The sequence below is a fragment of the Pristiophorus japonicus genome, chromosome 17 (assembly GCF_044704955.1).
Source record: "Pristiophorus japonicus isolate sPriJap1 chromosome 17, sPriJap1.hap1, whole genome shotgun sequence".
Taxonomy (NCBI): Eukaryota; Metazoa; Chordata; class Chondrichthyes; family Pristiophoridae; genus Pristiophorus; species Pristiophorus japonicus.
Genome location: NC_091993.1, coordinates 76,490,335 through 76,778,692, shown reverse-complemented (window position 1 = coordinate 76,778,692; position 288,358 = coordinate 76,490,335). Strand labels below are relative to the sequence as shown.

The following is a 288,358-nucleotide window of genomic DNA, read 5'->3' as shown; positions in this document are numbered from 1 at the left end:
AGCTGTCTGTCTGATCGGGACAAATATCAGCTACTTGTCACGGTCATATGTCTACTATGTCTATCCTGATTCTTTGTTGTGTTTGACTATATTTGAACTACTGCACCCTTAATAAAATTACATATAACTCCTAAGACTCTTTGTGTGTGACCTGTGATCCTAATTTTACAATCGTCATTGGGTTAAAATCCTAAAATTCCCACCTAACACTATTAAGGAAGTACCATCACCACTTGAATTGCAGAAGGTCCACCTTCTCAGGACAGTTCAGGATGGACAATAAATAAGGCCTTCACAGTGTCACCAACATCCTGAGGAGAATCTTTTTTATAAACTTCTACTGGCATAAATTTAGCTACTGATTTGGATGGTTTGTGAGTTGTGCTGCTGATGGGAATGGAAAATGATGTGCATGTGAAATTTAAAGGGATGAGAACAGTTGAAAGGAAGTGCCACGATGAGGTGACAAAAATTCTGAAAAGATTTGAGGAACGTCAAAACACATGTCAATCCATTAGCGGCCCTTTCCCAAGACTGAGGGAACAAGGGACTAAGAAGAGATGGGTTAAAATGAAGGAATGAATGGATAATCTGCGTATCTGCAAGCAACTGACACCCCAATCAGGACATTATCTCTTTGCTTCACGGCTGCTGAAAGGAATGTGGTACTGCACGAGGTGGTTGACAGTGTTATGTATGCAACACCATGTAATCAGTGTTTCTACCGCCACCAGAGGGTGCATCTGTTGGAGTCCCAAGGGATCCCAGCATGTATATAAGCAGGCATCCCATGCTGTGCCAGCACTCTGGAGTTAGAATACAGAGACTAAGGTCACACTTACTCAAGTCTACAGTACTCAGTCATGTTGCTTTATTCGAGACATAACAACTGGCGATGAGATAACAAACCATCACGTGAAAATGCAGAGAACTGTTGGTATCCTGGAGAAATTCTCAGAAGGTGACGATTGAGAAGTCTTTGTGGAGTGACTCGACCAATACTTCGTGGCCAACGAGCTGGAAGGAAATGTGAACGCTGCCAAATGAAGGGCGATCCTCCTCACTGTCTGTGGTGCAACAATCTATGGCCTCATGAAGAATCTTCTTGCTCCGATGAAACCAACAACCAAATTGTATGAAGAACAGTGTTCGCTGGTCTGGAAGCACCTAAATCTGAAGGAGAGCGTTCTGATGGCAAGGTATCGATTTTACACGTGTCAATAGTCTGAAGACCAAGTTGTGGCAAGCTATGTCGCCAGAACTAAGGCGCCTTGCAGGACATTGCGAATTCGATGGATTCCTGGAGCAAATGCTAAGAGACTTTTTTGTGCTTGACATTGGCCATGAGGTTATCCTTCGCAAACTATTGACTGTTGAAACACCGAACTTGAGCAAAGCCATAACGATAGCCCAGGCATTTATGTCCACCAGCGATAACACCAAACAAATTTTGCAGCATAAAGATGCTTCGGCAAGTACTGTACACAAACTAACGTCGTTTTCAGACAGGAATGCATATGGCAGAACGTACATGCCTGCAGCTGCACGACCTCAGATGACTCAGAGTCCGCCATCAGATGTGAATGCGAGGCAATTAACACTTTGTTGGCGCTGCGGAAGTGATCATTGAGCCCATCAATGCCGCTTCAAATACTATGCGTGCAAAGGCTGTGGAACAATGATACACCTCCAGCGAATGTGCAGACGAGCTGCAACACCTGCAAACCACCATGTTGCAGAGGAAGACTGATCCATGGCGGATCAAACTGGGCTAGAGACTCAAACCGAGGAGGCAGAAGTGTACGGGGTACCACCTTCACCACGAAATGTCCACCGATCATGTTAAAAGTTGAGCTGAACGGAATTCCAGTATCCATGGAATTGGACATGGGTGCGAGTCAGTCAATCATGAGCAAATAGGCCTTCGAGAGATTGTGGTGCAACAAGGCACAAAGGCCCAAGCTGAACCCTATTCATACCAAGCTGAGAACTTACACTAAAGCGCTGATCCCTGTAATTGGCAGCGCAGCAGTAAAAGTCACCTACGATGGAGCGGTGCACGAACTACCACTATGGATTGTACCAAGAGATGGCCCCACACTATTCAGTAGAAGCTGGCTGGGAAAACTCTGCTGGAACTGGGACAACATCCAAGCGCTTTCGTCCGTCGACGACGTCTCATGTGCTCAGGTTTTGAGCAAGTTCCCATCGTTGTTTGAGCTAGGCATCGGAAATTTCTCTGGGGAGAAGGTGCAGATCCACTTGGTTCCCAGTACATGACCCATCCACCACAATGCACGTGCGGTGCCATACATGATGCGAGAGAAAGTGGAGATCGAGCTGGATAGGCTGCAATGAGAGGGCATCATCATGCCGGTTGAGTTCAACGAGTGGGTCAGTTCGATTGTTCCGGTTCTCAAGGGCGATGGCACGGTCAGAATTTGTGGGGACGATAAAGTAATGATTAACCGTTTTTCGCTGCAGGATCAGTACCCGCTACCCAAGGCAGATGACCTATTTGTGACGCTGGCAGGAGGGAAGACGTTCACCAAATTGGACCTGACCTCGGCCTACATGACGCAGGTGCTGGCGGAATCTTCGAAAGGCCTCACCTGCATCAACACACACAAAGGTCTGTTTATCTACAATAGATGCCCGTTTGGGATTCGATCAGCCGCAGCTATTTTTCAAAGAAACATGGAGAGTGCTAAAGTCGGTTCCGCACACCGTGGTTTTCCAGGACGACATACTGGTCACAGGTCGGGACACCATCGAACACTTGCAGAACCTGGAAGAGGTTCCAAGTTGGTTAGATCGTTTGAGGCTCAGGTTGAAATGCTCGAAGTGTGTTTTCCTGGCGCCAGAGGTCGAGTTCTTAGGGAGAAGAATCACGGCAGACGGCACCACACCCACCGAAGCCAAGACGGAAGCCATCAAGAACACACCAGGACCACAGAACATGATGGAGCTGCGGTCGTTCCTGGGACTCCTCAATTAATTTGGTAATTTCCTACCCGGGTTAAGCACCTTGCTAGAAGCTCTACACATGTTGCTACGCAAGGAAGCTGACTGGGTATGGGGGAAATCACAAGAGACTGCTTTTGAGAAAGCCATAAATCTGTTATGTTCCAACAAACTGCTTGTTCTGTATGACCCATGTAAATGTTTCGTGCTAACTTGCGATGCGTCTTCGTACGGGGTCGGATGTGTGTTACAACAAGCAAATGAATCGGGAACATTGCAACCGGTCGCTTATGCATCCAGGAGTTTGTCCAAGGCCGAAAGGGCCGGCAGCATGATTGAAAAAGAAGCTCTGGCATGTATTTACGGAGTGAAAAAAATGTACCAGTATCTGTTTCGGCTTAAGTTCGAGTTAGAGACTGACCATAAGCCACACATATCGCTATTCTCAGAGAGCAAAGGTATCAATACCAATGCCTCTGCTCGCATCCAAAGATGGGCGCTCACGCTGTCTACATATAACTATGTAATTCGTCACAGGCCAGGCACAGAGAACTGCACTGATGCTCTCAGTTGGCAACCATTGCCCACCACCGGGGTGGAAATGGCACAGCCTACAGACTTGCTCTTGGTGATGGATTCATTTGAAAATGAAAAGTCACCCGTTATGGCCAGCCAGATCAGGACCTGGACCAGCCAGGATCCTTTACTGTCCCTTGTAAAAAACTGTGTCCTCCATGGGAGCTAGTCCAGCGTCCCAGCGGAGATGCATGAAGAGATCAAGCCATTCCAGCGGCGCAAAGACGAAATGTCCATACAGGCGGGCTGTCTTTTGTGGGGTAATCACATGGTTTTGCCAAAGAAAGGCAGGGAAACGTTTATACGCGACCTACACAGTACCCACCCAGGCATAGTAATGATGAAAGCTATAGCCAGATCCCACGTGTGGTGGCCCGGCATTGACTCAGATTTGGAGCCTTGCGTGCACCAATGCAACACTTGCTCTCAACTGGGCAATGCACCCAGGGAGGCACTGCTAAGTTTGTGGTCACAGCCCTACAAACCGTGGTCTAGGATCCACTTTGACTTCGCTGGCCCATTTCTAGGCAAAATGATATTGGTTGTTGTGGATGCTTATTCAAAATGGATTGAATGTGTAATAATGTCTGTAAGCACGTCCACTGCCCCCATCGAAAACCTACGAGCCATGTTTGCCGTGCACGGCCTGTCTGATGTCCTTTTCAGCGACAATGGGTCGTGCTTCACCAGTGGTGAATTCAAGGAATTCATGACCCGCAATGGGATCAAGCACATCACATCTGCCCCGTTCACGCCCGCATCTAATGGCCAGGCAGAACAGGCAGTCCAAACCATCAAGCAAAGCTTGAAACGCGTGTCAGAAGGCTTCTGCAGACCCGCCTCTCCCGAGTCCTGCTCTCCTACCGCACAAGACCTCACTCGCGCGCAGGGGTTCCCCCTGCCGAACTGCTCATGAAAAGGGCACTCAAAACAAGGCTCTCTCTAGTCCACCCTGATCTCCATGATCATGTCGAGGGCAGGCGGCATCAACAAAGCATGTACCATGATCGTGCAAATTTGTCACACGATATTGAAGTCAATGACCCTATATTTGTACTCAGCTATGGACATGGTGCGAAATGGCTTGCTGGCACTGTCATAGCCAAAGAAGGGAGTAGGGTGTTTGAGGTCAAACTTGCAAATGGACTAACTTGCAGAAAGCATTTGGACCAAACCAAACTGCGATTCACAGACAGCCATGAGCAACCTGAAGAGGACACCACTAACTTCGACCCTCCGATACACACACAAGTAGCAACCGACATCACGGTTGACCACAAAGCTGAACTCATCATCCCCAGCAGCCCAGCAAGGCCCAACCAACTCACCTGCATCTGTGTTTGTACCGAGACGATCGACTAGGGAGCGGAAAGCCCTAGATCGTCTCACCCTGTAAATAAGTGTACTATTGACTTTGGGGCGGGGGGATGGGGGGGGGGGGAGTGATGTTATGTATGCAATACCAGCATCCCTTGGGAGCACTGTATGGCCTCCCATACTGTGCCATATTCTGGCGTCAGAATAAAGAGACTAAGGTCACACTTACTCAAGGCTACAGTACTCAGTCACATTGCTTTATTCCAGACATAACAGAGAGGATAGTGATCCTCGGTGTCACAGCACCTCACCAGCCCCACGGCAGCACTGGTGGAAGACTGTGGAGACTCTGGGCAGGGGCTAAGGCATGAGCACCTCCCCTCCCTCCTCCCACCTCCTCTTTGGATGAATTCCACGATTATTTAACTTAATGCCCCCCCCACCCCTGCCCCTTCCCCCCATGTGGTCTGGGACTCTGGGCTATAGCCCGGGTTGCTTGCTCCCAGGGCCTGCATGGCAGCTTGACTGCAGGGAGGTGGAGCCAGGTGTCATGTCACACCTGGACTTACTGGGTGCATTAATCAGACTCTGGATTAGGTCCAACACTGCATTCCACGATATTATGTTTACCTCTTTATTCAAACCTCTGGTTCAAACAATGCTGCAGCCTCCAAGGATTTAACCTGTTGAATATTTAAGCATAGATCACAAACACACCTATTTCAGTCAGAGAGGAGTGTATGCAGATTGCATGAAATAGCCACACATAATGAGTTTACTTACAATGCAGGGATAGAACCCTAAGTTGTAAGTAAACTCAAAATGTGCGGCTATTTTATCAAAGGTTACCGTTTAGGCTACACGTAGCTCGAGTGGAGCATTAACGCCGGCGTGGACTGGTTGGGCCAAATGGCCTGTTTCTGTGTCATATATTCTATATAATAGTAAGGATGAGTGTGCCAAAGATCAAACTATTTTATTTCTACAAATGCTGTACGTAGGTGAAAGATTTTTAAATTGTTTTTGGTCATGAAAGGAAAAAGCAAACATCTTTTGATTTCCAGTTCAGGAACTTTAATGAAATAATATTTTAAAACTCCAGGCTGGAGGCTCTTTGTAGTTTTCTTTCCTACTAACCATTAACCAAATTAATTTTGACAGATTTCTGTCATAAATTGCCTGCTATCATGACGTATACTATCCCCAGACTACATAACCAGCATTACCGACACAGATACGATGGGCCGAATGGCCTCCTACTGTGGCGTAATTTTCTATGATTTTTTGATAAGCCCTCTACACCCCCCCACCCCGCACCTTATTGAGAGAACCGATCCCTTGGATGTAGAGTATCCCAGACTGTCAGGAATTTAAAGTCAGGGCAATGGATGTTGTGAATCAGTCGCCACACTAGAATGCAGGGTAATAAATCACTGAGGTGGTAACCCCACTGCAGTGGGAAGGTACTACGAAAGAAAGGTGTCCTCAGATAGCTGCTACAACTAGACCAGTCAGGTGCAAGTACACAAAATCCAAACCTGTACCAAGGAAGAAAGACGGCACCTCTGACAGTGCAGCACTCCCTCAGTATGCACTGGAGTGTCAACCTAGATTATATGCTCGGGTCTCTGGAGTGGGGTTTGAACCTCAAATCTGGCTCAGCAGCGTGAGTGTTATGACTGAGTCAAGGCTGACACCCTGTAGAGTGTGAACATTCTACGGGACTATTTCTTCCCGGACTTTATTTGTGTTTTAATGGATCTGCGGGATGCCTGCAGAGGGGCCCTGAATGTTCTTGGTGCTCAGGGCCCCAAGAATTATGAATCTGGCTTCGAGTGTGTTGTAAATGAGAAAACCTGCTTGTGATTTAACCACTGGCCTAACTCATCCTCACTCCCCAAGTTAAGCAAAGGGTCACCATGTTACATGTGCTGTTAATTTGATATTTCACACCACAACCACATTTGCCGAGCCGAAACCCTTTCCCTAATTCCCATTTGTCCCTGATTTACACATCACTTTTGGCTGACTGACCTTTCTTATTTCAATACCATCAATTGAACAATAGAATTATACCAAAAGTGATGCCAAGGTTATATAAAACCGGTAGTCAATACTCGAAAGCTTAATGACTCCGCATCATACAGCACAAGAAAAATCATAGATTAAAGTTAACTGCAGTGAGAAATGTGACACAGTCTGGTTTCACACAACCAAACGCATGCAGTACTAATGCTTCATAAACAAATTCCATTTAACACTAAAGAACAATCAACATTTTCTCCTCTGATGAGAGTTGATATTTGGCAACTTTATACAGATCCATTGCCAACTACTTAGGGCAATAAATTCACTGGAGTTTTATATATGTTTATGCTGCAGTTAAAAAAGGTGCTAAGGTTTCATCGTCAGGTCAACTTGATCCAAAGCAATAACATGAGCATTGGGTCAGAATGCCTGCCCTCCTATTGCATAAAGGACAATGAGGAGTTTAAAAGAAAAGGAATCAAAAGGATTTGTCTTGGTGAGTTTATCAGATTTGGGGCTGGATTTTCTGCTTTCTGTTGTCTCTGTTTTGACCCCGGAGGGGCAGCGATGGCGGTGAGCCCTTCCGGGCGGGCGACCAGCTTCCAGCGCCCCACCGGGGTTTTCGGGGATGGTCTCGGTGGGGCGGGGAGCATTACTGCCTGGAAGAGGCGAGCCAGTGTGCAACGGCCCTGGTTGCGACACTGACTCGATTTTTGGCTCCAGCCCGACCCTTAACACTCCGTAGAGCACTGTGTTGAGACCGCCTGTGAGAGCGGGTGGCCTGAGCTGTAGCGACTGCAGTGAGGTAAGTAATGTCCACCTCAGGTAAGTGTGACTGTTTTTTTTCGCGATTTATGCTGTAGTGGCGTGAATTACTTATTGGGAATGTTTTTGCCGTTGTTTTTCCAGGTTTTTTTTTCTCCCCAGGCCTCTCTTACAGTGCTCCGAGGCCGGCTGTTTAGCTTGGGATTTTCACATGCTCAGCAAGCCTAGCAACCTAAGAGAGGTGTGCAACGCCTCCCTTAGTACTCCATCCCACACTCAGGGTCCAGTTGCCCAATTTTGCTGACCAAGGCAAACTGTTCCCGGGCGCTATCAGGACTGCCCCACCATAATTAATGCCCCGAAATGAGCAAAGCCGAAAACCCAGCCCTTGATCTCTAAAATCGTATTGAACACAAGGTAAGCATTGTCTGTGGATCTGAACCATTCGAACCAGGATAGTTCCAGGTCTGATCCCTGGCCGGTGCAGAGTTATTTGACCTCAGGCAGTGTGAGTGCAGGACTTCTACATTTGTTCTCAGCTTGCCTGGCCCAGGGAACAGGGCAATCAATCAATGGGTTCTTCTCTTATCATTAGACAGTGACCTCTGCTACAAAATTAGGTGAGGACAGCGTCGGATTTAGTAGTGAGACTACCCATGGTAATAAATCTCACTGACACTCACTGCCTTGGCTCATACTTGAAGAAAGGCCATTTGGACGAGGTTGGCAGCCAATACCCATGGAATAATGAGTCTCTCCCTTCAGGAGAGGAAGGATGGAATGTTGGGTTGGAGTAAAACATAGTGACGACATTTTAGAAATAGATACTAAGGGCTAGCAATATCGTATATTGTAAATACGTTTCTGGAAAAATCATAAACACATTCTGATAGAAATCACTGGTTAGGCCTCAGCTCGAGTATTGCATCTAATTTTGGGCAGCACACTTTAGGAAGGATGCCAAGGCCTTGGAGAGGTTGCAGAGGAGATTTACTAAAGTGGTACAGGGGAAGAGGGACCTCAGTTATGTGTAGCGACTAGAGAAGTTGGGATTGTTCTCCTTACAGCAGAAAAGTTTAAGGGTAGATTTAATAGAGGTGTTCAAAGTCATGAAGGGTTTCGATAGAGTAAATAAGGAAAAACTGGAAGCTAAATTGGGCTCTGTCGCACCCGTTTTTTAGATGCTACGTGAAAACCTAACGCTCGAAAAGGGTCTGAGATGTGACGCACACTGCCAATGGGAAGTGCGCTGGACGCCATCTTGGTAAAGGGGTTTGCACACCTAACGACCATGTGTAGATCCTGTCACTGCTTTTTGTACCCCAAAATACCTGTTTCCTTATCCAATTGAGCAAATACCTAAGGCAGCAGTTCAACTATAATGTGCATGCTGCTCGGTATGTAACCTTCCCCAGTCATCTGCTCTGAACTTATATTCTCTCAGTATTTTGTCATCAATAATAAAAATGGAAGGAAAGCATTAAATACAAATATTGGACCAATTTTCTCATGTTCTTACAAGATCTGCTTAGATCAGCGCTCTAACTGATTGAGTCGATATAATTTAATTTGATTTTCAGAAGGCATTTGATGAAGTTCCACGTGAGACTTTTAAATAAGGTTAATGCTTATGGACTTAGTCATACATGAGCTGATTGAATAGAAAAAGTCTTGGCAACAGGAAGAAAAAGGTGATATATGGGAGCTAGAGCTACCTGGTGGGCTGAGATTAGTGGAGCTGTACAGAGGTCCCCTTTCCCATTAACAGTATTCATACATGACTCCGAGAAAAGTATTTCTTGTGATGTTGTAAATGTGCTGATACCAAGCTATGTGATCAGGTAGTAAATAGGAATACCAACCTTCCCAGTTTGCCCAGGAGTATCCCAGAAATAGACATGTCTCTCCGAGGCAGAACTTTGCTCTTTAACTTTCCTGTCACAGCTGCTCCCACTCTGTGATGTCATCGCATCCCACCCCAGAGTACCCTCCGGCACAGCGACGTCACCCACCCTGTCACTACAGAGAGCTAGCCTTTGCTTAGGGGTGACCGGAAATGGGACTGGCTGGTTGGTAGTGGTCCACGGAGAGGGAGAGAGATGAAGTGGGAAGAAGTGAACAGGACTAAAGTAAAGAGGGACTGGAGGCAGGGGAGTGGGGTTCAGCAGCGAGAGAATGACAGCGAACTGGGGCCGGGGCGGAGGGAGACAGGGGACTGGGGAATGAGGTTCAGGAGATGTGAGGTCGGACAGGAGAGAGAGGGATACTGGAGATGTGTGTCAGTGGATTGGAGCTCAGAAGGGGGGAGGGAGGGAGACTGGGGAATGGAGTGGGCATGGGGTCCACTGGTGGTTGAATGAGGAACAAGAGAATGGACACTGAGGATTCCTGATTCATGTTGGTCTGTGGTGCGAAACCATGAGCAAAGATACACAACTACTAGGGACCCAATCTTTATAAGATCAATGCAATAACATTCATAGAAGTCATATGATTGGGCGTCAGGTGACGAAACCTCCTGGAGTACCTCTAAGCAAAGTCGGCAAACCTAATGATAAATATAATGAAGATACGGGTTGGGAATTTCTCAGGTGCTGCTCCTGCTCCAGTGCAGTGTGGCAGAAACCCCATTTACGCGCCTGAACCAAGCGTCCACTGCACTTTTGGTGAAGTTGCAGCATGGGAGCAGGAGTAGCTCCCAGGAAATTCACAACCAATATAATGCAAAAATTGGAATTGGAAGGAGAAAACATGCATGCCTGAAAAACAGATTTCTATTGGCAAACGTATACAAGGAAAACGTTTTGCAGTGATTACTAATCATTTGCTGAAAGATTCCAGTTAATGTAAATCTGTTGCCAACAAATTTAATTAAATACTGATAATCATCCCAAAGACATCTGACACCAAATAGAAGCAAATTATTCTAATATTGGCATTCTGCCTTCAAAAGAAATATTTGGTTTGGGGCCAGCTCGAAGAAGAGCGACGAAGATGATTCTGGGAGTTTTGGTCCTACATTAGGAGGAGAAATTTGCAGATCTGAACTCGTTTCTGATACGCTCATAATAAAGGATGAAACTGAGTACTGTGAGCAATGAGTAAGTGTGACCTTAGCTCCTTTAATAAGACTCCAGAGTGCGGTACTGCGTGGGTGGTCTGCTTATACACAATGCTCCCAAGGGATGCTGGGATCCCTTGGGACTCCAACAGGTCGGCCCTCTGGTGGTAGTATAATACAGGTTACCAAGGATTAAATACATATCATCACTCCCTCGTAAAGTTAATAGTACACTTATTTACAGGGTGAGACAATCTGGGGCTTTTCGCTCCCTTGTCAATCGTCTCGGTACAAATGCGGTTGTGGGTGAGTTGGTCAGTTCTTCACTGGGCTGCTGGGCAGCCGGCCTTGCCGAGCTGCTGGGGATGGTGAGTTTGGCTTCGTGGTCAACCATGATGTCGGTTGCCACTTGTGTGTGTGTGTTGGAGGGTCAAATTTGGTAGTGCCTTCTTTGGGTTGTTCGTAGCTGTTGGTGAACCGCAATTTGATTTGGTCCAAATGCTTTCTGCAGTTAGTCCATTGGCCAATTTGACCTGAAACACCCTACTCCCTTCTTTGGCTGTGACCGTGCCAGCGAGCCATTTGGGATCATGTCCATAATTGAGTACAAACACAGGATCATTGACCTCAATATTGCATGACAAATTTGCGCGGTCATGGTACATACTTTGTTGATGCCGCCTGCCTTCCACGTGATCATGGAGATCAGGGTGGACAAGATAGAACCTTGTTTTGAGTGGCCTTTTCATGAGCAGCTTGGCTGGGGGAACAATGGTGAGCGAGTGAGGTCTGGTGCGGTAGCTGAGCAGCACTCGGGACAGCCGTGTCTGCAGGGAGCCTTCCGACACACGTTTCAAGCTTTGCTTGATGGTCTGAACTGCCCGTTCTGCCTGGCTGTTGGATGCGGGCTTGAATGGGGCAGATGTGACGTGCTTGATCCCATTGCGGGTCATGAATTCCTTAAATTCAGCACTGGTGAAACATGGGCCATTGCCACTGACTAGGAAATCAGGCAGACCGTGTGAGGCAAACATGGCTCGTAGGCTTTCAATGGTGGCTGTGGACGTGTTTACAGACATTATTAGACATTCAATCCATTTTAAATAAGTATCCATGACAACCAAGAACATTTTGTCTAGAAATGGGCCAGCAAAGTCAACGTGGATCCTAGACCACGGTTTGGAGGGCTACTTAGCGTTGCCTCTCTGGGTGCATTGCTCAGCTGAGAGCAAGTGTTGCACTGGCGCACGCATGACTCTAAATCTGAGTCGATGCCAGGCCACCACACCTGGGATCTAGCTCTTGCTTTCATCATTACAATGCCTGGGTGGGTGCTGTGTAGGTCACAAATGAACGTTTCTCTGCCCTTCTTGGCCACAACAGACAGTCCGCCTGCAAGGACATTTCATCCTTGTGTCTGTGGAATGGCTGAATCGCCTCCTACATCACTGCTGGGACACTGGACCAGCTCCCATGGAGGACAGTAAAGGATCCTGGCTGGTCCAGGTCCTGATCTGGCGGGCCGTAACAGGTGACTTTTCATTTTTGAATGCATCCATTACCATGAGCAAGTCCGCAGGCTGTGCCATTTCCACCCCGGTGCTGGGCAATGGTAGCCAACTGAAAGCATCAGCACTGTTCTCTGTGCCCGGTCTGTGGTGAATTACATAGTTGTATGCTTTCAGCGTGAGCGCCCATCATTGGATGTGGGCAGAGGCATTGGTGTTAATCCCTTTGCTCTCAGAGAATAGCAATATGAGTGGCTTGTGGTCAGTTTCAAGTTGAAACTTGAGGCCAAACAAGTACTGGTGCATTTTTTTCACCCCGTAAACGCACGTCAGAGCCTCTTTTTCAATCATGCTGTAGGCTCTTTCGGCCTTGGACAGACTCCTGGACGCATAAGCGACTGGTTGCAAAATCCCTGATTCATTAGCCTGTTGTAACACACACCCAACCCCGTATGACGATGCATTGCAAGCTAGCATTAATTGTTTACATGGGTTATACAGGACAAGCAGTTTGTTTGAACACAACAGATTTCTGGCTTTCTCAAAGGCAGATTTCCCCCATACCCAGTCGTCTCCCTTGCACAGTAGCACATGCAGGGGTTCCAGCAAGGTGCTTAACGCCGGGTAGGAAATTACCGAAATAGTTGAGGAGTCCCAGGAACGACCGCAGCTCCGTCATGTTCTGTAGTTTCAGCATGTTCTTGATGGCCTCTAACTTGGCGTCGGTGGGTCTGATGCTGTCTGCTGCGATTCTTTTTCCCAAGAACTCGACCTCCGGAGCCAGGAAAACACACTTCGAGCGTTTCAACCTGAGTCCCACAGGATTCAACCGACTAAGAACCTCTTCCAGATTCTCCAAGTGCTCAATGGTGTCCCGACCTGTAACCAGTATGTCATCCTGGAAAGCTACGGTGTGAGGGATCGACTTTAGCAGACTCTCCATGTTCCATTCGAAGATTGCCGCTGTCGACCGAACCCCGAACGGGCGCTGGTTGTAGATAAACAGACCTTTGTGTGTGTTGATGCAGGTGGTGCCTTTGGAAGACTCCTCCAGCTCCTGCATCATGTAGGCTGAGGTCATGTCCAGCTTGGTGAATGTCTTCCCTCCAGCCAGGGTCGCAAATAGGTCGTCTGCCTTGGGTAGTGGGTACTGGTCCTATAGCAAAAAACGGTTAATACTTACTTTATAGTCCCCACAAATTCTGACCGTGCCATCACCTTTAAGTACCGGGACAATTGGACTGGCCCACTCATTAAATTCCACCGGCGCAATGATGCCTGTCAAGCTCAATTTCTCACCGCAACCTGTCAAACTCAATTTCCACTTTCTCACGCATCATATACAGTACCGCCCATGCCTTACGGTGGATGGGTCGCATACCAGAAACCAAATGGTACTGCACTTTCGCCCCCGAGAAGCTTCCAATGCCTGGCTTGAACAACGATGGAAATCTGCTCAGAATCTGGGAATATGAGGCATCGTCGACGGATGAAAGCGTTCGGATGTCGTCCCAGTTCCAGTGGATTTTTCCCAGCCAGCTTCTGCCATACAGTGTGGGGCCATCCCCTGGCACAATACACAGTGGAAGTTCGTGCACTGCTCCATCGTAGGAAACTTTGATTTCTGCACTGCCAATTACAGGGATCAGTTCCTTGGTGTAAGTTCTTAGCTTGGTGTGAATGGGGCTGAGCTTGGGCCTGTGTGCCTTGTTGCACCACAGCCGAACGCCTTTTTGCTCATTATGGACTGACTCGCACCCGTGTCCAGTTCCATGGATACTGGAATTCCATTCAGTTCAACTTTCAACATTGTTGGTGGACATTTCATGGTGAAGGTGTGTACCCCGTACACTTCTGCCTCCTCGGTTCGAGTCTCCAATTCATCCTGATCCACAGTGGATCGATCTTCCTCTGCAACGTGGTGGTTTGCAGGGTTTGCAGCTCGCCTGCACACTCGCTGGAGGTGTCCCATTGCTCTGCAGCCGTTGCACGCATAGTGCTTGAAGCGGCATTGATGGGCCCGATGATCACCTCCACAATGCCAACAAGGTGTTAACTGCCTCGCATTAACGATTGATGGCGGACTCTGGGTCATCTGAGGTCGTGCAGCAGCCGGCGTGTACATTCTGCCATGTATATTCCTGCTCGAAAACGACGTTACTTAATGCACAGCGCTAGCCGAAACCTTTTTATGCTGCAAAATTTGTTTAGTGTGGACATAAATGCCTGGGCTATCGTTATGGCTTTGCTCAGATTCGGAGTTTCAGCAGTCAATAGTTTGCGAAAGATTATCTCATGGCCAATGCCAAGCACAAAAAAGTCTCTCAGCATTTGTTCTAGGAATCCATCAAATTCGCAATGTCCTGCGATGCGCCATAGTTCGGCGACGGAGCTCGCCCTCCGACCATTGACACGTGTAGAACCGATACCTCGCCATCAAAACGCTTTCTTTAGGATTTAGGTTCTCCCGGACCAGTGTGCACAATTTTTCATAGGATTTAGTTGCTGGTTTTATTGGAGCTAGAAGATTGTTCATGAGGCCATAGGTTGTTGCCCCACAGACGGTGAGAAGGATTGCCCTTCATTTGGCAGCGTTCTCGTCCCCTTCCAGCTCGTTGGCCATGAAGTATCGGTCGAGTCTCTCCACGAAGGCCTCCCAATCATCCCCTTCTGAGAATTGTCCAGGATACCAACTGTCCTTTGCATTTTCGCGCAGTTGTTCATTATCTCGTCGCCAATTGATACGCTCATAATAAAGGATGAACTGAGTACTGTGAGCAATGAGAAAGTGTGACCTTAGCTCCTTTAATAAGACTCCAGAGTACGGGTACCGCATGGGTGGTCTGCTTATATCCAGTGCTCCCAAGTGATGCTGGGATCCCTTGGGACTCTAACAGGTAGGCCCTCTGGTGGTGGTGTGATGCAGGTTACCAAGGGTTAAATACATAACAGTTTCATTGGTGAAAAGGAGATTGAGAAGGGACATAATTCAGGTCTTTAAAATGCTGAGAGATGCAGATCGTATGGATGGAGGCAAGCCATTTGATTTGGCCTAACACGGAATGGAGGAAACAGGTTTATGTTAAGGAGCTTGAAGCGAGGGTAGAGAGATTCTTGCCCCCTTTCTCCCTGTAGTGCAATGGAGCAGAGTTCAGGAATAACAGTCGATGTTATGACAATTGAGTCCTTCAGAAAGAAGGTAGACCAATATTTGGTTGAGAAGGTGCCAGTGATAGGGATAGATTGAAATACCTAATGGACATAATGGTTGCTATGCTGCTAAGTTGTTGGTGGGCAGGGCGGGGGAAGGGCGGGTGGTTGGGAGGGGAGGAGATAATAGATCAAAGTTAAATAGATTGGAGATAGATGAATATTGCAGAGTTTTGTTCATTTACTTTTGGGCATCTGGAATATTTAATACTGAATTTTCCTTGGAAAGTGAAATAGAGTAGAGTCCACATTAGGGTAAATTCTATACAGACTATAAAAGGAGCAGGTTTGCCAGGCAAATGGCCTTTTATCACTCCATTCTTTCTTGTGCTCTTATTTATAGAAACATAGAAACATAGAAAGTAGGTGCAGGAGCAGGCCATTCAGCCCTTCTAGCCTGCACCGCCATTCAATGAGTTCATGGCTGAACATGAAACTTCAGTACCCACTTCCTGCTTTCACGCCATACCCCTTGATCCCCCGAGTAGTAAGGACTTCATCTAACTCCCTTTTGAATATATTTAGTGAATTGGCCTCAACTACTTTCTGTGGTAGAGAATTCCACAGGTTCACCACTCTCTGGGTGAAGAAGTTTCTCCTTATCTCGGTCCTAAATGGCTTACCCCTTATCCTTAGACTGTGACCCCTGGTTCTGGACTTCCCCAACATTGGGAACATTCTTCCTGCATCCAACCTGTCCAAACCCGTCAGAATTTTAAACGTTTCTATGCAGTCCCCTCTCACTCTTCTGAACTCCAGTGAATACAAGCCCAGTTGATCCAGTCTTTCTTGATAGGTCAGTCCCACCATCCCGGGAATCAGTCTGGTGAATCTTCGCTGCACTCCCTCAATAGCAAAAATGTCCTTCCTCAAGTTAGGAGATCAAAACTGTACACAATACTCCAGGTGTGGCCTCACCAAGGCCCTGTACAACTGTAGCAACACCTCCCTGCCCCTGTACTCAAATCCCCTCGCTATGAAGGCCAACATGCCATTTGCTTTCTTAACCGCCTGCTGTACCTACATACCAACCTTCAATGACTGATGTACCATGACACCCAGGTCTCATTGCACCTTCCCGTTTCCTAATCTGTCACCATTCAGATAATAGTCTGTCTCTCTGTTTTTACCACCAAAGTGGATAACCTCACATTTATCCACATTATACTTCATCTGCCACGCATTTGCCCACTCACCTAACCTATCCAAGTCACTCTGCAGCCTCATAGCATCCTCCTCACAGCTCACACTGCCACCCAACTTAGTGTCATCTGCAAATTTGGAGATACTACATTTAATCCCCTCATCTAAATCATTAATGTACAATGTAAACAGCTGGGGCCCCAGCACAGAACCCTGCGGTACCCCACTAGTCACTGCCTGCCATTCCGAAAAGTACCCATTTACTCCTACTCTTTGCTTCCTGTCTGACAACCAGTTCTCAATCCACGTCAGCACACTACCCCCAATCCCATGTGCTTTAGCTTTGCACATTAATCTCCTGTGTGGGACCTTGTCGAAAGCCTTCTGAACGTCCAAATATACCACATCAACTGGTACTCCTTTGTCCACTTTATTGGAAACATCCTCAAAAAATTCCAGAAGATTTGTCAAGCATGATCTCCCTTTCACAAATCCATGCTGACTTGGACCTATCATGTCACCATTTTCCAAATGCGCTGCTATGACATCCTTAATACTTGATTCCATCATTTTACCCACTACTGAGGTCAGGCTGACCGGTCTATAATTCCCTGCTTTCTCTCTCCCTCCTTTTTTAAAAAGTGGGGTTACATTGGCTACCCTCCACTCGATAGGAACTGATCCAGAGTCAATGGAATGTTGGAAAATGACTGTCAATGCATCCGCTATTTCCAAGGCCACCTCCTTAAGTACTCTGGGATGCAGTCCATCAGGCCCTGGGGATTTATCAGCCTTCAATCCCATCAATTTCCCCAACACAATTTCCCGACTAATAAAGATTTCCCTCAGTTCCTCCTCCTTACTACACCCTCTGACCCCTTTTATATCCGGAAGGTTGTTTGTGTCCTCCTTAGTGAATACTGAACCAAAGTACTTGTTCAATTGGTTTGCCATTTCTTTGTTCCCCGTTATGACTTCCCCTGATTCTGACTGCAGGGGACCTACGTTTGTCTTTACTAACCTTTTTCTCTTTACATACCTATAGAAACTTTTGCAATCCGCCTTAATGTTCCCTGCAAGCTTCTTCTCGTATTCCATTTTCCCTGCCCTAATCAAACCCTTTGTCCTCCTCTGCTGAGTTCTAAATTTCTCCCAGTCCCCAGGTTCGCTGCTATTTCTGGCCAATTTGTATGCCATTTCCTTGGCTTTAATACTATCCCTGATTTCCCTAGATAGCCACGGTTGAGCCACCTTCCCTTTTTTATTTTTACGCCAGACAGGAATGTACAATTGTTGTAATTCATCCATGCGGTCTCTAAATGTCTGCCATTGCCCATCCACAATCAACCCCTTAAGTATCATTAGCCAATCTATCTTAGCCAATTCATGCCTCATACCTTCAAAGTTACCCTTCTTTAAGTTCTGGACCATGGTCTCTGAATTAACTGTTTCATTCTCCATCCTAATGCAGAATTCCACCATATTATGGTCACTCTTCCCCAAGGGGCCTCGCACAATGAGATTGCTAATTAATCCTCTCTCATTACACAACACCCAGTCTAAGATGGCCTCCCCCCTAGTTAGTTCCTCGACATATTGGTCTAGAAAACCATCCCTTATGCACTCCAGGAAATCCTCCTCCACCGTATTGCTTCCAGTTTGGCTAGCCCAATCTATGTGCATATTAAAGTCACCCATTATAACTGCTGCACCTTTATTGCATGCACTCCTAATTTCCTGTTTGATGCCCTGAGATCCATAGAGTCTTTAACAGACAGAGAGCTGGACCAGGTAAAGTCTTTTCCAACTTAATGGGCTTTATTTTTGCCACCATTGGGCGGCGTTTTTTTGGCATCCGCTGTTTTATTTTGAGCAATCTTGATTTTGCAACTTTTCCCAAAGTTTCTACGCCGGTGGCGACTGTCAGCACCGGATTTTTGGTACGGCAGATTTTTTTGCCGCAGGTCTGGTTGAAAACTGATTTTCACGCCGTTTTTGGCCATTTAATCGATTTTCGATAAAACCGATTTTTTTTCAGGGCGCACAGTGCCTTAAATACCGATCAGAAAAACCCGAGGTTAATTTTAGGAAATCGGCGCTGAGTATATTTCTGAGTTTTTGGAGCGAGGGAAGAAGACAATTTAAAACACAAATTTATGATGACTTTTGCAGAAGGATCTCAGAAAATAACTCGGAAAGTTAATTTTTCCCACAGAATGTTTTTGAGAATGGGTAAATTGTGACTCCACTCCACCACAGAATCTCTGCTCCCAGGGCTCCAGGCACGGGTCGGAAGAGTGCCGGCTGGCCGGCGGCAGGATCGCTCCCTCAGCCGGACACAAGCACAGAGCTCAGCGGTTGGATTCCACAACACCCCTCGGGCTCAGCTTGGAAAGAAGCCCAGAGCGGAGGGGGGCGGAGGGATTGGGGAGGGAGGGGATGGTGGAATCGAAGCACCAATCTCCTGTGTATCTGTCCGGTCAAGGGAGCGATCCTGCTGGCATGCACTCCAAACTGTGCATCAGGGATGGCACAGCAGCACACATACGCATTTCGGCAAAAGCTATAATTAAAGTGCCATAAAACACTGTGCGTCGCATCTCCATAGAGACAGAGCTTAGTGTTGCGCATGCGCAGACCAGGGTGTGGTCCGTTCTACTCATCATCATAAGCAGTCCCTCGAAATCGAGGAAGACTTGCTTCCACTCTAATAGTGAGTTCTCAGGTGACTGTACAGTCCAATACGGGAATGACAGAATCTGTAACAGGTAGAGCAGACAGTCATTGAAGCAAAGGGTGAGTGGGGAGTCTGGTTTGCCGCACGCTCCTTCCGCTGCCTGCGCTTGTTTTCTGCATGCTCTCAGTGACGAGAATCGAGGTGCTCAGCGCCCTCCCGGATGCTCTTCCTCCACTTTGGGTGATCTTGGACCAGGGATTCCCAGGTGTCAGTGGGGATGTTGCACTTTATCAAGGAGGCTTTGAGGGTGTCCTTGAAACCTTTCCTCTGCCCACCTGGGGCTCGCTTGCCATGCAGAAACATAGAAACATAGAAACATAGAAAATAGGTGCAGGAGAAGGCCATTCGGCCTTTCGAGCCTGCACCACCATTCGATAAGATCATGGCTGATCATTCCCTCAGTACCCCTATCCTGCTTTCTCTCCATACCCCTTGATCGCCTTAGCTGTAAGGGCCATATCTAACTCCCTCTTGAATATATCCAATGAACTGGCATCAACAACTCTCTGCGGCAGGGAATTCCACAGGTTAACAACGCTCTGAGTGAAGAAGTTTCTCCTCATCTCAGTCCTAAATGGCCTACCCCTTATCCGAAGACTGTGTCCCCTGGTTCTGGACTTCCCCAACATCAGGAACAATCTACCCGCATCTAACCTGTCCCGTCCCATCAGAATCTTGTATGGTTCTATGAGATCCCCTCTCATCCTTCTAAACTCCAATGTATAAAGGCCCAGTTGATCCACTCTCTCCTCATATGTCAGTCTAGCGATCCCAGGAATCAGTCTGGTGAACCTTCGCTGCACTCCCTCAATAGCAAGAACGTCCTTCCTCAGATTAAGAGACCAGAATTGAACGCAATATTGCAGGTGAGGCCTCACCAAGGCCCTGTACAACTGCAAGAAGACCTCCCTGCTCCGATACTCAAATCCCCTCGCTATGAAGGCCAACATACATTTGCCTTCTTTACCGCCTGCTGCACCTGTATGCCAACTTTCAATGACTGATGAACCATGACACCCAGGTCCCGTTGCACCTCCCCTTTTCCTAATCAGCCACCATTCAGATAATATTCTGTCTTTGCATTTTTGCCCCCAAACTGGATAATCTCACACTTATCCACATTATACTGCATCTGCCATGCATTTGTCCACTCACCTAACCTGTCTAAGTCACCCTGCAGCCGCTTAGCACCCCCCTCACAGCTCACACTGCCACCCAGTTTAGTGTCATCTGCAAACTTGGCGATATTGTACTCAATTCCTTCATCCAAATCATTGATGCATACTGCAAAGAGCTGGGGTCCCAGCATTGAGCCCTGCGGCACTCCACTAGTCACTGCCTGCCATTCTGAAAAGAACCCGTTTATCCCAGCTCTCTGCTTCCTACCTGCCAACCAGTTCTCTATCCATGTCAGTATATTACCCCCAATACCATGTGCTTTGATTTTGCACACCAATCTCTTGTGTGGGACCTTGTCAAAAGCCTTTTGAAAGTCCAAATACATCACATCTACTGGTTCTCCCTTGTCCACTCTACTAGTTACATCCTCAAAAAATTCCAGAAGATTTGTCAAGCATGATTTCCCCTTCATAAATCCATGCTGACTTGGACCGATCCTGTCACTGCTTTCCAAATGCGCTGCCATTTCATCCTTAATAATTGATTCCAAAATTTTCCCCACCACTGATGTCAGGCTAACCGATCTATAATTACCCGCTTTCTCTCTCCCTCCCTTTTTAAAAAGTGGTGTTACATTAGCTACCCTCCAGTCCATAGGAACTGATCCAGAATCGATAGACTGTTGGAAAATGATCACCAATGCATCCACTATTGCTAGGGCGACTTCCTTACGTACTCTGGGGTGCAGACTATCAGGCCCCAGGGATTTATCGGCCTTCAATCCCATCAATTTCCCGAACACAATTTTGTGCCTAATAAGGATATCCTTCAGTTCCTCCTTCTCATTCGACCCTCCATCCCCTAGTACTTTCGGAAGGTTATTTGTGTCTTCCTTCGTGAAGACAGAACCAAAGTATTTGTTCAATTGGTCTGCCATTTCTTTGTTCCCCATTATAAATTCACCTGAATCTGACTGCAAGGGACCTACGTTTGTCTTCACTAATGTTTTTCTCTTCACATATTTATAGAAGCTTTTGCAGTCAGTTTTTATATTCCCAGCAAGCTTCTTCTCGTACTCTATTTTCCCCCTCTTAATTAAACACTTTGTCCTCTTCTGCTGAATTCTAAATTTCACCCAGTCCTCAAGTTTGCTGCTTTTACTGGCCAATTTATATGCCTCTTCCTTGGATTTAACACTATCCTTAATTTCCCTTGTTAGCCACGGTTGAGCCACCTTCCCCGTTTTAGTTTTACTCCAGACAGGGATGTACAATTGCTGAAGTTCATCTATGTGATCTTTAAATGTTTGCCATTGACTATCCACCGTCAACCCTTTAAGTATCATTTGCCAGTCTATTCTAGCCAATTCACGCCACAAACCATCGAAGTTACCTTTCCTTAAGTTCAGGACCCTAGTTTCTGAATTAACTGTGTCACTCTCCATCCTAATAAAGAATTCTACCATGTTATGGTCACTCTTTCCCAAGGGGTCTCGCACAACAAGATTGCTAATTAGTCCTTTCTCATTACACATCACCCAGTCTAGGATGGCCAGCTCCCTGGTTGGTTCTTCGACATAATAGTCCAGAAAACCATCCCTAATACACTCCAGGAAATCCTCCTCCACTGCATTGCTACCAGTTTTGTTAGCCCAATCAATATGTAGATTAAAGTCACCCATGATAACTGCTGTACCTTTATTGCATGCATCCCTTGTTTCTTGTTTGATGCTGTCCCCAATCATATTACTACTGGTTGGTGGTCTGTACACAACTCTCACTAGCGTTTTCTGCCCCTTGGTATTCCGCAGCTCCACCCATACCGATTCCGCATCATCCAAGCTAATGTCCTTTTTCACTATTGCATTAATTTCCTCTTTAACCAGCAATGCCACCCCTCCTCCTTTTCCTTTCTGTCTATCCTTCCTAAATGTTGAATACCCCTGGATGTTGAGTTCCCAGCCTTGGTCACCCTGGAGCCATGTCTCCGTGATGCCAATTACATCATACCCGTTAACTGCTATCTGCGCAGTTAATTTGTCCATCTTATTCCGAATACTCCTCGCATTGAGGCACAGAGCCTTCAGGCTTGTCTTTCTAACACACTTTGCCCCTTTAGAATTTTGCTGTAATTTGACCCGTTTTGCTTTTTCCTTAGGTTTCTCTGCCCTCCACTTTTACTTTTCTTCTTTCTATCTTTTGCTTCTGTCCCCATTCTATTTCCCTCTGTCTCCCTGCAGAGGTTCCCATCCCCCTGCCATATTAGTTTAACTCCTCCCCAACAGCACTAGCAAACACTCCCCCTTGGACATTGGTTCCGGTCTTGCCCAGGTGCAGACCGCTCGGTTTGTACTGGTCCCACCTCCCTCAGAACCGGTCCCAATGTCCCAGGAATTTGAATCCCTCCCTCTTGCACCATTCCTCAAGCCACATATTTGTCTTACCTATTCTGTTAATTCTACTCTGACTAGCACGTGGCTCTGGTAGCAATCCTGAGATTAATACCTTTGAGATCCTACTTTTTAAATTAATTCCTAGCTCCCTAGGACCTCATCCCATTTTTTACCTATATCGTTGGTACCTATATGCACCATGACAACTGGCTGTTCACCCTCCCCCTCCAAAGTGCCCTGCAGCCACTCCGAGACATCCTTGACCCTTGCACCAGGGAGGCAACATACCATCCTAGAGTCTTGATTACGGCTGCAGAAACGCCTATCTATTCCCCTTACAATAGAATCCCCTACCACTAAAGCTCTCCCATTGTTTTTCCTGCCCTCCTGTGCAGCAGAGCTACCCACGGTGCCATGAACTTGGCTGCTGCTGCCCTCCCCTGGTGAGTCATCCCCCTCAACAGTACCCAAAGCGGTTTGTCTGTTTTACAGGGGGATGACCCTGCACTACCTTCCTTGCACTGCTCTTCCTGTTGGTCATCCATTCCCTATCTGGCTGTGTACCCTTTTCCTGCAGTAAGACCCACTCACTAAACGTGTATTCACTTAATTCTCAACATCGTGCATGCTCCAGAGTGAATCCACCCACAGCTCCAGTGCCACAATGCGGTCCGTCAGGAGCTGCAGTCGGATACACTTCTCGCACACGTAGTCGTCAGGGACACTGGAAATGTCCCTGACTTCCCACATAGTACAGGAGGAGCATAACACGTTTCTGAGCTCTCCTGCCATGACTTAACCCCGAGATAAACTTAATTTGGCAACAGCAAGGCTAAATCGTTGCTTACTAATGTGGAAAAGAAAATGAAAACTACTTACCAATCACCAGCCAATCACTTACCCCCTTGGCTGTGACGTCACCTTTCGATTTCTTTCTACTTCTTTTTTGCCTTCTCTTCCTGCTGCAGCTGCACCAGCTGGCCTCCCCGATCTCCTGTTGGGTCTTTTTATAGGCCTCTGATGCTGCCCCGAACTCCCGCCTCACCGACTGCCTCCCCGATCTCCTGTTGGGTCTTTTTATAGGCCTCTGATGCTGCCCCGAACTCCCGCCTCACCGAGAAGTTCCGAGTAAAGTGTTCGCTTTGGGAGTCTTGTGTCGGGCATGTGGACAATGTGGCCCGTCCAACGGAACTGGTCAAGTGTGGTCAGTGTTTCGATACTGGGAATGTTGGCCTGGTCGAGAACACTGACGTTGATGCGTCTATCCTCCCAGGGGATTTGTAGGATCTTGCGGAGACATCGTTAGTGATATTTCTCCAGCGATTCTTCTAGGGCGTCACCAGCAAAGGTGTGAGTGCTTCGGTAAGTACTGTCTCACAATAACAAGAATAACAAAATTAATAATAATTATGGGTGCAACTATTACTAGGCCTCATGTAATAAGGTTGGTTTACATGCATGCCATGTGGAGATGATGGATAATATGATGCCACCATCACAGAAAGCAGATCGCTCAGGCATTGATGGGTAGGAGGCCATACCCTGATCTAATCGACAGGGACAGGTGCTCATACCTACACCTAAGTGAGGCAGACTGCATTCACAGGCTGCGATTTAGAAAGGGGGTCATCACTGAGATCTGCCAGCTAGTCAGGTCAGCCATACAGCCAAGAAGTGGCCGGAGGACTGACCTACCTGTGGAAGTGAAGGTTACTGCAGCACTTGCCTTCTATGCTTCTGGTTCATTCCAGCAGCAACTGGGGACATATGCTGCTTCTCGCAGCACACCACACATTGCTGCATTCAACAGGTGACTGCTGCACTGAGTGCCAAAAGGGATCAGTTCATCAATTTCCCTATGACCACGCAGGCAATGCGAGACAGGGCTGTGACGTTCTCCAGGATTGCTGGCTTCCCAAAGATACAGGGTGTGATCGACTGTACCCACATCGCCTTGAGAGCACTTTTGGACGACTCCGAGGTTTATTGCAACAGGAAAGGGTTCCACTCCCTAAATGTCCAGCTCGTCTGCGATGATCTGCATCGGATCACGGCAGTGGATGCCAAATACCCGGGTAGCATCCATGATGCATTCATCCTACGTGAGAGCACTATATCTGTGCTGTTTCAGGAGCTGCCAGAAGAGGGCACAGCTGGTTGCTCGGGGACAAAGGGTATGGGCTCGCCACCTGGCTTATGACTCCCCTACACAATCCCCGAACTGAGCCAGAGCGTTGGTACAACATGTCGCACATCACAACATGGAGCATCATAGAGTGGACAATTGACATATTGAAGCAGCGTTTCTGATGCCTGGACCACTCTGGAGGCTACCTGCAATATGCCCCTCACCACGTTGGTCACTTCACTGTGGTGTGCTGCATGCTGCTCAACTTGGCCATCATGAGGGGACAGGTACTGGACATTGAAGATCCTCCTGAGGGGAGAAGAGGGGTGCGAAAGAGGAGGACGAGGAGACTGACAATGAGGATGAGGAGGAGGAACAGCAAGAGGACGAGGCGAGGAGGAGCAGCAGCAGGAGGAGGAGGATGAACCCATGCCACCATCTCAACCCGCAGGACGATGGCGGAGGAGGCGGCCTTGTGCACCTATAGCCATAGCTAGAGACTTGTGTCAGCAGCTAATCTGTGATCGCTTTGCTGCCTGAAGGTTAAATGGCCCGACAGTGTTGACTCTTTGCACCTGTTAATGTGAAAAAATAATATATATAATAATGTACGTAATGTTGTGTTGGTTTAAGTTGCTTTAATTCAAAAAATAATGTGCAAGATTCTGCTGAAATTTAAAAAATAATTAGGTTTATTAAACATTTGTACAATTTTACATAACTTTAATAAAAATTTTGTATCAAACTGTAAACTTTTCAATGAAGGAAACAAGTAGCAGCAACAAACAAACTCTAGCTGCAGCCACCTCTCCTCCCTCTTATTCAAAGACCGTGGCGCTGTGCGCCCCTCTTGCCCCTGTTGTTGCCTCTACCCCTACCCGTGCCCGTTGCCTCAGACTTCTGCTTTCTCACCCTGACCCCAAGGTTTATTCTGCTTTCTGCGCAAAGGCGCATTTGTTGTTGGTGGGGTTGGACAGGGGCAGACCTAGCAGACAGCATTGTGGAAGGCCCGGGTTCATCGTCGGACTCTTCTTCAGCTGTGGATCAACCCGCGACACACTACCTGAGGTTGGTCTGGGGATTGGTAAGTGAGTGTCAGCAGTTGGTGTTGCCAATTGCTGTTGGGCAATGACAGCCTGGGTGTGTCCACTTATTGCAGCAGCTATCTCCGACATTCCCTCCCTAATCTCCGACATTCCCTCCCTAATCTCCGACATTCCCTCCCTAATCTGTCCCAACACTGCATCGGCTGCCTGCGACATTCGCTCCCTAAACTCCGACATCCCCTCCCTCATCTGTCCCGACACTGCTCCTATTCCTCCAGACACGGTTGCTACTTCTACTGACAGTCCCACTAATTCTACCCTCACCCCACTCATGGTGTCCAGGAGCGATCTCGTTAGCTCAGTGCTCTCCCTATTCATTTCCATGAGCTGTACAATGTCCCCTGCATCCTGAATTTCAGGTTGAGCTCTCCTTCCCACCCTCCTCGACCATCTCCCAGGTGTGGCTTGCTGCAACCCACTGGGACCCGCAGCCTCAGACTTTACCCCATGAAATGTTGCGTCAGTTGTATCGCTCAGCAAAGGGCTTGGCATCCTCCGGGGGTTCACTGGCTCCAATTGCAATGTAAGTATCTCAGTATTGCGGTCTTCCTGCTGCCCTTCATTGTCCAGCTCATCCTTGTCATGATGTTGATGAAGAATATCTGGACTGAGGCTTCCTGATCATGCTCTGCTTCTACTTCTACTTCAGCTTCTGTCTCTTCCTGATGTGTAACATCTGCAAAAAACAACAGGGCAGAGGTTTGGTTAGCGGCAACAGAGGGGCCAGAGTGACATGAGTGCGTGGGTCACACAGCGCAGGCTCTTTTCAAAGACCACGATGCCAACCCAGACTGTGCAATTTGCAGGGCTTACCTGTAAAGTCCTGTCCCCTCAGTACAGATTCACACGAGGCATGTAGTGAAGTCAAGGTCACTCTGGACCTGCACCTTTATTTCACAGCTCTGGGACGCTGCACTTGCCTGAGACCTGTCCTTATATACCTGTCTCTTGCAAGTGCACCCCTGGTGGTAAGGTATGCTGGTGGTTACAGGTCATATCTTATTACAGTCATGCATAGCATGTTAGGATACAGTTATATATAATGATGTAAGATACATGACATCACCCTCCCCCAAGGTCTTATTGTCTTTATAGGTTCAGTCTCTCAGGTGGTCTACGCTCTCGCGTGGAGCGTCTGAGTTGTGGTTCAGTTGTTTGCCTTGGTGTCTGTTTTTCTTTGGGTGTGGTTGCTGGTATCTCGCCTGGGCTGTCTGTTGGGATTGCCCTTTCCTCAGGTTGGTCCCTCTGTCTGTCCACCAGGTGTGGTGCGAGTTCCACATTGTAGTCTGCCTCTGATTCCGCAGTGTTGTTGGTCAATCTGCTTTTGACTTGGTCTACATGCCTCCGGCAGGTTTTGCCATTGTCCATTTGTACTACCAGTAGCCTGTTTCCTTCCTTGCCCGTTACTGTCGCTGCAAGCCATTTTGGACCTCTGCCATAGTTTAATACAAACACTTTGTCCCCTATCTCATTCCATCTCCCCCTCGAATTTCTGTCATGGTACTCAGTCAGCTTACAGCGCTTTGCCTCAACTATTTCGTGCATGTCTGGGAGGATTAATGAGAGCCTTGTTTTTAAAGTCCTTTTCATCAGCAGTTGCGCGGGGGCGATCCCAGTCAGTGAGTGCGGACGAGATCTGTATGCCAGCAGCAGTCGCAACAGGTGACCCTGCAGCGTGGGACCTTGGATTTTAAGCATGCCTTGTTTAATGATTTGCACTGCTCTCTCCGCCTGGCCGTTGGAGGCCAGCTTGAACCGTGCCGTCTTGACGTGATTTATGCCGTGGTCAATTATAAAGTCTTGGAATTATGCACTGGTGAAGCACAGACCATTGTCACTGACCAATATGTCAGGGATTCCGTGCATTGCAAACATGGTTGCGAGGCTCTCCACAGTGGTGGAGGTTGTGCTCGAGTTTAAAATGGTGCATTCGATCAACTTTGAAAATGCATCTACAACTACGAGGAACATTTTGCCCATGAATGGGCCCGCATTGTCTACGTGCACCCACGACCACGGTTTGGTAGGCCAGGGCCAGGGGCTCAGTGGAGCCTCCCTGGGGGCATTACTGAGTTGGGCACAAATGGAGCACCTTCGGACGCAGAGCTCCAGGTCCGCGTCAATACCAGGCCACCAGAAGTGGGATCTGGCTATGGCCTTCATCAGAACGATCCCCAGGTGCTCGCGGTGGAGCTCCCGGACAAATGCCTCTCTGCCTTGCAGAGGCACGACTACTCAGCTGCCCCACATCAGGCAGTCTGCTTGTAGTGATAGCTCATGCATGCGCCTCTGAAAGGGTTTTAATTCCTCGAGGCAGGCATCGCGAGCCACTGCCCAGTCACCGGTTAGGACACATCTTTTTACTAAGGATAACGTGGGGTCGCTGGCCATCCAGGCTCTGATTTGGCGAGCCGTCATGGGCGAACCTGTGGACTCAAAGGCATTGATTGCCATGACTATCTCACAGTCCTGTTCGTCAGACCCTTCCGTGGTCGCAAGGGGTAGCCTGCTGAGCGCGTCGGCACAGTTGTCTGTGCTTGGTCTGTGCCTTATGGTATAGTCGTAGGACGCCAGCATGAGTGCCAATTCGCACCAAGGCATTGGCGTTTATTGCCTTGCTCTTGGATAGGAGGGATGTGAGGGGCTTGTGGTCGGTTTCTAACGCGAACTTGGCCTTGAAAAGTTATTGGTGCATCTTTTTGACACTGAACACGCACGCGTGCGCCTCCTTCGCTACCATTCCGTACCCGCGCTCCGCCCGCGAAAGTGACCTGGAGGCATAAGCTATGGGTTGTAATTTGCCCGCACTATTGACATGTTGCAAAACGCACCCGACCCCATACGCTGACGCATCGCATGTGAGAACTAGCTTTTTACCTGGGTCAAGGAAAGTCAAAACACTGTTGGAACACAGAAGGTTGCGTGCCTTATTGAAGGCGCATTCCTGGGCGTCCCCCCAAAACCAATCGCACCCTTTTCTGAGTAGCACATGGAGAGGCTCCAGCAGCGTGCTTAAGTTCTGCATAAAGTTCCCAAAGTAATTGAGTAGCCCGAGAAAGGCGCGCAGTTCTGAGACATTCCGGGGCCTGGGTGCCAGGCGAATTGCTTCTGTTTTGGACTCTGTTGGGCGGATTCCATCAGCGGCAATCCTTCTGCCCAAAAATTCAACCTCGGGTGCGAGAAACAGGCACTTGGATTTCTTGACTCGTAGGCCTACCCGATCCAACCGCTTTAGTACTTCCTCCAAAATACGGAGATGGGAGTCGATGTCCCTGACCGTGATAAGTATGTCGTCTTGAAATAAAACCGTCCCCGGGATGGACTTGAGCAGACTCTCCATGTTGCGCTGGAATATGGCAGCTGCCAACCTGATACCGAATGGGTATCGATTGTACATGAAAAGGCCTCGATGTGTGTTGATGGTGGTGAGTAGCTTGGATTCCTCGGTCAATTCTTACATCATATACGCAGATGTGAGATCTAATTTTGAGAAAAGTTTACCTCCAGCCAATGTAGCAAATAAGTCCTCCGCTCTGGGCAACGGGTACTGGTCCTGTAGGGAGACTCTATTTATGGTAGATTTGTAGTCCCCACAGATTCGTACGGATCCATCAGGCTTCATGACTGGGACGAAGGGACTTGCCCAGTCGCTAAATTCCACAAATGATATGATGCCTTCCTGCAGAAGCCTGTCTAGTTCGTGTTCAATCTTTCCCCTCAAGCTCTGACCTTGTGATGGACCTGTCTAGCATCCTGTGTGATGTAGATTTTGACTTTGGCCCCTTTGAAAGTGCCCACACCTGGCTGAAAGAGATGCTCAAATCGCTTTATAACTGTTGAGCAGGAGGTCCATTCCTCTAATGACATGGCATGGACATCATCCCATTTCCAGTTTAGTTTTGCCAGCCAACTTCTCCCCAGCAGTGCTGGGGGGTCTCCAGGGACAATCCACAGGGGAAGTCGGTTCACTGTCCCTTTGTGTGTGACAGAGAGCATGGCGCTGCCGAGGACTGGTACGATTTCTTTGGTATAAATCCTTAGTGTGGTGTCAACCCTTGTGAGTTTTGGTCTGTCTCTTTTATGCGGCCACAGTTGTTCAAATTGTTGAGCGCCCATGAGAGATTAACTCGCTCCCGTATCCAGCTCCATGTTGACAGATATCCCGTTGTGTAGGACCCCCATCATTATAGGAGGCGTCCTGTTGTAGGAGCAGCGGCCATTGGTCGTGTTGACCCGCTGTACTGTCCCCACCATCTTCTGGTTCGCTTTCCAACTCATCCGATTCATATACCAGCCGAGCTGCCGTTTTTTTGCACATGCGGGCCAAATGCCCCGTATATTCACAATTTCTGCAAACAGCCTGCTGAAATCGACATCCCCTTGCCGAGTGCCCACCCCCACACCTCCAGCACAGACCTGTTCCATTGTTCAAAGTGTTTCCAAAGAATGAGCTGCGTCTGGCTGATCTCTCTTGAGCTTCTCTCAGTTTGTAGTTGATTGCTCGCATTGTGGGTTAATGAGGTGTGAACGGCCGTTCCTGTGGCCCTTGATGGCTTCTGCCTGCTGTCGAGAACCTGTTCTCCCGGTTTTGTCTCCCGGGGGTAGCAGCTTGTTTAGTGCTGTGAACTTCTTTTCCAATATTTCGTTAGTTGTTGTACCTGCATTGTAAATCAACCTCGTTTCTTCTTCCCCTACCAAGAATGTCTGTGCAACCAGTGCTGCTGCCTCTAAGGTCAGGTTCTTGGTATCTTTGTGCTTTCAGAATATGCCTGTGTGGCCTATTCCTTCAATGAAAAAGTCTCTCAGCATTTCTCTCCTCAGTTCATCAGCGAACTCACATAAACTACCAACCTCCGAAGTTCCGCCACGAAGTCAGGTATGCTCTGGCCCACACAGCGTCTGTAGTTGTAGAACCTGTGTCTGGCCATGTGTAGACTGCTCGCTGGCTTCAGGTGGTCTCTTACCAGTGTGCTCAATTCTTCAAACGACTTGCTTGCTGGTTTCTCGGGTGCCAACAGATCCTTCATTAAAGCGTATGTTTTCGAGCCACAGCTGGTCAAGAGATGGGCTCTTCTCTTGTCTGCCTTATCGTCGCCTAACCAGTCTTTGGTTACAAAGCTTTGCTGGAGCCTTTCTATAAAGTCCTCCCAATTGTCTCCCGCGTTGTACTTTTCATCTGATCAGTTGTTCGCCATTCTGTGGATTCTGTAATCCCGTAACTCGTCGCCACTGTAAAGTCCTGTCCCCTCAGTACAGATTCACACGAGGCATGTCGTGAAGTCAAGGTCACTCTGGACCTGCACCTTTATTTCACAGCTCTGGAATACTGCACTTGCCTGAGACCTGCCCTCATATACTTGTCTCTTGCAAGTGCACCCCTGGTGGTAAGGTATGCTGGTGGTTACAGGTCATATCTTATTACAGTCATGCATAGCATGTTCGGATACAGTTATATATAATGATGTAAGATACATGACATCACCTTCTGTCGGTAACCAGGGCCCAGTGTCCACATTGGTGGTTGATCTTATCTTGTGAGATTTAATCATATCAGTGATCCTCTGTTCCACGACTGTTAGTTGCAGCCTACTTGGCGCACCTCCTCCAGTTTTTGACCTTTCTTGGTTGATCTGTAACACTTTCCTCTGCAAAGATGAAAATAGAACTTTTTAAGAGAGGGCTCTTCTACTGTGGTGGCCACACACACACACACACACATATTAGTCGCATTTACAAATATAATTGTGTGCATAAATAAAAATATTACTTCGAGTAACTGCTTGGCCAAGATCCTGTCACTTCTCTTTGATCTGCACGCCACTTCTTAGGTTCATGGTCACTGCATTAAACTCTTCTGCAGCTTGGTCCCAAAGTTTTGCTAGTAGAGAGGGTTTCAGTTTCTTTTCTCCCATTCTCCCTTTGTTCTCAAGCACATCCCATCTCCTCTCAATGATGTCTACCAAGGGTTCAATTTCTTCTGCTAAAAATCTCTTGGCCCTTCCCCTTCTCCTTCCCCTTGTAGGGCGTGTATTTGTTTTACACTCTATACTGATTCTTTGACCTCGGAACTTATAGGGGAAAAGGACAACACGTGGCACAAAATTTGGGCTAAACCCAGTGTCAGTTTTATTAGGCAGAAAAACTAACCAAAACTACAGAACTAGACTTTTGAGAGAAATTGACTGGAGACATACAATCACCCATCCTGGTTGTAGCTTGTAAGTTCGTGGTCGTTGGTTCCGTGACTGGTTGGTTATTCTTCTGACCGTTGTCTGCAGTGCTGTTCCTTCCATGTACGTTCTGTACCTCGCTTCAGTACCACGTTCCCGTTACCCCGCCGAACGATGATGGGCGACTGGTGGTGGGTGTATGGGTACCCTTCTTCTACGTCCGTCTGTTCCTACCATCTTACATGTCCTTCTGTGTCTTGAGCTGCTTCTAGCTCGCATGGGGGCAGTCCGAGGGGCCAACTTCGCGAGAGGAGCGGTGCGGGAGGATAAAGGACGGCGGCAGCGAGTGGGAGTGGCGGCAGTCCAAGGAGGCCAGTTGGTGCAGATGCCAAAGTAAAAAGAAATCGAAGTGTGATGTCACAGCCAAGCGGGTAATTGATTGGCTGGTGGATTGGTGAGTATTTAATCTTTTTCTGTTTCTTTTTATTTCCTTATCAGTAGGAACCCTTTGGCATTGTTGCCAAATTAAGTTAATTTAAGGGTTAAACCATGGCAGGAGAGCCCAGGCCCATGTCATGCTCCTCCTGTGCTATGTGAAAAGTCAGGGATGCTCCCAGTGTCCCTGACTGCTATGTGTGCAGGAAGCTTGTCCAGCTGCAGTTCCTGACAGACCACATTGTGGCACTGGAGCTGCGCATGGACTCAATCTGGAGCATCTGCGTTGCTGAGGAGGTTGTGAATAGCATGTTTAGTGAGTTGGTCACACCGCAGGTAAAGGTTACTCAGGCAGATAGGGAATGGATGACCATCAGGCAGAGCAGTGGAAGGAAGGTAGTGCAGGGGTCCCCTGCGGTCATCTCCCTCCAAAACAGATATACCGTTTTGGATACTGTGGGGGAGTTGACTCATGAGGGGAAGGGAGCAGCAGCCAAGTTCATGGCACCATGGGTGGCTATGTTGCACAGGAGGGCAGGAAAAACAATGGGAGAGCTATAGTGGTAGGGGATTCTATTGTAAGGGGAATAGATAGGCATTTTTGCAGCTGCAATCAAGACTCCAGGGTGGTATGTTGCCTCCCTGGTGCAAGGGTCAAGGATGTCTCGGCGTGGCTGCAGGGCATGTTGGAGTGCGTGGGTGAACAGCCAATTGTCGTGGTGCATATAGCTACCAAGGATATAGGTAAAAAACGGAATGAGACCCTACAAGCTGAATTTAGAGAGCTAGGAATTAAATTAAAAAGTAGGATCTCAAAGGTATTAATCTCAGGATTGCTACCAGTGCCACGTGCTAGTCAGAGTAAAAATAGCAGAATAGGTAAGACGAATATGTGGCTTGAGGAATGGTGCAAGAGGGAGGAATTCAAATCCCTGGGACATTGGAACTGGTTCTGGGGGCGGTGGGACCAGTACAAACCAGATGGTCTGCACCTGGGCAGGACCGGAACCAATGTCCTGGGGGGAGTGTTTGCTCGAGCTATTGGGGAGGGTTTAAACTAATATGGCAGGGAGATGGGTGTTATGTATGTAAACCTGTAATTACCATGTCTAACTACCAGAGGGCTTATCCTCTGGAGTTCCAAGGGATCCCACTATCCCTTGGGAGCACCTGTATATAAGGAGGCCTCACGGGTTGGAGAGGCACTCTGAAATCGGGAATAAAGGACTACGGTCACACCTTATTTTGAGCTTGCAGTATCTAGTCTGACTCTTTATTCAATACATAACAACTGGCAACGAGATACAAATGACGAACCCCACTGCAACAATGCAGAGAACCGTGGGCATCTTGGGGAAATTTTCAGAGGGAGATGATTGGGAAAACTTTGTGGAGCAACTCGACCAATACTTCGTGGCCAACAAGCTGGAAGGAGAAACGAACGCTGCCAAACGAAGGGCGATCCTCCTCACCGTTTGCGGGGCACCAACGTATGGCCTCATGAAAAATCTGCTCGCTCCAGTGAAACCCACAGACAAGTTGTATGATGAGTTATGCACACTGGTCTGGGAGCATCTAAAGGAATGCGTTCTGATGTCGAGGTAGCGGTTCTACACGCACAAGAGGTTGAAGGCCAATAAATCCCCAGGGCATCCTAGAGTACTTAAGGATGTGGCCCTAGAAATAGAGGACGCATTGGTGGTCATTTTCCAACATTCTATAGACTCTGGAACAGTTCCTATGGATTGGAGGGTAGCTAATGTAATCCCACTTTTTAAAAAAGGAGGGAGAGAAAACAGGGAATTATAGACCGGTTAGCCTGACATTGGTAGTGGGGAAAATGTTGGAATCAATTATTAAGGATATAATAGCAGTGCATTTGGAAAGCAGTGACAGGATCAGTCCAAGTCAGCATGGATTTATGAAAGGGAAATCATGCTTGACAAATCTTCTCGAATTTTTTGAGGATGTAACTCGTAGAGTGGACAAGGGAGAACCAGTGGATGTGGTGTATTTGAACTTTCAAAAGGCTTTTGACAAGGTCCCACACAAGGGATTGGTGTGCAAAATTAAGGCACATGGTATTTGGGGTAATGTATTGATGTGGATAGGGAACTGGTTGGCAGACAGGAAGCAAAGAGTAGGAATAAACGGGTCCTTTTCAGAATGGCAGGCAGTGACTAGTGGGGTTGGTTCAGTACTGTGCCCCCAGTTCTTTACAGTATACATTAATGATTTGGACAAAGGAATTGAATGTAATATCTCCAAGTTTGCAGATGACACTAAGCTGGATGGCAGTGTGAGCTGTGAGGAGAATGCTAAGGGGCTGCAGGGTGACTTGGACAGGTTAGGTGAGTGGGCAAATGCATGGCAGATGCAGTATAAGGTAGATAAATGTGAGGTTATCCACTTTGGTAGCAAAAACAGGGAGGCAGAATATTATCTGACTGGTGACAGATTAGGAAAAGGGGAGGTGCAACGAGACCTGGGTGTCATGGTACATCAATCATTGAAAGTTGGCATGCAGGTACAGCAGGAGGTGAAGAAGGCAAATGGTATGTTTGCATTCATAGCTAGGGGATTTGATTATAGGAGCAGGGAGATCTTACTGCAGTTGTACAGGACCTTGGTGAAGCCTCACCTGGAATATTGTGTTCAGTTTTGGTCTCCTAATCTGAGGAAGGACGTTCTTGCTATTGAGGGAGTGCAGCGAAGGTTCACCAGACTGATTCCCGGGATCGCTGGACTGACATATGAGGAGAGACTGGATCGACTGGGCCTGTATTCACTGGAGTTTTGAAGAATGAGAGAGGATCACGTTGAAACATATAAAATTCTGACGGGACTGGACAGATTAGATGCAGGAAGAATGTTCCCAATGTTGGGGAAGTCCAGAACCAGGGATCACAGACTAAGAATAAGGGGTAAGCCATTTAGGACCGAGATGAGGAAAAACTTCTTCACTCAGAGAATTGTGAACCTGTGGAATTCTCTACCACAGAAAGTTGTTGAGGCCATTTCATTACATATATTCAAAAGGGAGTTAGTTGTGGCCCTTACGGCTAAGGGGATCAAGGGGTATGGAGAGAACGCAGGAAAAGGGTACTGAAGTTGCATGATCTGCCATGATATTATTGAATGGTGGTGCAGGCTCGAAGGGCCGAATGGCCTACTCCTGCACCTATTTTCTATGTTTCTATGTTTCACAGCTTTCCTTCTGAAGATAATGCTTTCCAATCTAGAAATGCTTGTACAGGTGGGCTAGTGTAGCTAGTGTGTAATAAAGACATGTGATGTAGGTTTAGGCTCCAGGTGAAATATGTTTGCTGAGAATATTGTCAAATTTCTCAATCACCATCAGATAATATATGACAGTAAAGGAGATAAAAGTGTGTTTATATCTCGGTACGATAGAAAATGGTATTAGTCAGTTTTAGAACATGTATAAATAACCCTCAGTTATTACATTTGTAATTGTGCTTATAGATGTAGATAAATCAAAAATTATGTATGCAGAGTTAAAGGTTTTGATAGGGCAGATAGAGAGAAACTATTTCCTCTGTTAGGGGAGTCCAGAACAAGGGGGCATAACCTTAAAATTAGAGCTCGGCTGTTTAGGGGTAATGTCAGGAAGGACCTCTTCACACAAGGGGTAGTGGCAATCAGGAGATCTGTTGCGGTGAGGTAAATTGAAATTTCAAAACTGAGATTTATAGCTATTAAGGGATATGGAACCAAGGCGGGTAAATGGAGTTGAGGTACAGATCAGCCATGAACTAATTGAATGGCGGATCAGACTTGAGGGGCTGAATGGCCTCCTCCTGTTCGTATGTTCACTAATAAACTGAAGTGATTTCTTTGATTTAATTGTTAGATCTTTAATATACTCCTGTTAAGGGAACATTCAATAGATGTTTGTGAGCCTAATTATTTTGTTGTTGCCAAAAAAAAGTGCAGTTGAGGAAGCCTTTCAGTAGCCAGCGCTCGAATGAGGAGGTCCGAGGAGCCGGGATTTTGGGCCTCGGAACTCATCGTCATGTAGATGGCGCAGTGATAGGAGCCCCGCACAGGTTCGTACGCCAATTTTCAGGTAGATGAATGGGGAAGAAGATCACGGGGGTGTGGAGGAGGAATGGCTGGGCCTTGGAATGCAATCAGAGGGACCATTGGGGGTCAGGGAAAAAGATAGATCGCAGGGGTCAGCAGTACAGCTGGGGGGGGTTCGGGAATGCTGTTGGGAGGCTAGGAGGTCAGGGCCGGTGAGAGAAGAGAGGCCTGGAGTTTGGAGTCGGGAGTGAGGTCGGAGATCTCGGGTCCAGGAGAGGTGGTGATTATAGTAAGTATAAAATCCATGCTGTTTAGAGTTGGTTTTCCCAGAGGCAATCAGCACTGGTGCAGGTTGCCTCAAACGCAGGCCAAAGTTGCAAGAGGGAGTGGAAACAGATGTTAGACCCCTTATTTGCATATTTTAATGGCTTGTTGCCTGCTTCAGATGTAGGTAAAGGACGCCTCTTGTTTGGCCTTTACCAAGATGGCTTCCGGTAATTGTGCACACGCAGCTCGGATGCCATTTTGGACAGATAATGGCACCAGTAGCGCTGAAAAACCGGGCGCTGCAGAGCCAATTTTCTAGGCCTAGTAATATAGTACTAACAAAAGTCAATAGGAACAGGAGAAGTCCATTCAGCCCCCCGAGCCTGTTCCACCATTCGATGAGATCATGGCTGATCTGCGATCTAACTCTATGGCCTCAAGTTTCCACACGATAAAAAACGGGCGCCCCACCGAGCTGGGCGCCCGTTTTTCGCGCCGAAGACGGCGCCGGAAAAAAAACGCGCGATTCTGGAGCGCCCTGCAGCTCCATGTCTGCTTGGCACGGCGCCCAGGGGGGCGGAGCCTACCACTCGCGCCGATTTTGTAAGTGGGAGGGGGCGGGTACCATTTAAGTTAGTTTTTTTCCTGCTGGCAACCCTGCGCATTGGAGCGTTCGCGCACACGCAATGTGAAGGAAAAATTGGCACTCGGCCATTTTTGTAGTTTTTTGTAGCTGTTTAATTTTTGAACATTTTTTAATAAAAGCACATTGCCATCAGCACATCAGCACTGAGGCTTCTTGCAGCAGTGAGAAGGCTGCAGGAAGCCTCAGAAAGTTGACGCAGTCGTTTCCCGACGGCCTAACCCCCCCTGCCGTCGGGAATGGCTGCTGAACTTGTGAGGCTTCCTGCAGCCTTCTCACTGTCTCCTTCCCCCCCCGCCTGCCATCTGGAACAGCTTCCTCCCCCCCCCCGCAGGAACGAATGGCTTCCTCCTCCCCCCCCCCCCGCAGGAATGGCTGCCTCAACTTGTGAGGCTTCCTGCAGCATTCTCCCTGGCTGAAGAACTTTCACACAGGTAGGAAGATGGTTTATTTAATCTTTTCTTTGCTTATAAATTTTTATTCAGGTTGGATTTATTTGTATAATATTTGTATAAGTATAAATAAGGATTTATTATAGAATTTAATGACTTCCCTTCCCCCCCCTCCCCCCCCCCCACCTCGTTCTGGACGCCTAATTTGTAACCTGCGCCTGATTTTTTAATGTGTAGACAAGGTTTTTTCAGTTCTACAAAAATCTTCACTTGCTCCATTCTAAGTTAGTTTGGAGTACGTTTTCACTGTGGAAACTTTGAAATCAGGCGTCAGTGGCCGGACACGCCCCCTTTTGAAGAAAAAATTCTGTTCCAAAGTGAAACTGTTCTAACTGACTAGAACTGCAGAAAAAAAAATGTGGAGAATTGCGATTTCTAAGATAGTCCGTTCTCCACCAGTTGCTCCTAAAAATCAGGCGCAAATCATGTGGAAACTTGGGCCCAATATACCTGCCATTGGCCCATATCCCTTAAATCTTTGGTCCACAAAAAACTATCGATCTCCAATTTAAAATTAACAATTGATCTAGCATCAATTGCCATTTGTGGAAGAGAGTTCCAAACTTCTTCTATCCTTGGTGTGTAGAAGTGTTTCCTAATTCACTCCTGAAAGGCCTGGCTCTAATTTTTAGACTATGCCCCCTAGTCCTAGAATCCCCAACCAGCGGAAATAATTTTTCTCTATCTGCCCTATCTGTTCTCCTTAATATCCTGAAAATTTCGATCAGGTCACCCCTTAACCTTCTAAATTCCCAGCAATACAACCTTACACACAGTTAAAGCTCTCCAAGTATCGTAATGGGTTTGTACACAAAGCTTAAACAAAAATTAGAATTTAGAGGGTGATACCAATATGGACCGAAGCTATCTGTCGCCCCTGTTTCATTATGGTCTTCAGAAAACTTATTGTTTCATTTTTTGTTGGGCCTCAGTTCATGGCCACGGTTGTCATGAGCTGCAAGGCCAGCCCATTTGCCCAAAGGACCGCCGATGGCTTCCGAGAGACCGGGCAGTACGTTGTCTGAAAGATTCCTCTAAAAGAGCTGCCGAAAGTGCCCGGCTGCAAAATAACGGCTTACGCCGTCAATCTGTGCGGCAGCGGGCGGGAACTCTCAATCTCGGCAGCAAATGAGCTTGCCGCCCAAGTGCCGCCGAGGATGGAGTCGGGCCCAGGGAGTGGGGGAACTCTGAAAAGTAAAAAACATTACCAAAAAAAACACTGGAACACCTTCAGAGGATCCCACCCAGGTAAGTCACCGTAAAAAATATTTTTAAAGATATTCACTCACCTTTTCTTTCATGTCTACCATCAGGGTAAGAACAGCCTCCACACAGCGGTCCTTCCCCCTGCTGGTGCCGACTCCTGCCCGCACCAATCTGGCATTTCGGCGGGCGGGAGGCCACTTACGCGACTTGGCCGCCAGAGGACATCAGCGGGCGGTTCCCGGCGGTCCTCCCCTCCCGCCCACCCCAGCCCAAGTGGAAATTGGGAGAGAGAGGAAAACGACAGCAATACTCGGCGGCAGTGGGCGGTAAGGCCACCAATATGGGGCCATGGTCTTTCTGACTGTGACATTTGAAGCAAGTTGGGATGCAGTCTTATTGCCTCTCCTAAAAATATTCATTTGGAAGCACAATATGTCAAGTATATAATTGCAGGGTGTGTAGATACTTCAGAGATGATCGGTATTCCTGATTATTGTGAGACTTTTTGTTCATTCCTGTATGGGTTGGAAGGGGTTTATAGGACAGGGATGGGGGGGCGTAATGGGTAAACCCGATGGGAGCTGTGAAGTGTATGGAAGGATTCATTCAGTGTGAGCCAGGGCGGGGATTGTGATCATCAGCATCATCAAACTTACCCACAGTTACTCCTTTCAGTTACTTTATAGCTAATTGACGCAACCACTGACCTACATTCAGAACACACGCCAATACATCTGTCAATGAATGATTTTGTTTACGAAAAGAGCTTAAAGGAGGACACTGCCTTTATGAAAAAAAAGTGTTTGACAAATTACTTATTTTGTTTTGGGAAAGGAGAAGAACCAAAGGAGATTTGTGCCATTTTATCACAAAGACACTGATTGCAACCGGCACAGCTACATGTCTAGACCCGATTTGTACCATCGCATCTTGGGGGGAGTTTTAACCTCGAGAGGGTCGGGGGGGTTAAAATTAAAAATCACGTAACATGACCGCAAGCTGCCACAAATGCTCATGCCTCCATTTTTACTGCAGCAGGTAGTGTACCATGTCTGTGTCCCGCTCGCCAGAGGTGGGACAGTTCATTTTAATATTTAAATCGGGCTCCCATTGTGCAGTTGTGAGCCTGATTTTAATTTAACACTGGGCTCGGAAAACCCAGCAGCGAAATGGAAATGGGAGCATTTTATAGCACTGCTTGCGAGCCAGGAGGAGCAAGAGTCCTATCTAACCCACCGCCACCCTCCCACCCAACACCCCCACCCCCAGCCCCTCCAGAAAACCTTCTGCTGCGATCTGCTGATTTCCCTTGCTCCAAACCTACGATCACAAGCATTATGCCCCGTGATTGTTCCCTCCCCCTCCCGGTTCCTGGTCCAACACCCCACCTTATTCCCTGTGATCGTTTCCTCCCCCTCCCGGTTCCTGGTCCAACACCCCTCTTATTCCCCATGATCTTTCCCTCCCTCTCCCGATTCCTGGTCCAACACCCCCGCCTTATTCTCTGCGATCTTTGCCGACGCCCCACACTTTCAACTCGCAATCTTTGCTGGCGAACGCCCCAACTGCAGGAAATGGAATGAGGTCCGGCCATAAATTTTTCAAGACCTCCAACTTCCTGGGATTTCCAGGTTCCCCCTCCACCCCCCCGCCACAAAAATGTCCCCAACTCCAACACCCTCCCTGCCTCCCTGTAAATATCTGTGTATCAGAAACAAATCAAAATGATTTGTCAAATATTTTTCATAAAGCACATGTCCCTTGAAAGATGATGCAAACCGATCACTATTCAGAAAGTATCCATTGAATGTGTAACTGAATCGCTGAACTATAAAATCTTTACTCCATGCTTTTTGTAAGAAATAAATGAATTGGAAGATAATTGTAAAAGACATCGGGGCCGAAATTGGTCGACATACCGCTGCACACTGCCGGCGTACCGCCGAAAAGTGCGATTTTGGTCAGAAAACAGCTACATACTGCTGACATATTACTCGGGGGAATATTCATCATTGACATATCACCAAGCGGTATGCACAACGTTCGCCGTGCAGGATCCCACCCGCATACCGTCCAAAATGTGCAATTTTCATCGCATACCGTCGACATACCACCAGAGCTGCACACCGTCCTGGAAAAGATGTTTTTACGCGATGGTACGTGTAATGTATTTAACCCTGTGTAACTTCCATTACACCTGACCACCCGAGGGCCCACCTGTTGGAGTCCCAAGGATCCCAGCATCGCTTGGGAGCACAGTATATAAGCAGGCCACCCACGAGGTACCGGTACTCTGGAGTCTTATTAAAGGAGCTAAGGTCACACTTGCTCATTGTACACAGTACTCAATCTCACCATTTATTATGAGTGTACCAATTGGCAACAAGGTAATGAACAACCACGCGAAAATGCAAAGAACAATCGTTATCCCAGAGGAGTGCTCAGAAGGGGATGATTGGGAGGCCTTCGTGGAGAGACTCGACCAATACTTCGTGGCCAATGAGCTGGAAGGGAACGAGAACGTTATTAAACGAAGGGCAATCCTCCTACCTGTCTGTGGGCAAACAACCTATGGCCTCATGAAGAATCTCCTGGCCCCGGCAAAACTGACAGAGAAATCCTACGAAGAATTGTGTACGATGGTCCGGGGACACCTAATTCCTAAGGAAAGCGTTTGATGGCAAGGTATAAGTTCTACACGTGTCAACAATCGGAGGGCCAGGAAGTGGCGAGCTATATCGCCGAACTAAGGCGCCTCGCAGGACATTGTGAGTTTGGGAGTTTCCTAGAACAAATGCTCAGAGACTTTTTTGGGCATTGACATGAGACAATCCTTCACAAACTGTTGACTAGAGAAAGTCTGAATCTGAGTAAAGCCATAACGACAGCCCAGGCATTTATGTCCACCAGCGACAACACCAAACAGATTTCGTAGAGTAAAGAAGTTTCGGCCAGTACTGTGCATAAAGTAACGTCGGCCTAGAGCAGAAATGTACATGGCAGAACGTACACACCGTCTGCTGTGGCCCAACCTCAATTGAACCAGAGTCCACCATCAATCGTTAATGTGAGGCAGTTAACACCTTGTTGGCGCTGCGGAGGTGATCATCGGTCCCATCAATGCCCCTTTAAGCACTATGCGTGCAATGGTTGCAGAACAATGGGACACCTCCAACGAATGTGCAGGTGAGCTGCAAACCCTGCAAACCCTGCAAACCATGTAGGGGAGGACAAAAAAAACCCTCATTTTACCCAGAAGGAAAAGGGCTGTGGGATCAGTCTGTGCTGTGAATTGAAACCGATACGGTTTGACCTTGGCAGAGCAGTGATTGGACGGGGGAGGACACCGGAGGGCCAATGGTGGGACAGAGTCAGCCCGAAGCATGTGGCTTTCAAGCCAATGGGAGAGCACTTGCTCGAAAACTGTGGGACTGACCCATAGCCATTATCGGGCTATTGTCTTCCCCATGTTTACACTATGGAAGGAAATTATGCAGACCTTTTTGAAAACTAGGGAACCCAAAACAAACCAAGGGCCTACACAATGGCTACAGGAGGCCAACCCAATTAACACCTACTCAAACCTTGAGTAGGTTAGAAAACCTGAATTGGAGGAAAATTATGCAGACCTTCAGAAACCAGGGAACCCAAAACAACCCAAGGGCCTACACAATGGCTACAGGAGGCCAACGCAATCAACACCCATTCAAACCTTGAGTAGGTTAACATCAGTGGAAAAAACCCGCAATAATCTAAAACTGCTGCATTTTTCAAAATCACAAAGCCCACCAATGGGAAGAATCGATTTCAGCAGGAGAGGCGGACTGGATAATCTGGCTATAAAAAGGGGTTTCTGGCGTAGTGTGTGTGGTTTTCCCTGTCCTCGTGATCCAACAACCAGCAAGCCCCTCGACACTGAAGGAAAACCAGTGTCCGAAGACACCGAAGATAGAAGAAACAAACCACCAGACCTGCAGAAGGCGCAGTAGTGAGTATAACCTCTGGTCCCCGGAACTCCCAACTCAGTTAGGCCAGGAAAGGTGGGAGGTTGGGCATTGTACTGCTAAACTTGTGTAAAGATTTTTGTTGTGTCCGTTTAGTGGGATTTAGGGGGATTGTTTTGTTGGTGTATTGCTGTTTGTTGAGATACACCTTGTCAAATAAATTGGAAGCCTAAAGTTCCTCTTGGAATCACCTTGTCTCAGTTCTATTGTATTACATCTCCTGATCGTCAGTCTTATGTCAGAACAGTGTAAGGGAAGCTAGGAGCGCCTCGAAAACGCTCAACTGTGTGTCACAGGCTAGGGAAGAAGGGGTTAGGAGTGTTTGACACTCACAGGTGCCTCACAGGCTAGGCATAAGCTGTGGGGACGCACGAGTCTCAAAACCCCCTTCATAAGCTGTGGACACAGTCTCTCCAGGGGTGCTCTTGCATCACTCAGGGTACCTCACAGGCCAGGCATAAGCTGTGAGGGCAGAAGCCCAGAGAGAGACACCCAAGGCACAACAACACTCCCTGAGAAACCCCTTACAGAACATGGTGACCGCGGCAGGACATAAGCAAACAGGAGATGTTAATATAACAGATGAGGCGATAAGAGAGGAAACTAAAATGGAGGAGAGAATTTCCTCATACATTTTTGGCAAGGTGAACCTCACCAAACCTTGGGTGCAAGCCCTCACTCGGGCAGAGCGCCCAGTGGATGCTGCTGCCCAGTGGACAGCAGAGAAGGACCACAACCGCAAGGTGGAAAAGGCCATCTGGCTTATCTGCCTCACCCGCCAAGTCCGAAAGCTTGACCAGCGGGTGAAGGACTTGGAACAGAATCTTCAGAAATCAGAGGAGCTCTCTGCTATCCGGGCTGTGGTTGGGGACAACCTGCTGGCCGAATTAGCTGAGGAGCAGCAAAGGAACCGGCAGTTGGAGGAGACCTTCCGAAATAGCCGGGACTATCTTCAGTGTTAGGTCACTGAGGCCAAGGGTAGTGAGGGGTCCCTCCGGGAACAGAACTCTTGGTACACCCAGAAAATTTGGGAACTAGAGAATAAATTAAAAGATGTACAGGCAGCCTATAAAGTGGCCAGTAGCAGTGAGTTTGCAGATCACGGTCCCTGCCAGGAGAGGATTAAAACTCTCACCCACGCTCTATCCCAGGCAAAGGGGATGGTCGTCCTGATAGGACCAGGAGGGTCCACAGGGGACAAAGGAGAGTTTGGAGGGTAGAGGAGAATCCAAAGGCAAGAGACGCCCGACCACCTCCTGAGGCACCGGTGGTTTGTCCGGCGGGGTACCAGGAGGAGCGGGGCACGCAGGTAGTAGCATACCCAGGGCTGGGGGCAGGACCAATGTGTCCCGCTCGGCAGCAGGGATGTGAAGCTCCAGCCGAGGGTCAGTTAAAGGCTGGATCAGGCGACCACGCACTGTCTGCTGCACCGGGTATGGTGGGACAGCCAGAGGTAGAGGGACCAGCGCAGAAAGATCCTGAACAAGGGCAGATGTGCCCGGTCAGGCAGCGCAAGTACGGTCCTCCACAGGCAGGTGGCCAAGGTCGGGGAGCGCTGGAGAGCGACTTTATTATTCCCCATGGAGTTCAATCACTCAGGGCCATGGTGGCCCATTTGGCCAAACTCACTCGCAGTGGGGACTCATGTATCCACTTCATGGAGGTGATGCAGGCAGGGGAAATTAATGGGTGCGACGAGGAAGAGACAGCCAAGCTGCTGCTCTTCTCTCTGGACAGCAAATTGTACCAGGCCCTACCGGCAGAATGCCGGAGGGGACAGCGTACATTTACTGAGGTCCAGAGGGCCGTCCTTGAGGCTATGGGCTTCGATGATGGCAGTCCTTTCGAACGGATCGAAAGGACAAGGCAGCTCGCAGGGGAAACCCCGCAGGCATTTGCGGACAGGCTGTGGGTTGTATACCACGCAGCCTGTGGGGAGCTCCTCGACCGGGCGAATCTTTCCGCAGTACAGACTGGCCGCTGGCTGAGGATGCTGGTGGCAAACTGCTTGCCCCGGCTCAAGGCCAGGGCAGAACTGTGGTTTGACTCCCGGGACCCCAACCTCACCGAGGAAGCAGTGGTCAGGCAACTGGCACTGGTCCAACGGAATGGAGGAGGGGAGGAGGAAAAAACCTCCAAAGGTCGGGTAAATGAAGTAAAACCCAACCCGATTCCCAAAAGGGAATGGCACCAGGAGGGTGGCCGCTCGTCTGATAAGGAGGGAGTGTGCTACGGGTGCGGGAAAGCTGGGCATTTTAAAAGGGATTGCAGGAGCCCAGTAAAGAGATACGGGGGGAGAAGTTCTTTAGGAGCCGCCCAGAGTGGGGGAAGTGGAGAGAGCTCCTCACCATCCCTTGACCAGATAGTAGCTGCAGTGAGGACAACACTGGAGGGGACTGGGAAGGTAGCCACGGCAACAGGCAGGGAAGCACCAGCAGCCCTGCCAGTACAGAGGCCGTGACTAGCCCAGACCCAGCCTGCATACCTGTGCCCACTAGAATACGACCCCTGGGGATGACCCTGGGTCAAGATGGAGGTTGAGGGTGTATTGGGTACTTACCTTTTGGACACTGGTGCTTCCAGCACGATCGTCCATTCGGAGGACCCCGCAACCTCACCTCTATCAAACAGGGTGCCGTATCAACTAGTTGGGTTCACAGGTAATGAGAAGGCTGGGTTTTTCTCAGTCCCGCTCGCAGTTCGTTTAGAAGCACTCCAAACACAATGGAAGTGCGTTCTGATGAACTGGGAGCAGGTGGGAAAAGGGATCTTGGGGGCTGATTTCATCATCGCTCGCCAGATCCTAGTAGAAATGAGGAATCACTGTCTATGGGGCACAGTGGGCACGGGAGCAGAGGGAGAAGTCATGGTTATTGATAAGAAACAGGGAAAAGGGACTCTGTGTACAATGAAGCCAAAAGGGGGTTACGACCTGGAGGTTCTGGTCGGTAACACCCCGGCCGAGTACTGGGCCTATGTGCAAGCAAATCTTGCAGCATTTGCCACCCATAAACACGATTGTGGGAGAGTCACAGGAGTTGAGGTTAGAATAGATGGGGATCCCATGTCCCGCCCGCAAAAGCAGTATGGCATTCCCCGAGAGGCAGAAGCAGACTTGGAGACAGCTTTAAGCTCGCTTGTCGAGCAGAGTGTTTTGAGACCCATAGCCACCCATGTCAACTCCCCACTTTGGCCGGTTAGGAAACCGGACAATTCTTGGAGGGCTACGGTGGATTATAGGGTGCTCAATAAAACATCCCAGCTTGTGCTCCCAAAGTAGCGGCGGTTGCGGATCTGATAGGGGAAATTCCTGCATCCGCAACCACGTTCACAGTGTTGGACATATCCAACGGGTTCTGGTCTATCCCTGTATGGAGGGAAGACCAGTACAAGTTTGCCTTCATCTTCCAGGAACAGCAGTATACATGGAGCTGCCTCCCACAGGGCTTTCATAATAGTCCCAGCATCTTTCACCAATGCATGGCAAACTGCTTAAAAGGCTTCAGCCAACCACACCAGCTGGTCCAGTATGTGGACAAACTGTTGTTGTTCACAGACAGCAGTGAGGAACACGGTCCACTGCTGGCCGAACTGCTGGTCTTACTGAAGGAAGGGGGTTTTAAAGTTAACCCCAAGAAAGCCCAGATAGGTCTAGGAGGGGTAAAATTCCTGAGCCTGACGATAAGGGCAGGAGAAAGAGCCATTGATGAGGCTCGAAGAAAGGCAGTGCAGGAACTCCCTGTCCCTAGGGATGTGTCGGGGGTAAGGTCTTTCCTAGGAATCACTGGCTACTGTAGGGACTTCATCGAGGACTATGCAGCCTCTGCCGCCCCTCTGCTCAGACTCCTACATAAGGGGCTCGAGTGGGAATGGGACGAGGGCTGTGAGGCAGCATTTGTCCGTCTTAAGAGAGACCTGCAGGTAGCACCAGCCCCAGGGGCAATTGATGGGGGGGAGGAATGCTTCCTGGAGGTGGCAGCCAGTGGCGACAGCTTAAGTGTAGTGTTGCTCCAGGGGCGAAACGGTCAGCTGAGACCAGTGGTGTACTCCTCCAGGGTCCTCACGGAGGTAGAAAAGGGATACTCCAATTGTGAGAGGCACTTGCATGCCACCCACTGGGCAGTAAAGAGAGCTCAGATCTTTACCGGAATATACCCCATTACATTCCTCACCCATCATACCCTGACGCAGATGCTGTTGGATGGGAGGATTAAGGACGGGACAGTGAGCAGTGCTAGAATCACTCGCTGGACCCTCCTCCTCTCCCAAATGACTTTAAAGGTCAAGGGCCTCTGCGAGCCCAGGCTCGCAACAAATTTAATCTATCCAGGGCAGCCGCATAGATGCTCTGTGGAGGGGGTATGGGACATCAACTTTGGATTTCAGGCAGGGATACACCCCACAGGCCGTGAGATCTATGTTGATGGCTCCAGTTCAGTGTCCGCGGGTACAAGACTCACGGGCTGCGGAGTTTGGAATCCCAAGGCAGGGATTGCCTTGGCTCTCAAACTCCCATGCACCCTGAGCGCCCAGCAGTCGGAACTCTCGGCGGTGATGTATGTGGTCACACACCCCGAGGAATTCCCTACCCCATACACGATTTGCTCGGACAGCATGTTTACTTGCAATTCGTGTACAGAGTATCTGGCGATTTGGTCACGCCAGGGGTACACCTCTGCGGATGGGAAGCCCCTTGTGACCAAACTCCTGCTAGAAAAGATCGTGGCTGCAGTGGGAGAAACCGGGGATGTATATATCCATCAGGTAAAGGCCCACTCCAAAACTGAGCCACGGGGGGAAGGTAACCAGCAGGCAGACCTGCTGGCAAGGGAAGGTGCTCGTACAGGTCGCCTTTGGGACCCATACGAGGCAGGCAGGATAGCAGCAGCAAGAAGCAAGCCAGGGACACAGGGAGCGTAGGGGCGGCTGCGGCCCCAGACCTTAAAGTAGTCCAGATGCAGGATCCGATCCTGAAGGCTGCCTTGGCTGCTATCAAAAAGGGGGGAAAGGCGAAGGGCCCATACAGTGCTGCAGATATTGCTGTGCGGGAAGGCATGTTGTTTAAAGGGGACAAATGGGTAGTGCCGCCACAACACCGGAGGGAATTCCTTCAGCTGGCCCATGAGGGTCCAGGTGCGGGACACCCTGGGCCTGAATCTACCTGGCAACGGGTAGAAAAGGCAGGGTGGTGGCCAGGCCTCCGGGAAGACATCCGCAACTTCTGTGCGAGCTGTCTGGTTTGGGCTGCAAACAACCCAGACCCTCAGAAAAGGAAGGTGTCTATGGGACACGTCAGGCGGGTAGAGGGACCATGGCAGTCGACCCAGATCGACTACATCGGACCCCTACCGGCCGCCCAGGGAGGTTATAAATACTGCCTCGTCCTGGTGGATGTATTTTCCAAGTAGGTGGGAGCCTTCCCTTGCCGAACAGCTACCGCGGTGGGGACTGCAAAAATCCTGGTGAGGGAGGTGTTCTCTCGGTGGGGTCTACCTCAAATCGTGGAGTCCGACCGGGGAAGCCACTTCACCGGCCAGGTGATGCAGGCCACCCTAAAGGTGCTGGGGATAAGAGCCAAATGGCATGTCGCCTACAACCCTCAGTCCTCAGGCCCCGTAGAATGTCTGAACCGGACCCTAAAGGAAAGGCTGCGCAAGGAGACGGGAGACTCACCGAACAAGTGGGTGGAGGTCTTACCGTTGGTCCTCATGGGAATCCGGGCCAGTCAGTCAAAGAGCACAGGGTACTCACCCCATGAACTGATGACTGGCCGGATCATGAGAACCCCAGTGCATGTGTTGGCGCCGGTTCTCACCGAAGGGCAGCTTCGAGAGGTGAACCGGGACCGCTTCGTCAGGAATCTGTTTGAACAGCTTCAACAGATTCACTGGCAGGCGGCCAACAACATGGGTAAACAGCACCGTGCCAAACGGCTGCTGCTGGAACCCCGCAGTCACCATGTTTGGGAGGTGGGCGACCAGGTGATGGTGAGAAGCTTCGTCCGAGTCGGGGTATTTGAACCACTGTATATGGGACCATACAGCATAGTCGACAAGGCTAGCCCTATGGTCTATGCGGTTCAATTGCCTCGCCGGGTGAAGTGGTATCACATTAATCAGTGTCAATTGTTTGACCCCAAAAGAGGTAAAAAAAAAACAGAGAGGACGAGCAAGGGAAGGGAATCAGGCACTGGGGGAAGAACAGGCCCCGGTGGATTTGGAGGCTCCGGAGGAGGCAGCGGGCCCCGAAGCTCTACAGCCGGGGATGGTTCACTGCTCCAGTAAGGCTATCCCACCACTGGGTAGAGGTTCCCAGCCCACTAACAGAAGTAAGGAGAAAGACTCTACCATTAGCAAGGTCCAAGGGGAAGCTGAACCTCCCATGGTGGATCAGCTGGGGCTAGCCTAAGAGGTGGAGGAGATAGCATTGCAGCCCATAACATGGGACTCTGCACCGACAGTAAGGAGGAGTAACAGAGTGCCACAGCCTAGGGCGCCTTGGTCCCCTGTTTACTTAGCTCCCCGCCCCAGACCAAGAAGGCAAAAGACAACAGGGAGGGTGCTTTGTTGCGCTAGCAAGGGTCTCCCACCGATTATCCGGGGCTCGGGACGGCCTTGGAGGGCAGCACAAGACGCATTAAGTGGGACTATACGAGCCCCTCAGCGGAGGGCATCCTGGTCCCCAGGGTACGGTCAGCTGAGTGGTCGACGATGCCTGTACAGTGACAGGATATAGCCTGGCCACCCGGGGACGGGTGGCGGTGTATATATTTTCCCTTCCTGTTTTATTACTTTGTGTTGTGAGTATATGTGTTTAGGTAAGGCAGTGACGGTTGGGTACAGCATTTTATGTTCGGAACATGTTAAGTGGGCCGAGCCTGGAGAGGTCTCTCAAGGCAAGGCCATGTTCTTCTTGCCTTTCAGATGTCAACACCTCCCTACTGGATGTTAGTGATGCTGGTAATGCTAAGGATCTGCACCGGGCACCGAGGGGACACCGAGGACTCCCTGGTTTTCAGATGCTCCGGGGGCAGAGCGCCGACAGTGACCACAGGAGAAGGGACTCCGGCGGCGGATGCCCGGGTCACCTACTCCCAAGAGGGGAGATGGCCTGGGTGGTTGGGATCGAACTCCACCAAGTACTCCAACCATAAGGACTTTACCTACGGAGAGGCCTCCATCCTCTGCCCGGAGATCACTGTGGCCACTTCCAGAGTGAGAGTGACAGAAGGCAGGAAGGTATGCCTAACTTGCCAAGGGGACATACCTCTGGGACAGTGGTGGTGGCTCAGAAAGCTCAAGAGGGACGTGGGAGACCGACACTCGGACTGGGAACGTCTGGATAATGATACCTCCCGAACCATCATGGGGTCATCTGGCGGGGTCACGGTGTGCTGGGAGAAATGGTGGGCATACGACCAAAGAATTTATTTGTGTATGTGGGGATCCACTCGCGTGTGTTCAGAGGAGGTCTCCATTGCTTTCTATAGGTGGTGGTCAGGATGCCCGTGATGGGGGCGTCCCCACGACCAGCACCCTTGTACCGAGTGGAGAATGTGGGAGTCATTCTTGGAGGGGTGCATGTTCGATTCCAAGAGGTCCCACCTTATGTCACAATGTGGGAGCACATTGTGACAGGTACAGACCTCTTGGGTTGTCGGAGCAGGGGAGCACAGGTAATCCTGTGCCCCCAGCACTTGAACGCTTCTGCAAGGCCACAATGCGGGTTCAGCACTGCTGGGGCAGAGCCTATCAATTGCACAATGGAGGTAATGGCCCCTAACCACATGCCTCCACAGGTAGCATATGTAGCCGGTGGGACATATTGTGTCACCACAAGTGCCCAACGGTATGAACACGGACCGGTAAGGTGGTGTCCAATACCATACAGCAGCTTTTGCTTTAAACCCAGGGCAGAGGTTCAAGTGGCACACACCAGAATCACACCCATCTCTGAACCTTCCACGATTCACCTCATGGTACAAAACAACCTCAGCCACCTACAACAATATGTCGCCCATTTTGGCTATCCCATTGCCCCACTACCTGAGAAACTTACAGCCCTCCTCCAGGCAGTGGATTTGTCTCAAAACATTTTTATACCATGGAGCAGAAAACTGAAATTCTAGCAGGGGAGATTGCCCAGATTAAACCCCCAGCATGGTGGGATTTGGGAATACGGGCAGACATACCTGCATGGATCCGGGTGGGATCGCATGCCTTAGTAATCGGCCAACTCCTGATTGTAGCATATCTGCTAGTTACAAGCTGTAAGCTCAGGAGAAAAAGAAAAAGAAAGCAGTTCCTCAGGCTACTACACAGACAGGAGAGCCGTTGCTAAACACTCAAGGCGTGTAAACAAAGCTTGACCGCGACACTTCGGCGGTTTTGTTATTCCCAGGGATGACTGCGTTTTCATACATGGCCCCTGGGGAGTTTGCAGGGCAGGTTTCTTTGTTTTACGGTTAAGACTGAAATGAGACTCAATGTACAATTGCTGCTGTAACCTTAAGTACATATATGTATATTGCTGTCGTATATTGTAACCTGTTGGATTCTGTGTTTTGTACCGCGTTAAAAGAAATTATGATATATATCGACGGGATCAGTTCAGAGTTAAACTGGGGAAAGTTGGGCAATTTGGGAGACCTAGGGTTTTCTCACCACCCTGAACTTTGACACACTCAAATGGTGTCTGACTGTGTCAGATGGGGGAATTATGTAGGGGAGGACGAAAGCCCCCTCATTTTACCCAGAAGGAAAAGGGCTGTGGGATCAGTCTATGCTGTGAATTGAAACCGATACGGTTTGACCTTGGCAGAGCAGTGATTGGACGGGGGAGGACACCGGAGGGCCAATGGTGGGACAGAGTCAGCCCGAAGCATGTGGCTTTCAAGCCAATGGGAGAGCACTTGCTCAAAAACTGTGGGATTGACCTATAGCCATTATCGGGCTATTGTCTTCCCCTATGGAGGGAAATTATGCAGACCTACTCAAACCTTGAGTAGGTTAGAAAACCTGAATTGGAGGAAAATTATGCAGACCTTCAGAAACCAGGGAACCCAAAACAACCCAAGGGCCTGCACAATGGCTACAGGAGGCCAACGCAATCAACACCCATTCAAACCTTGAGTAGGTTAACATCAGTGGAAAAAACCCGCAATAATCTAAAACTGCTGCATTTTTCAAAATCACAAAGCCCACCAATGGGAAGAATCGATTTCAGCAGGAGAGGCGGACTGGATAATCTGGCTATAAAAAGGAGTTTCTGACGTAGTGTGTGTGGTTTTCCCTGCCCTCGTGATCCAACAACCAGCAAGCCCCTCGACACTGAAGGAAAACCAGTGTCCGAAGACACCGAAGATAGAAGAAACAAACCACCAGACCTGCAGAAGGCGCAGTAGTGAGTATAACCTCTGGTCCCCGGAACTCCCAACTCAGTTAGGCCAGGAAAGGTGGGAGGTTGGGCATTGTACTGCTAAACTTGTGTAAAGATTTTTGTTGTGTCCGTTTAGTGGGATTTAGGGAGATTGTTTTGTTGGTGTATTGCTGTTTGTTGAGATACAACTTGTCAAATAAATTGGAAGCCTAAAGTTCCTCTTGGAATCACCTTGTCTCAGTTCTATTGTATTACATCTCCTGATCGTGAGTCTTATGTCAGAACATTGTAAGGGAAGCTAGGAGCACCTCGAAAACGCTCAACTGTGTGTCACAGGCTAGGGAAGAAGGGGTTAGGAGTGTTTGACACTCACAGGTGCCTCACAGGCTAGGCATAAGCTGTGGGGATGCACGAGTCTCAAATCCCCCTTCAAAAGCTATGGACACAGTCTCTCCAGGGGTGCTCTTGCAGCACTCAGGGTACCTCACAGGCCAGGCATAAGCTGTGAGGGCAGAAGCCCAGAGAGAGACACCCAAGGCACAACAACACTCCCTGAAAACCCCTCACAACCACCACGTTACAGAGGAAGATTGATCCGCTGTGGATCAGGCTGAATTGGAGACTCATACGGAGGAGGCAGAAGTGTACGGGGTACACACATTCAATACAAAATGTCCACCAATAATGTTGAAAGTTGCACTGAATGGTATTCCAATATCTATGGAACTGGACATGGGGGCAAGTCAGTCCATAATGAGTAAAAAGGCCTTTCACAGGCTGTGGGGTAAAAAGGCACACAAGCCCAAGCTCAGCCCCATTCACACCAAACTTACATCAAGGAACTAATCCCTGTAATTGGCAGTGCTGAAGTCAAAGTCTCCTATGATGGAGCAGAACACAAACTCCCGCTGTGTATTATGCCAGAAGCTGACTGGGAAAAATCTGCTGGAACTGGGATGACATCCGAGTGCTTTCGTCCGTCGATGACACCTCATGTGCCCAGGTTCTGAGCAAGTTCCCATCGTTGTTCAAGCCAGGCATTGGAAGCTTCCAGGGGGCTAAAGTGCACATCCATTTGGTTCCCGGTACGCGACCCATCCACCACATGGCACGGGCAGTACATGATGTGTGAAAAAGTGGAAATTGAGCTGGACAGGCTGCAACGTGAAGGCATCATCGCGTCGGTGGAATTCAACGACTGGGCCAATCCAATTGTCCCGGTACTTAAGGAGGATGGCACGGTTAGAATTTGCGAGGACTATAAAATAATGATTAACCCTTTTTCATTGCAGGACCAGTACCCGCTACCCAAGGCAGATGACCTATTTGCGACCCTGGCTGGAGAGAAGACATTCACCAAGCTGGACCTGACCTCAGCCTACATGCAGGAGCTGGAGGAGTCTTCGAAAGGCATCACCTGCATCAACACACACAAAAGGTCTGTTTATCTACAAACGATGTCCGTTCGGGATTCAGTCGGCCGCGGCAATCTTCCAGCGGAACATGGAGAGCCTGCTAAAGTCGGTTCCTTGCACAGTGGTTTTCCATGACGACATATTGGTTACAGGTCGGGACACCATGGAGCACTTGAAGAATCTGGAAGAGGTTCTTAGTCGGTTGGATCGCGTGGGGCTCAGGTTGAAACGCTCGAAGTGTGCTTTCCTGGCACAGGACGTCGAATTCTTGGGAAGAAGAATTGCAGCGGACGGCATCAGACTCACCGACGCCAAGACGGAGGCCATCAAGAACATGCCGTGACCACAGAACGTGACGGAACTGCAGTCGTTCCTGGGACTCCTTAACTATTTCGGTAATTTCCTACCTGGGTTAAGCACCCTGCTTGAACCCCTACATGCGCTACTGTGCAAGGGAGACGACTGGGTATGGGGGAATTCACAAGAGGCTGCCTTTAAGAAAGACAGAAATCTGTTGTGTTCAAACAAACTGCTTGTTCTGTATAACCCTTGTAAACGATTAGTGCTAGTTTGCGATGCATCGTCATACGGGGTCGGATGTGTGTTACAACAGGCTAACGAATTGGGGATTTTGCAACCGGTCGGTTATGCGTCCAGGAGTTTGTCCAAGGCCGAAAGGGCCTACAGCATGATTGAAAAAGAGACTCTGGCATGTGTCTACGAGGTGAGAAAAATGCACCAGTACTTATTTGACCTCAAGTTTGTGCTTGAAACTGACCACAAGCTGCTCATATCGCTGTTCTCTGAGTGCAAAGGGATTAATATCAATGCCTCTGCCCGCATCCAAAGATGGGCGCTCCGTTGACGGCATACAACTATGTAATCCGCCACAGATCGGGCACAGAGAACTGTGCTGATGCTCTCAGTTGGCTGCCATTGCCCACCACCTGGCTGGAAATGGCACAGCCAACGGACTTGCTCATGGTCATGGAGGCATTCGAGAACGAGAAATCCCCCGTTACGGCCCGCCAGATCAGGACCTGGACCAGCCAGGATCCTTTACTGTCTTTGGTAAAAAACTGTGTCCTCCATGGGAGCTGGTCCGGTGTTCCAGTGGAGATGCAGGAGGCGATTAAGCCGTTCCACAGACGCAAATACGAGTTGTCCCTGCAGGCGGACTGTCTATTGTGGGGCAATCGCGTGGTCTTGCCCGAGAAAGGCAGAGATACGTTCATATATGAACGGCACAGCACCCACCCAGGCATCGTAATGATGAAAGCCATAGCCAGATCCCATGTATGGTGGCCCGGCATCGACTCAGATTTAGAGTCATGCGTGCGCCAGTGCAACACTTGCTCTCAGCTGAGCAATGCACCCAGAGAGGCACCGCTAAGTTTGTGGTCATGGCCCTCCAAACCGTGGTCGAAGATCCATGTAGACTATGCGGGCCCATTTCTAGGCAAAATGTTTTTGGTTGTCGTGGATGCCTACTCAAAATGGTTTGAATGTGCAATAACATCAGTAAGCACGTCCATTATTGAAAGCCTACAAGCCATGTTTGCCACACATGGCCTGCCTGATATCCTGGTCAGCGACAATGGGCCGTGTTTCACCAGTGCTGAATTCAAGGAATTCATGACCCGCAATGGGATCAAACATGTCACATCTGTTCCGTTCAAGCCCCCATCCAACGGCCAGACAGAACGGGCAGTTCGGACCATCAAGCAAAGCTTGAAACGTTTTGTGTCGGAAGGCTCCTTGCAGACCCGGCTGTCCTGAGTGCTGCTCAGCTACTGCACCAGACCCCACTCACTTACCGGGGCTCACCCAGCCGAGCTGCTCATGAAAAGGGTGCTAGAAACAAGGCTCTCTCTTGTCCGTCCTGATCTCCATGATCACGTGGATGGCAAGCAGCATCAACAAAATACCATGACCATGCAAATTTGACACGCGATATTGAGATCAATGATCCTGTGTTTGTGCTCAATTATGGACATGGTCCCAAATGGCTCGCTGGCATGGTCACAGCCAAAGAAGGGAGTAGGGTGCTTCATGTCAAATTGGCCAATGGACAAACGCACAGAAAACATTTGGACCAAATCAAATTGCGGTTCACCAACAGCTATGAACAACCCAAAGAGGACACCACCAACTTTGACCCTCCAACACACACACAAGAGGCAACTGACATCATGGTTGACCATGAAGCCGAACTCACCATCCCCAGCAGCCCGGCAAGGCTCGTTGCCCAACAGCCCAGTGAAGAACTGACCAACCCACTCACACCCACATTTGTACCAAGACGATCGACAAGGGAGCATGAAGCCCCAGATCGTCTCACCTTGTAAATAAGTGTACTGTTGACTTATCGGGGGAGTGATGTAATGTATTTAACCGTGTGTAATCTGCATGACACCTGACCACCAGAGGGCCTACCTGTTGGAGTCCCAATGAATCCCAGCATCCCTTGGGAGCACAGTATATAACAGGCAACCCACAAGGTACCGGCACTCTGGAGTCTTATTAAAGGAGCTAAGGTCACACTTGCTCATTGTACACAGTTATCAGTTTCATCTTTTATTATGAGTGTACCAGTAAATGGTCAGGAATGGGCAGAGTGCACGGAGCCGCCATTTTGGAAATCGGGAACTGTCAGCTGAAGCAGCAGCTCGGTATCTCGGAGGTGAACAGTGATTTTAGAGTGCGATTTTGATTGGAAAAGGTATATTTACTATTACTGAGTAAATTATTAAAATAGAAAGACATTTTATTGATGCTTTTTTGATTGAAAAATATTGTGGAGACTTAAAAAGAATGGGGCCTGTGTTATCTCAGCCTGTATTGATGACAACCTGTCCATTGGAGGAACCAGATGTGAGGAAGTTTATTGAGCAGAGTTATAAGGCTCATGGAAGAGGTCGCAGGATGATGATGATGAGGAGGAGGCCTTACCCACAAAGGATCTTCAGGGAGAAGTGTTCATACTTGGACCTGATCGATCGACAGTGTGTCCGAAGGCTGCGCTTCCGAAAAGAGGTCATCACTGAGATTTGCCAGCTCATTAAGGCAGACCTGCAGCCCGGTAGCACCAATATTACTGCACACTCTGTCGAGCTGAAGGTGACTGTGGCACTTTCCTTTTATGCATGAGGATCTTTTCAATCATCAGCTGGGGACATATGCACTATTTGTCAGCACGCTACTCATCGCTGCATTCGACAGACAACCGAAGCACTGAATGCACAACGGACAGAATTTATAAATTTCCCAATGACGAGGGAGGCTCAGACTGACAGGGCTTTGGGATTTGCTCGCATTGCCGGCTTCCCCAAGGTGCAGGGTGCTGTTGACTGTACCCATATTGCCCTGCGAGCATTACAGGAGGCAGAGGTATACTGAAACCGTAAGGGATTTCACTCCCTCAACGTGCAGCTGATATGCGACCATACACAGCAGATAATGGCAGTGAATGCCAACTTTCCAGGGAGCATCCATGATGCGCACATCTTGTGGGAGAGCACTGTGTCTGACCTGTTGAAGTCTGAGCCACAAGGTAAATGCTGGATGCTGGGCGGTAAAGGGTACAGCCTCGCTACCTGGCTCATGACCCTCCGTTGCCTCCCACCCCCCCACTCCCCCGCACCCCCGCAGAACCCTCAGACAGAACCTGAGCAACGATACAATAAAAGCCATATAGCCACATGTAACACAATTGAAAAGACAACTGGAATGCTGAAGCAGCGCTTTCAATGCTTGGACCACTCAGGAGGCAGGCTGCAATACCACCCTGAGCAGGTTGCTCAGTTCACAGTGATGTGCTGCATGTTGCATAATTTAGCAATCATGTGGGGACAGGAATTGCCACAGGGGCCACCTGAGGAGAGAGTGCAGGAGACGGAGGAGGAAGAAGAGGACAATGAGGGTCAGGAGGATGACGAGATTGCAGATGAACCCATGGCACCACCCAACACCACAGCGGAGGGCACGCGGAGCGTATGCCACTGCAGAATTGCTACATCAGCAGCTCATATATGGACGCTTTGCTTGAATATGGAGAGCTGCATTTTGGGACCTGATGACTGTTACCCCAAAAGTTTGACACTGTACAAGAGTGGTTAAATTCCATTCCAACGTTTATCTAAACATTTTTAAAACATGCAACAATTTCAAAACTTTGTAAAAATTAACAACTGTTACAACTTTAATAAAAACTTTAACAAAACTTACAAAACTTTAATACCAACATTAACAAACATTATATAACTTTAATAACAAACCCTTTACTTTCCCCGCCCACACCCTCTGCCCCTTCTGCGGCCACGTGGTGCACGACACTTGCGACTATTCCCCACTTTCTTACTGCCACCCTTCCCTTTCCCAGTGCCCGTGGGCATGGACCTCCCCGAGTATATACCAAGCCGGTGTCCAGCCCACCCCAAGTGCTGTTGCTGTCGTTGTGGGAGGGCGGGGGGAGGGGGGAGTGAGATATTGCAGGCACAATAACTGGGGCCTCGGGAGAAGCTCGTGATGTGGAAGGCGAGGCTTCAGAGCTGGGAGATGATGTCAGCTCCCCACCCTCAGGTGATGTCGACCTGACTACTATGGCACGTGGGGATTGCGCGCCATGTCCCGATCCCGTCGATTGCCACATGGTTTCAATGGCGTCGGCGGTTCGCTCCATCACGGCAATCATATGCAAACTTTCCTCCGATTGCCGCTCTGATAGAGCCGCGATGTTAGTGGTTATTGTAGTCATGGCCTTGAGCAGCTCTCGACGTATGTCAACGCTGGCCTGTGACAGACGCACCGTGTCCTGGTACACGCCTACAGCAACCGACCTTTGCTGCACCAACCTCCATCGCTGCAGCAAAGGCGCTGCAACACTGGGGGTGCCTTGCTGCGCACGGCTTGGTCCGGCAGAATCAGAGGACCCATCGGGGAATCCCCTGAATACAGACTCCGTGGTGGTGGAGAATGTTCCAGCTCTCCCACGTGGTACAGTGACTTATCGCAGTCTTATTTAAATGTCCACCACTGCTGCAATACTGCATTACGTATTGCAGACAGAATACATATGTGCATTGCGTTACATGCCCCCAACATTCCAGTACATCACATGAGGCCAACATTACAGTGCAATAAAATTGTATTATAGTACATCAGGCCAACGTTGCAGTTACAGTTAGATTACATGACATGAGAGGACCGCAACACAGACTGCATTTTATTTAACTTACCATCCTGTGTGAGTGGGTCAGCTCCAATGCCAGTGGTGGCATGGTTGCTATCCCCGACCAGGGACAGGGCACAGGACTCGATATCTGTAAGCGGCTCCTGGGTTGTGGGGCCTCCCTCCATGCGACGCTGAAACGCTTCTATTGCAGATTTCTTCCTCTGTAAAAAGTAAAGTAAATCAAAGTATAAATCTTCAATCCATTTAACATGACACAGACACACACACACACACACATACATTAAAAAAGCACTGCGTTGATCCTTATTGCTTGAAAAGCACGCATACATCGCCGTAACCGTAAGATAAATAACATCATCCGTGTGACACTGAACCTACATTTATTTACATGGTACCTAGCACCTGGGAAGGGGATAACTAAAATCATTACTTACTCTTGCGACCCTCACCAGGTCGTTGCACCTCTGATGGCACCTTTCCCCAGTGGGTACTGTAGTCCCTCCACCTTACTACAAACTCACACGAGGCATAGATATATCAAACACGGTCACTCTGTGACCTTCACCTTTATTGCCAGGACCAAGGAGTGCTGACCCTGTGTGGGACCTTCCATTTTATACCTGGAAACCCAGGTGAGGAGTGTCTCCCGCAAGTTCACCCCCTGTGGTCAGGGTATGCATTTCTAGGGTACAGGTACAGTGTACATGAGTTACAGTTACATGACCATATCATTGCAAGATGGTTAAATACATGACATCACCTCCCCCCTTAAGTCTTTTTGTTTCAAAGGTTAAGATGTGGCAGGTGGTTGATGCTCTCTCGTGGAGCACCGCAGTTGTGGCTCTGTTGGCTGAGCCTCGGCACGGGTCTCTGTCACTTGAAGTGATTCCGGCCTGTCCGGCCTGGCCGCAGGGACTGTGCATGCTGAGGACTGTCTTTGTTGCTTGTCCGCTGGCAGTGGTGTGGGTACCATCTCATGCTCTTCTTCAGGTTCCTCCGTGTCTATGCTGAACCTTTTCTTTACTTGTCCAAGTGTTTGCGGCATATCTGCCCATTTTTTAGTCGGACCACCATGACTCTATTTCCTTCTTTGCCAATTATGGTGCCCTCAAACCACTTGGGTCCCAAAGCATGGTTAAGAACAAATACCGGGTCATCTATTTCTATACACCTCCCCCTTGAGTTTCGATCATGAAGCTCGGTTTGGGACTGGCGCTTGCCCTCAACAATGTCTGCCAGGGCTGGGTGAATGAGGGACAGCCACGTCTTGAGCGTGCGTTTTATGAGGAGTTCCGCTAGCGGGACTCCCGTGAGTGAGTGCGGGCGGGACCTGTAGGCCAGCAGGAGGCGCAATAGGCGGTACTTAAGGGAGGGTCCTTGGATGCGTAGCATGCCCTGTTTTATGACTTGGACTGCCCGTTCCACCTGGCCATTGGAAGCCGGCTTGAACGGTACTGTCTGGACGTGCTTGATACCATTGCCCGACATAAACTCCTGGAATTCATGGCTGGTGAAACATGGGCCATTGTCGCTGACCAGGATGTCCGGCAAGCCATGGGTCGCGAAAACCATACGCAGACTCTCCACGGTGATGGATGTCATGCACGAGTTCAATATGATGCACTCGATCCACTTCGAGTATGCATCGACAACCATCAGGAACATTTTCCCCATGAATGGGCCCGCATAGTCTACGTGAATACGTGACCATGGTCTGGTGGGCCAGGGCCACGGGGAGTGGGGCTTCCATGGGGGCATAGCCCAGCTGGGCACACGTCGTGCACCTGCGAACCCAGTGTTCCAGGTCTGAGTCAATCCCCGGCCACCATACATGTGACCGGGCAATGGCCTTCATTTACATAATGCCAGGGTGCTTGCTGTGGAGTTCGCTGATGAACGCTTCCCTTCTTTTCTGACTACCCGGCTGCCCCATAGCAGGCAGTCGGCTTGGATGGAGAGCTCATCCATCTGTCTCTGAAACGGTCTGACTTCCTCGGGGCACGCCCTGTGTGCGGGCAGGCAATCCCCAGTCAGGACACATTTCTTTATCATGGATAGGAGGGGGTCCCTGTTGGTCCAGAGTTTGATCTGGCGGGCTGTGATGGGAGAGTCTGCAGTGTCAGAAGCCTCAATGGCCATGACCATCTCGGCGCTCTGCTTCGACGCCCCCTCGGTGGTGGCCAGTGGGAGCCTGCTGAGTGGATCAGCGCAATTTTCGGTGCCTGGCCGGTGCCATATGGTGTTATCATACGCAGCCAGTGTGAGGGCCCAGCGCTGTATGCGAGCTGACGCATTGGCGTTGACAGCCTTGCTGTCGGACAACAAGGATGTTGACGGCTTGTGGTCCGTCTCTAGCTCGAACTGCCTACCAAAAAGGTACTGGTGCATCTTTTTCACACCGTACACACATGCAAGTGCTTCCTTCTCAATCATGCCGTATTCACGCTCTGCCTGGGAGAGCGACCTGGAGGCGTAAGCCACCTGTTGGAGTCGGCCGTCATCGTTACCCTGCTGCAACACACACCCAACCCCGTAGGATGACGCATCGCATGTTAAGACCAGTTTTTTACAGGGGTCATACAAAGTCAACAGTTTGTTGGAACACAGCAGGTTCCTCGCCTTATTAAATGCCCGTTCTTGACAGTCCCCCCAAAACCATTCACAACCTTTACGCAGGAACATGAGTAACGGCTCCAACAATGTGCTTAAGTTCGGCAGAAAGTTCCCAAAATAGTTCAAAAGTCCCAGGAATGATCGCAACTCCGACATGTTGCCGGGCCTGGACGCCCGGCGGATCGCCTCCATTTTTGATTCAGTAGGCCAGATCCCATCTGCGGCAACCCTCCTGCTCAAAAACTAGACCTCTGGAGCCAAAAACACACACTTGGCCTTTTTCAGCCGCAAGCCTACACGATCCAATCGGCGTAGCACCTCCTCCAGGTTGTGGAGGTGTTCTTCGGTGTCTCGACCCGTTATGAGAATGTCATCTTGGAATACAATCATTCCAGGAATGGATTTGAGCAAGCTTTCCATGTTTCTTTGAAAGATGGCTGCTGCTGAACAAATGCCAAACAGACACCTGTTGTAGACAAATAATCCCTTGTGCATCGTGATGGTGGTCAGAAGCTTGGATTCTTCAGCCAGGTCCTAAGTCATGTAGGCCGAAGTGAGGTCCAACTTCATGAACAGCTTGCCACCTGCCAGCGTGTCAAAAAGGTCCTCCGCTCTCAGAAGTGGGTATTGGTCTTGCAGCGATACTCGGTTGATGGTGGCTTTGTCGTCGCCACAAATCCTAACTGAGCCATCTGCTTTGAGGATGGGAACGATGGGACTTGCCCAGTCGCTGAATTCAACGGCCGAAATTATGCCCTCTCTGAGCAGCCTGTCCAGTTCACATTCAATTTTTTCACGCATCACATACTGCACCGCTCTGGCTTTGTGGTGCACTGGTCTGGCGTCTGGAGCAATGCGTGTCACTACTTTAGTGCCCTTGAATGTTCCGACACCAGGTTGAAACAGTGACCTGAATTTTTGCAGGACCTGTGAGCATGAACTTCGCTCCACGGATGAAATGGCGTGTACATCCCCCCATTTCCAATTCATCTCAGCTAGCCAACTCCTCCCCAAAAGCGCAGGGCCATTTCCCGGAATGATCCAGAGTGGCAGCCGATTCTGTAATCCATTATGTGTTACCACCAAGTTTGCACTGCCCAGCACTGGGATGATCTCTTTGGTGTACGTCCGTAGCTGTGTCTCAATGCATTTCAGTTTGGGCCTGCTAGCTCTGTGTGGCCATAGTCTCTCAAATTGTTGGACGCTCATGAGTGACTGGCTAGCTCCAATATCCAGCTTCATGTGCACCGGGGATGCCATTCAATAAGAATTTCATCATCATGGGTGGCGTTTTAGTGCATGAGCTGTGGTCATCAGCCACATGAACTCTCTGAACTTCAGCTTTACCCCAGGCCTCATCCTGCATTGCAGACCCTTCGTCTGATTCCTCTGTCTCTCAGGTTAGCCTCGCTACTGCCTTTTTGCACATCCTGGCCAAGTGTCCACTGACATTATAAATCCTACAGCTATATTGCTGGAACCTGCAGCTTTTCGCAGTGTGTCTACCCCCGCACCTCCAGCTTGAGCTGAGATTGAGATTGCTGTTAACAAAAGGACTATTACCAGGCATTCCTCTCTGATTGCTCATTTGGCTGTTTCTAAGCACTCTGATGGTGGGTGTTAATGGTCCCATCGCGGGATGCATTGTTCCTCGAGATAGTGTGAATTGCCGATCCCCTTTCCATTGTCCTTGTTGCGGGCCCACCGTAGAGCCTGTTGCTGCCTGGGTGGTTTCAAAATGCCCTTGCCTGCCCGTGGGGTCCCGAGCCGCGTTCACCATGTTAACTCCCTGGTCCGTCGCTGGGCTGCGTGCGTAAATTAGCTTGGTCTCCTCTTCCCCTGCCATAAAGATCTGAGCTATCAACGCCGCCCCTTCTAAAGTCAAGTCCTTAGTCTTTATAAGCTTCCTGAAAATGCCGGCATGATTAATGCCCTTGATGAAAAAGTCCCTTAACATCTCCCCCCTGCAGGCATCGGAGAACTTACAGAGACTGGCCAAGCACCGCAGTTCCGCCACGAAGTCCGAGACGTTTTGTCCCTCCCGACACCGGTGAGAGTAGAACCGGATGCCGGGCCATGTGTTCGCTACTCGCCGGCTTGAGATGCTCACTGATCAGCTGGCTGAGCTCTTCAAAGGACTTGTCCGCCGGCTTTTAGGGTGCGAGCAGGTCTTTCATCAGTGCATCGCCTGTGGTCCGCAGCTGGTCAGTAGATACGCCCTCCGCTTGTCAGCCGTTGTCTCTTCCAGCCAGTCCTTTGTGACAAAGCTCTGCTGGAGTCTTTCCACAAAGTCGTCCCAGTCCTCACCCACACAGTAACGTTCCTCTGTGCCACCGGTGGCCATTCTCGTGGTTTGGTGATTCCCGTTTCTCGTCACCAAATGTAGTGTCCCTGCACCTTACTACAAACTCACTGGAGGCATAGATATATCAGACACAGTCACTCTGTGACCTTCACCTTTATTGCCAGGACCAAGGAATGCTGACCCCGGGTGGGACCTCCCCTTTTATACCTGGAAACCCAGGTGAGGAGTGTCTCCCGCAAGTTCACCCCTTGTGGTCAGGGTATGCATTTCTAGGGTACAGTGTACATGAGTTACAGTTACACGACTATGTCATTGCAAGATGGTTAAATACATGACAGGTACCATCATACTTTGAGGGCACAGCCTCCCCAATCTCGTCCCAAATTCAGTTGTACTCCTTTGGGAGGGGCTTTCCACGACCACCCCTGGTGAGGTCGGAGTACCTCTCCGTGATGTGCTCCAGAAGGGCTCCGTCTCATCGAAGGCAAGCGCCCTCATCCTCCCCTCCTTCTCGATATTCCTGCACTTGGATGTTTTCTTTAACATTGGCATAATTTTTTTCTGGATATTAATTTCCCCTTCTTAAGTATCTGTTCTTGTGTTGAAACCGAATAATTATTAGTTGCTATCAATTTTTTTCCACTGTGCTAACTATTTTCAAACTCTCTGGCCTTCGACTACCTTGCTGTTCCTTCTTACTCTCTCTCTCCTCTTCAACTCCCTGACCCCCGAAATCGTGGGTAAAACGCGGTAAAAAAATCAGAATAAAAGAATTTGCGCATGTGCATTTCTGTGCTGCACTGCCCATCGAACAGAGTGTCGATCTTGATCGACTACTAAGATGCTTACCACCCGATGCAGACCGCTGACATACCGCTGACATACTGCTGACATAACGGCAAAAAGATTTTCACCAATTTTGCCTTCTTCGGTCTCGGCGGTATGGTGGCGATATGAAATGACATACCACCAGCATACCGCTGAGAAATGGGCAGACCATCGGTATTGACCAATTTCAGGCCCTTAATGGTTTCAATAAAAAAATGGGTTTACTAGCTCAACAACGAGGATCAGTTGATGACACAGAACAATTCTAATCAAAACAGATAAAGATTTTCACAGAGGCCTTGTTTACAAGGGCATAATGCAGAATAAACTGTCCAAGAGAAGGTAAACAGAGGTCCAAACAAGAGATAAGCAAAGATATGATCTCATGGGATGGGGGAAGGTTTTCACCTGAGTTGAGACAAAGAACTCGAAATACGATTGGGCACCTTGGTTTGGGAAGAGCCCTTACAGGTTAGATAGTCTTGTCCATCGTCAACCCCAGGCCCACCCCTAAATAGAGAATAAAAGAGATATCTAAAGGGCTCTTCCCAAACCAATGTGCCCAATAGTATTTCAAATAACCCTTAACTTCCTTATCATTCAAAAATCTGTTTATCTCCACCTTAAATATATTCAAAGACCCAGCCTCCACAGCTCTCTGGGATAGAGAATTCCAAAGATTCACGACCCTCAGAGAAGAAATTCCTCCTCATTTCTGTTTTAAATGTGCGACCCCTTGTTCTGAAACTATGCCCCCTAGTTCTAGATTCCCACATGAGGGGAAACACCCTCTCTGCATCTACCCTGTAAAGCCCCTTCAGAATCCATTTATGGTTCAGATTAACAGATTTTTGAATGATAAGGGAGTCAAGGGTTATGGGGAGTGGGCAGGGAGTTGAGGCCAAGGTCGAATCAGCCATGATCTTATTGAATGGCGGAGCAGGCTCGAGGGGTCAAATGGCCTACTCCTGCTCCTATTTCGTATGTTCTTATGTAAATGAGTTCTTCACCTTTTGGACATGACTTACATCAGATGAAGAAAATCGACCCTGGATTGTTTAGCTGTTGTTATTTTTTTTAATTTTCTCCAGCTTTACCCTGTTTTATCACATCTTGTCGGGATCAGATCCCACAATGAATAGTTCTGGCCATCTAGTTGCCAATTTAGCCTCTCTCTACTCAATCCTTTCCAAAACTTTCATTTAATTTGTGACACCAAACTTGAACATGAATGTTTGGGCTTTCAACCCTTCCCAGTAAGATGATGGATGGTTAGAAAAAGAGTTTGTTAATCATCACAACCGATATAAGAGAATAGGGCATAACGCAGTTTCTATTTCTGTTAAAAACGTACCAGATCGATCATTCAAGTATTTATCCTCCCACGGACAGGGAAAAAAGAAAGAGAAAACCCATCGCTACGGCAATGATTGGCAGTTAATAACAAAATAAAGGCCCCTGAGTCAGGGCAAAGAATGAAGTGTTTTGGGAAGGCCGGAAATATTGACAGCATCCAAATAAAAGCTAGGAAGCTGGCCATTATCTTTTTAGGATGTGGTTTGTCAGGCTATAGAACTGTTACCCAAGAATAGACTGGCTCTGTACTGTGTGCTGCTGGGTGTGAACCATTTTGCAATAATCTAACACCAATGGTGGACAGAATCTTTTTTATGAAGGGCCCCCTTCAATTCATTTCCAGGAGATAAGGGGCTTTGTCTATGGTAACGTAACTCCAGTGAAACTACAATAGCTCCTACTGTCCTATCAGAAGAAGAAAGCTCTGGTAGGTAGGTGGATTAGATTCCAGTAGTGTGTGATACTGGCTGTGAAAGCTCTTATCAAAGCCAGTATGGGACATGTCGGGAGTTTATTCAGTACAGTGAATGTTTGTTCCATTGTCATCTGAACTGTCAGTTGAGTATTGTAATACAACATTTATCTGGGCAGCATCATGTATTCCATGCAGTCGACATAAAGACGGTTTTAACTCCTTGAATACAGACTGCTGATTTCGAACAGGAGCTTTCAGGACAGGTGCAAGTTTACTTATATATAAAACTTGTAAATGCGGGTCTCTGCTCACTTCTGATGATCTTTTTCCCTCACCGCCTTCTCTCCTCCTCTCCTGAAGCCATCAAGTCTTGCTCAGGTACGGCCGTTAGCTCCTCCCCAGTATCCACGTGGCCATTCTTCCGTCGGGCAATTTTCCAAATGGATTTTAATGTTTATGGGCAGCCATCAAGGTTCCCCCACCTGTAACATTCAGGGAATGTAGGTTATGCGCCTGCTTTTACCAGGCGTAAGAGTTTGAAGGATATTCGCTGAGCAAGAGTTGGGCAAATAGCCCAATCTCTGTCCCACGATGTCCTTCTCCCGCGGATGCGTGCAATCTGTCCGAAGGCATTTTGGCAGATCGCAAAAGTCGGTTCTCGGCACATGCACATTGCGTGCCGTGAATAGGCATTTGTGAGGCCTCTTCAGGTGCGTGCGCACATCGTATGCACCCGGAGAGGCTGCAATTTTCAGCCCAATATTTTTCACTGGAATTTTTATTCAGTTTGTTTCTGGAGAGACATTTGATGCAGCACAAGCTGGTATCAGTCTGTCAAAATCTGGCATGCCAAGTACAGGCATTAAAATCAAAACAAGGGAAACATTCCATTGCACAATACCGGCATTGACATTTTAAAAATAGCTTCTCATGAACCTGAGAATTCACAAGTTTGCAGATAAATCTGCAGTCAGCTCCTTATCAGTTTTCTGGGCAATAATGTGAATTACGTCAATTATGAGTTTTGTGGAAAGACTAGAGAATCCTTAGAGCAAAGAAGGTTAAGGGGAGATTTGTAGAATCATAGAATGATAGAGCACAGAAGGAGGCCATTCGGCCCATCATGCCTGCTCTTTGAAAGAGCTATCCAATTTGTCCCACTTCCGAGATCTTGCCCCAGAGCCCTGCTTATGTTTCCCCTTCAAGTATTTATCCACTTCCCTTTTGAAAGTTACCATTGAATCTGTTTCCAAGCACTGCATTTTGGAACATAACAACTTGCTGTGTAAAAGAAATACTCTCTTCACCTTGCCTCTGGTTCTTTTGCTAATTACCTTAATTCTGAGTCCTCTGGTTAACGCCCGTCTGCCACAAGAAAAAGTTTCTCCTTATTTACTCGATCAAAACCCTTCATGATTTAATAACCCTTCATGATTTAATAGAGATGTTCACAATTATGAGGGGTTTTAATCGAGTAGATAGGGAGAAACTGTTTCCTCTAGTGGAGGGTCAGTAACCAGAGGGCACAGATTTAAGGTGAAAAATCCAGGGAGATGAGGAGAAGGGTTTTTTACGCAGTGAGTTGTTGTGATCGCGAATGAACTGCCTGAGAGGGTGATGGAAGAAGATTGAGTAGTAACTCAGAAAGGAAGTGATATACACTTGTAAAGGAGACATTAGCAGGGCTATGCGCAAAGAGCTTGGGAGTGGGACTAATTGGATCGCTCTTTCAAAGAGCCGGCACAGACACGATGGGCCAATTGTCTGCTTCTGTACTGTAAGATTCTATCATTCAATGAATAACAGAGGGGGTAATATTTTACCGAGCTCCTTTTACTATCTATGCGCACGATGCATTTTCTAAGTAATTACAATTTCACAATTGCTTCAGATTTGAAGCAGAACCACAGCAACGCTCGACGGAGCTGAATTAGCACTGGGCCATATCAGCAATGAACATGTTAACGCATTTGTATGAAAATACTCTGCTATTTTGACAAAACTTTTATTTATCTTCTTTAAAATAGCAGGCAGAGGAATATCACGCCAGCACGTTTAATACTAACATACATCATGACATGGAAATTCAACCCGATTGCGCGATATATAAAACAGGTGAAAGCGAGTCGGCAGACCGTTTTACATTGACTTCAATAGACATAAAAATCAGGAGAGATATAGGGCCCAAGTTTCCACATGATTCGCGCCTGATTTTTAGGAGCAACTGGTGGAGAACGGACTATTTTAGAAATCGCAATTCTCCACATTTTTTTTTCTGCAGTTCGAGTCAGGTAGAACAGTTCTAGTTTAGAACAGAATTTTTTCTTCAAAAGGGGGCGTGTCCGGCCACTGACGCCTGATTTGAAAGTTTCCACAGTGAAAATGTACTCCAAACTAAAGTAGAATGGAGCCAGTGAAGATTTTTGTAGAACTGAAAAAACCTGTTCTACACATTAAAAAATCAGGCGCAAGTTACAAATTAGGCGTCCAGAACGAGGTGGGGGGAAGGGAACTCATTAAATTCGACAATAAATCCTTATTTATACTTCTACAAATATTATACAAATAAATCCAACCTGAATAAACATTTATAAGCCAAGAAAAGATTAAATAAACCATCTTCCTACCTGTGTGAAAGTGCTTCAGCCAGGGAGAATTCTGCAGCCGTTCGTGCCGCTGAGCAGGAGGGGGAGAGAGAGAGAGGGAGGGAGAGAGAGAGAGAGAGAGAGAGAGAGAGGGGAGGGAGGGAGGGAGGGAGAGAGGGGGGGGGAGGGAGGGAGAGAGGGGGGGAGGGCGGGAGAGAGGGGGGGGGAGGAGGGGGGGGAGGGGAACAGGAGCGGGCCTCGGGTCGGGGCGGGGGGTGGGGGGAGCGGGTCTCGGGTCGGGGCGGGGGAGCGGGCCTCGGGTCGGGGCGGGGAGTGGGGGGAGCGGGTCTCGGGTCGGGGCGGGGGAGCGGGCCTCGGGTCGGGGCGGGGGGTGGGGGGAGCGGGTCTCGGGTCGGGGCGGGGGGGGGGTGAGCGGGTGTCGGGTCGGGGCGGGGTGGGGGGAGCGGGTGTCGGGTCGGGGCGGGGGGGGAGCGGGTGTCGGGTCGGGGCGGGGGGGGTGAGCGGGTGTCGGGTCGGGGCGGGGGGGGAGCGGGTGTCGGGTCGGGGCGGGGGGGGAGCGGGTGTCGGGTCGGGGCGGGGGGGGAGCGGGTGTCGGGTCGGGGCGGGGGGGGGAGCGGGTGTCGGGTCGGGGCGGTGGGGGGAGCGGGTGTCGGGTCTCGGGTCGGGTCGGGTCGGGGCGAGCGGGCGTCGGGTCGGGGCGGGGGGTGGGGGGAGCGGGTGTCGGGTCGGGGCGGGGGGGGAGCGGGTGTCGGGTCGGGGCGGTGGGGGAGCGGGTGTCGGGTCTCGGGTCGGGTCGGGTCGGGGCGAGCGGGCGTCGGGTCGGGGCGGGGGGTGGGGGGAGCGGGTGTCGGGTCGGGGCGGGGGGGGAGCGGGTGTCGGGTCGGGGCGGGGGGGGAGCGGGTGTCGGGTCGGGGCGGTGGGGGGAGCGGGTGTCGGGTCGGGGCGAGCGGGCGTCGGGTCGGGGCGGGGGGTGGGGGGAGCGGGCGTCGAGTCGGGGCGGGGGGTGAGCGGGTGTCGGGTCGGGGCAGGGGAGGGGGAGCGGGTGTCGGGTCGGGGCAGGGGAGGGGGAGCGGGTGTCGGGTCGGGGCGGGGGGGGAGCGGGTGTCGGGTCGGGGCAGGGGAGGGGGAGCGGGTGTCGGGTCGGGGCGGGGGGGGTGAGCGGGTGTCGGGTCGGGGCAGGGGAGGGGGAGCGGGTGTCGGGTCGGGGCGGGGGGGGTGAGCGGGTGTCGGGTCGGGGCGGGGGGGGTGAGCGGGTGTCGGGTCGGGGCAGGGGAGGGGGAGCGGGTGTCGGGTCGGGGCGGGGGGGGTGAGCGGGTGTCGGGTCGGGGCGGGGGGGGTGAGCGGGTGTCGGGTCGGGGCGGGGGGGTGAGCGGGTGTCGGGTCGGGGCGGGGGGGGTGAGCGGGTGTCGGGTCGGGGCGGGGGGGGTGAGCGGGTGTCGGGTCGGGGCGGGGGGGGTGAGCGGGTGTCGGGTCGGGGCGGGGGGGGTGAGCGGGTGTCGGGTCGGGGCAGGGGAGGGGGAGCGGGTGTCGGGTCGGGGCGGGGGGGGTGAGCGGGTGTCGGGTCGGGGCGGGGGGGGTGAGCGGGTGTCGGGTCGGGGGTGGGAGCGGGTGTCGGGTGTCGGGTCGGGGCGGGGGGGGGTGAGCGGGTGTCGGGTCGGGGCGGGGGGCGCGGGAGCGGGTGTCGGGTCGGGGCGGGGAGCGGGTGTCGGGTCGGGTCTGGTCGGCAGGGGGGGGGAGGGGGAGCAGGTGTCGGGTCGGGTCTGGTCGGCAGGGGGGGGGAGGGGGAGCAGGTGTCGGGTCGGGTCTGGTCGGCCGGGGGGGGAGCGGGTGTCGGGTCTGGTCGGGGGGGGAGAGCAAGAGCTGGCCATGGGAGGAGCCTCATTCACGCAGCCCCAGTGAGGCCATTCAGCCAGGGCTAGGGGCTGCGTGCTTCGGGCCCCTCCCACACAGTTCGGCGCCTGGAGCTACTGCACTTGCATGCCGACTGTAGCGCGCATGTGCAGAGGTCCCGGCACTGGCTCCGCCCCCCCCACAGCTCGTGCCGGCTGCGCCGAGTGCCACAGGACCTGTAAGTTGGTGGAGAATACGGAGGATTTTTTTAGGCGCCGTTTTAGGCGCGAAAAACGGGCGCCCAGCTCGGAGGGGCGCCCATTTTTTGTCTTGTGGAAACTTGGGCCCATAGAAGGGATGAGCCACTATCACCTGGTTTGCACTATTGCACAAAGTCGAGATCTAGCCCCTTGTGTTTTACGTATGAAAATTTCACCTCCTTGGTCGCTCAGTTTTGTCGGGTACTTCAAGCCAAATGAGAAGCATTTCAGATGAATTTAAGGTCACCACTCACCTGATTTGGAACAGACTCTCCATTTGGAACATGATTTGGAGCCATTTTGAAATGGGCTGCCAGGTACTGGAACAGAATTTCCGGATTTAGTTACAGACTGTCGGTTTTTTTCTAGTGGGCTAGTAACAAACTTTTAAAATGTGTTTTAAAAGGCCAGTTTTCAAAACAGAAACATATTTTTACCTCTTACAGAGCTGTTTGGCCATTCCAAGCAGGTTCATTGGCATTGCTGATGAATAGACTTTCGTTGTGCCACATTGAAGCTACAAGAAACAGTCAGTGCTATAAAATTAGGCTGACGTGCAGCTCAACATCACAGTCACAAAATGTTATAAAGCATCAGCTGATGGCCTGCTCGGGTGGTCCCAGCGAGGAGTGACACTCACACGGAGAGCTGGCAGGGACATTTTCCATCAATGTACAGAAAATCAGGGGCTGGGAGCCTTTGCTTTCCTGAATAATGCACGCTGTGGGTGGCACGTCCATTGAGCGCACCCTGATTGGTCAATCTACCCTGTAATTCCAGCTACACTCCTGCCTCCCACTTTCCATTGAACCCAATAAATGGAAAAAATAAAAAAGTGATTTTTTAAAAAAAGTGCTCTGCTTTGTGTCTGGATGGGTCTCGGTGCTCCCCCTCCCTCAACTCATAGACCCTTGAAGTTCCCTTGGCATCTCTCTAAGACGGCAATCAACTGACCCAAAGTTCAGCTCTTGAATCAAACAGCAGCAGTTTTGGGTTTGGAGCCAGCTGCTTCTGTATTGCTGTTGTGTTCTGGTCCTCAGTGTTGAATCATGTTCTGGCTGTTGTCACCCAGGCAGCATGGTTTCCATTCCGTTTGTTGTCTGGGTCACATACAACTATTTTAAAGCAGAACAATAATCAAGTGCCCCTGATTAAAGGGGGCACTAAAACCGACAAACTTAAACAAATTAAACTTTAGACAGTAAACTTGTGTCAAAATAAAATTTGGTTGCCGGGGGTGATGATGCACTCCAGTCACCGCGAGCGTACCAGTGGACATCGCGTGTTCCATCTCCAGGGACACTCTGGCACGGATGTCACCGCGGAAGAGAGGTAGGCAGTCGGGCTGAACGACCCCCTCGACCACCCGCTGCCTGGACCGGTTGATGGCCACTCTGGGTCACGTACATCTACCAGGGTGAGATGCCAGCTGCCTTTTTGGTGGTTTCCTGGACGCACTGGGGCATGAAGCAATCATGACCTGAACTCAATGTGCTCTCTAGGGCTTTGGAAGCATAAGCAAGGCCTTAATGTAACTGATTGGAAATTCTCCACAGGATAAATGACACAGGACAGCAGAATGTGCTGTGATACATTATGGTTTCTTTATCTCTTCCTGAAATCCAACACTGTTTACAATTACTGTAGACATTTTCTCCACATTATGTAACTCACTGTTTCAAAAGTATAATTTTCCCTCAGTACACATCACATCATCATAGGCAGTCCCTCGAAATCGAGGAAGACTTGCTTCCACTCTAAAAGTGAGTTCTCAGATGACTGTGCAGTCCAATATGGGAAATATAGTCTCTGTCACAGGTGGGACAATCGTTGAAAGAAAGGTTGGGTGAGGAGTCTGGTTTGCCACATGCACCTTCCGCTGCCTGCTCTTGTTTTCTGCATACTCTCTGTTATGTAATGATGTGTGTATCATCCCAGTATCTTAAATGTAATGTAAGTACTATGCCACATCACAGAGGGCGCTGCAGTGGGAAACCCTGGTAGTACCTGTAACAAGGACTACATAAGGCTGACCACCACACCTGGGAAGCACTCTGGAGCTGAACAATAAAGGATGAAGGTCACAGCAGTTAGACTTATACCAGACCGTGTGGAGTCAGTGATTTGTGTGCTCCACGCAACCATGGCTACTCTGGGCTCGCTAAAGGATTTTACCGTGGGCAATGATTGGGAGGCCTTTACGGAAAGGCTCGAGTACTACTTCACAGCAAATGACCTGACGGAGGACACATACGCAATGAGAGAGAAGCGTAAGGTGATATTGCTCTCCAGTTGTGGCGATGAGGTTTACTATCAGGGATTTGCTGGCACCCATTCGTGACCAGTTGAAACCGAAGGAGAGCATCCTCACGGCTAGATACAAATTTTACCATCACTGCAGACCTGAGGGCCAGGATGTCACCAAATATGCTGCGGACCTCAGGAGACTCGCGGCGCCGTGTGATTTAGGGGCACACCTTGACGAGGCGCTGCGGGACGTTTTCGTCATGGGGATTGGCCACGAGGGCCTCCTTCACAAGCTGCTGGCCACAGAACCCACAATCACCCTGACAAAGGCCATCGCCATCAGCCGGGCATATATGACCTCGACTTGCAGCACCAAGCAGATGATCCACACAGTCTCGAATCCGGCAGGCACTGTCCACAGGATAGCGCCCACCACAGACAAAACTGCAGAACGTGACTCTGCCCGGGGCAGAGAGCACGGACCTCGGGGTCGTGGAGCTCAGAGTCCGCTGAGGGGGGCCAATCAAGCAGCACCATGCTGACGCTGTGGAGGAAGCCATGGGGCTCACCGGTGCAGGTTTGCGGAGTACATGTGCAATACCTGCCACGTTAAAGGCCACCTTCAGCGTATGTGTAAAAGAAATCGGACTCACCATGTGGCTGAGGAGATGGGGGATGATCCACAGTTCAGCGAGAAGCAGGTAGAAGAAGATAAGGTGCTTGGACTGTATACGTGCACCGACGATTCGCCCCCAGTGATAAGTGAAGTAAAAATCAACGGAGTCCCAGTGAGTATGGAAGTGGACACGGGCTCAGGTCCGTCGTTGATGAGTCGGAGAACTTTTGATAAACTGTGGATTAACCCAGCTGCACGACCCAAGCTGGTCCCGGTCACGGCGAAGCTGCGTACCTACACCAGGGAACTAATACCTGTTCTCGGCAGAGCAATGGTGCAGGTATCCCACGGGGACGAGACGCACGCTTTACCTTTGTGGGTCGTTGCAGGCGATGGGCTGATACTCCTCGGCCGGAGGTAGATGGGGAAGGTCCGTGGGAGCTGGGAAGACTTCATTCCTCCACAGGTTGCTGCTCCCCGGGGTGCTGCCATGCCCCGGGTCCCCAGAGAGCAGCGCCGACCGAGCTGGAGCTGCAGCCTCAATCCACCCACAGGCAAGTCCCAGGCCCGGACCTCACACAGAGACCCTGCAGCCCCAGCCCAACAGGCAAGTCCCAGGCCCGGATCTCACACAGAGACCCTGCAGCCCCAGCCCCCACAGGCAAGCAGCCCTGCAAAGAGGGGCCTAGTGGGGGGTGGGGGGTGGGGTTGAGCTGGCGGGGCGCTGCGGGCGGGGTGCTGAGGGATCCAGGGGCCGGCGGTTTGGAAGGGCCCCGCAGAGGAAGAGGCCGTTGGGCGGGCCCCGCCGAGGAGCTGGTAGCATCGGGCGGCGGCGGCCATGGTAGCCGCAGGGGAGGCAGCTACGGAGGCCGCGGGGGATGCGGCAAGTTCGGCCGCTGGAGAGGCCACGGCGGGCACAGGAGAGGCGGCAAGTCAGGTGGCAGTGGAGTGGAGCGGAGGCTGTGACGGCGGAGGGCATTCGGAGCGGCGGAGAAGAAGATGGCAGTGGCATCGTGTCAAAGCTGCAGAGCATCAAAGATGGCGGCGCCTAAGGAGCAGCCTCGTGGAATCCTCCTGCATCAAAGATGGCGCCTTAAAGAGGAAATGCACCAGGGAGTCTTAAAAGGGCCTTACAAAGAGGTGGTCCCCACAAAGGACTTCTGTTTGGCAAAGCGAGTCTAAAATGAGCTATGTTAATATGAGATCGTGAATTTATAATAAGAATTACTTTTTTATGCTGAATGGCCACTGTATTTGTGTAAAATAATGGATGAAGTATAATTAATGATAACGGCTAACAAGGAAATCAAGGTTCCGTTACCAGTCAATAACCAGCTAATGTACCAGATAATATGTACCATACTAACGCACTGTCTATGCCCACCTGCCTTCCGTTGGACAAGTGTGATGTTATGTAATGATGTGTGAATCCTTGTCCTGCGTCCAGGTTGGCGGGGGGGGGGGGGGGGGAAGATGATGTTATGTGATGATGCGTGTATCGTCCCAGTACCTTAAATGTAATGTAAGTACTATGCCACACCACAGAGGGCGCTGCAGTGGGAAACCCTGGTAGTACCTGTAACAAGGACTATATAAGGCTGACCACCACACCTGGGAGGCACTCTGGAGCTGAACCATAAAGGACGAAGGTCACAGCAGTTAGACTTACACCAGACCGTGTGGAGTCAGTGATTTGTGTGCTACATACACCACACTCTCGGCGATGAGACCCGAGGTGCTCAGTGCCCTCCCGGATGCTCTTCCTCCACTTAGGGCAGTCTTGGGCCAGGGATTCCCAAGTGACGGTGGGGATGTTGGCCTGATCAAGAATACTGATGTTGGTGTGTCTATCCTCCCAGTGGATTTGCAGGATCTTGCGGAGGCAGCGCTGGTGGTACTTCTCCAGCGCTTTGAGGTGCCTACTATATATGGTCCACATCTCTGAGCCATTTTGGGGTATCACTACTGCCCTGTAGAGCATAAGCTTGGTGCCAGATTTGAGGTCCTGGTCTTCAAACACTCTCTTCCTCAGATGACCGAAGGTTGTGCTGGCACACTGGAGGCGGTGTTGGACCTCGTGGTCGATATCTGCCCTTGCTTATAGTAGGCTCCCGAGGTATGGAAAATGGTCCATGTTGTCCAAGGCAGCACCATTGATTTTGAGACCAGGGGGCAGTGCTATGAGGCGGGGTCAGGTTGGTGGAGGACCTTTGTCTTACAGATGTTTAGTGTAAGGCCGATGCTTTCAAATGCCTCGGTGAAGATGTTGATGGGGTAAACGCACGTGCGCTATACACTTCCTCCTCGGAGCTCTCAAATGTCTCGGGCTGTATTGCCAGATCCACGCTGAATTGATCATCATCCACATGGTGTGTCGCAGTTCGCTTGCTCCACTGCGGACACGTCCGCTGAAGGTGCCCCGTCTTCGCATACCCTCTGCAAACATACTGATGGGGCCGGTGATTGCCCCCACAACGCCAATGCATTGAGCTCGGATTTGCGCCCGATGGCGGGCTTTTGAGCAGCTCCCGTTCTCGCATACACAGTCGAGTAGGCCCTCGGTGGCGAACTTTGAGCGGCTCCCGTTCTCGCATACGCAATCGAGTAGGCCCTCGATGGTGAACTTTGGGCGTCTCCCGATCTTGCAGATGCAGTCGAGTAGATCCTGCCATGTGCAGCTCTGAAGGCCATCGATACAATTTTGTACACAGTACTTACCATGGAGTTCCTGTTTTGTCGTGATATCTGCTTCGTGCTTTTCTGCATGGACATGCAAGCCTGGATGATGGTGATGACCTTGCTGAGGTCTGGCGTCTCCGCAGCCACCAGTTTACTTAAGATTGCCTCCTGGTTGACCCCGATCACGAAAGAGCCACGCAGCATGTCTTCCATCGCAGTCCCAAATTTGCAAGGCCCTGCAAGACGTCTCAGGTCAGCAACAAATGCCGCTACGTCCTGGCCTTCTGGATGAATGTGCATATAGAAGCGATATCTGGATATGAGGATTCCTTCCGTGGGTTTAAGGTGTTCCCGAACTAGAGTTCACAGTTCTTTGTAATCCTTTTCTGTAGGAGAGTGGGTGAGAACAGATTCTTGATGAGTGCATAGATCATGGGGCCACAAACGGTGAGAAGAACCGGCCTGCGCTTCTCTGCATCCTTGTCTTTATTTAGGTCATTTGCCACGAAGTACTGGTCAAGACGATCCATGAAATCTCCCCAATCCTTTCCCTCATTGAATCTCTTGAGAATTCCAACAGTATTCGGCATACTTTTGCGTGGGTTTGTATTTTCCTCGTCGCCAGTTGTGGTGTATGAAATGATACAATGAACTCCATACTCTGAGCCAGTGACTAGGTGTAACCTGGAACCTGGTCAGTCTTTAATGGCTTCCAGAAATGAAGATACAAAGGTGAAGTTCGGGCCCAGCACGAGTGTACCTATAACCCTAGCACCGCCGACGGTAGTGCCCCCTGGTGGTGGGTAAGGCTTATGTACATACGTTACATACACATAAATAACTGACAAACTGAGCCAGGAGAAAAGTAACTTCGACCGTGTGCTTTATGCAATAACCCAAAATGGGACATGAGTTCCATCATGGAATGCTTATTGTTAAATAGGATCATTGTTAGACCTCGGGGGGAGGGGGGCAATCCAGACTTTACACTCCTGATCACAGCGCTGTAGCCTGCATGTGGATAGCCTGGTACATTGTTGTAAGAGGAACAATACTTAACTAGCCCACTTGCAATCCTAGGAGAGAATTACACAGAATTTTACAACACAGAAACAGGCCATTCGGCCCAAAAGGGTTAAGGAAGATTTAAAGGAGTAGAGAGAGGTGAAGAGGCGGAGAGGTTTAGGGAGGGAATTCCATCTTAGTGCACTGCTCTTTGCCCTCTCCAGTGTCTGTGTATGTGATTTGTGGCAGGATGATCACATTACTCAATATGTGCTCTAATTCCTGCACCGTAAGGCCCAGCACACTCTCTATAAACGTGTACACTCCTGGTCTGGCAGCATTCTTTTTTTTAATTGCTTCATCATATTGTCTGACCATTGGAAGTGCTAGGATTTACAAGAATGATACCAGAACTAAATTTACAAGGATGATACCAGAGCTAGATGTACAAGATACTAGAATTAGATGACACCAGATCTGTGGTGGCTGGTGGCAACAGCCATCCCACGTTAAAGTAATTCATGCACAGGCATCTTCCACTGTTTAAAATGAGTTCATCGGTCACCTGAGTACTGATTTTTAGTGTGGAAGCAAGTCATCCTCGACCCCGAGGGACTGCCTATGATGATGAAGAGGATGATATCAGATCTGAGAGTTTATGGGCTAGATTTTCCACGTTTTTTGCATGCTTAACACCCAGATAACATCCAATTTACCACTGAAATTACGTATAATGCACATATATCGCCCATTTAGCCACAAAATGGAAACTGACGGGCATTTTTTGGAAGCTTATCGCCGAGCGTTACTTTCCCCATGTGCGTAAGGCTGGGAAAAAATAATAGCGCCGCCCACTTTTTTAGGGCGGAATCCCATCAGATTGGGCGAAATCAACGCCCATAATATTGGCCAGCGTTAGTTTCCACACGGAATTAACACCGAGATTCAATAATCCCGCCCGCCCACTTTTTATTGTTGTAAAGATCACATTTACTGAAACTAATGCCCAGTATATTGCCGAGCGTCGCTTTCACCACCTCGCACATATCTCGCCCACAGTATCGCTCGCCCAAATAAACGCCCGGAAAAAGTAGAACTGTTCTGAACTAAAGCCAGTGTTATGGGTGCCATTTTTAAAATCGCAGGTCGCTTCAACTTCGGGGGATTTTGGATTGACTCTGGAGTTCTTCTCAGGTGAAGTGACTATTTCAACAGACATATTTTCAGACTCTGGACTATTGGGGGTTTACTGTAAATGTATTTTGTGAGGAAATGATTCCTTCTGATCAATCACTATTATACTTTCATTGCAATGGGGCCAACCATTTCTCAGCCTGCATCAATTAATACGCAGATGCTGCAGAGTGCAGATGGCTCATGTGATGCACATCATTATGTGCCCAATCTAAGATGTGCAAGAATGAGCAGTAGGTCCAGACCATACACACCCCGCACGTACAAGGAAAAGAGGTCTTACCTCGACGTGTCCGAGCACACCTGCCTTCGGAGACTGCGCTTCCACAAGGTGGTGATCGATGAAATATGTGAGCTCATGAGGCCACATATGCAGCCTGCCATCAAGACATCAGTGTTGGTCGAGGTCAAGGTCACCGCGGCACTGACTTTCTACGCGTCTGGTTCCTTTTGGGCCTCCGGGGTCGAGATTTCCCCTCTATCTCACCATGCCACCCATCGCTGCATTAGAGAGGTCACGGAGGCCCTGTATGCGTGAAGGATGGATTTTATCAGTTTCCCCATGACCACAGAGGCTCAGACTGACATGGCTGGAGTATTTTACTGCATTGCTAAGTTCCCCAGGGTGCAGGGAGCAATACACTGCACTCACATCGCCATGCGGCCACCTTCTCAGGACCCAGAACTTTTCCGTAACAGAAAAGGATTTCACTCCCTGAAGGTCCAGCTAGTTGTAGACCACAACCAAATCATAATGGCAGTGAATGCCAAATGTCCAGGCAGCTTTGGTGAGGCTCACATCCTGCATGAAAGCGCTGTCTCTGACATGTTTAAGAGTCAGCCACAAGGACAATGCTGGTTGCTTGGTGATAACCAATATGGCCCAGTCCCCAGGCTGGTGACCCCTCTGCGTGACACCCACACCGAGGCCGAGAAGCGATACAACCAGAGTCACAGAGACACATGCAATGTGGTCCAGAAAATAATAACAATGCTTAAGCAGTGCGCTCGGATGTCGTCCCAGTTCCAGCGGATTTTTCCCAGCCAGCTTCTGCCGAGCAGTGTGGGGCCATCTCCTGGTATAATCCATAGTGGGAGTTCGTGCACTGCTCCATCGTGGGAGACTTTTACAGCTGCACTGCCAATTACAGGGATCAGCTCTTTAGTGTAAGTTCTTAGCCTGGTATGAATGGGGCTAAGCTTGGGCCTGTGTGCCTTGTTGTACCACAGCCTGTCGAAGGCCTTTTTGCTCATGATAGACTGACTCGCACCCGTGTCCAGTTCCATGGATACTGGAATTCCGTCCAGTTCGACTTTTAGCATAATCGGTGGACATTTCGAAGGTGTGTATCCCGTACACTTCTGCCTCCTCGGTTCGAGTCTCTAGTTCAGCCTGATCCGCCATGGATCTATCCTCCTCTGTAACGTGGTGGTTTGCAGGGTTTGCAGCTCATCTGCATATTCGCTGGAGGTGTCCCATTGCTCCACAGCCTTTGCACACATAATGTTTGAAGTGGCATTGATAGGCTCGATGATCACCTCCACAGCACCAACAAGGTGTTAACTGCCTCGCATTAACAATTGATGGCAGACTCTAGGTCATCTGAGGTCATGCAGCTGCTGGTGTGTACGTTCTGCCATATGCATTCCTACTTGAAAACAATGTTACTTTGTGTACAGTACTTGCCGAAACCTCTTTATGCTGTGAAATTTGTTTGGTGTTATCGCTGGTGGACATAAATGTCTAGGCTATTGTTATGGCTTTGCTCAGATTCGGTGTTTCAACAGTCAATAGTTTGTGAAGGATAACCTCATGCCAATGCCAAGCACGAAAAAGTCTCTTAGTATTTGCTCAAGGAATCCATCGAATTCGCAATGTCCTGCAAGGCACCTTAGTTTGGCGACGTAGCTCGCCACTTCCTGACCTTCAGACCATTGACACGTGTAGATTCAATACCTTGCTGTCAGAACGTTTTCCTTTCGATTTAGGTGCTCCCGGACCAGCGTACACAATTCTTCATACGATTTAGTTGTTGGTTTCACCAGAGCTAGAAGGTTCTTCATGAGGCCGTAGGTTTTTGCCCCATAGACTGTGAGGAGGATCGCCCTTCGTTTGGCAGCGTTCTTGTCTCCTTCCAGCTCGTTGGCTATGAAGTATTGGTTGGGTCACTCCACAAAGGCCTCCCAATTGACCCCTTCTGAGAATTTCTCCAGGATGCCAACAATTCTCTGCATTTTCACGTGGTTGTTCATTTTCTCGGCGCCAGTTGTTATGCTCATAATAAGGTGGTGCAACTGACTACTGTAGACAATGAGTAAATGTGATCTTAGCTCCTTTATTCAGACTCCAGATTGCTGGTACAGTGTGGGATGCCTGCTTATATACAGTGCTCCCAAGGGATGCTGGGATCTCTTGGGACTCCAACAGGTAAGCTCTCTGGTAGTGGTATTATACAGGTTGTCTACAGCTACCATTGAGAACTTTCGTATCATGTTTGCTACTCATGGTTTGCCTGACAGTGTTGTGAGCGACAACGGACCTTGCTTCACAAGTCTTGAGTTCCAGGAGTTCATGAAACTCAACGGCATCAGACATGTGGGATCAGCTCCATTCAAGCCTGCTTCTAATGGTCAAGCAGAGCATGCTATTCAAACAATCAAGCAAAGTATGAAATGTGTAACTCAGGGCTCACTGCAGAGATGGTTGTCATGTATATTGCTCAGTTACAGGTCAAGACCTCTGAACTACTGATGAAGAGAAATCTCAAGAGCAGGCTTTCTCTTGTTCATCCTGATTTGAACGATCGTGTTGAAAACCGACGTCAAAGTCAGCAAAGGTGTCATGATCGTGTTGCCGTGTCACGTGACATCTCGGTCAACGATCCGGTTTATGTACTGAACTATGGTGAAGGTCCAAAGTGGATCACCGGCACTGTTACAGCCAAGAAGGGTAACAGACTGTTTATTGTCGTGCTCAAGAATGGGCAAACGTGCAGGAAACATCTTGACCAATTTAAACAGCGGCACACGGATGAACTGGAACCGAGTGAGGAAGATGCAGTCAGTGACCAACCAACCATTTTTCATTCATCAGAGGACTCTGCTGACATTACTGACTCTGAACCTTCAGTCTCTGATGTGGTCATGACCACTCCCATCAGATCGGCTACCCAGCCCTCAGTCTCAATGGACTCAGAACGCTCGCCCAGAGCCAAAGTTGAACTGAGACGATCAACTCGTGAGAGGAAAGCCCCAGACCGTCTTAATTTGTAAAAAGACTGTTGTTAAGATTTTAAAAGGGGGATATTGCTGTGTATTAATGTTTGGGAGTCACCAGACACCAGAGGGCGCCGTGGTCAGAAGTCATGGGGGTTTACGCATGTGGCATGTGTGCTTCGTCACCTGTATATAAACTGGGTGCCTTTGTCACGCAGGCACTCTTGGGCTGGAATAAAGATGGATTAGGTTGCACCTGAGTGAGTTTACAGTAACCAGACTCTTGAGTCATTACAGGTGTCAAGCTTCTTGAGTGTTGTTGGAGCTGCACTCATCCAGGCATGTGAAGAGTATTCCATCACACTCCTAACGTGTGCCTTGTAGATGGTAGAAAGGATTTGGGGAGTCATGAGGTGAGACACTCACCACAGAATTCTAAGCCTCTGACCTATTCTTGTAGCCACACTATTTATGTGGCTGGTCCAGTTAAGTTGCTAGTCAATGATGATCCGCAAGTTGTTGATGGTGGGGGATGCAGTGATAGTAATGCCGTTGAATATCAAGGGGCGGTGGTTAGACTCTCGTTTGTTGGAGATAGTCATTACCTGGCACTTGTGCGCCGTGAATGTTAATCTAGGTCTTGCTACATGTGGGCATGGACTGCTTCATTTTCTGAGGAGTTGCAAATGGAACTGAACACTGTGCAATCATCAGCGAACATCCCATTTCTGACCTTATGATGGAGAGAAGGTCATTGATGAAGCAACTGAAGATGGTTGCGCCTAGGACACTGCCCTAAGGAACTCCTGCAGCGATGTCCTGGGGCTGTAATGATTGACCTCCAACCACCACAACCATCTCCCTTTGTGCGAGGTATGACTCCAGCCAGTGGAGAGCTTTCCCCCTGATTCCCATTGACTTCAATGTTACTAGAGCTCCTTGATGCCACACTTGGTCAAATGCTGCCTTGATGTCAAGGGCAGTCACTTTCACCTCACCTCTGGAATTCAGCTCTTTTGTCCAGTTTGGACCAAGGCTGTAATGAGGTCTGGAGCCGAGTGGTCCTGGCAGAACCCAAACTGAGCATCAGTGAGCAGGTTATTGGTGAGTAAGTGATGCTTGATAGCACAATTGAAGACATCTTGTAACACTTTGCTGATGATTGAGAGTAGGCTGATAGGGCAGTAATTGTCCGGATTGGATTTATCTGGTTTTTGTGAACAGGACATACCTGGGCAGTTTTCCACATTGTCGGGTAGATGCCAGTGTTGTAGCTGTACTGGAACAGCTTGGCTAGAGGCCCGGCTTGTTCTGGAGAACAAGTCTTCAGCACAACAGCCGGGATATTGTCGGGGCCCATAGATTTTCCTGTATCCAGTGCACTCAGCGGTTTCTTGATATCACGTGGAGTGAATTGAATTGGCTGAATTCTGGCTTCTGTGATGGTGGGGACCTCATATGGCTCATCTATTCAGCATTTCTTGCTGAAGCTGGTTTCAAATGCTTCAGCCTTGCCTTTTGCACTTACGTGTTGGGCTCCACCATCATTGAGGATAGGGATGTTCATGGAGCCTCCTCCTCCACCCATTAGTTGTTTAATTGTCCACCACCATTCATGACTGGATGTGGCAGGACTGCAGAGCTTTAATCTAATCCGTTGAATGTGGAATCGCTTAGCTCTGTCTATAGCATGCTGTTTCCGCTGTTTAGCATGCATGTAGTCCTGTGTTGCAGCTTCCCCAGATTGGTGCATCATTTTTAGGTACACTTGGTGCTACTCCCTGGCATGCTTTTCTGCACTCCGCATTGAATCAGGATTGGTCCCCTGGCTTGATAGTAATGGTTGGGTGAGAGATATGCCGGGCCATGAGGTTACAGATTGTGGTGGAATACAATTCTGCTGCTGCTGATGGCCCACAGTGCCTCATGAATGCCTAGTTTTGAGTCGCTAGGTCTGTTCTGAATCTCGCCCATTTAGCACAGTGGTACTGCCACACAATACGATGGAGGGTATCAACAGTGCGAAGACGGGACTTTGTCTCCACAATAACTGTGGGGTGGTCACTGCTATCAATGATGTCATGGACAGATGTATCTGTGACAGGTAGATTGGTGAGGATGAGGTCATGTAGGTTTTACCCTCGTGTTGGTTCTCTCACCACCTGCTGCAGGCCCAGTCTGGCAGTTAAGTCCTTCAGGGCTTGGCCAGCTCTCTCATAGTGATGCTACCAAGGCACTCGGTGATGCTCATTGAAGTCCCCCACCCAGAGTACATTCTGTGCCCTTGCCACCCTCAGTGCTTCTTCCAAGTGGTGCTCAACCTGGAGGAGTACTGATTCATCAGCGGCGGGAGGGCGGTAGGTGGTAACCAGCAGGAGGTTTCCTTGCACGTGCTTGACCTGAAGCCATGAGACTTCATGGGGTCCAGAGTCAATGTTGAGGACACCCAGGGCCACTCTGTCCTGACTGTATACTAATGTGCCGCCATCTCAGGTGGATCTGTCCTGCCGATGAGACGGGATGTACCCAGGGATGGTGATGGAAGAGTCTGGGACAATGTCTGATACAGTACTGGTGTATATTCACACACTGATTCAGTACTGATGTATATTCACACACTGATACAGTGCTGGTGTATATTCTCACACTGATATAGTGATGTATATTCTCACACTGATACAGTACTGGTATATATTCTCACATTGATACTGCGCTGGTGTTTATTCACACACTGATAAAGTGCTGGTGTATATTCTCACATTGATACAGTACTGGTGTATATTCTCAAACTGATACAGTACTGGTGTATATTCTCACACTGATACAGTACTGGTGTATATTCTCACAGCTGCGAGGAGGATGCTATGAGGCTACAGAGTGACTTGGATAGGTTAGGTGAGTGGGCAAATGCATGGCAGATGAAGTATAATGTGGATAAATGTGAGGTTATCCACTTTGGTGGTAAAAACAGAGAGACAGACTATTATCTGAATGGTGACAGATTAGGAAAAGGGGAGGTGCAACAAGACCTGGGTGTCATGGTACATCAGTCATTGAAGGTTAGCATGCAGGTACAGCAGGCGGTTAAGAAAGCAAATGGCATGTTGGCCTTCATAGCGAGGGGATTTGAGTACAGGGGCAGGGAGGTGTTGCTACAGTTGTACAGGGCCTTGGTGAGGCCACACCTGGAGTATTGTGTACAGTTTTGGTCTCCTAACTTGAGGAAGGACATTCTTGCTATTGAGGGAGTGCAGCGGAGGTTCACCAGACTGATTCTCGGGATGGCGGGACTGACATATCAAGAAAGACTGGATCAACTGGGCTTGTATTCACTGGAGTTCAGAAGAATGAGAGGAGATCTCATAGAAACGTTTAAAATTCTGATGGGTTTAGACAGGTTAGATGCAGGAAGAATGTTCCCAATGTTGGGGAAGTCCAGAACCAGGGGTCGCAGTCTAAGGATAAGGGGTAAGCCATTTAGAACCGAGATGAGGAGAAACTTCTTCACCCAGAGAGTGGTGAACCTGTGGAATTCTCTACCACAGAAAGTTGTGGAGGCCAATTCACTAAATATATTCAAAAAGGAGTTAGATGTAGTCCTTGCTACTAGGGGGATCAAGGGTTATGGCGAGAAAGCAGGAATGGGGTACTGAAGTTGCATGTTCAGCCATGAACTCATTGAATGGCAGTGCAGGCTCGAAGGGCTGAATGGCCTACACCTGCACCTATTTTCTATGTTTCTATGTTTCTATGATACAGAACTAAAAACCTGTCCAAACTGTGTACTCTAAACCTCATTTGCTAATTACTTGGCCCCTCAAATAGATCCAATAGGGTCATGAAGTATCATCTACTTGCATTAATTCCAAGTTACCTACTCCTTAAGGCCACTTATTTCTTTAGATGAACATTGGAAGTTCTTGATGTGACTGCACTACAGATGTTCGGTGAAGTTGTTCCTAATTCCCAGATTCATTGTCGCAAGAACATAAGAACGTATGAAATAAGAGCAGGAGTAGGCCTGTTTGCCCTTATAGCCTGCTCCGCCATTCAATGAGATCGTGGCTGACCTTCTACATTGAGTCCACATGCCTGCTGTATCCCCATATCTGTTAATTCCCTTAAAATCCAAAAATCTATCGATCTCTGCCTGGAATATGTTTAATGACTGAGCTTTCACAGCCCTCTGGGGCAGAGAATTCCAAAGAGTCACAACCCTCTGAAGCAATTTCTCTTCATCTCATCTTAAATGGCTGACACATTATTCTGAGGCTGTGACCTCTGTTTCTAGACTCCCCACCCAGAGGAAACATCCTCCCTGCATCTACCCGGTCAAGCCCTGTCACAGTGTTATGAACGTATGAACAATGACGGACAGGTAAAGACCATTTGGTCCACCAAGCATGTCCCACACAATTGCGATACCTTGTGTATCACAACATAGACACTCCACCCCACCCGAAACCATGTGATCTCCTGGGAGAAGCAAAAAAACAGATAAAAATCCCAGGCCAATTTGGGGAAAAAAATCTGGGAAATTCCTCTCCGACCCATCTAGCTGATCGAAACTAGTCCAGGAGATCATCCTGACCTTGAATTCCCTGCAGTGCCGACCTTCTGTAAGAGGTGATCTCTGCCGCAGCCAGAAACAAATCCAGCTTTCACGAAGGATTTCAGTGAATCTGCATCCAGCACATGAAACGGCAGCTTGTTCCAGAGGTCTACTATTCTCTGGGAAAAGAACCACCTCCTCACATCTAACTTAGATCTAGCCTTATACAACTTAAATTTGGGCCTCCATGGTTCTGCCTAACCTATTTAATTGAAATAAAGTGTCAGCTGGAACACTGTCTATTCCCTTCATTATCATATAAACCTCAATCATATTCCCCCTAAGTCTACGCTGCTCTAAGGTAAAGAGGCACAACTCTTTTAGCCTATCTTGATAACTGAGATGCTTAATTCTTGAAATCAGTCTAGTGGCCCTCTTCTGCACCCTTTCCAGAACCTCAATATCATCCACCATGTGAGGAGACCAAAACTGGACACAGTATTCCAAGTGCGACCTGACTAAGGTCTTGTACAAGGACAATACAGTATGCCTCGTATTATACTCCATTGTCCTATAATTACACCCCAACACCCTATTTGCTTTAGCTATTGCTGCATGGCATTGCTTGTTTACCTTTAAAGATGTATGCACTACAATGCCCAAATCTCTATCTCCACCATCTTTAATGCTTTCCCCTGGAGTGTGTATGAATGTTGAACATTTGCCCTGCCCACATGCATAAAACTGCACTTATCAAGTTATGCATCATTTTCCAGTCTTGAGCCCAGTCTCCCAACACATTAAGATCCGCCTGAATCAGACAAGCTCTTCTACAGTTCTAGCACTCGCACAGATCTTTGTATCATCTGCAAATTTACAAATTGTGCTGCCAACCCCTGAATCCAGATCATTAATAAAAATAGTAAAAAGCAACGGTCCCAACACTGATCCCTGCGGGACCCCACTGGTGACCGGTCTCCAAACAGATCCGAATCCATCTATAACTGCTCTTTGCCTGCGTCCTGCCAGCCAGTTCTGTATCCAGCTCAATATATTTCCACTAATACCAGAGGCTCCGATCTTAGAGAAGCTTCTTATGTGGTACCTTGTCAAAAGATTTTAGGAAATCTAAGTAGACAGTGTCTACTGGTCTTTCTTCATCCACAAACTTTGTAACTTCTTTAAAAATACAATTAGATTTGTGAGACATGAGCTCTTTTTTATGAAGCCATGTTGGGTGTTCCTAATATGTCCCCCCCTATACAAGTATTCATATATTGCATCCCTTATGATTCTTTCAAGCATCGTACCTATTACTGATGTTAAACTGATGGGCCTATAGTTACCCCGGTCTGCCTTGTCACCTTTTTTAAAAATGAGGACTACATTAGCCTCCTTCCAATCTGTAGGAACCATTCCAGAGTGTAGTGAGTTATTAAAAATCATCATCATCACAGGAGTCGAGGATGACTTGCTTCCACTCTAAATGTGAGTTCTCAGGTGCCTGAGGAGTCCAATGCTGGACCTAAATTTCTGTCACAGGTGGGGCAGACAGTGGTTGAAGGAAAGGGTGTGTGGGGAGCCTAGATTGACGCACGCTCCTTCCGCTGTCTACACTTGGTTTCTGCTTGTTCTTGGCAATGGGACGCGAGGTGCTCAGTGCTCTCCCGGATGCTCTTCCTTCACTTTGGGCAGTTGTGGGCCAGGGATTCCCAGGAGTCGGTGGGAATGTTGCACTTGATCAAGGAGGCGTTGAGGGTGTACTTGAAGCGTTTCCTCTGTCCACCTGGGGCTCGTTTGCCGTGTCGAAGCTCCGCGTAGAGCGCTTGCTTTGGGAGTCTCGTGTCGGGCATGCGGACAATGTGGCCCGCCCAGCGGAGCTGATCGAGCGTGGTCAATGCTTCGATGCTGGAGATGTTGGCCTGAGCGAGAATACTGATTCCTCCCAGATTCGCAATGCGGTTTCCGTCCACTAAGGGGATATGATCTTCACAGTGCGACTAACAAGATAAATGCAGGGAAAAGCACCAACCCTTGTACATGGCCTTCTTTGACCTCACAAAGGCCTTTGTCACTGTCAAATTGAGGGATTATCAAGCGTCCTCCTCCATTTCAGCTGCCCTCAAAAGTTTGTCACCATCTTCCGTCTGCTCCACGATGACATGCAAACTGTGATCATGACCAACGGATCTACCACAGACCCAATTAAAAATACAGGCCAGGGGCTCACACCACACATGTCCCATCTCCCAGAGGATCCTCGAGTGGATATCATCCGGCACTGCTGCTCTATCTATTTTTAAGTTCTTAATTCTTTCTAAAACAATATGCTTATCTACATTAATGTTACTGATAAAACTAGTATTATTAAATTCTAATATTTGAGCATCATCTTCAAGGATGAATACTGATGCAAAGCACTCATTTAATATTTCTGCTTTAATTAGTTAGTACTTTGTAGCCTGTTCTTGAACATCCCTCAGTGGCCCAATACAGTCTTTGATAGTTCCCTGACTCTTTACATAACTAAAAAAAGCTCTTCCCATTACTGCCACAGTTGTCTACAATCCTTTGTTCCATTAGTCCTTTTGCTATTCTAATAGCAGCCTCCATCGGCCTGTCCTCACTGCAAAGCACTGCCCCTAAGTCATCAAAATCCACGGCGCGGTCCTGGACACTGTGGACCACTTCCCATATCTCGGGAGCCTCCTATCAACAAGAGCAGGCTTGTTGATAGGAGGAAGCTGCGGACTGCAGGAAGATATCAATCAATTGGTTAGGCGGGCAGAACAGTGGCAAATGGAATTCAATCTGGAGAAGTGTGAGGTAATGCATTTGGGGAGGGCTAACAAGGAAAGGGAATACACATTAAATGGTGGGACACTGAGAAGTGTAGAGGAACAAAGGGACCTTGGAGTGCATGTCCACAGATCCCTGAAGGTAGCAGGCCAGGTAGATAAGGTGGTTAAGAAGGCATACAGAATGCTTGACTTTATTAGCCGAGGCATAGAATACAAGAGCAAGGGGGTTATGCTTGAACTGTATAAAACACTGGTTTGGCCACAGCTGGAATACTGCATGCAGTTCTGGTCACCACATTGCAGGAAGGACATGATTGCACTGGAGAGGGTACAGAGGAGATTTACGAGGATGTTGCCGGAAGTGAAGAATCTTAGCTATGAGGACAGATTGGATAGACTGGTTTTGTTTTCCTTGGAACAGAGGAGGCTGAGGGGAGACCTCATTGAGTTGTATAAAATTATGAGGGGCCTAGATATAGTGGATAGAAAGGGCCTATTTCCCTTAGCAGAGAGGTCAACAACCAGGGGGCATAAATTTAAAGTAATTGGTAGAAGGTTTAGAGGGGATTTGAGAAGAAATTTCTTCACGCAGAGGGTTGTGTAGCATTGCAAAATTCGTGGGAAACCGGCCCCTCCCCCCCACCCCCCCCCCCACCCTCCCCAGTGTTTGGACTCATTGGAAAGGAAATTCGATTTGGAACTATCAGCCAGAAAGTTTGGGATCCTAAAAGTCACATGGAAGAAACTATGAGTTTTAACCAAATCTGGGATTTTACAAGGCAGATTGGGTCCGTGTGAAAAGGGTTGCAAAACAAAGGGACAGCTAGCCTCCAAAGAAGCCAGTCTTTGGGTATTGAAGCTAAACAAATTGTCTGGAGAATTGTGTAAACTCAAAAACCCTTCTCCCTGGGAGATATTAACATAGCAACAACCAACCCAGAGATAGCCAACCATCGCTCTAAGTAGGAAACCCATCTAGCGCATACATAATGTTAATGGCCCATCCAGCCCGCATGGAAAACCCAGGCCTAGGCAGACATTGCTAACACTAAAACTAATTTTCCTGATCAAGAAACACCCGAGACAAGTTACCATTAACGAGCCCGCCAAAATATAACGAAGAAATATCAAGTTCGCCAAAATGAAGACAAAGAATCGGGGCTGATTTGGTGCGCAGATTAGAATGACTCCAAAAGTATAACTGGGGCCCAGTTTTAGGGGCAGAGAGTCGACCACCGCAGTAGCCTTAACGAGCCTTCCAGAGAGTTTGCAACTCAGCAGCTCTTCTGAGCATCAACATCTTCAGCCTCGACGACACTCCTGGGCCACACTGCTCTGCTACCGAAGAAGAAGGAAGAACATCATCAAGGCAGAGAAAAGCAGTGCCCAGTAACTTCGGACATCGCCGTCACGGCAACAACTGATCACAGCCAACATGGTAATATTGAAATCACCGCGATCGATAAATTCTAAGAACAAAACTCCTCAAGAAGAAACCGAAGATTCGAAAGTTTCCACTCTACAATCTGTTCCTAGCTACCAACAGGTGAAACATTACCTAAAGGGACTTTAAAACCTACTGCTAACGGAAGAAAGTGGGTACTCACCCCATAGGTCCAATATGCGCCCTACCGCATCAGCGGACACCACCCAGCTAAAGACTACGCAGCAAGAAGTCTTCCACGACGGTCAGGGTACGGCAAGCAGAACATACAGAGTCCAGCGAACCCCGAAATCGCAAACCACCGCCAATTGACAATAAAAGGATTAGTGAGCATAAACCCTGTTTGCCCTGGAGTTCAACCTAGTCAGAGTTAGGCACTGGGAGGTGGGAGGTGTATTATTTTCTGTAACCCCTTTTGAACGCGTGATAAAGTGTTCTTTATTCTAGTGATTGCAAGCTTTAACACTGTACTTTCTTGTCCTTAATAAAATAGAATTTCTTTGCACCAAACCAGTTGTCTCTTGCACTTTGTCACATCCCCAAATAAATCCAAAGTCTAGAGCCCAGGGAGTGGGACCGATTCGAACCTCTCAGAAGTTCAGAAGTGAACCTGAGCCCCCAAAGACCACACCCTACAGTTGTGGGGGTCTGGAACTCACTGCCTGAAAGGGTGGTAGAGGCAGAAACCCTCACCCCATTTAAAAAGTACTTGCCTGTGCACTTGAAGTGCTGTAACTTGCAGAGCTACGGACCTAGAGCTGGAAAGTAGGATTAGGCTGGATAGCCTCTTGTTGGCCGGCACGGACACGATGGGCTGAAATGGCCTCCTTCCGTGCTGTAAACTTCTATGATTCTATGATCTTGGATAAGTTGATTAGTCAGTTTGCTAGGGGTGGGCACTAAACAGGAGGCAGGTCATTAACCCCAGGGGGATCGATTGTCATATTTTTAAAGTGGTGCATCGCTCCGCTCTGAGCTGAACATTTTTCCCTTTTCATTTTTGGGCCTTGGGGACCCAAGTGGGCTGGCCTATAGAGTGCTTTGCCCAGCAGCAGACTGATTGCTGAAGGTGCCACTGTAAGACGCGTGCAGGCTCAATGCATCCCCACTTCCCACCTCCAGTCATGTAAATGACCCCGTCCCCATGATTCGAGACAAGGTCTTCCGCCTGAGGCAGAGGCAGATGGATTTGCACTTCACTGCACACATACCAACGGACCAAGCCCCTGGGTATTTCAAGGCCTCTCCCTGTACCTTCTGGTAAAGGCACGAACCTCAGCTCAATGGTTGCATTTCTGAGTCAGAATGTTGTGGCTCAGACTCAGTTTCAGAGGCCTGAGTGTATAGTTGAGTACTGGAGAGGTGCTGCAGGGATGTTGGAGTTTGGATAAGACCTTAAACCAGGCAGGCGTAAAAGATCTCATGGCACTATTCAAAGAGTTCTCCTAGAGTCCTGGCCAACATATATCCCTAAAACAAGTTATTTGGCCATTTATCACAATCCTGTTTGCTGTGTACAAATGTGTTGCTGTGTCTGGCTGTATTACAGCAGTGACTCCATGTCAAAAGTACTCCATTGGTGTAAAGCCCTTTGGGATTTACTGAGAACATGAACGGCGCTATAAAAATGCAGGTTCTTTCTAAAACCCACACAATGAAGGTTTACTTTTTGGAGCATTTCCATTCTTTTAACTCAGTGCACTTTCCCTTCAACTGTCCACAGGTCGCCTTGACAATCTGTCAGCATGTTTACAACTGCAAGAGATGTATAGGTCATCGTCAGTTATTTATATCTGTGCCTGCTGTAAGTGGTAGTAAAATCACCTCAGTGAGAAAGATCCTTCAAAGCAGAAACAGGTCTCCCAAGAGAGGAAGCCCACAGAGGCAGAAACAGAAAGCAATCGCTCGGTGAAGAAGACCAGCGAAGCAGAAACAGGTTCTGCAAAGCAGAAATAGGCTCTTCGAGATAGACTGAGGTCCCAATAACCCCACCATAAATGAAGGAGGTCCCTGAAACACTGCAAGTAGGCCCATGCGTTGTAAACATTGCACGTGTTTTAATTGCACATTAACCTTTCTAGTCATATCTTGGATAAGTTGATTGATCAGTTTGCTAGGGGCAAGCACTAAACAGAATTTAAGTTGTATATTTTGTAACCAGTGAAATACAGGTACAACTACCTCACACATTTCTACTCCAATAGGATGGAGCATCTCTTCTAGGGTGGGGGGATGGGGGAGGGGGGGGCTGTTAATCTAAGAACATGCTGTTCTGGAAAACTTTTAAATATTAGGATGTACATTTCCTCCCTATTGGACGATTCCAGAAGTGTTGTTGAGTAAGAAGGGGCCAACATGTACAGTCAGAAATCACTTGTACCTTCTTCTCCAGCATTTTCCATTGAGTTGCCCAAGCTTTACGCGTCTTTGCGGGTCATGGTACAATATCGCTTGCAATCTGAATTAAAGAAATGCATCAGAAGGGTCTGATACTGTTTTGTGCAACCTCTGGAATTTCCTTCACCTCTCCACCTCTCTCTCCTTTACGCATTCCTTAAAACCTATCTCTTCGCCCACACTTTTGTTCACCTGTCCTAGAAACATAGAAAATAGGTGCAGGAGTAGGCCATTCGGCCCTTCTAGCCTGCACCGTCATTCAATGAGTTCATGGCTGAACATGCAACTTCAGTACCCCATTCCTGCTTTCTCGCCATACCCCTTGATCCCCCTAGTAGTAAGGACTTCATCTAACTCCCTTTTGAATATATTTAGTGAATTGGCCTCAACAACTTTCTGTGGTAGAGAATTCCACAGGTTCACCACTCTCTGGGTGAAAAAGTTTCTTCTCATCTCGGTCCTAAATGGCTTACCCCTTATCCTTAGACTGTGACCCCTGGTTCTGGACTTCCCCAACATTGGAAACATTCTTCCTGCATCTAACCTGTCTAACCCCGTCAGAATTTTAAACGTTTCTATGAGGTGCCCTCTCATTCTTCTGAACTCCAGTGAATACAAGCACAGTTGATCCAGTCTTTCTTGATAGGTCAGTCCCACCATCCCGGGAATCAGTCTGGTCAACCTTCGCTGCACTCCCTCAATAGCAAGAATGTCCTTCCTCAAGTTAGGAGACCAAAACTGTCCACAATACTCCAGGTGTGGCCTCACCAAGGCCCTGTACAACTGTAGCAACACCTCCCTGCCCCTGTACTCAAATCCCCTCGCTATGAAGGCCAACATGCCATTTGATTTCTTAACCACCTGCTGTCCTACTAGCTCCTGATGTGCCTTGGTGTCAAATTCTATTTGATAACACTCCTGTGAAGCACTTGAGTGTTTTATTATGTTAAAGGTGCTATATAAATGCAAGCTGTTGTTGTACATTTGTAGGTCATTGACAGGGAGGAGTCTGAAGTTAATCAGGGCTGGTGTAACAGTGGGCTTGTTAAACCCTGGATTTTGGGTGGTGTATAATCCCTTTGAGGATCCAGGGGGGAGGGGGGAGGTACAGGGTATTTGCTGGTCCTAGTCAGTAGGTGGTCCCAGGCACCCTTTGGCTGTGAAGTGTTGGGAGAAGGAATCTGCGAAAAAAGTCACTGTTTTCATGAAGTGTTTGACAATTTTTTTTTTTGTAATTGAGTATCTACCAAAAGAGTCATCACTGCGGGCTGGATCCATTACAACTTCCACTATCACATCACGTAAATGAGAACACGTCTACCAAACACTTTTCCATGAGAATGGTGTTCCTGTAAATAATGGATTCAGTTTTCCTTGATGTCTTCCACATCACTACACCAAAACTTCTTCTAAACAGGCTGTCGGAAAATTCGTTGGAAAATTCTGTATTGTTGGTGTATAATTCCTTTGAGGGGCCCTCAGGCTCCTTCCAGGATGCCACCACCGACATGTCGAGGGTCTCTCAGTCAGCTGTCCATTCATGTATAAGGCAGGTGACGGATGAATTGTTTGCCGGGGCTGTGAGGTATTCAACTTCCCCTGTGATAACAACAGCCAGAATGCGAGAGCACTTGGGTTTGCCTCTCTGGCTGGCTTCCCTCAGGCACAGGGTGCCATTGATTGCACCCACGTGGAAATCTGAGGACCAACAGATCATCCAGTAGTATTCGTCAACCGCAAAGGATTTCATTGGGAGCAGGTCCATCAATGTGCAGTTGGTGAGTAACCACTGACTTTTTGTGGCAGCATGGCTCTCATTGTCTGCCAGCTATGCACGTGTGTGTGGGTTGCGAACCACAGTCAGGAACCATGTGGTCAATGGATAGCCCTCGTCACCCAAAAGCCACCCTTTGGTTTGCTGTGGTGGCTGAAATACAACTGGGACAGCAGACTGCCAACGAATGAAGGCATCATGACTGCTGCCAGAATACCGGGCACTGACCTCCATGATGTACATAAGAACATAAGAAATAGGAGCAGGAGTAGATCATTTGGCCCCCTCGAGCCTGCTCAGCCATTCAATAAGATCATGGCTGATCTGATCTTGGGCTCAACTCCACTTCCCTGCCCGCTCCCTATAACCTTTGACTCCATTATCATTCAAATTGATGTGCGGCGCACACAAAGCAATGTGCGTGTAGTCAATGGAACCCTGCACCTTGGGGAAGCCTGAAAACCTTGCAATCCCTCATGTTTGCTCTGCCTGCTTTTCTCAAGCAAGAGGGAATGAAATTAAGTTATCTCTGCTGGGATAGAGAGCCTCAGGGACCTCCCTTATGCAGCAGTGCACTGCCAACTGTGAGACGATGCTAATATCTCCAGCACCGGCCTGGAAGGATTCAGATGCATAATAGTTCACCGTCTCAGTCACCTTTACAGCCACAGCTGTCCTGGCCCTGATCTGAGGTTGGAGCTGTGGCTGCAGCAGGTGGCAGGTTTCAGTGATGACCGCCTTAGTGAAGGGCAGACATCGCAAACATTGGTCCGCACTGAGGTTCACGTCGGAGAATTGCTCGGGAAACACTCTGGCCTCCTTCTGAGAGCCCTTCTCCCTCCCACACCCCTCCTCCTTCTTCTAGCAGCTTGGCCTGCTCTGCATGGCCTCTGCTCATTCTCCCAGTCATGCTCAGGTGGACCCATGTCTAGGAGCAACTGGTTTGTGCAGGAGCTTTGAAGTCAACAAAAAGTAATTCAGCACCTGCCACACCACTCCCTGCACTTTAGAAACTTGAAATAACTGTGGAAAGCACCAAAAACGTGTAGAATTGTAGCAACAGCCAGCAGAAATCAACCAGCAACTAACCTGTAAGCAGTTGATGATTCCTTTAAACAGCGCTGGTGGGCGTTCCTTCCTGCTCCTTAACGCGTGCTCAGCTGTGCGAGGTTAAGTGAGGGTGTCAGCTGGAGAATGGGGCCGAAAAATAGCAGCGCTGGCATCAAGTCAGCATTGCATTCTGGCTGACGTCATGAACTTCCTGCTCTGCATACTTCCAGCAGGCATTAAGTGCAAGTGTGCAAACCCTTTTACCAATATGGCCTCCGGCGCACATTGTGCCAGAAGTGTATGCGCACCGCAGACGCCATTTTGCAACCCTAAAGGGATGCATAGCGCCCAAAAAACGGGTGCTTCCGAACCCAATTTCACCCCTAATACATGCTAAATGGTATAATTTTAAAGGGGGTGCAAGAGGAGTGCACAAATCTTTGAAGGTGGCAGGACTGGTTAACAAATCAATTAATAAAGCATATGGGGCCTGAAATTGGTGAAAGCTAAGTTGCACCCAAAGGACCGCTGAGATCCTGACGGTACATTGGGCTGAAGTTTCATGGAAAAATCTGGGAAAGACCGCCCGGCGGCAAAAATGGGACTTACGTGGCAATTCTGGGCGGCAACGGGTGGCAGCTCCCATTCTCGGCAGCAAATGCGATCCTCGGAAATGAACCACCGAGGATTGAGTCCGGCCCAGGAAGGGGGGAATTAATCAAATAAAAATTTTTCAAAACATACAAAAAAATCCACTCGCAATCCTTCAGGGGACCCCATCCACCTAAATCTCTGCAAGAAAAAGTGTACTAACCTTTTTTGGCAGGTCTTCATACTTACCGTTGAGGTTTAGACCTGTCTCCACGCGACGGTCCTTCCCCATGCTGGAGCGGAGGGCTGCCCAGACCAAACTGGCAGCTCGGCAGGCGGGAGGACACTTAACGCGCGTTGCACACCAGCAGATGTCAGTGGGCAGTGCCCAGCGGTCTTCCCTCCCCGCCGGAGGGAGGCCTTCACCAAACTCGCTCGGAGGGGAGACCGCCCAGAAAACTCGGCGGCAGCAGACGGTATGTCCACCAACTTCAGGCCCATGAAATCCTGGGCTTTATAAATAGAAGCAAAGAGTGCAAAAGCAAGGAAGTTAGGCTAAACCTACATAAAACACCATCTGGAGTATTGCGTCCAATTCTGGGCACCACACTTTTGGAAGGATGTGAAGACTTTGGAGAGGATGCAGGAAGAGATTTACTGGAATGGTTCCAGGGCTGAGGCATTACAATTACATGGATAGACTGGAGAAGCTGGGGTTGCTCCCCTTGGAGCAGAGAAGGCTAAGAGGAGATTTGATAGAGGTGTTCAAAATCACAACGGGATTAGATAGAGTGAGTAAAGAGAAGCTGTTTTCAAAGGTTGTTCGGCCAATACCCGAGAGCAGAGATTTAAGGTAATTGACAAAAGAACCACAGGCGATATGAGGAAAAACTTTTTTACGCAACGAGAGGTTAGGATTTGGAATGCACTGCCTGACAGAGTGGTGGATGGAGATTCTATAGCAGCCTTCAAAAGTAAATTGGATAAATACTTGAAGGGGAAAAAATTGCAGGGATATGGGGAAAGAGCGGGGGAGTGGGACTGACTGGATTGCTGGTACAGACTCGATGGGCCGAATGGCCTCCTTCTGTGCTACAGCCTTCTATAATTCAATGATTAAAGCGCTTCCTGCACTGGACCCAGGAAAAGGTCACAATGCTCCTGCTGCTGATCTCCTCGGCCACCTCCAACCACATTTTCTTGGTGACAGCAGCAGCTTTCTGTGCTGGGTTGATGAGGTCCTTCCGTCTCCTCACTGCACGCTGCAATGCATCGAGTGATGCGTCGTTAAATTGTGGCGCAGCCTTACACCGCCCTGAGCCCCTCTTTAAACTTTGCCGTCTCTTTGCGCAAACTCCTAACTCCTCCCAATGCCATCACTGAATTGGCCCTTTACATAGTCGCGCTGAGATCGCGTCATGTGGATGCACACCACGCCCACTGTCGCACTTTGGGGAAGCGAAACACAAAGTCAAATTATAATCAGGTCACAATGTTGAAAGCAAATTTTCCGGCGCGCCAAAACTGCTTCTGTATTTGATGCCCATTGTGGCAAACCCCTGCCCGGCTCAGTACCCTGCGTTATTATCATATATCATATCTGTATTATGTTTCAATACAGGTTTCCAGAATGTTTGAGGGGCAACAGTGTATATGAATAAACATTGGATGTCGATGGACTGATGGGTGCACCATACAATCCAGAAGCTTCTGTACAACACCGATACAACAAGGCTCACAACCTCGTGAGGCCAGTGACCACAGGAACGTTTGCAATGCTGAAAGTGTGTTTTGAACCTCTCATACTCTGCAAGAAACAGGCCATGGAACACGTGGGAAGACATTCTACTCTTGCCATGAAGGAGATCAACAACTTATTGCCAGCACCAGGTTAGTGAGTGAACGCCTGCATTGTCACCCTGGCATCTTGGTGTAGTACCACACCGACACTGGCCTCCACTCCCTTCTCTGTCTCGAACCTCAAGGGGGTGATGCCCACCCATTCATAGCTTCTACCCTCTGTTCCTACTGAGCCACCACAGCAGCGGGCAGCACAGGAGGAGGAAGATGATGATGATGATGCTGGTGAAGAGGATGATGAGGGCCGAGTCCACCCAGAAATCACAGCTACTTGATACCCCCGTCCCTCAGGACAGCAATGAATGCCAGGCCCCCAGCTGTCCTCCTTGAAGCACAGCACCAGTGGAACGTGAGGGAGCAACATCAAATGGCCAAAGTGCAAGCTGACTCGACCTCAGTCCAATAAGCGTTTTGTACGCCATGAGTGACCAACCATCTCCTGTGACCCTGGCCCTCAGGCAAGACCTAGAAGATACATGGGATTGGGTGGCCATAGAAAATGCCATACCTGTTCATGAGAAGCCCGGTCTGTGGATAGAGAGTGGGGGAATGGCGGGCCGGGGCACAGGGGTATGGCGGGGGGGTGCAGGGGGGGGGTGGGGGGTTGGCCTGCTGAAAATCTGTCCCTTGGATAAAATGGCAGCAAACAATGCTTTAAAAAGAATTTCCTACCAGCAGAAATCTGAATTGAAAGATCCCCAGACTGTTCACTTGCACTTTGAACTCATGGAACTCAGTACAAGATACCCTGAGCACTGCAGGGGTTCCAAACCCACAACATTCGGAGCTGCTGTCTCGCACTTTGACCTTTTCAAATGAGGCCAATGGTAACTCGACCAAGGGTGGACCACGGGGCAGCTCCAGCAAGGTGAGCAGACCTGGGGATAGCCATTTAAAGGCAGAAATCAGATAATTCACTGAATTTCCTCACACGCATACGTTCCACAAACCGCGTCGCCCCACCCCGCCCTACTCCAGAGCTGAATAGGAGCAGTTCCTGTGTTAGGAGTGGTCTAGTTCTATGCTAAGTTTGAATAATGACATTACAGATAATACACAGTTCCAGTAAATTTGATGTTATCTGACTGCTCGCGGCATTTTCTTTCTGAAATATCTCCAATTGCTTTTCTTAGTTATTCTATTGTCAGAGCAAAGCTTTTTAAATTATTTGCATTGGCAGCAAAGAGACTCAAAACAGATGCCTGTAAATCAGAGATAAAGATTAATCAGTCATTTTCTTGGCCCAGCAAGCACCTGTTTTGTAGCATTAAAGGGCTGGGTAGTGCAACGAATTAGAAACTTGCCCTTTACCTCAAATCCAACATAGACAAATAGTTTCCTCTGTTTTGATGAAAGGCCATCAACCTGAAACGTTAACTCTCTTCCTCTCTCCACAGATGCTGCCTGACCTGGAGTATTTCCAGCATTTTCTGTTTTTATTATATTAAATAGTTTCCACTGTCTTCTGGCTGTAAGGATTCTAGAATTTGGGCAGCTTCCAATGGACATGGGCCTAACACTACATTTGGCACAAATTGATGCAGATCTTCTATCATCCCTGGGAAATGAAAAAATGTTCGACTAAATTAGTATTGTTGATTTGGTTCTTGGGGTGTGGGCGACACTGGCAAGCCCCTAAGAAGGTACTGGTGGGCCTTCTCCATGAACTGCTGAAGTCTTTGTGCTAATGGCGGAACCACGATGGTGTTAGAGAGGGAATTCCAGGATAACGACCAACTGACGATGAAGGAACGGCGCTATATGCCCAAGTCAGGATGGTGCATAACCTGGAGAGCAACCTGGAGGCAGTTGTGTACCTAAGACATTGATGCCTCGTCGTGTCTGACTAACTTGATTGAATTTTTCGTGGAGGTTGTGGTGTCCCTGCACCTTACGACAAATTCACACGAGGCATGTACTGCAGACCCAGTCACTAAGTGATCTTAACCTTTATTCCCAGGACCAAGGAGTGCTGACCCTGGGTGGAACCTCCCCTTTTATACCTGGAAACCCAGGTGAGGAGTGTCTCCCACAAGTTCACCCCCTGTGGTCAGGGTGTGCATTTCTAGGGTATAAGTACAGTGTACAGGAGTTGCATGAAGGTTACAGTTACATGAAGATTACCATTGCATGATGGTTACATACATGACGTCGCTTCCCCCCTTACGTCTTTTTATGTCAAGGGTTAAGTCTTTCAGGCGGTCGACGCTCTCTCGTGGAGCGCCGCAGTTGGCATGCGTCTCTGTCACCTGAGGTGATTCCGGCCTGTCCGGGCTGGCCGCAGGGACTGTGCATGCTGTGGACTATCCTTGTTGCTTGTCCACTGGCAGTGGTGTGGGTGACATCTCATGCTCTTCTATAGGTTCCTCCGTTTCTATGCTGAACCTTTTCTTTACTTGGTCCAAGTGTTTGCGGCATATCTGCCCATTGTTCAGTCTGACCACGATGACCCTATTCCCAACTTTGCCAATTACTGTGCCCTCAAGCCACTTGGGTCTCAAAGCATGGTTAAGAACAAATACCGGGTCATCCATTTCTATTACCTGTAGGCCAGCAGGAGGTGCAATAGGCAGTACTGAAGGGAGAGTCCTTGGAAGCGTAACATGCCCTGTTTTATGACTTGAACCGCACGTTCCGCCTGGCTATTGGAAGCCGGCTTAAACGGCGCTGTCCGGAAGTGTTTGATACCATTGCCCGACATAAACTCCTGGAATTCATGGCTGGTGAAACATGGGCCATTGTCGCTGACCAGGATGTCCGGCAAGCCGTGGGTCGCGAAAACCGTACACAGACTCTCCACGGTGATGGATGTCATGCACGAGTTTAATATGATGCACTCGATCCATTTCGAGTATGCACCGACAACTATCAGGAACATTTTCCCCATGAATGGGCCCGCATAGTCTACGTGAATACGTGACCATGGCCTGGTGGGCCAGGGCCACGGGCTGAGTGGGGCCTCCCTGGGGGCATTGCCCAGCTGGGCACACGTCATGCACCTGCGAACCCAGTGTTCCAGGTCTGAGTCAATCCCCGGCCACCATACATGTGACCGGGCAATGGCCTTCATTAACACAATGCCAGGGTGCTCGCTCGCTGTGGAGTTCCTTGATGAACGCTTCCCTTCCTTTCTGGGGCATGACTACCCGGCTGCCCCATAGCAGGCAGTCGGCTTGGATGGAGAGCTCATCCATCCGTCTCTGAAATGGTCTGACCTCCTCGGGGCACGCCCCGTCTGCGGGCGCCTAATCCCCAGTCAGGACACATTTCTTTATCATGGATAGGAGGGGGTGTCTGTTGGTCCAGAGTTTGATCTGGTGGGATGTAATGGGGGAGCCTGCTGTGTCAAAAGCCTCAACGGCCATGGCCATCTCAGCGCTTTGCTCCGACGCCCCCTCAGTGGTGGCCAGTGGGAGCCTGCTGAGCGCGTCAGTGCAATTTTTGGTGCCTGGCCGGTGCCGTATGGTCTAGTCATATGCAGCCAGCGTGAGAGCCCAACGCTGTATGCGAGCTGACGCATTGGCATTGACAGCCTTGCTGTCGGACAACAGGGATGTTAACGGCTTGTGGTCCGTTTCTAGCTCGAACCGCCTACCGAAAAGGTACTGAAGCATCTTTTTCACACCGTAAACACAAGCGAGTGCTTCCTTTTCGACCATGCTGCATCCACGCTCTGCCTGGGAGAGTGACCTGGAGGCATAAGCCACCGGTTAGATTCGGCCGTCATCGTTACCCGGCTGCAACATACACCCAACCCGGTAGGATGATGCATCACACGTTAAAACCCGTTTTTTACAGGGTCATACAAAGTCAACTTTGTTCGAACACAGCAGGTTCCTCACCTTATTGAAAGCCCGTTCTTGACAGTCCCCGCAAAGCCATTCACAACCTTTATGCAGGAACATGTGTAACGGCTCCAACAATGTGCTTAAGTTCGGCAGAAAGTTCATGAAATAGTTCAAAAGTCCCAGGAAGGATCGCAACTCCAACATGTTGCCGGGCCTGGGCGCCCGGCGGATCACCTCCGTCTTTGATTCAGTGGGCTGGATCCCATCTGCGGCATCCCTCCTGCCCAAAAACTCGACCTCTGGGGCCAAAAACACACACTTGACATTTTTCAGCCGCAAGCCTACCCGGTCCAGTCGGCGTAGCACCTCCTCCAGGTTGTGGAGGTGTTCCTCGGTGTCTCGACCCGTTATAAGGATGTCGTCTTGGAATACGATTGTTCCAGGAATGGATTTGAGCAAGCTTTCCATGTTTCTCGAAAAGATAGCTGCCGCCGGACGAATGCCAAACGGACACCTGTTGTTGATAAATAATCCCTTGTGTGTCGTGATGGTGGTCAGAAGCTTGGATTCTTCAGCCAGTTCCTGAGTCAAGTAGGTCGAAGTGAGGTCCTGCTTCATGAATAGCTTGCCACCTGCCAGCATGGCAAAAAGGTCCTCCACTCTCGGGAGCAGGTATTGGTCATTCAGCGACACTCGGTTGATGGTGGCTTTGTAGTCGCCACAAATCCTGACCGAGCCATCTGCTTTAAGAATAGGAACGATGGGACTTGCCCAGTCGCTGAATTCAACAGCCGAAATTATGCCCTCTCTGAGCAGCCTGTCCAATTCACTTTCACTTTTCTCACGCATCACATACGGCATCGCTCTGGCTTTGTGGTGCACTGGTCTGGCGTCCGGAGTGATGCGTATCACTACTTAAGTGCCCTTGAACGTTCCGACACCGGGTTGAAACAGTGACCCGAATTTTTGTAGGACCTGTGAGCATGAACTTCGCTCCACAAATGAAATGGCGTGCACATCCCCCCATTTCCAATTCATCAAGTCCTTTGTCTCTATGAGCTTCCTGAAAATCCCGGCATGATTAATGCCCTCAATGAAAAAATCCCTAAACATCTCCTCCCTGCAGGCGTCTGTGAACTTTCAGAGACTGGCCAAGTGCCGCAGGTCCGCAACGAAGTCCGAGATGTTTTGTCCCTCCCGACGCCAGTGTGTGTAGAACCGGTGCCGGGCTAGCCAAATCCTCCCAGACTGCATCCCAGAGTACTTAAGGAGGTGGCCTTGGAAATAGCAGATGCATTGACAGTCATTTTCCAACATTCCATTGACTCTGGATCAGTTCCTATCGAGTGGAGGGTAGCCAATGTAACCCCACTTTTTAAAAAAGGAGGGAGAGAGAAAGCAGGGAATTATAGACCGGTCAGCCTGACATCAGTAGTGGGTAAAATGATGGAATCAATTATTAAGGATGTCATAGCAGCGCATTTGGAAAATGGTGACATGATAGGTCCAAGTCAGCATGGATTTGTGAAAGGGAGATCATGCTTGACAAATCTTCTGGAATTTTTTGAGGATGTTTCCAGTAAAGTGGACAAAGGAGACCCAGTTGATGTGGTATATTTGGACTTTCAGAAGGCTTTCGACAAGGTCCCACACAGGGGATTAATGTGCAAAGTTAAAGCACATGAGATTGGGGTTAGTGTGCTGACGTGGATTGAGAACTGGTTGTCAGACAGGAAGCAAAGAGTAGGAGTAAATGGGTAATTTTCAGAATGGCAGGCAGTGACTAGTGGGGTACCGCAAGGTTCTGTGCTGGGGCCCCAGCTGTTTACATTGTACATTAATGATTTAGACGAGGGGATTAAATGTAGTATCTCCAAATTTGCGGATGACACTAAGTTGGGTGGCAGTGTGAGCTGCGAGGAGGATGCAATGAGGCTGCAGAGTGACTTGGATAGGTTAGGTGAGTGGGCAAATGCGTGGCAGATGAAGTATAATGTGGATAAATGTGAGGTTATCCACTTTGGTGGTAAAAACAGAGAGACAGACTATTATCTGAATGGTGACAGATTAGGAAGGGGGAAGGTGCAGCGAGACCCGGGTGTCATGGTACATCAGTCATTGAAGGTTGGCATGCAGGTACAGCAGGCGGTTAAGAAAGCAAATGGCATGTTGGCCTTCATAGCGAGGGGATTTGAGTACAGGGGCAGGGAGGTGTTGCTACAGTTGTATAGGGCCTTGGTGAGGCCACACCTGGAGTATTGTGTACAGTTTTGGTCTCCTAACTTGAGGAAGGACATTCTTGCTATTGAGGGAGTGCAGCGAAGATTCACCAGACTGATTCCTGGGATGGTGGGACTGACCTATCAAGAAAGACTGGATCAACTGGGCTTGTATTCACTGGAGTTCAGAAGAGTGAGAGGGGACCTCATAGAAACGTTTAAAATTCTGACGGGTTTGGACAGTTTGGATGCAGGAAGAATGTTCCCAATGTTGGGGAAGTCCAGAACCAGGGGTCACAGTCTAAGGATAAGGGGTAAGCCATTTGGGACCGAGATAAGGAGAAACTTCTTCACCCAGAGAGTGGTGAACCTGTGGAATTCTCTACAACAGAAAGTAGTTGAGGCCAATTCACTAAATATATTCAAAAGGGAGTTAGATGAAGTCCTTACTACTCGGGGGATCAAGGGGTATGGCGAGAAAGCAGGAAGTGGGTACTGAAGTTTCATGTTCAGCCATGAACTCATTGAATGGCGGTGCAGGCTAGAAGGGCTGAATGGCCTGCTCCTGCACCTATTTTCTATGTTTCTATGTTTTTTCCTCGCCAAGAGCGCGGGGCCATTTCCCGGGACGATCCAGAGTGGCAGCCGGTTCTGTGATCCATTATGTGTTACCACCAAGCTTGCACTGCCTAGCACTGGGATGATCTCTTTGGTGTACATCCGTAGCTGCGTGTCAATGCGTTCCAGTTTGGGCCTGCTAGCTCTGTCTGGCCATAGTCTCTCAAATTGTTGGGCACTCATAAGTGACTGGCTAGCTCCTGTATCCAGCTCCATGCACACCGGGATGCCATTCAATAAAACCTTCGTCATCATGGGTGGCGTTTTAGTGTACGGGCTGTGGACGTCAGCCACATGAACCCGCTAAACTTCAGCATCCATGGCTTTTCCCCAGACATCATCCTGCATTGCAGACTCCTCGTCTTGTTCCTCTGTCTCGCAGATTAGCCTCGCTACAGCCTTTTTGCACATTCTGGCCAAGTGTCCACTGATGTTACAAATCCTACAGGTATATTGGTGTGTGTAGAACCGGTGCCGGGCCATGTGTACGCTACTCGCTGGCTTGAGATGCTCACTGATCAGCTGGCTGAGCTCTTCAAAGGACTTGTCCGCTGGCTTTTGGGGTGCGAGCAGGTCTTTCATCAGCGCATACGTCTGTGGTCCGCAGCTGGTCAGTAGATGCGCCCTCCGCTTGTCAGCCGCTGCCGCTCCCAGCCAGTCCTTCATGACAAAGCTCTGCTGGAGTATCTCCATGAAGTCGTCCCAGTCCTCACCCACACAGTAACGTTCCTCTGTGCTACGGTGGCCATCCTCATGGTTCGGTGATTCCTGTTTCTCATCGCCAAATGTGGTGTCCCTGCACCTTACTACAAATTCACACGAGGCATGTACTGCAGACACAGTCACTACGTGACCTTAACCTTTATTCCCAGGACCAAGGAGTGCTGACCCTGGGTGGGACCTCCCCTTTTATACCTGGAAACCCAGGTGAGGAGTATCTCCCACAAGTTCACCCCCTGTGGTCAGGGTATGCATTTCTAGGGTATAAGTACAGTGTACAGGAGTTGCACGAAGGTTAGAGTTACATGAAGGTTACCGTTGCATGATGGTTACATGCATGACAGAGGTAACAAGGAGGGTCGATGAGGGCAGTACGCATGATGTAATGTATATGGATTTTAGCAACGCTTTTGATAAAGTCCCACATGGCAGACTGGTCACGAAAGTAATAGCCCATGGGATCCAGGGCAAAATGGCAAGTTGGATCCAAAATTGGCTCGGAGGCAGGAAGCAAAGGGTAATGGTTGATGGGTGTTTTTGTGACTGGAAGGATGTATCTAGTGAGGTTATGCCGGGCTCACTGCTGGGTCCTTTGCTTTTTGTGGTATATATAATGACTTGGACTTCAATGTTGCGGGTATGATTAAGAAGTTTGCAGATGACACTAAAATAGGCTGTGTGGTTGATAATGAAGAAGAAAGCTGCGGGCTGCAGGAAGATATCAATGTACTGGTCAGATGGGCAGAACAGTGGCAAATGGAATTCAATCCAGATAAGTGTGAGATAATGCATTTGGGGAGATCTAAAAAGGCAAGGGAATATACATTAAATTGTACGACACTGAAAAGTGTAGAGAGGAACAAAGGACCTTGGAGTGCAGGTGCACAGATCCCTGAAGGTAGCAGGCCAGGTAGCTAAGGTGGTTAAGAAGATACATATGGAATACTTGCCTTTATAAGTCGAGGCATGGAATACAAGAGCAAGGAGGTTATGCTTGAACTGTATAAAACACTGGTTAGGCCGCAGCTGGAGTACTGCGTGCAGTTCTGGTCACAACATTACAGAAAGATGTGATTGCACTAGAGAGGGTACAGAGGAGATTTACAAGAATGTTGCTTGGACTGGAGAATTTTGGCTATGAGGAAAGATTGGAGCTGCGGCCTAACCAGTGTTTTATACAGTTCAAGCATAACGTCCTTACTCTTGTATTCCATGCCTCGACTTATAAAGGCAAGTATTCCATATGTCTTCTTAACCACCTTCGCTACCTGGCCTGCTACCTTCAGGGATCTGTGGACCTGCACTCCAAGGTCCTTTGTTCCTCTCTACACTTTTCTTTGGAACAGAAGAGGCTGAGGGGAGACCTGATTGAGGTGTATAAAATTATGAGGGGCCTGGATAGAGTGGATAGGAAGGACCTATTTCTCTTGGCAGAGGAGTCAACAACTAGAGGGGCATAGATTTAAAGTAAATGGGGGGAGGTTTAGAGGAGATACGAGGAGAAATTTCTTCACCCAGAGGGTGGTGGGGGTCTGGAACTCACTGCCTGAAAGGGTGCTGGAGGCAGAAATCCTCACCATATTTTAAAAATACTTGGATGTGCACTTAAAGTGCCGTAACCTACAGGACTACGGACCAGAAGTTGGAAAGTAGGATTAGGCCAAAATGTTCTCCTTCTGTGCTTTATATTTCAATGATTCTATGATTTTATGCCCTTGTCCTTACATAGGATTACATAGGATTACATTGGTGGTAGAGGTTGTGGGCTGGAAAGAGTTATTGAAGGAAGTTTGGCAAGTTGTTGCTGTATTCTGCAAATAGTACAACTGCTGTCACAGTGTGCTGGTGGTGGAGGGGTATATATACAGTTCACTGGTAGAGGTACCGATGAAGCTGATTGCTTTGTCCTGGATGATGCCTGATATGTATTGTATTGCATTTTGTTAATTGAACATTCGATGGCCCCTGATGGGAGTAAGCAATTACACTCCAGGGTCTTGTTCCATATTGTTTGTTATATCCAGAGATTAAGGCTGCGATTTTGCCGACCAAGTCGGGTCCGAGGCTTGTAGCGAGGTCCCGGCCCGCTGTCTGTTCCATCCCGCTCTCTACAAGTGATTTTAACTTGATTGGGCTGGTACGCCGCCCAACGAGGTTCCTGGCCAATTAAAAGGAAGTGGATCTGGTGACATCATTTGATGACGCATCATCAGCTGGTTTCCTTAAAGGGACCATGTCCACATTGATTTTGACTGCTGTCAGTGTTCTACAGCATTGAGGTGCTGCAAACACAGACAAACACTGCACAGAGGTGCACGGCTGCATCCTTCGACTCCTTCCATATGCTTATGAAAGCAGTCACAGCACGCAGGGAGGTTCTCTTCCCTTGCCGTGAGCGGAATAAATCTCCCGAGGAGACCAACACAGCCTGGTTGCACATTGCACAGGAGGACATAGAAACATAGAAACATAGAAAATAGGTGCAGGAGTAGGCCATTCAACCCTTCTAGCCTGCACCGCCATTCAATGAGTTCATGGCTGAACATGCAACTTCAGTACCCCATTCCTGCTTTCTCGCCATACCCCTTGATCCCCCTAGTAGTAAGGACTACATCTAACTCCTTTTTGAAGATATTTAGTGAATTGGCCTCAACAACTTTCTGTGGCAGAGAATTCCACAAGTTCACCACTCTCTGGGTGAAGAATTTTCTCCTCATCTCGGTCCTAAGGCTTACCCCTTATCCTTAGACTTTGACCCCTGATTCTGGACTTCCCCAACATTGGGAACATTCTTCCTGCATCTAACCTGTCTAAACCCGTCAGAATTTGAAATGTTTCCATGAGATCCCCTCTCATTCTTCTGAACTCCAGTGAATACAGGCCAGTTGATCCAGTCTTTCTTGATATGTCAGTCCTGCCATCCCGGGAATCAGTCTGGTGAACCTTCGCTGCACTCCCTCAATAGCAAGAATGTCCTTCCTCAGATTAGGAGACCAAAACTGTACACAATACTCCAGGTGTGGCCTCACCAAGGCCCTGTACAACTGTAGTCACACCTCCCTGCACCTGTACTCAAATCCCCTCGCTATGAAGGCCTACATGCCATTTGCTTTCTTAACCACCTGCTGTACCTGCATGCCAACCTTCAATGACTGATGTACCATGACACCCAGGTCTCGTTGCACCTCCCCTTTTCCTAATCTGTCACCATTCAGATAATAGTCTGTCTCTCTGTTTTTACAACCAAAGTGGATAACCTCACATTTATCCACATTATACTTCATCTGCCATGCATTTGCCCACTCACCGAACCTATCCAAGACACTCTGCACCCTCATAGCATTCTCCTCTCAGCTCACACTGCCACCCAACTTAGTGTCATCCGCAAATTTGGAGATACTACATTTAATCCCCTCGTCTAAATCATTCATGTACAATGTAAACAGCTGGGGCCCCAGCACAGAACCTTGCGGTACCCCACTAGTCACTGCCTGCCATTCTGAAAAGTATCCATTTACTCCGACTCTTCGCTTCCTGTCTGCCAACCAGTTCTCAATCCACATCAGCACACTACCTCCAATCCCATGTGCTTTAACTTTGCACATTAATCTCTTGTGTGGGACCTTGCCGAAAGCTTTCTGAAAGTCCAAATACACCACATCAACTGGTTCTCCCTTGTCCACTCTACTGGAAACATCCTCAAAAAATTCCAGAAGATTTGTCAAGCATGATTTCCCTTTCACAAATCCATGCTGACTTGGACCTATTATGTCACCTTCTTCCAAATGCGCTGCTATGACAGCCTTAATAATTGATTCCATCATTTTACCCACTACCGATGACAGGCTGACCAGTCGATAATTCCTTGTTTTCTCTCTCCCTCCTTTTTTAAAAAGTAGGGTTACATTGGCTACCCTCCACTCCATAGGAACTGATCCAGAGTCTATGGAATGTTGGAAAATGACTGTCAATGCATCCGCTATTTCCAAGGCCACCTCCTTAAGTACTCTGGGATGCAGACCATCAGGCCCTGGGGATTTATCGGCCTTCAATCCCATCAATTTCCCAAACACAATTTCCCAACTAATAAGGATTTCCCTCAGTTCCTCCTTCTTACTAGACCCTCTGACCCCTTTTATATCCAGAAGATTGTTTGTGTCCTCCTTAGTAATACCGAACCAAAGTACTTGTTCAATTGGTCTGCCATTTCTTTGTTCCCAATTATGACTTCCCCTGATTCTGACTGCAGGGGACCTATGTTTGTCTTTACTAACCTTTTCCACTTTACATATCTATAGAAGCTTTTGCAGTCCATTTTAATGTTCCCTGCAAGCTTCCTCTCGTACTCTCGTATTTCCCTGCGCTAATCAAACCCTTTGCCATCTTCTGCTGAGTTCTAAATTTCTCCCAGTCCCCGGGTTCGCTGCTATTTCTGGCCAACTTGTATGCCACTTCCTTGGCTTTAATGCTATCCCTGATTTCCCTTGATAGCCACGGTTGAGCCACCTTCCCTTTTTTATTTTTACGCCAGACAGGGATGTACAATTGTTGTAGTTCATCCATGCGGTCTCTAAATGTCTGCCATTGCCCATCCACTGTCAACCCCTTAAGTATCATTCGCCAATCTATCCTAGCCAATTCACGCCTCATACCTTCAAAGTTACCCTTCTTTAAGTTCTGGACCATGGTCTCTGAATTAACTGTTTCATTCTCCATCCTAATGCAGAATTCCACCATATTATGGTCACTCTTCCCCAAGGGGCCTCGCACAATGAGATTGCTAATTAATCCTCTCTCATTACACAACACCCAGTCTAAGTTGGCCTCCCCCCTAGTTGGTTCCTCAACATATTGGTCTAGAAAACCATCCCTTATGCACTCCAGGAAATCCTCCTCCACCATATTGTTTCCAGTTTGGTTAGCCCAATCTATATGCATATTAAAGTCACCCATGATAACTGCTGCAACTTTATTGCATGCACCCCTAATTTCCTGTTTGATGCCCTCCCCAACATCACTACTACTGTTTGGAGGTCTGTACACAACTCCCACCAGCATTTTCTGCCCTTTGGTATTCCATAGCTCCACCCATACCGATTCCACATCATCCAAGCTAATGTCTTTCCTTACAATTGCATTAATTTCCTCTTTAACCAGCAGCGCCACCCCGCCTCCTTTTCCTTTCTGTCTATCCTTCCTAAATGTTGAATACCCTTGGATGTTGAGTTCCCAGCCTTGGTCACCCTGGAGCCATGTCTCCACATAAGCAGGGATGTCATCAGGAGGACCAGGCTGCAGTGGTGTAAGCCTTTCAATAGATCATGAAACATTACTGCAAAGCCATGCTCAACCTGACCGTGCTCTGCCACTCATCGCATCCCCATCACTCTGCCTTTCCTACCCTGCTCCTGCACATCCTTACTCACACCTTGCACCTCTACCCATCTCTCTCTATCTATATACATTATCACTTCCCTATCTCACTAGCCATCCCTCACACTTGCCCTCATCCTAGTCTAATCATACCAGCTAACGACACACAAGAGTAGGCACTTGGGTGTTATCGCCAAAGTTCATGTAAAGTTTCTGGTAATGTGTTGTCAATCATTGAAACCTTTATTTTGAACAGTTTGCGTTCTTCAACAGTTCTGTGTGCACCTTTGGAAGTGGCTGAGTGAGTTGCAGTGAATGGTGAGACGTAACACTACCCCCCACAATGCTGATGAGTGTGAAAGGAATGGCTTGGGCAATGTAGGAATGCTTTATGGTGTTGGTGTGGGGTGGTGCCAACCTGGCGCATCATGTGGCAGCCAGCGTGTACAGCATCAAGTGAAGTAAATCTGGCCTGGATGAGGCCATCCCTGGTGTCCCAGGCAGCAATGTGGCCGGGTGCTGATGCCCTCTTTCCTCTGCGGCATCAATTAATTGCTGCAGATTTCAGACCAATACCAGCAAGGCATCCTACTGGAAACTAACCAACCAAAGTTCTATGTGTGATATTGCACATAGATTTATTACAATACAGCATTCCATGTTGACTGTTCAGGTGGACGTAAAAGATCCCATGGCACTATTTGAAGAAGAGCAAGGAGTTTTCGCAGAAACTTGGCCAACTTTTATCCTTCACCAAAAACAGCTTCTCCGGAGATTTATCTCATTTGCAACTTGTGGGACCTTGCTGGGCACAAATTGGTCACTGCATTTGTCGACATAACAAAAGTGACTATACTTCCGAAGTAATTAATTGTCTGTAAATCACTTTGGGACAACCGGAGAATGTGATGAGGATTTATATTATTACAACATATGAAATAAGAAATAGGAGCAGGAGTAGGCCATTGACCCCTCGAGCCATTTAATAAGATCATGGCTGATCTGATCTTGGGCTCAGCTCCACTTCCCTGCCCACTTCCCATAATCCTTCACTCCTTTATCATTCAAAAACCTGTCTATCTCCACCTTAAATATATTCTCGAGGGCAGAGAATTCCACAAGATTTACCACCCTCTGAGAGAAGAAATTTTTCCTCATCTCAGTTCTAAATGAGCAACGCCTTATTCTGAAACTATGCCCCCAAGTTCTAGATTCCCCCACGAGCGGAAACATCCTCTCTGTATCTACCTTGTCGAGTCCCCTCAGTATGTTATGTTTCAATAAGTTCACCTCTCATTCTTCTAAACTCCAATGAGTATAGATCCAACCTGCTCAACCTTTCTTCAAAAGTCAACCCCTTCATCTCAGTAATCAACCCAATGAACCTTCTCTGAACTGCCTTCAGTGGAAGTATATCCCTCCTTAAATAAGGAGACCAAAACTGTACGCAGTACTCCAGGTGTGGCAGGACTTCCCTACTTTTATACTCCGCCCCCCTTGCAATAAAGGTCAACATTCCATTTGCCTTCCTGATTACTTGCTGTAGGTGCATACGAACATTTTGTGTTTCATGCACAAGGACCACCAGGTCCCGCTGTACTGCAGCATTTTGTAATCTCTTTGCATTTAAATAATAATTTTATTTTTTTATTTTTCCAAATTGGATAACCTCACACTTTCCCACATTATACTCCATCAATGATTAGATGAAGGAATTGAGAGTAATATCTCCAAGTTTGCAGATGACACTAAGTTGGGTGGCGGTGTGAGCTGTGAGGAGGATGCTAAGAGGCTGCAGAGTGACATGGACAGGTTAGGTGAGTGGGTAAATGCATGGCAGATGCAGTATAATGTGGATAAATGTAAGGTTATCCACTTTGGTGGCAAAAACACAAAGGCAGAGTATTATCTGAATGGCAGCAGATTAGGAAAAGGGGAGGTGCAACGAGATCTGGGTGTCATGGTTCATCAGTCATTGAAGGTTGGCATGCAGGTGCAGCAGGCGGTGTTGGCCTTCATAGCTAGGGGGTTTGAGTATGGGAGCAGGGAGGTCTTGCTGCAGCAATACAGGGCCTTGGTGAGGCCTCACCTGAAATATTGTGTTCAGTTTTGGTCTCCTAATCTGAGGAAGGACGTTCTTCTATTGAGGGAGTGCAGCGAAGGTTCACCAGACTGATTCCCGGGATGGCAGGACTGACATATGAGGAGAGACTGGATCGACTGGGCCTATATTCACTGGAGTTTAGAAGAATGAGAGGGGATCTCATAGAAACATATAAAATTCTGACGGGACTGGAAAGGTTGGATGCAGGAAGAATGTCCCCAATGCTGGGGGAGTCCAGAAGCAGTGGTCACAGTCTAAGGATAAGCCATTTAGGACTGAGATGAGGAGAAACTTCTTCACTCAGAGAGTTGTTAACCTGTGGAATTCTCTTCTGCAGAGAGTTGTTGATGCCAGGTCATTAGATATATTCAAGAGGGAGTTGGATATGCCCTTATGGCTAAAGGGATCAAGAGATATTGAGAGAAAGCAGGAAAGGGGTACTGAGGTGAATGATCAGCTATGATCTTATTGAATGGTGGTGCAGGCTCGAAGGGCCGAATGGCCTACTGCTGCACCTATTTTTCTATGTTTCTACGTTGCTATCTGCCAAATGTTTGCCCACTCACTTAGCCTGTCTATATCCGCTGGCAGATACTTTGTGTCCTCCTCACAATTTTCTTTCCCACCCATCTTTGTATCATTAGCAAACTTTGCTACATTACACGCAGTCCCTTCATCCAAGTCATCAATATAGATTGTAAATAGTTGAGGCCCCAGCACCGATCCCTGCGGCATCCCACTAGTTACCGTTTGCCTACCAGAAAAAGACCCATTCATCCCGACTCTTTTTTCTGTTATTTAGCCAATCCTCTATCCATGCTAATATATTACCTCCAACCCCATGAACTCTTATAGAAACATAGAAATCTACAGCACAGAAGGAGACCATTTCAGCCCATCGTGTCCGCACCGGCTGACAAAGAGCCACATGGCCCTTGGTCACCAGCCCATAGGTTACATACAAACCTATGAACAATGATGGCAAGGCTAAGAGCACCCAACTCAACCAATCCGCCTCACCCCAACTGCGACACCCCTTATACTAAAACTTTCTACACTCCACCCCAACCGGAGTGATGTGATCTCCTGGGAGAGTCAAAAAACAGATAAAAACCCAGGCCAATTAAGGGAGAAAAAATCTGTGAAAATTCCTCTCCGACCCATCCAGGCGATCGAAACTAGTCCAGGAGATCTCCTTGGCCGTATTCTATTCCCTTCAGTACTTACCATTATATCTACTCCATCCAACAAAAGGTCATCCAGTCTAATCCCAAATTCCAGTTCCAGGTCCGTAACCCTGCAGGTTACTGCATTTTAAATGCCCATCCAACCATCTCTTAAAAGTGGTGAGGGTTTCTGCATCCACCGCTCTTCCAGGCAGCGAGTTCCAGATCCCCACAACCCTCTGCGTAAAGAAGCTCCCCGTCAAATCCCCTCTAAACCTTCCACCAACCATCTTAAAACTATACCCCCTCGTAATAGACCCCTCCACCAATGGAAATAGATCCTTACTATCCACTATGTCCAGGCCCCTCAATATTTTGTATACCTCAATGAGGTCTCCTCTCAACTTCCTCTGTTCCAATGCGAACAAACCCAGCCTATCCAATCTGTCCTCATAACTAAGATTCTCCTTTCCAGGCAACATTCTAGTAATTCTCCTCTGCACCCTCTCCTTCTTATAATATGGCGACCAGAACTACACGCAATGCTCCAGCTGTGGTGTAACCAAAGTATTATACAACTTCAGCATAACCTCCCTGCTCTTATATTCTATGCCTCGGCCAATTAAGGCAAGCATTCCGTAAGCCTTCTTAACCACCTTATCCACCTGGCCTGCTACTTTCAGGGATCTGGGGACAAGCACTCCAAGGGCCCTTTGTTCATCTACTCTATTAAATGGCCTACCGCTTAATGTGTATACCCTTTCCTTATTAGTCCTCCGAAAGTGCATCACCTCACACTTCTCTGAATTAAATTGCATTTGCCACTGCTCTGCCCACCTGACCAGTCGATTGATATCCTCCTGCAGCCCATGACTTTCCTCTTCATTATCAACCACACAGCCAATTTTAGTGTTGTCTGCAAACTTCTTAATCATACTCCCGACATTCAAATCTAAATTGTTGATATATACCACAAAAGGCAAGGGTCCTAGTACTGAGCCCTGCGGAACCCCACTGGAAACATCCTTCCAATTACAAAGACATCCATCAACCATTACCCTTTGCTTCCGAACTCCAAGTCAATTTTGGATCCAACTTGACACTTTGTCCTGTATCCCATAGGCTTTAGCCTTCATGACCAGTCTACCATGTGGAGCCTTATCAAAAGCTTTGCTAAAGTCTATATGTACGTACTACCTTCATCGATCCTCTTGGTTACCTCCTCAAAAAATTCAATCAGGTTAGTCAGACATGATCCTCCCTTAACAAATCCGTGCTGACTATCCCTAATTAATCCTTGTCTTTCCAAATGTCTTTCAGGATTTTTTCCAAAAATTTTCCCACCACTGAGGTTAGGCTGACAGGCCTGTAATTACTCAGCCTATCCCTTTCTCCCTTCTTAAACAAGAGTACTACATTAGCAGTCCTCCAATCCTCTGCCACCATGCCTAGATCCAAAGAGGACCGGAAAATGATGGTCAAGGACTCTGCTATTTCCTTTTTTACTTCGCTCAACAGCCTGGAATGCATTTCATCTGTGCCTGGGGACTTTTCTACTTTCAAAGCTGCTAAACATCTTAATACTTCCTCTCCCACTATATTTATTTCATCCAGAATATCACACTCCTCCTCGATAGCAGTATTTGCATTGCCCCTTTCCTTTGTGAAAACAGATGCAAAGTATTCGTTAAGAACCCTCCCAACATCTTCCGCCTCCACACAAAGATTACCGTTATGGTCTCTAATAAGCCCTACCTTTTCTTTAGTTACCCTCTTACTCTTAATATATTTATAAAACATCTTAGGGTTTTCCTTAATTTTACTGGCCAAGATTTTCTCGTACTCTCTCTTAGCATTCCTAATATCCTTTTTAACTTTGCCTCTTAACTTCCTATATTCCTCTAAAGATTCTATAGTATTTAGCCGTTGATATATGACATAAGCATCCCTTTTTTTCTTAACCCTCCTCTGTAAATCCCTAGACATCTAGGGGGCTCTAGAATTATTTTTCCCAGCCTTTTTTTTAAGGGCACATGTTTGCCTTAGTCTTCCGGATCTCCTCCTTAAATGCCTCCCGCTGTTCCAACACTGATTTACCCACAAGTAGCTGTTTCCAGTCCACCAAATCACTCCTTAACTTAGCAAAATTAGGTTTTCCCTAATTTGTAACTTTTATTCCAGGCCTATTCTTGACCTTATCCATAAGCAACTTGAATCTAACTGAATTATGGTCACTGGCACCTAAGTGCTCTTCACGAATACCCCTTAAACCTGCCCAGCTTCATTCCCCAAAACTAAATCCAAGACCGCCCTCTCTCGTGTTGGGCTTGCTACATACTGACTAAAAAAGTTCTCTTGAATGCATTTCAAGAATTCCGCACCCGCTATATTCTTCATACTATATTTGTCCCAATCAATATTTGGATAATTAAAATCCCCTCCTATTACTACTCTATGGTTTTTGGACTTCATAGCAGTTTGCCTACATATATGCTCCTCTATCTCTCTCCCACTGTTTGGGGGTCTATAATGCATGCTCAGCAATGTGATCGCCCCTTTTTTATTTTTCAATTCGACCCATATGGCCTCATTTGATGATCTCTCTAACATATCATCCCTCCTCACCACTGTAATATTTTCTTGAATCAGTACCGTAACCCCGCCCCTTTCCCCCCCCCTCTCTATCTTGTCCAAAAATCCTGCAGCCAGGAATATTGATCTGCCAAACCTGCCCCTCTTTCAGCCATGTTTCTGTAATAGTTATAATGTCATACTCCTAAGTGTCTACCTGTGCACTTAGCTCATCCACCTTATTCCCTCTACTCCTTGCATTAAAGTACATACCATTCAGCATGGGAAGACCTCCTTGCTTACTACATATTAAGTACTGTCTCCTCTGTCTTACAGATTTGCTTTCTAGATTCTTGCTATCCAATTTCTGCTTTATTTCTTTCCCTTTTGAATTAGTTCTCAGGTTCCAATCCCCCTGCCAAGCTAGTTTAAACTCTCCCCAACAGCACTAGCAAAACTCCCCACGAGGATATTGGTCCCGGCGCTGTTGAGGTGCAAACCGTCCGGTTTGTACAGGTCCCATCTCCCCCAGAAGCGGTCCCAATGCCTCAAGAATTTTAAGGCCTCCCTCCGACACCAACTTTCCAGCCACATGTTCATCCTCTCTATCCGTCTATTCTTATACTCATTAGCACGTGGCACGGGTAGTAACCCGGAGATTACTACCTTTGAGGTCCTACCCTTTAATTATCTTCCTAGTTCCCTGAATTCTTCCTGTCGGACCTCATCCCTTATTTTACCTATGTCGTTGGTCCCGATATGGACCACGACATTTAGTTGTTTACACCCCCCCGCAACCCCCAGGATGCCCTGCGTCCGCTCTGTGACATCCTTGACCCTGGCACCAGGGAGGCACAAAACCATTCGAGAGTCATGTCTACGGCCGCAGAAACGCCTGTCTGTTCCCCTAACTATAGAATCCCCTATCACTAGGGGCTCTTTTGCTCTCCGTCCCTTCCCCCTGTGCAGCTGAGCCACCCATGGTGCTTTGGAATTGGCTCTGGCTGCACTCCCCAGAGGCACCATCGACCTTACCGATGCTCAGAAGTGAATATTGGTTTGAAAGTGAGATGGACTCACGGGGGGACTCCTGCGCTACCTGCCTAGCACACTTACTACGTCTGGTGGTCACCCATTTCCCCTCTACCTGCACCGCCTTTAAGCTGTGGAGTGACCACCTCCTGAAACATGCTATCCACGTAGTTCTCAGCCTCGCGGATGCACCTTACTGACTCCACCCGCTGCTCCAGCTCCGAAAACGCGGAGCTCAAGAAGTTGAAGCTGGAGACACCTCCTGCACACATGGTTGTCTAGGCTGCGCAAAGTGTCCAGGACTTCCCACATGCCACAGGATGTGTACTCCACGGGACTGAGCTGCACTGCCATCCCTCTAGTTAGATTTATCTAGTTTAAAACCTACTTAAAAAGAAATAGAGAAAAGAGAGCTACTTACCAACTCACCTCACCGACTTCTGAGGCCTCCGAACTCCCGGTCTCCGAACTGCTGTACTCACCGATCTCACAGGGCCTACCTTTTCACCGACCTCCCGACTCACCGACTCGCCAACCTCAGGGTCTTACCGACTCACCGACATCCCGACTCGCCGACCTCCCGACTCAATGATCTCCCAACTCGACGATCTCCCAGCTTGCCGACCTCAGGGCCTTACCAACTCGTCGACCTCCCAACTCACCGACCTCCCGACTCGTTATCTTGTGCAGTAACCTCTTATGTGGCACCTTATTGAATGCCTTCTGAAAATCCAAATACACAACATCCACTGATTCCCCCTTATCCACCCTGCTCGTTACATACTCAAAGAACTCCAGAAAATTTGTCAAACATGATTTCCCTTTCATAAGACCATGATGACTCTCAGGGCTGGCGCAATCTTTAGGCAATCGAGATGCTAGCCTAGGGCGGCAAAATTTGGGGTGCGCCAAAAGATGGCGTGGATCCGATCTTGCGGAACAGTTTACTTTGTAGCTTCACGGGTTGTTACGCCGAACAAACTCAGGGGAACAATTCATCTGAAACTAAACGGTTGCTTCCAACACAAGTTACACTTTTAAAATAAAAATACAGAGCGTTGAGCTTTGAATGGTTGGCCGTATTAATGAGATAGTTTATTTTAATTGAATGTCTTGGTCGGTGGAGACGGCACCATTTTAATCTACCGTGCGCGTCCTAAATAGTTCTAGCCCCAGAGAAGCTGTTTAAGCCTGGCTGAAGTTTCACGGGCTAAATGGGATTGTGCAGCCGATGACTCAGCAGAGAGAAGACTGACTCGGGCAGACTATCTCACTGCCATCATCCTGCAACTCTTGATTTCCACGTAACTCACCCACGATGTCAGTTTCTTCTCCTGCGGGTGACGCACAGAAGAAAAACCCCGCCCCGGAGTTGGCGCCTGTTGCTGCCTTTCAGGACCACCCACGGTTCACAAACAACAAAAAAACAACCTGGCTTCTTCTCATATGATATTGTTATTAATTTTTATCATTAGGCCAATTACCTTTTCACAACAGCGGTCCCATTTAACCTACGCCATTTTGGGACCATGCTTTGATAGTGCATGAAACATGACTCCTTTAATGTACAATCAAATGCAAAAACAGATCCCTATTTCCACCAGATGCATTTCTCTCGACTCTCGAGATACACCACTGTTTAATCCTGATAAGAGTATCATTAAATTGCCCAAGAATGTTACGTTTGAGCCAAGATTACACTTGAATCCAGATTTCTATGCATGGCAGATAACATGGATAACTTCCAAATCTTGACTGAATTATCCATTATGAAACAGGATCTTAAGGAGATTTTTTTCTCACACAAAATCTATCACACTTTTCAAATACTTGTTGTTTTAGGTTAAGTTGACGACAATTTCTTCCCTGTGCGTTTAAATGGAGCAAGCAACTTGGGACAAGGAACTCATTGAAACAGAAACAATGGGTTGACAGTATTCTGAAGTCAGATTATGCGTAATTATGTACAATATCTTGGCAACCATTCCCGAATGTCTCCAGCTGCCATAAGGTGATTCTGTTGTTTGCTTTGCTGGGTTCCATTTGGTTTCTGAGCGCTAACTTTACTGGGTTATTTGGGCAGGTGTTTATCTGCTGGCTTGTTTCCATTCCCTGCAGTTACTCAAGTTAAAGGGTAATCGATGATATCGCGTCGCTTCTGGGGCTCTGTTTCACTCCTGTACTATTTCATATTTGCCTTTCTTTCAGTCGGAATGACATAGCAGGGAATTAAAAAATCACATGTTTGAAGGAATCATGTGATAGATTGGTGAAGCTGTGGTGCATCACATCGTTACTCATGTATTTGAATTCCAAACAGTCTAATAGCACCAGTCTTGTGAGGAAAGGGACACCTTGTGCCCAGTAATCAGGGTGCTCAGTGTAATGAGATGCTTGTACAAACTGTCTATGCTTTTATCGAGGAATTTTGAGGAAAACACATATAGCCCGAAACTCAAAAGCAAGCCATTAAAAGAGATACAACAGTGAGCGCACATTAAAACATATACACAAAAATAAAACTGAAAGTAAACATACTTATTGCGATCCATTATTAAAATGTCAAATGTTGACTACCCAGATTAATTTGGCCAAAAAGGTACCTAACCCAGGCACCCTGTGAGATTGGGAATGGGGGTTTATGTTAAGTGGGGGGAAGAGGTGGATGTAGAAGTTTGTGCACAACATGATTTGACATTTCTGTAAGAAAGTTTCCATTGAGGTTCTTTCACTCGGCTTGTCCCCGCCACTCTCTCCTTCGAATTCACCCGAATTAATCCCCCTTTAGCAGGTTATTTAATTCCCGCCTTTCACGCATTATAGTACAAATATGGAGATGAGCTCAGCCAGTTGTCTTGCAGAGGCTCTACCTTATAAAAAGCTTGAACAAAGAATCTGACCAGATACTGTAAGCTCAAAATAATATGTGACCGTAGTCCTTTCCAGAGTCCCTCTCCAGCCTGTGAGGCCTCCTTATGTACAGGTGCTCCCAAGGGATTGTGGGATCCCTTGGGACTCCAGGGGATGAGCCGTCTGGTAGTAAAACAAGGTATTTACAGGTTTACATATAGAACAACACCACCACCCCCAAAGTCAATAGTGTAACTATTTACAATGCGAGACGATCTGGGGCCTTCTTTTCACTGGTTGATCAACTCAGTGCAAATGTTGGTTTTGGTGAGTCGTTTGTTGGGTCACTGGGGTGCTACGCAACTGGTCTTGCAGGGCTGCTGGGTGTGGTGAGTCCTGCTGGACTGCTGCAGGTGATGGGTTCTGCTTCGTGGTCAACCGCTGGGTCAGTTGCCACTTGTTTGTGTGTTGGAGGGTTGAAAAAGGTAGAGTCTATTGTGGGTTGTTCTGGATAGTCCGTGAATCTGAGTTTGGTTTGGTCCAAGTATTTTCTGCAGGTGAGTCCATTTGAAAGTTTGACCAGAAACACCCTACTCCCCTCTTTGGCCACGGCAGTGCTGGGAAGCCACTTGGGACCATGTTCATAGTTCAACACAAATAATCTCGATTTCGCAAGACACATTTGCGCTATCATGATATGTATTCTGTTGAAGCTGCCTGCTCTCTACCTGTTCATATAGATCAGGGTGGACTAACGAGAGCCTTGTCTTAAGTGCCCTTTTCATGAGCAGCTCAGGGGAGGAACCCCAGTGAGCAAGTGGGGTCTTGTGCGGTAACTAAACAGGACTCAGGATAGGCGAGTCTGCAGTGAGCCTTCAGTTACCTTCTTCAAGCTCTGCTTGATTGTTTGCACTGCTCACTCTGCCTGACCATTGGACGCTGGTTTAAACGGGGCAGATGTGACATGTTTGATCCCATTGCGGGTCATGAACTCTTTGAACTCGGCACTGGTGAAGCATGGCCCATTGTCGCTCACAAGGACGTCAGGCAGGCCATGCGTGGCAAACATGGCCCGCAGGCTTTCAATGGTGGCAGCAGACGTGCTTGCCGACATTATCTCATGTTCAATCCATTTGGAGTACGCATCTACAACCACAAGGAACATTTTTCCCAAGAATGGGCCTGCATAGTCGACATGGAGGGCCAAGACCATAAACTTAGTGGCGCCTCCCTGGGTGCATTGCTTAACTGTGAACATGTGTTACATTTGTGCATTCAGGACTTTAAGTCTGCATCAATACCGGGCCACCACACGTGGGATCTGGCTATCGCTTTCATCATTACAATGTCTGGGTGGGTACTGTGGAGGTCGCTAATGAAAGTGTCCCTGCCCTTTTTTGGCAATACCACCCGATTACCCCATAGGAGGCAATCTGCCTGTATGGACATTTCATCTCTGCGCCGCTGGTATGGCTTTATTTCTTCCTGCATCTCTAACGGGACACTGGAGCAACTCCCGTGGAGCACACAGTTTTTTTACTAAGGACAGTAAGGGGCCCTGGCTCATCCAGGTTCTAATCTGTCAAGTGGTAACAGGTGATTGCTCACTCTCGAATGCTTCCATTATCATAACTAAATCTGCAGGCTGTGCCATCTCCACCCCTTTGGTGGGCAATGGCAGCCTACTGAGAGCATCGGCACAGTTTTCTGAGCCTGGCTTGTGGTGGATGGCGTAGTTGTATGTGGACAACGTGAGCGCCCATCTCTGGATGCGGGCTGATGCATTCGTATTTATCCCCTTACTTTCAGAAAAGAGGGATATAAGTGGCTTATGGTCGGTTTCCAATTCAAATTTGAGCCCAAACAGATATTGATGCATTTTCTTTACCCCATAAACACACGCTAATGCTTCTTTTTCGATCATGCTGTAGGCCATCTCAGCCTTGGACAGACTTCTGGATGCATAAGCAACCGTTTGCAATTTCCCAGATTCATTAACTTGTTGCAATACACACCCAACACTGTATGACGACGCATCACATGCTAGTACCAAATGCTTACATGGATCATAAATCACCAGCAATTTATTTGAACATAACAGTTTCCTAGCTTTCTCAAAGGCATTTTCTTGGCTTTTACCCAATACCCATTCATCTCTTTTACGCAGTAAAGAGTGCAGTGGTTCTAACATTGTGCTATGACCCGGTAAGAAGTTACCAAAGTAGTTCAGGAGTCCTAGAAATGACCGCAGCTCCGTCACGTTTTGTGGTTTCGGTGCGTTCTTGATTGCCTCCGTCTTCGAATCGGTGGGTCTGATGCCATCCGCCACGATTCTTCTCCCTAGGAACTCCACTTCAGGCACCAGGAAAACACACTTCGGGCATTTTAACCTGAGCCCCACACGATTAAGTCAACTAAGAACCTCCTCCAGTTTCTGCAGGTGCTCGAGAGTGTCCCGCACTGTAACCGAGATGTCGTCCTGGAAGACCACAGTGCGCGGGACTGACTTCAGCAAGCTTTCCATGTTCCTCTGAAATATCGCCGCATCTGATCGAATCCCAAATGGACATCTGTTGTAAATGAAGAGACCTTTGTGCTTGTTGATGCAGGTGAGGCCCTTCGATGATTCCTCCAGCTCCTGCGACATGTAGGCCGAGGTCAAGTCCAGCTTTGTGAATGTTTTTCATCCCGTTAGCGTCGTAAATAGGTCATCTGCCTTTGGTAGCGGGTATTGATCCTGCAGGGAGAAACGATTGATAGTTACTTTGTAATCACCACAGATTCTGACGGTGCCGTTTTCCTTGAGGACTGGAACAATCGGACTGGCCCACTCATTGAATTCGATTGCCGAAATGATGCCCTCTCATTGTAGCCAGTCCAGCTTGATCTCTACCCTCTATCTCATCATGTACGGTACCGCTCTCGCCTTGTGATGGATGGGTCGCGCCCCCGGTATCAAGTGGATCTGCACTTTTGCTCCTTGCAACTTCCCGATGCCCGGTTCGAACAGCGAGCGGAACTTGTTTAGGACCTGGGCACATGAAGTGTCATCGACGGATGAGAGCGCTCAGACATCATCCCAATTCCAGCATATCTTTCCCAGCCAGCTTCTGCCGAACAGCGTGGAGCCATCGTCCGGTACCACCAAGTGTGGTAAATTGTGCACCGCTCCATCGTAGGAGACCTTTACAGTAGCATTGCCAATTACGGGAATCAGTTCCTTTGTGTACGTTCTCAGTTTAGTACGAATGGGAGTCAGGACTGGCCTTGAGGCGTTGTTGCACCACAATTTACCGAAAGTCTTTTTGCTCATTATGGACTGGCTAGCGCCCGTGTCCTGCTCCATTGACACCGGGAGTTCATTTAATTCAACCTTCAGCATTATTAAGGGACATTTTGTGGTAAATGTGTGCACCCCAGATACCTCTGCCTCCTCCGTCTGAGGCTCTGGTTCATGGTGATCCCTGTGGATCTGTCATCATCTGCAACATGGCAGTTTGCAGGATTAGCAGGGTTGGAAGTGAAGGGTATAAAATTCGTGGGAAACCGCCGCCAGTGTTTGGACTCATTAGAATGGAAATTTAATTTGGAACTATCTACCAGAAAGTTTGAAATCCTAAAGTACACGTGGAAGAAACTCCAAACTTTAATCGAATTTGGGATTTTACGAGACAAATTTAGTCTGTGTGGGCAGGGCTAGAGAACTAAAGGATGACTATCCTACAAAGAAACCAGTTTGAGTATTGAAGCTGTCTGGGGTATTGAAACTAAAGTAAATTGTCTGGAGAATTATGGCTACTCGAAGAACCCTTCTCCACAAGAGTCATTAACATAGCAACAATTAACCCAGAGATAGCTAACCATCATCCAGCATATGCATAACAACAAAGGCCCATTCAGCCCGTATGAAAAAACCCAAGCACAGACAGACATTGCAAATACCAAGCTAATATTTCCATCAAGAAACAGATTTAGAAGATCGACACACCCAAGACAGGTTAACATATTAATGAGCACGCCAAAATATGACAAAGAAATATCAAGCCCGCCAACAATTACACAAAGAATCCGGGCTGATTTGGCACGAAGATTAGAACAGCACCAAAGGTATAACTGGGCCCTGCCTTAACAAAGGGTATGCAATGCTTATGCTATGGTATGCTATGCTATGCATCAGATCAAGAAGGGAGAGAGATTAACGCAACAGTTGTAACTAACTTATCCAGCCTCGACGTCCTGAAATCAGAAAAGGAAGGAAGAACATCGCCATCGCGGCAGCAACCGACCACAGCCAACGTGGTACCACCAAAACCACCGCGATCGACCAACTTCAAAACAAAACTCCACAAGGAAGAAACCGAAGAATCGAAAGTTTCCACTCTACAACCTAGGCCCGACTACCAACAGATGAAAACATTATCTAAAAAAACTTTGAAACCTATTTTTAACAAAAGAAAACAGGTACTTACCCCTTAAGTTCAAAATGCGCCCTACCGCATCAGCGGATACCACCCAACTGAAGATTGCGCAGTAAGAAGTCTTCTTCGACGTTCGGGGTATGGCAAGCAGAAACTGCAGAATTCAACGAACCCCGAAAATCGCGAACCACCGCTAACTACCAGTAAAGGATTAGTAAACATAGTCCCTGTTTGCCCTGGAGTCTAACCTAGTCAGTGTTAGGTATTGGGAGGTGGGAGGTGTATTATTCACTGTAGCCCTTTGAAATGTGTGATGTACTGTTCTTTATTTGAGTAATTATAAGTTTGACATTGTATTTTCTTGTCTTTAATAAAACCAAAGTTCTTTTGCACCAAACCAGTTGTCTCTTGCACTTTATCATATCCCCCAAACAAATCCAGAGTCTAGAACCCAAGGGAGTGGGAGCGATTCGAACCACTCAGAAGGTCAGAGGTGAACCTGACCCCCAAGACCACCCCTTACAGAAGCTCACCTGCACATACGTTGGAGGTGTCCCATTGTTCCACAGCCCTTGCAAACGTATCCTTTGGAGCAGCATGAATGGAAGTGATGATCACCTCCGCAGCGCCAACAAGGTGTTAATGGCCTTGAATTCATCACTCTTGATGGTGGACTCTGAGACATCTGCGGAAGTGCAGCTGCAGGAATGTGAGTCCTGCCCCATACGTTACGATTCGAAAACAACATTACTTTGTTCACAGTACTTGCAACAACACTTGTGTGCTGAGAGATTGGTTTGGTATTGTCACTGGTGGCGATGAACGCCTGGGCTATCACTATGGCTTTTCTCAAGGTTGGGGTCTCTACAGTCAAAAGTTTGCGAAATATTACTTCATGGCCAATGCCAAGTACAAAGAAGTCCCTGAGCATATGCTCAAAGTGTCCTTCAAATTCGCAATGTCCTGCAAGGCGCCTTAGCTCGGTAACATAGCTCGCCACTTCCTGGCCTTCAGACCTGTTGTACGTGTAGAACCAGTACCTCGCCAACAGAACGCTTTCCTTCGGGTTTAGATGCTCCCGGACCAGTGTGCACAAATCATCGTACAACTTCTCTGTGGGTTTCGCTGGAGCAAGCAGATTTTTCATGAGGCCATATGTTGGTGCCCCGCAAACGGTGAGGAGGATCGCCCTTTGTTTGGCAGCGTTCGCTTCTCCTTCCAGCTCGTTGGCCACGAAGTATTGGTCGAGTCGCTCCACGAAGGTTTCCCAATCATCTCTCTCTGAAAATTTCTCCAGGATGCCCACAGTTCTCTGCATTGTTGGGGTGGGGTTCATTATCTGTATCTGGTCACCAGTTGTTACATCTTGAATAAAGAATCTAACCAGATACTGTAAGCTCAAAGTAATGTGTGACCGTAGTCCTTTATTACAGGTCTCCAGAGTCCCTCTCCAGCCTGTGAGGCCTTCTTATGTACAGGTGCTCCCAAGGGATTGTGGGATCCCTTGGGACTCCAGGGGATGAGCTCTCTGGTGGTTAAACAAGGTATTTACAGGTTTACATATGTAACAAAAGCCATCGGAAAATACCTGCCCTTGAAATAAATCAATAAGCAGGCACCCTGATGTGGCGGAGGCTGGGATCCCACTGGGTGTGGTTAGAGAGGAAAGAGGACCCGGGGGAAGGCAATGCTCAACCAGCCCAACTAGGTGGGCATCCCACCCAGATCCATCAGGGATCCGCCAAGCCTCCTTTGTCCATCCCCCATCAGCGTCTCTCCACTGTCACCAGCTGCCTTTGATGCAGACTCCATTGCTTCTGGAAACCCGATTGCATCTTTTGTGAACAGATTGCTGAGCGAAAAGCATTCCCCCCCACCTAGAGCGTGCTGTTTTGATGGCCCTGCACACTGGAACCGCTTGGTTTGATCAGGTCTTGCGCAGAGTTCAGTTGCTGGCCCCGGCGATCGAACAGCTTGCTTTGCCTGTCGGCCTCCGAGAAAGCCATCAATGAGGACCAGATAACTTGAGTTGAGGTGGAGGGGATTGGCAGGGCACCAGGTGAATAGATTGCCTAGGGCTCCAACTACCCTTGCGCCGGCCCTGACTCTGCTTGACTATTATGCTTTTCCAAATGTCTTGCCACTGCTATCTTAATAATATACTCCAGCATTTTCCAAACGGCAGATGTTAGGCTAACTGGTCTATAGTTTTCTTCTTTCTAGCTACCTCCTTTTTTAAATAGGGGCGTTACTTTTGCGGTTTTCCAATCTGCTGGGACCTCCCCAGAATCCAGGGAATTTTGGTAGTTTGCAACCAATGCATCCATTATCTATGAAGCCACTTCTTTTAAGACCCGAGAATGCAGGGCATCAGGTCCAGGGACTTGTCCACCTTTAGTCCTATTATTTTACCGAATACTTTTTATTTAGTGATAGTGATTGTTTTAAGTTTCCCCCTCCCTATAGCCCCTTGATTATCTTTTATTGGGTTGTTTTAGTGTCTTCTCCTGTGAAGACTGATACAAAATATTAGTTCAAAGTCTCTGCCATTTCCCTGTTCCCCATTATTAATTTCCCAGTGTCATCCTCTATGGGGCAAATGTTTACTTTAGCTACTCTCTTCCTTTTTATATACCTGTAGAAGCTCTTACTGTCTGTTTTTATATTGCTTGCTAGTTTAATCTCATAATCCATCTTCTCTCTCTTTATTATATTTTTAGTCGTCCTTTGCTGGTTTTTAAAAATTTCCCAATCCTCTGGCCTCCCACTAATCTTGGCTGCATTGTATGCCATTGTTTTCAATTTGATACCATCCTTTACTTCCTTAGTTAGCCACGGATGGTTCTCCCTTCTCTTAAAGTCTTTCCTTCCCACTGGGATATATTTTTGTTGGGAGTTATAAAATATCTCCTTAAATGTCTGCCACAGTTTTTCAATCGTCTTAGCCTTTAAGTTTTTTCCCAGTCCTTTTTAGCCAATTCTGCCTTCATACTTTTGTAATCACCTTTATTTAAGATCAGGACACTGTTTTGAGACCCAACTTTCTCACCCTCAAACTGAATTTGAAATTCAACCTTTCTATGATCACTCTTTCCTGGAGAATACTATGAGATCATTTATTAATCCTGTCTCATTACACAGTACCAGATCTAAGATAGCCTGCTCCCTGGTTGGTTTCACAACGTACAAGGAAACCGTCCCAGATACACTCTATGGGCCCAAGTTTCGGGCCGCACCTAAAACAGCACAGCCCGGACCTGGACGCCCGTTTTTCGCGCCACAAAGTGCTAAAAAAAATTACCGATTGTAGAAGAAAACAATCCATGTCCTAGGCTAAAGGAAGGGTTAAGTTCGCTTTTGCTGATTCTGTAGAATTCACGGAACTAGAGAAAATTACCGAAACTTATCAGCCTCAATGAACAGAATGTTGTATATACATGACTGTCTGGTCTTTGCATGAGTTTCCAGATCAGCCTTGGGACAGAGAGAAACTATGCAAGAAACAGATAAAGTGTGCCTACCGGGGTGAACTTTGTACTCACAGTTTCATATGAATAATGCTCATAGATACAATGACCTTTGTACTCACAGAATGTATGAATAATGTTTATGTGTGGCGAGTTGCAGATAAAATTCCTGTTTCAACTGTATAAAGATAATGCGAAGTTGCCTGTAAAATTCGGAGTTCTGCCTTGGTGTGGACTAAGCGGGCTCTCCGAGATATCTCGTTAGTTTTAGAAATAAAATTCTCTCGAAGCGCAATTCTGAAAGTCTCCGCCTGAGTTAATTTAAGCTAAATTTCCTCGAGTTTCTGGCGTAGTCGGCAGGATCTCTGATAACGAGATCCAAAAGAACTAAATTTAACTTTTAAAGAGAAAAGAGGAATTTTAAAGGACCTTCCTAGCTGAAAGGAGGAAGGTGCCTGAGCAGTCCTAGTTAAAAAGAAGGACGAGCCGCCGAGATCCCCTGGAGGGGGTGAGGCATTTAAGGTAGCTGCCGCAAAGAAGCTAAAATAACAAAAAGACAAAAGGAGACCCCGAGCTGAGCAGAAAAGAGAACACCGGTGAGCGCTTTGTAAAATACTGTATATTTTGTAGGCGTGTCCTAAACTCTCATTTCAGAAAGGATCGTGGGACATAACACCCGGACGAATGGGAAACGGCTCTAGTCGAGCAGGGCGTTCGCGCCCAGCTCCTAGAAAAGGAAAGAAAGACGATCCCTCGACTGAAAAAATGAAATTAGATCCTCAAACCGAGAAGAGAATCCGTAAGGTAGTAAAGCAACGAGAGAAGGTAGGAGATCCCATTGTGCCGCCCGGCTCGCCGGCGGACACTGTAATTAAAGAAACAGGAGACGACAGATACGCGGTAACGTTTAGTAGCGATTTGTATGGTTGGTCTGATGGGGATTGGCCATATGGAGGAAGTTTTAAGTTATCTTTGATAGTCCTCCAGGCCTTCCTATCCCCTCAGCACCAGCAGTAGGACTTTACCCCCGTATAGAACCCCCAAAACAAGATAGCTTTTCACAACTGGCTTGAGCAGACATGTACAATTTACAATTGGCTGAAACACCGAGGAAAGAACGCAATTCTGCAAGGGGCTAAAAAGCATGGGGATATAGGGGAAGTCACCCGCTGCTTGCAGAAAGCAGAAGAATGATAGATTTTGCAGGCAGATGGAAAAATAAAATCCATCAGTTCTTTAATGGGATTAAAGAAGAGAAAAGGGAGGATAACAAAGAAAAGGCTGCCCTCTATTGTTGGCAATTGAATGGCAACTTCTATTCCCCCTTGATACATGAAGTTATACAAAACTTAAAAGCTAAATTCGACTCTAATACCGAAGAATTGATGTATATAATTTTAACAAGCTTTGAGGCAGTTCAGCTTCACTGTACAGCCTGGTACACTCGACAAAAAGCTGAAACTTACCAGTGCTTAATACAGCCCTTTCTAAATAAAGAAGAAATAATAGAAGCTACACCCCGCATTTATTTTGGACCAGAAGGATTAGGGGTAGCCATGAATTTGACACTCTTACAGCAGAAGCGGTTTAAAGAAGAGAACTCGACACCGCACCTGACATTGGCTGTAAAACCGCCAGCGAAACCCGAAGATATGGGTCCGATGATTGTAGAAATTGAAAAGGAGAAACAGCAACCAGGCTATCGACCTTGGGCAGTAATAGAATTACAGAATGTTCAGATAGAATTCATCGCTCGCACCAGGGGGATTCTCTGGTGGAAAGGTAAAAGTTATGCCTCCACTTTTTAAAAAAAAACAGCAGCCCCCTGAACAACCAAGCCCTAAGCTGCCAATGGCATTGAATCAAGTATCTTCAGAACTTTGGGCAAAACATAAGAATCATGTTGGGCAAGTACACTCTGCAGTACCCCATCGGGTACAGCTGATAAAGAACGCCGTGTTACCAAGCATTAAGCAGTACAGACTGCCTCCAGAGGCAGAAGATGGGATAAAGCCAGTCATTTCTGCATTGTTGGAACAAGGAGTTCTAGAAAAGACACAGAGCCCGTGTAACACTCCGATACTGCCCATACCAAAGGTTAATAGGCCGAATGAGTGGAGATTTGTGCAAGATCTGAGAGCTATTAACAAGATAGTAGTCCCTATCACCCCTGTGGTGCCAGACACCAACATTATACTATCTGCTATCCCACCAACAGCAACTGTCTTTACGATGGTAGATCTGTGTTCAACCTTTTTCTCCATCCCACTAAGTCAGGAGAGTCAGTATCTGTTTACCTTCACCTACAAGAAACAGCAGTACACATGGACCAGGTTGCCCCAAGGGTATACAGAAAGCCCCGCTGTATATGCAGCAGCAGTAAAGAGAGACCTCGAAGACTGTACCTTATCAGACCAGTCCGTACTGCTGCAGTATGCGGACGACTTGCTTGTGGCTTCCAGCCACGGATATAGGTGTATGCAAGACTCCCTGAAACTATTACAACACCTGTGTGAAAGAGGGCACCGAGTGTCGTTACAAAAGTTACAGTTTTGTCAGACTCAAGTCCAGTACCTGGGTTTTATCATATCTCATGGGCAAAGGCAGCTAGGACCAGAAAGAATTCAGACAATTCAAAGAGCCACCATACCTAAGACAAAGAAGGATATCCTGTCATTTTTGGGGATGGTTGGGTACTGTAGACAATGGATCCCTGATTATCGGGAATGGGATGCAGTCCTAAGATCAGCTGCTCTAAATGATGCCCCACCCAAGGTGGAATGGACCCCTGAGAGAGAAGAAGCATTTAAACAGTTAAAGAAAGCGATCACTAATGCCCCGGCGTTGGGACTTCCGAATTATAGAAAACCTTTTCAAATGTATGTGAATGAAAAAGAAGGATTTGCAACAGCCGTACTGACCCAAGAACACGGTGGGGGAAATAGACCAGTGGCTTATTATTCGGTTTTGCTGCCTCCAGTGGTAAGGGGAATGCCAGCATGTCTACGCGCTGTAGCAGCTACCGCGGTGATGGTGGAGAAGTCGGTACCTATTGTTTTGGACTATGTACTGTCATAACAGCCCACGATGTGTTATTATTGTTGAATTCCGCTGCCACACAACACTTTACAGCATCTAGAAGAACAGGTTATGAAGTATTAATACTGTCACACCCTAATTACACCTTTCGGCGTGCACCGGTAGTAAACCCAGCCACTTTCCTTCCTACTCCTGACATAGAAGATCCAGACCAGCATGATTGTCTATTAACAGTGCAAGTAGCCACCTTACCAAGACCAGACTTGCTCACAGAACCTACGGACAATCCTGATCTCATTCTGTAAACAGATGGATCATCGTACAGGCCGTCAGATGATTTACTTTTGGCAGGTTATGCGATTGTAAACCCCCATGAAACGGTTGAAGCATTTGCCCTGCCTCCCGGAACCTCGGCTCAGGCTGCTGAATTGTTTGCCCTCACCAGAGCTTGTATAATAGCAAAAGATCAAACTGCCAATATCTATACTGATTCTCGATATGCATTTGGTGTGGTCCATGATTTTGGGCAACAATGGAAAAACAGAGGCTTTATCACCTTGGCGGAAAGCATATTAAGCACTCTCAATTGGTGCTTAATCTATTAGATGCCATTCAGTTGCCAAGTAAGGTAGCCGTTATCAAATGTGCAGCTCACACAACCGGTGAGGATGAAGTAGCAGTAGGAAATAGGAGGGCTGACGAGGCAGCCAAACAGGCCGCTTCGGCACAGGCAAACTGCCTTCAAGCAGTCTCAGTCTCCCTTCCACAGAAACTTGACATCCAACTACTTAAAACAGCCCAACAACAAGTTACTATGCAAGAAAGAAGGACTTGGGAAAACCAGGGTTGTTTTCTGAAAAACGACATTTGGTATCACCCTGATGGGCGAACTGTTTGCCCTAGATCTCTATTCTTGCCCCTGTCTCGCCTAGCACACGGTCAGGCTGAATATGATCATCTACCCCAACCTAGTATGCCCTTTGAAAATTTGCAAATTGATTTTGTCCACATGCCTCCAGTATCAGGTTTTAAGTACCGATTGGTGATAATAGACATGTTCACAAGGTGGGTAGAAGCGTACGCCATTAAGAGAGACGATGAGAAACCAGAAAAATCGAAACACTGGTTTGACACCACATGAAGCCTTATTGGGAAGACCAATGCCTATTGGCATAAAACCACCACTGGCAGCTGAAAAAATAACATTAATTTGGAATGATAAAAAATCACTAAAGTATGCTCAGGCCATGTGTGAAATAGCGAGGAGTCTGCATGAACAAATAAAGCAGACACAGGTGTCCCCGTCGGAAGGAAATATGCACCCTTTTAGGCTAGGAGACCAAGTGTTGGTAAAAACATTAAACAAAGAATCCTTTTCTCCTAGGTGGAAAGGACTATATCAGATAATTCTCACAACACGAACCGCGCTGAAGTTGGAAAAGCATCCAAATTGGGTGCATGCAACCCGTTGTAAATATTATTTTCCCGACGAAATACAGACAAAAGAAAAGGCATTGAACCAGGATATACTACGGTTGCCTGACTAAGAAAAAGGCCAACTTCTCGCTGAAGAACTGTACCTGCTCTTGTATTAAATTAAATATTTGGACTTGAAAGTACTGCCCAAAAGTTCAGGAACGAACCATATAACTATGGAAATAGTAAATAGGACAAAGCAAGAAATTTGGTGTCAGTTTCAAGTAATGCCCCAGTTGTTTGGACAGAACTTTTGGTACCCAGAGTTTAAAGGAGATTGGGTCGATGAAAAGAATTTGACTCATCACCATATGGGATGTGATAGATGGCCGTTCGGAATGGTGTGTCCTTATCAGACTGCCATATACGAACCATGCACATTGGAGCACCCCACCGGAGTATGTAAGTGGGAACTGAGGCCGACAAATAAATCTGTCTATCTGGATGGAATTCTATATAGGCCCCCCATTAATACATGCGTGAGAGGAGTATACACCTTGTATGACCCTGAAGAAAAAAGAACTTATACCTTTGGGCAGTGGCAAAATCGAAATGGCTTACAGGAAGGGACAACTAGTAAGAATCGCAGATGAAGTCACCTCCTTAACAGTACACCACTGGTGGGATGTGTTTTACGGATGGTCCCCCAGGGCCTCAGCCGTATTGAAACTGGCCATACACCCCATAGTAATCTTGGGTGCAGTTATGCTTGCGTTGTTGATAAAATTTGTGCAATGTATATGAAATTGAAAAAATTAATTGGTCAAGTAATGGGCCTAGTATCCCGCGTGGAAAGAAAAAGTGTGTTCATAAAAGAAAGGTTAAATCGCATCGAAGAAAATATAGATGATTACGACGAGGAAAAATGCCTTGAAATGCGACCCTACCCTGAAGGGTATGAACCCCCTTTTAAACATGAAAAGAATATGAAACCGTGTTGATCTGGAAAAGATCAACAAGGAGGGAGTTGTAGAAGAAAACAATCCATGTCCTAGGTTAAAGGAAGGGTTAAGTTCGCTTTTGCTGATTCTGTAGAATTCACGGAGCTAGAGAAAATTACCGAAACTTATCAGCCTCAATGAACAGAATGTTGTATATACATGACTATCTGGTGTTTACCGAAACTTATCAGCCTCAATGAACAGAATGTTGTATATACATGACTGTCTGGTCTTTGCATGAGTTTCCAGATCAGCCTAGGGACAGAGAGAAACTATGCAAGAAACAGATAAAGTGTGCCTACCGGGGTGAACTTTGTACTCACAGTTTCGTATGAATAATGCTCATAGATACAATGACCTTTGTACTCACAGAATGTATTAATAATGTTTGTGTGGCGAGTTGCAGATAAAATTCCTGTTTCAACTGTATAAAGATAGTGCGAAGTTGCCTGTAAAATTCGGAGTTCTGCCTTGGTGTGGATTAAGCGGGCTCTCCGAGATATCTCGTTAGTTTTAGAAATAAAATTCTCTCGAAGCGCAATTCTGAAAGTCTCCGCCTGAGTTAATTTAAGCTAAATTTCCTCGACACCGATTCTCCGGCTCCCTGCAGGCCCTCTGGAGCTGGGCGTGGCGCAGCATGAGCTGTTGGGGGCGGAGCCAGGTCCCTGCACCGAAAACAGTGCCGGGACCTCTGCACATGCACGCTACAGTGGGCGGGCATGTGCAGTAGCTCCAGGCGCCCAAAACTGTGGGACGGGCCCGAAGCATGCAGCCCCTAGCCCTGGCCGAATGGCCTCACTGGGGCTGCGTGCTTAAGGCTCCTCCCACCCGACCGGACCCAACCCGACCCATGCTCTCCCCCTCCCACCCCCGACGACCCGACCCGACCTCCGCGCCCGACCCCCCTGGACCTCCGCGACTCTCTCCCCCCTCCCCCGGACCTCCGCGACACTCTCTCCCCCCCTCCCCCGGACCTCCGCGACTCTCTCCCCCCTCCCCCAGACCTCCGCGACACTCTCTCCCCCCCTCCCCCGGACCTCCGCGACTCTCTTCCCCCCCCCCCCGGATCTCTGCGACTCTCCCCCCCCTGGACCTCCGCGACTATCCCCACTCCCCTCCCCCCCCCCGAACCTCCGCGACTCTTCCCCCGCCTCCCGGACCTCCGCGACTCCCCCCCCCCCCCCCGAGACCCGACACCACCTACCTGTAAATCCAGCCTGAAGTCTTGGGCCCAGCCGTTCAGCCTCCTTCTCTCCCTTCCCCCCCACCTCTCTCCTTTCCCCCCCCTCACCTTCCCCCCCTCTCTCCTTCCCTCCTCTCTCCTTCCCTCCCTCTCTCCTCCCCTCCCTCCCTCCTCTCTGCTCCCTCCCTCCTTTCTCCTCCCTCCCTCCTCTCTCCTTCCTTCCCTCCCTCCTCTCTCCTTCCTTCCCTCCCTCCCCTCTCCTTCCTTCCCTCCCTCCCTCCTCTCTGCTTCCCTCCCTCTCTCCTCTCTCCTTCCTTCCCTCCCTCCTCTCTCCTTCCTAACCTCCCTCCCTCATATCTCCTTCCTTCCCTCCCTCCCTCCTCTCTCCTTCCTTCCCTCCCTCCCTCCTCTCCTTCCCTCCCTCCCTCCCTCCTCTCTCCTTCCCTCCCTCCTCTCTCCTTCCCTCCCTCCCTCCTCCCCTCCTCTCTCTCCTCCCCTCCCTCTCTCCTTCCCTCCCTCCCTCCCCTTTCCCTCCCTCTCTCCCCTCTCCCTCCCTCCCCTCTCCTTCCCTCCCTCCCTCTCTTCATCCCTCCCTCCCTCTCTCTCTCCTTCCCTCTCTCCTTCCCTCCCTCCCTCCCACTCTCCTTCCCTCCCACTCTCCTTCCCTCCCTCCCTCCTCTCTCCCTCCCTCCCTTCCCTCTCCTCTCCTCTCCCCCCCTCTCCCTGCCTCTCCTCGTCCCTCTCCTCATCCCTCCTCTCCTCCTCCCACCCCCCTTCTCCCCCTCCCCCTTCTCCCCTCCCCCTCCCATCCCCCTTCTCCCTCCCACCCCCCTTCTCCCCATCCCACCCCCTTCTCCCCCTCCCCTCGCTGTCAGAAACACAGACACTGACAGACAGAGAGCAAGAGACACACACACAGACAGACAGAGAGATAGAGACACACTGGGGGGACCGTCCCAGCACGTTGTTGGAGGACTCCCGGTGCTGAAGTCGGTAAGTAGAAAATGTTTTATTTATTGATTTTTTAAAAAAAAATTATTTATTAATTTTTTTTGATTGATTTATTGGTTGATTTATTGATGTATTTATCATTTATTATTGATGATGGCTCTTTATTTGTAAAACTGAAGTGTTTAATGTTTGTAAACTTCCCTTTAAACCCCCTCCCCCCCCCCCATTCCCTACGCCTAATTTGTAACCTACGCCTGATTTTCTAAAGTGTCGACAAGGTTTTTTTGAACGTACAAAAATCTTCACTTGCTCCATTCTAAGTTAGTTTGGAGTAAGTTTTCACTGCCTAAACTTTGAAAACAGGCATAAATGGCCGGACACGTCCCCTTTTGAAAAACAAATGTTGTTCCAAAGTGAAACTGTTCTAACTGACTAGAACTGGAGCAAACTAAATGCCGAGAATTCAAATTTCTAAGATACTCCATTCTAAACCAGTTGCTCCAAAAAAACAGGAGCAATTCAGGCCGAAACTTGGCCCCTATGAACTCTTCCTCAAGGCTACCTTGGCCAATTTGATTTGTCCAATCAATACGAAGATTAAAATCGCCCATGATTATTGCTGTATCTTTCTTACAAGCCTCCATTATTTCTTGATTTATACTCTGTCCAACAATGTAGCTACTGTTAGGGGGCCTATAGACTATGCCCACCAGTGACTTCTTCTCCTTATTTTTTCTTATCTCGACCCAAACTGATTCTACATCTTGATCTTCTGAGCCAATATCATTTCTCACTACTGATCTCATCCTTTATTAACAGAGCTACCCCACCTCATTTTCCTTTCTATCTATGCTTTCGAATTGTCAAATACCTCTTGGTCACCTTGCAACCACGTCTCTGTAATGTCTATCAGATCGTACCTAATTATATCTATTTGTGCCGCCAACTTATCCATCTTGTTACGAATGCTACGTGCATTCAGATTAAGGGCTGGATTTTCGACTCATTTGCGTTTCGGTTAGTGCCCCGGTGGGGTGTTACATGCTGTTTTTGGGCGTTATGCCGATGTCAAGGATTTACCGCCCAGCCGGAAGATTCGGCTATTGGTTTGCGCAGCACAAAAACTTACTGCCCCACCCTCCATTTTTAGCCTGACGATGACGTCAATCATCGTGTAACGCTGCGCTAGCGCCTCGGATGGAACATTCGGCCTTAACGCCTCATTTAACGCCCGCTCCCAGAAACGCCTGAAAAAAACAGGTGATCCCAGGGTGTGGCAGGTGGTATTGTCAGCATTTTTAAATGGAGGGATGAGGATTCTCCATCGCTGGTCATATTGACTACAACGGTTGTGCACATAATGCTTTGTGAAGCTCCGACTTGCAAACGTCACTTTTATCTGCCCTTACAACTTCAGTGAGAGAATTTAATGGGAGCATTATTACTTCGCCAGCGTGTCATGCTCCAGGCTATTGCCAGGCAGTGTCAAGCTAGAGGAAGGACTCTTGGCCATGCCGGCCCACGGATGATGAGAGACCGAAGACGTTCGTGGAGGAGGCTTACTTCCCACGGCTTTACAGGCACCAATGTTCAGACCTCTGGCTCTCTGAGGAGCAGTGCATGAAAAAGCTGCGCTTCTGAAAGGAACTGCTGACAGAGATATGCCATCTCCTACAGGCAGACCCATGCCTACACCGCTCTGCAGGCAGCTTTCACTACTCCCCTCAACAGGTTTCCAAATTAATTGTGATGTGCTGCATGTTGCACAACTTGGCCAGCATGTGGGGCCAGGCATTGCCAGTGGGGATTGCAGGCCCACCTCAGGAGGAGGAGGTGGACGACGAGGAGCCTGGCGAGGCCCCCATTGGATAGCCACCCCATCCACGGGGGAGGCGGCGTGGCGATGCTACCGGACCAACACTCACACGGTGCCAGCGCATAATAGACCGGCTCTCCTAAATGGAGGAAACTGAGGATGGAGCTAATACTGGACACGCTATGTGGTGCAATGAAGGCACATCTCCGGTGAATGTTGGAAAGATGCACAAGACACCAATGGCAAATGATGAGTCATAAATGTTACTGCAACAAAGTCACAAAAAACCCCCCCACCAAAATAAAATCATACAACGTACAACCTTATGTTGCAGGGCACTAAACAACAATGAAACTTCTTTACCGCTGCAAGTTTCAGCACGGGCACACAAAGTCAGTTGTGTAACGCCTGACTTAACGCCAACATTCCTCCAACTTACATTTTCGCCAAAACTTACAGTCGATGTGCAAACTATTTTCAGGCGCTAACTTTAACACCCCGCTACGATTAACGCCCCGAAATCCAAAAAGCCCCAAATCCAGTCCAATTTTGTCTTTTTACCATTTTTCCCTGCATTGACCCTACATTCTGATACACTCTTATTTTTATACATTTTGTCCCTTCCTGTCATACTCTGGTTATCATTTCCTTCATCGCTATCCTGCTCTATTGCCTTCTCCTGTCTCTTTGGAAATGGTGGAAGCAGATAATATTGTCACATGCTTAGGAGGAACAGGTGATTTTGAACCTATGGTTCCCCAGGCTCTCCAGCACTGGGGATTTCCTCGCTTCATGTCTTGCTCTGTTACAAGGTCTTTCTTTCTCAGGAATGCTTGATTCAACAATAATGGAGTTGTTGACTAATCTTAATATTCAATCTCTATCAATTAGTCTGCAACAGAACCAGACAGGAAGCGAGGAAATCCCCATCGGTTCAAAATCACCTGTTCCTCCTAAGCATGCTACACTTAGCACATGTCACAGCTCAAATATTGTATCACAAAATATTATTTCTGAAAGAAACCTATCTAATTTGCATTTGAACAAATCAATATTATCTACTTCCACCATCTCCCTAGCTGGCTTACTCAATAGATTGACCACTTGCTCAATAAAATCATGGAGGTAATTTTAACCCCCAAAAATGGTTGAGTTTAGGTCGGGTGAGATGTGAAAAAGTAAAGAATCTCAAACCCGACCCAACCCACCTGCAACCTGCCTACTTCCGGTTTTAACAGAGGCAGAATGGAGGGGGCTGGGGAGGGGGGAAATGACCCGCTCTCAGGAGGCATGCCTCATATTTAACCTATATTTCAGGTTTAACCTTGGTCAGCCACATTTCCCGGACCTCAAGGACTGCATCACGGAAAGGATAAGTGCAGTTCCAGTGTTGCTTATGGACCAAAAGGAGCTTCTCCCCGGCCCCCCCAAGCCTGCCTGCTTCCCTGCCCGCCATCCCCGCCCCGCGATCCAAAGCCCCCACCTCCGCAATCAGACCCCCCACTGCGAATACTGACCACACCCCACCCCATGATCATGTTGATGAGGTAATGGAGAGGATTGATGAGGATAGTATGGTCGATGTTGTGTATATGGACTTTCAAAGACATTTCATAAAGTACTACATATTGGACTTTTTAACACAATTGAAACCCATGGTATTAAAGGGACAGTGACAGCGTGGATACAAAATTGGTTAAGAGACAGAAAGCAGAGAATAGTGGTGAACGGTTGATTTTCACACTGGAGGGAAGTGTATAGTGCTATACAGTGATTACTCTTTTGGAAGCTATTAGGACCACTCCTCTTTTTGGTACATATTAATGACTACCCCTCTCGACCCCATCACTGTCTCTGATTTGTCACATTGCTTATCCAACATCCAGTACTGGATTCGCAGAAATGTTCTCCAATTAAATATTGTGAAGACCCAAGCCATTGTCTTCAGTCCTCGCCACAAACTCCGGTCCCCAGTCACCTTTTCCCTGGCAACTTTCTGAGGCTGAACCAGACCATTTGCAACCTTGGTGTTATATTTGACCTCCAGACGAGCTTCCGGTCACACATCTGCTCCATCAACAAGACCACTACGTCCACCTCCATAACATTACCCAACTCCGCCCCTACCACAGCTCATCTGCTGCTGAAACCCTTATCCATACCTTTCTCACCTCTAGACTTGACTATTCCAACACTCTCCTGCCCGGCCTCCCATCTTCCTCCCTACATAAATTTGAGCTCATTCGAAATTCACCATTCCTGCCCATATCCTAACTTACACCAAGTGCCGTTCACCTATCACCCCTGTGCTCGGTGACCTGCATTGGCTCCCAATCTGGCAATGCCTTGCTTGTAAAGCTCTCAGCCCTGCACTGTGTGTCAGCTGTGGCTCAGGTGTTAGCACACTTGCCTCTGAGTTGATAAGATCAATAAAAAAGTGTATGGGAGCTTGGCTTTATAATTAGATGCATAGGGGCCCTCTCAGCAAGGCCCGTTAGCGCCTCTGGGAAGTGCTAACGCAGCGCTGAAGGGTTTTCATACAGGCGCGGTGGCCAGAGCTCACCCCCCCCCCCCAGATTTTCCCTGGGGCTCCCCCAGCGAAAAGCGGTTTGTGCCGCGCATCGCAATTAGTGCCCAGGCGTGGCGCATGCACGGCGATGTGTGTGACGACCCCTTATCGCCCCGTGTCGACCCCTTTGTGCCCCCCAAGGGAAATTGCCCCGCGGGACGCGAGGTCGGTGTGGGGCAATGTCGGTGTGAGAAGCTGTGGATGCTGTGGCGCCCCGGCTGCCCTTAAAGGGGAGGTGGTAGCGCGGCAGCCGCCATCTTTTTTCCGTCGGCCGACTTTTCAGTCGACCCATGACCGCTGCGCGACTACTGCACAAACGCTCCATTAGCGCAACAAACATTTTTTTTTAATCAAATAGGCCAATTCTGCGCTGGTGCAAAACAAACATCTAATTCGAATTTATCACCCCAAACCCAGCGTGGGGCAATTTCAGCCCATAGCATACAAAAGCAAAGGAAGTTATGCTAAATCTTTATAAATAACTGGGTCGACCTCAACTGGAGTATTGTGTCCAATTCTGGGCACCATATTTTAGGAAGGATGTCAAGGCCTTGGAGAGGGTGCAGAGGAGATTTATTAGAATGGTACCAGGGATGAGAGACTTTTGCTATGTGGAGAGGCTAGAGAAGCTGGGATTGTTCTTGTTGGAGCAGAGAAGGTTAAGGGTAGATTTAACTGAGGTGCTTTAAATGATATCAGGTTTTGATAGAGTAAGTAGGGAGAAACTGCTTCCACTGTCAGGTGGGTTGGTTACCAGAGTACACAGATTTAAGGTAATATACAAAAGAACCAGAGGGGAAAGGAGGAGAATTTTTTTATGCAACAAGTTGCTGTGATCTGCACTGCACGGCCTGAAAGAGTGATGGAAATAAATTCAATAGTAGCTTTCAAAAGGGAACTGGATAAATACTTGAAGGGGAAAAAAATTTCAGAGTTGTGAGGAGTGGGCCCACACAGGAACGATGGGCCAAATGGCCTCCTTCTGTGCTGTCTCATTCTATGATTCGAAATGGGCTCTCAGATATTGTTCATATGCGCCATTCATTTTTTCCATTACTATTACACCCATCACTGAATTGGTGTAATGGGTGTCAACTAATTAACATTTTGAAAAGCACTTATTTTCCTCTTTGACTTAATATTACCATAATAAAATTACCGTAATATTTCCATAATAAAATTATCGTAATCTGTTAAACCTAATAAAACATTTCCCAGAATTGTACTTTCCCAACTCACACTGACATGTCCGTGATCATTTCGAAGTAGCCAGATTTATATGGCCTTTTAAAGAAGGACTATCTTTATTGAAAAGTATTTGACACACCTTTGTGTGAAGTTGCCAAACACTGAAATACATTGAGACAATTCAAGTCGAAATGTATTGCAGTATTAAGCATTGCAAAGGGATATAGACATGTTCATTGAGGGCAATAAAGTGGAAGATGGAGTATAAAATGTGAGGTTATTCACTTTTGTAGGAATAGTAGAAAAACATAATATTTTTAAAATCGTGATAAACTATTAAATGTTGGTGTTCAGAGAGATTTAGGTGTCAAGATACAGGAAACACAGAGAGTTAGCTTGCAGGTACAGTAAGCAATTAGGAAGGCCTTTACTGAAAGGGGGTTGGAGTACAAGAGTAAGGAAGTCTTGCTACAGTTGTACAAGGATTTGGTGAGATCACACGTGGAGTACTATGCACTGTTTTGGTCTCCCTATCTAAGGAAGGATATTCTTGCCATAGAGGTGGTGCAACAAAGGTTCACGAGATTGATCCTGGGATGAGAGTGTTGTTCTCTGAGGAGAGATTGAGTAGATTGGGCCTATACTCTCTGGAGTTTAGAATACTGGGAGGCGATATTATTGAAATGTATAAGATTCTGAGAGGATAGATACTGAGAGGTTGTTTCCCCTGGCTGGAGTGTCTAGAACTAGGGGGCACAGTCTCAGGATAAGGGGTTGGCCTTTTAAAACTGAGATGAGGAGGAATTCCTTCACTCAGAAGGTTGTGAATCTTTGGAATTCTCTACCCCAAAGGGCTGTGGTTGCTGTCGAGTATATTCAAGGCCGAAATAGGTAGATTTTTGGACTCTTGGGGTATCAAGGGATATAGGGATCAAGCAGGAAAGTAGAGTTGAGGTCAAAGATCAGCCATGAACTTATTGAATGGCAGAGCAGGTTCGAAGTTTGGCCTACTCCTGCTCCTAATTCTTATGTTCTTATGTTCTTATGTTCTTATGTCAGAAGGTCCCTCCCTATAGAAGTGCAGCCACCTCATGCACAGTTGCTTCGTCATATATTGGTAGCAGCAACATGCCTGTAGACTCTGACTAGTGTGTACAAGCAGAAGGGTCTTATCCTCCCTCCTATGATGTTGAATGCAACTTTGCTTTCCTGCAGTCCACCTAAAACCAGTGCAGGTATTGTAGTAGGTGGGCAATGAGCCTTGAGGCTGCACCTAACTAACGCCCAGTGCAGTGGGGAGAGGGATATTAGGGTCAATTGGTTTTCATTGAAGATAAGGAGGTTGATTTGGTCTTTAAATTGTTGAAAGGAATGAATGTCAATGTTAGTAGGTTATTCAGTTGCTTTACCATGTGTCAGCCTTGGCTCAGTGACCACACCCTCGCCTATGAATCAGTAGGTTGTGGGTTCAAAGTCCGACTCCAGAGACTTGAGTATACAAGTGTCAGCTGTGGCTCAGTGGGAAAGTTGTGGGTTCAATTCCCACTCCAACAACTTGAGTACAGAAATCTTGGCTGACACTCGAGGGTTGTACTGTGGGTGTACTGCTCAGAGGTGCTGTCCTTTTTGTGAGACATGAAACTAAGGCTGGATCTGCTCTCTCAGGTGGACGTAAAAGATCCTATGGCAGCATTTCAAAGAAGAGTAGGGGTGTTCTTTCCAGTGTCCTGGCCAATATTTATCCCGCAATCAACATCACTAAAAAAAATAGATTATCTGGGCATTAACACATTTCTGTGTGTGGGAGCTTGCTGTGTGCAAATTGGCTGCTGTGTTTCCTACATTACACTTCAGTTAATGCTTCATTGGTTGTAAAGCACTTTGTGATGTCCTGAGATCATGAAAGGCACTATATAAATACAAGTCTTTCTTTGATAGTCCAGTGCAGTACCGAGGGAGCGCTGTACTGTCTTTCACATGAAACCGAGGCCTCATTTGCCCTCTCAGGGGCACTATTTTGAAGAAGAGCAGGGAAGTTCTCCCTGGTGTCCGAGTCAATATTTATCCCTCAACCAACATCACTAAAACAGATTATCCGGACATCATCACATTGCTGTTTGTGGGATCTTGCTGTGTGCAATTTGGCTGCCGCATTTCCTACATTACAACAGTAACTACACCTCAAAATACTTCATTGGTTGTAAAGCACTTTGGGACATCCTGAGGTTGTGAACAAGGCCATAAAAATGCAAGTCTTTTGTTTCTTTTAAGTGTTTTGAAGATAACAGTGCTCCTTTAACATCTTAATATTGATTTTGGCAATATTGGGTTATCTTTGATGTATTGTAAAATCATGATTCAGTAATATTGCAATAACTTGTGCATTCTTGTGCATGAAACACAAAAGGATAGTATGCAGATACAGCAAGTGATCAGGAAGGCCAATGGAATCTTGGCCTTTATCGCAAAGAGGATGGAGTAGAAAAGCAGGGAAGTCTTGCTACAGCTATACAGGGGTATTGGTGAGGCCACACTAGGAATACTGCGTGCAGTTTTGGTTTCCATTTTTACGAAAGGATATACTTGCTTTGGAGGCAGTTCAGAGAAGGTTCACTAGGTTGATCCTGGGGGTGAGGGGGCTGTCTTATAAGGAAAGGTTGAGTAGGTTGGGCCTTTGCTCATTGGAATTCAGAAGAATGAGCGGTGATCTTATTGAAACGTATAAGATTATGAGGGGGCTTGACAAGGTGGATGCAGAGAGGATGTTTCCACTGATAGGGGAGACTAGAACTAGAGGGCAAAATCTTAGAACAAGGGGCCGCCCATTTAAAACAGAGATGAGGAGAAATTTCTTCTCTCAGTGGGTTGTGAATCTGTGGAATTCATTGCCTCAGAGAGCTGTGGAAGCTGGGACATTGAATACATTTAAGACAGAAATAGACAGTTTCTTAAACGAAAAGGGAGGTGGACCCGAGCCCATGATCGGATCAGCCATGATCGTATTGAATGGCGGAGCAGGCTCGAGGGGCCGTATGGCCTACTCCTGCTCCTATTTCTTATGTTCTTATGTTCTTATTCACTGTTGCTGTGGCAGCAATGACCAACAATCCAAATTGGACGAATAATCTACTTTAGAGAAGGAGACAGGTGAAAGGTCAGAGGTAGACAATTCCCATGGCACAGAGTCGGAGCTGGGCTAGGAGATTAACACAGACATAAGGGCGATCTCACAAAGAGCTAGGAGTGGGAGAACAGGGCTGCAAGGAGAAGCTCCATGTGAACAGAAAAACAGAAAAACAGAAGGAAAAATAAATTAACAGCATGATATGTTTTATAGATATTAGATGAAAAATTATACTTTCATTGTTTGAAAGATGAAAAGGCACCTGCAGTACTCAAAGAGTTCATTATATTTTGATTTAATTGTCCATTTAGATTGCATGTGTGAATTTGCAAGATACCTGCAAGTTATTGACAATTGGAATGCAGATATTTGGAGTGATAAAAGATTACATATTTTTGATAAAATTGTGGTTCCGGTCCAACCTGCATTATTTTTCATGTCAATTCGTGTTTATCTCACCACAATCATTTTTAAACTTCTGTCTTGCCATTTTAGGACAATTTATCTAAGGTTTAAAATATACAACAACTGGGCTAGTGGCAGTGCACTGTGGGAGCTGACTCTCTGGCCGAGATTAACCTCCAAAATGTTGCCCACTACTGCCTCAAATCCGTCACTAAAATACTGAGCCTGAATTATCGTAGAAAACGATTGCCAGTCCCCTTTAAGGCCCATTGGGAGCCTGATTCACCTCATGTAACTGAGGTCAAGGGAGTTTAGGCTAACCCATCCAATCCATTGCCCCAATTTGTGTCACAGCTGCACCCTAAATAATTACCACCATTATAAAAGTGGTGGTAGGAGCTGGAGGAAGGTATCTCTCAGGTGGATACCACATTAAGGAGGCCATGTTGTGTGTCGCTACTGAAGGCTGGTGTTAGATCACCTGCATATCGATCTCATTATTGCTTTGAAGGTTCAGTCCGGACTTTTGCTGCTTGTTTTATTCAGCTTTGGTTGATTGGTGATCAAGGCTGATGAAATCAGAAAGGCTTCCACAGATGGAGGGGGAACATCAGATATAATGAGGCCTGCATGACTACAAGAAATGTTATTGAACAGACTATAGGAACTCTCAAGTCCCATTTTAGGTAACTGGATAAATCTGGGAGAGTTCTGCAATACAATCCAGCGAGCGTCTCAAGGATTACTGTAGCTTACCACATTCTGCATAACATCACAAAGAAGAAAAGCTTGCTGCTACTGGAAGCAGAATGATGGACAATGAGAGACAGGAAAAGATTCTCTAGTCCATCCAGCCTGTCCCACACACTTTGGGGCGCTAACCTTTAACAGTTTGAAAAATTAGCACCAGGCGCTAATGGTTTCAAACTTTTACAAAATTCGGCGTTTGCACTCCAGGAAGGAAGTGGACACTAACATCCCCAGCATTGAAGCACTGACCACACTCGATCAGCTTCACTAGGCAGGCCACATTGTTCGCATGCCAGACACGAGACTCCCAAGGCAAGTGCTCTATGCAGAGCTCCTTCATGGCAAACGAGCCAAAGGTGGGCAGCGGAAACGTTACAAGGACACCCTCAAAGACTCCCTGATAAAGTGCGACATCACCACTGACACCTGGGAATCCCTGGCCAAAGACCACCCTAAGTGGAAAAGGTACATCCGGGAGGGCATTGAGCTCTTCGAGTCTCAACGCTGAGAGCGTGAAGAGGTCAAGCGAAGGCAGCGGAAAGAGCGTGCAGCAAACTAGTCCCACCCACCCCTTCCCTCGGTGATTGTCTGCCCCACCTGTGACAGGGTCTGTGGCTCTCGTATTGGACTGTTCAGCCACCAAAGAACTCACTTCAGGAGTGGAAGCAAGTCTTCCTCAATTCCAAGGGACTGCCTATGATGCTGGACACTAAACCAGGTATTCCACTTCCTTCCTGGAACGCAATGGGCAGCAGGCGAGGCAGTGAGTGGAGCAGCGCTGCACAATGGGCCGTGCAGCACTGCCGCGTTGAAAGGTTCCTTCCCTCCCTAAAAGGGAAGGGCCATCACTGCAGCCTCTGCAAAAAAAAAACTTACCTTCTTCACAACGGCAGCTGCGATCCTTGCGATCAGCCCGGCACTCCAGCAGAGCGCTGGGCTGATCGATCGCGAGCCGGAACCCACGAGAAAACCTGCAAGAGAGAAGGTAAGGTTTGTTTTTACTTACCTCGGACACCTCGCCTTTAAGCATCGCCCCCGAAGCGGTCGGCGGCCTGATGCACGCCTCCCACAGTAGTCGGTGTTTTTACCTGCCGATAAAGCAATTTCGGGTTCAGGGCGCTACCAGGGCGACGTGATTATGTCACGATCTCCGGGGCGAAGGAGATCGGGGCGCAACACCATACCGCCACCACAAAATTCCCGGCAAATATGGCGAGAGTCGCTGATCTCGCCGCACCCAGCCGTAAAACCATCTGCGCCCCGTTATCGCCCTCCGGAGGTGCAAATGGGAGGTGCAAAGGGGGCCAATTTTGCACCCTATCCCCACCCCACCTGGGAGAGGCGGAATAACAGATAATAACCCAGGCCAACTAGAGGAAAAATAATCTGGAAAATTCCTCTCCGACTCCCGTAGGTAACCAAAATGAACGCAGGATTTTGAGAAAGCATATGATTCCGACATTGCCCATCACAAGCCCTTCTGCTACCACCATGCCCCAACCTTGCCCTCTCCCAAAGGTTTTCTTATCTGCCTGCCCAGTATTTGCAACGCCTCCTCTTGCTGCGCACTCAGGGGTTTCGATGCTGCTGCTCCTCATCACCTTTCATGACCTCATGATGCCTTGCAGTATTTCACAACCAATGAAATAGTTTTGAACTGAAAGCAAAATGCTGCAGATGCTGGAATCTGAAATAAAAACAGAAAATGCTGGAAATCTCAACAGGTCAATCAGCATCTGTGGAGAGAAACAGGGTTAACGTTTCAGGTCTGTGACCCTTCATCAGAACTATACCTTTGAAGTACTTCGGAAGTACTTTTGAAGTATTGTCACTGTTGTAATGCAAGGAAGCCAATTTGCACACAAGGTCCAACAAATAGCAATGAGATAAATGACCAGATCAATGTGTTTTCGTGATGTTGCTTGAGGGATAAATATTGGCCAAGACACCCGGGGAGCTCTCCAGGTTTTATTTAATGTCCACCTGAGAGCACAGACAGGGCCTTAGTTTACCATCTTATCTAAAAGATGGCACCTCTGACCGTGTACCATTCCCTCAGTATTGCATTGAAGTGTCAGCCTGGATTTTGTGTTCACATTTCTGGAGCGAGCCTTGAAGCAATGATCTTCTGATTCTGTGGTAACAATGCTACCATTAAACCAAAGGTGTCACATGCAAATCATTTGGGGACCTGTTGAGCTAATGGAAGGATTGGTGTTTGATCAAACTCTGTGGCCCAGTTAAATTCGTGACATGTTGCTACTGTTTCGTACTTAATTCAGTACAGTGACTGCTGGAAATGAAACGTTCAAGATCACACACCTCGTCAAACCTCCAAGAATCTCTGCAGGCAAACGTGGCAGACTGCCAGAACCCAGCCAAGATTGTATATAGGATGACGAGAGAAGAAGCCATTAACATACTGAGAACAAGCTCAGGCCTCATCACTGGCCTGCAAAATTCTCAGTATAATTGTTAAATTAACTGGGATCATACCTGGCAGCTTAATGACCTTTCTTATACTGCAGGCACCAGTACAATAACTGTAAGTGTTTTAGAGTAGTGTGACCTAACAGCATAAAGTTATATGGAACGGGAGGGAGCTAGTCACTGCATGTGACACATGTCAGTCTGCTGGCTCTTTATTGTCCACTGGCTCGGCAAGGTGGACCTCTGTGTGTACTTACCCATGGTGTAAAATCAGCATCCAAATCACATTCCCAATGTTGGCTAACACTGGGCCTTGCGGGAATGGTTCTGAGTTCACTTTGCACCAGTTGTGGTTCCATTGCAACGGCTGCAGAGCTGAAGTGACATGACACAGCCTCCTCGAATTGAACACACGTCTCCGCTGTTAACCCAGATTGGGCTGAACGCACCATATGGAAGATTGATTTGTGCAATTAAAATTCAAATCAACATGAAGTCTGCAGTGTAACTAGCCCGTCACACGAGAAGGGCTCGGCTTTGATTTCTTGCATTCAACCGATTAACCTGAGTCCTGGCACTGGCTCTTCCATCAGATGTGACAGTTCCGTCCGTGACACTTACATTCTTTCACCTTGTTTACTTTCTTTGGGGTAGACGGAGCAAACATGTTATCAGAGCTTGAGAAGGAATGATCAAATATTGCTAGGTTTGTCATCATTGATCCTTTTCATTATTGGCAATTATTATCAGCCCTTTATAAATAAAAAGACTAAGTCTGGTCTGACTGTACAATCTTCAGCAGCACTGCCAACATATCACTGAGAAACAGGAATGTGGCATAAAACAAATTACATTTATTTCCCCTCAACCCTAAAAACAACCCCCGATGTGGTACAGTTCCACATGAGCTGGACACCCTTTGGTGCCTCGCTCTAGTGCCCAAATTTAGAGAACTCAGATTTCTGCTGATTCAATGACAACAACTTGCATTTATATAGTGCCTTTAACATAATAACACGTCTCAAGGTGCTCCACAGAAACGTTATCAGACAAAATTGAGTCTTCAGCTGTGGGGGGGTGGGTATCACAGCTGAGCCTGGTGCTTGATCCTAACTTCACTTGATGCCCACTGGCTGGCTTCTGGGCTTTTACATTCGGCATTTCCTTGGGTTCAGTGTCACAGGCCACTCGTTTGTGTGCACCTCACCGTGCCAATGAACCAGAGTGTGCGTTTACCTGCCCAATATCTCAGTAAATATGAGTGGGATCTAGGGGATAGACAGAGAATCCTTGTCACTGTACTTTAGCATACTGAAATATATCATGTGTTGTCAGCTGATTTCCTAGTCTTCGGCAGGTGATGTACACCACAGCCTGTGCCATCAACCACGGAACACATTTATTCAACAGTAGAACTCAGCACAGACGGTGTATTTACAGTGTCAGCTGTGGCTCAGTGGGTAGCACTCTCACATCTGAGTCAGAAGGTTGTGGGTTCAAGCACCACTCCAGAGAATTCACCACATAATCTAGGCTGACACTCCAGTGCAGTACTGAGGGAGTGCTGCACTGTCAGAGGTGCCTCCTTTCAAGGAGATGTTAAATTGAGGCCCCGTCTGCCCTCTCAAGTGGATGTAAAACATCCCATGGCCCTATTTAGAAGAGTTCTCCTTGGTGTCCTGGCCAACATTTATCTGCCAACCAACATCTGGTCATTTATCTCATTGCTGTTTGTGGGATCTTGCTGTGCACAATTTGGCTGCCGTGTTTCTACATTACCACAGTGACTACATTTTCAAAGTACTTTATTGGCTGTAAAGCATTTTCAGATGTCCTGAGGTTGAAAGGCGCTATATGAATGCAAGTTCTTTCTTTAATTACAAACTTTACTAACTTGGCGTGTGAAAAACAAAAAGGCACTTCTCCCAAGTTAGCTCCAAATGTCAAACTAGCCTATGAAACACAGCTCCTTTACTCCTACATGGCTATCCACTATCACAGGATCCTCTGACTGGCCTTGTACCTCTGACAGCCTCAGACCTGCCGCTGCCTGGTTAAGATCTTCTTCTTCTACTTAGGCAGTCCCCCGGAGTCGAGGATGACTTGCTTCCACACTAATATGAGCTCTAAGGTGGCTGATGAGCCCTATGTGGGATCTACAGTCTCTGTCACAGGTGGGACAGGTGGTGGTTGAAGGAACGGGTGGTTGAGGTGCTTGGGTTGCCGTACGCTCCTTCTGCTGTTTGTACTTGGCATCCACGTGCTCCCGACGAAGAAACTCAAAGTGTTCGGCACCTTCTCGGATACTTCTCCTCCACTTTGAGCGGTCTTGGGCCAGGGATTCCCAACAGTCGGTGGGGGTGTTACATTTTTTCAAGGAGGCTTTGAGGGTGTCCTTGAAGCATTTATTCTGCTCTCCTGGGACTCACTTGCCGTGACAGAGCTCGGAGTAGAGTGTTTATTTCGTGCGTCTTGCGTTAAGATACAGCCAATTTGTAGCTGCAAGGTGTTCTGAAAAAAATCCCAGAGCGAAAGGAACTCAAAGATATATTTCTCTTAATTACATGAGACAGTCAGTCAACCATAGGATTCAAAATGGCTGCCAAGCAAACATGTAAAGTAAACAGCCCCGCAGGATGCTTGTAATTGAATGGAACGGGGTGAGATTTTGAATGATCTGTGAAACGGTTCCCAATCCATCATCATCATAAGCAGTCTCTCGAAATCGACTTGTTTCCACTCTAAAAGTGAGTTCTCAGGTGGCTGTACAGCCCAATACGGGAATTACAGTCTCTGTCACAGGTGGGGCAGACAGTGGTTGAAGGAAAGGGTGGGTGGGGAGTCTGGTTTGCCACATACTGCTTCTGCCGTCTGCGTTTGATTACCACATGCTCTCGGCGACGAAACTCGAGGTGCTCAACGCCCTCTCAGATGCTCTTCCTCCAGTTTGGGCAGTCGTGGTCCAGGGATTCCCAGTTGCTGATGGAGATGTTGCATTTTATAAAGGAGGCTTTGAGGATGTCCTTGAAACATTTCCTCTGCCCACTGAGGCTTGCTTGCCGTGTTGGAGCTCCGGATAGAGCGCTTGCTTAGGGAGTCTTGTGTCAGACATGCGGATGATGTGGCCCGCCCAACGGAGCTGGTCGAGCGTGGTAATGCTTTGATGCTGGGGAACAAACCAGCAACAGTGGTCACAGTCGATACACTTGTACCAACCGGCCTGGATTGTGCATTCATTGTAGCCTGCAGAAACAGATAGCACTAACCAGATTTAACCCTGTGTGTGCTGTGACTACCATGGACAAAAATACTCTTTGTCACACCTAGGTGCGTACTTTCCAGCAGTGACCACTGAATACTGATCAGGAGTAAGATACAGCTCTCCCTCCACCACACAACAATCTAATGCAGCCTCACACTTGACATTTCAATTCCCCATCTGTGTGCAATGACGCAGATAGAATGGAAATGTTAAGTTAGTAGAAAATGTAGCGGCCCTGAAATCCCAGTCCTCTGCTTCCCGCAGGCACTCACCAGAAAATGGCCAAAAAGATGCGCACTTACCTTTTTCTGCTGCACCCTCCAGAGATCCCGGTCCTGAGGCCTCCTCTCCCTGCGCATAGGAGCGTGTGCACATCTGGACAGACGCAGAGCTGGACTGGAGTCATGTGGTACTGGGCAACCAATCCAGGTATGATATTTTATCATTCATAATAATGGGAACTCCTTAAGTAGTAGTTCTCATTATTATAGAAACATAGAAACATAGAAAATAGGTGCAGGAGTAGGCCATTCGGCCCTTCGAGCCTGCACCGTCATTCAATGAGTTCATGGCTGAACATGCAACTTCAGCACCCCATTCTTGCTTTCTCGCCATACCCCTTGATCCCCCTAGTAGTAAGGACTACATCGAACTCCTTTTTGAATATATTTAATGAATTGGCCTCAACAACTTTCTGTGGTAGAGAATTCCACAGGTTCACCACTCTCTGGGTGAAGAAGTTTCTCCTCATCTCGGTCCTAAATGGCTTACCCCTTATCCTTAGACTGTGACCCCTGGTTCTGGACTTCCCCAACATTGGGAACATTCTTTCTGCATCTAACCTGTCTAAACCCGTCAGAATTTTAAATGTTTCTATGAGATCCCCTCTCATTCTTCTGAACTTCAGTGAATACAAGCCCAGTTGATCCAGTCTTTCTTGATATTCAGACCCGCCATCCCGGGAATCAGTCTGGTGAACCTTCGCTGCACTCCCTCAATAGCAAGAATGTCCTTCCTCAAGTTAGGAGACCAAAACTGTACACAATACTCCAGGTGTGGCCTCACCAAGGCCCTGTACAACTGTAGTAACACATCCCTGCCCCTGTACTCAAATCCTCTCGCTATGAAGGCCAACATGCCATTTGCCTTCTTAACCGCCTGCTGTATCTGCATGCCAACCTTCAATGACTGATGTACCATGACACCCAGGTCTCGTTGCACCTCCCCTTTTCCTAATCTGTCACCATTCAGATAATAGTCTGTCTCTCTGTTTTTGCAACCAAAATGGATAACCTCACATTTATCCACATTATACTTCATCTGCCATGCATTTGCCTACTTACCTAACCTATCCAAGTCACTCTGCAGCCCCATAGTATCCTCCTCGCAGCTCACACTGCCACCCAACTTAGTGTCATCTGCAAATTTGGAGATACTACATTTAATTCCCTCATCTAAATCATTAATGTACAATGTAAAAAAACAGCTGGGGTCCCAGCACAGAACCTTGCGGTACCCCAGTAGTCACTGCCTGCCATTCTGAAAAGTACCCATTTACTCCTACTCTTTGCTTCCTGTTTGCCAACCAGTTACCAATCCATGTCAGCACACTACCCCCAATCCCATGTGCTTTAACTTTGCACGTTAATCTCTTGTGTGGGACCTTGTCGAAAGCCTTCTGAAAGTCCAAATACACCACATCAACTGGTTCTCCCTTGTCCACTCTACTGGAAACATCCTCAAAAATTCCAGAAGATTTGTCAAGCATGATTTCCCTTTCACAAATCCATGCTGACTTGGACCTATCATGTCACCTCTTTCCAAATGCGCTGCTATGATATCCTTAATAATTGATTCCATCATTTTACCCACTACCGATGTCAGGCTATTATGATTGGGCACACCAAAACACCAATAAAAAATAGAAAAAAAATAAAATATTTAACATTAATTTAAAATAAAGTTAATAAATGTTTTAGAAACAAAAAATATTTTACCGATTTTTAAAAGAAAATTTTAATTATGGTTTAAAATTTTAAGCAACAGCAAAGAATGACTAAAAAAGCAATAAAGAAAGGGAAGATAGATTATGAAGGTAAACTTGCACAAAACATAAAAACAGATAGTAAAAGCTTTTACAGATATATAAAACGGAAAAGAGTGACTAAAGTAAATGTTGGTCCCTTAGAAGATGAAAAGGGGGATTTAATAATGGGAAATGTGGAAATGGCTGAGACCTTAAACAATTATTTTGCTTCGGTCTTCACAGTGGAAGACACAAAAACCATGCCAAAATTTGCAGGCCACAGGAATGTGGGAAGGGAGGACCTTGAGACAATCACTATCACTAGGGGGGTAGTGCTGGACAGGCTAATGGGACTGAAGGTAGACAAGTCCCCTGGTCCTGATGAAATGCATCCCAGGGTATTAAAAGAGATGGCGGAAGTTATAGCAGATGCATTCGTTATAATCTACCAAAATTCTCTGAACTCTGGGGAGGTACCAGCGGATTGGAAAGCAGCTAATGTAACGCCTCTGTTTAAAAAAGGGGGCAGGCAAAAGGCAGATAACTATAGGCCGGTTAGTTTAACATCTATAGTGGGGAAAATGCTTGAAGCTATCATTAAGGAAGAAATAGCGGGACATCTAGATAGGAATAGTGCAATCAAGCAGACGCAGCATGGATTCATGAAAGGGAAATCGTGTTTAACTGACTTACTGGAATTCTTTGAGGATATAACGAGCATGGTGGATAGAGGTGTACTGATTGATGTGGTGTATTTAGATTTCCAAAAGGCATTCGATAAGGTGCCACACAAAAGGTTACTGCAGAAGATAAAGGTACGCGCAGTCAGTGGAAATGTATTAGCATGGATAGAGAATTGGCTGGCGAACAGAAAGCAGAGAGTCGGGATAAATGGGTCCTTTTCCGGTTGGAAATCAGTGGTTAGTGGTGTGCCACAGGGATCAGTGCTGGGACCACAACTGTTTACAATAAACAGAGATGACCTGGAAGAGGGGACAGAGTGTAGTGCAACAAAATTTGCAGATGACACTAAGATTAGTGGGAAAGCGGGTTGTGTAGAGGACTCAGAGAGGCTGCAAGGAGATTTGGATAGGTTAAGCGAATGGGCTAAGGTTTGGCAGATGGAATACAATGTCGGAAAGTGTGAGGTCATCCACCTTGGGAAAAAAAACAGTAAAAGGGAATATTATTTGAATGGGGAGAAATTACAACATGCTGTGGTGCAGAGGGACCTGGGGGTCCTTGTGCATGAATCCCAAAAGGTTAGTTTGCAGGTACAGCAGGTAATCAGGAAGGCGAATGGAATGTTGGCCTTCATTGCGAGAGGGATGGAGTAGAAAAGCAGGGAGGTGTTGCTGCAACTTTATAAGGTATTGGTAAGGCCGCACCTGGAGTACTGCGTGCAGTTTTGGTCACCTTACTTAAGGAAGGATATACTAGCTTTGGAAGGGGTACAGATACGATTCACTAGGCTGATTCCAGAAATGAGGAGGTTACCTTATGATAGATTGAGTAGACTGGGTCTTTACTCGTTGGAGTTCAGAAGGATGAGGGGTGATCTTATAGAAACATTTAAAATCATGAAAGGGATAGACAAGATAGAGGCAGAGAGGTTGTTTCCATTGGTGGGGGAGTCTAGTACTAGGGGGGCACAGCCTCAAAATACGGAGGAGCCAATTTAAAACCGAGTTGAGAAAGAATTTCTTCTCCCAGATGGTTGTGAATCTGTGGAATTCTCTGCCCAAGGAAGCAGTTGAGGCTAGCTCATTGAATGTTTTCAAGTCAAAGATAGATAGATTTTTAACCAATAAGGGAATTAAGGGTTCCGGGGAGAGGGCGGTAAGTGGAGCTGAGTCCACGACCAGATCAGCCATGATCTTATTGAATGGCGGAGCAGGCTCGAGGGACTAGATGGCCTACTCCTGTTCCTAATTCTTATGTTCTTATGTTCTTAAAATAAGCTTACCTTAGTGGGCAGGATTTATAAACATTAAAATGTATTTTTAAATTTTTATTTTTATATGATTTTTATATGATTTTGTATGTTGTAAAATTCTTACGCTGTTAAAAGTAGGCTATGCATCAGCTTTTATCAGGTGCAAGAGTTTTCAGGACATCCACTGGGCAAGAGATGGGCAAATACAGCAATCGTGCCGATGCGAATGTCCTGGCTGTGGGGATACGGAGGATCTGTCAGGCCAGAGCTTAACAAAACGAAAAGGCCGATTTTCGGTGCATGCACATTGCGTGCCGAAAACCGGCTTTTGCGATGCCTTCCCGGATCCGTACTCTCTCCGTACAGACCTGGAGAGGCCAGGACCAATATTTCACAATGTTAAACAATGTTTGTATCTACTCCCAGATTGTCAGTTCCTGTTTTCTGTTATATTGCCTGAGGGATTCTGATGTTTCTAAGATTTTAAATATTACAAATTTAGACAAGGAAGAGTTAAGTCCACTGCTTGGCGAGTTGGCATCATGTTATTGACCTCTCTACAACTCGACTTAAAAACAATGGCAGACCTCGCAGGGAACAATGGAACAGCCTCCTGTCTATTGTCTTGGAGAAAACCTTAATTACTTTTTTGAACCAAGGTTTGCATTGAAAAGTCTTTACTCTTGATTCTAAGTGTGGGGGAGGGAATTTTTCAAAACAAACATTTAAAATATGGTTAATTCTATGGCTGATCTGTTCCATTCTCGGTCCCCGGTTCACACACACAGTCCGGTTCCATTCTCAGTTCCCGGTTCACACACACAGTCCGGTTCCATTGTCGATCCCCGGTTCACACACACAATCCGGTTCCATTGTCGATCCCCGGTTCACAAACACAGTACGGTCCCATTCTCACAGTGCAGTGCAGTGCACTCCCTCAGTACTGCCCCTCCGACAGTGCATAGAAACATAGAAAATAGGTGCAGGCCATTTGGCCCTTCGAGCCTGCACCACCATTCAATATGATCATGGCTGATCATGCAACTTTAGTGCCCCATTTCTGTTTTCTCTCCATACCCCTTGACCCCTTTAGGTGTAAGGGCCACATCTAACTCCCTTTTGAATATATCTAACGAACTGACCTCTACAACTTTCTGTGGTAGAGAATTCCACAGGTTCACAATTCTGAGTGAAGAAGTTTCTCCTCATCTCGGTCCTAAATGGCTTACCCCTTTATCCTTAGACTGTGACCCCTGGTTCTGGACTTCGCCAACATCGGGAACATTCTTCCTGTATCTAACCTGTCCAATCCCGTCAGAATTTTACATGATTCTATGCGATCCTCTCTAATTCTTCTAAATTCAGTGAATATAAGCCTAGTCGATTCAATCTTTCTTCATATGTCAGTCCTGCCATCCCGGGAATCAGTCTGGTGAACTTTCGCTGCACTCCCTCAATAGCAAGAATGTCCTTCCTCAGATTAGGAGACCAAAGCTGTACACAATATTCAAGGTGTGACCTCACCAAGGCCCTGTACAAATGAAGTAATACCTCCCTGCTTCTATACTCAAATCCTCTCGCTATGAAGGCCAACATGCCATTTGCCGCCTTCACTGCCTGCTGTACCTGCATGCCAACTTTCAATGACTAATGTACCACAACAGCCAGGTCTCATTGCACCTCCCCTTTTCATAATCTGTCATCATTCAAATAATATTCTGCCTTCATGTTTTTGCCACCAAAGTGGATAACCTCACATTTATCTACATTATACTGCATCTGCCATGCATTTGCCCACTCACCTAACCTGTCCAAGTCACCCTGCAGCCTCTTAGCATCCTCCTCACAGCTCACACTGCCACCCAGCTTAGTGTCATCTGCAAACTTGGAGATATTACATTCAATTCCTTCGTCTAAATCATTAATGTATATTGTAAATAGCTGGGGTCTCAGTACTGAACCTTGCGGTACCCCACTAGTCACTGCCTGCCATTCTGAAAAGGACCCATTTATTCCTACTCTTTGCTTCCTGTCTGCCAACCAGTTCTCTATCCACATCAATACATTACCCCCAATACAATGTGCTTTAATTTTGCACACTAATCTCTTGTGTGGGACCTTATCAAAAGCCTTTTGAAAGTCCAAATGCACCACATCCACTGGTTCTCCCTTGTCCACTCTACTAGTTACATCCTCAAAAAATTCTAGAAGATTTGTCAAGCATGATTTCCTTTTCATAAATTCACGCTGACTTGGACCGATCCTGTCACTGCTTTCCAAATGCGCTGCTATTACATCTTTAATAATTGATTCCAACATTTTCCCCAATACCGATGTCTGGCTAACCGGTCTATATCATTATGTTCAGCCATGAACTCATTGAATGGCAGTGCAGGCTCGAAGGGCTGAATGGCCTACTCCTGCACCTATTTTCTATGTTTCTATGTTTCTGTAATTCCCTGTTTTCTCTCTCCCTCCTTTTTTAAAAAGTGGGTTTACATTAGCCATCCTCCAATCCATAGGAACTGATCTAGAGTCGATAGAATGTTGGAAAATGACTACCAATGCATCCACTATTTCTAGGGCCACTTCCTTAAGTACTCTGGGATGTAGACTATCAGGCCCTGGGGATTTATCGGCCTTCAATCCCATCAATTTCCCTAACACAATTTCCTGACTAATAAAGATTTCCTTCAGTTCCTCCTACTCGCTAGACCCTCGGTCCCCTAGTATTTCAGAAGGTTATTTGTGTCTTCCTTAATGAAGATAGAACCAAAGTATTTGTTCAATTGGTCTGCCATTTCTTTGTTCCCCATTATAAATTCACCTGATTCTGACTGCAAGGGACCTACATTTGTCTTCACTAATATTTTTCTCTTCACATATCTATGGAAGCTTTTGCAGTCAGTTTTTATGTTCCCTGCAAGCTTACTCTCATACTCTATTTTCCCCCTCCTAATTAAACCCTTTGTCCTCCTCTGCTGAATTCTAAATTTCTCCCAGTCCTCAGGTTTGCTCTTTTTCTGGCCAATTTATATGCCTCTTCCTTGGATTTAACACTATCCCTAATTTCCCTTGTTCACCACGGTTGAGCCACCTTCCCCGTTTTATTTTTACGCCAGACAGGGATGTGCCATTGCCTATCCACCGTCAACCCTTTAAGTATCATTCGCCAGTCTATCCTAGCTTTTTCATGTCTCATACCATCGAAGTTACTTTTCTTTTTCAGGACCCAGGTCTCTGAATTAACTGTCACTCTACATCTTAATGAAGAATTCTATCACATTATGATCACTCTTCCCCAAGGGGCCTCACACAACAAGATTGCTAATTAATTCTCTCTCATTACACAACACCCAGTCTAGGATGGCCAGCTCTCTAGTTGGTTCCTCGACATATTGGTCTAGAAAACCATCCCTAATACACACCAAGAAATCCTCCTCCACCGTATTGCTACCAGTTTGATTGGCCCAATCTATATGTAGCTTAAAGTCACCCATGATAACTGCTGTACCTTTATTGCATGCATCCCTAATTTCCTGTTTGATGCCATCCCCAACCTCACTACTACTATGTGGTGACCTGTACACAACTCCCACTAGCGTTTTCTGCCCTTTGGTGTTCCGCAGCTCTACCCATACAGATTCCACATCATCCAAGCTAATGTCCTTCCTTACTATTGCATTAATCTCCTCTTTAACCAGCAGTGCCACCCCTCCTTCTTTTCCTTTCTGTCTATCCTTCCTGAATATTGAATACCCCTGGATGTTGAGTTCCCAGCCTTGGTCACTCTCTCATAAAAGAGGCTGTAAAAGGAGCGGCGAGCGATGGCCATGGGCAGCGTGGAGGCAGGCCACTACAAGGTACAGCGCGAGCTGGTGCAGGAGAGCGACGGCTGTGAAGAGTGACGTCCTCAAGATCCAGGTCGGTGATTGGAGCGTGGGCAGGTACAGCAGGAGCGGCGAGGTCGGTGCAAAGAAGCGGCAAGAGATGTAGAGGGACATGATCGGGGCCAAAAGCCCTGGGGCAGCATGGACCAGCCCATACTGCGATACGTGTGCGCACTAGGTTCGTGCAGCAAAGCTCGTCTCCAGTCGTTTTGGGTAATCCTTGCCACTGGACCAAGACCTAGCTCTGTCAAGCCCACCACACGTTAAAAAAAAATTCACGCACAGGCATCTTCCACCCTTCAGGATGTAGCTCGGGTCCTTCATTGCAACACCTGTGAACTCGTCTTTTTTTTGGTGTGGAAGCAAGTCATCCTTGTTTTGAGGGACCACCTATGATATGACATACATAGGCAGTTTATAAGTTCACTATCTTCAGCATAATTCTGACCCCCTATTTGCAACCTTACAATTTATCCCTTACAGTGCAAAAATGTACACCTGCCTCCGCGTGAAAGACCTTTGATCTATCTATCATCTCGGGTGGATGTAAAAGATCCCATGGCACTATTCAAAGAAGAATTAGGGAATTCCATTGGTGTCCTGGCCAACATTTATCCCTTAACTAATATCACTAAAATATCACTAGTATGATGTGGATAAATGTGAGGTTATCCACTTTGGGGGCAAAAACGCGAAGACAGAATATTACCTGAATGGTGGCAGATTAGGAAAAGGGGAGGTGCAACGAGACCTGGGCGTCATGGTTCATCAGTCATTGAAAATTGGCATACAGGTGCAGCAAGCGGTAAAGAAGGCAAATGGTATGTTGGCCTTCATAGCTAGGGGATTTGAGTATAGGAGCAGGGAGGTCTTACTGCAGTTGTACAGGGCCTTGGTGAGGCCTCACCTGGAATATTGTGTTCAATTTTGGTCTCTCAATATGAGGAAGGACGCTCTTGCTATTGAGGTAGTGCAGCAAAGGTTCACCAAACTGATTCCCGGGATGGCCGGACTGACATATGAGGAGATACTGGATCAACTGGGCCTTTATACATTGGAGTTTAGAAGGATAAGAGGGGATCTCATAGAAACATATAAGATTCTGATGGGACGGGACAGGTTAGATCTGGGTAGATTGTTCCCGATGTTGGGAAAGTCCAGAACCAGGGGACACAGTCTTAGGATAAGGGGTAAGCCATTTAGGACTGAGATGAGGAGAAACTTCTTCACTCAGAGAGTTGTTAACCTATGGAATTCCTAAGCCACAGAGAGTTGTTGATGCCAGTTCATTGGATATATTCAAGAGGGAGTTAGATATGGCCCTTACGGCTAAGGGGATCAAGGGGTATGGAGAGAAAGCAGGAAAGGGGTACTGAGGGAATGATCAGCCAGGATCTTATCGAATGGGGATGCCGGCTCGAAGAGCCGAATGGCCTACTCCTGCACCTATTTTCTATGTTTCTAAAACAGATTATCTGATCGTTTATCTCTTTGCTGTGTCTGGGACCTTGCTCTGCAAAAACTGACTTCTGCATAATTCTTCTTGGAAACTGGGAGCAGTTACATATTAATACACTTTGATTCGTTTTAACAAATAGCATCGCAAACCTTCCTGAGAAATGAACGTGGAGATTGTTTCTGATTTGAAACAAACAGTATTGGTGTTAAACATTGGATTCAACAAATATTGCCGAGGCGCAGTGGGATTGATCTTGGCCGAGTAATCCGATAACACACGAATCGCGAGGTGCCATCATGGGGTGCGGTAAGAAGACTGCAGGCATTATTTGCGCAGTATCTACCATGCAATGCTCAGCAGGAGGCCCAATGTAGTATGGCCGTAGTGTCCCTGAGTGAGGCAGAGTTTCCTTAAAGCTAGCCTGTCATTTTAGAAAGCAGTCTCATGTCCATAAAATGAAAAATATCATTTAAACTTTAGCCCTTAGAGATCAACTGCCTTCTGAAAAAAAACATGAAAATTAATTCCAAAATGGCAGTCTTCAGCTCTTAAAGTTGTACTACCTTCTGGACGTAAAAAACTGGTAAAAGTGCTTCAGCACTAACACAAATGGCTCAACAAGCCCAGGGAAAGGGCACCAAGGGACTCGCACACAGCATACCAGCTTTGTGCAGGGGGTCAACACGAGAAGAGAGGTCCTCCAGAAAGAAGGATGTGGGATGAGATCACGAATGCCATCACTGCCAGCAGTGTCACCTCTAGGACCTGAAAGGGTTAGGGTTAGGGTTAGGCCGAAAGAAGTTTTCACAACCTCAGACCAGTGGTCAAGTTCAATGAAAGCCTCTTTAAAATCCATCTCCTGCACCGCAAGCCTCACACATTGCTCATTTCATACACCCAAGAAATCCAGTTTGCCCAGTCAGTGGTTGACCAAGAAGGGAGAAAAGAGGAAGAAGGAGAAGGAGAAGAAGGAGAATTGACACACTCAGCTACCAGCTCATCAAGGTCATCCTATAAGGCCACTTGTAGTGTCTCCCACTGAAAGTCAGCAGTCTTCCAGTAGCCATGCTGCAGCCATCAGTAGGATAGGCAAAGGCACACACAAAGCAGTCGCTAAGGGAATGCACAAAGGTGATTAGTTGATTCCTTGATGTCATATTGGGTGCATGTATGGATAAAGTTGGATTGGAAAGTTTGCTTTGTGGTGGCTTTTATATCGGCATTGTGGCCAAGAGGACACTGTACTAGTTAGTAACAGAGGGAAGGTAAGTTGTGGGACAAATGTTGAAAGGGGAATTAGGATTGTGGTCAATGGTACCACAGGCTGATGATACCATCCTGGATATCCTGGCAAGATAGGGGCTGTCTGGGTTGCATCCTTCCTTCTGCTTCCTCCTCTTCTGCATCTTCCTCTTCCCTCTACGAGCAGCTTATCCCCTTTGCTGCTTCGCCATCAGGGTGGTACATCAGCAGTGTGTACTGTGATGATGCACATAGGATGGAACGGCAGCAGCGGAGTGGTGGAGGGGGAGCAGGTCACCACTGAGATACTGCAGGAGCGAAATTTTGATAATGGCGGTCATTTCACGAAAAGTCGGTGGCCATGGCACTCCCCAATGTGGCAGCCGATTTCCAGTGTTAAGGGGCCTTAAGGAAAGGGGCAATTTCGGACCCCTGTCTTCTCAGAAGCCTTCCTTTACCATCCAAAGCCTTGCAAGCATCCCTGCATACTTGAACAACTTTTTAAATGTGTTACACCAAATCACTCCTTCAATAAAATGCAAAAAATGTCCAAAAGCTGAAATCCAAACTTACCTGAAAGATGTGTGTGCCCCTTTAAGTAGCGCTAACAGCATCTCTGCAGAGCTTCTACACCTTTTTCTGTGAGATGTTAGGACGGGGCATTATGGCGACGGCCAAAATAGCAGTTCTGGTGTCAGATCAGGCACTGCACGCTGATGGATATCTGCTCATTTAAATTTGACAGGACAGTGCAGTTATTGGCAGTGCTAATGCCCTCACCAAAATTGCAGCCACTGTATCCGCGCCAGAAACGAGGTGGCCGCTATTTTCCCTTTATGGCTGACGATACAGCGAGGAATTACTAGGCTTTAACTTTCACAACAAGGCAGAATACTTCTATCTTCAGGAGATGAGGGGCTTGCTGTTAGTAACAAATGGAGGTTCAGCAATTAAAGTGTTACCAAAGCTTGAACTGGTGACCACTTTTTCCTGTAAAAACGGAGCAGTGAGACTTCAATGCACTCTAAATAGTTTTAAATAACAACACGCCCTTTCCTGATTATTTTTTATTTGTTCCAGAATGTCGGTATCACTGGCAAGGCAAGCATTTATTGCCCATCCCCAATTGCCCCTGAGAAGATTATGGTCAGCTGCCTGCTTGAAACGCTGCAGTCTGTGTGGTGAAGGTAGTCCTACAGTGCTGTTAGGGAGGGGGTCTTCCATCACACTTCCATCACACTCCTGAATTGTGCCTTGTAGATGATAGAAATCCTTTAGGGAGTCAGGAGGTGAGACACTCGCCGCAGAATACCCAGCCTCTGACCTGCTCTTGTTGCCACAGTATTTAAGTGACTGGTTCAGTTAAGCTTCTGGTCAATGGTAACCCACAGGATGTTGATTACAGCCTTGGTCCAACCATGGACAAAAGGACTGAATTCCAGAGGTGAGGTGAGAGTGACTGCCCTTGACATCAAGGCAGCATTTGAACAAGTGAGCATCAAGCAGCTCTAGTAAAACTGGAGTCAGTGCGGGATTCAGCGATGGTAATGCCGTTGAATATCAAGGGGAGGTGGTTAGACCCTCATTTGTTGGAGATAATCATTACCTGGCACTTGTGTGGCACTAATGTTACTTGTCACTTATCTGCCCAAGCTTGAATGTCTTCTAGGTCTTGCTGCATGCGAGCATGAATTGCTTCATTATCTGATGAGATGCAAATGGAACTGAACACTGTGCAATCATCAGTGAACATCCCCACTTCTGACCTTATGATGGAGGGAAGGTCATTGATGAAGCAGCTGAAGATGGTTGGGCCTAGGACACTGCCCTGAGGAACTCTTGCAGCGTTGTCCTGGGGCTGGGATGATTGACCTCCAACAACCACAACCATCTTCCTTTGTGCTCGGTATGACTCCAGCCAGTAGAAAGCTGTCCCCCTGTTTCCCATTGACTTCAGTTTTATTAGGGCTCCATGATGCCACACTCAGTCAAATGGTGCCTTGATGTCAAGGGCAGTCATTCTTACCCCATCTCTGGAACTCAGCTCTTTTGTCCATGGCTGGACCAAGGCTGTAATGAGGTCAAGAGCTGAGTAGTCCTGGCGGAACCCAAACTAAGCAGCGATGAGCAGGTTATTGGTGAGTAAGTGTCGCTTGATAGCACTGTCGATGACAACTTCCAGCACTTTGCTGAAGATTGAGAGTAGACTGATCAGGCGGTAATTGGCTAGATTCGATTTGTCCTGCTTTTTGTGGATGGGGCTTACCTGAGCACTTTTCTACAGTCAGGTAGATGCCAGTATTGAAGCTGTACTGGAACAGCTTGGCTAGATGTGTAGCTATTTCTGGAGCACAAGAATTCCGTACGACAGCTGAGATGTTGTCGGGGGCCCATAGTCTTTGCTGTATCCAGTGCGCTCAGCCGTTTTCCAGTTCTCTTTGGATTTGGTGCCAGAGAACTGGAGGACTGCTAATGTGGTGCTCTTGTTTAAGAAGGGAGAAAGGGATTGGCCGAGTAATTACAGGCCTGTCAGCCTAACCTCATTGGTGGGAAAATTATTGGAAAAAATCCTGAAAGACAGGATAAATCTACATTTGGAAAGGCAAGGATTAATTGGGGACAGTCAGCACGGATTTGTTGAGGGAAGATCATGTTTGACTAACCTAATTGAATTTTTTGAGGCGGTAACCAAGAGGGTCGATGAGGGTAGTGCGTACGATGTAGTGTATATGGACTTTAGCAAAGCTTTTGATACGGTCCCACATGGTAGACTGCTCATGAAGGTTAAAGTCCACGGGATCCAGGACAAAGTGGCAAGTTGGATCCAAAATTGGCTTAGAGGTAGGAAGCAAAGGGTAATGGTTGATGGATGTTCTTGTGACTGGAAGGATGTTTCCAGTGGGGTTCCGCAGGGCTCAGTACTGGGTCCCTTGCTTTTTGTGGTATATATCAATGATTTAGATTTGAATATAGGGAGTATGATTAAGAAGTTTGCAGATGACACGAAATTTGGCTGTATGGTTGATAATGAAGAGGAAAGTCATGGACTGCAGAAGGATATCAATCTACTGGTCAAGTGGGCAGAGCAGTGGCAAATGGAATTTAATTCGGAGAAGTGTGTGATAATGCACTTTGGCAGGGCTAATAAGGAAAGGGTATACACATTAAGCGGTAGGCCACTTAATACTGTAGATCAACAAAGGGACCTTGGAGTGCTTATCTACAGATCCCTGAAAGTAACAGGCCAGCTCGATAGGATGGTTAAGAAGGCATATGGAATGCTTGCTTTTATTGACCGGCAGGACAGACCCATGCAAGGTGGCAGCACAGTGGTATACAGGGAGTAGCCCTAGGAGTCATCAACAATGAGTCCGAACTGCATGAAGTCTCATGGCTTCAGGTCAAGCATGGGCAAGAAAACCTCCTGCTGATTACTATCTATTGCCCTCCCTCTGCTGATGAATCAGTAATCCTCCATGTTGAACACCACTTGGAAGAAACACTGAGGGTTGCAAAGGCACAGAATGTACTCGGGTGGGTGGCTTCAATGTCCATCATCAACAGTGGCTCGGTAGCACCACTACTGACCGAGCTGGCCGAGTCCTGAAGGACATATCTGCCAGACTGGGCCTGCAGCATGTGGTGAGAGAACCAAGATAAGGGAAAAACCTACATGATGTCATTCTCACCAATCTGTATGTCACAGATGCATCTGTCCATGGCAGCATTGGTAGCAGTGATAATCGCATAGTCCTTATGGAGACGAAGTCCTGTCTTCACGTTGAAGACACCTTCCATTGTATAGTGTGGCACTACCACCATGCTAAATGGGATAGATTCAGAACAGACCTAGCAGCTCAAAACTGGCCATCCATAGGCGCTGTGGGCCATCAGCAGCAGCAGAATTGTATTCCACCACAATCTGTAATCTCATGGTCAGAATATCCCACACTTTACCATTACCATCAAGCCAGGTGACCATCCCTGGTTCAATGAGGAGTGCAGAAGAGCATGCCAGGAGCAACACCAGACGTACCTAAAAATTAGGTATCAACCTGGGGAAGCTGCAACACAAGATTACATGCTTGCTAAACAGCAGAAGCAGCATGCTATAAACAGAGTTCAGTGATCCCACAATCAACGGATCAAATCAAAGCTCATCAGTGCTGCCACATCCAGTCATGAATGGTGTGGACAAATAAACAACTGTCGGGAGGAGGAGGCTCCATAAATGTCTCCATCCTAAATGATGGCAGAGCGCAGTACGTGAGTGCAAAAGACAAGACTGAAGCATTTGCAACCATCTTCAGCCAGCAGTGCCGAGTGGATGATCCATATCGGCCGCCTCCTGAGATCCCCACGATCACAGAAACCAATCTTCAGCCAATTTGATTCACTCCACGTGATATCAAGAAACATAGAAATTTACAGTGCAGAAGGAGGCCATTTCGGCCCATCGTGTCCGCGCCAGCTGACAAAGAGTCACACGGCCCTCGGCCAACAGCCCTGAAGATTACATTTAAACCTACGAACAATGAACAATGTAAAGAGCACCCAGCCCAACCAGTCCGCCCCTTACACTATAACATTCTACATTCCACCCCAACCGGAACCATGATCTCCTGGGAGAGGCAAAAACCAGATAAAAACCCAGGCCAATTGGGGAAAAAAAAATCTGGGAAAATTCCTCTCCGACCAATCCAGGCGATCGAAACTAGTCCAAGAGATCACCCTGGCTGTATTTGATTCTCTGCGGTACTTACCATCATATCTGTGCCAGCCAACAAGAGGTTATCCAGTCTAATCCCAATTACCAGCTTTAAGTCCGTAACCCTATAGGTTACGGCACTTCAAGAGCCCATCCAAGCACTTTTTAAATGTGGTGAGGGTTTCTGCACCCACACCACCCTTCTAGGCATTGAGTTCTAGAGCCCCACAACCCTCTGTGTGACGAAGCCCCCACCCCCCATCCCCTCTGAACCGTCTACCAACCACTTTAAAACCATGCCCCCTCGTAAGTGACCCCTCCACCAATGGAAATAGGCCCTTGCTATCCACTATATCCAGGCCCCTCAACATTTTGTACACCTCAGTGAGGTCTCTCAACCTCCTCTGTTCCAATGAGAACAAATCCAGCCTATCCAATCTGTCCTCATAGCTAAGATTCTCCATTCCAGGCAGCATCCTTGTAAATCTCCTCTGCACTCTCTCTAGTGCAATCGCGTCCTTCCTATAATATGGCGACCAGAACTGCACGCAATACTCCAGCTGTGGCCTAAGCACAGCATTATACAATTTAATCATAACCTCCCTGCTCTTGTATTCTATGCCTCAGCCGGTCGTACAGGATATACCCAGGCAGAGTGTGCCATTGTCGAGTCCGAAACCGGTGCAGAGGTCGATGTCGGGTGGTCTGCTGGTTTTATTCATATGATTGTTTTCTGTAGTGGTTTGTTATAATTGAGTGGCATGCTCGGCCATTTCAGAGGGAAATTAAGAATGAACTACTTTCTGGAGACCAGGTAAGGACAGCATATTTCCTTCCCTAAAGGACATTAGGAAAGTAAATGTGCCGGCCGAAAAAGAGCTATCCAGCCTAATATCACTTTCCAGCTCTTGTCCGTAGCCTTGTAAGTTACAGCACTTCAAGTGCTTATCCAAGTACTATTTAAGGGTGTTGAAGATTTCTGCCTCTACTACCCTTTCAGGCAGTGAGTTCCAGACCCCCACCACCCTCTCAGTGAGAAAAGTTCTCCTCAACTGCCCTCTAATCCTTCTATCAATTACTTTACATCTAAGTCCCCTGGTTATTGACCTTTCTGCTAAGGGAAATAGGTCCTTCTTATCCACTCTATCTAGGCCCCTCATAATTTTATATACCTCAATCAAGTCTCCTCTCAGCCTCCTCTGCTCCAAAGAAAACAACCCCAGCCTATCCAATCTTTCCTCACAGCTAAAATTCTCCAGTCACAGCAACATCCTCGTACATCTCCTCTGTACCTAGTGCAATCTTCGTGTAATGTGGTGTCCAAAACTGTATGCATTCTTCTTCTCCTTCTTAGGCAGTCCCTCGGAGTCGCGGATGACTTGCTTCCACACTAACAATGAGTTCTCATGTGACTGATGAGTCCTATGTAGGATCTACAGTCTCTGTCACAGGAGGGGCAAACGGTGGTTGAAGGAACAGGTGGGTGGGGTGCTTGGGTTGCCGTGAGCTCCTTCCATTGCTTACGCTTGGCTTCAGCTTCAGCTTGCTCTCGACGTAGAGACTCGAGGTGTCTGGTGCCTTCCCAGATGCTTTTCCTTCACTTTGTGTGGTCTTGGGCAAGGGACCCCCAGGTGTTGGTGGGGATGTTGCACTTTTTCAAGAAGGCTCTGAAGGTATCCTTGAAGCATTTCCTCTGCCTACCTGGGGCTCGCTTGCCGTGTCGGAGCTCCAAGTAGAGTGCTTCTTTTGGGAGTCTCGTGTCGGGCATGCAGACGACATTGCTCGCCCAACAGTTTTGATCAAATGTGCTCAGTGCTTCGATGCTGGGGATGTTGGTCTGAGCAAGAACGCTGACATTGGTGCGCCTATCCTGCCAATGGATTTGCAGGATATTGTGGAGGCAGCATTGGTGGTACTTCTCCAGTGCTTTGAGGTGCCTGCTGTACATAGTCCATGTCTCTGAGGCATATAGGAGGGCAGGTATCACTACTCCTCTGTTGGCCATGAGCTTGGTGCTGGGTTTGAGGTCCTGGACCTCAAACACTATATTCCTCAGGCGACCGAAGGCTGCACTGGCACAGTGAAGGCAGTGTTGGACTTCATCATCGACCTCTGCCCTTGTAGACGGTAGGCTCCCAAGGTATGGAAAATAGTCCACGTTGTCCAAGGCCTCGTCATGGGTTTTGATAATCGGGGAGCAGTGCTGCGTGGTGGGTGCAGGTTGGGAGAGGATCTTTGTCTTACGGATCCATGCTCTCGTATGCTTTGTATGCTTCGGTAAAGGTGTTGACGATGGCTTGGAGTTCGGCCTCTGAGTATGCGCAGACGCAGGCGTCGTCTGCGTACTGTAATTCAATGACAGAGGATGGGACGACCTTGGATCTGGCCTGGAGGCGGCGGAGGTTGAACAGACTCCCGCTTGTCCTGTAATATAGCTCCACTCCAGCGGGGAGCTTGCTGAGGGTGAGATGGAGCATTGCAGCAAGGAAGATCGATAAGAGCGTTGGTGCAATGACACAGCCTTGCTTGACCCCAGTCCAACCGTAAATTGGGTCTGTGGTGGTCCCGTTGATCAGGATCACGGCTTGCATGTTGTCGTGAAGCAGGCGAAGGATGGTGACAAACTTTTGGGGGCAGCCGAATTTGAGGAGTGCGCTCCATAATCTCTCAAGATTGATAGTATCGAAGGCCTTTGTGATGTCAAAGAAGGCCATGTACAGGGATTGGTGCTGTTCCCTGCATTTCTCTTGGATTTGCCGCACGGTGAAGATCATGTCCATTGTGCTCCTTAGTGGGCGGAATCCGCATTGCGACTTTGAGAGGAGTTCTTCAGCCACAGGGAGAAGGCAATTGAGGAGGATTCTTGCAATGACTTTCCCTGTGGCAGACAGCAGGGAAATTCCTCTGTAGTTACCGCAATCTGACTTGTTGCCTTTCTTGAAGATGGACACAATTACTGCATCTCTGAGGTCCCCTGGCATGCTCTCCTCCTTCCAGATGAGAGACATGAGATTGTGTATTCACAACAGAAGTACTTCGCCGCCATGTTATAGTGCGTCAGCGGGGATTCCATCTGTTCCTGAGGCCTTGTTGTTTTTCAGTTGTCGGATGTCCTTTTCTACCTCGTGCCGGGCTGGGGTTGTGCTGAGATGGTGGCGGGTAGCATGCTGCGGGATGGAGTCTATGACACTCCTGTCGAAGACAGAGGCTCGGTTGAGGAGATCTTCGAAATGCTCCTTCCAGCGAGCACTGACTGTCTCTCTGTCCGTGATAAGTATCTCTCCATTCTTAGCCAGCAGTGGGGTAGGGCTTTGGGTGCATGGGCCGTAGGTGATCTTGACTGCGTTGAAGAATCCACACATGTCATGGTTGTCGGATAGTTGTTGCATCTCCTGCGCTTTCTCCACCCACCAGCTGTTCTTTAGGTCGCGAGTTTTTTGTTGGACCTTGCCCTTTAGACATCTGTAGTGCTGCTTTCTTGCTCTCGAGTCATGTTGCTGTTTCCAATCCAAGAATGCCTTACACTTGCGGCTTATTAGCTCCTGGATATCTTGGTCGTTCTCGTTGAACCAGTCTTGGTGTTTCCTGGTTGAGTAACCAAGCGTCTCTTCACAGGTGCTAATTATGGAGGCCTTGAGGGCAGACCAGGCGCTGTGGACATTCTGCATCTCTGGGTCACTGAGAGTCACCAGGTTGGCAATGAGGCACTGGCTGAATAGTGCTTTCTTAGCCGGGTCGTGGAGTGCTCCAGCATTGATTTTCCTGTGGCATTGTTTCTGTTGCTGTTGCTGTTTTGCTATGTTGATGCTGATGACAGAGCAGATTAGGCATTGGTCCATTCAGCAGTCATCAGCTCCTGTCATAGCGCGGGTGATACGCACGTCCTTGCGGTCCCTCGCTCAGACGATGATGTAGTCTAGCAGATGCCTGTGCTTGGAGCGAGGGTGCTGCCATGAAGCCTTATACTTGTCTTTCTCACGGAACAAGGTGTTGGTTATGACAAAGTCATGTTCTAAGCATTTCATCAGGAGGAGGGTATGCTTGGAGTTGGTTTTCCCTATCTCCTCTCTGTCAATCACACCTCCCCAGAAGTCTGTGTCCTTTCTAACTCTGGCGTTAAAGTCACCCAGGAGGATCAGCTTGTGATCTGTTGGTACTCAGGATAGGTCTTGTTCAAGGCTGGAGTATAATTCCTCTTTGGTCTCGTCTCTGTTTTCATAGAATGTAGCTTCCAGTGTTGGGGCGTACACGCTGAAGACCGAAGCACACTGGTTCTGGGTTAGGGTGATCTGAAGAGTCATTTGGAATCTCTGAGACGGCCAACTTGTTCATTTTTTATGACGAAGCCATGGAGGCAATCTTCTTCTGCTTTACCTTTCCAGAAGAAGGTATAATCACCACTTTGTTCCTTGAGCTGGCCTTCCCCTGCCTGCCAGGTCTCACTTAGGGTGGCGATGTCGATGTCGAAACGTCTGAGCTGCAGGACAACAATAGCCGTTCCGGTCTGTCGCTGTTGGGGTTGGCCATGAGGATCCTGATGTTGAATTCAATTTGCCACTTTCTGCCCACCTGACCAGTCTAGATATCTTCCTGCAGTTTACAGCTTTCTTTGTCACTATCAACCACACGGCCAACTTTTGTATCATCTGCAAACTTCTTAATCATACACCCTACATTGAAGTCTAAATCATTGATATATACCAGAAAAAGCAAGAGACCTAGTACTGAGCCCTGCAGAACCCCGCTGGAAACAGTCTTCCAGTCACAAAAACACCTGTCGACCATTACCGTTTCCTGCCACTGAGCCAAAGTTGGATCCAACTTGCCACTTTCTCTTGGATCTCATGGGCTTTTATTTTCTGACCTGGGAGAGAGGGATCCAAGGATAGATCGCTGGGGGATTCTGGAAGTAATGGTGGGGGTGGGAAGAGAAGCCATTGCTGGAGATGTCCTAGCTACGATTAGATATGTAATAGTGTAACCAAGCCCAAGGGCTCTCTCACTGAGCTGGACAACGGAGTCTCCAGTTAGAGAACCGTGGAACAGCTCAGCACTGAATTAATTCAAGTTTGTCAGTTTGATCGAGATATGCTCTTCCTTTAATTTTCTATCAAGCAAATCTCCAAGGCTGGCAGGCTGTCATATTGGTAGGATAGTTTCTGCCACGATTCACCACCTGCTCAAGGGCATTAGGCAATAAATGCTGGCCTTGCCAGAATGCCCACATTGTGTGAATGAATAAAAATAACTGCTGACATAATCACCATATTTTGAAATTACCAGTATTACTGTACTGTGATTGGCTCAAATACCATTCTTATTAGTACTCTGGAACATATATTAACAGTATAACTATTTCTACTGCACTTTTTTTTGACAGACATGTTTCCGTCAAGCCCCGCCCCTGTCAAGCTCCGCCCCCCTCCCCGTCCTGGCCACAATCATTCCCTCCACGTGGCGCTGAGAAGCCGGACATGAGGCCCCCGACTCACTTCGCCCGCTCAGGCTCCTGTCCTGGCCCTGACCCCTTCCCCCCCCCGTCCTCTCCAGGACGTTCCCCCGCTCTGAACCCTCTTGGGGAGCCGAGAGCAGCAGGCCTGGGGCCGAGAGCGGCGGTGGAGGCGAGCAGATAAGCGGCGGGGGGGGGGTGAGAGGAAGGGAGAGGGAGAGAGAGACTGCATCGAGAGAAAAAGAGGCTGAGGGGAGAGTGAGGGAGACTGGGGGGAGAGTGACGGCGACTGGGGGGAGAGTGAGAGAGACTGGAGGGTGGGTGAAAGAGACTGGGGGGAGGGTGAAAGAGACTGGGGGGGGAAAGTGAGAGAGACTGGGAGCGAGAGAGAGGCTGGGGGACAGAGAGGCTGAGGGAGAGAGAGACGGGGGGGGGCGAAAGAGACGGGGAAGGGGATCGGAGGTGAGGGAGGGAACTCAGGGAACCAACCCCCAACAAGGGACATTGTTGGAGTGGATGATATCAAGAAGTCACGACACTGTCAATATTCACTTCATACCCAATAAACCTGTTAACAACCTGTACACAATGCCTGCACCATCTATGGTGGTATTGTGGGTTGGGGGGGCGGGTGAGGGGGAGGATGCACTTGTGCTGGGGTGAGGCACTTTGGCTGGGGGAGGGGTGTATTTGGACTGCAGTAAGACACTTTGTCTGGCCCTTGCTGTCTTCTGGGAAGCTCTGTCCTCTGTCACTTCAGGAAATCAAAGTGGATCAAGTTGCAATTTGCAAAGTTAGTGAGACCTTGGGATGGGCGGTTCCAGTCACACATTCCTGTGAAACTTCAGGGTGTGGCTTATCCTCCAAGAGGACCAATCATAGACAAAGAGTGGAGCATGATGGCCATTTTTGCATTCCAACACATCCATATATTAATGAGCTGGTGAATCTCAGTCTTTACAGCAAACAAGAATCCTGAGCCGCAGCATCGCAGCAAATACATCCAAGAGCCAGGTAAGATTTAAAAAGCTGCAAACTCTTCAGTTCTTTTTCCATTTATACATAAAATCTAAGTGAGCATGCGAGGAAGCAGCTCTCCACTGCCAGAGTTTAGCTTGCAGCAAGATGCGAGATGGTGATTTCCCGCATCAGACTTCTGCCTTCAAAGAGTTGGTGGAAGGTGAGTGGCACTCTCTGTTGGTGGAGGATCATAGGGAGGAAGTTCCTTAAGTATTTTCAGTGTGTGTGTGTGGAGGGGGTTTATGCTTACATTAATGGTGCAAACCTACACTCAGCGATACAGCTGGGGTTGCCAATCCTCCTGGATTACCTGGGAGTCTCCTGCAATGAGGCGTGTATCATCTGTAAATCTCAGAGAAATTAGAAAAAAATATCCAATTGTTCCCTCATTTTTCATTGACTGAAATTTCCCTAAATGCCCACATTGCTGTAATCTCAAATAATGAAGCAATTCCCAGCAGCAAAACTCCGTCACTTTCTGTATTTACCTGTACGATCTGTTTTCTGGATCTGATTTCGTTTTTTTGTGAAAAATTTATGAACATGCTTTTCATTTTGATGTTTTTCTGAAATTTGCTTCTTTTTATTTAATTTCCATCCAATCTTCTCTACACCTGTCCTGTAGCCCCTAACAATTCCTGGGTTCCATGGGCACCATTTGCTCCATGGAACTCAGGGACATCACCCTTCATATGTGAGTCTGGACGGTAAGTCACTGCAAGAAATTTATCCATGGAGGGCTACTTTCTATTCTCTTCTACAGGTACCGAGCAGTTAGCAGAATGGGAGGCGGTGAAAGTACAATTACAATCAATGAGGAATATTTGATCAGCGGTAATGTCACGTAAGTATCTTCTATAAGTATGTTCTATATATTTAGCTTTTGTACAATATCCTGTTTGTAGTTAATAAAAAGTGACAATGTGTAACTTCCAGGTTCATGTGTTGTATTTTCACTGTACTCTTGTTCAGGTTGAATTCTTTAAATGCGTGACTTACATGGACAATACAAAAGATTTGCCTACTGGCTATTTTTATGTCAAATGATATCCTGAACCATGCACACTTCGAATACAAGCAGGTTTCTGGAAAAATCAGGCATTTAGCAAAGAGTTAAGTAAATATGTAAACTGCAATAGTGCTTTTATGTCCGCATTGATATTCAGTTCCAATTTTAGGATTTGGAGGATTCCCATTGAGATTAGACACGGGGACCCTTCTACCTAGCTGCCATTTGCCATTCCACCAGTTCCAGATCTGAGCAGGGCTGTAGTTATAGAAAAAAGAAAGCATGTGGTTTGTTCGAATGTGATATTGCTGTTACTCAGCAGAATAGGAAAGTTCTTACAACCCTTTCTGTTTTAAGGGGAGATACAGAAGTTATTTTTAATAAGTTGACAGGGTAGTAGGGTGACTTACAACAATGCCAAACATAAAAAATAGGTGCAAGAGTAGGTCATTCGGCCCTTCAAGCTTCCACCACCACTCAATAAGATCATGGCTGATCATTCCCTCAGTACTACCTTCCTGCTTTCTCTCCATACCCCTTGATCCCTTTAGCCGTAAGGGCCATATCTAACTCCCCCTTGAATATATCTAATGAACTGGCATCAACAACTCTCTGCGGTAGGGAATTCCACAGGTTAACAGCTCTCTGAATCAAGAAGTTTCTCCTCATCTCAGTCCTAAATGGCCTACCCCTTATCCTTAGACTATGTCCCCTGGTTCTGGACTTCCCTAACATCGGGAACATTCTTCCTGCATCTAACCTGTCCAGTCCCGTCAGAATTTTATGTTTCTCATCCCCTCTCATCCTTCTAAACCACAGTGAATACAGGCCCAGTCGATCCAGTCTCTCCTCATAATTCAGTCCTGCCATCCCGGGAATCAGTCTGGTGAATCTTCGCTGCACTCCCCCAATAGCAAGAACGTCCTTCCTCAGATTAGGAGACCAAAACTGAACACAATATTCCAGGTGAGGCCTCACCAAGGCCCTGTACAACTGCAGCAAGACATAGCTGCTCCTATACTCAAATCCCCTAGCTATGAAGACCAACATACCATTTGCCTTCTTCCCCGCCTGCTGTACCTGCATGCTAACTTTCAATGACTGATGTACCATGACACCCAGGTCTCTTTGCACCTCCTCATTTCCTAATCTGCCGCCATTCAGATAATATTCTGCCTTCGTGTTTTTGCCCCCAGTGGATAACCTCACATTTATCCACATTATACTGCATCTGCCATGCATTTGCCCACTCGCCTAACCTGTCTAAGTCACCCTGCAGCCTCTTAGCATCCTCCTCACAGCTCACATTGCCACCCAGCTTAGTGTCATCTGCAAACTTGGAGATATTACACTCAATTCCTTCATCTAAATCATTAATGTATATCGTAAATAGCTTGGGTCCCAGCACTGAGCCCTGCGGCACCCCACTAGTCACTGCCTGAAAAGGACCCGTTTATCCCGACTCTCTGCTTCCTGTCTGCCAACCAATTCTCTATCCATGTCAGTGCATTACCCCCAATATCATGTGTTTTAATTTTGCACACCAACCTCTTGTGTGGGACCTTGTCAAAAGCCTTTTGAAAGTCCAAATACACCACATCCACTGGTTCTCCCTTGTCCACTCTACCAGTTACATCCTCAAAACATTCTGGAAGATTTGTCAAGCATGATTTCCCTTTCATAAATCCATGCTGACTTGGACCGATCCTGTCACTGCTTTCCAAATGCGCTTTCAGTGATGGGAATTGCATCCGATGTAAAGCTCACTGAGAAAGCAAAGATTTATATTGAAGCACTGAACTCTGAGAAAAAGCAGATTTTGAACAAAGTGTGCAGAAGGAATTCACATGTACCACAGACATCACAGTAAGGAATGACACAAGTGAGCGAATAGTTTTTTACTATGGGTCATCCGGCACTGTTTGAGTTCCTGAAATGGAAGGTATACCCTTCCCCAAAGCCAACATCCCAAACTTTGATGAGCACAAAATTCACAAAAACTGTTTGGTAAAAACAACTAAGTTGAACAGTAACCTGGTGCTGCTGCCTCCCTTGCCACTACATTAGCTGTGCTGCTGCTCTCCCTTCCAGCTAACCGGTGAAACAGGGAAACTCTCATACGCAGTGTTAACTTTCCCTTTTACAGGTTACATCCAAAACCCAGCTTCTCTAGTCTCTCTACATAACTGAAGATCCGCATCCCTGGTACCATTCTAGTAAATCTTCTCTGCACTCCATTCAAGGCCTTGACATCCTTCCTGAAGGGTGGTGCCCATAACTTGATAGGATACTCCAGCTTTGGTCTAACCACTGTTTGATAAGATGGAAGTAATAGCAGATGGAATTCAATGTTAACATTTAAGTAATAAGTTAGATAGGTAGAAAAGAGAATAAAGGGATATGAGAACAGGCAGTGGTATTAGAACTCATCCTGGGTTCTAAGGGCACCATTCGCTCCATGGAGCTCTGGTACATCACCCTTCATTTGTTAGTCTCGATGTTGACGCTGCACGCAATGTAACCTGGGGCTATCACCACTGGTTTTCATACAATATTCATAGATATGAACTTTTCAGTAGAGATCATTGGATAGCCAACAGAACCAAGAGCCCAGGCTGCTTTTAACCTGTCCTCAGCACAGCAGCAGCAAGGTCAGTTGTAGCACCCCTCACACTGTCCTATCTGAGGTCAGCTAACTCAGATCACAGATCAAACCATGGGCTTTCCTCCCATGTATGACTCAGTTTCACACTGGGCAGTGCATTTATTAATTGATCCACCAGGTAGGGTTGCCACCTCCAGTTGAATATATTCCTGGTTTCATCACATGACCTCCAGCCTCCAACTGCCCCGCCCCCACACACCTGTCATTGGTGGCTCAACACGTCCCATCTCACGGCACGCCGCCTTCCCACAGCCAATTGGAAAGCGAAACAGCAGTTCATTACATGATCAGATGATTTTAACTGTCAGTCACCCATCAATTTTTCTCATCTCTGGTATTCTCATCACTAATAAACAGAAGGAAATGAAACAAGTACACAATGTTTTTCACTGCTCCTGTGATTTTTCTGGCATGTTGCTTGCAGCAGTGTCCTGAAGATTAATCTTTAATTCCTGGAGCCACCAGGACAATCCTGAAGGGTCGGTAACCTTACCACAAGGGGGTTATTTATCTTTTAAAACTGCGCTTGTATCTGAGGGCTACTTTCTATTCTTTTTTACAGGTGCCAAGATCAGAGCTTTAAACAGGCTGATGACAAAATTTGGTACATGAACGTTAAAAATGATACAAACACCATCAAGATGACTGACCCAGCGTAAGTATATTCTATAAGTCTCTTGCATCATTTTGGTGAAAGTAAAACACATGGCTCTTCTCCCTCCTGAAATAATGACGGGCAGCTTTCCCCGCTGGCTCAGTGAGTAAAATACTCTGGCCAGTTTGGTACCGAGCCATACAGAACAGTCAGGTCTCAAGTTTGATTCCCAGTCTGTGCTGAGTTGGCTAATCTCAGGCAGGGCAGTGGTAAGGCCACCACAACGGAGCTCAGTGTCCCTAGTCTAAGGAAGGGGTGAATTGTACTGAAAATCACAAATGTGGAAGTCGAACAGACTCAGGATCAGTTGTGATGACACCCATATTAAAATCACCTCCAACACGTTTAACATTAGCTATGACAAAATAAGATTGCTTAAGCTCACACACCTAGAGAGACTTTAGCCCCAAATTTACTTAGGAGTCTGTTTTGGGTGGGGGAGATGGGATAAGGGGCAGATTTCAGGCAAGGTGGAACTTCCGTCACCCCATAAGTGTGGACTTGACTCCGTCCTAGTTCCTAGGATCGGAGACATGTGACTATTGGGTTGGTGCTCCCGCCATTCCTGACGCCACTGGGCACCAACTACATGAAGTTCAGAGCGGGGGCTGCACACAGCAGTAGTGAGGTTTCCTGAAGAAATTAAACGTTTGCTGCTTTTGTTAAATAGGTCAGTTTCTGTACCAGAATCCATCACTTTGAGATGAATTGCAGTGGGGAAACCCTGGCCTTTTACCATGTGAAAGCTTTTGATGGCCTGTACCCCAGGCGCCGCTACTGCCTAATGTTGATAAGGAAGCAAAAGCAGGATTGACTTCATTACGACATCTCGTGCACCCACCCACAAATGAGTCTGACATTATAGGCTCAATTTTCTCCGGTGATTTGTGCCGTTTTTTTGGCGCACGCTGCTTTTTTTGTTGTAAGTTTAATATAAGTTTCCCCAAGGAATCTGCACCACTGTAACTCAGTTAGTTTGATTTCTTTAGGTTTGTTTTTTTTCATCATAACCCGATGTCTGCGCCAGTTTTTGCCAATTATGGAAGTTTGCCCCAAAAAAATTTCTCCGAGGTCAGCGTATCTGACCACTCTCGAAAAACCTGGTGAGTTGTGAAAAAGCAGCGCACATTGAAAAATCGCCACAGAAAGATGTCATTGTTTTTCAGCAAAGTTTTTGAGGGAGTCAAGAAGACTTAAATATACAATTTTTTTTACCTTATCACACAGTAAATAGAAGCTTGATGGAATTCTGTAACTTTTCATATTCTTTCAACTGACACTGCATACAGAGCTGGAAGGTCAGAGCGTTGGCCGGTCAGAATCAATCCCCCAACCGGACACTGTGGCTCGGGGCTTGGCTGCAAAAGAAGTCCGGGTGCGGTGGGGGGGGGGGGGGGGTGGGGGAATGGCAGGGAGCAGGGGGGGCGGCTGTGGAAGGCGATCGGAAGGCATCACAAGACTGCACTGTGCATCAAATGTAGACTGTGGGGTTGGGGGGAGGGGGTGGGGTGTTCCCGATCACTGCGCCTGCTCAGATCTGGGTGTGGTCCATACAGACCTGTGGGGAGAGAGAACAAAGAACCTTGTCCTGCCTGCCTGCCATTTTGAGCTACGATTTTTCCAATGATAATTACAGTTCTCACACAGCACTCAATGTTCTCTCACACACAACTGGCTCTTTAAAAATGGCTGATTTCAGGCCGGGAGCTGTATTGCGCATGTGCGCCCAGAGGCATCAAAAACGTCCTTTTTCCCCCGCACATATGCAGGAGGTGTAGCATCATTTTTTTGGCGCAGTCAGTAGGCTCCACCTCCTCCACCCCCCCACCCCACTCGAAGCAACTGCGTTGCGTCAATTTTGAAAAATACATCGGGGAAACTTGGCACATTTATTTTTGGAGTAGTTCTAGCCTAGAAAAACGGAAGTAACTTTGGCAATATGCCAAAAACGGCTTTGGGCAAAATTGAGCCTTATGATTGATGAATAAAGCAGTGGGGACCCAAGTAATTAGGTCTTGCCTTAAATTCCTCTCTGACCAGCCACAAGAACAGCGTTAGTACACTGAGGAAAATTCCTTTGCATTATATAGTTGAATTCTCATATTGCAATACAAAAACGATGGATAAATGTTCTTTACTCCTTGTAGATCTTTTATCGTGACTGGGAAGTTAATGACACCACTGGAGACTGTTGAAAAAGGGAAAGAGAAGAAAATTGCCTTCATGGAAAGCGCAGATAAGAGTTTGTCAGGGCTTATCAGCTACCAGTGTGGTGACAAGCAACTGGTTGTGCTCTTCTACAAAGCGTCCACCAACAGTGACTCAGACCCTCCGTTGTGCGCTTTGAGTATTGAAAATGACAAAAAAATACTGGATGCCAGCCTGTACAATGCCATGCACAAGGTGATGGAAAACTCAGCCGCGTTTACCAGGAAAGCAATCTCAGAATCTGAGCATATGCAGAGCCTGGAAATTTATGGCTTGAAAGTCATTGTTACCCGAGAGAATAATGCTTTCAGTGTAAACGTAAGAAATTAGAAAAGGAGTCACATTAATCATCATTCATTTTTGAGTCGGGTGATGAAATGCTTCTAACAGTCAGTGCACTGTCTCATTACTTCAGACCCTAAATAAATATTCATAGAGTGTTCATGTGTGTGCACATCTGTTTTCTGTAAAGTTTGTGTGGTCTCTCCTAATCTAGAGCTAAATATGAAATGACTATAACTATACACACTCAATATTTTACGATTTTTTTTTTCCTGTTTTAATTTGATTTAGTTCAACATGGCTAGTGCATAAAGATTAGTTTAATTGTCCCTTTCAAAGACTCACACACATCAGAATTTCATGGACAACAGTGCAATACTTCTTTGCAAACGCCACTCACAAGTTAAAACAGAAATATTCTAGGAGTGTTGGTTTAAAATGCAATGGGAATTAAAATCAACTAATACTGAAAGTACAGCCACAGTGTATAGTGATATTTCCAAATACACAATGCAATGAGTTCTTCTGTCCCCTTATCCATCTCCCCTCCTTCCATGCCATGCCAGACGTGGCTCAGTGGGTAGCACTCTTGCCTCAGAGTCAGGGACTTGAGCACAAAACTCCAGGCTAACAATCCAGTGCAGGACTGAGGGAATGCTCCATTGTGGGAGGTGCCATCTTTTGGATGAGATGTTAAACCGAGGCCCTGTCTGCTCCTTCAAGTGGATGTAAAAGATCCCATGGCACTATTTCGAAGTTGAGCACAGGAGTTATCCCTGCTGTCCTAGAAACATAGAAAATAGGTGCAGGAGTAGGCCATTCGGCCCTTCGAGCCTGCACCACTATTCAATAAGATCCTGGTTGATCATTCCCTCAGTATCCTTTTCCTGCTTTCTCTCCATACCCCTTGATCCCTTTGGCCATAAGGGCCATATCTAACTCCCTCTTGAATATATCCAATGAACTGGCATCAACAACTCCTGACCAATATTTATCCCTCAATCAACATCACTAAAACACATTATCTGGTCATTACCACATTGCTGTTTGTGGGAGCCTGCCTTGCGCAAATTGGGTGCCACATGACTACAATTCAAAAGTACCTCATAGGCTGTAAAGCGCTTTTTTGACATCCTGAGGTTGTGAATGGCGTGATATAAATGAAAGTCTTTCTTTTTCTCTACTCTATTTCCCCCTTCTCCTTTCTCCCCAGCTCTGCCCCTTTCATCCCTCCAACCTTATCTGATGAACTGCTCAGTGCCTGCTTCCTCATTAAATATCTCTCCTTTTGCTGTCACACGCTCTTGTCCCTCATGGCCAGCCTACAGCTTTCCTCTGCCTCAATCAAAGCATGCTCCAGCACGTCCATCACTCACACATGGGCACCAAACTGCCATATTTCCTTCTCTGGGCACCATGCGCTCATAAATCTCTACAACCTGCTCCTTATCTCCCTCACTAACTTCACTGTCTGCTGCAACATCACCAACAAATCTCCCCCTGACTCTTCTAATGAAGCACACCACCCCGTCTGAGCCAAGGCACCAAGTCTACCCTAGTCATAACATTCTGTGCAACATTCATAACATTCATGGCTTACTGAGTCTTTTAAAACTTCTTTGACCGTATTGCTGCCTATGAAACTGTTAAGCACTCCATCATCCTCCAGCGCCTTCCCTCCGCTGTCAACACTGCTGCTTTATGGTTCCAGTTCACCCTGTCACGACAGTTCCTCCAATGGTTTCTCCTTTTGTGCTTGTATGGTCACCCCTGCTGTAGTCCTTGGTCCAATGCCTTTTATCATTTAAAAGCTGCCCCTAAGCAACACCATCTAAAAATATAGAATCAATTTCCATATATAGGTGTCCTAGAAACATAGAAGCATAGAAAATAGGTGTAGGAGCAGGCCATTCGGCCCTTCGAGCCTGCACCACCATTCAATATGATCATGGCCGATCATGCAACTTCAGTACCCCACTCCTGCTTTCTCTCCATACCCTCTGATCCCTTTAGCTGTAAGGGTCACATCTAGCTCCCTTTTGAATATATCCAACGAACTGGACTCAACAATTTTCTGTGGTAGAGAATTCCACAGGTTCACAATTCTCTGGGTGAAAACATTTTTCCTCATCTTGGTCCTAGATGGCTTACCCCTTATCCCTAGTGTCATGTATGTAACCATCATGCAACGGTAACCTTCATGTAACTGTAACCTTCATGCAACTCCTGTACACTGTACTTATACCCTAGAAATGCACACCCTGACCACAGGGGGTGAACTTGTGGGAGACACTCCTCACCTGGGTCTCCAGGTATAAAGAGGAGGTCCCACCCAGAGTCAGCACTCCTTGGTCCTGGGGAATAAAGGTTAAGGTCACGTAGTGACTGTGTCTGCAGTACATGCCTCGTGTGAATTTGTAGTAAGGTGCAGGGACACCACCCTTAGACTGTGACCCCTTGTTCTGGACTTCCCCAACATCAGGAACATTCTTCCTGTATCTAACCTGTCCAATACCGTCAGAATTTTATATGCTTCTATGAGATCCCTTCTCATTCTTCTAAATTTCAGTGAATATAAGCCTTGTTGATCCAGTCATTCTTCATATGTTAGTCCTGCCATCCCAGGATCAGTCTGGTGAACCTTCGCTGCACTCCCTCAATAGCAAGAATGTCCTTCCTCAGATTAGGTGACCAAAATTGCACACAATACTCAAGGAGTGGTCTCACCAAGGCCCTGTACAACTGCAGCAAAACCTCCCTGTTCCTATACTCAAATCCTCTCGCTATGAAGGCCAACATGCCAATTAGCTTTCTTAGCTGCCTGCTGTACCTGCATGCCTACTTTCAATGACTGATGTACCATGACACCCAGGTCTCGTTGCACCTTCCCTTTTACTAATCTGTCACCATTCAGATAATAATCTGCCTTCCTGTTTTTGCCACAAAAGTGGATAACCTCACACTTATCCATATTATACTGCATCTGCCATGCATTTGCCCACTCTAACCTGTCCAAGTCACCCTGCAGCCTCTTAGCATCCTCCTCACAGCTCACACTGCCATCCAGCTTAGTGTCATCTGAAAACTTGGAGATATTACATTCAATTCCTTCGTCTAAATCATTAATATATATTGTAAATAGCTGGGGTCCCAGCACTGAACCTTGTGGTACCCCACTAGTCACTGCCTGCCATTCTGAAAAGGACCCGTTTATTCCCATTCTTTACTTCCTGTCTGCCAACTAATTCTCTATCCACGTCAATAAGTGGAAAAGTAAGCTGTGAGAAGGACACAAAGAGGCTCAAAGGGATCAAGGCAGGTGAAGTGAACGGGCAAGAAGGTGGCAGATGGAGTTTAATGTGGGGAAACATGAAATTATCCACTTTGGTAGGAAGAATAGAAAAGCAGAATATTTTTTAAAAGGTGAGAGACTAGGAAATGTTGGTATGAAGAGGGATTTGGGGGTCCTTGTACATGAATCACAAAAAGTTAACATGCAGATACAGCAAGCCATTAAGAAGGCAAACAATATTGCAAGTGGGATGGAGTGTAAGAGTAAGCAAGTCTTGCTGCAACTATATAGGGTTTTGGTGAGACCACACCTGGAGTACCGTGTACAATTTTGGACTTCTTACCTAAGGAAGGATATACTAGCCTTAGAGGGGAATGCAGTGGAGGTTCAGTAAATTGACTCCTGAGATAAGAGGGTTGTCCCAAGAGAGATTTAATCGAATGGGCCTATACTCTCTGGGGTTTAGAAGAATGAGAGGTGTTCTTATTGAAACGTCCAAAATTCTTAGAGGGCATGGCAGGTTATATGCTGAGAGGCTGTTTCCCCTGGCTGGAAAGACTACAATTAGGGGACATAATCTCACGATAAGGGATGGGCCAGTTAGGACTGAGATGAGAAATTTCTTCATTCAAAGGGTTGTGAATCTTTGGAATTCTCTACTCCAAATGGTCAATTTGTTGAATATATTCAAGACAGAGATTGATAGATATTTAGACTGAATAGAATCAAGGGTTAAGGGAATACAGTGGGAGAGTGGAGTTGAGGTAGTTCAGCCATGACCTTATTGAATGGTGGTGCAGGCTCGAGGGCTGTATCGCCTACTCCTGCTCTTGTTTCTTATGTTCTTACATTGAAAACCTGGCCTAAGATGTGTGACAAAAGAACACCTCACATTATAAACATTAAGTCAGAGTACAGGCCAGTGTGCTACCTGGTATGGATAACAATCAGAAGGCACAGCCAGTATCCCAGGTGTGTGTACAGTGGCTATACGGCAGTGCCACAGTGTCTTACAAACAAATGTCAGATGGAATGCTAACAGTCGGAGGACACGGTCATAGTATCCCAGCCACATGTTGCATGATCTCGGGCAACGGGCATTGTTCATGGCACGTGTCCCAGCTGCGAGCTTCACATAGTATAGGGTAAGTCAGAGTGCACAAGCACACCGCAGGTATCAGTTTTAAATTAATCTCGTTCAAAGTCATTCTGAGGCTATATTCCCAATCCCAGACTATATCAAATTAAGCAATACTCCACAATAACTGCTGTTGGGTGACACAGACTATTTATTAGTATTATTTTAAAATTCCATTCAGAGTTTGATTAAAATTTACTGAGATTTTCATCCTATAGTATATTTCTATGCAAAGTTAGGATCATTAGAATAATAGATTTTAAATACATAATTTTGAAATGTTGTACTTTAAATGAGGTGGGCCCGATTTTCCTGTCTGTAATCGCCATGGGTGCCAGTTCACAAGGCGGAATGGGCAGGGACAAAGGACAGACACATTGTTGCCAGGTCTCTGCCCCATTTGCACAAAGAGCACTTTCTGCAAACGAGCAATTGCATGAAGCTGCTGCCTAAACCAAGCAAGAGCCTGAAAATAATGTAAATGACACAGAACTGGCCAAGTAACATCTTTCATAGCACTTTCCTGCAGCAATGCAGGACGTACAACTCTTTAACGTGATTGTTCTGAGTTGCCAGGCTGCGCCTTGAGATCCAACGGTCTTTCATGAGGCAGGCAGCAGCTTTCAGCTTGATGCTGAAATCATTTTTGGACATATGTGTCAGCCATTTAAAAAATTATTTAGTACAGTTGAGCTGTGAGGTAAAAAACCCAGGCATTTATAGACTGTCTTTGGAGTTGCAGTTTTCTGCCCCTACGGGTTGCACCTACCGCTTCTGAAGTGTTTTCGCCGCAGCGTCGCATGAGGTGGCCTCTTTCGTGAAATGCAGCTCTTTGTCATTTCTTTTTTGGCGGACTGGAAGTCGGTCATAATGGGGAAGGAAGTGAGGTGATAAGCAGAAGATTGACCACAAGAGGGGCAGAAGTGGAGGCAGGACGGAGTCACCACCGTTGTCATTCATCAGCGGAGCAGTGATGACATCATTACACGTGTGCATCACGTCTCTCCCCTTCACTTAAAGGGGAGAGATGCTGCAAGCTCTGCAAAGACTTTGGTTAGATCCACTGGACACCAGGGAGGGTTTCGGCTGGGCCAGTGGTCTGGCACCCAAGAGGGGGTGCCAGGCTGCCTGTTGGTGGCCCGGCCGAACCCAGGGATATAATTCGCCCGCCGCTCTGGAAGTCGGCCGGCAAAAAAAATAAAATGGCGGCCGCGGTAGTGCGCCCTCCCGTTGAATGCCCACCGCGCAGCTGTGTCCCACACACTGAAAACAAGGTGCACCAACAGAAAAAGCTCTCGGGGGCACCGCTCGGCAGCCCGAAGATTTTTTGTGCTGAATATCGATTAATAGGAGATCGGTGGTGTGCCCTTTGATGACGCACTTAGGAGGGGTCGGCAGCAGCGGGGTGGAAGTGGAGACCGCCGTAAAAACCACCGAGGTGAATTTGGCTAGCGGTGGCCATTGGACTCCAACACGTGGCCGCAGCTTTCTGGTGGGAAGACGCCTTTTCGAGAGACTGAATTTCAGCCCCATGGATTCCAGAGAAATGAAATACTATTGCAAGACAAACTCCTACTCAGCATTATCCTGCCAACCAAATATAACGACTGCGTAAAAATTATCTAGACCTGATAGTCAGAGGCTCTGAATCACCAGGGAGGCAGCAACAGTTGTGCAACATGTTCCAGGAGGGCCTTGTGAACCTTTTTGGAACGTGTTCTTTCCAGTGGGAACAACAGTCTGTGGTGCACTGATACATAAAGCAGGTGGTTTGTTTACAAGAGCAAGCAATCACATTATTTTCCACATGGACAGAAAGAGAACAGAAGCAAGCCCTGGGATCTTTTTCCAATGCCCGGTTTCCCAGGGCCCGCACATGTAGTTCAACATGCTCCTGCACACAGAAGTGTCCCACACATGGACGACAAGAGCTTCTATGCAAATCCATGTTCAGCTTATGTGCTATTATCTGCACAGGATACTGCAGTAGAATGCTCACTTCCCTAACAGCAATAATACTGCATTAATTTTACAGCAATCCACCATGGCCTCATCATTTGTTAATAGCGATTAAGTCAACGGCTGGATCCTGGGGATACTGACCTCATGTCCCTTCTTTGGTACCTGTATCCACGGACATGCAGTGGAGCAGAGATATAATGAAGTACATGCCTCCACCAGATCTATCAGCAAGCACACCAGAGCCATGGTTAAACAATGATTCTGACAGCTTGACAGGCGAACACACAACATCCAGTAGAGCCCAGCCAACATTTCCAGGATAATCATGGTCTGTTGCATTCTCCATGAATTTACAATTCAAAGAGATATCCACAAGGAGGCAGCCGGAGCACAAGCCCTCTGAACAGCAGCTGGAGGATGTCACTGAGAGCTGAGGAAGCAGCAGCATAAGCAGCTTTGGCGTTTGCAAGAGCCATTCGGCAGGCACTGACAAAGAACGGTTTATTTTAATCATCCACGTATCTTTCACATCACCAGCCTTTCCTGCATTTCCCCCATGCCATGCGATAAATCATCTTCCTCAGCGTTTCCACTTTTCTGCCAGCTATCCCATTCCTCTTCACTGCAGGTCCTTCCCACAGCTGCAGGTATGTCTGGAGCAGACAAGTGTCCTAAGGTGAACTGCAGAGTTTCTATTTGGGCATCAGATTGCACACATGTGAGTTATGGAAACAGTAGCTACCTACCGTGGGATAAAGGCACAGTACACAATGTCATTAACAATCTGTCATGCTTAGAAAGCATCCTTCTTTCAAAATAAAAGCAGAAAATGCTGGCAACGCTCAGCAGGTCAGGCAGCATTTGTGGAGAGAGAAACCGTTGTTTCAAATCGATGACCTTTCATCCTTCTTTTAAAAGCTGGGCCCTGATCAAATGTTCATGATAAGATGACCCTCCAGCCAGTTTCCTGCCAGCTCTACACACTGCCCACTTGTGCTGTGTTTCAGAGCGTGCTGTCCTCAAACTTACTTGTTAAATTCCCCAGTGATTGCATCTGTGTTGTGAGATTGAGTGATAGGATGTCGTAAGAGTTGCATGGCTTCTTGTGCCAAATCTGCAGTAAAAATATATCAAGGGATCCGCATCACAGCATAATGCCACGCTGCCTTCTGCAAAACACTGGCATGGACCTGCTGCTCCTTGGAAATTGCAATGTCAATAAGTGTATGATTATATTAAAGGCTGGACACATTGTGCAAAGCCTGCTCCTTTCTCATCTCCATCTTCCTCTTCCAAGTCATATCTGTCTGTGGAGGTCCTTCCCTCAAGAGTGGAGAACGGTTACAGTTCAGTCATTGCCGCTCCCATAGTCATCCTCTCCCTCTTGTGATGCTGTGCTTTTTCCTACAAGGCAGTATGACATATCCCAAAAGCTGTGTGTCAGGTTTCATCCAGGTGTAGAGAAAACATGCAAGTGCTGTTCATTGAATGTGTTGATAAACGGTTACCCAGTGCCAGCTCCTCCTGAAAGATGGTGCTGGGCAAGCGAGGAGCAAGGAAATATACAGTACAGCCTCATGGACAATATGAAAAGCAGGAGAAATAATAAACGAGCACAGGGATAGGAGGGAACAGATGACAATTGCTGCGGTGGATAAATGAGCTCACAGTATAGTCCCTCACCTTGCCACTCTTGACTCCATTGAACATTTTCTGGTTTTCTGAACCCTCATCCTCTGCATTATGTCACTGCATTGATTTCTTCAGCCACCTCCCACTAAGCTTTCTGATTCTTACACTGACCTAAAAACTATCAGGAAGGGACAAGAATGTAACCTTAGGAAACACCGGAAGTGACATAGCAGGGGTGGGAGGAAAATCCATTGTTGAGTAGATGCTCTGAGATTGGCCCAAAATGAAGGCAGAAATACGGAGCTGGACAAAGGAGGTGTTGGAGGAGAATGGTGTTGTCGATATCACTAAAGGCTGCAGAGAGGAAAAAGGGCAATATTGCACCTTGAATACAATCATTCCTTAGGTTAGGGTCATTTCTGTGTTGTGAGAGGGGCAGAAACCAAATGGGAGAAATTCAAACAGAGTTGACGGAGAAGGGCATGGGCGAGGAGGAGATAATACATTCAAGGTCAGCAGTGCCCTAAATCGTGCTCCCTATTGAGTGAGGACCTAATCTGAGGCGTTATTCACGGAGGGTGCTCTCCAATGAGCTTAACTCAAAACCAGAGGTGGGCCCAGAGAGTTCAACTTAGGCATATGACAAACATACATTGTCCAAATAATGCTGGGGTCAATTTGGCAGGAATAAAATCGATCGTTTCAAGGTTTTGCTGTGTGCATTAAGTCTGTGATTACAAATCACAGAAAAAGATCTTCTACAAGCAAACCCACCAAGTTACTGGACCAATACACATGAACTGGTATGGATTCAGTTTCTGTTTTACATGCTGTAACTTGGTAGACTCCAAACAGTATACTGTCTCTTGCGCTTATTTATATCTTTAAGTGACTGGGTTGTTATATTGCATTGCAGGTCACAATCTGTACAGATCATGGGTTTGAATTTCTGTACACATTCCATTACAGTGCAGCTAAATGTACCTTTCATAAGGTTTTGGCTTTTTCCACCTCGATATTGTCCTCAACACATCTTGCCATGCCTGGCCATTAGTCCTGTTTCACTACTTCTCCCTCCTCCGAGCAGCCCTGCTGCCACTCCTTACTGCCCTGCCACCACTTTTTGCGACTTTGCAATCAGCTCGCAGAATACGTTTTACTTTCCATAGAATTGAAGGGACCTTAGTGTTAGGGAAATTGATGGGATTGAAGGCCGATAAATCCCCGCGGACTGATAGCCTGCATGTCAGAGTACTTAAGGAAGTGGCCATAGAAATAGTGGACGCATTGGTGATCATTTTCCAACAATCTGTCGACTGTTTCTGTGGACTGGAGGGTAGCTAATGTAACACCACTGTTTAAAAAAGGAGGGAGAGAGAAAACGCGTAATTATAGACCGGTTAGCCCGACATCAGTAGTGGGGAAAATGTTGGAATCAATTATTAAAGATGAAATAGCAGTGCATTGGGAAAGCAGTGACAGGATCGGTCCAAGTCAGCATGGATTTATGAAGGGGAAATCATGCTTGACAAATCTTCTGGAATTTTTTGAGGATGTAACTAGTAGAGTGGACAAGGGAGAACCAGTGGATGTGGTATATTTGGACTTTCAAAAGTCTTTTGACAAGGTCCCACACAAGAGATTGGTATGCAAAATCAAAGCACATGATGTTGTGGGTAATGTATTGACATGGATAGAGAACTGGTTGGCAGACAGGAAGCAGAGAGTCGGGGTAAACGGGTCCTTTTCAGAATGGCAGGCAGTGACTAGTGGAGTACCGCAGGGCTCAGTGCTGGGACCCCAGCTATTTACAATAACATTAACGATTTAGATGAAGGAATTGAGTGTAATATCTCCAAGTTTGCAGATGACACTAAGCTGGGTGGTGGTGTGAGCTGTGAGGAGCACGCTAAAAGGCTGCAGGGTGACTTGGACAGGTTAGGTGAGTGGGCAAATGCAAGGCAGATGCAGTATAATGTGGATAAATGTGAGGATATCCACTTTGGGGGCAAAAGCACGAAGGCATAATATTATCTGAATGGCGGCAGATTAGGAAAGGGGGAGGTGCAACGAGACCTGGGTGTCATGGTTCATCAGTCATTGAAAGTTGGCATGCAGGTACAGCAGGCGGTGAAGAAGGCAAATGGTATGTTGGCCTTCATAGTTAGGGGATTTGAGTATAGGAGCAGGGAGGACTTACTGCAGTTGTACAGGGCCTTGGTGAGGCCTCACCTGGAATATTGTGTTCAGTTTTGGTCTCCTAATCTGAGGAAGGACGTTCTTCCTATTGAGGGAGTGCAGCGAAGGTTCACCAGACTGATTCCCGGGATGGCGGGACTGACATATGAGGAGAGACTGGATCAACTGGGCCTTTATACACAGGAGTTTAGAAGGATGAGAGGGGATCTCATAGAAACTTACAAGATTCTGACGGGACTGGACAGGTTCGATGCGGGAAGAATGTTCCCGATGATGGGGAAGTCCAGAACCAGGGGACACGGTCTTAGGATAAGTGGTAGGACATTTAGGACTGAGATGAGGAGAAACTTCTTCACTCAGAGAGTTGTTAACCTGTGGAATTCCCTACCGCAGAGAGTTGTTGATGCCATCATTGGATATATTCAAGAGGGAGGTAGATATGGCCCTTGTGGCTAAAGGGGTAATGAGGGAATGATCAGCCATGATATTGAATGATGGTGCAGGCTCGAAGGGCCAAATGGCCTACTCCTGCACCTATTTTCTATGTTTCTATGTTTGGTCTTGGGTTTATGATGGGCTGGGTTGCTGCTAAGGTTTTGGGTTGATTTGAGCGCTATGGTTGGGCTTATGACTAGGTTTGGGCTGTGTAGGGGAGGACGAAAACCCCCTCATTTTACCCAGAAGGAAAAGGGTTGTGGGATCAGTCTGTGCTGTGAATTGAAACCGATACGGTTTGACCTTGGCAGAGCAGTGATTGGACAGGGGAGGACACCGGAGGGCCAATGGTGGGACAAAGTCAGCCCGAAGCATGTGGCTTTCAAGCCAATGGGAGAGCACTTGCTCGAAAACTGTGGGACTGACCCATAGCCATTATTGGGCTTTGTCTTCCCCATGTTTACACTATGGAAGGAAATTATGCAGACCTTCAGAAAACTAGGGAACCCAAAACAAATCAAGGGCCTACACAATGGCTACAGGAGGCCAACCCAATTAACACTTACTCAAATCTTGAGTAGGTTAGAAAAACTGAATTGGAGGAAAATTATGCAGTTCTTCAGAAACCAGGGAACCCAAAACAACCCAAGGGCCTACACAATGGCTACAGGAGGCCAACGCAATCAACACCCACTCCAGCCTTGAGTAGGTTAACATCAGTGGAAAAAGTCCGCAATAATCTAAAACTGCTGCATTTTTCAAAATCACAAAGCCCACCAATGGGAAGAATCGATTTCAGCAGGAGAGGCGGACTGGATAATCTGGCTATAAAAAGGGGTTTCTGACGTAGTGTGTGTGGTTCCCTGCCCTCGTGATCCAACAACCAGCAAGCCCCTCGACACTGAAGGAAAGCCAGTGTCCGAAGACACCGAAGATAGAAGAAACAAACCACCAGACTGCAGAAGGCGCAGTAGTGATCGGAACTGGTCCTCGGAACTCCCAACTCAGTTAGGCCAGGAAAGGTGGGAGGTTGGGCATTGTACTGCTAAACTTGTGGAAAGATTTTTGTTGTGTCCGTTTAGTGGGATTTAGGGGGATTGTTTTGTTGGTGTATTGCTGTTTGTTGAGATACACCTTGTCAAATAAATTGGAAGCCTAAAGTTCCTCTTGGAATCACCTTGTCTCAGTTCCATTGTATTACATCTCCTGATCGTGAGTCTTATGTCAGAACAGTGTAAAGGAAGCCAGGAGCTCCTCGAAAACGCTCAACTGTGTGTCACAGGCTAGGGAAGAAGGGGTTAGGAGTGTTTGACACTCACAGGTGCCTCACAGGCTAGGCATAAGCTGTGGGGATGCACGAGTCTCAAAACCCCCTTCATAAGCTGTGGACACAGTCTCTCCAGGGGTGCTCTTGCAGCACTCAGGGTACCTCACAGGCCAGGCATAAGCTGTGAGGGCAGAAGCCCAGAGAGAGACACCCAAGGCACACCAACACTCCCTGAGAAACCCCTTACAGAACATGGTGACCGCGGCAGGACATAAGCAAACAGGAGATGTTAATATAACAGATGAGGTGATAAGAGAGGAAACTAAAATGGAGGAGAGAATTTCCTCATACATTTTCGGCAAGGTGAACCTCACCAAACCTTGGGTGCAAGCCCTCACTCGGGCAGAGCGCCCAGTGGATGCTGCTGCTCAGTGGACAGCAGGGAAGGACCACAACCGCAGGGTGGAAAAGGCCACCTGGCTTATCTGCCTCACCCGCCAAGTCCGAAAGCTCGACCAGCGGGTGAAGGACTTGGAACAGAGTCTTCAGAAATCAGAGGAGCTCTCTGCTATCCGGGCTGCGGTTGGGGACAACCTGCTGGCCAAATTAGCTGTGGAGCAGCAAGGGAAGAGGCAGTTGGAGGAGACCTTCCGAAATAGACGGGACTATCTTCAGTGTCAGGTCACTGAGGCCAAGGGTAGTGAGGGGTCCCTCCGGGAACAGAACTCTCGATACACCCAGAAAATTTGGGAACTAGAGAATAAATTAAAAGACGTACAGACAGCCTATAAAGTGGCCAGTAGCAGTGAGTTTGCACATCACGGTCCCTGCCAGGAGAGGATTGAAACTCTCACCCACGCTCTATCCCAGGCAAAGGGGATGGTCGCCCTGACAGGACCTGGAGGGTCCACACGGGACAAAGGAGAGTATTGGGGGGGTAGAGGAGAATCCAAAGGCAAGAGACGCCCGACCACCTTCTGCTGCACCGAGTATGGTGGGACAGCCTGAGGTAGAGGGACCAGCACAGAAAGATCCTGAACCAGGACGGATGTGCCTGGTCAGGCAGCGCAAGTACGGTCCTCCACAGGGAGGTGGCCAAGGTCGGGGAGCGCTGGAGAGCGACTTTATTTTTCCCCATGGAGTTCAATCACTCAGGGCCATGGTGGCCCATTTGGCCAAACTCACTCGCAGCGGGGACCCGTCTATCCACTTCATGGAGGTGATGCAGGCAGGGGAAATTAATGGGTGTGACGAGGAAGAGACAGCCAAGCTGCTGCTCTTCTCTCTGGACAGCAAATTGTACCAGGCTCTACCGGCAGAATTCCGGAGGGGACAGCGTACATTTACTGAGGTCCAGAGGGCCGTCCTTGAGGCTATGGGCTTCGATGACGGCAGTCCTTTCGAACGGGTCGAAAGAACAAGGCAGCTCGCAGGGGAAACCCCGCAGGCATTTGCGGACAGGCCGTGGGTGGTATACCACGCAGCCTGTGGGGAGCTCCTCGACCGGGCGAATCCTTCCGCAGTACAGACTGGCCGCTGGCTGAGGATGCTGGTGGCAAACTGCTTGCCCCGGCTCAAGGCCAGGGCAGAACTGTGGTTCGATTCCCGGGACCCCAACCTCACCAAGGAAGCAGTGGTCAGGCAACTGGCACTGGTCCAACGGAATGGAGGAGGGGAGGAGGAGAAAACCTCCAAAGGTCGGGAAAATGAAGTAAAACCCAACTCGATTCCCAAAAGGGAATGGCACCAGGAGGGTGGCCGCTCGATTGATAAGGAGGGAGTGTGCTACGGGTGCGGGAAAGCTGGGCATTTTAAAAGGGATTGCAGGAGCCCAGTAAAGAGATATGGGGGGAGAAGTTCTTTTGGAGCCGCCCAGAGTGGGGGAAGTGGAGGGAGCTCCTCACCATCCCTTGATGAGATAGTAGCTGCAGTGAGGACAGCACTGGAGGGGACTGGGAAGGTAGCCACGGCAACAGGCAGGGAAGCACCAGCAACCTGGGGCATTGGAACCGGTTCTGGGGGAGGTGGGACCAGTACAAACCGGACGGTCTGCACCTGGGCAGGACCGGAACCAATGACCTAGGGGGAGTGTTTGCTAGTGCTGTTGGGGAGGATTTAAACTAATATGGCAGGGGGATGGGAACCAATGCAGGGAGACAGAGGGAAACAAAAAGGAGACAAAAGCAAAAGACAGAAAGGAGATGAGGAAAAGTGGAGGGCAGAGAAACCCAAGGCAAAGAACAAAAAGGGCCACTGTACAGCAAAATTCTAAAAGGACAAAGGGTGTTAATAAAACAAGCCTGAAGGCTTTGTGTCTTAATGCAAGGAGTATCCGCAATAAGGTGGATGAATTAATTGTGCAAATAGATGTTAACAAATATGATGTGATTGGGATTACGGAGACGTGGCTCCAGGATGATCAGGGCTGGGAACTCAACATTCAGGGGTATTCAACATTCAGGAAGGATAGAATAAAAGGAAAAGGAGGTGGGGTAGCATTGCTGGTTAAAGAGGAGATTAATGCAATAGTTAGGAAAGACATTAGCTTGGATGATGTGGAATCTATATGGGTAGAGCTGCAGAACACCAAAGGGCAAAAAACGTTAGTAGGAGTTGTGTACAGACCTCCAAACAGTAATAGGGATGTTGGGGAGGGCATCAAACAGGAAATTAGGGGTGCATGCAATAAAGGTGTAGCAGTTATAATGGGTGACTTTAATATGCACATAGATTGGGCTAGCCAAACTGGAAGCAATATGGTGGAGGAGGATTTCCTGGAGTGCATAAGGGATGGTTTTCTAGACCAATATGTTGAGGAACCAACTAGGGGGGAGGCCATCTTAGACTGGGTGTTGTGTAATGAGAGAGGATTAATTAGCAATCTCATTGTGCGAGGCCCCTTGGGGAAGAGTGACCATAATATGGTGGAATTCTGCATTAGGATGGAGAATGAAACAGTAATTTCAGAGACCATGGTCCAGAACTTAAAGAAGGGTAACTTTGAAGGTATGAGGCGTGAATTGGCTAGGATAGATTGGCGAATGATACTTAGGGGGTTGACTGTGGATGGGCAATGGCAGACATTTAGAGACCGCATGGATGAATTACAACAATTGTACATTCCTGTCTGGCGTAAAAATAAAAAAGGGAAGGTGGCTCAACCGTGGCTATCTAGGGAAATCAGGGATAGTATTAAAGCCAAGGAAGTGGCATACAAATTGGCCAGAAATAGCAGCGAACCTGGGGACTGGGAGAAATTTAGAACTCAGCAGAGGAGGACAAAGGGTTTGATTAGGGCAGGGAAAATGGAGTACGAGAAGAAGCTTGCAGGGAACATTAAGGCGGATTGCAAAAGTTTCTATAGGTATGTAAAGAGAAAAAGGTTGGTGAAGACAAACGTAGGTCCCCTGCAGTCAGAATCAGGGGAAGTCATAATGGGGAACAAAGAAATGGCAGACCAATTGAACAAGTACTTTGGTTCGGTATTCACTAAGGAGGATACAAACAACCTTCCGGATATAAAAGGGGTCAGAGGGTCTAGTAAGGAGGGGGAACTGAGGGAAATCTTTATTAGTCGGGAAATTGTGTTGGGGAAATTGATGGGATTGAAGGCCGATAAATCCCCAGGGCCTGATGGACTGCATCCTAGAGTACTTAAGGAGGTGGCCTTGGAAATAGTGGATGCATTGACAGTCATTTTCCAACATTCTATTGACTCTGGATCAGTTCCTATGGAGTGGAGGGTAGCCAATGTAACCCCACTTTTTAAAAAAGGAGGGAGAGAGAAAACAGGGAATTATAGACCGGTCAGCCTGACCTCAGTCGTGGGTAAAATGATGGAATCAATTATTAAGGATGTCATAGCAGTGCATCTGGAAAATGGTGACATGATAGGTCCAAGTCAGCATGGATTTGTGAAAGGGAAATCATGCTTGACAAATCTTCTGGAATTTTTTGAGGATGTTTCCAGTAAAGTGGACAAAGGAGAACCAGTTGATGTGGTATATTTGGACTTTCAGAAGGCTTTCGACAAGGTCCCACACAGGAGATTAATGTGCAAAGTTAAAGCACATGGGATTGGGGGTAGTGTGCTGACGTGGATTGAGAACTGGTTGTCAGACAGGAAGCAAAGAGTAGGAGTAAACGGGTACTTTTCAGAATGGCAGGCAGTGACTAGTGGAGTGCCGCAAGGTTCTGTGCTGGGGCCCCAGCTGTTTACATTGTACATTAATGATTTAGACGAGGGGATTAAATGCAGTATCTCCAAATTTGCGGATGATACTAAGTTGGGTGGCAGTGTGAGCTGCGAGGAGGATGCTATTAGGCTGCAGAGTGACTTGGATAGGTTAGGTGAGTGGGCAAATGCATGGCAGATGAAGTATAATGTGGATAAATGTGAGGTTATCCACTTTGGTGGTAAAAACAGAGAGACAGACTATTATCTGAATGGTGACAGATTAGGAAAAGGGAAGGTGCAACGAGACCTGGGTGTCATGGTACATCAGTCATTGAAGGTTAGCATGCAGGTACAGCAGGCGGTTAAGAAAGCAAATGGCATGTTGGCCTTCATAGCGAGGGGATTTGAATACAGGGGCAGGGAGGTGTTGCTACAGTTGTACAGGGCCTTGGTGAGGCCACACCTGGAGTATTGTGTACAGTTTTGGTCTCCTAACTTGAGGAAGGACATTCTTGCTATTGAGGGAGTGCAGCGAAGGTTCACCAGACTGATTCCCGGGATGGCGGGACTGACCTATCAAGAAAGATTGGATCAACTGGGCTTGTATTCACTGGAGTTCAGAAGAATGAGAGGGGACCTCATAGAAACGTTTAAAATTCTGACGGGTTTAGACAGGTTAGATGCAGAAAGAATGTTCCCAATGTTGGGGAAGTCCAGAACCAGGGGTCACAGTCTGAGGATAAGGGGTAAGCCATTTAGGACCGAGATGAGGAGAAACTTCTTCACCCAGAGAGTGGTGAACCTGTGGAATTCTCTACCACAGAAAGTAGTTGAGGCCAATTCACTAAATATATTCAAAAGGGAGTTAGATGAAGTCCTTACTACTCGGGGGATCAAGGGTTATGGCGAGAAAGCAGGAAGGGGGTACTGAAGTTTCATGTTCAGCCATGAACTCATTGAATGGCGGTGCAGGCTAGAAGGGCTGAATGGCCTGCTCCTGCACCTATTTTCTATGTTTCTATGTTAACCCTGTCAGTACAGAGGCTGTGACTAGCCCAGACCCAGCCTGCATACCTGTGCCCACTAGAAAAGATGGAGGTTGAGGGTGTATTGGGTACTTACCTTTTGGACACTGGTGCTTCCAGCACGATAGTCCATTCGGAGGACCCCGCAACCTCACCTCTATCAAACGGGGTGCCGTATCAACTAGTTGGGTTCACAGGAAATGAGAAAGCTGGGTTTTTCTCAGTCCCGCTCGCAGTTCGTTTAGAAACACTCCAAACACAATGGAAGTGCGTCCTGATGAACTGGGAGCAGGTGGGAAAAGGGATCTTGGGGGCTGATTTCATCATCGCTCGCCAGATCCTAGTAGACTTGAGGAATCACTGTCTATGGGGCATAGTGGGCACAGGAGCAGAGGGAGAAGTCATGGTTATTGATAAGAAACAGGGAAAAGGGACTCTGTGTACAATGAAGCCAAAAGTGGGTTACGACCTGGAGGTTCTGGTCGGTAACACCCTGGCCGGGTACCGGGCCTATGTGCAAGCAAATCTTGCAGCATTTGCCACCCATAAACACGATTGTGGGAGAGTCACAGGAGTGGAGGTTAGAATAGATGGGGATCCCATGTCCCGCCCGCAAATGCAGTATAGCTTTCCCCGAGAGGTAGAAGCAGACTTGGAGACAGCTTTAAGCTCGCTTGTCGAGCAGGGTGTTTTGAGACCCATAGCCACCCATGTCAACTCCCCGCTTTGGCCGGTTAGGAAACCGGACAATTCTTGGAGGGCTACGGTGGATTATAGGGTGCTCAATAAAAACATCCCAGCTTGTGCTCCCACAGTAGCGGTGGTTGCGGATCTGATAGAGGAAATTCCTGCATCCACAACCACGTTCACAGTGTTGGACATATCCAACGGGTTCTTGTCTATCCCTGTACGGAGGGAAGACCAGTACAAGTTTGCCTTCACCTTCCGGGAACAGCAGTGTACATGGAGCTGCCTCCCACAGGGCTTTCATAATAGTCCCAGCATCTTTCATCAATGCATGGCAAACTGCTTAAAAGGCTTCAGCCAACCACACCAGCTGGTCCAGTATGTGGACGACCTGTTGTTGTTCACAGACAGCAGTGAGGAACACGGTCCACTGCTGGCCGAATTGTTGGTCTTACTGAAGGAAGGGGGTTTTAAAGTTAACCCCAAGAAAGCCCAGATAGGTCTAGGAGAGGTAAAATTCCTGGGCCTGACGATAAGGGCAGGAGAAAGGGCCATTGATGAGGCTAGAAGAAAGGCAGTGCAGGAACTCCCTGTCCCTAGGGATGTGTCGGGGGTAAGGTCTTTCCTGGGAATCACTGGCTACTGTAGGGACTTCATCGAGGACTATGCAGCCACTGCCGCCCCTCTGCTCAGACTCCTACATAAGGGGGTCGAGTGGGAATGGGACGAGGGCTGTGAGGCAGCATTTGTCCGTCTTAAGAGAGATCTGCAGGTAGCACCAGCCCTAGGGGCAATTGATGGGGGGGAGGAATTCTTCCTGGAGGTGGCAGCCAGTGGCGACAGCTTAAGTGCAGTGTTGCTCCAGGAGCGAAACGGTCAGCTGAGACCAGTGGTGTACTCCTCCAGGGTCCTCACGGAGGTAGAAAAGGGATACTCCAATTGTGAGAGGCACTTGCTTGCCACCCACTGGGCAGTAAAGAGAGCTCAGATCTTTACTGGAATATCCCCCATTACACTCCTCACCCATCATACCCCAACACAGATGCTGTTGGACGGGAGGATTAAGGACGGGACAGTGAGCAGTGTTAGAATCACTCGCTGGACCCTCCTCCTCTCCCAAATGACTTTAAAGGTCAAGGGCCTCTGCGAGCCCAGGCTCGCAGCAAATTTAATCTATCCAGGGCAGCCGCATAGATGCTTTGTGGAGAGGGTATGGGACATCAACTTTGGATTTCGGGCAGGGATACACCCCACAGGCCACGAGATCTACGTTGATGGCTCCAGTTCAGTGTCCGCGGGTACAAGACTCACAGGCTGCGGAGTTTGGGATCCCAAGGCAGGGATTGCCTTGGCTCTTAAACTCCCATGCACCCTGAGCGCCCAGCAGTCGGAACTCTCGGCGGTGATGTATGTGGTCACACACCCCGAGGAATTCCCTACCCCATACACGATTTGCTCGGACAGCATGTTCACTTGCAATTCGTGTACAGAGTATCTGGCGATTTGGTCATGCCGGGGGTACACCTCTGCGGATGTGACCAAACCCCTGCTGGAAAAGATCGTGGCTGCAGTGGGAGAAACTGGGGATGTATATATCCATAAGGTAAAGGCCCACTCCAAAACTGAGCCATGGGGGGAAGGTAACCAGCAGGCAGACCTGCTGGCAAGGGAAGGTGCTCGTACAGGTCGCCCATGGGACCCATATGAGGCAGGCAGGATAGCAGCAGCAAGAAGCAAGCCAGGGACACAAGGGAGCGTAGGGGCGGCTGCGGCCCCGGACCTTAAAGTAGTCCAGATGCAGGATCCGATCCTGAAGGCTGCCTTGGCTGCTATCAAAAAGGGGGAAAAGGCGGAGGGCCCATACAGTGCTGCAGATATTGCTGTGCGGGAAGGCATGTTGTTTAAAGGGGACAAATGGGTAGTGCCGCCACAACACCGGAGGGAATTCCTTCAGCTGGCCCATGAGGGTCCAGGTGCGGGACACCCTGGGCCTGAATCTACCTGGCAACGGGTAGAAAAGGCAGGGTGGTGGCCAGACCTCCGGGAAGACGTCCGCAACTTCTGTGCGGGCTGTCTGGTTTGCGCTGCAAACAACCCAGACCCTCAGAAAAGGAAGGTGTCTATGGGACACGTCAGGCGGGTAGAGGGACCATGGCAGTCGATCCAGATCGACTACATCAGACCCCTACCGGCCGCCCAGGGAGGTTATAAATACTGCCTCGTCCTGGTGGATGTATTTTCCAAGTAGGTGGGAGCCTTCCCTTGCCGAACAGCTACCGCGGTGGGGACTGCAAAAATCCTGGTGAGGGAGGTGTTCTCTCGGTGGGGTCTACCTCAAATCGTGGAGTCCGACCGGGGAAGCCACTTCACCGGCCAGGTGATGCAGGCCACCCTAAAGGTGCTGGGGATAAGAGCCAAATGGCATGTCGCCTACAACCCTCAGTCCTCAGGCCCCGTAGAACGCCTGAACCGGACCCTAAAGGAAAGGCTGCACAAGGAGACGGGAGACTCACCGAACAAGTGGGTGGAGGTCTTACCATTGGTCCTCATGGGAATCCGGGCCAGTCAGTCAAAGAGCACAGGGTACTCACCCCATGAGCTGATGACTGGCCGGATCATGAGAACCCCAGTGCATGTGTTGGCGCCGGTTCTCACCGAAGGGCAGCTTCGAGAGGTGAACCGGGACCGCTTCGCCAGGAATCTGTTTGAACAGCTTCAACAGATTCACTGGCAGGCGGCCAACAACATGGGTAAACAGCACCGTGCCAATCGGCTGCTGCTGGAACCCCGCAGTCACCATGATTGGGAGGTGGGCGACCAGGTGATGGTGAGAAGCTTTGCCCTGGTCGGGGTATTTGAACCACTGTATATGGGACCATACAGCACAGTCGACAAGGCTAGCCCTATGGTCTATGCGGTTCAATTGCCTCGCCGGGTGAAGTGGTATCACATTAATCAGTGTCAATTGTTTGACCCCAAAAGAGGTAAAAAAACAGAGGGGATGAGCAAGGGAAGGGAATCGGGCACTGGGGTAAGAACAGGCCCCGGTGGATTTGGAGGCTCCGGAGGAGGCAGCGGGCCCCGAAGCTCTACAGCCAGGGCTGGTTCACTGCTCCTGTAAGGCTATCCCACCACTGGGTAGAGGTTCCCAGCCCACTAACAGAACTAAGGAGAAAGGCTCTACCATTAGCAAGGTCCAAGGGGAAGCTGAACCTCCCATGGTGGATCAGCTGGGGCTAGCCCAAGAGATGGAGGAGGTAGCATTGCAGCCCATAATGTGGGACTCTGCACCGACAGTAATTAGGAGTAACAGAGTGCCACAGACCAGGGCGCCGTGGTCCCCTGTTTACTTAGCTTCCCGCCCCAGACCGAGAAGGCGAAAGACAACAGGGAGGTTGCTCTGTTGTGCTAGCAAGGGTCTCCCACCGATTATCCGGGGCTCGGGACGGCCTTGGAGGGCAGCACAAAACTCATTAAGGGGGACTATACGAGCCCCTCAGCGGAGGGCATCCTGGTCCCCAGGGTACGGTCAGCCGAGTGGTCGACGACGCCTGTATAGTGACAGGATGTCGCCTGGCCACCCGGGGATGGGTGGCGGTGTATATATTTTCCCTTCCTGTTTTGTTACTTTGTGTTGTGTGCATATGTGTTTAGGTAAGGCAGTGACTATTGGGTACAGCATTTTTGTGTTTGGAACATGTTACGCGGGCCGAGCCTGGAGAGGTCTCTCAAGGCATGGCCATGTTCTTCTTGCCTTTCAGATGTCAACACCTCCCGACTGGACGTTAGTGATGCTGGTATCGCTAAGGATCTGCACCGGGCACCGAGGGGACACCAAGGACTCCCTGGTTTTCAGATGCTCCGGGAGCAGAGCGCCGACAGTGACCACAGGAGAAGGGACTCCGGCGGCGGATGGCCGGGTCACCTACTCCCATGAGGGGAGATGGCCTGGGTGGTTGGGATCGAACTCCACCAAGTACTTCAACCATAAGGACTTTACCTACAGAGAGGCCACCATCCCCTGCCCAGAGATCACTGTGGCCACTTCCAGAGTGAGAGTGACAGACTTGTATAAACAGTGGGATAGGGCCGAACCGGGCAGGCAGAGGCGTGGCACTTTAAATTACATTTTCACGGGGTTTAACACCGGGGCGTCCGCCATAAACAGTTTGGATGACATGCAGCTGGCCCTCCAAATAAATGGGTTAAAGAATCAGCTGCGCAAAATCCTGGGGGACGAGAATACCGTAGTGGGATTCGCGCTCCACGAAGAGGTGGCAATGACAGTTCACTTCAAGGAGATTATCTCTCAATTGGAGGCACAGGCCAGGGCTGTAAACGCCTTGATTCGGGAGGATAGAAACGCCTCCGATCAAGCCGCCCAAAATGAGGTGTGCATGCTCTATGGGGCCTGGTTGCTGGGAGAGGGACGGAGTAACCTCGAGGATCTGAGACAGGGACAGGTCCCCTCCTGGATCAGCAACTAGCACTTAGCAGCACTGCTAAACAATGATAATGCTTTGAGTCCTTGCCAACTTCGTGTAGCGCCGGAAGCCAACCTGGTACCAGTGGACTGTGGAAAGTCAAACCATACCATCATGGGTGTGGTGGTCAGGATGCCCGTGATGGGGGCGCCCCCACGACCAGCGCCCCCACGACCAGCACCCCTGTACCGTGTGGAGAATGTGGGAGTCATTCGTGGAGAGGTGCATGTTCGATTCCAAGAGGTCCCACCTTATGTCACAATGTGGGAGCACACTGTGACAGGTACAGACCTCTCGGGTTGTCGGAGCAGGGGAGCACAGGTAATCCTGTGCCCCCAGCACTTGAACGATTTTGCAAGGCCACAATGCGGGTTTAGCACTGCTGGGGCAGAGCCCATCAATTGCACAATGGAGGTAATGGCCCCTAACCACATGCCTCCACAGGTAGCATATGTAGGCGGTGGGACATATTGTGTCACCACAAGTGCCCAATGGTATGAACACGGACCGGGAAGGTGGTGTCCAATACCGTACAGCAGCTTTTGCTTTAAACCCAGGGCAGAGGTTCAAGTGGCACACACCAGAATCACACCCATCCCTGAACCTTCCATGATTCACCTCACGGTACAAAACAACCTCAGCCACCTACAACAATATGTCGCCCATTTTGGCTATCCCATTGCCCCACTACCTGAGAAACATACAGCCCTCCTCCAGGCAGTGGATTTCTCTCAAAAACATTTTTACACCATGGAGCAGAAAACTGAAACTCTAGCAGGGGAGATTGCCCAGATTAAACCCCCAGCATGGTGGGATTTGGGGATACGGGCAGACATACCTGCGTGGATCCGAGTGGGATCGCATGCCTTAGTAATCGGCTAACTCCTGATTGTAGCATATCTGCTAGTTACAAGCTGTAAGCTCAGGAGAAAAAGAAAAAGAAAGCAGTTCCTCAGGCTACTACACAGACAGGAGAGCCGTTGCTAAACAGTCAAGGCGTGTAAACAAAGCTTGACCGCGACACTTAGGCGGTTTTGTTATTCCCAGGGATGACTGCGTTTTCATACATGGCCCTTGGGGAGTTTGCAGGGCAGGTTTCTTTGTTTTATGGTTAAGACTGCAATGAGACTCAATGTTCAATTACTGCTGTAACCTTAAGCACATATATGTATATTGCTGTCATATATTGTAACCTGTTGGATTCTGTGTTTTGTACCGCGTTAAAAGGAATTACGATATATATCGACGGGATCAGTTTATAATTAAACTGGGGAAAGTTGGGCAATTTGGGAGACCTCGGGTTTTCTCACCACCCTGAACTTTGACACTCTCGAGTGGTGTCTCATTGTGTCAGATGGGGGATTATGTAGGGGAGGACGAAACCCCCCTCATTTTACCCAGAAGGAAAAGGGCTGTGGGATCAGTCTGTGCTGTGAATTGAAACCGAGACGGTTTGACCTTGGCAGAGCAGTGATTGGACGGGGGAGGACACCGGAGGGCCAATGGTGAGACAGAGTCAGCCCGAAGCATGGGGCTTTCAAGCCAATGGGAGAGCACTTGCTCGAAAGCTGTGGGACTGACTCATAGCCATTATCGGGCTATTGTCTTCCCCATGTTTGCACTATGGAAGGAAATTATGCAGACCTTCAGAAAACTAGGGAACCCAAAACAAACCAAGGACCTACACAATGGCTACAGGAGGCCAACCCAATTAACACCTACTCAAACCTTGAGTAGGTTAGAAAAGCTGAATTGGAGGAAAATTATGCAGACCTTCAGAAACCAGGGAACCCAAAACAACCCAAGGGCCTACACAATGGCTACAGGAGGCCAAAGCAATCAACACCCACTCAAACCTTGAGTAGGTTAACATCAGTGGAAAAAAACCCACAAAACTAAAACTGCTGCATTTTTCAAAATCGCAAAGCTCACCAATGGGAAGAATCGATTTCAGCAGGAGAGGTGGACTGGATAATCTGGCTATAAAAAGGGGTTTCTAACGTAGTGTGGGTAGTTCCCTGCCCTCATGATCTAACAACCAGCAAGCCTCTTGACACTGAAGGAAAACCAGTGTCCGAAGACACCGAAGATAGAAGAAACAAACCACCAGACTGCAGAAGGCGCAGTAGTGAGTATAACCTCTGGTCCTCGGAACTCCCAACTCAGTTAGGCCAGGAAAGGTGGGAGGTTGGGCATTGTACTGCTAAACTTGTGTAAAGATTTTCATTGTGTCCGTTTAGTGGGATTTAGGAGGATTGTTTTGTTGGTGCATTGCTGTTTGTTGAGATACACCTTGTCAAATAAATTAGAAGCCTAAGTTCCTCTTGGAATCACCTTGTTTCAGTTCTATTGTATTACATCTCCTGATCGTGAGTCTTATGTCAGAACAGTGTAAGGGAAGCTAGGTGCGCCTCGAAAACGCTCAACTGTGTGTCACAGGCTAGGGAAGAAGGCGTTAGGAGTGTTTGACACTCACAGGTGCCTCACAGGTTAGGCATAAGCTGTGGGGACGCACGAGTCTCAAAACCCCCTTCATAAGCTGTGGACACAGTCTCTCCAGGGGTGCTCTTGCAGCACTCAGGGTACCTCACAGGCCAGGCATAAGCTGTGAGGGCAGAAGCCCAGAGAGAGACACCCAAGGCACAACAACACTGATAGCAACCATGACATCACAGGCCGAAGCTACGCAAGGTGTTCATGATGTTATGCGGACACTGGTTGCTGACATGCAAACTCAGACTGCAGCGTTTCAGACGCTCCCGGCGTTCCTTCAGTCTCAAAGTGCTGATATGCAAGCTGTGTCTGCCACAATCCTCTCTGTCTTCCCCACAGTCGGACGGGGAACAGACGGTGCTGCAGTAGGTCAGCAATCTGTGGGGGCACATATTGCTCCTGATGTTCAGGCATTGCCCCGGGGGAGTGGCAGTGTGCCGCAGGAAATGGAAGGTGCTGTCCTTCCTCTCGATGACAGCATTCCAACTCCTGCCACTGCCAGGCCGCCTTTGCACCCGACACGGCCTGCACACCAGCCATCCCACACTGCTGCCGCCCATCCTGAGGCGGTGCAGTCAGCAGTCGGGCCTTCCATGGTCAGAGCTGGTCCAGGGCATCCTCCTAGGCCATCTGACCTGTGTCCCTCAGATACACAGCAGCCCTCAAGTGGCCTTGCTGCAGGCACTTAGGAACTATTGAGGGGGAGCAGTAGTTGAGGGAGGGACTGAGGCAGAGGGGATGGAAATGCCTACGTAAAACCCACTGATGGAAGGTGTCCCCATAGGTCCAATGTACATTTGGTGTCAATGTTCATCATCTGTTGTATAATTTGAAGGGGTGGGTGCTCCATGTTGATTTATTTGAGGGTGTGGGTTTTGGGGTTATTGGAGGGATGTGTTTGCAATAAAATGTTACATTGAACGATACCTTCAGCCTCTGGTGTACGACTGTGGACTTGTTACGGAGATGTGGCCTTATCGTGGCACAATGCACAGTCATTATTAGCTGCATCCCTCAGTTCTCTCCATTTAAGCGAAGTGCTCCCTTACGAGCTGCCGCTGAATGGCCCTGGCGCCGCCAACTTTGGCCACTGCCTCCTCCGAGGCTGCTGCTGGTCGTTGTCGTGTTGCTGGGCATTCGGGGCATCACTACGATGCTGTTCCTCCTCCTCCTCCCCCTCCTCCTCACCCTCCTGAGGTGGGCCTGTGATCCCCAGTGGCAAGGCCTGGGCCCTCATGATGACCAAGTTGTGCAGCGTGCAGAACACTACAATGAATAGTGAGACCTGTTGAGGGGAGTATTGAAGGCTGCCCCCAGAGTGGTCCAGACATCGGAATCGCTGCTTCAGCAGCCCTATTGTCTGCTCTATGATGTTGCGGGTGGCGGCATGGCTCTCATTGTAGCGTTCCTCCGGCTCTGTGGTGGGGTTGCGGAGGGGGGTCATTAGCCAGGTGGCCAGGCTGTACCCCTTGTCCCCGAGGAGCCACCTCGGCCTTGCCATGGTGGCTGAAACAGTCGAGGCACAGTGCTCTCCCGCAGGATAAAGCTATCATGTGCACTTCCAGGATAGCGAGCATTGACTGCGTGTGGTCGCACACCAGCTGCACATTTAGGGAGTGGTATCCCTTTCTGTTTCTGAAAACCTCTGCATTCTGGAAAGGTGCTCGCAAGGCCACATGCGTGCAGTCAATTGCTCCTTGCACCTTAGGGAAGCCCGCTGTCCTAGCAAACCCACATGCGGCTCATCCGCTTTCTCCCTGGTCATTGGGAAGGTAATGAAGTCCATTCTACGTGTGTAGAGAGCCTGTGTGATGTCGCGGATGCAGCAATGTGCTCTGCATTGTCGGACGCTGCATATGTCTCCTGATGCAGCCTGGAAGAAGCCGGAGGCATAGAGGGTGGGTGCCGATGTGAGGCTGTAGGTCTGCCTGCAGGAGATGGCATTTCTCTGTATCTCATCATCATCTCATAGGCAGTCCCTCGAAATTGAGGAAGACTTGCTTTCACTCTAAAATAAGTCCTTAGGTGGCTGAACAGCCCAATACAGAACCACAGTTCCTGTCACAGGTAGGACAGACAGTCGTTGAGGGAAGGGGTGGGTGGGACAGGTTTGCCACATGCTCTTTCCGCTGCCTGCGCTTGATTTCTGAATGCTCTCGGCGAGAATTGCCGCCAGTAAGGCCAGGGTAGTGTAAGGCCTCCTGCCCCGACGTTTGTTGGACAGCTTTCTTGCTCTTTTCACTTTGTTGCTTTAAGCGTCGGAATCACACACGCACTCAGTTGTGATTTATTTAAACGTTTATACTATATAAATCCAGCATGAAAGTTACTGAGACACACACACTTCACAAAACTAGTGTACGCTCTCTGCCTGTGAGGCACACACCTTCCAATCTCGAGTGTCTGCAAACTAATGTCTCTCCTCATTCTCATACCAAATCATAGTATCAATGGTACATGTAAATAATTAACATACAGATGATATAGACTAAATGACCATTGCCCTGAAATCATGTCTAACTGCTTCATGGATTACTGTACACAACCAGGTGATCAGCAGGAGTTGATACAAAATCAAGTCTTCGATTCCATGCATAATATCAATACCTCCTGCATGGCTCAGAGACGTGGACCATATACAGTAGACACCTCAAATTGCTAGAGAAATACCACCAACGATACCTCCGCAAGATCCTGTAAATCCCCTGGGAGGACAGACACACCAACGTCAGTGTTCTCGATCAGGCCATCATCCCCAGCATTGAAGCACTGACCGCACTCGACCAGCTCTGTTGGGCAGGCCACATTGTCTGCATGCCGGAAACAAGACTCCCAAAGCAAGCGCTCTACTCAGAACTCCTACACGGCAAGCGAGCCCCAGGTGGGCAGAAAAAATGTTTTGAAGACACCCTCAATACCTCCTTGATAAAGTGCAACATCCCCACTGACACCTGGGAATCCCTGGCCAGAGACCTCACTAAATGGAGGAAGATCATCCGGGAGGGCGCTGAGCACCTTGAGCCTTGTCGCCAAGAGCGTGCAGAAAATAAATGCAGACGGAGCGTGCGGCAAACCAGACTCCCCACCCACCCTTTCTTCCAATAACTGTCTGTCCCACCTGCGACAGAGACTGTAATTCCCAAATTGGACTGTTCAGTCACCTGAGAACTCACTTTTGGAGAGGAAGCAAGTCTTCCTCGATTTCGAGAGACTACTTATGATGATGAGTATCAATGGTATATACAAATAATTAACATACAGATGATGTAGACTAAATGACCAGCTACCCATTGTCCTGAAATCAAGTCTCATTGCCACAATCAACCCCAGCCATGAATTACTGTAACCACGCAGGTGATCAGATTGACATATTTGAATGGCTAAATGGCTCCATATCGTCTAACATCCTGTTTTTGTGAGACATACTTCAATCAGAAGGCTGCTTCAACATTTACCCAGCATGTGTCATCTCCAGACTGCGCCGAAAACAAAGTATTTCGGAAATGCAGCTTTCACTCCCACAACCTCTAGCGGCTCTCCTCCTTCGGCCGCTGACAGGGCCAACAGCCCTTCTCTCTTCACGAAGCTTTGCTAAAGCATGTGGAATGCGATGCTGGCGAACTAGTAATGTCCCCATAAAAGTTTTTGAAGTGACTTTTTCTCAAGCTGAACTGTTATGTCTGTCTGCAAACTCGGAGGCTCACGCACCGTGCTGTGTGTAAACGTAGCACTGACTGTGACCTCCGAGGGAAGTGTTTCCTCATCCCTTGAAGTAGCCGCCAGTTAACGACTCTGCAAGCTTGGACCGATTGTTTTTCCAGACATTGTTGTTGGCGGGCACTCAATGAGGCGGCCGCACCTAATTTAACGACCGGGACATAAGCGTGGACGTTGCACCAGATGACGTTGGGATTGCACTGATCGTCAACAGTCAGACGCTAGCGGGTTGTGCCCCAGGTAAACCTTGAATGAATTTTCCGTCGGGCCACTAAAAGCTGTGCACCCGGTCGGTAAGTTCTAACGCTCGCATCAGGGCGCTAACTGAGGCTATGGACAACCGAAAATCCAGTCGAAATGTGAGGTACATTAGATAACCTTGGAACACAGTCGTGGGAATCGCAGTGCGTTGCAGGCAGCATATCAAATTGGTGCTGCCTGCTGCTTGATATGAATGTTGCGTGCAGCCAGCACTACCTGCGCTGTTCATTGACTGCACACATCTGCAGGGAGCCTGATATCACGAGTGGCTGGCGCTACTCAAAGGCAGCCTGCACGTCTTAAAGGGGAGGTGCATTTTGGTTGTAAGAAATGATGGGTGTCATTTGAAAACTGAATCTGCCATGTGATACTTTGAGGAAAAACTGAACATAAGAGCAAGCTGAATGGCGGGCGAGCACCAAGGTTTTCTGTTAACGCACTGGAGGTTGGTGCAATAAGTGCCGAGAAAAAGAGACATCCTGTATCCGCAAGAGGGCATGGAGGCCCTCCAGACACATGCTCAGGGGCAGTGGGAACAAGAAGCGGTGGAGGTCAATGCCAGGAGTGTAGCTCCAAGAACATGGATACAGTGCAGGAAGAAGCTTAACAATCTAACACGAATTGTCAAGGTGAGTGAGTTCAGTCTTCAAATGGCATATCCTAGCAACTGCATCACTAGCCTCATCCACGGCTCAATTCACTACACCCCCATCACCTAGCTACCAACAATCTCGATCAATCAGTACACAATCCTTCAATTGATATGCTTCAGCTCACCCTCACACATTTAGCACTGTCGCAGGCCTCGCACCCATAACTCACAGCTCGCACCCACTGGCAGCTATTCAACCACAACAGCCACACCACACAAACATATTGCAGGACACTCACTGACACACTTCCCTCTTTCTTGCAGGAGAAGGTGGCGCAAAACAGCAGGCAACAGGGAAAGAACTGGAGGAGGACAAGCGCGCCTGCATGTTTAACCCCCATGGAGGAGACAGTGCTGACCATCATGGGAAGGGGCATCGCTGAGGCCGTGGCCACTGGCGGCGGTGGAAGGATCGATGATGAGAGTATCTGCATACCTAATCCTCCTTCTCACTTCCCACTTCTCCCTCATCCCACAATCTCTTCTGACTCACAAGCTGCAGATGGTATGAGGATGCACCTATTACGTTCTCCTCTCCCCTCACCACGACCCGACCCTTGTCCCTTTTACATTTCAGATACCCAAGACTGCAACCTTCCCAGTAACAGGAGGAAGAAGACAGTGATGATGAAGAGACACCGTCACTCAATCTTTCACTTGCAGTCACCAGCTCAGAGATTGAAACTGTGCATATATTAGAGGCTAGGATAGAGGAGGGATCTGAACATGATGAGACACTGAGCACAAGTGTGCAGGAGCCAGGGTGAGGATAGCACAGGTGCCAGATCACCGAGAGCGAGGTTGCTCACTAGTTCTGCTGCAGAGGAGTCAGATGAGGACTTTGATGGGCCAGGCTCCAGAAGAAGGCTGATGGGCGTACAGAACCAAATGCTTGATGCACTGGAAAGCCTGCCAGAATGCCTGTACACACTGACAGGGAGCATGGAGGAGTCCAGCTCCAACTTGGCACAAGGCTTTGCGCACAGCTTGGAGCCCATCATTTTTGACTTTGGGCTCAATTTTCTACATGGGCTATTTTTGGCGCCATTGAAGAGGTACGTATGATTTTTTAGTGGCACAAGTGCACCAAAAAAAAATCCAAGTTTCATTGGAATTAACTTTGAATTTGGAGCAGCGCAGATCGGTCTTAAGCTTTGTGGGAGGAGCTTAAGGCCTGCGCCAAAAACGGATGTTGCTAGGGCAACGAGGGACGCTCAGAAGGGCTGAGGTTAGAAACCGAAAAAGGGCCGAAGCTGGGTTGGAAGCTGAAACTGCTGCCTCCTGAGCCGAAAGGACCTCGCACCGGCCCACTGCCTTCCCGGCCGAAAGCCATCAGGGGCACAAGGTTAATCAGAGGTTCTGTGATCGAGTGAAGCCATGCAAGAAGCACGCAATAAGTTTCAATGGTCAGTTTTATGTTTAACGAAGAAGTTTTGTTATTTTAATAAGAATAGTACTAGAAATATACTGCTTCAACTGAATATTATTCCTTAACCTAGTTAATGTTAAATAAACCTGTCTTGTAGTTGCTAGCCGAACCTACGTTCCGATAGTATGTATTCCTCCCCTACCAAAGTCTAAGCAATTACATGATTTATTCCAGTAAGCTGGAACACAGCGACGAGGGTTATCTGGATATTGGACATTTGAAAGGCACTCTATTGTTACTAGGGAGCAGCAGGCTCAGCGAAGTGGCTAATGATGCAAACCCAAGGAATATATCTGCTGTAAAAATACCAAAATGGAACACCTACCCACCAGCATCTTAATTGACCTGACTTCCCTTGTATTTGTAAATAAGGAGCTTATGCAACTCCATTGCACAGAATGGCATATATTGGACTAAGTAGCACTGTGTCGCACAGGTGTTAGACTGAAGCCAACAGCACATTATTCCATCAGCAGGCTACAACAGCTCTCTACATGGATTATCACATCATGTGCCAGAAGGCATTTGACAAGGTGCCACATAAAAGGTTATTGCATAAGATAAAAGTTCACGGGGTTGGGGGTAATATATTAGCATGTAGAGGATTGGCTAACGAAGAGAAAACAGAGAGTCAGGATAAATGGTTCTTTCTCTGGTTGGCAACCAGTAACTAGTGAGGTGCCGCAGGGATCAGTGCTGGGACCCCAACTATTTACAATCTATATTAACGAATTGGAAGAAGAGATCAAGTGTAACGTAGCCAAGTTTGCTGACGATACAAAGATGGGAGGAAAAGCAATGTGTGAGGAGGACACAAAAAATCTGCAAAAGGACAAAGACAGGCTAAGTGAGTGGGAAAAAATTTGCCAGATGGAGTATAATGTTGGAAAATGTGAGGTCATGCACTTTGGCAGATAAAATCAAAGAGCAAGTTATTATTTAAATGGAGAAAGATTGCAAAGTGCCGCAGTACAGCGGGACCTGGGGGTACTTGTGCATGAAACGCAAAAGGATAGTATGCAGGTACAGCAAGTGATCAGGAAGGCCAATGGTATCTTGGCCTTTATTGCAAAGGGGATGGAGTATAAAAGCAGGGAAGTCTTGCTACAGCTATATAAGGTATTGGTGAGGCCACACCTGGAATAGTGCATGCAGTTTTGGTTTAAATATTTACAAAAGGATATACTTGCTTTGGAGGCAGTTCAGAGAAGATTCACTAGGTTAATTCTGGGGATGAGGGGGTTGACTTATGAGAAAAGGTTGAGTAGGTTGGGCCTCAACTCATTGGAATTCAGAAGAATGAGAGGTGATCTTATCGAAATGTATAAGATTATGAGGGGGCTTGACAAGGTGGATGCAGAGAAGATGTTTCCACTGATGGGGGAGACTAGAACTAGAGGACATGATCTTAGAATAAGGGGCCGCCCATTTAAAACAGAGATGAGAAGAAATTTCTTCTCTCAGAGGATTGTAAATCTGTGGAATTCGCTGCCTCAGAGAGTTATGGAAGCTGGGACATTGAATAAATTTAAGACAGAAATAGACAGTTTCTTAAACGATAAGGGGATAAGGGGTTATGGGGAGCGGGCGGGGAAGTGCAGCTGAGTCCATGATCAGATCAGCCATGACCTACTCCGTGTGGCCAACTCCGGTTCCTATTTCTTATGTTCTTATGTTCTTATGTACTCTAGTACAAAGCAAATTTTTCCATGTAAAGCAAGGTAATCACATTTACTGCTTTGTTTTAACCATATTTAGAGTTTGTGCATAATTCGTATATATACAAGTCTGGGCAACAATCACTCAACAACAGCTAAGACTTACATGCATCCAAGTTGGATGCCAACAGCAACATTGATGCCGGGGGTTGTGGAAGAAAATGAGCACAGTACGAGGACACTGGAAACAGTGGAGACCTATTACATTCAAACTGTTTATAATCAAATTCAACTGCAGTGTGCAATAAAACAGACAGTTTTGTAGGGTGTGTGCGGGGTCCTTTCGGCCCGGGATGGCTGGCAGTGGGCTGGCATACACTTATCCTGGGCCGAAATGAACCACCAGCACCCCCCACCTACCTGCCCTGTCTTCAGCCTCCCGGTCTGCTCCCCCGCCCCTAGCCCCGGCCGAAGGTCTTGCCAGTGCGTTCTCCCACCCCTAGCCCAGACCGAGTGGTCTCCTCCCTCCTGGTCAAAGGCTGCCCCCTACCCCCTCTCCCTCCCCCCACCCATTCCCAGGAGGCGAGTTGGTAATTCAAGTATTTTAATGAGGCTGGCAGCCTCTGATTTAACCTGCTTTGCAGGTTTTACAGTGTCCGGCCGGGTTTCCTAGACCGTGGAAAATCTGGCAGGTGACGGGAGCAGAGGGCAGCTTTGGGGGAAAGGTAAGTGCCTTTACAGCACTACCTGTGGGCTAGGAGTTGCCAGAATGTTTCCCCACAGCCCCCAAGGTCCCCACCATCAAACCAACCCCCATACAAAGACCCCCCAGGGTCGGGGTTCGGACCCCCCTCCTGGGATCGGACCCCCCCCACCCCCCCCGGGTCAGGGATCAGACCCCTCCCTGGATCAAACTGCTCCTGCGGCCTGCTCCAGAGTCCTCCCCACCTGACTGGAAGCCAAGTCTGTCAGTCAGGTTAATTCCGGGCGGGGAACCTGTCAATCACAAAAGACGTAAGCTGCAACTCCACAGCATGCGAAGAAACACAGACTTCTGGGTTTCCTGTTCGACACTTGCCGTGCCCCCCCACCCCCACTACACCCCCGCCCACTCCCCCCCCCCCCCCCCCCCCACCAGCAATCTCAACACACACTGTTAATATCAAGACCTTCGTTTCAGGTCGATGACCTTTCGTCAGATCTTGAGGAACAACCCAAGGTTGGCATCCAGTGATTATTACTTCTTGATTTAGTGCATCATCTTGCCTGCTCTCTTCAACCTGCCTGGGGTCCTGCGTGATGGGGCTTGGCCCTTCACCCAGGTTTCTCCATTGAGAAAACCAGGCCCTAGGTTTCCTTGGTAGTTGAGGTGCTGTCAACCAGGAGAGCAGCAGTGGCGGGGCGGGGCAGCGGGGGGGAGGTAGGAAAATTGGGTCACCTTTGGAATCAGCGGGCCTCCATCCAAAAGAGCAGCCATTGCTAGTTTCCAGTGGAGCCTAAGCGGATGGAGGTTTTCCAACTACAAGGCCCCTGATGTCATAAGGAGGTGGTGCCGACAGGTGAAGTGCCTCTCGCCTCCTATCTGTCCGGTGATCTGAGTGCTGGGAAGAAATTGAAATCTGGATCATTGTCGGGATGTAATTGGTGCCCACATTGTCTCCAGGCCAGGGTCATGGCATTGAATGTGACATTTGTTTTCATTGTCACCCTTACAAGGGAGGCTGACCACGGTCAGAGCTGTACCTTTTTGTGGGAGGTTAAGCCACCTTCGACCCCATTCAACCACCTAATGCCACATCATCAGCACCCCTGCTGAACCACCTGTTAAATTGCTAAATAAACTGGTTTGCATCAGAAAATTCACTATGGGTCAATCCAGCTGCGCACTGTGAATTTATGGACCAATGCAGTTGTGCACTGTGAATCAGGGTCCGTTCCAGCTGTGTGCTATTGAATAAGTGGGCCAATCCAGATGTGCACTGTATGAATTTCTTTAACCTCCTCCAGCCCTACAACTCTCCGAAATCTCTGTGCAACCACGATTTCCAATGCCCCTCTATTTGCTGCCGTGCCTTCAGATGCCTGGGCCCTAAACTCTAAATTTCCTCCCTAAACCTCTATACCTCTCTCTCCTCCTTTAAGATGCTTAATCTTACCTCTTTGACACGGATTTTTGTCACCTGCCCTAATATCTGTTAATGTGGTTCGTGTTAAATTTTGTTTGATAATGCTCCTGTGAAGCGCCTTGGGAAGTTTTACTATGTTAAAGGCGCTATATAAATGCAAGTTGTTGTTGCCAGTCTAGTTGTGTACTGTGTTGAATTAGTGCTCTGATATATTGAATGAGGCAAATAGAAAACATGTCTTCACAAGCAAGGCCCGGCAGACTATCGTGGGCAGTGTGAAGAAATGCTAAATGCCTTCTACAAATTTGAAAGACACTCGGCAAATATTCAGATGGTGCAGCAGGGGTAGGAGGCAGTTGTCTTATGAGGGTAATCACCACAACCTAGAAATGACTGCTGGCAATACTAGCAAAACAACTCTTCATGCATTTGTATGACGTTCCTCTGCCTGCTCTATTGCGAGTAAAATATAGCACTTGGGCTTGTGGGCACAAATCAAGAACATGGTGCATTGCTTGCATACTCTGTTTGTAATGTTCTGCATTGAGTTCTTATTAAAGAAGGTGCTCAGTGCAGACCGAGAGGAAATAAAGTCTAGATGAGTGACCATCATACCTGTACACTTTAGCCCACTGCCTATTGTGGTTTAAAGGATTAATTTTCCTCTTCAACTTCCTGCAGTGCTTTTGCTTTGTGCCACTTGTTCTCATCAAATATGTACATGCCTCTTTTTATGGTGCTATCGTACCATATGCAGCATGTCACAGTTATTCTCCTTGATTCATCTGTGTCTTATTGCAAGGCACTACCAGGAGGGTCAGAGCATCTGAGATATTGGCCGGAATTTTCATGCTGCCATGTGTGCGGGATTGGAGGCGGGTCGGGAGTAAAATTCTCGAAAAATGGGAGCTCATTGGGAACCCGCCGTGATCCCGCCTCCTCGCGCCTTTAACTGGGCACGGAGCCAAATGGCAGAGGCAGACAACTTAATTCAGCTCACTAAATCCTTGTGGTCAGACCCTTAACAGTGTTTTTAACCAGACCTTTTGAATTTCACTGCATGACCACGGGAATCACGCAGCTCGGGAACCACATCTGTCAAGCTGAGACAGAAGCTCAGTGGCCATTGATCGAGGTCATTACTGCAGAGCATGGCAAGCACAATAAATACTGCCATGTGACACCTGCTCACTGGGCTAAGGGAAAGGCTCTTGCTGAGTGCATGTTGAGCACTGATTTAGGTGTCGACAGTTTGTAAGTCTTTTCTGCAACTTCGGAAGCCGTTCTCATTTCACTATCACATCATTGACAGATTGCTTCTCTGACCTGTACTTGACCTGCCATCTCTTACATCAGCATGGGTGCCATTTATACTGTCTCACCTTGCTCCTCAGAATCGGACCAGGATAATCATCATATCATCATCATAGGCAGTCCCGCGAAATCGAGGAAGACTTGCTTCCACTCTAAAAGTGAGTTCTTAGGTGACTGAACAGTCCAATACGGGAATTACAGTCTCTGTCACAGATGGGACAGACAGTCGTTGAAGGAAAGGGTGGGTGGGAGAGATTTGCCGCACACTCCTTCCGCTGCCTGCGCTTGTTTGCCGCACGCTCTCAGCGACGAGACTCGAGGTGCTCAACGCCCTCCCGGATGCTCTTCCTCCACTTAGGGCAGTCTCTGACCAGGGATTCCCAGGTGTCAGTGGGGATGTTGTATTTTATCAAGGAGGCTTTGAGGGTATCCTTGTAATGTTTCCTCTGCCCACCTGGGGCTCGCTTGCCGTGTAGGAGTTCCAAGTAGAGCGCTTGCTTTGGGAGTCTTGTGTCAGGCATGAGAACAATGTGCCTTGCCCAACAGAACTGGTCGAATGTGGTCAATGCTTTGATACTGGGGATGTTGGCCTGATTGAGGACACTAACGTTGGTGCGTCTGTTCTCCCGGGGGATTTGCAGGATCTTGCGGAGACATCGTTGCTGGTATTTCTCCAGCGATTTGAGGTATTTACTGTATATGGCACCAGGATGAGCCCCAACACCAGCAGCAGAAAGCACACCAAAAGCAGCAGCAGCAACAGCATCAACAACCTTCTCCTCAACCACCTGATTCTTCATGGGACAGAGGGCAGGAGCGCAGAGCTGCACCGTGCTACCCCTAACACAGGGTATCCAGGCAGAGGATGAGCTTCCTCAACATGACGGAGCAGCAGTGCCAAAGGAGGCTCAGGCTATCGTGCCAGGTCGTCGCAGACATTTGTTGCTTGATGCAACAAGACCTGCTGCCTAGAGAACCTTGTGGACACGCCGTACCAGTGGCTGTCAAAGTCACCAGCACCCTCAACTTCGTCGCCTCAGACTCCTTCCAGGGATTTGCAGCTAACATTTGCAGCACCTCGCAGTCGGCCACCCACAGATGCATCACCCTGGTGACTGATGCCATGTTTGACAAGTCAGCCAATTATGTCAGCTTTGCCACTGATGAAGTCAGTGTTGCTTTGCGGCTCTGGTTGGCTTCCCATGGATGCAGGACATCATCGACTGCACACATGTGGCCATCAGGGCACCCCATCATCAACCAGGAGTGTTTGTGAATCACAAGGGTTTCCATTCCCTCAATGTGCAGCTCGTCTGCAACCATAGGAAGATCATCATGCAAATATGCGACAAATTCCTGGCAGCTGTCATGACTCTTTCGTCCTGCGCCAGTCCACCCTCCCTCAGCTCGTCACACCACCAAACAGACTTACTGGCTGGCTGCTTGGAGGCACAAGGGCTATCCACTGAAAACATGGCTCATGACACCCTTGAGCAGGACAAGGACTCAGGCCGAGGAGAGATATAATGAAAGCCACATGCCCGCCGATTGTGGCAACTACAGGGGAATTGCCCTGTTATCAGCCATTGGGAAAGTCGTCGCTAGAGTCCTCCTCAACCGTCTTTTCCCTGTGGCCGGGGAGCTCCTCCCGGAGTCACAGTGCGGATTTCGTCCCCTACGGGGCACAAGGACATGATTTTTACAGCGCGACAGCTACAGGAAAAATACAGGGAACAGCACCAGCCCTTTTGGAACAGGGACCAGCAGGGAGTCCGGGGCCCAGCGTCGGCGGCAGTCGGGAGCAGCGTCGAGGAGGTGCGTGGAGAGGCCTATAAAAGGCACAGCAGGGAGTCCAGGGCCCAGCGTCGGCGGCAGTCGGGAGCAGCGTCGAGGAGGTGCGTGGAGAGGCCTATAAAAGGCACAGCAGGGAGTCCGGGGCCCAGCGTCGGCGGCAGTCGGGAGCAGCATCGAGGAGGTGCGTGGAGAGGCCTATAAAAGGCACAGCAGGGAGTCCGGGGCCCAGCGTCGGCGGCAGTCGGGAGCAGCATCGAGGAGGTGCGTGGAGAGGCCTATAAAAGGCACAGCAGGGAGTCCGGGGCCCAGCGTCGGCGGCAGTCGGGAGCAGCGTCGAGGAGGTGCGTGGAGATGCGTGACTTGTGCAGCTACAGGGAGAAGGCAAAAAAGAAGTAGAAAGAAATCAAAAGGTGACGTCACAGCCAAGAGGGTAAGTGATTGGCTGGTGATTGGTGAGTAGTTTTTCTTTTTTCTCTTCCATATCAGTGAGTAACTTTTAACATTGTTGTTGCCAATTTAAGTGTATCTAAGGGTTAAGTCATGGCAGGAGAGCTCGGTCGGGTGTTATGCTCCTCCTGTACCATGTGGGAACTCAGGGACGACACCAGTGTCCCTGACGACTATATTTGCAGGAAGTGTGTCCACCTCAAGCTCCTGACGGTCCGTGTTGCGGAGTTGGAGCTGAGGGTGGATTCACTCTGGAGCATCCACGATGCTGAGAATGACGTGAGTATCACGTGTAGCGAGTTGGTCGTACCGCAGGGAAAGGGTCCACAGCCAGATAGGGAATGGAAGATCAACAGGAAAAGCAGTGCAAGGAAGGTAGTGCAGGAGTCCCCTGTGGTCATCCCCCTGCAAAACAGATACACTGCTTTGGGTACTGTTGAGGGGGATGACTCATCAGGGGAGGGCAGCAGCAGCCAAGTTCATGGCACCATGGCTGGCTCTGCTGCACAGGAGGGCAGGAAAAAGAGTGGGAGAGCAATAGTGATTGGGGATTCAATGGTGAGGGGAATAGATAGGCGTTTCTGCGGCCGCAACCGAGACTCCAGGATGGTATGTTGCCTCCCTGGTGCAAGGGTCAAGGATGTCTCGGAGCGGGTGCAGGACATTCTGAAAAGGGAGGGAGAACAGCCAGTTGTCGTGGTGCACATTGGTACCAACGACATAGGTAAAAAAAAGGGATGAGGTCCTACGAAACGAATTTAAGCTAGGAGCTAAATTAAAAAGTAGGACCTCAAAAGTAGTAATCTCGGGATTGCTACCAGTGCCACGTGATAGTCAGAGTAGGAATCGCAGGATAGCGCAGATGAATACGTGGCTTGAGCAGTGGTGCAACAGGGAGGGATTCAAATTCCTGGGGCATTGGAACCGGTTCTGGGGGAGGTGGGACCAGTACAAACCGGACGGTCTGCACCTGGGCAGGAACGGAACCAATGTCCTAGGGGGAGTGTTTGCTAGTGCTGTTGGGGAGGATTTAAACTGATATGGCAGGGGGATGGGAACCAATGCAGGGAGACAGAGGGAAACAAAAAGGAGGCAAAAGCAAAAGACAGAAAGGAGATGAGGAAAAGTGGAGGGCAGAGAAACCCAAGGCAAAGAACAAAAAGGGCCACTGTACAGCAAAATTCTAAAAGGACAAAGGGTGTTAAAAGAACAAGCCTGAAGGCTTTGTGTCTTAATGCAAGGAGTATCCGCAATAAAGTGGATGAATTAACTGTGCAAATAGATGTTAACAAATATGATGTGATTGGGATTACGGAGACGTGGCTCCAGGATGATCAGGGCTGGGAACTCAACATCCAGGGGTATTCAACATTCAGGAAAGATAGAATAAAAGGAAAAGGAGGTGGGGTAGCATTGCTGGTTAAGGAGCAAATTAAGGCAATAGTTAGGAAGGACATTAGCTTGGATGATGTGGAATCTATATGGGTAGAGCTGCAGAATACCAAAGGACAAAAAACGTTAGTGGGAGTTGTGTATAGACCTCCAAACAGTAGTAGTGATGTTGGGGAGGGCATCAAACATGAAATTAGGGGTGCGTGCAATAAAGGTGCAGCAGTTATAATGGGTGACTTAAATATGCACATAGATTGGGTTAACCAAACTGGAAGCAATACGGTAGAGGAGGATTTCCTGGAGTGCATAAGGGATGGTTTTTTAGACCAATATGTCGAGGAACCAACTAGGGGGGAGGCCATCTTAGACTTGGTGTTGTGTAATGAGAGAGGATTAATTAGCAATCTCGTTGTGCGAGGCCCCTTGGGGAAGAGTGACCATAATATGGTGGAATTCTGCATTAGGATGGAGAATGAAACAGTTAATTCAGAGACCATGGTCCAGAACTTAAAGAAGGCTAACTTTGAAGGTATGAGGCGTGAATTGGCTAGGATAGATTGGTGAATGATACTGAAGGGGTTGACTGTGGATGGGCAATGGCAGACATTTAGAGACCGCATGGATGAACTACAACAATTGTACATTCCTGTCTGGCGTAAAAATACAAAAGGGAAGGTGGCTCAACCGTGGCTATCAAGGGAAATCAGGGATAGCATTAAAGCCAAGGAAGTGGCATACAAATTGGCCAGAAATAACAGCGAACCCGGGGACTGGGAGAAACTTAGAACTCAGCAGAGGAGGACAAAGGGTTTGATTAGGGCAGGGAAAATGGAGTACGAGAAGAAGCTTGCAGGGAACATTAAGACGGATTGCAAAAGTTTCTATAGATATGTAAAGAGAAAAAGGTTAGTAAAGACAAACGTAGGTCCCCTGCAGTCAGAATCAGGGGAAGTCATAACGGGGAACAAAGAAATGGCGGACCAATTGAACAAGTACTTTGGTTCGGTATTCACTGAGGAGGACACAAACAACCTTCCGGATATAAAAGGGGTCGGAGGGTCTAGTAAGGAGGAGGAACTGAGGGAAATCCTTATTAGTCGGGAAATTGTGTTGGGGAAATTGATGGGATTGAAGGCCGATAAATCCCCAGGGCCTGATGGACTGCATCCCAGAGTACTTAAGGAGGTGGCCTTGGAAATACTGGATGCATTGACAGTCATTTTCCAACATTCCATTGACTCTGGATCAGTTCCTATGGAGTGGAGGGTAGCCAATGTAACCCCACTTTTAAAAAAAGGAGGGAGAGAGAAAACAGGGAATTACAGACCGGTCAGCCTGACATCGGTAGTGGGTAAAATGATGGAATCAATTATTAAGGATGTCATAGCAGTGCATTTGGAAAGAGGTAATATGATAGGTCCAAGTCAGCATGGATTTGTGAAAGGGAAATCATGCTTGACAAATCTTCTGGAATTTTTTGAGGATGTTTCCAGTAGAGTGGACAAGGGAGAACCAGTTGATGTGGTATATTTGGACTTTCAGAAGGCTTTCGACAAGGTCCCACACAAGAGATTAATGTGCAAAGTTAAAGCACATGGGATTGGGGGTAGTGTGCTGACATGGATTGAGAACTGGTTGTCAGACAGGAAGCAAAGAGTAGGAGTAAATGGGGACTTTTCAGAATGGCAGGCAGTGACTAGTGGGGTACCGCAAGGTTCTGTGCTGGGGCCCCAGCTGTTTACACTGTACATTAATGATTTAGACGAGGGGATTAAATGTAGTATCTCCAAATTTGCGGATGACACTAAGTTGGGTGGCAGTGTGAGCTGCGAGGAGGATGCTATGAGGCTGCAGAGCAACTTGGATAGGTTAGGTGAGTGGGCAAATGCATGGCAGATGAAGTATAATGTGGATAAATGTGAGGTTATCCACTTTGGTGGTAAAAACAGAGAGACAGACTATTATCTGAATGGTGACAGATTAGGAAAAGGGGAGGTGCAAAGAGACCTGGGTGTCATGGTACATCAGTCATTGAAGGTTGGCATGCAGGTACAGCAGGCGGTTAAGAAAGCAAATGGCATGTTGGCCTTCATAGCGAGGGGATTTGAGTACAAAGGCAGGGAGGTGTTGCTACAATTGTACAGGGCCTTGGTGAGGCCACACCTGGAGTATTGTGTACAGTTTTGGTCTCCTAACCTGAGGAAGGACATTCTTGCTATTGAGGGAGTGCAGCGAAGGTTCACCAGACTGATTCCCGGGATGGCGGGACTGACCTATCAAGAAAGACTGGATCAACTGGGCTTGTATTCACTGGAGTTCAGAAGAATGAGAGGGGACCTCATAGAAACGTTTAAAATTCTGACGGGGTTAGACAGGTTAGATGCAGGAAGAATGTTCCCAATGTTGGGGAAGTCCAGAACCAGGGGACACAGTCTAAGGATAAGGGGGAAGCCATTTAGGACCGAGATGAGGAGGAATTTCTTCACCCAGAGAGTGGTGAACCTGTGGAATTCTCTACCACAGAAAGTTGTTGAGGCCAATTCACTAAATATATTCAAAAAGGAGTTAGATGAAGTCCTTACTACTAGGGGAATCAAGGGGTATGGTGAGAAAGCAGGAATGGGGTACTGAAGTTGCATGTTCAGCCATGAACTCATTGAATGGCGGTGCAGGCTAGAAGGGCCGAATGGTCTACTCCTGCACCTATTTTCTATGTTTCTATGTTTCTATGTTTTGCATGGCCATCTTTGACCTTACAAAGGCCTTTGACACTGTCAACCGCGAGGGTCTATGGAGCGTCCTCCTCCATTTCGGATGCCCCCAAAAGTTTGTCACCATCCACCGCCTGCTCCACGACGACTTGCAGGCCGTGATCCTTACCAACGGATCCATTACAGACCCAATTCACGTCCAGACTGGAGTCAAACAGGGCTGTGTCATCGCCCCAACCCTCTTCTCAATCTTCCTCGCTGCCATGCTCCACCTCACAGTCAATAAGCTCCCCGCTGGAGTGGAACTAAACTACAGAACCAGTGGGAACCTGTTCAACTTTTGCCGTCTCCAGGCCAAGTCCAATTTCTGTTGTCGAGCTACAGTACGCGGATGACGTCTGCGGCTTTGCATATTCTGAGGTTGAACTCCAGGACATAATCGACATATTTACTGAGGCATACAAAAGCATGGGCCTTACGCTAAACATCCGTAAGACAAAGGTCCTCCACCAGCCTGTCCTCGCCGCACAGCACTGCCCCCCAGTCATCAAAATCCGCTGTGCGGCCCTGGACAACGTGGACCATTTCCCATACCTCGGGAGCCTATTATCAACAAGAGCAGACATTGACGACAAGATTCAACACCGCCTCCAGTGCACCAGTGCAGCCTTCGGCCGCCTGAGGAACATAGTGTTTGAAGACCAGGCCCTCAAAATTGCCACCAAGCTCATGGTCTGCAGTGCTGTAGTAATACCTGCCCTCCTGTATGGCTCAGAGACATGGACCATGTGCAGTAAACACCTCAAGTCGCTGGAAAAATACCACCAATGATGTCTCCGCAAGATCTTACAAATCCTCTGGGAGGACAGACACACCAACATTAGCGTCCTCAACCAGGCCAACATCCCCAGCATTGAAGCACTGACCACACTTGATCAGTTCCGCTGGGCAGGCCACATTGTTCGCATGCCAGACACGAGACTCCCAAAGCAAGCGCTCTACTTGAAACACTTTCATGGCAAAGGAGCCAAAGGTCGGCAGAGGAAACGTTACAAGGACACCCTCAAAGCCTCCTTGATAAAGTGCAACATCCCCACTGACACCTGGGAGTCCCTGGCCAAAGACCGCCTTCAGCGAAGGAAGTGCATCTGGGAGGGTGCTAAGCACCTCGAGTCTCGTCGCTGAGAGCATGCAGAAATCAAGCGCAGGCAGCGGAAAGAGAGTGCAGCAAACCAGTTCCACCCACCCATTCCCTCAATAACTATCTGTCCCACCTGTGACAGAGACTGTGGTTCTCGTATCGGACTCTTCAGCCACCTAAGTACTCTTTTTATTAGTAGAAGCAAGTCTTCCTCAATTCCGAGGGACTGCCTATGATGATATGATGAGAGCAAACAATAGGCATGCTGAAAATGCACATCAGATGGCTTGACAGATCTGGAGGAGCCCTTCAGCACACACCAGCCAGGGTCTCCACAATCGTTATGGTCTGCTGAGCGCTGCACAACATTGCACAGCACTGAGGATTAATGCTGCATGAGGAGCAAGGTGCTGAGCGCACAGCCTCTTCATAGGACGAGGAGGACCATCAGCTATAAGATGAGGAGGAGCAGGAGGAACATGAGGCCCAGATTCCATCAGCACGCAAGCACATTGCTGCCTGTGATGCCAGGGATGGCCTCATCATGGCCAGATTTACTTAACTTCCTGCATTACACCCATATGGCTGCCACATGCTGTGTCAATCTTTCCCCACCTCCCCACAACACCACAAAGCATCCCTCCAATGACCAAGCCATTCCTTTCAAACTGACCCCAATTGCAAGAGGTAACATTATGTCTGTACATTCACTTCAACTCATTGAACCACTTCCAAAGTAGCTGACAAAACTGGGCATGACCTGAAAGTGATGAAAATAATATGTTTATGTATGACATAACAGTAATGGAATCTTAATAAAAACACTTCTTTAAACCCTCATGTGCTTACCCTTATGCATCTACTTCTGTGTCATCTTTCTCTTATGTGTCCTTCTACAAGGTGCAATCCCTGTGGCTTCAGCAAGGGTAGACTCAGGCTGCTCACTTCCCTCCTGCGACTGCGTGGACACTTTTGATGGACATCCTCTGGGTTTTGGAGCCTGTGTTGGTCCAGCCGAAACCTGCTCATCCTGCAACTGTGCCATCACGATCCAAGGAGGCATTTGGGGATCTGACTGATGAGAGGCAATGGGGGAGAAGTATGAACGCTTTGAGAGAAACTCCCACTTCCATGTCCCCTCTCACCATCATCCCTCTCATGGGCCACCCGCACTTCCCCGATAGCAAGGAGTCGGAGAGTACCTTGCTGCACAGCAGTGGGCCCATGAGGACCCAAGTCTACGTTGACATCCCTCCTATAGAGGAGGTGTATGAGCCTCTGCCATCTGTTCTCCACAGAGATCATATGCTCATGTGAGTGCCGCATTAGCTGCTCCAGGCAGGTAGCCATCCTTTCAATGGAATAGCCTACAGTCGCCATCGCCTGCGCCATGGTGGTGCTCATGTTGGAGATGGATTCCTCCATTCTCTGCACATTTGCAAACAACACAGCCACAAAACCTGTCAGAACCTCTTGCACTTCTTCCTGCACCTCCAGGATCGCACTCTTTCTCGATGGCCCCCAGACTCAGTGTCTGCACGCAGCTCCAGGAGCGCACTGCACCCTCCACTGCTGTCCCTGTCTCCACCATCTGCTCTTGCTCACTTGTGAGACACCAGGTAACAATACTACTCTATCTCGCGTAGGACCCACTGAGGTGCGCGTGTCTACACTGGTGCTGGCTGCACTTGGATCTGGTGACGCTGCACCCTCAGTGACTGGAGGTTCCTCTGAGGAGTTGTCTTCCTCTTCCAGCTGAAGAGTGGGGCGGGGTGGGGGGGGCAGTGGGAGGGTATCTTGATAGACTTGTGGGAGAGTAAAGAAATGATTTAGAAATGTTATTTTAAATATAATTATATAGCTCCAACTAGTGGACTACTGTGGTAATGCAGCCATTGCATTGCTGTATTCGCAATAAAGCATCAGGTGACAGGTCACCTGACAGGTTCCTGTGTAATGGTGTCATCTTGGAGTCTGTGTGTTTGTGAGGTCGTAAAGAATATATCACATTGGCGATGAAGGATGGGATTTCTGGATTCCCTCGCTGAAATTTTTGTTGGTGGATGATTACAGCCAAACAACAGAGAGACTAAAGAGGTTCTTTGTGTTGCAGAACAGATAAAAATCCAAGGTAAATTGCAAGCACACTTGGCTGAATTGCCAGAGTCCAGATGGCCGCACCTATGGGAATAATAGGTCACTTGGGTGAATTCCATCGCGACCGTGAAACTTTCGTACATATATGGAGTGGGTAGAAATGTTTTTCACCATGAATAGTATCATCGAAGTCCCCGATGATGAAAATCATAACCGGGTGGTGTGAAAAGGAAAGGGGCTATTTTCCTGACTGAAGCAGGCCCTGAGGTGTATGAAACACTGAAAAATGTGCTTGTTTCCGTCAAGACAAAGGATACATCAGTTATGGAGATTCTAAGGAAGTTAGAAAAGCACTACAGTCCTGAGCCCCTGGAAATTGCTGAAAGTTATTGTTTTGGAACACAAGATCAGTTAATTGACAAAAGTTTCAGCGAGTACATTGTAGCATTAAAGCAATCTATTCACTGTCATTTCAGAAACTTTCAGGATCGAGCATTGCATGACCGTTTGTAGGATGAAAAATGAAGCAATCAGAAGAAGGTTGCTGACAACTCCTAACTTGACTTTTGATTTAGCTTGTCAGACAGCTATGACAATGAACATGGTCAACCAATGTTCCCGAGAATTTCGTACCATCATCACACAACCAAGGTGAATCACCTTCAGGTTAAAAGTAAAAGGCAGTTGGGCCCCAAGGCCTCAGCAATTGGCCAAGGTAACAATACATTGAAGTCATACTATCAGTCCCTGGGACAACACATTGCTCAAAGTTGTCCATATGTGAAGGCAGGATGTTTCTTCTGCAAGAAAACTGGGCATCTTGCGAAGACATGCCGACTGAAGAGTAAACCAACTTTCAAGGCTATAAGTAGAAATCTGCAGAGACTACATAGCATGGAAGAAAAGCAACAGGATGAAGGGATACACGCCATCAGGAGCACATGGGTATCTAACAGCGATTCAAAAAGTATCATCATCCAAGTAGATGTTGCAGGAACCAAGATACCCATGGAAATCGACAATGGTGCATCCGTGAGTGTAGTACAGGTTGAACCTCTCTTATCCGGTACACTTTTATCCGGAAACCTCCCTTGTCCAGCATCAGCGGCCCCGGGGGGGCGGGGGGGGCGCAGGCGCAGAACGCGGCCGGGTCGTTGACAGTAGCATTGTCAGCAGTACTTGGTAAGGTATCTGCTCGGCCCGGTGCTCAGAGCCACACTGAGCCAGTGGCCCGGGACTGCTCATTCACAGCCAGGGCAGAGGGGAGTGGGGGATGAAAGAGGCACAGCTTAAAATAATAAACCAAATCACAGCTGAACCCCTCCACCTTCAATAAATAAATCTACTTCGCTTCAATATCAATCCATCAACACAACTCCTACTCCGTGTAGAAATGATTATTAAATGATTATTTTCTGATTCGGTCATGGACGTCATGGGCGGATCCTTGGTACTCGGGTCCACCGAGCACGCCGAAGAGAACCACGTGTTGGCACACTGCAAGAACGATGCTCCCTCTGAGGCCAGGTCGGCGCACTGCGTCCTGGGGCCGACCGCTCCTCCTCTCCGAAGCTCGGCCCGTAATGTTGACCTCCCGTTGTCCATCAAAACCTCTTATCCGGCACAGGCCAGATTCCGAGGGTGTCGGGTAAGAGAGGTTCAACCTGTACCAGAATCACTATATCTCAACAAATTGCATGATTTCCCATTGGAGAAATCCAAGATAGAGCTGCGAGGCTACTCAGGAGAGAACATTCCTTTGGTAGGTCATATCACTGTACCGGTGAAATACAAGGATCAATTTCAGAGCTTGCCACCCTTAGGGCTCAATTTTGCCCAAGCCTGTTTGCTGCAATATTGCCAGAGTTACGCCCGTTTTTCTAGGCCAGAAATGTGCCGGAAATAATTTGCTAAAGTTTCTCTGATCTATAATTCGAATTTGGCACCGCGCAGAGGGGCCAGAGGGTCTAGTAAGAAGGAGGAACTGAGGGAAATCCTTATTAGTCGGGAAATTGTGTTGGAGAAATTGATGGGTTTGAAGGCCGATAAATCCTCAGGGCCTGATGGACTGCATCCCAGAGTACTTAAGGAGGTGGCCTTGGAAATAGCGGATGCATTGACAGTCATTTTCCAACATTCCATAGACTCTGGATCAGTTCCTATGGAGTGGAGGGTAGCCAATGTAACCCCACTTTTTAAAAAAGAAGGGAGAGAGAAAACAGGGAATTATAGACCGGTCAGCCTGACATCGGTAGTGGGTAAAATGATGGAATCAATTATTAAGGATGTCATAGCAGCGCATTTGGAAAGAGATTACATGATAGGTCCAAGTCAGCATGGATTTGTGAAAGGGAAGTCATGCTTGACAAATCTTCTGGAATTTTTTGAGGATGTTTCCAGTAGAGTGGACAAGGGAGAATCAGTTGATGTGGTGTATTTGGACTTTCAGAAGGCTTTCGACAAGGTCCCACACAAGAGATGAATGTGCAAAGTTAAAGCACATGGGATTGGGGGTAGTGTGTTGATGTGGATTGAGAACTGGTTGGCAAACAGGAAGCAAAGAGTAGGAGTAAATGGGTACTTTTCAGAATGGCAGGCAGTAACTAGTGGGGTACCGCAAGATTCTGTGCTGGGCCCCAGCTGTTTACATTGTACATTAATGATTTAGATGAGGGGATTAAATGTAGTATCTCCAAATTTGCGGATGACACTAAGTTGGGTGGCAGTGTGAGCTGCGAGGAGGATGCTATGAGGCTGCAGAGCGACTTGGATAGGTTAGGTGAGTGGGCAAATGCATGGCAGATGAAGTATAATGTGGATAAATGTGAGATTATCCACTTTGGTGGTAAAAACAGAGAGACAGACGATTATCTGAATGGTGACAGATTAGGAAAAGGGGAGGTGCAACGAGACCTGGGTGTCATGGTACATCAGTCATTGAAGGTTGGCATGCAGGTACAGCAGGCGGTTAAGAAAGCAAATGTCATGTTGGCCTTCATAGCGAGGTGATTTGAGTACAGGGGCAGGGAGGTGTTACTACAGTTGTACAGGGCCTTGGTGAGGCCACACCCGGAGTATTGCGTACAGTTTTGGTCTCCTAACTTGAGGAAGGACATTCTTGCTATTGAGGGAGTGCAGCGAAGGTTCACCAGACTGATTCCCGGGATGACGGGACTGACATATCAAGAAAGACTGGATCAACTGGGCTTGTATTCATTGGAGTTCAGAAGAATGAGAGGGGATCTCATAGAAACGTTTAAAATTCTGACGGGTTTAGACAGGTTAGATGCAGGAAGAATGTTCCCAATGTTGGGGAAGTCCAGAACCAGGGGACACAGTCTAAGGATAAGGGGTAAGCCATTTAGGACCGAGATGAGGAGAAACTTCTTCACCCAGAGAGTGGTGAACCTGTGGAATTCTCTACCACAGAAAGTTGTTGAGGCCAATTCACTAAATATATTCAAAAATGAGTTAGATGTAGTCCTTACTACTAGGGGGATCAAGGGGTATGGCGAGAAAGCAGGAATGGGGTAGTGAAGTTGCATGTTCAGCCATGAACTCATTGAATGGCGGTGCAGGCTCGAAGGGCCGAATGGCCTACTGCTGCACCTATTTTCTATGTTTCTATGTAGTGTGTCCAGTCGCCTCAGGGGGTGGAGCCTGCTGTCTGCACCGAAAAATGATGCCGCACCTTCTGCGCATGCGCGGGAAATAACGGTTATGTTTCTGACGTTGTTGCAATGGACGCGCATGCGCAGTACAGCACTGAGATGGCAATCGGCCATTTTTCAAGAGCAGGTTGTGTGTGTGAGAACGTTGAGTGCTGTGTGAGGGCGTTGGGAAAATCGCAGCTGCAGCAATACTAGATGTAACGTGGTGCAAGGACCAAGAATTTCTCACAGGATGAAGTGGAGGCACTAGTTACTGTGATTGAGGCCAGATGGCAGGAGCTGGACACCAGCAGACGTCACACAAAAGTTCCACCCAAAGAAATGAAGAAACGCTGGCACCAAGTTGCAGAAGATTACTGTGCAATGGTGACCACTACGCGATCTGGAGGCCAGTGTAAAAAGAAGTGGTAGGACCTTGGTCAATAGTTAGTGTAAGTAATATTTTCATTTATTCATTGGAATTGCAATTGTAAATGTGACCATCTGAATGTCCCACCCAGCAGAAATACACTCTTTCTAAAAAGTTAGATTTTCATCTTTACAGAGGAAGGTGACACATAATTAAAGGGAAAGAACTCAAATAGGAGGAGGCCTGGCAAATCTGCAGCCACTGACACCCTTGGAAGAGAGGGTTGCTGCTTTAATGGGTCCTGTCTGGAGAAAAGCAATTATCACTGTACAAACTGAACCCACACTCGAGAGAGAGAATAAGTCCTGCAAATTCATCATGGTCCTTCAAATCAGCACCCTGCGCCCTCCTCTGCTGCTAACCATTTGTCTGTTCTGTTATATTTTGCAGAACTTGAGGCCAACGCTGACGATGCAGAAGAAAGTTCAGATGCGGATGAGCCTGAAGAGGAGAACATCTTCCAATCCAACCCTCCAGACCAAGAGCAAGGGGGTGAGGGTGAGGGGGAGGGGGAGGAGATGGAGCTAGATGAAGCCCCCTGTTTTACTGACTTTAGAATAGGTGCCACTCATTGCGGTGACAGCCCTTCCGTGACTAGTGGTTTGAGTGTTGGTGGGACATTCCATGGTTTCCCACCTTCCGAGGTTACAGGTCCCAGTGGTGTTGTGCAGCAAGGCACACCCAGGGCCCCACCATCCCAGGCTGTGGGTCCCAGTGGTGGGGTGCAAACCACACCCGTGGGGAGGAGCGGAAGGAGAGCTCGACCACGCTCTCCTGAGGTGCAGGATCTAACAGATGTGGTTCAGATGATGTCATTGAGTACGGAGAGCACTGACCTTACACAATCACTCCTGGACACCATCACTGGGGTGAGTGATGAGGTAGTGAGACTGTCGGGAGAAGTAACAGCAATGACACGAGAACTGGGAATGATATCCAGGACCATCAGTGAGGGAGGGAATGTCAGAGGTAGTGCCAACCACATCATCGACCATGAGGGAGGGAATGTTGCAGGTCGTTGAGACACTGTCAGGGCGCATAGCAACAAAGAAACATAGAAACATAGAAAATAGGTGCAGGAGTAGGCCATTCGGCCCTTCGCGTCTGCACCACCATTCAATACGATCATGGCTGATCATGCAACTTCAGTACCCCCAAGGGACAGTATGTTGGAATTAGCTGCTGCAATAATTGAACACGCCCAGACCGCGCGCCCATTCACAGAATCAACTGTCAATCCCATTCCAGTTCTCACACCAGCCTCTGAAGAGCCCAAAGCCGGGCCATCCAACTTGCCGCCTGGGTGCTCCAACTTGCCGTCTGCCGCCTGCCGCCGACGCCCGCCCTCAACAGGTGTGCAGTACCCGAGATCTTAGAAAGAATAAGCTTGGTACCAAGCAGAGAAACACTGCGCCACTGCCTGTGGGCAGGAGTGGTGTTGTGTCCAAGACCAAACGCAGCGGGCGGTCTTAGAATGAGGTGGAGGAGAGATGGGTGCTGCCTTTCTCTGTTGTTGCTGCTGCTGCTGCTGCTGTTGTTGTTATTATTGTTGTTACTGTTGTAACTATTCTCAAATTAAAAGTTTTTTTAAGTTATGTAAATTTACAGGTTTAAAAGTTTGTAAATGATCTTAAAGTTTTTAAGTGATCTAAAAAAGTGATCTTAAAGTAAAGTTTGATACTAGACTAATTTTATTAAAGTTAAGTACAAAAGAACTGTTTGCTAAAATTTTGAATAAATATATTTTACATTAAAACTGAATCATTTCCATTATTTGTTCCATTAACACGACACAACATTACGGAACAGATCCAAACAGTAAACAGTCCACATGGAATAGTTGTAGCTGAGCCCTCAGGCATCAGTAAAGCTTTCACCAAAGAGCTACTGGCACAAGGCTTGAGCAATCTTTAAAGGGGCATGATGGCCCGCCCTCATCCTCCTCCTCCTCCTCCTCCTCCTCGTCATCCTGCTCATCATCTGCATCTTCCACATCATTATCATCAGCCACTTTCACTGCAGGTGGGTTTTCCACTATCAGCTGCTGCTGCCTCATGATGGCTAAGTTATGCAGCATGCAACATACAACAGTGAACTGACTGACAATCTCAGGGGAGTACAGCAAGTAGCCTCCGGAATGATCCAGGCATCGGAAACGCTGTTTCAAGATGCCAATGATCCTCTCTATGGTGCTGCGCGTCGTAATGTGCAACATGTTGTATTCCCGGTCAGCTTCGGTCCGGGTTACGCGTAGGGGCGTCATGAGCCAGGTGGCGAGGCCATACTCTTTGACTCCCAGTAGCCAGCTCTGCCCTTCTGGCTGCCGCTGAACTATATCAAATATAACGCTGTCGCATAGAATGACCGCATCATGGGTGCTCCCAGGGTATCTTGCATCGACTGACATGATACGATGCATGTCGTCACACACGAGCTGCACATTAACAGTGTGGAAGCCTTTTCTGTTTCTGTACATCTCGGAATCCTCAAAGGCGTTTGCAAGGCGACGTATGTACAATCAATGCAGCCCTGCGCCTTTGGGAAGCCAGCAATCCTGGCGAAGCCCACAGCCCTTTCATGGATTGCCTGGTCAGTCATGGGGAACATTATGAAGTAATCCCTCCATGCATATAGTGCAGCTGTCACCTGGCGAATGCAGACATGTGTTGCAAGTTGAGAGATGGCGCACTAATCCCCAGTTGTAGCTTGAAACGAGCCAGAGGTATAGAATGAAAGTGTAACCTTCACTTCAACAGACAAAGCAGTCCTCCTGATGCTTCTAGGTTGCAGGTCTGTTTGACCAACTCACAGATCTCAGTTACAACTTCTTTATGGGAACTCAGCCTTCTGACACAGTCTGCATCACTCAGGTGGAGGTACGAACACCTGTCTCGATATACCCGAGGTGGGTAAGGTCTCCTACCTGGCATCCTACGGGCTCTGATGTTCCTGATGCAATGACGTTGAATCAATTGTCTCCTACATAGCAGCATGATGCAGAAGGCTCGCACAAGGTATGACATTGTTAGTATTGCCCCCATACTTAAATTTAACGTTTGAAAGAAGCTTAAAATGGCAGGAAAGCAGGCAGGACAGGTTCACAGTTTTCTCTTCCCAAGGTCTGTATGGATGGACCACACCCAAGGTCTTGTGACTTCTCCTCTATCTCTCCCCTTAACTAATTGCAGTCTTGTGACTTCTCTCCTTCACTCTCTCCCCCCACCCCACCCCCACTCATTGCAGTCTTCAGAAGCCTTCTGATCGGCACCTCGCTCCCTGGGATTAGTGCAGAAGCCTTACGATCGGCACCTTGCTCCCCAGGTCGAAGCCCTCCGGATTGGCACCTCGCCCTCTCTCTCTGCTCCCCCACCCCCACGGCTTGTTTTGTAGTCGAGCCCTGAGCCGCTGTGTCCGGGCACGAGGCCGATTCTGCTGGCCAAAGTTATGACCCCCAGCCCTGCTTCAAGATGTTCGGTGATGGCGTGTGAGTGAGTAAAAAAAGAGAAAACTTCTGAAATCCAACAAACTTTCATTTACTACGTTGACAGATTTTAAAAAAGTTGAACTTTATTATTGATTTTTACAGTGTTCTTGACTCCCTCCAAAATCTTCGACTTAAAAACAATGACGTCTTTCAGCGCCGATTTCTCAATGTGCGCTGGTTTTCTTAAGTGCCCAGAAGGTTTTTCAGGAGTGACCAGATACGCCGACCTAGGAGGAAAAAATGTTGGCAAAACTGCAAAAAATTATAAAAACTGGCGCAGACATGAGGGATAGATCTAAGATAGATTTATATAATTGGACTAAACCCATTGTTGTTGTACCAAAGTCAGATGGTAAGGTAGGATTGTGTGGTGATTATAAAGTAACCAAAATCAAGTTCTAGAGGGTAATGTCCCCAATACATTGCCAAATATAGAAGATTTGTTCACAACACTGATAGGTAGTCAGATCTCAAAGTTGGATCTTACAAATGCCTAATAACAGCTTGAACTAGATAAGGAGTCCATGTCATGCTTGACTATAAATACTCATCTAGACCTATATCAATTTAATAGGCTACCATTTGGAGTGTCTTTCATCCCCGCCATATTTCAAGGGGTGATGAACCAGATTTTGCAAGGTATTGAAGAGGTAGTATGTTATTTAGATGATATACTCATTTCAGCAACAAACAGGCAAATCCATAATAACATACTGAATGAAGTGCTGAAACGGCTAGAGAAGCACAGAGTATGAGTAACTGCTCACAAGTGTGAGTTATTTCAAAACTCAGTGGAGTACTTAGGGCACAGAGTAGACATAGATGGTTTACATCCAACCAAGGGAATGCTGGATGCAATTAGAAATGCATCTACTCCCAAGAATGTCACTGAACTTCGATCATTTCTTTTCCTACCAAATTTGGCTACAGTATTACATCCACTGAATGAGCTGTTGAAAGAACAGGTCCATTGGAAGTGGTCAAAAGTATGCAGTACAGCATTCAAGAGGTGTAAAAGCCAGTTGATAGAGAGCACCATGTTATGACGTATCTAAGGAGATCAAGCTAGCATGTGACGCCTCTCCGTATGGAGTTGGGGCAGTGATCTCTAATGTACCATATAGTGGGAAAGAGAGACTAATTGCTTTTGCTTCACGCACTCTCAGTGCCAGTGAGTGTAATTATGTCCACATCGAAAGGAAGCTTTGGCATTAATTTTTGGGTCAAGAATTTCCACAAATACTTGTATGGTCATAAGTTTACCATTGTTATTGACCATAAGCCCCTGACAGAAATCCTCCATCCAAAGTCCACAGTTCCAACATTAGCTGCAGCCCGAATGCGGAGATGGGCTTTGATTTTGTCAGCATATACATATGATATTGAGTACAGACGATCAGCTGATCACAGTAATGCTGATGCTATGTCCAGGTTGGGTTCCCCATCACAAGTTACACCTGATACGGAAGAAGTATTCTATTTTTCGTACATTGATGAACTGCCAGTCACAGCTAAAGAGATTGGCAGAGCAACCTAACGTGACCCAGTTATGTCAAAGATGTATGATTACATTTCAAATGGCTGACCAAACCAAGTAATAGAGGAAGATATTTATCCATTTTTCATTCATAGGAATGAATTATCAGTGGATAAAGATTGCATCATGTGGGGTACAAGAATGGTTATACCAAATAAATTCAGGTCCAAATTATTAGGAGATCTTCATGACCAGCACCTGGGAATGTGCTTGACCAAGAGTTTTGCATGCAGTGGCCAGGTCTAGATAAAGATGTATGGTACATCGTTAGTCATTGTACAACATGTCAGTTGGTAAGCAAGAAACCACCATCATTACAATTAAAGCCATAGAAATGTCCTTCCAGGGTGTGGCAAAAGTTACATGTACACTTTGCTGAGCTAGAAGGACAGCAATTGTTTATTGTGATTGATAGCCATTCGAAGTGAGTAGAGGTATTTCCAATGTGAAAAATAACAAAACTAAAATACTAGTCAATTTGCGAAGATTGTTTTCTTCAAATCGCTTCCCAGAAGAAATTGTGTCTGATAATGGGCCGCAATTTTGTTCAGAAGAATTTGCACAGTTCATGAGCAGAAATGGGGTGAAACATACCAAGGTTCCACAGTGCTACCCTGCTTCAAATGTTGCAGTAGAATGTACAGTACAAATTGTAAAATGTGCCCTCATCAAGCAAATGTTGGATCCAAATCCAAAGAAATGGCAGTTGTCGTTGGATCACAAATTGGAAAATTCTCTAATTACTTATCATAATACTCCTCATACAACTACTGGTAGAACACCAGCAGAGTTATTTCTCAAACGACAGCCACGAACCAGGTTCTCGTTGTTAAAGCCAAACTTGGCAGAGTCCATAGAAGAGAAACAATTAAGACAGAAAGGGAATCATGATCGAGGTAGACTAAAAGAGAGAAGTGTGCAATTAAATCAGAAGGTGAGAGTGAAAAACTATCTCCATCAGTGGTTCAAGTGGTTACCAGGAAAAATGGTGAAGATATGTGGTCCTTGCACATATTTGGTCAAGATGTTTGATCATGGACAGGTTAGGTTTGTTCACATTGATCATATTTTACCCACTGATGTGTAAGGAGTCGAAAGTTGGAATGATTCGATTATTTCTGATTCATCAGATAGTCTTGTTACAAGTACAGTACCAGTAGCAAACGCTACATCAGATGTAATAGAAACAAGTCCAAAATAAAGTCAAAATTTAAATCTGAGTCTGAGTCAGGCAGACAAACAGTCTGAAGTTGTCGAGAATTCAAATGTGGATCAAGGGTTGCCCTTGGAGAAAAACTCTCCTCAGGCTATCTCCAACAAGCGAGAGTCTAACTGTTGTGTCTCTGTAAAGCATGCACTCCCATGTTCCGCCACCAGGGAGGGCATCCCCTGAAGTCCCAAGAGATCCCAGCATCCCTTGGGAGCACTGTATATAAGCTGGCCCTTAAGGCCTGTTCTTTACTCTGGAGTGTCTTAATAAAGACTGAGGTCACAGTCTCATCTGTGTTACGAACACAATAACTGGCGACGAGGATACGAATCCAATGCAAAGATGCAGCAAACTGTGGGCATCCTGGAGAAGTTCTCAGAGGATGAGGACTGGGAAGCCTATGTCGAATGGCTAGACCAGTACTTTGTAGCCAACGAGCTGGACGGAGAAGGAAGCGCTGCAAAAAGGAGAGCGGTCCTCCTCACAGTCTGCAGGCACCGACCTACAGCCTCATGAAGAATCTTCTGGCTCCAGTGAAACCCACAGATAAGTCGTATGAGGAGCTGCGTACACTGGTTCGGGAGCATCTTAATCCGAGGGAGAGTGTGGTGATGGCGAGGTATCTGTTCTACACATGCTGGCGATCTGAAGGTCAGGAAGTGGCGAGATACGTCACCGAGCGAAGGTGACTTGCAGGACAATGTGAGTTTGATGGCTAGCTGGAGCAAATGCGCAGAGACTTTTTTGGACTGGGCATTGTCCACGAGACCATCCTACGAAAATTTTTGACTGTAGAGACACCGACCCTCAGTAAGGCCATTGCGATAGCACAGGCGTGTATGTCCACCAGTGAAACAAATCTCTCAGCACACAAGTGCTAGCAATGTTCATAAATTAACTGGAACTGTGTTTGTGAGCAGAAATGTACAGGGCTGAAACCACGAGTCTGGAACTGCCAGCGGGCCTCAGGTGACCCAGATGACTCAGAGTCTGCAACAAAGGATGAATGCAAGGCAAGTCACACCTTGTTGGCGTTGTGGAGGCTTCCATTCAACCTATTCATGCCGCTTCAAAGGGTATGTTTGCAAGAGCTTTGGAACAATGGGGCACCTCCAACGAGCTTGCAAATGAGCTGCAAGCTCTGCAAAACTTGCTAACCACCACGTGGCAGAGGAAGATCGGTCCATGGTGGATCAAAGCAATTTCGAGTCTCAGAGAGAGAAGGCAGATGCTGAAGTACACGGGGTGCACACATTTTCGACGAAATGTCCACCTATAATGCTAAGTATAAAATTGAATAGCTTACCCGTATCCACGGAACTGGACACTGGTGCTAGCCAATCCATCATGAGTAAAAAGATGTTTGAGAGACTGTGGTGCAACAAGGCACTCAGACCAGCCCTGAGCCCCATTCACACGAAACTGAGAACATACACCAAAGAGCTTATCACTGTCCTGGGCAGCGTCACGGTCAAGGTCACCTACGAGGGCACGGTGCACGAACTGCCACTCTGGAATGTCCCGGGCGATGGCCCCACACTGCTTGGAAGGAGCTGGCTGGGCAAAATCTGCTGGAACTGGGATGATATCTGAGCACTATCACACGTCGATGAGTCCTCATGTACCGAGGTTCTGAACAAATTTCCTTCCCTTTTTGAACCAGGCATTGGATATTTTTCCGGGGCGAAGGTGAGGATCCACTTGGTCCCAGAGGCACGACCCATTCACCACAAGGCGCGAGCGGTACCTCATATGATGAGGGAGAGAGTGGAAATCGAGCTGGACAGGCTGCAACGCGAAGGCATCATCTCCCCAGTGGAATTCAGCGAGTGGGCCAGCCCGATTGTTCCAGTACTCAAAAGTGATGGCACGGTCAGGATTTGTGGCAATTATAAAGTAACTATTAATTGTTTCTCACTACAGGGCCAATACCCACTACCAAAGACAGACGACCTATTTGCGACGCTGGCAGGAGGCAAGACGTTCACCAAGCTCAACCTGACTTCAGCCTACATGACGCAGGAGCTGGAGGAGTCTTCGAAGGGCCTCACCTGCATCAACAAGCACAAGGGACTGTTCATCTATAACAGATGCCTGTTTGGAGTTCGGTCGGCTGCAGCGATCTTCCAGAGAAACATGGAGAGCCTACTCAAGTTGGTACCACGCACAGTGGTTTTTCAGGATGACATATTGGTCACGGGTTGGGACACCGTCGAGCACCTACAAAAGCTGGAAGAGGTCCTCCAGCGATGGATCGTGTAGGGCTGTGGCTGACGAGGTCGAAATGCGTCTTCATGACAACAGAAGTGGAGTTTTTGGGGAGAAAGATCGCGGCGGACGGCATTTGGTCCACAGACGCCAAGACAGAGGCTAACAGGAACACGCCCAGGCCACAGAGCATCATGGAGCTGCGGTCCTTCCTGGGACTCCTCAACTATTTTGGTAACTTCCTACCGGGGTTAAGCACCCTCTTCGAGCCCCTACATGTGTTATTGCGTAAAGGTAAGAACTGGGTATGGGGAAAAAAACAAGTCATTGCTTTTGAGAAAGCCAGAAACATTTTATGCTCCAACAAGCTGCTTGTATTGTATAACCCATGTAAAAGACTTGTGCTAGCATGTGATGAGTCATCATACAGAATCGGGTGTGTATTGCAACAAGCTAACGTTGAGGGGAAGTTGCAACCTGTCGCCTATGCCTCCCGGAGCTTGTCTAAGGCCAAGAGGGCCGACAGCATGATTGAGAAAGAGGCATTAGCGTATGTTTGTTTGGGGTAAATAAATGCATCAGTATCTGCTTGGCCTCAAATTTGATCTGGAAACTGATCACAAGCCCCTCATATCACTGTTCGCTGAAAACAAGGGGATAAATACTAATGCCTCAGCCCACATACAAAGGTGGGCACTTGCGCTATCAGCGTATAACTATACCATCCACCACAGGCCAGGCACCGAGAACTGTGCGGATGCTCTCAGTCGGCTACCATTGCCCACCACGGGGTTAGAAATGGTGCAGCCTGCAAACTTGTTGATGGTCATGGAAGCGTTTGAAAATGATAAATCACCTGTCACGGCCCGCCAGATTAGGACTTGGACCAGCCAAGATCCTCTGCTGTCCCTAGTAAAAAACTGTGTACTGCATGGGAGCTGGGACAGCATCCCCGTTGAAATGCAAGAGCTAATAAAGCCATTCCAGCGGCGAAAGGATGAGCTGTCCATTCAGGCAGACTGCCTGTTGTGGGGTAACTGCGTAATGCTACCCAAAAAGGGCAGGGAGACGTTCATCTCAGATCTCCTCAACACACACCCGGGTATAGTAATGATGAAAGCGATAGCCAGATCCCACGTGTGGTGGCCCGGTATCGACTCTGACTTAGAGTCCTGTGTACGACAATGCAGCATGTGTGCTCAGTTGAGCAACGCGCCCAAAGAGACACCACTAAGTTTGTGGTCCTGGCCCTCCAGACCATGATCGAGGATCCATGTCGACTATGCGGGCCCGTTTCTTGGTAAAATGATCCTGGTGGTGGTGGATGCTTTTTCAAAATGGATTGAATGTGAAATAATGTCGGGAAGCATCGCCACCACCACCATTGAAATCCTGAAGGCCATGTTTGCCACCCACGGCCTGCCTGACATACTGGTCAGTGACAACGGGTCATGTTTCACCAGTGCTGAATTTAAAGAATTCATGACCCGCAGTGGGATCAAACATGTCACCTCAGCCCCATTTAAACCAGCCTCCAATGGGCAGGCAGAGTGGGCAGTACAAACAATCAAACAGAGCCTTAAACGAGTCCCAGAAGGCTAACTCCAAACCCGTCTGTCCCGAGTACTGCTCAGCTACTGCACGAGACCCGACTCGCTCACAGGGGTGCCCCCAGCTGAGCTATTCATGAAAAGGACACTTAAAACCAGACTCTCGCTGGTTCACCCCAACCTGCATGATCAAGTAGAGAGCAGGCAGCAGGAACAAGATGTAAACGATGGTCATGCCACTGTGTCACAGGAAATTGATCTGAATGACCCTGTGCATGTGCTAAACTATGGACATGGTCCCAAGTGGATCGCAGGCACGGTGATAGCTAAAGAAGGGAATAAGATGTTTGTAGTCAAACTAGACAATGGACAAATTTGCAGAAAGCACCTGGACCAAATGAGGCTGCGGTTCACAGACTGCCCTGAACAACCCACAGCAGACACCACCTTTTTCGAGCCCACAACAGACACCCAAAGGATCAACGATGCCATGCCGGACCAGGAAATCGATACCATCACGTCCAACAGCCCAGCAAGGCCAGGCTCAACTAGCAGCCCTGCAGTGCCAACAACATGCCAGCCCAGCGAGGGCACAGCCAACACACCAGAACAGACATTTGTACCGAGGCGGTCCACCAGGGAAAGAAAGGCTCCTGAAAATGCCTCACCTTGGAAATAGTTTTCATTTTGACTTTGGGGGGGAGTGATGTTGTCTATCTGTAAAGCATGCACTCCCATGTTCCGCCACCAGGGAGCGCATCCACTGAAGTCCCAAGGGATCCCAGCATCCCTTGGGAACACTGTATACAAGCCGGCCCCGAAGGACTGTTCCTCACTCTGGAGTGTCTTAATAAAGACTGAGATCACTGTTACTTTAACTTCCCTGTATGCAGTCTCATCTGTGTTAGGAACACAATACTAACCACCACCCCTTGACATTCAATGGCATTGCCATCGCTGAATCACCCACCATCAACATCCTGGGGGTCACCATTGACCAGAAACTTAACTGGACCAGTCACATAAACAGTGTGGCAACAAGAGCGGGTCAGAGGCTGGGTATTCTGTGGCGAGTGTCTCACCTCCTGACTCCCCAAAGCCTTTCCACCATCTATAAGGCACAAGTCAGGGGTCTGATGGAATACTCTCCACTTGCCTGAATGAGTGAAGCTCCAACAACACTCAAGAAGCTCGACACCATCCAGGACAAAGCAGCCTGCTTGATTGGCACCTGCTCCACCACCGGCACACCATGGCTGCAGTGTATACCATCTACAAGGCTTCGCCAAGGCTTCTTCGGCAGCACCTCCCAAAACCACGACCTAGAAGAACAAGGGCAGCAGACGAGTGGGAACACCATCACCTCCAAGTTCCCCACCAAGTTACACACCATCTTCACTTGGAAATGTATCACCGTTCCTGCATCGTCGTTGGATCAAATTCCTGCAACTCCCTCACTAACAGCACACGGACTGCACTTTCTCAAGGGCAATTAGGGATAGGCAATAAATTCTGGCGTTGCGAGTGATGCCCACAACACGGAATTAATGAAAAAAAAATCAGTCCCCGTATGAGTCACTGCTGTATGCCACGTGGCGGTATGAGAAACAATTCTGTCACCACGTTGCTGAGAGGCTGCCCTCTCTCCATCTCCAATTGCTAGCTGCTCCTTAACCCCTGGCACCTCCAGGGCGACTTCCTCTGCTGCTGTCAAAGTGGCGAAGAATGGAGGGCCACCTCTGGTTCTCTCCCTCTCCCTGTTATTGTGAGCTCATTTCTCCTGCAAGGAGGTAAAGAAGAGAAGGTTGAGTGAGAGTGATGGAATGAGGGTAAGGAATGTGTCGGTTCCATTTTTAGAGGGTGACTATGAGGGAGTGTGGTGCCAATGCCAAAGTGCCAATGCCAAGCAGTCTCATTGTGTGGTGTTAGTTGGTATGATTACATTAGGATGAAGGTGAGTGTGAGGGATGGTTAGTCAGAGGGGGAAGTGATGATGCTGAGAGAGGGATGGTGGACCTGCAAGGTATGTTGATGTGAGGAATGATGTGCAGGAGTAAGCTTGGGAAGGCAGAGTGATGGGGATGTGATGAGAGGCACAACAGGATGAGGTTGAGTGTGCCTTTGCACTCACCTTTCCTGATCTCATCAGATCATTGAAACACTTCTGACACTGCACCCAGGTCCTCCTCACCACATCCCTGCTGTTCACCTCCCCGGCAATTTGAAGCCAGGCTCTTTCTGTCTCCTCGTGAGATCTCCTGCGCCCATCAGAAGGGAAGAGGACCTCCCTGTGAGCTCTGGCTCCCTCCACAAGAATATGCAAGGAGTTATCTGAAAACCTGGGTGCAGCCCTCTGTCTCTGTGAAGCCATCCCTGCAAGGCTGAGCAATAACCAGATGGTTATCCAGGTATCCCGGTATCCTCCCTGTACAGTCCTAGATGGACCTGTAAATGGTATGTGACCAAGGCTGCTTTAAATATCCCCACTCGAAATGAGTTATCGCTGACACCATCAGACCCGCACCATTTAATAAGGCCATTTAATAAACCCACAGGCCTGCCTTAATAGGCGCCATTAATGGAAAGTCGCTCTGAGGAGCAGAATGATAAGAACACGGTTCCAACCTGCCACACCGACTGTCCACACCCGACATGCCCACGTAATGAAAATGCTGGCCATAGGTGATGTCACATTTCAGGATTTTTGACTACATCTCCATGGAGTGGTGGGGGCATGTGGGAGGAGGGGGGCCTGGATGTAATTTATGTTAAAACTGCTACTAATGAGCTAAAAATCTCAAAGCAGTAACTTCACAAGAGAGAAGGACTGGGAGATATAGATTGGAATTCAGAGTGGGCATCTGAACCAACAGTGGCCCAGAACGTGACAGAGCGTGAGTTGGATTTTTTTCCTCACCCTTCAGCTCCAATTATTTTTGTGCTGCAGACTGGTGGAAGTGTGAGCTGATAACGAGGCATCTGGGACTTTCGTGAACGATGGGATCAACCGTCTATCTCCTTAACCAATGACATTTAAGGATAGAGCAAGAGACAGAGAAAACAACAGAGAAGGAAATAGGGTGAAATAATGTCAAATTAGATATGGAAAGTGAAATAAATAGAACAACAACTTGTACTTGTATAGCCCCTTTAATGTAACATCCCAAGACACTTCACAGGAGCGTTATCAGACAAATATTTGACACCGAGCCACTTAAGAAAAAATTGCGGCAGATTAGCAAAAGCTTGGTTAAAGAGGTAAGTTTTAAGGAGCATCTTAAAAAAGGAAAGAGGGGTAGAGAGACTGAGAGGTTTAGGGAGGGAGTTCCAGAGCTTGGGACCTAGGCAGTTGAAGACACGGCCACCAATGGTTGAGCGATTATAATCAGGGATGCTCAAGAGGGCAGAATTTGAGGAGCGCAGATATCTTGGGGGATTGTGAGGCTGAAGGAGATTACAGAGATAGGGAAGGGCGAGGCCGTAGAGGGATTTGTAAACAAGGATGAGCATTTTGAAATTGAAGTGTTGCTTAACCGGGAGCCAATGTAAGTCAGCAAGCACAGGGGTGATGGGTGAGCGGGACTTGGTGCAAGTTAGGACACGGGCTGCTGAGTTTTGGATGACAAAGTTTACGTAGGGTAGAATGTGGGAGGCCAGTCAGGAGTGCATTGGAATAGTCAAGTCTAGAGGTAACAAAGGCATGGATGAGGGTTTCAGCAGCAGATGAGCTGAAGCAGGGGTGGATACGGGCAATGTTACAGAGGTGAAAATAGACAGTTTTAGTTATGCTGTGGATATGTGGCCGGAAGCTAAGTTCAGGGTCAAATATGACACCAAGGTTGCAAAAAGTCTGGATTAGCCTCAGACAGATGCTCGGGAGAGGCTAGGGAATGGAGTTTGTGGTCGGGACCAAAGACAATGGCTTCAGTCTTCCCAATATTTAATTGGAGTACATTTTTGCTTATCCAATACTCGATGTTGGACAAGCAGTCTGACAATTTAGAGACCATGGAGGGGTCGAGAGAAGTGGTGGTGAGGTAGAGCTGGGTGTCGTCAGCGTACATGTGGAAACTGATGTTGTATTTTCGGATGATGTCGCCAAGGGGTAACACATAGATGAGAAATAGGATGAGGCCAAGGATAGATCCTTGGGGGACACCAGAGGTAACAATGCGGGAGTGGGAAGAGAAGCCATTGCAGGTGATTCTCTGGCTACGATTAGATAGATAAGAATGGAACCAGGCGAGTGCAGTCCCACCCAGCTCGACAATGGTGGAGAGGCGTTGGAGGAGGATGGAGTGGTCAACCATGTCAAAGGCTGCAGACAGGTCGAGAAGCACGAGGAGGGATAATTTACTTTTGTCACAGTCACAAAGGATGTCATTTGTGACTTTGATGAGAGCCATTTTGGTATTGTGGCAGGGGCGTAAACCAGATTGAAGGGATTCAAACTTGGAGTTCCGGGAAAGATGGCCATGGTTTTGGGAGGCAACAACACGTTTAAGGACTTTGGAGAGGAAAGGGAAGTTGGAGATGGGGCGGTAGCTTGCAAGCACAGTGGGGTCAAGGGTTGTTTTTTTGAAGAGAGGGGTGATGATGACAGATTTGAAGGAGAGGAGAGTAACTGAGGAGAGAAAAAACCGCTAACATGGGAGCCAGAAAAGGAAGTTGGGTGGTCAGCAGTTTACTGGGAATAGGGTCAAGGGAGCAGGAAGTGGGTCTCATGGACAAGATGAGCGTGGAGAGGTCATGAGGGGAGATCGGAGAGAAACTGGAGAAAGATGCGAGTTCAGGACCAGAGCAGTGGGGAAGCTCAGAGGAAGTTTGGCCCGGTGGGTTAGGGGAAGGAAGGGAAGTAGCAGAGGCAGCTGATCGGATGGTCTCAATCTTAGAGACAAAGAAGTCCATGATCTCCGCACACATCTGGTTGGAGGAGAGTGTGGTGGAGACAGGGGAGAGGGATTTAAGAAGACGGTTAGCAGTAGAGAATAGTAGTTGGGGGTTATCTTTGTATTCCAGAATGATCCTGGAATAGTGAGCAGTTTTAGCAGACGAGAGTAGGACTCGATAATACTTCATGTGGTCCAGCCAGATCTGGCAGTGAATGGCTAAACCAGCTGTCCGCCACATCCGTTCAAGTCTGCGTTCCTTGGACTTGAGAGAGCGAAGATGAGGGCTGTACCAGGGGGTATGGCCAGGGTGAGAGAGAGCAATGGTTTTAATAGGAACTAGGGCATCAAAGATGGTGGTGAGGGTGTGGTTGAGCAGATCGGTGGCTGCAGAAATGTCATGGTGAATGGAGGACCAAAGGCTGGACAGTTTGGAATTGATAAGTGCAGTTGTAAGAGAGTTTGGAGAGAGTTTTTTCCAGGGGCGGACACAGAATGAAGTAAAGTTGGATGGGGAAAGGGGATGTGGGTGCAGAGTGATACAAGGAAGTGGTCAGAGATGGTCTTATCTGCAATTGACATGGTGGGAATAGTGAGGCCACGAGAGCTGGCAAGGTCAAGGGGATGGGAATGGATATGGGTTGAGGAGTTCACATGGAGGGAGAGACTAAGGGAGGATCGGAGAGTAGTGAACTCAGATGAAAGAGAGCATGATGAATTAAAATGGAGGTTGAAATCACTGAGGATGAGAAGTCGCTCGGTGCAGAAGCTGAGGGAGGAAAGCAATGAAGTTATCTCGGTGATAACATTTTTGTCGTCCTTGGCTGGGCAGCAGAGAACGAGAATTTTAAATGAGAAGTGAGGGGGGTGGAATATGGTGAGATGTTCCAAGGAGGAGAACGTTCCGGAGGAGTAGGGGGACACACGTAGGTGTGATTTGACGATGAGAGCCACAGTGCTACCACGGCGGTCTGGGCGGGGCAAGTGGTGGAAGGTATAGCCAGGCGGGAGGCTTCATTTAAGGGTAAGGTGTCACCGCCCCTCAGCCAAGTTTCTGTCAGGGCCATGATGTCGATGCAATCCCACGATAAGCACATGGATGGCAAGGGCCTTGTTCGCTAGCGAATGGACATTCTGCAAGGAGATGCGGAGAGAATCGGTGATGGCTGATCCACTGCCAGCATCCACAGGGTCAGTGCTTGGAGGGATGAGTTGAACGGGGAGGAGATTGGCAAGGTTAGCCCCCCACGGGCAAGCTGGGCGGCAAGGTTGGTGAGAGAGTAGGATGGGACAGTTGGGGTTGCTACTCTTGAGGAGACAGCGACGAGTGCCATAGTGGGCCCTTCGGAGGATGTCAAGAGAGTCACAGAGAGAAGCTGTAGGCTTATTGAAGAGGGAGTCAAGCCTGGGATGGTGGCAGGAGAGTAGGAAGGTTGAAGATTAATGAAGGGTAGGGTTGGGATTTGGGAGGGCTGAGTATCCGAGACAGGAGAGATGAAAGGAGGCATGATGACAGGAGAGACCGGTCTGGGAGGGAATAGAGAGAAGGAAAGATTGGATTAAGAGAGAGAAAAGTGACAGAAATAAAAGTAAGGAAAAAAATTAAAATGTAAAATCATCTAGGAACAATTTACCACCAGCTTGAGTGAGACACCATGGTTTCAGTTGTTCTCTTTCTGGACTTCCAAGGTTGAGTGGCATGTCAGGATTATAAATCACCCCATTAACAGCGTCCTTGCACCTTGAGAAAACAGTCCAAACTTTCTGCGGAGGATTTAATTCGTATTTATGGCTCTTTAGAGCAGGGAAGGTTAAGGGGAGGTTTAGTGGAGGTGCTCAACATCATGAAGTGTTTTGATAGAGTAAATAAGGAGAAAGTGTTTCCAGAAGCAGAAGGGTCGGTAACCAGAGGGCCGAGATTTAAAATAATTTTCAAACGAAAGAGAAGAATGTATTTTTACGCAGCGAGTTATGATGACCTGGAATGCGCTGCCTGAAAGGGTGGAGGAAGCAGATTCAATAGTAATTTTAAAAAGGGAATTGGATAAATACTTGAAGGGGAAAATGTTGTCGGATTATGGGGCAAGTGCGGGATGTGGGACTAATTGGATCGCTCTTTCAAAGAAGCGGCACAGACACGATGGGCCGAATGGTCTCCTCCTGTGCTGTGTCATTCCATGTTTCGAAATCCAGCTGTTCCTTGATGCTGATGGGAAAGTTAGTGGCCAAGTGGTGCAAATCATCCAACAATTTGGCCATTCGCAACTCACGCCCTATCTCTTCCTCGCGACAAATTGCCGGGCTCTTTACGCACTAATCGCAGCAAGCACCATGAGCTCACCATTCTTTGTCCAGAAAATTCTGGGCCAATGAAAGATAGTTTAACATTCATATGATCGATTACACTCATTTACTGCTGTGACAACTCTATTCATTTGAACTCAGCAGGCGTTATGCAGCGAGTTATTATGATCTGGAATGCATTGCCTGAGTGGTTGGTGGATTCTGTGCCAAGGCACAGAATGTAGAGGAATTATTCTGTTTAAGTTAGGTAAAAAGACAACCCACTGATGTGGGAAGCATAGTGTGTTCATTATTATGCGAAGACGAGGGGTATTGGTTAAGAACTGTTGCTCTGAATGTTCATGTGCTGTGAAATAAAGCAGTTCAACGATTTGTTTCAAGTGTTCAATCAGTCTACCTTCAGAGAGTTTGATAAAATACAGTTACGACATCCCAATGGGCTTCTCAGGCAATGAAGTACCTTTTAAGTGCAGGCATTGTTGTGATGATGGGAAAATCAGCAGGCGATTTGCAGCCGGCAAAGACCCACAAATAGCATTAAGATAAATGACCATGTAAATCTGTTTTTGTGGTGTTGATTGAGGGATAAATATTGGACAGGACACTGGGACAACTCCCCTACTCTTCTCCCAACAGTGCCATGGGATTGTTTAGGTGCACCTGAGGGAGCAGGCAGGGCCTCGGTTTAACATTGATCTCTTGCGGTCAGCAGCGAAGCGAAGCGAAGGCGTTCACCACTGGCCCCGACGTACACCTCGCACAAGAATCTCGCAATCCCTGTGTCAACAACTTCGGGTTTTCCAACCCTCAAATCAAATCACCGAAAGTGATTGGGGATCCCCCAGTGCGAGCTGCTGGGACATCAACAAGCAGCCAATCAAAACGCAGAATTCTCACAGACTACAAACAAGGAAGATCTTAAAATTCTAACTTTTTAAAGCTGTTGGAGAGAGCAAAACAAAGATTCGGGCTGTCACATGGGGAAAAGGTAAACCTGAAATAAAGATGGATAAAAATGTTTTCCATGTTTTTTGATATATTTCTTTAAACTTTATATTTCACACTGCACAAAATTAGAATTCGTTTCCCAGGCCCTTCATATTTGTTTAGCAGTAGTAACATTGTCAAAACCCCAGTTATATCTAATCTCTTTGGGCTGGATTTTTGGCTCACTTGCACCTCTAGTAGTGCCCTGGAGGGCGGTAAATGGTGTTTCGAGACGTAACAGCGGGCATCCAACTTTTACTGCCCGGCCGGCAAATTCAGCTCATGGTTTGCGGCGGTCAAAAAACTTATCACCTCACCCGCTAGTTTCACAGAGAGCATGACACCAATCGTCATGCAACGCTCCACTAGCGCCCTGGATGCAAAATTCTGCCTTAAAGCCTCATTTAACGCCCGCCCCAGGAAACGTCTGAAAAACCAAGCATTCCCAGGGTGCAGCACGCCGGTATTGACAGCGTATTTAAATGGAGGGATGAGGATTCAACATCGCAGGTCACATTGACTGCAATGGTTGCGCACATCATGCTGCGAGACACTCCGACTTGCAAACGGCACTTTTATCTGCCATTACAGTGCCCTTACAAGGTGAGTGAGAAATGTTAATAGGTTCATTACTAATTCGCCAGTGTTCCATGCTATCAAGCTAGAAGAAGGACTCTTGGCCATGTCGGCCCACAGATGAGGAGAGGCCGAGGACATCTGGGGAGAAGAGCTTAAGCCCCACGCGTTTATAGGCACCAACGCTCAGATCTCCGGCTCTCTGAGGAGCAGTGTGAGAAGGCTGCGCTTCCGAAAGGAAGTGCTGACAGTGATATGCCATTTCCTACAGGCATACCGATGCCTGGACTGCTCTGGGGCAGCCTTCAATATTCCCCTCAACAGGTATCCGAATTGTGCTGCCTGCGTCGGAGCAGTCAATGATTGACCACAACTTTGGGATTTCCGTATGTGCCAAATCCGAAAGTTGCAGTCAGTTTGAAAGGGGGAATGGCGATGAATGCTGCCGGTCTGCAGTCAACCCAACAGCAAATTGGGGGCCAGCATCTCCAACAGTACAGCACTCACTCAGTACCTTAGTGAGGTATTAGCCTAGATTATGTGCTCAAATCTCTGCAATGGGGCTTGAACTCACAACCCTCTGACCCAAAGGTGAGAGAAGGGTGAGGAGAAGTCCACTGCCCACACGTGCAGTACCATGCAAAACAGCTGCACAACACTGCAGCCCAACATGGATTGCGTAGCAACTCTAGGAGATCTCCACAGGCATTCCCATATATTAGAGGCCCACATTGCAGTCAAGGCTTCCCCATGAATGCTCAGTCTTCTACTACAGAAACCTATGGAATCACAGGCTAGCCACAGGATTGGGTATCAGTTAGAGACAACTTGGCAGCAATTGGTGCTATTGGATCTGCTGGCATGTCAATCAGTGGCTATGGAACGACAGTGTCGGGTAAGTGATAGAGTAAATAGGGAAAACATATTCCCTCTGGCAAGTGAGTCATCAACCAGAGGTCATAGATTCAAAATCATTGGAAAAAGATCTAGAGGGGAGATGAGAAGAAATATTTTCTCTCAAAGAATCGTCGGGGTTTGGAACACTTTACCTGAGAAGGTGGTGGAGGCTGATTCCATAATTAATTTTAAAAGGGAGTTGGACAGATACTTGAGGATGAGGAACTTACAGGGTTATGGACAAAAAGCAGGGATGTGAGACTACACACAACTGCTCTTTCAATGTGCCAGCACAGGTCTGACAGGCCGAATGGTCTCCTTCTGTGCTGCAAGTGTCTATGAGTCTATGGTTCTATGAGGAGCTGGAGCATAGATGGAAAACACAGATGTTGGTGAATCCTCCAGCATGGCCTGTCCCATGTGCACTCGGGGGCCAGAAATCATGTGGCCTAGGAATTGCACGCAATCACAGCAGCTCAGCAGCAACCAACAGACCCTTTTCAACACTCAGCTTTCATGGTTTTTTAAAATTCATTCTTGGGATATGGGCGTCACTAGCAAGGCCTTCATTTATTGCCCATCATTAGAACCCTTGAGACGGTGGTGGTGTAAGGAGTCGGCGACATCATCGACAGCAAAAGCATAAACTTTTGGACTTTAAGTTTTGGACATTACTTTTAACTTGGCTGTTACTGCAGAAGGGCAGACAGCATGATGTGGGACAGGTCCAGACATGTTCCACAGGAATACACATCAAGTGGGCTGGAATGGATCAATGGCTGAAACGGTAGGAAGATGCTTAATGGGGGGTCCTTTATCATTTAATGGGAACCCATCAGTGAGAGATCAGGAAGATTGGTCGGTGCTCAAGACCCAAAGGAAGCTTTTCGACAACCCAGACTTGTTGGAGCCTTGCCCCCAGAACAGGACAGTTGACAAAGACACCGTCCGAAAAGGTGTTTCATTTGCTCTTTCAGTTGGACTGCCTCAGGCGAAGGACTAACTTTTGGCACTAGAAGAAGCATTTTTGCAGAGAGAGGCAGTTTTGGCTGCCATCTCTCTCTCTCTCTTCTCTTCTACGCTTGCTTGCTTCATTCAACGCACTCAAAGACCGGGCACTCCGTCTGGGACAGAGAGAAGAAACACCATCGACGAGCAAAGAGAGCCTCGCTCATCGGGAGAAGCAGCGAGTCAGCCAGAGGTAACTGGTGAGCATTATCCCAGCCCACATAGTGTGAAGGGTGTCGTGTGTCCCAACCAAGCCTTAGGGGTTTAGTAGGGAGGTTTTTTGAGCGGATCATAAGCGTACACACAATTCTGATAGACAGATTTGGTGATGCACTTTTGAATCCGAGCAGGGGGTTTTAGTCATGGGTACTTCACGTTAGGGGCCAGGGTTGTGTTTTGTACTGTGTTTGTTTGCTTTACACCAGCAGGGTGTGTTTTACTGGGTGCAGGCGTGTGCTTTAACTTGAATAAAAGCCTTGTGTTGGTTGAGACCGAAAGATCTGGCGAGAACTGTGTATTTCTGTTCACTTCTATAATTCCGATGTCTAGAACTGTTGTAGGGGGGTGATTTGAAACCACCAAGGGCAAAACCACTTACAGTGGTGAGCCACCTTCTTGAACCGCTGCAGTCCGTGTGGTGAAGGTACTCCCACAGAGCTGTTGGGTAGAAAGCTCCAGGACTTTGACCCAGTGACGATGAAGGAATGGCAATATATTTCCAAGTTAGGATGGTGTCTGATGTGGAGACAAACTTTAGGTGCTGGTGTTCCGATGCACCTGCTGCCCTTGTCCTTCTAGGTGGTAGAGGTCACGGGTTTGGGAGGTGCTGTTGAAGAAGGAGGAGAAATACATCTCATCCCAAAGGGTTTTTATACAGTCTCACACTCAAGGGGCAGAAAATGGGCAGCAATCCAGAGTAATAGATTACAACCCAATTTTCTTAGAAAATCTACCCAATACTGTGGTGGCACAGCTTCCTTTCAGTAGTACCTTGATAATAATATTTCCTCTGTCTGCTGCATCCATCAAGTCTGTCAATTTTCTTCTCTCCTCAAATTCCCCAGAGCAACATGATCAGCCATCCACAAGATCTGAAAAAAATATATGAAAGAGGAGAGTTCCTGAATTTGTAAATTCAAATTCTGGAGCTTACTTAAGGTGCAAAATACAATAGAAATAATAAAACTGGAGCTAAACTGGAGTTAATCTAGAAAACATTGGTGTAAATACCAGCCTGAAAGTTTGAGGATTTGAATTCAGTTTTACAAATCTGGAAATAAAAAGCTGGTATCAGTAAAAATGAGCATGAAGCTGTCGAATTGTTGTAAAAAAACAAATAGATCACTAGTGTCCTTCAGGGAGGGGACATGGGAACAGGAGTAGGCCATTCAGCCCCTCGAGCCCGTTCCGCAGGAAGGAAATCTGCCATCCTTACCGGTCTGGCCTGTATATAACTCCACCACGACACCAATGTGGCTGACATTTAACTGCCCTCTGAAGTGGCCTAGCAAGCTAATTAGTTGTATCAAATCTGGGCAACTAGGGATGGGCAATTAATGCCACCAGCTTTGCCAGCGATGCCCACATCCCAAAAATGAATAAAAAGAATTAAAGGTGTAAGCATGAATAATGGGGCTGATTATGGTATGTGTCCCAATGGCTGCATACCTTTGATGGGGCTTACCTTTCGCCTGTCCCGTGCGTGTGCCCCTGAGCCTGGCTGATTTCCCGGGGCCAGGGTAACTATCATAACTTGAGTGGCTGCTGTGACATTTATGCTGTCACCAGGTTGCGTGCTCTCGGAAGGGGGGGCCGGGGCGGTGTGGGGTGGAGAGGGAAATTGCTGCACTTCCTGTCTCCTAATAGCTCGGTGAATGGTGCCGTGAAGTGGGGGGTGGGAGAGGGGCAAATTCCAGCTTTGCCTGGTGCAGCCAATCCCTCAATGATTCATTGCACCTATCAAAGTGACCTTCAAAAAAACACTGCAGCCCATAGCAACAGCGAATGCAGAAACACACTAGCATTCCTTAAACCCAGCCTAGCTAAGATGCATATGGCATGATGTGATGTATTCCCCTGCATTTGTGACTAATTATAATAACACCTGTTCATATTTCCTCAATGCTGCAACCAGCAGAAATTCTTGACAGTAGTGAACGGGCAGAACGGCTCCTCGTCCGTCCCAGCATACACCAGCGTAACCTCAGAGCAAATTAGGCCTCGATTTTGCTTTTAATATAACAGTACAAAGATTACAAAGATCACTTTTCCTTCACCCTCCCATAAACAAAATAAAAGCCCACTACTGTTGAAAATAGTGAGTAAATGGAAATTGCATTTATCTTATTAACAGTGCACAAAGTTAAAATAATAGGAACAAGGTACAATGGAATCCAAAATACATACATTTCCTGTCCAATCTGGGTGAGTGACTGCTGTGGTGGAAATCTGTCCTTTGATTTATCTGATTTATACAATGATGAATGAGCAGGATATGATTCATCAGGAAAAGCGAGGGCCTTTTATTGTGTTATTCTGCATTAATAGTTGGCAGTGAGCAACAGGCCCTGAAAATATCGCTGAATGTGTGCACTGAGATTGTGAGTTCTGCATGGCGATGATAAAGTATGGTTTATAAGCAGATGAAATATTCCACTGGGTTTTCTGACCTGATTCAAAAAATACTATAGATAAGGAGGCATGAAATTCGACGGAGTTTAAGGAAAGATGTTCCTTCATGGCTTGACTCATGCTGGAGAGTGTTTGAGTCTGGGCATTGGGTTAGTAGAGGATTGAGTTCAGCTATGGTACTCCCCCATCTGTGAACAGAAATGAAGGTTGGGCAAGGTACCCAGAGGGTGGGCAGTACATGTGGCACCATATCCCTGCCAAGTCGGTACCTTCAGGAACGGGTGGGGGAGGGAGGGAGAGGAATTGAAGAGGGAAAAATGAATTACACTTTGTGTGTAATATTATACCTAGCTGCTACATAACACATTAAGATAATGTTATGTTACAAGGATATTTAATTAAAAAGTATGCTTGCTATGTGCTTCGCAACAGATCTTAAAACTAAACAGTGCAATATGTTTTTCCTAACACAAACAGTCAAATGCCAATTGGTTAATGAGCATCAAAAATATCTTCATCCAAATCAAAATAACTTTTGCAGAAGAGGCTCGAAGGGCTTACATGATACAGAGGCTATCGTCATGGTTCCTTGCCCAAGCGTGACAAATTGCCATCCAACAAGTACACTGTACTAAACTTGGTATATACAATGATCATAGTTCTGGGTAATCGTTTATCTTAGAGCCCCAAAAACGCTGTTAATATTCATTTTATTTAGAGTTTGATGAGCTGTCTCTTCCTCAAAATTACAAAATTCCTGTTAGGGATTGGATGAAAGACAATTTAAAAAATTTTGTTCAGCAATATCTGTGAGATATAAATGAATGATTCAACCCCATTATATTTTTCACACAATGTTTCGATTGAAGATGCAATTAGTTATGGTCATGTGAGTGAGTCCTAAAGGCCCTGAATTTGTTGAAGGCCTCCGCCCGCCCAAGTGCCACCCAAAGGACCGCCGATGGCCGCCGAGGTCCCTGATGGTACTTTGGGCGGGGTTTTCATCAACAAGGTCCCTCGAAGGTCAGTGGGTGCAAATGACGGACTTATGTCGCCAAACTGTGCGGCAGCCGGTGGGATCTCCCAACCTCGGCGGCAAAGCCGTTTGCCACTGAAGTGCAGCCGAGGATGGAGTCGGGCCCACGGAGGGTCGAAGACCTGAAAAGAAAAATCATCAGGAAAAAAACCCATCTGAACACCTTTAGGGGACCCCAATCAGGTAAGTCACTGAGAAAATAATATAAAAAAATGTTTACCAACCTTTTTTTTAAGATCTTCATACTCACCGTCGGGGACAGACCAGCCTCCAGCCAGCGGTCCATTCCCGACACCGACTCCCGCCGACTCCCACTCACATGAATATGACATCTCGGCAGGCGGGAGTCCACTTACGCCACTCGGCCGTCCGCTGACATCAGCGGGCAGTTCCCAGCGGTTCTCCCCTCCCGCCCGCTCCCTTCCCATCCCAAATCGAAAGCGGCACACGGCGGAACCCCAAGAGGAATGCCGGTGGCAGTGGGCAGCAGTGGGTGGTGAGTCCATCAACTTCGGGCCCATAATGTCTCTGTGTGTGCCTCCTTTATGGAGACATGTTAACAAACAAAGAGACCAAAAGTGCTGTTAGTCAGATGTTTTCTTCTCTGCATTCACTGGGCATGATTTGTTGAAACTGTTCCCTTTGGTTATGTATTTAAGCAAAGCCTGTGGATTACCACTGTAACAGGTAGGCAAGATGCCATGACACCAGAATATTCTCAAAGCTGCATTACTGATATATTGAGCAGTACTTATACTGGCATGGGGGCTGGTACCTTGGGATGGCTCCTGGTAGTTGTTACCTTTCCCCATGTTAAACTGGCCAAGATCCCCTTGGGTGAGGGAATGAGTGTTCTGGAATGTGCACAAGAAACCCTATGGGGTTGGGTGGTGGATTGATAGGAGAAGATCCAGGTAGCCTACTGTTTCCCATCTCTATGTATAGCCTGGGCATTATCTGTTCACATTGGAAATGATCTCATAGCCATTTTATCAAAATATGAAGCGGTTGTCTTATGAAGAAAGATTGAGCAGCTTGGGCCTATACACATTGGAGTTTAGAAGAGTGAGAGGTGATCTTGTTGAAACGTATAAAATTCTGAGGGGGCTTGACAGGGTAGATGTTGAGAGGATGTTTCTCCTCATGGGGGAATCTAGAACAAGGCGGTATAGGTTCAGAATTAGGGTTACCCATTTAAAACGGAAATGAGGAGGAATTTCTTCACTGCGAGGGTTGTAAATCTATGGAATTCACTGCCCCAGAGAGCTGTGGAGGCTGGGTCATTAAGGTCGTGACAGACAGATTTTTGAATGATATAGGAGTCAAGGGTTATGGGGAGCAGGCAGGAAAGTGGAGCTGAGGCCAAGATCAGATCAGCCATGATCTTATTGAATGGCGGAGCAGGCTCGAGGGGCCAAACGGCCTACTCCTGCTTTTATTTCTTATGTTCTTATGAGAGTATGACACTGCAAATTATTGAATATTTTTGTAGTCACAACAGCAAACATTGTAGCCATACGTTGCATCTTTCTGAAAGAAGGTGATTTGATTATATAAATTCACTTAAAAGTACTGATCGTAGTTAGCTAAAGTTCTACAAATCCAAAAGTTCTTCTAAAGTGCTGTAGTTACTAAAGCCTTTACACTTACATTATGCAGTATGTGATATCCCAAGCTTCACCTGGTCGGTGAAAAAGCGTTATTACCTACAATGGTACACTGTTGACAATAGTTTCTCATGTAGGCGACTGATGTTCGGAAGGTAATTCCACCACCACATTTTGTTCCATTTCCTTCTTTCACTGAACAGTTCGATGGAAAGGAAACAAAACTGAATTTCATGGGAAATGGCATCGACAGATTTACAGACTGGGAAACAGAATAGGAAGCTTAAAGTTACCAAGGCAATAACCGTGGTTCTCTCAGTGCTAACTAACTCAGTGCACTGAACAATTTCCTGCTTGTCCTGTAGATTAACTCCACTCCAGAGGGAAGCATGTTAAAGGTGAGATGAAGCATTACAGCAAGGAAGATTGAGAAGAGCATTGGTGCAATGGCACAGCCTTGCTTGACGCTGGTCTGCACTTGTATTGGGTCTGTGGTGGGTCTGTGGTGGATCCGTTGGTAAAAATCACAGCTTGCATGTCATCATGAAGCACGCGGAGAATGATGACAAATTTTTGAGGACAGTCGAATTTGAGAAGGAGACTCTGTAATCCCTCACGGTTGACAGAGTCAAAGGCCTTTGTGAGGTCAAAGAAAGCCATGTACAGAGGTTGATGCTGCTTCCTACATTTTTCTTCGATTTGTCGCACAGTGAAGATCATGTCCGTTGTGCCTCTTAGTGGGCGGAATTCGCATTGCGAATCTGGGAGGAGCTCTTCAGCCACAGGAAGGAGACGCTTGAGGAAGATTCTTGGGATAATTTTCTCTGCGCAGGCAGCAGGGAATCTCCTCTGTAATTACCGCAGTCGGTCTTGTCACCTTTCTTGAAGATGGTCACGATTACAGCGTCTCTGAGATCCCCTGGTATGCTCTCCTCCTTCCAGATAAGAGAGATGAGATTGTGGATTCGCGTCTCCATATTGTTGACCAGCCCCATGTCCTAGCACATATTCAGGTCTAAAGACACTGCTCGATTATGAGTCCTCCTCCCTATGCTCCACTGTTGGTGACAGAGGTACCACGCTCCTGCATTATGGAACTCCCTTCCTGAAAATCTTTGCCATGCTTACTCTCCCTCCATATTGAAAAGACTCTTCAAGACCTACCTCCTTGACCATTCTTATGCTCACTTCCAATAACTCCTCTCTCACTTCCTGCTTGGTGTCCTCTAGTGCCCTGTATATTGCCTGAAGGTATTTGTGGAAAATACTGTATGTTGTTGTAAACACTGCTGAGCTGTTTTGAGTTGCAGCAACTTTTAACAACTAGGAACTAGAAAGACAGACATGTATTTATAGAGTGCCACATCACGGATCTCAGAAATGTCTCAAAGTACTTCACATACAATGAATCACTTTGAAGTGGCAAAGCTTGCCATGAAGGGGTTGACTTATGAAGAAAGGTTGAGTAGGTTGGGCCTGTACTCATTGGAGTTCAGAAGAATGAGAGGTGATCTTACCGGAAGATATAAGATAATGAGGGGGCTCGACAAGGTGGATGCAGAGGGGCTGGGACCGAAGTTTGGCCGGTTGACCGAAAAAATCGCTCACCTGCCGCGGTCGGGTGATTTTCCCTCCCCGAGCCATATTCAGCTCGGGGAGGATTTGAGCGGCGTGCACTTCCGCCAGAAACGGTGCGGTGAAGCCGCTGTAAAGGAGACATTCCAGCGGTGAGCTCTGCAGCGTGCGGGCCGCTAGAAAGAGGCAAGGGCCGGGATTTCCAGCTGCAAAAAGGGAAGTCTTTTCCCAGCGGTGCCCCCGCGAGGTATTCGAGTCGGTGCTCGAACAGGTCATCGCTGGAGTGTTGCCGCGATCGAGGCCCTTGGTAGGGAGATAGTTTTTTTAATTTTAGTATTTTTATTTAAGCTTACAGAATCTACTGTATTTATCTTTTAATAGTTTTATTAATTATTAGTGTTTTTATTTACGATTACAGCATCCACTGTATTTATCGTTAAATAGTTTTATTAATTGCTTTCGCTCTACTCAACCTGCTGAGTGCTGCTCAGAGGTTTGCACATACTTTTGTATAACTTTCAGGTCTGACTCTTTAGTGGAGGCCTGTGGGCTGCAGAGACCTGCCTGGCAAGGTTCACCTTGAGGATGGGAGGAGTGTTGAGAGGGTGACACCTGGTACACCTGGTCAGAAGCAGGGCGGCACACAGGAGAAGGTGTCGCTGTCAGCACCGTGCAGAGAGGCAGCAGGCAAGGGAGGCAGCAGCCATGATTCGTTCATTCTGTGCCAGACCAGTGTGTCCGCCGTCTTCACCGGCCAGAATCAGGATTGCGGTTGGCTGCTTGGGGACAAGTGATATCCCCTGTCCAATTGGCTGCTCACTCCACTGCGGAACCCCAAGACAGCGGCAGAGTATGCATACAATGACACTCATTGTGCCACCAGGTTCATCATCAAGCAGTGCATAGGCATCCTTAAGCAGAGGTTCTGGTGCCTGGCCCATTCTGGTGGCACCTTGCAGTACTCTCCTCAACGGGTCTCCATCATCGTCGTGGTCTGCTGCATGCTGCACAACCTGGCAATCATGAGGGGACAGCCGCTGGAGGTCGAGCCAGCAGTACCACCTGAGGAGGAGGAGGTGGAGCAGGAGGAAGAGGAGGCACAGGAGGAGGAGGCGGAGGATCCCCATCGCCCCAGAGCTAGGAAGGGCCGTGTGCAGACTGGCCAGCACCCTCGTGCATCCTCACATATATGGAGGTGCCTGACACCTCCCCGTAATCTCCCTCCATGCATTATGTACTGTCTGTCTGGCAGGTCTCCCCACGTCAGGAAACAGTATTCTTCGTCTGTCCTCCACACCGTCCATCAGTGTCTCCAGCTCCATATCAGTGAACCTGTCGGCTCTCCTTGCACCTCTTACACCAGCCATCCTTCCAAACTCCTTCCCCCCTCAGGACCTTGCTACAAACCCTGCCCTTTAAAAAGGCCAGGGAGCAGCTGGCTCATTAGAAACCCTTACCTCATGCTGAATGTTTCAGTAGTGATAACGCTCAAATTAAGACAGCCACACCGCTGAAAAATCCACTTTGAAAGGGTTCATTAGCGCTGGAATCCATTTGTTCACTTTTGGAGCTGACTATGGGGTGGCCCAGCCACTCAAAAATGTTGGCGCTAATGGCCACAAAAAGGTGGGGAGAACACCAGCTTCCCAGCAGTACTGAATTTCGGGCCCGATGTTTCCATTCATGGGGAGAATCTAGAACTCAGAGGAATAGTTTTAGAACAAGGGGCAGCCCATTTAAAACTGTGATGAGGAGGAATTTCTTCTCTCAGAGGGTTGTAAATCTATGGAATTCTCTGCCCCAGAGAGCCGTGGAGGCTGGGTCATTGAATATATTTAAGTCAGAAATAGACAGATTTTTGAGCGATAAGGGAGTAAAAGGTTATGGGGAGCAGGCAGGGAAGTGGAACTGAGTCCATGATCAGAACAGCCATGATCTTATTAAATGGCGGAGCAGGCTCGAGGGGCCAAATGGCCTACTCCTGCTCCTATTTCTTATGTTTCTTAAGACAAATGCAGCAGCCACTTTGTACAAGGCAAGATCTCACCAGAAGCAATGAGATGAAAGACCATTAATTTTTTTTGGAGCTTTGAGGGAAGAACGTTGATCAAGACTCTGAGAGAACTCCCTACTCATCTTTGAATGGTGACCGGAGATGCTTAACATTTAGCCAAATCACTAGGACAAGTAAATGGGGCCTTTCTTTTAACATTTCATCTAAATGACAGCACCTGACAATGCAGCGGCCCCTCAGTATAGCACGGCAGAGTTTGCCTACATTATTTACTCCATTCTGGGAGAGGGGCTTGAGCCACAATCTTTTCACTCAGAGATGAGATTGCATCGAACTGAGACAAGCTGCAAGTTGTTATTTTTACTTTTAAATTGTTTTTAAAAAGCAATGTAAGTTATGTTTATGCAAACTTTACAAAAGAATTCTTTTGATTATAATCATCTTTATCAACCACCTTCTGAAAGTTCTAAATCAGGCTGGGGCATGGTTAAGCAACATGTCAATTTTAAAACCATCATTAATGTTTTCAAATCCCTCCATGATTTCGCCCCTCCTTATCTCTGTAATCTCGTCAAACCCTACGACCCTCTGAGATATTTATCTGCGCTCCTCCAATTCTGGCCTCTTGAGCAGCCTCGATTTTAATCGCTCCACCTTTGATGGAGCGGCCTTCAGCTGCCACGGCCCTGAGCTCTGGAATTCCCTCTCTAAACCTCTCCGCCTCTGCACTTCTCTTTCCTTCTTTAAGACGCTCCTTAGAACCTACCTCTTTAACCAATCTTTTGGCCATCTGCCTGAATATCTCCTTATGTGGCTCAGGGTCACATTTTGTTTGATAACGCTTCTATGAAGCACCTTGGGATGTTTTACTCCCGTTAAAGGGGATATATAAATGCAAGGTGTTGTTGTTGTTCCACGGGCGATAGTCAACCTCCAAAACTTCATCTTAGAGACACTTATTAGGAAAGGTAACCAAAATCTTGGTCAAAGAGATGAGTTTTAAGGAGTCCCTTAAATGAGGAGAGGGAGGTGGAAAGGTGGAGGTTTTGGGAGGGAATTCCAGGTGCACAATTAGCTGTAACCCTGAGACCATCTGCTGACATTTCAGTACAAATTCCAATTTTGAAGTCTGTTCATATTTCTCAAGTCACTTCATACATTTCTTAAAATCAAATTCAACTTCTCCCTTGCCACTCTTTTCATGTGTTCAGACTGTTTAGTGTTTGCAACTCGTTAGCTTTGGAGTGTTTTCTGATGTGGTTTGGGGAATTTTGTGCTGGAATGTTCCATTCCTAGTTTGGACACTGGTTACTGCAAGTTGAAAAAATATTTCCAGGCTTGGAGCTGATCCATGACAAGGGCGTTTCCTTGTCCTCAACACACATCCCTCACTCCCCACCCCAGTCTCAAACTGCAAGCAGTTTCTGTGAAACGACACAGAGATCAGATCCACAGGAATATTGGTGTAAAAGACGGTGAGTAAAGTAGTTTAATGATTATCCAGGTTATCTGGTGATACATGTATTTCCAGCTGAAGAGCCTCTTTTGATGAGGGTCATCTAACTATTTTCCAGGTTACACAGAATGTCGAGATCAATTGAATTGAAACTCCAGACTTGTGAAGCATGATCCATTGTCGCTCACAACAATGTCAGACAAACCATGAGTAGCAAACATGACACAAAGGCTCTCAATAGTAGCTGTAGATGTACTGGATGACATAATAATACACTCTATCCACTTTGAATATGCATCCACCACAACAAAAAACATCTTTCCTTGGAAAGGGCCCACAAAATCAATGTGTAACCTCGACCATGGTTTAAATGGCCACGACCAAAGACTCAGTGGAGATTCCGCTGATACTTTACTTAGCTGCTTGCAAGTATTGCACTGATGCACACGTGATCAGAATGTCATCTTGAAACACGACGATTCTGGGAACGGACTTCAGTAGATTCTCCATGTTCCTCTGAAATATGGCAGCAGTCGAATGGATGGGGATGGGTGACCATCAGGCAGAGCAGGAGTAGGAAGGTAGTGTAGGGGTCCCCTGCGGTCATCTCCCTCCAAAACAGATATACCGCTTTGGATACTGTTGGGGGACATGGCTCATCAGGGAAAGGCAACAGCAGCCAAGTTCATGGCACCATGGGTGGCTCTGCTGCACAGGAGGGCAGGAAACAGAGTGGGAGAGCTGTAGTGGTAGAGGATTCTATTGTAAGGTGAATAGATAGGTGTTTCTGCGGCCACAATCGAGACTTCAGGATGGTATGTTGCCTCCCTGGTGCAAGGGTCAAGGATGTCTCGGAGCGACTGCAGGGAATTCTGGAGGGGGAGGGTGAACAGCTAGTTGTGGTGCATATAGGTACCAACGATATAGGTAAAAAACGGGACGAGGTCTACAGGCTGAATTAGGGAGCTAGGAGTTAAATTAATTGGAGGGCAGAGAAATCAAAGGTAGTAATCTCAGGATTGCTACCAGTGTCACGTGCTAGGCAGAGTAGAAATAGCAAGATAGTTAAGATGAATACGTGAATACGTGGCTGAAGGAGTGGTGCAAGAGGGAGGGATTCAAATTCCTGGGACATTGGAACTGGTTCTGGGGAGGTGGGACCAGTACAAACCGGACAGTCTGCACCTGGGTATGAGCAGAACCAATGTCCTGGGGGGAGTGTTTGCTACTGCTGGTGGGGAGGGTTTAAACTAATATGGCAGGGGGATGGGAATCAATGCAGGGAGACAGAGGGAAGTAAAATGGGGCAGAAGCAAAAGGTAGAAAGGAGATAAGTAAAAGTGGAGGACAGAGAAATCAAAGGCAAAAATCAAAAAGGGCCACATTGCAACATAATTCTAAAAGGGCAAAAAGTGTTAAAAAAACAAGCCTGAAGGCTCTGTGTCTCAATGCGAGGAAGATTTACAACAAGGTGGATGAATTAACTGCGCAGATAGCTGTTAACGGGTATGATGTAATTGGGATTATGGAGACATGGCTCCAGGGTGACCAAGGCTGGAAACTCAACATCCAGGGGTATTCAATATTCAGAAAGAATAGACAGAAAGGAAAAGGAGGTGGGGTAGTATTGCTGGTTAAAGAGGAGATTAATGCAATAGTAAGGAAGGACATTAGCTTGGATGATGTGGAATCTGTATGGGTAGAGCTGCAGAAAACCAAAGGGCAGAAAAGGCTAGTGGGAGTTGTGTACAGACCACCAAACAGTAGTAGTGAGGTTGGGGATGGCATCAAACAGGAAATTAGGGATGTGTGCAATAAAGATACAGCAGTTATCATGGGTGACTTTAATTTACATATAGATTGGGCTAACAAAACTGGTAGCAATATGGTGGAGGAGGATTTCCCGGAGTGTATAAGGGATGGTTTTCCAGACCAATATGTCGAGGAACCAACTAGAGAGCTGGCCATCCTAGACTGGCTGTTGTGTAATGAGAGAGGATTAATTAGCAATCTTGTTGTGCGAGGCCCCTTGGGGAAGAGTGACCATAATATGGTAGAATTCTTCATTAAGATGGAGAGTGACACAGTTAATTCAGAGCAAAGGGTCCTGAACTTAAAGAAAGGTAACTTCGATGGTATGAGACGTGAATTGGCTAGGATAGACGGGCGAATGATACTTAAAGGGTTGACGGTGGATAGGCAATGGCAGACATTTAAAGATCACATGGATGAACTTCAACAATTGTACATCCCTGTCTGGCGTAAAAATATAATGGGGAAGTTGGCTCAACCGTGGCTAACAAGGGAAATTAGGGATATTGTTAAATCCAAGGATGAGGCATATAAATTGGCCAGCAAAAGCAGCAAACCTGAGGACTGGAAGAAATTTAGAATTCAGCAGAGAAGGACAAAGGGTTTAATTAGGAGGGGGAAAATGGAGTATGAGAGGAAACTTGCCGGGAACATACAAACTGACTGCAAAAGCTTCTATAGATATGTGAAGAGAAAAAGATTAGTGAAGGCAAATGTAGGTCCCTTACAGAAAGAATCTGGTAAATTCATAATGGGGAACAAAGAAATGGCAGACCAATTGAACAAATACTTTGGTTCTGTCTTCACTAAAGAAGACACAAATAACCTTCTGGAAGTACTAGAGGACCGAGGGTCTAGTGAGAAGGAGGAACTGAAGGAAATCCTTATTAGTCAGGAAATTGTGTTAGGGAAATTGATGGGATTGAAAGCCGATAAAGACCCAGGGCCTGATAGTCTGCATCCCACAGTACTTAAGGAAGTGGTCCTCGAAATAGTGGATGCATTGATGGTCATTTTCCAACATTCTATAGACTCTGGATCAGTTCCTATGGAGTGGAGTGTAGCTGAAGTAACCCCACTTTTATAAAAAAGGAGGGAGAGAGAAAACAGGGAATTATAGACTGGTTAGCCTGACATCGGTAGTGGGGAAAATGTTGGAATCAATTATTAAAGATGTAATAGCAGTGCATTTGGAAAGCAGTGACAGGATCGGTCCAAGTCAGCATGGATTTATGAAAGGGAAATCATACTTGACAAATCTTCTTGAATTTTTTGAGAATGTAACTAGTAGAATGGACAAGGGAGATCCAATGGATGTGGTGTATTTGGACTTTCAAAAGTCTTTTGACAAGGTCCCACACAAGAGATTAGTGTGTAAAATTAAAGCACATGGTATTGGCATGGATAGAGACTGGTTGGCAGACAGGAAGCAAAGAGTAGGAATAAATGGGTCCTTTTCAGAATGGCAGGCAGTGACTAGTGGGGTATTGCAAGGTTCAGTGCTGGGACCCCAGCTATTTATCATATACATGAATGATTTAGACAAAGGAATTGAATGTAATATCTCCAAGTTTGCAGATGACACTAAGCTGGGTGGCAGTGTAAGCTGTAAGGAGGATGCTAAGAGGCTGCAGAGTGACTTGGATAGGTTAGGTGAGTGGGCAAATGCATGGCAGATGCAGTATAATGTAGATAAATGTGAGGTTATCCACTTTGGTGGCAAAAACAGGAAGGCAGAATATTATCTGAATGGCGGCAGATTAGGAAAAGGGGAGGTGCAACGAGACCTGGGTGAAATGGTACATCAGTCATTGAAAGTTGGCATGCAGGTACAGCAGGCGGTGAGGAAGGCAAATGGTATGTTGGCCTTCATAGTAAGAGGATTTGAGTATAGCAGCAGGGAGGTCTTACTGCAATTGTACAGGGCCTTGGTGAGGCCACACGTTGAATATTGTGTACAGTTTTGGTTTCCTAATCTGAGGAAGGACATTCTTGCTATTGAGGGAGTGCAGCGAAGGTTCACCAGGCTGATTCCTGGGATGGCAGGACTGACATATGAGGAGAGACTGGATCGACTGGGCCTGTATTCACTGGAGTTTAGAAGAATGAGAGGGGATCTCACAGAAACATAAAATTCTGATGGGATTGGACAGGTTAGATGCAGGAAGAATGTTCCCGATGTTGGGGAAGTCCAGAACCAGGGGTCACAGTCTAAGGATAAGGGGTAAGCCATTTAGGACCGAGATGAGGAAAAACCTCTTCACTCAGAGAATTGTGAACCTGTGGAATTCTCTGCCACAGAAAGTTGTTGAGACCAGTTCGTTCGATATATTCAAAAGGGAGTTAGATGTGGCCCTTAGGGCTAAAGGGATCAAGGGGTATGGAGAGAAAGCAGGAATGGGGTACTGAAGTTGCATGATCAGCCATGATCATATTGAATGGTGGTGCAGGCTCGAAGGGCCGAATGGCCTACTCCTGCACCTATTTTTTATGTTTCTATATTTCTATGATTCCAAAAGGACACCTGTTGTCGAGAAACATTCCTTTATGGGTGTTAATGCAGGTGAGTTTCTTCGAAGTGTCGACAAGTTCCTGTGTCATATAGGCCGACGTCAGATCTAGTTTAGTGAACGACTTTCCACCAGCTAGCATTGTGAACAGGTCATCCGTCTTTTGGTAGCGGATACTGATCCTGTTTCGAAAATTGGTTAATCATAACCTTGTATTCTCCACAGATCCTGAAAGTGCCATCATTCTTTAATACAGGAACAATGGGACTGGCCCATTGTTTAAATTCGACCGGTGATATGACCCCTTCACGTTGGAGTCTATCAAGCTCAATTTCGACCTTCTCCCTCATCATGTACGGAACAGACCGAGCTTTGTAATAGACAGGTCCTGCATCAGAGTCCAGGTGAATCTGCACCTTGGCTCGAGTAAAATTGGCAATGCCTGGTTCAAACAAAGCAGGAAACCTCTTCAGCACTTGAGCACACAAATTATCATCCACCGAGGGCAATGCTTTGATATCATTCGAGTTCCATTTGATTTTCTTGAGCCAATTCCTGCCGAATAGCATTGGACCATTGCACGGGTCAATCCATAATGGTAAATCGTGAACCACACCATCATACGACACCTTGACTACTGCACTGCCATTCACTGGTATGAGTTCCTTTGTGTAAGTACGCAACTTGGCATTGATTGGACTCAGCTTAGGCTTCACAGCCTCAGTGTCCCACAGGTTGTCGAATTTCCTTTGGCTCATCATGGATTGACTCGCACCCGTGTCCAGCTCCATTGATACAGGCACGCCATTCAGCTTCACATTAACCATTAATTGTTGCCAGAAGCAGCTCTGCCACACGACGCCACAATCTTGTTTACAGTACTTGCCGTGGAGCTCCGACTCTTCAATGATATCTATCTTAAATTATCATCAGTCGCCATGCATGCCTGGGCAGTCGCAATGGCCTTGCTCAAATCCAGCGTTTCTGCAGCCAATAATTTCCGAAGGATCACATCATGGTTGATGCCTATCACGAAGAAATCTCGCAGCATGTCTTCCAACGCATTTCCGAACTTACCACATGGCTCGGCCAGATGTCGTAGGTCAGCAACGAATCCCAACACAACCTGGCCCTCAGCATGAACATGTGCGTAGAAGCGATAGCATGAGATGACGATCCCCTCTTTTGGCTTGAGATGTTCACGCACGAGAGCGCACAAATCTTCGTAGCTTTTATCAGTTGGACCTAAGGGTGAGAGAAGATTCTTTATGAGGTCATAAATTTTTGGACCACAAACGGTGAGGAAAACCACCCTGCGTCAGCCTCTTCCTCCATTTTGTTGGCCACAACATACTGATCCAGGCAGGCGATACAATCCACCCAATCCTCACCATCCACGAATCTCTCCAGAATGCCAATGGTGCCCATTGTACATGCGAAGATTCTTTAGTTACCTCATCGCCAAATGTAATGTAGATAATGACTCGAAAGACTTGTTACTGTAAACTCACTCAGGTGCAAACCTGGTTCAACTTTATTCATGCCCAAAGCATGGTACTCGTTCTTATATGCCCGGGCCCGCGCACACGCGCGTACAGCCTGATGACCTCCAACAGTGGCGCCCCCTGGTGTCGAGTGACCCCAAACATCAATACATGACACGTTCACCCATCACCCACCCCTGTGCTCGCTGACCTACATTGGCTTTTTTAAATATTTTAAACAACTGCTTAAGTTCTGTTTGTCTAAACTTTACCACAACAGACTTCTTTTGTTTTTAATCATTTCTATCAACCACCTTCCTCTTCTCCTGAAAGTTCTAAATCCTGCTGGGAAATGGTTAAGAAACAGTTTGATTTTAAAATCCTCATCCTTGTTTTCAAATCCCTCTGTGGCCTCGCCCCTCCCTGTCTCTGTAATCTCCTTCAGTCTTACAGCCCTCCGAGATCTCAGTGCTTCTCCAATTGTGGCCTCTTTTGAATATTCCTGATTTTAATCGTTCCACCATTGGTGGCCGTGCCTTCAGCTGCCGGGGCCTAAAAGCTTCGGAATTTCTTCCCTGAACCTCGCCGCCTCTCTCGCTCTCTCTCCTCCTTTAAGATACTCCTTAAAACCGACCTCTTTGACCAAGCTTTTGGCCATCTATCCTAATATCTCCTTATGTGGCTCGGTGTCAAAGTTTGTTTGATAAGGCTCCTGCGAAGTGCCTTGGGTTGTTTTACTATGTTAAAGGTGCTACATAAATGCAAGTTGTTGTAATAGCGGAATATCTAGAGAAGGCGTGGCAGTATCAGTCCTTTTAAGACTATAATACACCCACAATGTGTATTTTACAGGACCTACAGTTACAGTGGCCGTGTGCATAGCCCACCGCCACCCACCATCGGCCAAGGGGAGAAAGGAGTGTGTGTGTTCATCAAGACCCCATACACAGCCTGCGGCACTGTCGGGCTGCTGAGCTACAAATGCTGCAACAGCCAGATCTCGCTGCTGGTCTCCAACCCTTACGACTACAGCAAGTACAGCATCGAGTACGCTCTGTTCACCCCCGACACACCCATTCCGACCGACGACAAGTTGTACAACAAGATGTACACCGAGCTGCAGGAATCACCCTCCTTCACAAAGAAATCGCTGGGCAAAGGGAACCCTTCTCTCAACATCACAAAAGGACACCTGTTCATTTCAGCTACTATGTCCAATGAGAAGAAAGCTATACTCAAAATAGATATCAGAGAGGTCTAATGTTCTGGTAAAGCTCTTGCATTTATAGAATCGTAAAGAAATCTGAGCAAAAAGTGAGGCCATTATGCCTACGCTAGCCAGAACTATTTAGTTCCATTTCCCTGCTCCTTCCTATAACCATTAACATCTTTCTTGGAGTGTTTATCAAATTCCTTCTTAAATGTTGTAGATTGACTCCTCGTCAATTGCCACTGGTGGTATTCATTCCATTCTCTAACCCTTTGCTTGAAAAATAAATCTTTTAACTCTGTCCAGTGACTAATTTGGTAGATTTTTATTTCTATTTATAATTAAGTTTCCATCAATAATAAAGTTATAATCTACCATTAGTACTGTTCAGTTTTATAGTTGTAAAGACCTTGATGAAGCTGCATTACAAATAATTCAGTGTTGGAACCTCTTGATGTTAACAGCGCCAATATGAAACCATCACTCAGATATACAGCTTCATCAAATGGGAATGTACTGAGCTATGTTACAGTAATAAACAATTGATTGACTAATTCATATATTTTTAGATTTTTGTACCATACATACAGTCTGAGATCGCTAAGAGGGACCTGTGGGTCAGCAGTTGCACTACACATGTGTTGGATGCGGTGATTTCTAACAGTTGGGGATAGTGTCCCTTATAGTGATTGGAGATGGTGTTATGGTGATTGGATGGTGTTATGGTGATTGGAGTTAGCGTGTGTTATGGTGATTGTGGATGGTTTGCCCTATAGCAGTTTGGGAAGGCATGTGTTGACAATGGATATATTACGGTGACTTGGGGTGACATGTCCTGTAGCAGCGATAGATACATGTGTTAAAGTATCTCAGGATGAGATGTCATAAAGATTGAATATTCCTTTAATGGCTGGGAGTGGTGTGTGTGATAATAATTAGGGATGATGTGTGTTATAATAGGTGGTGGTCCATTGTGTTGCTCGGGATGATGTGCTATAGCGCCTGGGGATTACATGTTATTGGGGATGACATAGTGGATGGGGTTGATGTGTTATTGGGGATGATGTTGTGGCCGTTCAGAATTATTAGGGTGATATATGTTATAATGGCTGGGATTGATGTGTATTAATGGAGATGACATGTTATAGTGACAGAAGCTTACACCAATTTGTTGCTTGTCACTTCGAAAGGGAGTGAGCCCCAAGGTGGGCACTTCTCTTTTCACAAAGCCTCTCACATGAGGATCAGGATTGAGCAATTGCTGATAAGTAAGTCTGGTATGTGGCATTGGACATGGATGCATAGAACATCAAGGTGATACATACATTGCAACATATCCTGCCTTGGTCCTTCCAGCACACTAATGTACCATTTGTAAGGCTGTCTTGCTCTTTTCGCTTTGTTGCTTTAAACATCGAATGACACACACACTCAGTTGTAGTAAATGCAGGATCCGGTCTTTTATTCAGACATTCATATTATACAAACCAAGTATAAAAGTTATTGAGCCACAAACACTTCATAAGCCAACTTTCTGCTTGCAAAGGCAGCTCTCTGCTTGCTCCGATTTCCATGGCTGCTTGTGAGGCCCACATCTTCTGAAATTCTAGGGTCGAGTGTCCAGTGTCTAAACTCTCAGCCTTATGCCAAAAAAGCCTTTGAATTCTTATCGTACATTTAGACAATAAACATGCAAACGATGTAGAATTGTCCTGAAATCATGGTTAAATGCTTTCTGAATTACTGTACACAAACCAGATCATTTAACATATAGATGATGCCATCAAATTACTATTCGCATAGTAGCAAGGTACACTCAAATACAGACAATGACCAGCCACTTACTATCCTGAAGTCAAGTCTCATTGCCATAAATCGATTCCCATCATGGAGTACTGTAAACGCACAGGTGATCAGAATGTCACATTTGAATGGCTAAATGGCTCTGATCGTCTAGCAGCCTCTTTCGATTCAAACATCCTGTTTTTAATCCAAACTTCAAACTTCCAACTTTTAACCCTTTCGATCTCCGGACCGCGGCCGAAGCAAAGCATTCAGTATTTTGGGCTTGTGCTCCCACATTCCCCACTTCTTCTCTTTGCCTCTCTGCGGGTCTTATCTGGGTAACATTTGTATGGCCATTTGAGAACATTGTCCAGTTGTAGTCCTTGATTTCGAACACAACATCCATAGTAAATCAAAATGACCAACACAATCAACTGAAACAACACCAGCATAAGGACAGGATGTATCATTGTGTTTATCATGCCTGTTGCCGTCGGGCTCCATCCCAACAATGACTCCCACCAGCTTACATATCTAATCTGGTCCAAAGTTGTGCAAACATTCTCGATTTCCACAGTGAGATGGTTAAGTCCACAACAATTGCTTGATTCAAACTCTGTAGCTGTTGAAATTTTGTACTCCATTTCCACATTTCCTTCTTCCAAATAGTAGCACAATTAGGGTCAAAGTAGGGTTGCTGTCGACTCAGATTCTCAGGATGCCATTTTAAAGTCCGTTGGTCTGTGATCACCACATCCATTTTCACTTAAAAGTCAACTTTCAATTTTTGATGTTTTCGACTGAATTCAATGCTGTTTACATTCAGAAATGTAAACTCGCAATCGGTGTCTTTGACCAAGTCTGTTGCCCTCTGCATAGTTTTTAATCATTTCCTCTGCTTTATGGGAGAAGTGTAACAACCCGGAGTAAAGGATGACTGAAATGCTGAATACTCAGTCGAGAGTCCCAGTCCTTCTCTCAGCTCACCCTTCGGAACTGCTGTAATTTCTTCTCTTGACATTTGCAACGATCCAACGTCAATTTCGCATCCTTTAAGATCATGTTTGTGACTCCCACATTTGAGCTTTTCAATGAACATCTCATCAGTTTTGAGACAGACCGTTCCTACAGAAACTTGAAATGTTTCTGAGCAAGCTTCTTCCACTGCTTTCATCATTGACTGTTCAGTAACTGCTCCTGGTGCATCTGGGGTGATGGGGTACTGTCTCTGAAGAGGGGAATCGCTTTCCTCCAGGAGCACCTCTTCCTTCATTTGTCCAGCAGACCTTGTGCCAATTACCCGCTGGCCTTCCACACATGTCTCGATAAGGGTACGGCCACCCCTATCCCTGTGTGGTTGAGGCGCGACATCCCTATAAGAATCCTCCCTCACCTGCGGAATCTGCCCCTGACCTCACCAACTGAACCGAGGTATCATTCCTGCCTGTGATCTTGCTTCTCTTTCCTGATTCTTCAGCTTCTCTTTTAATTTTTCTAGTTCCTAAACCAGTCTATCCCTGTCCTCTATCAACTGACTGGTCAGGATCCAGACACCACCGGGTCCTGCTCCTTTTATGCGACTCCTCGAAGGATTCATCCTCTCAGGCCCCTCTGCCTTCCATCGCTGTAACCCCTGTCTTACTTCCATGACTGGAATACCTGCAGCTCTCTGATACAAGCTTTCTACCCTTGCCAGCCATTTATCAAAACTATCGTTCCCACCCCAGGCATCTGCTTCCAGAACTACTGAAGGGGGTAGGAGAGTCAAAATGATCTCTCCATGTGTATCATCCCTGTAATGACTGATAGCAATCCAAATAGTTCCCAAACTTTTATATAACTGGAATATAGATTCCCCCGCTTCCCTGGGTCTTCCCCTGGTAATAACGCAAGCTGCTTTATTAACTGTGGCCCTGAGTGTAGGACTTGAACCTGCGTCTATAATACTTGACATCACGGAATCATCCAACACACCTGGATGATCAAGTCCTATCTGGTTGTACTTTATACTCATGAAGAGATATGACCTTTATTTTTCTTGTTCCAAAATTAAACAACAACAACTTGCATTTACATAGCGCCATTAACATAGTAAAACATCCCAAGGCGCTTCACTGGAGAGTTATCAAACAAAATTTGACACCAAATCACGTAAGGAGATATTAGGGCAGATGACCAAAAGCTTGGTAAAAGAGGTAGATTTTAAGGAGTGACTTAAAGGAGGAAAGAGAGGTAGAGGCGGAGAGGTTTAGGGAAGGAGTTCTAGAGCCTCGGGTCTAAGCAGCTGAAGGCACAGCCACCAATTATGGAGCGAGTATAAACAGTGATGCTCAAGAGGCCAGAATTGGAGGAGTGCAGATATCTCGGTGGTTTGTGGGGCTGGAGGAGATTACAGAGATAGGGGAGGACAAGGCCATGGAGGGATTTGAAAACAAGGATGAGAATTTTAAAATTGAGGTGTTGACGGACGGGGAGCCAACGCAGGTCAGCGAGCACAGGGGTGATGGGTGAACGGGACTCGGTGCGAGTTAGGACATGGGCAGCAGGGCTTTGGATGACCTCAATTTCACGGAGGGTGCAAAATGAGAGGCCAGCCATGCGTGGTTGGAATAGTCAAGTCTAGCGATAATAAAAGCAAGGATGAGGTTGTCATCAGCAAATGAGCTGATGGAGGTCATTGTTGACAGATGTCATCATTTGTCTATTCTTAGTCCACAGTTACCTCATAGATCCTTTGAATGTTTGCATCCCTTTAATCTGATTTCCGCCCCTGCCTCAGTACTGAAACGGCTCTCATCAAAGTCACAAATGACATCCTTTGTGAGTGTGACAAAGGTAAACTATCCCTCCTCGTCCTTCTGGACATGTCTGTGGCTTTTGATGGAGTTGACCACTCCTTCCTCCTCCAATGCCTCTCCACCAACGTCCAGCAAGGTGGGACTGCACTCACCTGGTTCCATTCTTATCTATCTGTTCATAGCCAGAACATCTCCTGCAATGTTTTCTCTTCCCACTCCTGCATCGTTACCTCTCATGTACCCCAAGGTTCAGTCCTTGGTACCCTCTTATTTCTCATTTATATGCTGCCCCTTGGAGATATCATCTGAAAACACAGAGTCAGTTTCCACATGTACGCTGACGACACCCAGCTCTACCTCTCCACCATTTCTCTTGATCCCTGTTTGGTATCTAAATTGTCAGATTGCTTGTCCGACAACCAGTACTGGATGAGCAGAAGTTTTTTCCAAATAGATATTGGGAAGACCGAAGCCATTACCTTTGGTCCCCATCACAAACTGCGTTCCCTCATCACTGACTCTATCCCTTTCCCGAGCATCAATCTGAGACTGTTCGCAACCTAGGTGTCATATTTGACCCTGAAATGAGTTTCAAGCCACATATGCGCGGCATAACTAAAACTGCCTTTTTCCACCTCCATAACATTGCCCGCCTCCGCCCCTGCCTCAGTTCTTCTGCTGCTGGAACCCTCATTCATGCCTTTGTTACCTCTAGACTTGACTACGCCAACTCACTCCTGGCTGGCCTCCCACATTCTATACTACGTAAACTTGAGGTCATTCAAAACTCAGCAGCCCGTGTACTAACCCGCACCAAGTCAAGATCACCCATCACCCCTGTGCTTTCTGACCTACATTGACTCCCGGTTAAACAACGACTCGATTTCAAAATTCTCATCCCTGTTTACAAATCACTCCATGACCTTGCCCCTCCCTATCTCTGTAATCTTTTTCAGCCTCACAACCCCTCAAGGTATCTGCGCTCTTCAAATTCTGGCCTCTTAAACATCCCTCATTATAACTGCTCAACAATCAGTGGCCGTGCCTTCAGCTGTTTGGGCCCTAAGCTCTGGAACTCTCTCCCTAAACCTCCCCACCTCTCTACCTCGCTTTCCTCTTTTAAGATGCTCCTGAAAACCTACCTCTTTAAACAAGCTTTTGGTCATCTGCCTTCATTTCTTCTTTTGTGGCTCGGTGTCAAATTGATCTACATTGTCTTGTTACACTGTTGTGAAGCACCTTGGGACGTTTTACTATGTTAAAGGTGCTATATAAATAATAGTTATTATTATTATTTATGAAAAGATGTGCTGCTATTGGAGACTGTTCTGGTGGTGACACAAAGGCTAATAAACATGGTGCAGGTTGGTAGATGTAGCACCAGCCATCTTTTTGGAAGTAGATAAATATAAAAGCAAAGGCAGCATTGGATTATTGAGATGAATAGAACTTTTGTGGTTTCAATTTCATATGTGTTCTTGTGACCATTCTTTCTGCACATATCAATCAGGGGGAAACTATCTCGATTGAATAGCTAACAGTTATAGAAATGCTAACACAGGAATTCATTTATAAAGTAGGATTCGTCTACATTGTGTTAGTTGTAACAAAAATATCGACAGACTCCCTGGAATATTTACTGATGTTCAAACATTTATTTGTCCTCTTTCCCCAGACGGCCTGGTGCTGCGGCAGGACATGATCATACAGCAAACAAAGTCAGCATCAACCCACCATTACACATTGAAACATACAGCGATTTAAAACGCATGAACCAGCAGAGTCAGGCCTACATTCCAGTAAAATGATTGCAGGGTTTTCATTGGGTTCATTCACACAATCAGTAAACTGAATCAATGACCCAAAAGACTCCCTTCATTCTAATTTGATCAGCATTGGCCTCCGAAAACTTTATGGTCCAAGTAAATATTTCAATCGGATGAAAAATGAAAATGAACTGAGTTCCCACTGGTACTTCTTATTCAGTATTTTCACTCGCTGAATATATTCGATTACCATACAACATTGTTAAGAGAAGCAAAGGAAGAAATAGCAGAGGCTCTGACGATCATTTTCCAATCCTCTCTGTCAAGAGGTGTGGTGCCAGCGGACTGGAGGACTGCTAATGTTGTACCATTGTTTAAAAGGGGAGAAAGGGATAGACTGAGTAATTATAGGCCAGTCAGCCTAACCTCGGTGGTGGGAAAATTATTGGAAAAATTCTGAGGGACAGGATAAATCTTCATTCAGAAAGATGCGGATTAATCAAGGACAGTCGGCATGGATTTGTTAAGGGAAGATCGTTTCCGACTAACTTGATTGAATTTTTTGAAGAGGTAACACAGAGGGTCGATGAGGGTAGTGCATTTGATGTAGTGTATATGGATTTTAGCAATTTTTTTGATAAGGTCTCACATGACAAATGGGAGAAATTTAGAACTCAGCAGAGGAGGACAAAGGGTTTGATTCGGGCAGGGAAAATGGAGTACGAGAAGAAGCTTGCAGGGAACATTAAGACGGATTGCAAAAGTTTCTATAGATATGTAAAGAGAAAAAGGTTAGTAAAGACAAACGTAGGTCCCCTGCAGTCAGAATCAGGGGAAGTCATAACGGGGAACAAAGAAATGGCGGACCAATTGAACAAGTACTTTGGTTCAGTATTCACTAAGGAGGACACAGACAACCTTCCGGATATAAAACGGGTCCGAGGGTCTAGTAAGGAGGAGGAACTGAGGGAAATCCTTATTAGTCGGGAAATTGTGTTTGGGAAATTGATGGGATTGAAGGCCAATAAATCCCCAGGGCCTGATGGACTGCATCCCAGAGTACTTAAGGAGGTGGCCTTGGAAATAGCGGATGCATTGACAGTCATTTTCCAACATTCCATTGACTCTGGATCAGTTCCTATCGAGTGGAGGGTAGCCAATGTAACCCCACTTTTTAAAAAAGGAGGGAGTGAAAACAGGGAATTATAGACCGGTCAGCCTGACATCGGTAGTGGGTAAAATGATGGAATCAATTATTAAGGATGTCATCACAGCGCATTTGGAAAGAGGTGACATGATAGGTCCAAGTCAGTATGGATTTGTGAAAGGGAAATCATGCTTGACAAATCTTCTGGAATTTTTTGAGGATGTTTCCAGTAGAGTGGACAAGGGCGAACCAGTTGATGTGGTATATTTGGACTTTCAGAAGGCTTTCGACAAGGTCCCACACAAGAGATTAATGTGCAAAGTTAAAGCACATGGGATTGGGGGTAGTGTGCTGACATGGATTGAGAACTGGTTGTCAGACAGGAAGCAAAGAGTAGGAGTAAATGGAGACTTTTCATAGTGGCAGGCAGTAACTAGTGGGGTACCGCAAGGTTCTGTGCTGGGGCCCCAGCTGTTTACATTGTACATTAATGATTTAGACGAGGGGATTAAATGTAGTATCTCCAAATTTGCGGATGACACTAAGTTGGGTGGCAGTGTGAGCTGCGAGGAGGATGCTATGAGGCTGCAGAGCGACTTGGATAGGTTAGGTGAGTGGGCAAATGCATGGCAGATGAAGTATAATGTGGATAAACGTGAGGTTATCCACTTTGGTGGTAAAAACAGAGAGACAGACTATTATCTGAATGGTGACAGATTAGGAAAAGGGGAGGTGCAACGAGACCTGGGTGTCATGGTACATCAGTCATTGAAGGTTGGCATGCAGGTACAGCAGGCAGTTAAGAAAGCAAATGACATGTTGGCCTTCATAGCGAGGGGATTTGAGTGCAGGGGCAGGGAGGTGTTGCTACAGTTGTACAGGGCCTTGGTGAGGCCACACCTGGAGTATTGTGTACAGTTTTGGTCTTCTAACCTGAGGAAGGACAGTCTTGCTATTGAGCAAGTGCAGCAAAGGTTCACCAGACTGATTCCCGGGATGGCGGGACTGACCTATTAAGAAAGACTGGATCAACTGGGCTTGTATTCACTGGAGTTCAGAAGAATGAGAGGGGATCTCTTCGAAACGTTTAAAATTCTGATGGCTTTAGACAGGTTAGATGCAGGAAGAATGTTCCCAATGTTGGGGAAGTCCAGAACCAGGGGTCACAGTCTAAGGATAAGGGGTAAGCCATTTAGGACCGAGATGAGGAGAAACTTCTTCACCCAGAGAGTGGCGAACCTGTGGAATTCTCTACCCCAGAAAGTTGTTGAGGCCAATTCACTAAATATATTCAAAAAGGAGTTAGATGAAGTCCTTACTACTAGGGGGATCAAGGGGTATGGCGAGAAAGCAGGAATGGGGTACTGAAGTTGCATGTTCAGCCATGAACTCATTGAATGGTGGTGCAGGCTAGAAGGGCCGAATGGCCTACTCCTGCATCTATTTTCTATGTTTCTATGACAGATTGGTTACAAAAGTAAAAGCCCGTGGGATCCATGGCAAAGCAGCAAGTTGGATCCAAATTTGGCCCAGAGGCAAGAAGCAAAGGGTAATGGTTGATGGGTGTTTTTGTGAGTGGAAGGATGTTTCCAGTGGGGTTCCACAGGGATCAGTACTCGGTCTCTTGCTTTTTGTGGTATATATGAATGAATTGGACTTGAATGTAGGGGGTATGATTAGGAAGTTTGCAGATGATACAAAAATAGGTTGTGTGATTGATAAAGAAGAAGAAAGCTGCAGATTGCAGGAGCATATCAATGAACTGGTCAAGTGGGCAGAATGGTGGAAAATAGAATTCAATCCAGAGAAGTGTGAGGTAATGCATTTGGGGAGGGCTAACAAGGCAAGGGAATACACAATAAATGGTAGGACACTGAGAAGAGGAAAAAAGGGACCTTGGAGTGCAGGTCCACAGATCCCTGAAGGTAGCAGGCCAGGTAGATAAGGTGGTGAAGAAGGCATATGGAATACTTGCCTTTATTAGTCGAGGCATGGAATACAAGAGCAGGGAGGTTATGCCTCAAATCTATAAAACACTAGTAAGGCCACAGCTAGAGTACTGCATCCAGTTCTGGTCACCGCATTACAGGAAAGATGTGATTGCACTGGAGAGGGTACAGAGGAGATTTACGAGGATGTTGCCTCTGGAAAATTTTAGCTATGAGGAAAGATTGAATAGGCTGGGTTTGTTTTCCTTGGAACAGAGGAGGCTGAGGGGTGACCATATTGCGGTGTATAAAATTATGAGAGGCAGAGATAAAGTGGATAGGAAGGACCTATTTCCCTCGACAGAGGGGTCAACAACCAGGGTGCATCGATTTAATGTAATTGGTTAGAGGTTTAGAGGAGATATGAGGGGAATTTTCTTCACCCAGCGAGTGGTGGGTGTCTGGAACTTACTGCCTGAAAGGGTGGCAGAGGCAAAAACCCTCACCACATTTAAGGGGTGCTTGGATGTGCATTTGCAGTGCTGTAACCTGCAGGGCTACGGACCAAGAGCTGGAGAGTGGGATTAGGCTGGATAGCTGTTTATCGGCTGGCAGGGAAACGATGGGCCGAAATGGTCTCCTTCCATGCCGTAAATTTCACTGATTCTACGATTCCAACACCTTTTAGATCTAATAAAAAGATATGAATTGTAAATATGTGTGTGGAAGCTTTATTAATCCTGGAGCGTGTTGCCAAATTAAAAGGAAGATCGCAACAAATGAATCACTGAAGAATCCAATTCAGACTTTACCAACAGGATAAACATCATTGATATCTATGCCGATGAGGGAATTTTCCATGTTTTTAATTGTGGCTGAAATGTCTACATTCCCTCCTCTAATAGTAATCTTTCGAGTTCCTGAGTCTAGTTCTACTTTAGCAAAGGATTCTGACGGTGCCAATTCATAATACATTTTGTTGTACAGATTTTCATCCGTTGGTTCAGGTACATGAGGGATGTATAAAGCAGAAACCATTGAGTACAAGTTATAATCATAGGGGTTGGAGAACAGCAGTGAGAACTGGGTACGGCCAAACGCGTAGGTCAGCACTCCCACACTGCCACGAGCTGTACCTGAAGTCCGAACAAACAGAGCATTTCCTTTCTGCCCAGGGTTGATCAAGGGTGTTGGCAAACTGTATATATAACCACTGTAAATATATGTCCTATAAAAAAACATATTGCATGTAGATTAAGGAAGGATTTATCTCAAGTTCTGAAATCATGCCCTCAGGTTTCCAACCTGAGAAGGATTAGTCTCTCAAGGAAGCTTGATTAGAAGGTCAACAGTACAACAATAATAATCAAAACTGCCAATAAAAACCAGCCTGGAAACAACACTGTACAATATTGTCCTCAATGCATTCATATCAAATTAGTTTCTCTGCTTCATTTTAAACTGGTTATCACCTCCATTAAAATAAGGGCAAAGAAACACATTGAATGTTTAAGCAATAAGATTGTAATTTGACTTCACAAGCTATCAATTATGACATTGTTGTATCTGATTTTAATGGAGTGCTGTGCTGCCAGCTCACCATTCTCAACATGGAACGGCTGGGCAGACTAGAGTTGTGGGTCTCACTTATCCATAACCGCAGCCCATTCCAGGGACTACCTGACAGAAGATACATGGATACAATAATGACTGCCATTCCCTCATTCCCTTCGCCCACCAGTGATGGCCGTCCCTTCAATCATCGAGGCCCTGAGATCTGGCTGTCCTTCACCAAACCTCTCCACCTCTCATTCCTCCTTTAAGATGTTTCTCAAAACCCATCTCTTTGACCAAGATTTTAGTCACCCCTCCTGAAATCTCCTTCTTTGGCTCGGTGTCAATTTGTGCCTGATTCTGCTCCTAAGGGTGTTTTCCTATGTTAAAGGCACCATATAAATGGTAGTTGCTGTCAATATAATGGGTGTTGATGCCAGCTGAGTTAGAAACGTTACAGAGCAACCCATGAAAAAGGTTACAAAATCGAAGACTTTTTCAAAGCGCTCTGCAAAACGAAGGTACAACCCGAGTTTTAAAAATAAACTGAAACACAGTAGATCTTAAACTATAACGCAATATCTATATATGTACAGCGAATAGCATAGATGCATTTAAGGGAATGATGGATAAACTTAAGAGGGAGAAAGGAATAGAAGGATATGGGGATGGGGTTAGATGAAGAGGGGTGTGAGGAGGCTCTTGTGGAGCATAGACACCGGCATAGACCAGTTGGGCTGAATGGGCAGTTTCTGTGATGTACATTCTGTGTAATATGTAAATCTATGTAACAGAACTCGAGACAATTGACTCCCACAGCGCAAAGTATATTGATCAGCAAAGCCATCAAGAAAGCTCCAGCTTAATGTTGTCCCATGACTTCCTTTATTAAACAATTCTCAGTGCGTTCTGCTGCACTTTTCTGAGCATGGCCCAAAACTGTAAACAATTGTACACACGCCGAATGCCTTATCGTCTTTCTCCCCAGATATCCCTCTCCTTCCTGACAGTGTGGACATTTGCTAATTTATGGCTCCATGGGTGCAGACTAATGTTCCCTCTAAGCTGCGCAGTCATACTCCAGCTTGACACCATCACAATGCTGAGTACGGCTTTAACATAAAATGACTAAAATCAGTTTGGACATTTGGGAGGCCGATTCCCTGACTGGGCCTTCCCAGGAGGGAACGGTGCTTTCAGGGAACACTGGTTGGGAAATCGCGGGCCTGCAGTTGCCTGGAACACGTGATCACATTTTTGAATACTTACGCAGGTGAGGTGAAGAAAAGGTTCTCGGTGTTGTTAGTGATTTCAACCTCAACACTTCTGTTAAATTCACCTGTTGCTGTAGCCATTCTGTAAAATCAGCCCAAAAGCGATTCATTCAACAAAATGAATTCACGAATACAAACACTGCACAGTAACTATAGCAGTAAATAAATAGCAATAATTCACTTACATTCAACAGAGCCGGGACCAGTATCCTAATGAGAGGTTTTGCTAATGCTGTTGGGGAGGGTTTAAACTAGCTTGGCAGGGGGATGGGAACCGGAAAATAGATTCAGTGGGGAGAGAAGCAAAGCTGGAATTGGGCAGCAGAGAAGTAGAAAGTGAATTTGGAAGACTGAGGAAACAAGGGCTGGAAAATAGAGGAGTTTGGCAACACTAAATGGTGTATAATTCAATACAAGAAGTATGGGAAATAAGGCAGATGAGCTTAGAGCACAGTTAGACACGTGGGAGTAGTATAGCTATTGCTGAGACATGGCTGAAAGAAGGGCAGGTATGGCAGCTCAACATTCCTGGTTACAGGATTTTCAGACGGGATAGAGAGGTGGTAAAAAAGGAAGGGGTTTGCAATATTGATTAAAGAAACAATTACAACTGTGAGAAGAGATGATATGTTATATTGGTCATCAAACAAGGCTTTATGGGTTGAATTAAAGAACAAAAAAGGGGTGATCACATTACTGGGATTGTACTAGAGACCCCCCAAGCAGTAAGAAGGAGATAGAAGAACAAATATGTGGGCAAATTGCTGTGAAGTGCAAAAACTACAGAGCTGTAATAATGGGGGATTTGAAGTACCCTAATATTAACTGGGAAAAAGATAGTGTGAATGGTACAGAAGGTGCGGAATTCCTAAAATGCATTCAGGGCAACTTCTTTAGCCAGTATGTAACAAGCCCAAAAAGGATGGGCGGTTCTGGACTTCGTTTTGGGGAATGAAGAGGGGCAGGTGGAAAAGGTATCAGTGGGAGAGCATTTTGGTGCTAGTGGTCATAATTCAGTAAGATTTAGGGTAGTTAGGGAAAAGGACAAAGGGGGACCAGAAATAAAAGTTCTCAATTGGGGTAAAACCAATTTTGCTGAGTTAAGATGGGATTTGGCCCAAGTGAACTGGAAATGGCTCCTTGATGGTAAATCAGTGTCAGAGCAGTGGGAGGCATTCAAGGAGGAGATCCTGAGGGTACAGAGAAAGTATGTTCTCTTCAAAAAAATGGTGGGGCTAACAAATCTAGAGCCCCCTGGTTAACAAGGGACATACAGGGTAAGATAAAGAAAAAAAGGGACGCTTATGACAGATACCAAGAACTCAACACTGCAGAAACTCTAGAGGAGTATAAAAACTGCAGGGTTGCAATTAAAAAAGATATCAGGAAAGCAAAGAGACAGCATGAAAGAATGGTGGCAAGTAAAATTAGGAAAAACCCAAAGATATTCTTTAAATACATTAAGAGCAAGAGGATAACTAGAAAAAGAGTGGGGCCTATTAGAGGCCATAAAGGAAATCTGTGTTTGGAGACAGAAGACGTGGGTATGATTCTTAATGAATACTTTGCATCTGTTTTCACAAAAGAGGGGGGGAATGCAGACTTTGCAATGAGGGAGGAGGAGTGTGAAATATTTGACGAGATAAACATAGTGAGACAAAAGACTTAGCAGCTTTGAATGTGGATAACTTCCCAGGCCTGGATTGAATGTATCCCAAGCTGTTAAGAGAAGCAAAATAGGAAATAGCAGAGGCTCTGACGATCATTTTCCAATCCTCTCTGACTACAGGTGTGGTGCCAGAGTACTGGAGGACTGCTAATGTTGTAACAGTGTTTAAAAAGGGAGAAAGGGATAGACCAAGTAATTACAGGCCAGTCAGCCTAACCTCGGTGGTGAGAAAATTATTGGAAAAATTCCTGAGGGACAGGATAAATCTTCATTTGGAAAGACATGGATTAATCAAGGTCAGCATGGATTTGTTATGGGAAGGTCGTGTCTGACTAACTTGATTGAATTTTTCTATCAGGTAACCAGGAGGGTCGATGAGGGCAGTGTGTATGATATAGTGTATATGGATTTTAGCAAAGTTTTTGCTAAGGTCCCACATGGCAGGCTGGTCACAAAAGTAATAGCCCATGGGATCCAGGGCAAAGTGGCAAGTTGGATCCAAAATTGGCTCGGAGGCACGAAGCAAAGGGTAATGGTTGATGGGTGTTTTTGTGACTTGAAGGCTGTTTCCAGTGGGGTTCTGCAGTGCTGGGTCCCTTGCTTTTTGTGGTATATATCAATGACTTGGACTTAAAAGTAGGGGTTATGATTAAGAAGTTTACAGATTACACTAAAATAGGCTGTGTGGTTGATAATGATGAAAGCTGCAGATTGCAGGTAGCTATCAATGTACTGGTCAGGTGGGCAGAACAGTGGCAAATGGAATTCAATCCGTAGAAGTGTGAGGAAGTGGGAGGGAAGTCTAACAAGGCAAGGGAATACACATTAAATGGTACAACACGGAAAAGTGTAGAGAAACAAAGGGACCTTGGAGTGCAAGTCCACAGATCCCTGAAGGTAGCAGGTCAGGTAGAAAATGTGATTAAGGCAGCACATGGAATACTTGTTCTTATTAGTCGAGGCATGGAATACAAAAGCAAGGAGGTTATGCTTCAACTGTATAAACTACTGGTTAGGCCGCAGCTGGAGCACTGTGAGCAGTTCTGGTCAGCACATTACAGGAAAGATATCATTGCACTAGAGAGGGTACAGAGGAGATTTACAAGAATGTTGCCTGGACTGGAGAATTCTGGCTATGAGGAAAGATGAGAGACGCTGGGTCTGTTTTCTTTGGAACAGAGGAGGCTCAGGGGAGACGTGATTGAGGTGTATAAAATTATGAGGGGCCTGGATAGAGTAGATAGGAAGAACCTGTTTCCCTTGGCAGAGTGGTCAACAACCAGGGGGCATAGATTTAAAGTAATTGGGGGGAGATTTAGAGGAGATATGAGAGGAAATTTCTTCACTTCTTAAAGTGCCATAACCTACACGGCTACGGACCAAGAGCTGGAAAGTGAGTTTAGGCTGGATAGCTCTTGGTCGCCAGCACATACATGATGGGCCGAAATTGCCTTCTTCAGTGCTGTAATTTCCATGATTCTATGCTTCTCTTTTTTAGGATCCTATTGAATTCAGTAAAGTTTAAATGCTTTCATGGGTTGTGATATGATACAGGTTGATCACACACCGAGCTCTATTTGAAACCGTTACATGGCACTTGCAGTTACCTACAGTGAGTATCTCACAAGCCTCAGGATATTGAGAGTTAACATGGTCAGGATCTCTTCCTGGATACAGGTGGTTTGAATAGGCCAAGAGGATAGGGTAGGGGGCTTGCTATTAATGGCATGGTTCATGCTTTTGCAGGATTTGGGGAATTGTTATGGAAAATGAGGGCCTGGGATTCATAGCCAACCAACTTGATTCAATTGTCTAAGGGAGAAGATCTGCAGAAAGGTAGCTGGGATATAAATATGGGAGTAGAACACTTGAAGCCAGCATTTATTGCCAATGTCTAGTTATCACCCGATTGCTGTTCATGGGATCTTGCCTGTGTGCAAATTGGCTGCTACATTTCCCTACATTACAACAGGGACTGCACGGAATTGGCTGTGACGCACTTTGGGATGTCCCGAGGTGGTGAAAGGAGTGATATAAATGCAAGTTAATTCTTTCTTTTAACTGGGATAGTGATAAGGGTCAGCTTAGATAGACAGGAACCCCAAAATTGCAAAAGGGCCCTGAATATCAAGCAGAGAGCCAAAGCACGTTACATACACAGTCAAATCTAGCAAAATAACTTTCTAGTTTGCCAAGATATTCTGCTCGTAGCATAATTGGCCATATGCTGGGATTTCAACACACTCCACAGCCAGTTCCTTGACTAACTTTATTTTACTTTTACATGAACAGCAGAGGCATGATGTTCAAACGCTGACCAGCAGTCTGTCCCGAGTGTCAGAAAGACTAATGCTTGAGTGCTCAACCAACGGCAGTGGATCCAGCCCTCACAGTGCAAGACTGTCCCTCACCGTGATACTCCACCATCAGTGTGGACCATTTATCCTTCCATCATTCCCCTTGAACACAATCCCAGTCACTCTCCCCATCCCGGGAACACAATCCCAGTCACTCTGCCCATCCCGGGAACACAATCCCAGTCACTCTCCCAGTTCACATCCAACACAAGTGCCGTGCACCAGGTTACACTCAATGGCCTTGTTCCGAAGATCAGGATCTCGCTCGCTGGATGCAGGCTCAGTTTCTGACAGCGGGTCGCTGCTTCATTCTGGACTGAGCGAGCTTTGCGTGTCCGGGTCTCTTTCGTAAGAATCGAGCGTTCATGCGGAGAAAGCCGAATACAGAGCGCCATTGGGAAACAGTGGAGAAAACTGCAGCAATAGACAAGAAAAACACTCCGAGACAAAAGGGCAAGTCACAGAGATAACGGACTCACTTTAGTCTGGCTGCAAAACCAATTTGTAGAGAGACTGCTGAATCACTTCAGTATTGCAAAACTCCAAAATTATCAAATCTGAAGATGTTGGTCTTGAGCAGCTTCCACACCCCTATCGCAATTGCCGCGACCCCTAATGTAGTCCACACGCCCCCTTGGAACTTGTACAATACTTCCGCATTTTAAGCTCAGTTTCATCATCATCGGCGGTCCCTCGAACAGGATGTCTTGCTTCCACGAGTGTTCACAGATGTTTCAATGAAGGACCAGATGTTCCAGTCCTGAACTCCAATTGAGGGTGTAAGTTGCCTCTACGTAGATTTTTTAACGTGTGGTGACCGTTGCACATCAGCCACCACACGGGCTTGACAGAGCTAGGCATTTATCCAGTGGCAAGGATTAACCAGGACGACTGGAGACCTGCATTGCCGCACGGACCTAGTGCGCACACATATCGCAGTGTGGGCAGGTCCGTGCTGCCCCTGGGCCCTTGGCTCTTCTGGCCCCATACCCTCATTTGCTGCACCTCCGCCACGATCTCTCGACGCTCCTCCACCACAAACAATCGCCGCACCTCCACCACTGTATATAAAAGAAACAAAAGGATATCACGCTGCAACACACTAAGTTGAGGCAGGTCACATGACATTGGCCCATGTTTACATGCAACAAGCTCAGCCTGAACAAATAGATTTATTGTACCAACATTTTACTTAAAGGGCACCAAACTATCAAGACACTGTTGACTAATTATTTCATAGCCATTGATGCAGTTAACGGGAACATAGGAACAGGAGTAGGCCATTTAGCCCCTCGAGCCTGTTCTGCCATTCAATGAAATCATGGCTGATCTGTCACCTAATTCCTTTGGCCCATATCCCTTAATACCTGATATTGTTCAGACAGGAACTGAGCAGTGTAGGACTTGAACCTGTGTCTATAATACTTGACATCACAGAATCACCCAACTCACCTGGATGTTGAAGTCCTATCTGGTATTTCTTTATACTCATCAAGAGACATGACCTTTGTTTTCCGTTTCCCAAAAGTAAACAACAACAACTTGCATTTATATAGCGCCTTTAACATAGTAAAACATCCCAAGGCGCTTCACAGGAGTGATGTCAAACAAGATTTGGCACCAAACCACAAAAGGAGATATTAGGGCAGATGACCAAAAGCTTGGTAAAGAGTTGGTTTTAAGGAATGACTTAAAGGCGGAAAGAGAGGTCGAGGCGGAGAGGTTCGGGGAGGAAATTCTAGAGCTTGGGGCCTAGGCAGCTGAAGGCACAGCCACCAATTGTGGGAGGAGTAAAAGCAGGGATGCTCAAGAGGCCAGAATTGGAAAAGCGCAGATATCGCGGGGCTGGAGGAGATTACAGAGATAAGGAGGGGCGAGGCCATGGAGGGATTTGAAAACAAGGATGAGAAATTTAAAATTGAGATGTTGCAGGGACTGGGAGCCAATTAGGTCAGAGAGCACAGGGGTGATGGGACAATGGGACTTGCTGCAAGTTAGGACATGGGCAGCAGAGTATTGGACAAGTTCAATTTCATGGAGGGTGCAAAATGGGTGGCCAGCCGGGTGTGCGTTGGAATCGTCAAGTCTAACGATATTAAAGGTATGGATGAGGTTTTCATCAGCAAATGAGCTGATCGGATGAGGTCATTGTTCACTGGTGTCATCATTTGTCTATTCTGAGTCCACAGTTACCTCATAGATCGTTTGAAAAGATGTGCTGCTATTGGAGATAGCTGGGACTGTCCTGAAGGTGACACAAAGGCTGCCAAACAAAGATGGTAGATGTTATTTAGCTATTGGATCTCAGTGCAGCTCCTTTTGCTGTGATGTAGCACCAACCATCTTTTCGGAAGTAGATAAATATAAAAGCAAAGGCTGCATATTTCATTAACATGAGATGAATAGAACTTTTGTGGCTTCAATTTCTTATGTATTCTTGTGACCATTCTTTCTGCACACATCAATCAGGGGGAAACTATCTAGATTGAACAGCTAACAGTTATAGAAATACTAACACAAGAATTCAATTGTAAAGTAGGATTCGTCTACATTGTATTAGTTGTAACAAAAACATTGATAAACTCCATGGAATATTTACTGCTGTTCAAATATGTATTTGTCCTCTTTCCCCAAATGGTCTGGTGCTGCGGCAGGACATGATCATACAGCAAACAGAGTCAGCATCAACCCACCATTACACATTGAAACATACAGTGATTTAAAACGCATGAACCAGCAGAGTCAGGCCTACATTCCAGTAAAATGATTACAGGATTTTCATTGGGTTTATTCACACAATCAGTAAACTGAATCAATGACCCTCAAGACTCCCTTCATTCTAATCTGATCATCATTGGCCTCGGAAAACTTTATGGTTCAAGTAAAAGTTTCAATCGGATGAAAAATGAAAATGAACTGACTTCCCTCTGGTACTTCTTAAATCAGTACTTTCACTCGCTGAATATTTTCTACAACCTCACAACATGTTTGAGATCTAAAAAAAAGATATGAATTGTAAATATCTGTGTGGAAGCAGTTATGTATGTAAACTTTACCAGCGTGTAAGACTTGCCACCATGGGGCGCACCTGTGGGAGACCCAGGGTCACCCGTACACCCGGGCAAGCAGGTATAAAAGGCAGTCTACCATGCTGCTTCCTCACTCTGGAGTTTCATTAAAGAGACCAAGGTCACAACAGTTTGAGCTTACAGCACACAGTCTTGTGGAGTTATTCGGCACATAACAATTGGCGACGAGTAACAGATCATGAACTTTCACGCGGTTATGGCTGCCGTTGGTATTCTTGAGAGATTTGTTGAGGGTGATTATTGGGAAGCCTTCGTTGAGCATCTTGACCAGTATTTCATGGCCAACGAGCTGGATACAGAAGAGACCGTGGTCAAGTGCAGGGCAATTCTCCTCACCATTTGTGGTCCACAATATATGGCCTCGTCAAAAATCTGCTAGCATCGACAAAATCAACGGAGAAGACATATGCAGTGTTGTGCCACTGGTTCGGGAACACCTCAATGGCCAGGTATCGCTTTTATATGCACCATCGCTCCGAGGGC

At 47.5% G+C, this 288,358-nt stretch overlaps 1 protein-coding gene and 1 long non-coding RNA gene across 2 annotated transcripts; one reads left to right on the top strand and one right to left on the bottom strand.

The window, feature by feature from the left end:
* Positions 1 to 59,343: 59,343 nt before the first annotated feature.
* LOC139228210 (uncharacterized) lies at positions 59,344 to 253,336 on the bottom strand. The gene is made up of 3 exons (XR_011587527.1): positions 253,278 to 253,336; positions 252,164 to 252,264; positions 59,344 to 59,465 (listed from the first exon to the last, which is right to left on the bottom strand). It is a non-coding gene; the product is annotated as an uncharacterized lncRNA (long non-coding RNA).
* Positions 253,337 to 257,980: 4,644 nt separating this feature from the next.
* Positions 257,981 to 268,770, top strand: LOC139228000 (uncharacterized). The gene is made up of 3 exons (XM_070859151.1): positions 257,981 to 258,154; positions 261,333 to 261,511; positions 268,151 to 268,770. Exons 1-3 carry the CDS (start codon positions 257,981 to 257,983, stop codon positions 268,557 to 268,559), a joined length of 762 nt encoding a protein of 253 aa, XP_070715252.1. The 3' UTR covers positions 268,560 to 268,770.
* Positions 268,771 to 288,358: the final 19,588 nt, after the last annotated feature.

Excerpts from the sequence above, each read along its gene's own strand:
- LOC139228000 (XM_070859151.1), top strand. The coding sequence starts at position 257,981 with ATGAGGGGGCTCGACAAGGTGGATGCAGAGGGGCTGGGACCGAAGTTT. Across the intron at positions 258,155-261,332 it reads AACGGTGCGGTGAAGCCGCT|TTTGGACACTGGTTACTGCA; the intron begins GTAAAGGAGACA and ends TTCCATTCCTAG. Across the intron at positions 261,512-268,150 it reads GAATATTGGTGTAAAAGACG|GACCTACAGTTACAGTGGCC; the intron begins GTGAGTAAAGTA and ends TGTATTTTACAG.